The 247,353-nt window shown below is 34.0% G+C and overlaps 40 protein-coding genes and 3 long non-coding RNA genes across 91 annotated transcripts; 21 read left to right on the top strand and 22 right to left on the bottom strand.

Annotated features, from left to right (window-relative positions):
* Positions 1-252: 252 nt before the first annotated feature.
* Positions 253-3,539, top strand: LOC127260161 (J domain-containing protein spf31). The gene is made up of 9 exons (XM_051287854.1): positions 253-422; positions 1,026-1,116; positions 1,205-1,265; positions 1,838-1,915; positions 2,051-2,124; positions 2,443-2,556; positions 2,631-2,738; positions 3,043-3,081; positions 3,178-3,539. Exons 1-9 carry the CDS (start codon positions 292-294, stop codon positions 3,262-3,264), a joined length of 783 nt encoding a protein of 260 aa, XP_051143811.1. The 5' UTR covers positions 253-291; the 3' UTR covers positions 3,265-3,539.
* Positions 3,540-5,022: 1,483 nt separating this feature from the next.
* On the bottom strand, positions 5,023-14,357 carry LOC127259622 (serine/threonine-protein phosphatase BSL3). 4 transcript variants are annotated; one of them, XM_051287061.1, is made up of 23 exons: positions 14,199-14,357; positions 13,427-13,853; positions 12,749-12,809; positions 12,572-12,650; positions 12,299-12,378; positions 12,109-12,203; positions 11,934-12,033; positions 11,027-11,096; positions 10,535-10,636; positions 10,355-10,436; positions 10,032-10,211; positions 9,174-9,447; positions 8,835-9,072; positions 8,393-8,563; positions 7,901-8,139; positions 6,879-6,963; positions 6,681-6,779; positions 6,405-6,604; positions 6,242-6,317; positions 6,011-6,146; positions 5,800-5,939; positions 5,635-5,718; positions 5,023-5,526 (listed from the first exon to the last, which is right to left on the bottom strand). In XM_051287061.1, exons 1-22 carry the CDS (start codon positions 14,340-14,342, stop codon positions 5,635-5,637), a joined length of 3,162 nt encoding a protein of 1,053 aa, XP_051143018.1. In that variant the 5' UTR covers positions 14,343-14,357; the 3' UTR covers positions 5,023-5,526. The 4 variants fall into 4 exon arrangements, with proteins under 4 accessions (XP_051143018.1, XP_051143020.1, XP_051143019.1 ...); XM_051287063.1 differs by having other exon boundaries at positions 5,655-5,718; XM_051287062.1 differs by having other exon boundaries at positions 8,835-9,069.
* A 1,548-nt stretch (positions 14,358-15,905) lies between these two features.
* Positions 15,906-19,390, top strand: LOC127259605 (homeobox-DDT domain protein RLT1-like). Its single transcript, XM_051287032.1, has 7 exons — positions 15,906-16,667; positions 17,082-17,189; positions 17,277-17,849; positions 18,256-18,320; positions 18,431-18,787; positions 18,864-18,938; positions 19,017-19,390. Exons 1-7 carry the CDS (start codon positions 16,658-16,660, stop codon positions 19,119-19,121), a joined length of 1,293 nt encoding a protein of 430 aa, XP_051142989.1. The 5' UTR covers positions 15,906-16,657; the 3' UTR covers positions 19,122-19,390.
* Positions 19,391-20,411: 1,021 nt separating this feature from the next.
* On the bottom strand, positions 20,412-24,302 carry LOC127259610 (uncharacterized). Of its 3 annotated transcripts, none has more exons than XR_007840525.1 (5): positions 23,853-24,302; positions 22,258-23,120; positions 22,024-22,165; positions 21,678-21,919; positions 20,412-21,560 (listed from the first exon to the last, which is right to left on the bottom strand). It is a non-coding gene; the product is annotated as an uncharacterized LOC127259610 (long non-coding RNA). The 3 variants fall into 3 exon arrangements; XR_007840523.1 differs by having other exon boundaries at positions 22,024-22,152; XR_007840524.1 differs by having other exon boundaries at positions 22,024-22,152; positions 23,955-24,302.
* A 138-nt stretch (positions 24,303-24,440) lies between these two features.
* On the top strand, positions 24,441-26,989 carry LOC127259609 (uncharacterized). Its single transcript, XM_051287037.1, has 3 exons — positions 24,441-24,722; positions 25,549-25,761; positions 26,896-26,989. The coding sequence occupies exons 1-3, from the start codon at positions 24,705-24,707 to the stop codon at positions 26,956-26,958; spliced, it is 294 nt and encodes a 97-aa protein (XP_051142994.1). The 5' UTR covers positions 24,441-24,704; the 3' UTR covers positions 26,959-26,989.
* Positions 26,990-28,613: 1,624 nt separating this feature from the next.
* On the top strand, positions 28,614-32,796 carry LOC127259607 (GDP-mannose transporter GONST1-like). 2 transcript variants are annotated; one of them, XM_051287034.1, is made up of 11 exons: positions 28,614-28,866; positions 28,956-29,036; positions 30,317-30,357; positions 30,523-30,757; positions 30,856-30,995; positions 31,232-31,361; positions 31,775-31,873; positions 31,938-32,092; positions 32,292-32,408; positions 32,495-32,592; positions 32,681-32,796. In XM_051287034.1, exons 3-11 carry the CDS (start codon positions 30,341-30,343, stop codon positions 32,722-32,724), a joined length of 1,035 nt encoding a protein of 344 aa, XP_051142991.1. In that variant the 5' UTR covers positions 28,614-28,866; positions 28,956-29,036; positions 30,317-30,340; the 3' UTR covers positions 32,725-32,796. The 2 variants fall into 2 exon arrangements, with proteins under 2 accessions (XP_051142991.1, XP_051142990.1); XM_051287033.1 differs by having other exon boundaries at positions 30,187-30,357.
* On the bottom strand, positions 32,130-35,595 carry LOC127259608 (protein-lysine N-methyltransferase EFM3). Of its 3 annotated transcripts, XR_007840521.1 has the most exons (9): positions 35,310-35,595; positions 35,155-35,222; positions 34,764-34,872; positions 34,165-34,327; positions 34,020-34,077; positions 33,851-33,943; positions 33,393-33,504; positions 32,466-33,037; positions 32,130-32,398 (listed from the first exon to the last, which is right to left on the bottom strand). XR_007840521.1 is itself a non-coding variant. In XM_051287036.1 (8 exons), exons 1-8 carry the CDS (start codon positions 35,375-35,377, stop codon positions 32,917-32,919), a joined length of 714 nt encoding a protein of 237 aa, XP_051142993.1. In that variant the 5' UTR covers positions 35,378-35,595; the 3' UTR covers positions 32,130-32,916. The 3 variants fall into 3 exon arrangements, 2 of the variants coding, with proteins under 2 accessions (XP_051142993.1, XP_051142992.1); XM_051287036.1 differs by having other exon boundaries at positions 32,130-33,037; positions 34,165-34,238; positions 34,753-34,872; XM_051287035.1 differs by having other exon boundaries at positions 32,130-33,037.
* On the top strand, positions 35,587-38,155 carry LOC127259603 (pentatricopeptide repeat-containing protein At4g14170-like). Its single transcript, XM_051287029.1, has one exon. The coding sequence runs from the start codon at positions 35,678-35,680 to the stop codon at positions 38,075-38,077; it is 2,400 nt and encodes a 799-aa protein (XP_051142986.1). The 5' UTR covers positions 35,587-35,677; the 3' UTR covers positions 38,078-38,155.
* LOC127259604 (uncharacterized) lies at positions 37,127-42,251 on the bottom strand. Of its 4 annotated transcripts, none has more exons than XR_007840519.1 (5): positions 41,632-42,251; positions 40,420-40,520; positions 39,789-39,952; positions 38,321-39,712; positions 37,127-38,113 (listed from the first exon to the last, which is right to left on the bottom strand). XR_007840519.1 is itself a non-coding variant. In XM_051287030.1 (4 exons), the coding sequence occupies exons 1-4, from the start codon at positions 42,159-42,161 to the stop codon at positions 38,627-38,629; spliced, it is 1,881 nt and encodes a 626-aa protein (XP_051142987.1). In that variant the 5' UTR covers positions 42,162-42,251; the 3' UTR covers positions 38,183-38,626. The 4 variants fall into 4 exon arrangements, 2 of the variants coding, with proteins under 2 accessions (XP_051142987.1, XP_051142988.1); XR_007840520.1 differs by having other exon boundaries at positions 37,127-38,102; XM_051287030.1 differs by lacking the exon at positions 37,127-38,113 and having other exon boundaries at positions 38,183-39,712.
* Positions 42,252-45,782: 3,531 nt separating this feature from the next.
* LOC127259562 (probable serine/threonine-protein kinase PBL3) lies at positions 45,783-48,767 on the top strand. The gene is made up of 6 exons (XM_051286953.1): positions 45,783-45,970; positions 46,768-47,096; positions 47,179-47,314; positions 47,590-47,726; positions 48,068-48,191; positions 48,292-48,767. Exons 1-6 carry the CDS (start codon positions 45,910-45,912, stop codon positions 48,672-48,674), a joined length of 1,170 nt encoding a protein of 389 aa, XP_051142910.1. The 5' UTR covers positions 45,783-45,909; the 3' UTR covers positions 48,675-48,767.
* Positions 48,768-48,825: 58 nt separating this feature from the next.
* LOC127259561 (CBL-interacting protein kinase 32-like) lies at positions 48,826-53,044 on the bottom strand. 3 transcript variants are annotated; one of them, XM_051286949.1, is made up of 15 exons: positions 52,718-53,044; positions 51,947-52,171; positions 51,771-51,833; positions 51,570-51,641; positions 51,299-51,406; positions 51,137-51,217; positions 50,813-50,866; positions 50,617-50,742; positions 50,432-50,521; positions 50,115-50,234; positions 49,920-50,030; positions 49,598-49,711; positions 49,450-49,506; positions 49,273-49,347; positions 48,826-49,133 (listed from the first exon to the last, which is right to left on the bottom strand). In XM_051286949.1, the coding sequence occupies exons 2-15, from the start codon at positions 52,115-52,117 to the stop codon at positions 49,059-49,061; spliced, it is 1,317 nt and encodes a 438-aa protein (XP_051142906.1). In that variant the 5' UTR covers positions 52,118-52,171; positions 52,718-53,044; the 3' UTR covers positions 48,826-49,058. The 3 variants fall into 3 exon arrangements, with proteins under 3 accessions (XP_051142906.1, XP_051142907.1, XP_051142908.1); XM_051286950.1 differs by lacking the exon at positions 52,718-53,044 and adding an exon at positions 52,335-52,680; XM_051286951.1 differs by lacking the exon at positions 52,718-53,044 and adding an exon at positions 52,354-52,680.
* A 14,051-nt stretch (positions 53,045-67,095) lies between these two features.
* On the top strand, positions 67,096-71,116 carry LOC127259627 (COP9 signalosome complex subunit 2). Its single transcript, XM_051287071.1, has 11 exons — positions 67,096-67,215; positions 67,365-67,457; positions 67,851-67,929; positions 68,463-68,703; positions 68,789-68,863; positions 68,946-69,080; positions 69,188-69,375; positions 69,832-69,900; positions 69,984-70,074; positions 70,178-70,312; positions 70,678-71,116. Exons 1-11 carry the CDS (start codon positions 67,206-67,208, stop codon positions 70,879-70,881), a joined length of 1,320 nt encoding a protein of 439 aa, XP_051143028.1. The 5' UTR covers positions 67,096-67,205; the 3' UTR covers positions 70,882-71,116.
* A 2,096-nt stretch (positions 71,117-73,212) lies between these two features.
* LOC127259628 (calmodulin-7-like) lies at positions 73,213-76,019 on the bottom strand. 2 transcript variants are annotated; one of them, XM_051287073.1, is made up of 3 exons: positions 75,533-75,813; positions 74,399-74,768; positions 73,213-73,590 (listed from the first exon to the last, which is right to left on the bottom strand). In XM_051287073.1, exons 2-3 carry the CDS (start codon positions 74,740-74,742, stop codon positions 73,470-73,472), a joined length of 465 nt encoding a protein of 154 aa, XP_051143030.1. In that variant the 5' UTR covers positions 74,743-74,768; positions 75,533-75,813; the 3' UTR covers positions 73,213-73,469. The 2 variants fall into 2 exon arrangements, with proteins under 2 accessions (XP_051143030.1, XP_051143029.1); XM_051287072.1 differs by lacking the exon at positions 75,533-75,813 and adding an exon at positions 75,893-76,019 and having other exon boundaries at positions 73,313-73,590.
* A 2,218-nt stretch (positions 76,020-78,237) lies between these two features.
* Positions 78,238-84,812, top strand: LOC127260003 (la-related protein 1A-like). The gene is made up of 14 exons (XM_051287625.1): positions 78,238-78,723; positions 79,332-79,878; positions 80,068-80,248; positions 80,574-80,664; positions 80,926-80,997; positions 81,098-81,573; positions 81,802-81,871; positions 82,672-82,767; positions 82,850-83,160; positions 83,266-83,409; positions 83,585-83,648; positions 83,793-83,938; positions 84,015-84,119; positions 84,202-84,812. Exons 1-14 carry the CDS (start codon positions 78,463-78,465, stop codon positions 84,365-84,367), a joined length of 2,730 nt encoding a protein of 909 aa, XP_051143582.1. The 5' UTR covers positions 78,238-78,462; the 3' UTR covers positions 84,368-84,812.
* A 6,768-nt stretch (positions 84,813-91,580) lies between these two features.
* On the bottom strand, positions 91,581-92,899 carry LOC127259479 (zinc finger protein ZAT9-like). The gene is made up of 2 exons (XM_051286844.1): positions 91,771-92,899; positions 91,581-91,687 (listed from the first exon to the last, which is right to left on the bottom strand). The coding sequence occupies exons 1-2, from the start codon at positions 92,897-92,899 to the stop codon at positions 91,581-91,583; spliced, it is 1,236 nt and encodes a 411-aa protein (XP_051142801.1).
* A 7,444-nt stretch (positions 92,900-100,343) lies between these two features.
* On the top strand, positions 100,344-103,093 carry LOC127259664 (probable E3 ubiquitin-protein ligase RHC1A). Its single transcript, XM_051287165.1, has 2 exons — positions 100,344-100,457; positions 101,841-103,093. The coding sequence occupies exon 2, from the start codon at positions 101,907-101,909 to the stop codon at positions 102,846-102,848; it is 942 nt and encodes a 313-aa protein (XP_051143122.1). The 5' UTR covers positions 100,344-100,457; positions 101,841-101,906; the 3' UTR covers positions 102,849-103,093.
* LOC127259662 (dnaJ protein homolog ANJ1-like) lies at positions 102,923-106,638 on the bottom strand. 2 transcript variants are annotated; one of them, XM_051287163.1, is made up of 7 exons: positions 106,339-106,638; positions 105,522-105,684; positions 105,286-105,427; positions 104,746-105,022; positions 104,301-104,499; positions 103,875-104,221; positions 102,923-103,695 (listed from the first exon to the last, which is right to left on the bottom strand). In XM_051287163.1, the coding sequence occupies exons 1-6, from the start codon at positions 106,486-106,488 to the stop codon at positions 103,890-103,892; spliced, it is 1,263 nt and encodes a 420-aa protein (XP_051143120.1). In that variant the 5' UTR covers positions 106,489-106,638; the 3' UTR covers positions 102,923-103,695; positions 103,875-103,889. The 2 variants fall into 2 exon arrangements, with proteins under 2 accessions (XP_051143120.1, XP_051143119.1); XM_051287162.1 differs by lacking the exon at positions 102,923-103,695 and having other exon boundaries at positions 103,713-104,221.
* Positions 106,639-110,137: 3,499 nt separating this feature from the next.
* On the top strand, positions 110,138-111,217 carry LOC127259663 (glycosyltransferase BC10-like). Its single transcript, XM_051287164.1, has one exon. The coding sequence runs from the start codon at positions 110,138-110,140 to the stop codon at positions 111,215-111,217; it is 1,080 nt and encodes a 359-aa protein (XP_051143121.1).
* Positions 111,165-116,561, bottom strand: LOC127259660 (pentatricopeptide repeat-containing protein At5g01110). 4 transcript variants are annotated; one of them, XR_007840537.1, is made up of 2 exons: positions 113,757-116,491; positions 111,165-111,287 (listed from the first exon to the last, which is right to left on the bottom strand). XR_007840537.1 is itself a non-coding variant. In XM_051287157.1 (2 exons), the coding sequence occupies exon 2, from the start codon at positions 116,170-116,172 to the stop codon at positions 114,025-114,027; it is 2,148 nt and encodes a 715-aa protein (XP_051143114.1). In that variant the 5' UTR covers positions 116,173-116,358; positions 116,498-116,561; the 3' UTR covers positions 113,545-114,024. The 4 variants fall into 4 exon arrangements, 1 of the variants encoding a protein (XP_051143114.1); XR_007840538.1 differs by lacking the exon at positions 111,165-111,287 and adding an exon at positions 112,705-112,820; XR_007840536.1 differs by lacking the exon at positions 111,165-111,287 and having other exon boundaries at positions 113,545-113,865; positions 113,936-116,491.
* A 561-nt stretch (positions 116,562-117,122) lies between these two features.
* LOC127259661 (cytochrome P450 94A1-like) lies at positions 117,123-120,095 on the bottom strand. Of its 2 annotated transcripts, XM_051287161.1 has the most exons (3): positions 119,961-120,095; positions 118,349-119,428; positions 117,123-118,009 (listed from the first exon to the last, which is right to left on the bottom strand). In XM_051287161.1, the coding sequence occupies exons 2-3, from the start codon at positions 119,286-119,288 to the stop codon at positions 117,408-117,410; spliced, it is 1,542 nt and encodes a 513-aa protein (XP_051143118.1). In that variant the 5' UTR covers positions 119,289-119,428; positions 119,961-120,095; the 3' UTR covers positions 117,123-117,407. The 2 variants fall into 2 exon arrangements, with proteins under 2 accessions (XP_051143118.1, XP_051143117.1); XM_051287160.1 differs by having other exon boundaries at positions 118,349-120,079.
* A 281-nt stretch (positions 120,096-120,376) lies between these two features.
* LOC127260061 (phytochromobilin:ferredoxin oxidoreductase, chloroplastic) lies at positions 120,377-123,868 on the top strand. Its single transcript, XM_051287713.1, has 8 exons — positions 120,377-120,670; positions 121,086-121,205; positions 121,635-121,729; positions 122,197-122,290; positions 122,390-122,521; positions 122,703-122,807; positions 123,182-123,232; positions 123,492-123,868. Exons 1-8 carry the CDS (start codon positions 120,422-120,424, stop codon positions 123,672-123,674), a joined length of 1,029 nt encoding a protein of 342 aa, XP_051143670.1. The 5' UTR covers positions 120,377-120,421; the 3' UTR covers positions 123,675-123,868.
* Positions 123,869-124,792: 924 nt separating this feature from the next.
* Positions 124,793-129,301, top strand: LOC127259478 (scarecrow-like protein 3). Its single transcript, XM_051286843.1, has 7 exons — positions 124,793-126,214; positions 127,307-127,552; positions 127,654-127,776; positions 128,263-128,328; positions 128,448-128,516; positions 128,594-128,671; positions 128,974-129,301. Exons 1-7 carry the CDS (start codon positions 124,793-124,795, stop codon positions 129,067-129,069), a joined length of 2,100 nt encoding a protein of 699 aa, XP_051142800.1. The 3' UTR covers positions 129,070-129,301.
* A 1,241-nt stretch (positions 129,302-130,542) lies between these two features.
* LOC127260131 (uncharacterized) lies at positions 130,543-145,558 on the bottom strand. Of its 5 annotated transcripts, none has more exons than XR_007840637.1 (6): positions 145,421-145,558; positions 145,145-145,202; positions 144,410-144,599; positions 141,153-141,688; positions 130,641-131,027; positions 130,543-130,557 (listed from the first exon to the last, which is right to left on the bottom strand). It is a non-coding gene; the product is annotated as an uncharacterized LOC127260131 (long non-coding RNA). The 5 variants fall into 5 exon arrangements; XR_007840638.1 differs by lacking the exons at positions 130,543-130,557; positions 130,641-131,027 and adding an exon at positions 140,833-140,996 and having other exon boundaries at positions 141,153-141,224; positions 141,465-141,688; XR_007840635.1 differs by lacking the exons at positions 130,543-130,557; positions 130,641-131,027 and adding an exon at positions 140,833-140,996.
* LOC127260133 (uncharacterized) lies at positions 130,745-131,504 on the top strand. The gene is made up of 3 exons (XR_007840639.1): positions 130,745-130,857; positions 130,958-131,119; positions 131,221-131,504. It is a non-coding gene; the product is annotated as an uncharacterized LOC127260133 (long non-coding RNA).
* Positions 133,277-136,638, top strand: LOC127260129 (receptor-like protein EIX2). Its single transcript, XM_051287810.1, has one exon. The coding sequence runs from the start codon at positions 133,641-133,643 to the stop codon at positions 136,503-136,505; it is 2,865 nt and encodes a 954-aa protein (XP_051143767.1). The 5' UTR covers positions 133,277-133,640; the 3' UTR covers positions 136,506-136,638.
* A 1,030-nt stretch (positions 145,559-146,588) lies between the features above and the next one.
* LOC127260130 (hexokinase-3-like) lies at positions 146,589-151,595 on the bottom strand. Of its 3 annotated transcripts, XM_051287811.1 has the most exons (9): positions 150,969-151,594; positions 149,342-149,492; positions 149,075-149,254; positions 148,565-148,639; positions 148,048-148,203; positions 147,863-147,961; positions 147,637-147,764; positions 147,258-147,339; positions 146,590-147,158 (listed from the first exon to the last, which is right to left on the bottom strand). In XM_051287811.1, exons 1-9 carry the CDS (start codon positions 151,238-151,240, stop codon positions 146,772-146,774), a joined length of 1,530 nt encoding a protein of 509 aa, XP_051143768.1. In that variant the 5' UTR covers positions 151,241-151,594; the 3' UTR covers positions 146,590-146,771. The 3 variants fall into 3 exon arrangements, with proteins under 3 accessions (XP_051143769.1, XP_051143768.1, XP_051143770.1); XM_051287812.1 differs by lacking the exon at positions 148,565-148,639 and having other exon boundaries at positions 146,589-147,158; positions 150,969-151,595; XM_051287813.1 differs by lacking the exon at positions 147,258-147,339 and having other exon boundaries at positions 146,994-147,158; positions 150,969-151,595.
* Positions 151,596-155,278: 3,683 nt separating this feature from the next.
* On the bottom strand, positions 155,279-160,142 carry LOC127260059 (ubiquitin carboxyl-terminal hydrolase 24-like). Of its 2 annotated transcripts, XM_051287711.1 has the most exons (8): positions 159,988-160,142; positions 158,329-158,946; positions 158,054-158,241; positions 157,293-157,552; positions 156,843-156,988; positions 156,484-156,660; positions 155,782-155,942; positions 155,279-155,650 (listed from the first exon to the last, which is right to left on the bottom strand). In XM_051287711.1, the coding sequence occupies exons 1-8, from the start codon at positions 160,000-160,002 to the stop codon at positions 155,647-155,649; spliced, it is 1,569 nt and encodes a 522-aa protein (XP_051143668.1). In that variant the 5' UTR covers positions 160,003-160,142; the 3' UTR covers positions 155,279-155,646. The 2 variants fall into 2 exon arrangements, with proteins under 2 accessions (XP_051143668.1, XP_051143667.1); XM_051287710.1 differs by having other exon boundaries at positions 155,280-155,942.
* Positions 160,143-160,498: 356 nt separating this feature from the next.
* Positions 160,499-163,024, top strand: LOC127259240 (single-stranded DNA-binding protein, mitochondrial). Of its 4 annotated transcripts, XR_007840459.1 has the most exons (4): positions 160,499-160,621; positions 161,109-161,799; positions 162,605-162,688; positions 162,886-163,024. XR_007840459.1 is itself a non-coding variant. In XM_051286426.1 (3 exons), the coding sequence occupies exon 2, from the start codon at positions 161,142-161,144 to the stop codon at positions 161,796-161,798; it is 657 nt and encodes a 218-aa protein (XP_051142383.1). In that variant the 5' UTR covers positions 160,499-160,621; positions 161,109-161,141; the 3' UTR covers position 161,799; positions 162,886-162,983. The 4 variants fall into 4 exon arrangements, 3 of the variants coding, with proteins under 3 accessions (XP_051142383.1, XP_051142381.1, XP_051142380.1); XM_051286426.1 differs by lacking the exon at positions 162,605-162,688 and having other exon boundaries at positions 162,886-162,983; XM_051286424.1 differs by lacking the exon at positions 162,886-163,024 and having other exon boundaries at positions 162,601-162,861.
* A 140-nt stretch (positions 163,025-163,164) lies between these two features.
* LOC127259239 (double-stranded RNA-binding protein 1-like) lies at positions 163,165-165,020 on the bottom strand. The gene is made up of 5 exons (XM_051286422.1): positions 164,625-165,020; positions 164,235-164,497; positions 163,841-164,045; positions 163,643-163,774; positions 163,165-163,546 (listed from the first exon to the last, which is right to left on the bottom strand). The coding sequence occupies exons 1-5, from the start codon at positions 164,875-164,877 to the stop codon at positions 163,242-163,244; spliced, it is 1,158 nt and encodes a 385-aa protein (XP_051142379.1). The 5' UTR covers positions 164,878-165,020; the 3' UTR covers positions 163,165-163,241.
* A 1,587-nt stretch (positions 165,021-166,607) lies between these two features.
* LOC127260188 (uncharacterized) lies at positions 166,608-169,221 on the bottom strand. The gene is made up of 3 exons (XM_051287892.1): positions 168,841-169,221; positions 167,450-167,777; positions 166,608-166,906 (listed from the first exon to the last, which is right to left on the bottom strand). Exons 1-3 carry the CDS (start codon positions 168,995-168,997, stop codon positions 166,702-166,704), a joined length of 690 nt encoding a protein of 229 aa, XP_051143849.1. The 5' UTR covers positions 168,998-169,221; the 3' UTR covers positions 166,608-166,701.
* A 1,800-nt stretch (positions 169,222-171,021) lies between these two features.
* On the top strand, positions 171,022-177,928 carry LOC127259655 (serrate RNA effector molecule-like). Of its 2 annotated transcripts, none has more exons than XM_051287142.1 (12): positions 171,022-171,608; positions 172,351-172,454; positions 173,829-173,886; positions 174,385-174,459; positions 174,621-174,695; positions 174,801-174,848; positions 174,997-175,065; positions 175,148-175,945; positions 176,019-176,067; positions 176,153-176,421; positions 176,544-176,720; positions 177,147-177,928. In XM_051287142.1, the coding sequence occupies exons 1-12, from the start codon at positions 171,121-171,123 to the stop codon at positions 177,205-177,207; spliced, it is 2,271 nt and encodes a 756-aa protein (XP_051143099.1). In that variant the 5' UTR covers positions 171,022-171,120; the 3' UTR covers positions 177,208-177,928. The 2 variants fall into 2 exon arrangements, with proteins under 2 accessions (XP_051143099.1, XP_051143098.1); XM_051287141.1 differs by having other exon boundaries at positions 171,023-171,608; positions 172,351-172,466.
* A 308-nt stretch (positions 177,929-178,236) lies between these two features.
* LOC127260097 (uncharacterized) lies at positions 178,237-180,786 on the bottom strand. Its single transcript, XM_051287774.1, has 2 exons — positions 180,642-180,786; positions 178,237-180,567 (listed from the first exon to the last, which is right to left on the bottom strand). The coding sequence occupies exon 2, from the start codon at positions 180,464-180,466 to the stop codon at positions 178,538-178,540; it is 1,929 nt and encodes a 642-aa protein (XP_051143731.1). The 5' UTR covers positions 180,467-180,567; positions 180,642-180,786; the 3' UTR covers positions 178,237-178,537.
* Positions 180,787-182,298: 1,512 nt separating this feature from the next.
* On the bottom strand, positions 182,299-187,502 carry LOC127259801 (protein FAR1-RELATED SEQUENCE 3). Of its 3 annotated transcripts, none has more exons than XM_051287410.1 (6): positions 187,323-187,499; positions 184,548-186,922; positions 184,375-184,464; positions 183,913-184,062; positions 182,800-182,916; positions 182,299-182,553 (listed from the first exon to the last, which is right to left on the bottom strand). In XM_051287410.1, the coding sequence occupies exons 2-6, from the start codon at positions 186,738-186,740 to the stop codon at positions 182,509-182,511; spliced, it is 2,595 nt and encodes an 864-aa protein (XP_051143367.1). In that variant the 5' UTR covers positions 186,741-186,922; positions 187,323-187,499; the 3' UTR covers positions 182,299-182,508. The 3 variants fall into 3 exon arrangements, with proteins under 3 accessions (XP_051143367.1, XP_051143368.1, XP_051143369.1); XM_051287411.1 differs by having other exon boundaries at positions 184,548-186,751; XM_051287412.1 differs by lacking the exons at positions 182,299-182,553; positions 182,800-182,916 and having other exon boundaries at positions 183,936-184,062; positions 184,339-184,464; positions 187,323-187,502.
* Positions 187,503-189,124: 1,622 nt separating this feature from the next.
* LOC127259748 (F-box/WD-40 repeat-containing protein At5g21040) lies at positions 189,125-194,676 on the bottom strand. Of its 5 annotated transcripts, none has more exons than XR_007840564.1 (3): positions 194,483-194,676; positions 190,353-190,700; positions 189,125-189,546 (listed from the first exon to the last, which is right to left on the bottom strand). XR_007840564.1 is itself a non-coding variant. In XM_051287327.1 (2 exons), exon 2 carries the CDS (start codon positions 194,050-194,052, stop codon positions 192,412-192,414), a length of 1,641 nt encoding a protein of 546 aa, XP_051143284.1. In that variant the 5' UTR covers positions 194,053-194,113; positions 194,483-194,669; the 3' UTR covers positions 192,061-192,411. The 5 variants fall into 5 exon arrangements, 2 of the variants coding, with proteins under 2 accessions (XP_051143284.1, XP_051143285.1); XR_007840563.1 differs by having other exon boundaries at positions 189,130-189,546; positions 190,297-190,700; XR_007840562.1 differs by lacking the exon at positions 189,125-189,546 and having other exon boundaries at positions 190,553-190,683.
* LOC127259749 (non-specific lipid transfer protein GPI-anchored 12-like) lies at positions 190,305-191,897 on the top strand. The gene is made up of 3 exons (XM_051287329.1): positions 190,305-190,677; positions 191,346-191,390; positions 191,501-191,897. Exons 1-3 carry the CDS (start codon positions 190,305-190,307, stop codon positions 191,617-191,619), a joined length of 537 nt encoding a protein of 178 aa, XP_051143286.1. The 3' UTR covers positions 191,620-191,897.
* Positions 194,677-196,365: 1,689 nt separating the features above from the next.
* Positions 196,366-200,107, top strand: LOC127259477 (putative pectate lyase 17). Its single transcript, XM_051286841.1, has 3 exons — positions 196,366-196,629; positions 197,790-198,278; positions 199,889-200,107. The coding sequence occupies exons 1-3, from the start codon at positions 196,381-196,383 to the stop codon at positions 200,105-200,107; spliced, it is 957 nt and encodes a 318-aa protein (XP_051142798.1). The 5' UTR covers positions 196,366-196,380.
* Positions 200,108-206,424: 6,317 nt separating this feature from the next.
* Positions 206,425-217,900, top strand: LOC127259256 (molybdopterin biosynthesis protein CNX1). 9 transcript variants are annotated; one of them, XM_051286456.1, is made up of 17 exons: positions 206,425-206,842; positions 207,246-207,372; positions 208,006-208,136; positions 208,701-208,802; positions 208,933-209,016; positions 209,418-209,645; positions 209,785-209,975; positions 210,103-210,201; positions 210,407-210,715; positions 211,642-211,799; positions 212,129-212,235; positions 213,211-213,267; positions 213,591-214,394; positions 214,908-215,009; positions 216,199-216,655; positions 216,784-217,018; positions 217,130-217,900. In XM_051286456.1, the coding sequence occupies exons 1-13, from the start codon at positions 206,672-206,674 to the stop codon at positions 213,807-213,809; spliced, it is 1,983 nt and encodes a 660-aa protein (XP_051142413.1). In that variant the 5' UTR covers positions 206,425-206,671; the 3' UTR covers positions 213,810-214,394; positions 214,908-215,009; positions 216,199-216,655; positions 216,784-217,018; positions 217,130-217,900. The 9 variants fall into 9 exon arrangements, with proteins under 9 accessions (XP_051142413.1, XP_051142415.1, XP_051142414.1 ...); XM_051286458.1 differs by having other exon boundaries at positions 213,591-214,402; XM_051286457.1 differs by having other exon boundaries at positions 213,591-214,424.
* On the bottom strand, positions 214,896-217,648 carry LOC127259474 (serine carboxypeptidase 1-like). Its single transcript, XM_051286833.1, has 8 exons — positions 217,288-217,648; positions 217,099-217,206; positions 216,733-217,004; positions 216,388-216,639; positions 216,193-216,299; positions 215,990-216,076; positions 215,495-215,600; positions 214,896-215,044 (listed from the first exon to the last, which is right to left on the bottom strand). Exons 1-8 carry the CDS (start codon positions 217,646-217,648, stop codon positions 214,904-214,906), a joined length of 1,434 nt encoding a protein of 477 aa, XP_051142790.1. The 3' UTR covers positions 214,896-214,903.
* A 939-nt stretch (positions 217,901-218,839) lies between the features above and the next one.
* LOC127259258 (cyclin-dependent kinase C-2-like) lies at positions 218,840-222,757 on the bottom strand. 2 transcript variants are annotated; one of them, XM_051286462.1, is made up of 13 exons: positions 222,509-222,757; positions 222,280-222,409; positions 222,081-222,162; positions 221,887-221,977; positions 221,770-221,799; positions 221,515-221,624; positions 221,325-221,397; positions 221,122-221,242; positions 220,917-221,034; positions 220,511-220,650; positions 220,367-220,424; positions 219,835-219,905; positions 218,840-219,761 (listed from the first exon to the last, which is right to left on the bottom strand). In XM_051286462.1, the coding sequence occupies exons 2-13, from the start codon at positions 222,387-222,389 to the stop codon at positions 219,215-219,217; spliced, it is 1,551 nt and encodes a 516-aa protein (XP_051142419.1). In that variant the 5' UTR covers positions 222,390-222,409; positions 222,509-222,757; the 3' UTR covers positions 218,840-219,214. The 2 variants fall into 2 exon arrangements, with proteins under 2 accessions (XP_051142419.1, XP_051142420.1); XM_051286463.1 differs by having other exon boundaries at positions 222,280-222,403.
* Positions 222,758-224,074: 1,317 nt separating this feature from the next.
* On the top strand, positions 224,075-225,714 carry LOC127259415 (molybdopterin synthase catalytic subunit-like). Of its 3 annotated transcripts, none has more exons than XM_051286740.1 (2): positions 224,075-224,234; positions 224,904-225,714. In XM_051286740.1, the coding sequence occupies exon 2, from the start codon at positions 224,953-224,955 to the stop codon at positions 225,523-225,525; it is 573 nt and encodes a 190-aa protein (XP_051142697.1). In that variant the 5' UTR covers positions 224,075-224,234; positions 224,904-224,952; the 3' UTR covers positions 225,526-225,714. The 3 variants fall into 3 exon arrangements, with proteins under 3 accessions (XP_051142697.1, XP_051142699.1, XP_051142698.1); XM_051286742.1 differs by having other exon boundaries at positions 224,078-224,234; positions 224,867-225,714; XM_051286741.1 differs by having other exon boundaries at positions 224,079-224,234; positions 224,897-225,714.
* A 60-nt stretch (positions 225,715-225,774) lies between these two features.
* LOC127259413 (protein DGS1, mitochondrial) lies at positions 225,775-231,137 on the bottom strand. Of its 2 annotated transcripts, none has more exons than XM_051286736.1 (14): positions 230,728-231,137; positions 230,262-230,376; positions 229,966-230,169; positions 229,565-229,702; positions 229,215-229,373; positions 228,661-228,855; positions 228,352-228,452; positions 227,695-227,784; positions 226,821-226,893; positions 226,721-226,749; positions 226,512-226,635; positions 226,271-226,381; positions 226,077-226,177; positions 225,775-225,975 (listed from the first exon to the last, which is right to left on the bottom strand). In XM_051286736.1, exons 1-14 carry the CDS (start codon positions 230,976-230,978, stop codon positions 225,855-225,857), a joined length of 1,812 nt encoding a protein of 603 aa, XP_051142693.1. In that variant the 5' UTR covers positions 230,979-231,137; the 3' UTR covers positions 225,775-225,854. The 2 variants fall into 2 exon arrangements, with proteins under 2 accessions (XP_051142693.1, XP_051142694.1); XM_051286737.1 differs by lacking the exon at positions 230,728-231,137 and adding an exon at positions 230,544-230,645.
* A 3,008-nt stretch (positions 231,138-234,145) lies between these two features.
* On the top strand, positions 234,146-235,616 carry LOC127259414 (E3 ubiquitin-protein ligase PUB23-like). The gene has a single exon (XM_051286738.1). It carries the CDS (start codon positions 234,219-234,221, stop codon positions 235,440-235,442), a length of 1,224 nt encoding a protein of 407 aa, XP_051142695.1. The 5' UTR covers positions 234,146-234,218; the 3' UTR covers positions 235,443-235,616.
* Positions 235,617-242,430: 6,814 nt separating this feature from the next.
* LOC127259772 (E3 ubiquitin-protein ligase PUB24-like) lies at positions 242,431-243,887 on the bottom strand. Its single transcript, XM_051287357.1, has one exon. It carries the CDS (start codon positions 243,788-243,790, stop codon positions 242,582-242,584), a length of 1,209 nt encoding a protein of 402 aa, XP_051143314.1. The 5' UTR covers positions 243,791-243,887; the 3' UTR covers positions 242,431-242,581.
* Between the last annotated feature and the right edge of the window lie 3,466 nt (positions 243,888-247,353).

Genomic DNA, 247,353 nt, shown 5'->3' with positions numbered 1-247,353 from the left:
TATTTTAAATTTTTTAAACAGTTTTTGAGTATAATAAAACATAAACATTATTATAAAATATATTTTTTGTAAAATAATAAAAGGGTTTATTTGTTTAGGTGTAATATAAATTAATTAAATACTTATAATATGCAAATTCTGGGCCTGTCCCTAATTTAATTTATTTTAACTTTTAAGCCCAATATAGTATCAGTAACGGGCCCAATTTGGGCCCACAAACTCTGAGAATAATTCGTTATTCTCTCGCGATCGTATTTTCATCGTTCTCGGAAGGTGGGGAAATAATCTCCGATGGGTGAAAACAGCGGAACCACCTCCTCCGCCAAAGTGGCGCTGGCTGCTTCTACCGCCGACGAAGATCAGTTGCTGAAGCAATTTTTCTCGGAGGTTAGCGAGGTTGAGCGCGATAACGAAGTTCTCAGGTTTGTGTTGCAGTGAATATGTTCATATTCGCGGAATATTATTATAATTTTTAGGGTTTCAATGCTATCAGTTTGAAATTGCACCTTTATTTCCATTATTGGTCAATAATTTCTGATAAAGCGATGGAAAAGGGGACCTTGTAGTCTTATGATTTGTTGTTTGTATAATAGTTAATATATTTGTGTTGTGTAGCGTCGTATATGTATATTGGTATGAGTTAAATTGAAGGATGGATATGCATTGAATTATCGAAAAGAGAAGTATTGAGCTCAATTTGTCTTGAGTCTCAATTGTATACTTAGCTGCGTTGAGGAATTGGAGCTTGCTTTTCTCTTATTAGGTTATATTATTAAGAAAGAATCTTCATATGTATCATGTAAAGTCTTGTTTGAATATAATGCTGGTTAGGCTTCCCAAGCTGTGGGTGATCCTTTTTGTGTTTTGTGCTTTGGTTTTTTTTTTAATTTTTTTTTTCATGATTAGTATCAACCAACTGTACCTAAAGAAGATTCATTCTTTTCAGAAAATGAAAATATATGTTATGACCCATTAAGATTTTAGTTGATGCCTGCTGATTGTGCTCTAACTTTTTGCTGCTGCAGGATCCTTTCATGCTTCAAGTTAAACGCTTTTGAATATCTCAACCTACCATTTGATTCCTCTGTAGATGAAGTAAAAAGGCAATATCGTAAGGTAATATCTTAATCCTTCCTGTATTAATTATGTATTTTGATTAATCTAAATCAGCGAAAAGTGCTTATGGTAGTCTTGTATCTTACAGCTGTCTTTACTTGTTCACCCTGATAAATGCAAGCACCCCCAAGCTAAGGAGGCCTTTGGAGGTAATGATCCCATTTTTGGAAGGAAACATGTGATACTATTCATTGAGCTTGTAGTACTCCATGCACATGACTATCTTTCTAAAATTCCATAATTTTAGGATACTAATAAACTTGTTTTAAGATGTCTTTACTCCGCAAGGATATTGATTTCATGGAGCGTTTTCAAAAGCATTGAACTAGAGTTGAAGTTGTCAGTTTAGAAACTACATAATAACATTGATAGGATTCTGGTAACCCATCCACATAATAGAAATTTATATATTGATTTTTGAGAAGACCGGATCTGTCTATTTTAAAGCAGTTAAGAAAAATATTTTATGCGTCATCAATGGTCATGGATTGTTGTTTATGTGCTCTGTGGATTTTTATGATGAGATACACTGATAAGATATCATGGAAGTTTGCAGTATTGTTTGACCAGTTGCTCCCATTTACCCCCTTTCTTAAATTTTTACCTTCATTGGCATTTGTTACATCAGCTGAATACAAATTATTTTGTTACGCAGATAGAAATGTTTTGTTTGGGCAATGCAATTCCAATTAACTTACACACTGTTTTGTATATGAAACAGCATTGGCAAAAGCTCAACAGTTGTTACTTGATCCCCAGGAGAGAGATTATCTATTAAACCAAGTTAATGCAGCAAAAGGTTTATTTTTATTTATTATTATTTTTGTTTATAATTTTTTGTGGTTATCTGCATATTTCTCTTATATTGGGTTTTAAATGCTTTCTGCAAGTGATGAATTCTATGGAGACTCATGTTTCTGAATTAAACATGCAGAAGAACTTAAAGCAATTAGGAAGAAGCAGCTGAAAAAAGACACTGCTACTAAGTTGAAGTCTTTAGTGGATGAGGTGGATTTTTTGTTTGGTGGCACCTTATGATACCTTCTTAACCTGTTTTGCATTATCAACTACGAAAGGTTAATTGCAGTAATATGTGTGGGACTAATGCTATCCTTAGTGTACACCACCAAGTTCTTTTCATCGGTATTGCATGCAGCACTTCGTCTTTTATTCTATAGTTACGTTTTATTTGATTCAAGCGTAATTCTCTGGACATTTTATGATTATAATTTGAGCTATTTAAAAGTTAAATTGTGATGAAGACATCTTTTTTTTATTTTTTTTGATGAAGACAACTATCTTTTAATCTTATGAACTATGATGCAGGGAAAATATGAGCAGGAATATGAACGATCAGAAGAATTTCAGCAGCAGTTAAAATTGAAAGTTCGAGAACTCTTAACAGATCAGGAATGGAGGAGAAGGAAGATGCAAATGAGGGTATGCCGATAAGCACTCAATTTGTTCTAACTCTGTTTCTTACTCCAATGTTTACATGCTTCACATACCTGCAGATATCAGAGGAGGAAGGTAGATTAAAGAAAGATGAAGAAGAAACAAAAGAGATGTGGAAACGTAAACGTGAGCACGAGGAACAATGGGAAGGCACAAGAGAACAAAGGGTTAGTTCTCCTACATACATCGTCTTAAAGACTTGAAAGCTTTGTAATATCTGGTTCCCAGATGCTATATAATTTGCTAAGTTGGGTTTATTTTAAATTTTAATATCTTGTCAAAGTACTTTTCAGCACATTTCGTTTCCAAAAGTTCTTAGTGTCTTGCTAGATATATCCAACTTCACATTTGGTGGCTGGACCAGAAACATGTCTACATTTCTTTTCCCGATGTAGAATGTCTAATTCTTTTAATTGAACTAATTGAGGAACCTAAAATTCATTTGTACATATTTTCTTTCACTACATACAGGTATCGAGCTGGAGGGACTTCATGAAAGGTGGAAAGAAGGTTGGTTACATCTACATTTCATTCAGTTCTGTTTTGAAGTAATTATCATTTCTGGTAGAAATGAAGTGACATGAGATTTCGTTTGTACTTTCAAAGGTCAAGAAAGGAGAGACTCGACCTCCAAAACTCAAGACAGAGGATCCGAACAAATCCTACGTGCAAAGGCCAGTGAAACGAGGTTGACTATTAATATATTTCCCTATCCTTGTTTGAACTATCTGCCATTGCATACATTACATGATATTGCTTGATAAAAAGCCTTTTGAGGTTTGATAGTGCTATAGCTGTTGTATTAACTTGTGTTTGCTAGCCATTTTGTGCTGCTCATTGAACCCTATCCAAACCTAGGTATTCATTCGAGCATCCTAGCACCTATCCCTGTATTTACCTGAGTCGATGTACACATTCTGTAGTTTACCCTCACTGTCATTATAATTATCTACGAAAAATTCTTCAAATTATTAATCGAGGAAGGATCCTCCAGATCTAGTTCTCAGACTAATCAATTTGGACTCATATTAGGGATAGCCTTTTTTTTTTTTTTTTTTTTTACAAGCATTGATAGACACAAACTGATTCATGCTGTGTGTCATCTATTGTGTTTGCTAAAGATTGTGCTGCGTTAACCCTACAATTTGGTTCGTTGGTTTTTGATTTACTTGTGAAATAGTTCTCTATCCATTGCTGAAGATTATCCGGGACCTGTTGCTACTTGAAATTGTATGGTTTCATGTTTCACCATGCATTGCATTGCGCCTTTGAAATGATTCATGGCTTCATATTTCACTATGCATAATGATGATTTGTGGCTTCGTAGGCATATGTGTTCGGTCATCTTTGAAGTTTCATAGATGAGCCTTTTTTTTTTATTTTTTTTTATTTTTTATTTATGACATAGAAACTCACAACTGCTACTTTTCGAGTATCTTCTGGATAAATTTTTGGTTAAATTGCAAATTAGGTCCGATAAGGCAAGTTAAATGAGCCTTCTTGTTGATATATAGTAAAGTGTTTTAGACCAGTTACCGTGTCCGACTCAAGCCCCATTATCTTAATCCATTTTCCTTGAAATAACATTTTTATTATGGACTTGAGCTTGTAAACTATTCAAATTTGAATCTAATCTAGCGAATTAATTATTGTTTTGGTAAATAGGTATAAAATTAAAAAGTTGAATTGCATGAAAAAATGTGTTGGACATATATCTATTATGAACCTACAAATATATAATTACATTTAAAAATAATAGGTTGGAGTGTATTAGTATTTCTTCCAATTTTTACTATTTATTAAAAAAATATATATATCTATTTTTTTTATATTATATTAAAAATTAATTTTATATTTAGAATATTATATTAATATTTATTTATATCATATAATATACATTTTTGTGACTAAAAATTATATATTTCTTATTATATAATAAGATGAATAAATATAAATAATAAAAGATAATTAATTTCTTTTGTACTTACAAAAAAAAAAAATATATCAAAATTATTATATATACTTATACTAAATAAATTACATAAATTATCAAATTAAAACCAAACAAAACACATATTGATGATATTTAAACACGCATATATAGATGATATTTCTGTATGTAACAATGAACATCACCCTAACACATATAATGGTTGGGTCAAATCAGGAAAATGGGTCCTAACAATGAACACATTCATCTAGATGAAACTAAGCAATGTACATGCATGCATATGTGATTAACAAATGGCTTCATGTACTACAAGTCAGGTCACTTGCCACATGACCTGCCACACAAGGCGAACATAGTTCACCTAGTATGATTTGTTTGTCGGACTTAGTTTGCATGGTATTAAGTTTGACCGAAGGTTTACCCAAGTATCGGCTGCAAGTTCTTATGTCATAAATAAATAAATAAATAAATAAGAGCACCTAATAATCCAAAAAAGTTTTTTTTTTTTTTTTTTTCATCTTCATTACACAATATAGTTACACTACTACACTGGACTGTACTCTACTACATTACATAGAAAAAAAAATGAATCCACAAGAACACCACCCTCCCACTCCCCCTCTCTATTGTGCACACATGAATATATATATATATATATATATATAATCAACAGCTGAGGGGGAAGCTTAACACAGACATTATATCACCACAAGCACGCCGTTTATGCATTTAAAACACAGCAAATAAATTAAAACAAAACATAAAATTAATACACCTGCGCCAGCCAGCCGTGGCCGACCCAACCAACCCCGCGCAGGCCTCACCTTCCGGTCTTAGCCAGGTTGCCTTTTCGAACACATCACACCACAGCACTCCATGGACCTCGGCTGCCGACTTTGTTATGGAGATTTCCAAAAAGTGGCTTACAGACACACAGACTGCAGTTAGAATCCCACCAGCAAGTTCTCCAGCATTCCACAATTGTTTCTGCTATGTGCAAATCACTGGAAATTCCACAAGTTGTTTTTTAACATGAAAGAGAAGAAACAAGTTTCAGTAAAACTATCTGCTCGGAAGGAAGGAAAATCGAAATTTTGATTAATCTATAAAACCTAAATCCAAGCAACAGAACCTCGGTCATTGGCAACTTGTGGACGGCCCCGAGTTGGGGTGGGTGGTCTGTTAGCATTTAGCTCCTGACACAACCACATAGATCGTAAGATAGATCAAGATCACACTTGCAAAAAAGTTTTAAAAGTTTGGATTAACATCAGTACCTGCATCCATGTGTCTTCTATATGGCGCTCGGGAGAAGTTTCTGGAGATGAAATCGCGGGTGGCAATGGATGAATCAGTTTTGGCACAACCACCAAATCTCGACCCAGAACCAATATAGCCCCGGCATTGTTGGCAGTGCCTGCAGAAATTAAAATGATACCGGCGTTACAGCAGCAACCAATCAACGAATGTGAAATCATTTGGACTTACCACAATAGTTGGTCGCTGAGAAGAGGGTAATTAGATGTCCCTGAGCAAATCTTTCAAATCCATCCATCACGCACTCGTGTGCCCGGACAATCAATTGAAGGTCATTGTTGTTACAGAATTCCATAACACGGTCAGGCTGCAAGATAGGCGCACATAATCATGAAGCACTTCAATAATTTATAAACAATCTGTTTTTTGTCGGAAAATGTGAAGTCTGATTCAGACACTGACCCCGAAAGTTACCAATCCTGGACCTCTTGCATTCGGACGCAGTCCTTCTACACTGTCGTTTTCTGTGGGATCAGACCTGCGAAGAGGCGAACGCATCAAGAATACAGTAGTAGAAATTTGGAGGGTAGTAACAACATAAAACTAGAAGAGCGTGTGGACTCACCACAACAAATCCATAAGTACAATCGATCCTGCTTCCATAGCAATCGGGCGCTGAATGTTCTCAATCTGTTCTACATGGTTTATTGATCTCCCAATACCACCATGCATACAAATAATCTTTTTCTCGATCAGCGCAGCAAGAGGAAGCCAGTTGAACAACCTATTTATCCGATGCCAAGCCCATATCCCATCTCTCTCACCCTATTCAGGAATCGCTCAGGTTGGATGATTTATCCCAGAGAAATACAAAAATGGCGAGGGATTTTTTGTAACTTACCATACGCTCAATGCACTCGATCCGAAATCCAAAGAGAGCATTGATATCTGCAGCTTCATGATTTCCACGAATCAAATGGACTTGGTGGGGATACTCGACCTACATACCCATGCATTTGTAAGAAGCGTTTTCATCAGTTTCTCGAGGGAGAATCACAGGAGACAGTGCAGGATTTTAGTTGACAAGTGGGATGGCTACCTTCAAAGCAAGGAGAAGAGTAATTGTTTCCAAGCTGTGTTGACCACGGTCAACATAATCTCCAAGGAAGAGATAATCAATGTATCTGACAGACAAACAGACAATCAGCATGTGATGGAAACTAGGCATTGTACAAAGTAAAATGTTTGATCTAGGCCAAACATTAAAATTCTATCGGAAAAGCACCATACAGACAGAAAATAGCATATAAAATTATTATATACAGTTGAATTCTATCCATCTTCTTTTTTCCATAGTGCCCCTTTCACAGTAACATATATTGTATTATGCTGCATAACTCCTAGCAAGATAAAATGTTGCTTTAAAAAATTGTTGGTTTCTAACATAGCAAGGCAACATCCATTCTGTCTACCCAGCCCATTCATATCACTCGTGCATTGTCCAAAAAGCACATAGCGGGACTGACGTAATTCTCATTTAGTTAGTAAATTGTCCTTTATTAGATTATTGTTTTAGCATGTAGTCGAGGATAGGAATATCTGGGCAAGCAATCTAGAATTATCATTTGCAAAAAATTGCATTGTAGTAAACTTAACCCAACATGCATATGGAGCCAACATATGAAAAAAAGTAATTAGAAAAAAGTTTAAATGAAAAGATACATAATTACAGGCATACACAATATGCTAAAACGAAAATTTTCATGATAAACATCATAGCAACTACCAGCCAGCTGGGCATATTAACAAAATAGTTAATTATATTATCCTAACTAAGAATTTTTGGGTGCGTTTGTTTGGAGATTTGGATTTTGAGTTGGAATTTGAATGGTAAAATTCTTTAATTGGAATAGTTGTATGGTGTAATATAAATAGGTATTGATGTGATGTTTTGAATGTAAAATTGATTTTTAGAATAATATAGAAAATGAAAAATAAGTGTTTGATTTGATGTTTTTGGGGGAAATATTTTGGATGAATAGTGGAATTTTTGCAAAATCCCTCAAACTACACACCCTTAATGTATAAAGCAAGATCGATAAGGAGTGTCAGATTGCGTACGCTATATCCCCAGCAGTAGAAGGCGCTCCATACTCGTCAAACAGTCGCATAAGATCCCCAAACTGTCCATGTAAGTCACCGAATATCTTAATAGGAGCTTTCAACTGTAGTACGCTTGGTTCACTTGAGAATATTCTCTCAGCACTATCACAAAGATCAGCAATCTCATTGCAATCCAAGAAAAATTGCCTGCAAACTGGAGGTTTCCAACCACGAGGTTTCAAAAGATGAGCAATCACCTGTGCCAATAGCAATCATGATGTTGTTACTTAACATGATATTTTGTTGCACCAATTAATTGAAGATTTATTCAGAACTAAAAGAATATATGCTCCCAATCAACATTTGACTACTACCAATTTTGTGGAACAAGCATTCCTCATATTTCCTCAAGTGCAAAGGCACTTTATTCTATTGAAGGAACAGTCAATATAATTTCTTATCACTCTGAAATCATAGGAGAATAAAGTAATAATGTTTTGGGAAAGATACCTTCTTTGGTACACTGTTAATTGACATTTGCCTATCTAACAGTTTCCTAGCTGCAGTCGCACTTTCCGGAGTTCCATAGCTGACCCGCCTGCCTTCGTTTTCAAACTGATCAATAGAAAGCTGTCTGACCATTCCACCTAAAGCACCACTAGTCTCCGCAGCTACAACCACCTGGAAACAAATGATAGCCCTATGAATCCAACATTTATCAAAAGCAAGATCTTTTTCTTGTTGTTGAATATTCTCAAGAATCACCTTCTTGGATTCGTGAATTAAATTGTCTCAAAACTTAACATATTTCAAAATTTCTAAACTCCTCCTTTGAATAGTTCATAATTTCTTTAAACTACCCTTAACGCTGAGCCAAAATTTTGGACTTTGAGACAGTTTCAGCCTCTTCATTTAATCCAAAATTAAAATGGTTTGGTATAACAATACTCACAGCACGATGATGCAGTCTAACTCCAGTTGGGACTAAATTATTTGACACAGGAGAAACAGGCTTGATCAAAGTAGGTGTCCGTTCCCCACTAGGAGTAGCCTCTGATCCTCGATCTCTATCAGGAAGTTCGACATCTCCATTAACCTGTCTGGCTTTAGCTGCAGCCAATGCAGCACTAATAGCCTCAGCTTCTGCTGCAGAAGCTTCAACTAAGTACTCGACACCTTTGCTCAATCTTCTGTGCGGAAATACTATATATTAGACAGAACTCAAAGCAACCAACATAATTGAATTGCTAAATTGGCTATATGCAAACGATAAGGCAGGGCACTTAATTACCTGGAACCTTGGATCATGGCATTTTCTGTGCTTATATCTGTATAAATATCACCATTAACGGGGGGAGCGACAGGATTTCCAACAACTACTGCATCAGCAGCAGCAGCATCAGACACAGGGTCTCCATTCCTATCTTCACTAAATCCATAGCCACCTTGCAACCTTCCTTGTGGCAAATTGGAGGCAGCTTCTGTGGCAGCTGCATGAGAAGCTGCACTGGTGGTTTCAGTGGCAGCCAAATCTTCTGCAACAAGCAAATCATCCAGCAGCACCCCTACAGCAAACAAATTCCAACCGCTATCTAGCTTATCCGCATATCCAAATCAATATGTTGCGTGTACACACCCATAGCATGCATTAACTTCATATTTTACAAGGAATGTCCAAAATTGAAGGTACACAAAAGAAAAGCAGAAAATTAGAACAGATCAGCAAAAGTTCAGCTGCCAAGTCAGACCATGTAGTGTAGATTATCTCACATGAGATTCCAGTGTCCAAAAAGTAAGGTCAGAACTTCCCAGACCCTTCCAACCCCATGCCCTCAAAAGAATATAAACGTAATTTTACTAAGTCAGAAGCGAATCTTTATTATAATATCATGACTCAGCTGCACAACCATGAGTCCTGTAATACTTATAAGGTATAATGTTCGTATCAATTGAATTAAACTGTTAATGCATTATTTTCTATTGGCCTGTAGTACGTGTATATGTATATATTTATCATTATCAATAAATAATAATGAAATGATTAAAAACAGAAGTCCACAATTTATTCGAGGTGAATAGAACAAGGTCTTAAGTATCAGCATAGTATTCAACATATATCATCTTATTATGGGAGAGTATTATTGCTCACCTCCACGTAGACCACCATATATGAAGATCAAATCACCAACTGCAGCAGCAGCATGTCTGCAGCGCCTGGTCAGTTCAACTGCGGCATCCCCACCAGCAGCATCAGCACTGTACCTACCAGTCCTGGGACTCGTAACAACAGACTTTGTGTCACACCAGACACCAGCTGCAGTATCCAAAACTAAACAGAAAAAAAAGACATGAAACATTAATCTACAATACTAACTGTATTAACTACCAACTATTCTTTTATGGAGCATTCTCCTCTCTGGTAGATGCAAGAAAATCTAAAATCTTGGCAGAAAGCTTAAAGGACGGAATTACCAGCAACACTAGAGGAATCCTCGACCATGCGACCACCACCAAGAGCCCCTCCGGACACATGAAGACGTGCATTAACAAAAACCTAGTAAGCACAAGGAAATAAGAAGTCACTTATATGCAACTAAAATCAACATGAAAATATTAGTATCTGAGAACAGAGTTACTCAACAAAGAACTTACAGCAGCATGTTGATATCTTGCAGTCGGCGAAACACCAGGAGCTATGGCCCATTCCCATCGACCATCTCTATGCTTGGCAAGGCCAAATGCACTAGCCAAGGGCTGCATAACCAATCATCTCAATAAAAATTGAGGGGCAGCAGAAAATGCAGTAGAAATGTAAATGGATCACTAGCAAAGAAATTCTGAAACTCTCTTTGCTCTTGTATGTTCCTTGCCCCGACAAAGCATTGGGCAGGGCGGAGATTAAGAAGTCTAGTTGAAATAGAAATCAAATTGTGCTCTGCCTTGTAAAAGATAAAATAAGATAAATTCCAAATAGAGAGACACGCTAAAAGCCTTATTGATGAGTTGCCTTGAATTTCACAAACGCATACATTCAGCAGAAAAGTAAAAACTGAATCATAATATAAAATAACCTAACCATAAAATAACTGAATGTGTATAATCATAAATCTTCAACAGTGCAAAAGTATTGGAAACCACACTAACCACACTATTTGGATCCCTCCCACCACAAAGCAAAAGAAGGCCATCAGAACGTGCACTTGCAGTTGCATACCTAGGTAAGTGGAGATTCAAGAGAAAATACTGATAAGATTCAGATTATAGGAGATGAATAAATAAAACCCCCTTAAAAAGAGGACGTAAACTCCGGAGAAAGTTGGCATGTCAACCTTATAAAATATAGTAATAGATATGTTGAGATTCAAGCTCAAGAGAAAATACTGATAAGATTCAGATTATAGGAGATGAATAAATAGAACCCCACTTAGAAAGACGATGTAACCTTAGTATAAAGTTAGCATATCAACCTTATAAAATATAGTGAAGCTCAAACACTAAGGCCACAGAAGTAAAGTAAGGTGTTGAAGCTTTGCAACATACCCATTGAATTATGCGGGGCTTATCAAACCTAAAAATGAATCAGTACAGAAGATGCTATCGGAAATCTTGATAGAAAATCTTAGAAACCATTCATACAAGGACGCAAACATTTCAACTAGGATCAAGATAACTTCTCCAACTTTAAGGAGTTGAAAGAAGAACTGGTATAGAGTCTCAGCAGCAAGCTGACAGAGACTCATAGCCTCCTGTTTGCAGATTGTTAATCTTCTATTAAAAACATAAAAAGAGCTATTCATATCCAAAAGGCACCAACTAAGTGGTATTTTTTAAGTGTTCTCTAATTGAATCGAAAGACTTAATCAAGTGTTTGGTAGTATAGGCAATCAAAGACATACTATGCAAGATGTGCTAATACACAGAATGAACCATGAAAATGGAATAAAATTATGGAACAATAATATATAAGGAAAGTTTAGAACAATAATCAATGAATGGAACTTGGGAACAATATAATAAGAAGAAAAAGGTAACTTAAACGTAACAAGCTCACATGCAAGCAGGCGGGCCTTCACCCTCTGGTTCCAGTTTACGCCATTCATATGGCTTTGCAGCCGTGTCCAGAGCCCACACATCAGCCAATGGTCGTTTTCCTAACAAGAATGTACCAACTGATAAGCTATGCATAGTTGGGTTATAGTACGGAAACAAATGAAGATAACACAAACCATCATTTCCACCAATTGCCATAAGATATCGTTGCCCAACCAAAGCCATGACATGCCCATAGCGTGGGCCTGGCCCAGGACCTTGGACCACAACCCTAAGGAAATTATAATTTCAGATTGACTGGTCACCAAAATATGGCATAGTAAATGAATGTGTAAATACAAAAATATCGATTATAAAGATACCAACCTATGCCACCTAGGACGTTGTTGCGTAAGATCCAAAACATGGAGATCTTCAGCCGACAAGCCCGCTGGACCAATACCACCCTGCATCAGGAAGAATATTTATTGCGGCGTATATATACACGTGTATGATAGAAAAATAAATGCTGTAACTTAAAATTTCAATCCATGTGTCAACAATAACGACAAAAAAGATAATGGAACATATATATCAACAATCTCATACATCAGAAAAATAAATGTTGCAACTTCTATCTCTGTACACATGTCAACTGACCTGAATAACAACCATGGTTCCAACAGCAGTTGCCACATGAGCTGCCCTAGGTGTGGGTGGTTCTCCAAAAGGATTAATTCTAGAAAGATTAAAGCCAATATATCAAAGAAGCCAGCAAAACAGAACAAAAGTAACCATAATAAAAAATTTCGATCTAGTTATATTAATTAAGCTTACCGAGACCATTTATTGGTCAAAACATCATAACAGTGTACATCCGCAGTAGCCCCAGCCAACCCTGCAGAAAAATCCAGTTACTACTACTTTCCTAAAAAAAAAGTTACTTGAGAATGACTTCACAGTTCACACACATCCATAATCAACTTATAAGCATAGGAAGAAACTCTATTTTTTGTCCAAAGAAGTCTGTAAAACTTCTAACCACACTAAAAACCGGACACGTATAACTCCCTGGCAAACTCAGTAGTGCGAAAAAAGCTTCCAACTTTTTAGTTAAAAATAATTATCCAGTGCATTAAATGATATCAATCGACTCATAACCCAACTCGAGCATCTAAATAACGACATCAATGCATTACTTGCTATACACCCAAACACATAAGACTGCATCACACAACAATAATCACCCTGAATTCTGACTCAATTACATTTCCACTTTCCATTTTTAGTTCACATTAAAACAGCATGAAAAAACCAAACCAATTCTCAAGCTAACCCTTGCAGCACCATGCAGTTCTTCAATCCATGTTCATAAGAAGCAAAACCATAAGAATCCGAAAAACCTCAAACAAGCAACTCCAATGAACTCAGGCATATTTTAACGCTACAGATGGGTTTAAAAATTCATCTTACATTATACTAACACACAAATTAACAATTCAGCTAGATACATACGAATTCCCGCACTTCCAGCCGATGAAGGAGTTCCAGATGCTGCTGAATTTCCTTCCAGAGCTGTCGCCCCGCCAAAGAGAATCAATCTGGGACCAATATAGCCAGGACTCCCTTCCTCCCCCACGGCCGGCACCGCCGTGAGCGTGTGGCCACACCGCGGCCCAGGGCCATCATCCTTCTCAACTATCGCGTTCACCACACTATAAGTCGGTGCACACCGAGGCCCCGCCGCCACCGCTCCTCCGCCGCCGGGACCGCCGCTGCTGCTAACATTACTGCTATTCTCACTCTGCTGCTGCTCCGAGTCAGCCATGGATTGAGATTCGGTTTGCTCCTCCGCACCATTAGCCCCAGCCGGCTGCTCCGTCGGATCGCGATCGTGCTCCGTAGCCATACCCGAATCCATGTCCATCTCCGTAGATAAACCCTAAATTTTCAAAGCTTCAAAATAAGATCGGAGCTCGAATTCTCAACAATTCTCATCCGCAGTCGTCAATTAATCAAATCACCAAAACCAATAGCTTCCGATTCTCAAAAATTCACACAAGAATTAGTTTTTATTTCATCCAAATAATTTTATCTACATATAAAGCGGTGATAGAGAATCCAGAAGCAACCTTGCCAATCCAAAGTTTCCAACCCCTCACTCCCTCTCTCAACCCCCAACTATTTTCTCTCTCCACCAGTATACATACACACATATGTATCTATCTATCCACAATTTTCACACTGTAATAGTCAAAGGGAAAAAAGAGGGGGGAGTTTCTTTCACCATGTTCTTCGATTTAGGGCTCTTCTGATTGCGTGAGTGTCTTATACGGCTGAGAAGGCGCCACTGCGACTGTGCGACGGCGGAAGGACATCGGGTACAACTGCTGAACCACAACGTACTACACTGTGATTGTACCTTCCGCATCTCCTTGTTGTACCTTTAGTCCACTTGTGCCCGTCCACCCTAATTAGAGTATTAATCTAATCCTTTTTTAATATCGTTAAAAAGATATATGTTTTAGAATATAAAAGCCTTTTACTTTCATGACTATTTATCTTACTTAATTGTGTAGTTTTTATAATTGGATTGTGTAATGATGCGCATTGCAAGTAATTATTATTTATGGAATCAAAATTAGTATTATTTATTATGATATTGATTGACTTTTTTCTTTTTCTTTTTTTTTTTTTTTAAATATTTTGACCTATTTAAGTAATACTATGTCCATTTAAGAGTTCACTTTGAGTAAATATAATAAAACACCACATAATTGTTAGATACATTATACATTCCATATTAATCAATACAAGGTGTGGTATTTTGGCTTGGCTTCCTTCTAATACACAATTTTCCTTGTCTATAATATATAGTAACTTTTTATATTTTTTTCATAAAATATCAATATTTAATATAAAATATTATTTTTATATTTTAAATATAATTTTTTTATACATCACATAAAGAATTTTATCTCAATTAAAACATTAAACATACACACCCTTTGTATTTGAAGTGTTTGGTTTTATTTATTTTTTTGATTTTGTTTAAAAAATAATTTTTAAATATAATTTTATATTTTTTATAAAATATAGGTATAATAAAATTTTGAGAAAACTTTTTAAAGAAAAAATTAATATTACACATTAATATAATATATAGTATATATATTATCTATTGTTATTTTTTATATACTAACACAATTTAACAAATTGTTTGAAATTAATTTGAAATAAAATGATGTTTTGAATCGTTATTTAAATAGTAGTATCTTAATATAAAATTTTGTGAAAAATAATAATAGTTTTTAAAAAATTATGCATAATACTTTTGATTTAAAATGCTAGAAGAACAAATTTTTTGTTATGGTTAATTTAACTCAAAATTCAATAATATCTAATATGTTTAAACAATACAATCCGGAATATAAATAGACATCATGGTGTTCTTTATATATTATTTCTTAGCATGCAATTTTATTCTTATAATTTTAATACTCCCCGTCCCATTAAAAATATACATTACTCGATCCTACTGTAAGGGATGACCTGGTGATATTGGAGTTGGATTTGTGACCGTCAGATTATAGGTTCAAACCCCGAGGCCTCATGTAGTTAACTATAGTTATGGGACGGAAGAAATATTTTTTTTATTAAATATCTATATCATATATTATTTTAGTACTAAATTCAAACTAAATTATTTTCAAACTTATTAAAAGAAACATACACTTAAATATCAAATTTTAAATATAGTATATTTTTATATTAATCATTTATTTTTACATCATTTTTAAATGATACAAATTTAATATACTAATTATTAATATTTTATTATTATTTGATTTGATTTTGTAAATTATATTTATAAAATTTAAAATGACAATAAAATAAGAATATAAAAGACGCAAAAATAAACATATATCACGGGAATGCAGTGCAGGAGCATGCAGTTGTCGAGGCATGGCGGCCGCTTGTTTATCAGACTATCAAAAAACACTTCAAACCATCTAACCATCAGCCGCCATAGCCGCAGCTTCGACAAATAATGCTCTGTAGTATTGTATTGTGGCTTCTGGAGGTTTCAATGATAAACAAACACAAAGCTAAATATAGTCAGTGGATCAGTTGCACTTGCATCCATAATAGTCTCAATCTGGTGGAAAAGGGAACTGGAAATGGCTATCAATCAGGATTCAGGCTATGCAAATGCAATTCCCTGCCTGGCGAAGGAGAGATGCAGACTTGCAGTGGATTTTCGCATATGGACTGGACTGCGTTTATTCATTGGACTCACTGTTCTTCTCCAATACTTCGTACGGTGAGGAGGAAGATGATCGAACAACAATCAACAACGGAAGCAAGGAAGGAGTGGAGGAGTTGGAAATCTAGGCGGTCCAGAGAAAAGGAGATATGTCAATTCAATATACTAATTCTCTCTCAACTTCTTGCTATATCTAATCTAAATCTAATCTCCATGATGCAATCCCTTTCTCTTTCTCTCTCTAACTTCTATCCTTCTTTCTCTCTCCTATTTAGATAAGCATCTATCAATTTCACGTCTCCATGTAGCCAGCCAATCACAGTTCGCCTTTCCTTTTCCCTACTCTGCTTGTTTGAGATTTCTTGAATTCTCCGCCAAGCTTGTGTAGGGAATGGGATTTAAAGTCCAGAACGATTGAAGAAAGTGGAAGAAGCCCTAACCAGAAATCCGGAGAGGAGCTGACTGAATTCGGGAGAATCATGAAACAAGGTAGGGATTTCGTGGTTTTGTTTGTTAATTTGTTGCCAATAGCCAGTTTCATCGTATCTTTCTGATTGATTGGTGTCGAAAATATTTGGGGGATTTCTCAATTCTAGGGTTTGGGGTCTGGAGTTCAATTCGCACCCCTAACTTTCTAGATAATTCACCAACCCTACCCCCGCCCCGATTAGGGTTTATCCTTCTACGATTTGATTTTACGCTCAAATTCGTTCCCGAATTCCGATAAATTCATTGCCGAGGATTTCATCGGCAATATCTTCCAGACGAATCGAATTCGGGGATATCTAAAATCGCTTAAATATCGCGAAGAGGCTTGAAAACAACATTTAAAATAAGATCTGAAGTAAGAATTCATACTGTGATCTCATCGACGCCATTGATTTGTCTTCTTGATGATTCAAGATTCACCGGAGATGGATTCCAACGACGGCAGAGCCTTGCCGGAAAACAACAAGAAACGTTCAGTCAAGACACGTGCTCAGATCGACGCTCTGGAAAATTTTTACAATGGTATGCATAACTAGTCTCCGTTTTTCTAACTATATTTGGGTCTATGAAACCTTCAATACCAACACATATTGCTGAATCTTTTTTCAGAGCACAAATACCCAACTGAGGCAATGAAAGCGCAGCTTGCAGAGTCGATAGGCTTGACACAGAAGCAAGTGTCTGGGTGGTTCTGCCACAGGAGATCAAAGGACAAGTGGTCTGCTGCCCCTGGGAAGCAGCCTGGATCACAGGATATTGGAGTTGGGCATAAACAAGATTCTTGTGGCAGCACAAAGCAGGGTGGAGGTGATCCAAAAGAATTTTCTGCTACAGAGCTGACCTACGAGCAGGGGAATCGCTATCCTCAAAATGACAATTATACGACCGATCCCTCTTCTGATAGCAGTTTTTCGCTGCGAAATGTGTCAAGCCATCAAAATGGTGAGCTGTTGGATGGGGGGGTATCAAGTTACGTGGTAACAAAAAATTCGCCTGTGGGCATGAGAAGGCCGGGTCCATCAGGTTATTTAAAAGTGAAGAGTCGGGTCGAGGATCCATCCATTTCAGCAGTCAAGAGACAGCTGGGAGAGCATTATCGGAGTGATGGTCCTCAACTTGGTGTTCAATTTGACCCTCTTCCTCCAAGAGCATTTGAGACTGCAATGGATGGTGCAGTCAAAGGTAAGTTTTTGCCACTTCAATGGTCATTTGATGATTTCACCTAGAAACTAGAAAAACTTTTTCATGAATAGATTATTTGATGATTTCACCTAGCATGTGGAGAACTCTTTCAAGAATAGGCGATGGAAGAGAGTCAAGCTTAGGATCTTCCATTCTGAAACCAAATTAAAGGATTCTCTACCCTTTGTTGATTTGTTCTTTGATAACTAATGTGTTTTCTGATCGAGTTCACTATGATGGCTGTTTTCATAGATGAGGTGATACAGTGATAGCGGAGGTCCCTTTGATTCAATGTCATGTTCATTGATCACTCTGAGGAGATTTATTGTCATTCAACTTGCAACGCTATTCATTTCACCACATTGTCATCTCTGACATGAATTCTTACCAGAAACTTACTGTGCAGGAGAAGCTGTCGTGCCTACCTCGAAGGATGTTACAGATACTTTCCATAGTCCCATAATCAGCAATGTAAGCAATTCTTTCCTGTCGTTGTATTCTGTGCCCGTTCCCTTTGTCATCTTTAACTAAATTGTATGATATTGTGACCATAATTGTCCTGTTGGTTTCATTCTGTGCAGGCAAATAGGTACAATTCCAGCTCGGCTTCCTATAATTATAATACGAGGCACGGATATGATACTCATGATGGTTACGCTAACCATATGATTAGACCAAGCACTTATTTGCCCAACAATGAACTCTATAATCATCCTAGGAGAAACTCTTCAGTAGAATGGCCTGAAAATCCTGACAGAGACAAATACAAGATGAAGCCCAGGCCAGGTGTCGAAGCTGCAAGAATCAACTCATTTCCAAGCCATCCTCACCAACAACCTCACAACAAGAAGATAAAGAATGGAAATCTTAAGCCCCGCAATAAAAGAAAGGAACTTTGCAGTTCTGAGGACGGTGGACTGCCAAGGCAAACTATCAAGGTTCAACACTGCTTTCTTCCTTTTCCCTGATAAGGTGTCAATGCAGATATTCAACGTTTCGGCTATGATTATGCAGGATGCAGAAACTTACTCAGATGGGTGGATTTTGGATGAAAGCAGAGTTAAGAATCCTTTTGCCAACAATTTCTCTGTAAGTTTGAATCATGTATTGACAATAATGTACCAATTCTTGCTTAGAAGTTATCAATAATGTGTTTTGTTACTGTAGGTGGTACAGAAACCTGCATTCTTTGGGTCATTGCCGATGGCACAGATGCCATCTAGTTTCAGTGAAGATGAAGAAAGCGCGGAAACAAGTTCTTCAGTGGACTAAGAATACTGCCAGTGTCAGTTCGGAACATCCTGGTTTCTGCTTGAGATTTTCTTGAATCCAGGGAAGCAGGAAATTTGTAGGTTTCTCTCTCTCCCTCTCTCTCTCTCTCTAGCATTGTAATGTTAGGAAGGATGGTGTATAATTAGTTGTGAAGAAGCAGATGCTGGTGTGGACAATCATCAAGTTAGTTAGTTCATCCTTCTTGTACAGGATCAATCACCTTTTGACTCTTGAATTTGGAAATCAATTTTGGGTATTTGTTTCCCGGATGATGAATGTTTATTTGTGTAGGCATGGAGTGCTTAGGTGACTGTAAATGAACATGAATTTTCTTGCGGCCACTGGTGCTTTTGAGCCCTATTTTAATCCAAAACCAGGACTGTCAGAAGGCCGATCAAGTTTTTAGGAACACTGAGCTTCATTTTATTTATTTAAATCCTAGAAATGACGGCAACAAAGCGATGCTTTCACGAAAGATGATTAGGAGGGGTTGATATTGTTGATTCATTGTTATGTACTTATTAGAAATGTGTCTTGAACTCTTTACTTGTACCATTTGCTCATTAGGACTGCATGCAATCTAGGAAGTTTAGGGGAGGTTGTTGGGGTTGAGGGAAGTATTCGATGGAGCTGTTGGAACTAGAGCTAGAGCTGATTTGAATTCATACATACTTAACAGTTATGGTGAATTGTGCTGTTTAAGGATGGCAATTCTTTGATCATACTGAGATGAGGGAAGAGATGTTTACTTGGATGTAATGACATACAATACTTTGACTACGGGTACATCATGTTAATGTTAATTAGTATGTTTTGTGAGAAAAAAATATATATATTTTTTTCGATAAATTTCGAGTTTAAATAGTAATTTTTTTTTTTTTAAATATAATGAAAGACACCTATAATAAATTGACTAGCTTAGTATATTCATTTTATAATCTTAAGCATACATGATTTTGTCCTTATAATACCAATTCATCAACTTCAGAGGCAAAAATATTCTGTCATAATTATTTATGCGGTATAAATAACAAAATGGTGTTAAAAATTGCATACGCTACTAAATTCAATTCTTTATCTATGATTTCATGGAAAATGATTTCCCAATTACCTACAAATGCTAACGTCTATAATTTTGGACTTGCGCCATATTTGCATACATACATTTAAAACTTTCTAAGATTATTCATCAAATAATTATATATATTTTTAAAATAGCTAGGTTAGACAACTTTTTTTCACATAGCATGTTCTTTAAATATCCCTTATCATAACTATAGAGTTACAAATAATGAAAATATTTGGTTGATCTCTCATGAAAGGATTCAATAATATCATTATATGTTGGTTAATTTAAAACAAAATGACATTAACTAATAATAATAACTACAATAATAATAATAATATGACAATAGTAGTTTGTCTGTTGCCTAAAAATCCTCCCAACCCCTTACTCTTGGTGCAACCTGAAATTTCCCCAAATAGTCAAAAAGAGTAAATTTAGGTAAATAAATTTCCTCACATTTCTCCCTTTCTCTCCATATTTGTCTCCCAAACCACCATCCCATTTCCCCCTTCCCTTTCCCTCCCCTTCCCTTCCCTTCCCTTCTCCTTCATCATTCCCACAACTCTTCCTTCCTCCTCAGCTCCTCCCTCCTCCGGGCATCGCTGCCGCTGCCGCCGCGCCGCCACCGCCGCCTCTTCCTCCGCCAATGGGTAGCTGCTGTTCCCGGAGCGAAGACGATGCTGCCGCACAAGACCCCTCTGCCGCCCAGGCCCCCAACAGCGATGACGCATCTAAAGACTCCCCCTCCACATCCGGCCCAACCACCACGCCGCCGCCGTCCGCCACCCAATCCACCAAGCCTTCGAAGCCTCCCGGCCCCATCGGCCCCGTCCTCGGCCGCCCGATGGAGGACGTCCGAAACACGTACACGGTCGGGAAGGAGCTCGGACGGGGGCAGTTCGGCGTAACGTACCTGTGCACGCACAAACAAACCGGCGTGGAGTACGCGTGCAAGACGATTGCCAAGCGGAAACTTGCGAACAAGGAGGACGTGGAGGACGTTCGGCGCGAGGTCCAGATCATGCACCACCTGTCGGGCCAGCCAAACATTGTCGAGCTCAAGGGCGCCTACGAGGACAAGCACTCGGTCCACCTCGTCATGGAGCTTTGCGCCGGTGGTGAGCTTTTCGACCGGATCATCGCCAAGGGGCACTATACGGAGCGCGCCGCCGCATCGCTTCTCCGGACGATCGTGGAGATCGTGCACACGTGCCACTCGATGGGGGTGATACACAGGGATCTCAAACCCGAGAATTTCTTGCTCTTGAACAAGGACGAGAATGCGCCGCTTAAGGCCACAGATTTCGGGCTCTCTGTCTTCTACAAGGAAGGTCAGTACATCTTTCTCCCTAAATCATTCATTTGTAATAAACCTGAAATTTGAAAATTCGAGTTATTCGTCGTAATATCTTCGACAGGAGAAACATTCAAGGACATAGTAGGAAGTGCATATTACATAGCTCCGGAAGTATTGAAAAGAAACTATGGACCTCAAGTCGACATTTGGAGTATTGGAGTCATGTTGTACATCCTTCTTTCCGGTGTTCCTCCTTTCTGGGCAGAGTCGGAGACGGGCATCTTCAACGCCATATTAAGGGGGCATGTAGATTTCTCGTGCGATCCCTGGCCGTCGATCTCACCCCAAGCAAAGGATCTTGTGAAGAAGATGCTGAATCAGGATCCCAAGCAGAGGCTTACAGCATTTGAAGTGCTAAGTATGTAATCTTTTCTCCTGAAAAACAAAATTTGTGCGCATCCGCGCAAAATACATCATCATGGATGGTTTTGATGACATAAGAAGAATTGACGTATATATGGTTTGTCTACAATGCTTACTGCAGATCATCCATGGATCAAGGAGGACGGGGAGGCACCTGATACGCCGCTTGACAATGCTGTTCTCAACAGGCTCAAACAGTTCCGGGCAATGAATCAGTTCAAGAAAATGGCACTTCGGGTAAGTACCTATACCAGACAACTGATGAATGCTTAACATGGAGCTTTGATGAGTTTGAATGCATGATAATCACAAATGAAAATTCTAAAATATTATTACTCCATGCTACTTACCATATGGTGTCTGATTCGCGGATAACCTGAAAAAAAATGAAAATGAAGGTTATTGCGGGCTGCCTGTCGGAGGAAGAAATCATGGGTCTGAAAGAAATGTTCAAAAACATGGACGCTGACGGAAGTGGCACGATAACGCTAGAAGAGCTGAGGCAAGGATTAGCTAAACAAGGGACAAAGATATCCGAATACGAAGTCAAACAACTGATGGAAGCTGTAAGTATCCTTGAATGAAAAAAAAAAACCATTTATTGCTCTTATATATAATGCGTACCTTTCCTTACCCTGTCTGCGAATGCAAATGTAAAATCAGGCGGATGCTGACGGAAATGGTACCATAGACTACGAAGAATTCATTACAGCAACAATGCATCTCAACAGAATGGACAGAGAAGAGCATCTCTACACAGCATTCCAGTATTTTGACAAAGACAATAGCGGGTATATATATATATATATACATGGACAATGAGCATATTTTAAGGATTCGATCCCAGGTTAGCTACTTTACTGAGATAAGGCTCCTGAAAGCTTTCTTCTTTTGAAATCAGGTACATTTCGCTAGAAGAACTAGAGCAGGCTCTCAGGGAATTTGGCATGGGCGATGGGAAGGACATAAAGGAAATAATCAGTGAAGTCGACACCAATAATGTAAGCTAAATCTCAACTGCAACCTACACTTTGTCTCCTATACAATTCTTAATTCATAGCATGGCAAAATATACTGAATCTATATAAGAGAGACTGATTAAATTGTTTAAATACCTACAGGATGGACGTATCAACTACGATGAATTTGTTGCCATGATGAGGAAAGGACATCCAGACATGGTTGCAAACACCAAGAAACGAAGATCTGCCGTCTTCACATAAAAAAAAAGAAACACAAGCTTTGTTACAACATATACACATTCTGCGTCAATTTCTTCATCAAGGGAAGGACAACTAACAGCTCGGGGATCTGAGAGACACTTAACATCACAGTCTTTATGTATTGATCAATACAATAGCATTATACACGCATACATACAGACATACAAATATATAATAAATATAATACACACATAAAGATATTATGAATTATCAATGTCTTCAAGTGCTACTATAATTTAAATGAAGTAAAAAAAGCTCAAGTCTGCTTCTAGTTCTGCGTGATTTTCTAATGGTTGCTAGAATTACCGTCGGATTAGAACTCCTTTGTATGCAACGCAGTCAAAACCATTTTTTCAACTTGGAAAAGAAAATTGTAGATACAACATATACTGCTCCATTTTGCTATATTCTTTTTTATTCACCTTTTGCTTGTGGTTGGGGATGGGCTGGGCACAAGGGCATGATCTATATCAATAACTCCAAACTAATTAACAGTTTATGAAGGAAATATATGTATGCTGTTTGCTAATTTACATTACTCTTATTCTCGAAAATATGTGCAGAGTATAAGCACACATACATATAAAGAGGCCATATATGAATCTTAATTGATGTAAACTTGAACAATAAAACGCAGACTAAGCCAGCAAAAATTCACAAACAATACAAATCATATCCAAAATTATGTTGCATGCGTCAGAGAATTCAGAGCTTAGTCATACAATTAAGCTAACCAATTACAGTGTGTGCATAGACAATCGGCTCGAAGCAATCTCTACGTTCATGAAGTAGATTAACTATATGATGGCCAATCCAAGACTTACGCCTGGAGCTTCCGAATATCGCCTTGCTTCTCTTTTCCTGCTCAAATTCCTTTATCATCTTCGCCACGCTTTTCTCCAAAGCTCCACAGCAGACCGTACACATCCCATACAGCATTTATCCGGCTTCACTTCTACATTTCCCCATTGATTACATCGGAACGCCTATGATGCACTTCTAGAATCCCGTCCACCTCCGGAGGAACACGATTGTTGCGTTTCCAGAGGTTGATTGCTGCCATGGACAAAAAAATTGCCAATTTTTTTATTTTAGGGTTTTGCGACAGGCTAGGTTTTTTTTAGGGTTTAGGATTCAGAAAATTTGGGGATTTTAGTAGCACAAGCGACATAAGAAACGCGCTGAGAGTCTGTGACAACGCTTTAATGAAAAACACTATCTCAACAACGCCTTTTCCATAATAATCGATATCTAAAAACGCATTCTGTTTTTTTTTTTTTTTTTTTCCATAAACGCTTTCTTGTTTCGATTTATATTCGTTTGTTTCGGTTGAGTCGCTCTGCGAAATATGGCAAATGGCGCCATGGGCGACGCTGCAACTTCGCTCGTCCTCCCATTTCTACATAAAACTGCTCGTCTCGATTCAACTTGTTGCTTCAATTCTCATCATTGGTGGATATTGTTCTATTCCTCGTTAAGATTCTGTAAAGTCCCGTCCGGCAGTTCCAAATTTGTGCAGCGTCCCAGCAGTTTCCGCCGTACGTAATTTCTCTTCGCTAGTCTTTTCTCCTTCCATGGAAGACTTCAGGGGGGTAAGTTATGAGCCTTAATTCTACAGGTTTGGTGGCTGTACCACTTATTTCAGTTTTTAATACATTGTGTTATAATATTAACTTCAACTGCTCAAAAAATTTGATAAGAGCTTTATGTGATTAAATTCCTGTAAAGATAGGTTGAGAGTTACATATGATGGGAGCTGGCAGAATCTGGTGTAAAAGAGAAGTTGATTCTTTGTTAAGAGTTGCATTCTTTGTTGATTATTATGTGGCATCTTTTGGCCAATTCTGTGTTAGTAAATGTCTCCATGCCAAATGATCGTGCAATCTAATTTCAACCTTGAAGAGGGCCTGTTTTCAGATTCATTTAGGGTTTATAGTGTCACAAAATTGCCCATAGTGATGTGCATATCAAATTTGATGATGCACAATAATGACTTAATTACGTGCCCTGAAATACTACAAGACACAAGTCCTAACTGAAACTTTGCTTTCTTCCATGAAATTCCATCATTTTTATTTTTTTTTCAACCTATGTCAAAACAAATCTCACCATCTTGCATTTTCCATTTTGCAGAGTTATGTGATCTTGTAGTAACACAGGAAGGTTAACTGAAGCCATTGTGGTTTCTAGAGACCGGAAATCCCCATAACTCTTTTTGCTCATATAATTTGCTTCCACGAACACACATTAGTCAATGTGCTTCTCGGCCAAGGGGATGTTGACTAATGTGGATTTGTTTTCCTTAAATTTCTATGTTATCATCTGCATCACTCACTGTTGAAAATGCACTCAATATATGCACATATATATATATGTTTGTGTATATCTCTGATAGGAACATCCCTGTTGTACTTGCAGCACGAGAACTGGATATCTGTGCCTCAATTCGGAACATGGGATGGCAAGACTAGGGATCAGACCAATTACTCAATGGTGTTCTCACAAGCTCGGGCTAATCGGAAGAAATCAAAGACTGAGCTGATGGCGCACCATAGCCTTGGCAACGAAAGGGAACTCCTCGTGCACCAGAAAATCGCTCCTGAAAGCAACCCTCATGCTCATACTGGCATGGTAAGGACTCCTCCTCCCCACCCTCACCCCTGAATATTAATGTCATCATTTCTCCTGTATTTTATGCATTCATGTTTTTAAAGGGCATCGGTTATTGTTTTGATCTATATCCCCTTGGTCAAAGTTAGAGCACATAGATCAAAACATGCCAGAGCCATATTGTTGTGTAGTCAAAATATAAGACAGATTGTTAAATATAAATAATATGCATGTATATAATTCGAATAAAGATTTAAATATAAAAAGTAGAACTTTAATTAAAAGATTTTGAATTAACTGATGAATCACACCATCCCTTCTACATTTATACTTGTTAACATTTTATTCCGGGGAAAGTAAAACCTATGACCAGAGCTATCCAAATGACTATACTCTGAAGTAGTTGAACTGAAGAACAGATATATAATTCGATATTCTTAAACTAAGTGGGCCAAAATGCAAATGAAATCTCCAAGTCACGAGTTGTTCTAAGCTTGCTGATGTCCCGTTGCTTGAAATCACAAGATGAGTAATGTACTTCGTGGGATACAAAAAAAGAATCGAGTTTTATTGTTGTCTAGGTCTAACAGTTCAACCAAATGCACTGCCTTGTTGGCTTCAAGTAGAAAAAGGAAGAGGTCAACGATTTTCTATGCATTCTAATGCTCGGTGTTTGGCACACACTTGACAGAATTGTTGGTTGAGTTAGCACCTATGTAAGGTCGAGGAAGATACACACACTTAGCGAATCTTGGTCATTGAGGTGTATATCATGATTGGTTTAGGCAACATGGTTCTGAGTATAAACTCAATTTGGCAATCTACAAATAGGTGGAAATTCCATTTAGGCATATTATGGGTTTAAGAATGTGGAGAAAGTAAGAATTAGTATTTGCAAATAAGTAATATGCAGCGTACTTATGCTACATTCTTATGTTTCTTTGCATTTTTCTCGAATGTTGTTGCTCAATGGCATTCGAGTTTAATCCTCTTGCGTATGAAAGCTCTCTTATCATTGCCGTATGCGGGCCTAATGGATTTATCTCGACGAACTTATTGTTGTTGATTTTACCATAGCTTTGGATGGCTATGTATATATATATATATATATCCACATATCCCTAATAGTTAGTTGTGGTGTGTCTGGATGTGCAGCAGAGGAAGTGTGAGAAGAAGACGAAGAAAAGCATAAGTTGCTTCAGTTGTTTTTACTTTTAGTGTGCATTTAACTTTGGACATTCAACCCACACTTTTGAAAGTATTTTTTTATTGTACTTTCATATTTATTTTCATATTAGTCATATATTTTTATTCTCATTCTAAAATTATTAGATTAAATATTACTTTTCTAGTCATCTATAAATGTGCTCAAATTTTTGGGTACTCATGAGGGTATTTTTTATTACTTTTTATAGTTAAAAAATACAAAAAATATTATAATTACTAATTTTTAGGTGACAAATTAAAATAAAAAGAAAAAGAACACAAATTTAGGTAAACAAAAAAAAGTATTTTGTATTTAAAACATTAAATGAATCTCATGACTTCATAATAAAAAGCACTAAATGGTAAAATATAACCAAAGTATTATTATTATTATTATCTTTTTTTATGAAAACATGATAATTGACAGCTATTACTTTGTTTTTGGTAAATTTTCAGAAATAAGTATTTCTTCTGTTTTCTAATTTTGTATTCAAAACTTTTTGAGACGAGTTTTAATGTGGGATTTCAATTTAATTTTTTTTTATAGTAAAAAGTATAAAATTTAATATAACTCTTTACTAAAAAAAATAAAAAATAGGAATATTTTTTAAATAAAAAAAAAAAGTGAATATAATTTAGAAGGCGATGAGAGTAAGTATATATTAATTAACAATATATTTTTATTTTGATAATTATCCTTTACCAGCAACAATACATTTACTTTGATGATGCACTTAATATGGTTGTCCCACGTACCATGTTATTTTTTTAAGAAAAAAATAATTACACACTTTAATCTCATCTTAAATTTTTTAATTTTATTTTTTAAAATTTTAATTAAACTAATTAGTTATTTTAATCTTAATTTATAATTATTTATATTATAAGATAATTATTTTCATTAATATATTTTTAATTATCTATTAATTACATCCCTTTTAAAATACCGTGTTTACAATGTAGCAGATACGATATCGGATACGATATCGGGGATGGAGGGAGTATTTTATTATAACAATTACTATAAAATTACATACCCACCGCCAAAACATTTCCTTTTAGAGAAAGGAAATAACAATGAAAGTCAACTGTACTATACACTTATGCAGTATTCTTGCAATATTTTTTAGACGTGTTTGACTGGCGATTGAATTTTAAATTTATTATTTATTATTATTATTTTTTAAAATATAAAATTAAATATTTATTTTTTATATTATATTAAAAATTAATTTTATATTTAAAACATCACATTAACATTTATTTATATCACATCATATAATTATTTAAATTCAAAATTTTTACTATTCAAATATATCTCAAAATCCAAACTCTAAAACAAACACACTTGAATATAGATAAATAAATAACAATATATATAAAACATCAATATGTATAAATATTGGGCTTGTTTATTTTTCTGTATTAACTATTTATGCTATTGTATGCCAAATTATGATATATATATATAATATAAAATTAAATAAAATCAACATATATTGTTTCGATATTATATATATACTTCACAGATGTTCAATACTTCAATATAGACGGACGACGTCGTATACGAGTACTGCGAATTTGAAGGAAGTTCTACACAAGAAAAATATAATATACTAATATATATAATCTGTGTGTACGTGTCATGCGTGTGCGCATCTATAAGAAATAAAAGTAGGAATTTCCGCACGAAAAGCATTGTTGTTTGCGCCGTTTTGAATTTGATTCTCTGCGCCCTGACGTTCATCATACATAAAGTAGCTCACCTGGATTTCGTGCCAAGGATTTGATACTTTTCATCAGTCACTCGCATGAGCATTATACGCCTTCATTCGCGTTTCGGATTGCATGATAACAACGATTTGTTCGACTACTCTATTTGATTTTGTTCGCAGAATCTTTTTTGGCTGGATGACTGAGGTAAAGTAGGAAACTGTTGCCGTTTGACAATTTGATTATAGGATTTCAGCATTCCTTATATTATTTTAGATTTTTATGCTTTTTTTTAGGTTGATTGGTCTCAGGTTTTCTCGGAGAGTGCAGAGGAGTCAGGCGTTGGAATATAGAAGAATAATGGAGTTTCTGTAGAGGTGAATTGATGCTTCAACTGATTGATCTACTTCTGATTTGTTGTCTCCTGAATATAGAGAACTAGGCGCTAGTTTGTTGCTCGAGTTTTGAAGGAACTTTCAATGAGATTTCGTGTCTAGAAAAATGAGAAGTGATCATAAGAAGCAAGTTTTGGTTTTCAATATGGATATACATTTTTCATGGTTTGTGATAAAGTTATGCAGAGTATTTTGCATTTTAGGAGGAAATTGATTCCACTATTGTTTGTCTTGTCCTCTGCCTGCAGACGTTGAAATTATTAATTAATACCTTGCCAATTTCCCCTCCATAGTTCATTAGCAAACGTTGTTCCATGATTAGTCGCGAAGATTAATATAGCTTCAGATATTGATATCAATTCACCAACAAAGAGGAAGCCTAGAAGACATCAGCTCCTAGTTTAGATCAGAACTTAAATCAAGTTAGATAAATAAATAGCCAGCAGGTATGAGCTTTTTGCATGAGTTTGGCATTCTTTCACACACAATCACACAAAGGCTTATGTTATATCTATACTGTGTACCTTACCACAACAATGGAAGATTTTCGTGGTTATTATATTGCATCAGCTTTGCCTTGTTCTGTCTTCCCATAGGATAACATTCTAAACATCTCATTCTGAAGTAACATCTCCTTTGTTTTCTATTGGACAAAATATTATATCAAGTATTTGTTAAACATCTTTTAAGTCTTATAACTTGCTTCTGCTTGGTCAATCTTTTTTTCTGAGTTGAAGATGTGTGTTTGTTTGAGGGTTTGGATTTTGAGTTGGGATTTGAATAGTAAAAATTTTGAATTTGAATAGTTGTATGATGTGATATAAATAGGGTTTGATGTGATGTTTTGAATGTAAAATTGATTTTTAGTATAATATAAAAAATAAAAAATAGGTGTTTGATTTGATGTTTTTGGGGGGAAAAAATTGGATGAATAGTGGAAATCCACCAAAATCCTTCAAACAAACACACCCTAAAGTGTGCTTGAAATATTAGACTTTGGATAACACAATGTCCTGGCCTTCAATATGTCAATGAGTGGTTCAGCTTAAAACTGGATGCAATAAGAAGTTTTTATATCAAGAAGTGCTGAAATTGTCTTAATAAATCCAAATTTCTACTCACATCAACACAGGATCACCTGAGGCAAGTGATAAAGACTGCTATTATTCACAAAGGAAGCATATGCTGCTTTCACATTTCACTTATCTACTGAGTCTTTTTGATAAAGAACAATAAGGAGCCTTCTGTGTTTTAAATTTCAGAGAAAATAGTCGACAAAGCCAGCTATGCAAAAGAAAATGAGGTCAGCAGCTATTTACCCTATATTCTTGTTCTTGAAACATCTCACTTTTATTTTATCTTTTGGTTCTTTTTTGGCTATTGCTGTTATACTAATTGCTAATGCAGATTATCATTAGAACATGTTTTGGCGATTATAGGCGTTGTTTCTGATACTGTTTGTTTCCAGATCTTCTTTTTGGATGAAGGCCATAAGTAATAATGATGAGAATGATGCAGAGGGTGGGAGATTAGTTAAGGACAGAGATAAGGTGGTGCGAAGGAAAAGAATCGTAACTTTAAACAACCGGGCCTTTTTATCAGGAGCTGCCTATTGCCTTTCTTCATGTAGCATGATACTGGTTAACAAGTATGTCCTTTCCAGCTATGAATTTAATGCTGGAATATTTTTGATGCTGTACCAGGTTATTTTCCTTCTGAGATATCCTCAAGTTTATTTACTGTTGTTAATAATTGTTAATATTCTATGCTCATATTACATTATCTTAGTTCATGCTTGCAGAATTTCATATCGGTAGTTGTTGTTTCCATTCTGAGCTTTCTTGGATTAATTACAACGGAATCACTCACATGGAGATTAATCAGAGTCTGGTTGCCGGTGAACATAATATTTGTAGGGATGCTAATAACAAGCATGTTTAGGTACTGTTCTTTCTTATTTTGCTACCTCGATTATTCGTAAATTATTCACATAACAGCAATAATATTTAGTTTGATACTTGTTCTTGACAGGTGTTTCTGTATTCGATTGTTAACTTTCTCATTCGATAATTGGAAGTCTTATGTGTTCATCTTTTTTTTAAGCTCACATTCAGACTTTTTTTTAACATTTCTTGTTCAAACTCTTGCTAACACATATCCATGCTCTTGTCTTGCAGTCTAAAATACGTAAATGTTGCAATGGTGACAGTTTTGAAGAATGTAACCAATGTGATGACGGCTGTTGGTGAAATGTATCTCTTCAACAAGCATCATGATAATCGAGTTTGGGCAGCACTTTTCTTAATGGTATGTCATGTGGCATTGCTTTTTTTGTTATGTTAAATTTCTTGAGATGACCATATATATATATAGCTTTCATGTAAACCACATATTTTCCCGACTGTATTTCTATAATTGATAGTTTTACTTCTATTCTGACCAATTCGATGATCATTGTTTTTTCCTTTTTACATTTACCTATATTCTCATGACTATCTAACTGAAATGCATAGCCTTTTTGTAATCAGTTGCTAGACACGTAATGAGAATGCTATAGCTAATTTGGTTCTTGATAACTTGTTCAACCAAAGTAAAGTACATAGTTTATAGTTTCATACTTTCAATAATTACAGCAGAACAGAAACATATAACTGCTGGATATCAAGTTTGCAATGGATTGTACCAACTTTGAAGCTATTCATTCCCCTTGTGTTATGCAGATTATTTCCGCAATATCCGGAGGAGTCACAGATCTCTCATTTCATGTCATTGGATACACATGGCAGATTTTAAATTGTTTCTTGACAGCTTCATATTCTGTAAGTAAACCACAATCATATGTTGCTTACCTTTAAGAACTCTCTTTACATTGATGAATTGCAGCTGACCTTGCGGAGGGTAATGGATACTGCGAAGAAAGTAACTAAATCTGGAGATTTGAACGAGTTCTCAATGGTCTTGCTAAACAATAGCCTTTCACTGCCCCTTGGAATCTCTCTCATCATTGTGTTCAATGAAGTCAGTTATCTCTCACAAACGTAAGTAACTAAAACTAATGATGGATTCATTCTAATCAAAGTAAAGTAATCCTCTCACTGCTAGTGCTTTTGGTCTAATACCAGTAGGTTTAGTAACCATATTACACTTATTTAAGGAAAAAATTCTCACACACAGTACGCAAGCATAGCATAGACAAAGATATGGATTGATATAGTGTTGTATGTATTGTGATTTCAGACCACTGTTGAGATTGCCGACATTTTGGGTGGTTATGACAATGAGTGGGTTTTTGGGTTTAGCCATCAGCTTCACTTCCATGTGGTTTCTTCACCAGACCGGCGCCACTACATACAGGTACACTAAACTAAACAATGCTTATTGTTTGTGCATTTTGATCAATAGTAATAATACCTGATCTGGACTGTCACGGCATGGCGCAGCCTTGTAGGATCACTAACAAAGATCCCTCTTTCGATCGCTGGCATTCTCCTCTTCCAAGTCCCAACAACCATCGAAAACTCAGCCAGCATCTTCTTCGGTAGGGTTTCCATCCATCCATCCATCCATACAATAGCAAACCTGCATTCTTTCTTACTTGACTCTTTCCCTTCCTTGTTTACTTACAGGTTTGTTGGCAGGAGTGATGTTTGCCAGAGCAAAGATGCATTGAAGCAATGCCAAACAATTAATTCTTGGTAACATTGTTGTAATCAAACAATCAAAACTCACAAACTACTTACTGTACTGTGGTGTTATAATTTATAAATCACACTCGAGAGTATTTTTATATGACCATCAGTTTCAGTTCCTCATTGGTTTGTTAGGTGATTTGGAGGATCTATGCTGCTAATTTTTTTTTTTTTCACCTGGAGGTAACTTCATAAATAACTCCTCCAAGATTTTTAACCACCGTGCGAGTTCCAGCAACTTCATTTATATGCAATCCTTGTTGCGAGGCTTCACTGACCACTAGGTTATCCATTCTGCAGATAATTAGGATAAGTCACTTTTACATGGCTAAGGCTATGCCCAACACATAAAATCTTGAAAAGAAAAATACTCACTCCATCATCAAATTGTGTACCCAAATGCTTGGCACGAACTTTAATAAAAGTGAGTAATAATTGTTACTTTTTGCTATTTGTAGTAAAAAAGTACAAAAAAGTGATGTATTCTTAATTCTCGAGGGATTGCAGCACAATGTCTGCTATGGAACAATTGATTTGGAACGGACAAAAATAATAAAATAGAACAATATATATGGGACGGAAGGAGTAGTTTAAATAATGTCACCTACAAAAACATTTAAAAAATGTAGAGAAGCAAGCAAACACTTACACTTTTGCTCTGGATACATAGGCCAATATGAACTTGCAAGTTTTGCATTGACTTCTGCGAAGGAGTTTTCCCACAGTGTTGAAGAGCAGAGGAATGCTTGACTGCTGAAAGCTTGCAAGTTGTTAGGGAATCGTTTTCACTCGCTTTTCAATATTTCAAGTGCATTTACTAAAAGTGAAGACACTAAAGCCAATATATATTGCGATGATCAGAATGTAAAGAACAGGTTATTCATTTTAATCATTTCAAATAAGAAAGCGACAACATAAACTGTTCATGATATAATGCCAATAATGAAATGCAAACCTCATAAGTGTTTAGCAGAAACGAGAAAAGAAAAAATGAACCCTGATTAAAATTATTATGTACTCGGAAAATGCATTATGCTACTCACAAATGAATCAGTTTAAATGTATGGAATTCCTAAGTGATGAATGAGCAGCAACATGTAAGGATATAGATGTCGGCACCAAGAACAAGATCAAATCCTTCTGGATGCTTTTGCAGAATGTTATTCAGTTGTTCTGAATTTCCCCATTCTAGTTTCTCGGCTGCCAAAAAAAACTAGAAAAATTAGAGATATGATGTCTTCGAATGTCAGATTTGGCACTGCGATTGTTCACTTACTGGCAAGACAATGGGACTCTTGTGAAGATTGGTGAAGCTCTATATTCCTCTTTAATATCTGAATTTTCTTAAAAAAATTTCAGTTTCTGAATAAGGTCTTCGCTCTTGAGTCATATTGAAAAACACTTAAAACACATAACCTTGCCTTGAGAACCTCATCATTATGGTCTGTCAGAACTACTTTGCTGCAAAATCTGCTACAGAGGATCCCCGTAATGCCTGCATAATGATCGATCAGTTCATTTTTCTTAGAGGAAAAACAAAGAGAATCGATACAGTTCATATTTTGCAGCTCTGAGGTTTTAATCCTGAAAAAAGTATTAAAGTAAAATGTTAATTAATCAGACCTTTACTGTCAATTATCGTTGCAGATTAGTTGGCCCCCATGAACCTTTGAAAATTTCCATCTCTGTTTATAATTTATCTTTACCTTTATTTGTCACCAAGCATAAAATTAATTGATAATGTTTCTTAAATCTACAGTGATAAAAATTTTGGCTCAAATCCTAGAGATTCATCCCTGTAAGAATCGAAAAACCTTCCAAATCAAAAAATGCAGTGTCTAGTGCCTAACATCTGCAGAACATGAGATTGTTTCGGCAACAAATTACCTAATCACGTATTAAAATTCTGCCCCAACCCAATCAGCTTGAAGTATGTATTTAGATTTTAGAACAGCATCAATGGTAATATATATAAGAAACAAACAAGGGGATTGAAGGCTAATACAAACCAACACCAGACCCGAGCTCTATTACAGAACAGCCGCGGAGCATCTCATAATGTTTAGAGAGATAGTCATTCATAAGCTCTGCCCCAGGCCACACCAACTGCCCTGTCAAATCAAAATCCGCTGCCACAAATATAGTCGTAAGACTTACAAGTTGCAATAACCACTCAAGTAAAGTTCAAATCCTTCACGTCTGTTTTGCTCGAGAACAAAAATATTGTTAAGACTGAATTTCCACCAATATAAACACCTTAATAGCTATGCAATTACGAAAATACAATATCTACAATGTAACAAAATATCGAAGCCTCGAAAAATTAGGTCGAAGATAAAACAGTACACCTTAGCAACCATAACCACTACAAAGTACAAATCAATAAGAGAGAGAGAGAGAGAGGATCTCACTCGAAGCAGATTGGAGGCAGTACAGTTCCAGAACTTGCGAGCCATACGCAAACCTCGTCAATTGGTAGCTGCAAACGCAACCAACATCCAATTTACAAAAAAAAAAAAAACACAAGCAGACAATCCATAAAAGTTCCAAAGTTTAAGCATAATACTCGTCATTGACGAAGAAAGACTCGTCCAAGCAAACGATATCATCGTCGTCTTCCCCTTCTCTCACCATTCTTCAGTCACCTCCGCCGGTCTGCTCACACACTGAAACAGCATGCTTTTATAGTCAAATTTCCGTGCTTTTATATGCCCAATTATTTTGGGCCTTATCACTATATGGGCTTGGGCCCAAAACTCCACAATATATAAGCCCACTACGATTCAATAAATTACAGGCTTCGTTTAGCCCTAAGATAATTCAGCCCAACTCTTCATCTTCAACCTCCGCCTGCAATTCGCAGCAATTCCGATGCCGGAGAAGATTCCGATGATCGGAGTTTCGCCCTGAATCCACACCGAAATCGAGCATGTTATGTTCAATCATGGTCCTTTCCGCCGCGCAGCCGGAATCCGCCTCCATTCCCTCGCTTCCGTACGAGCACCTCAACCGCCGCCGGTACCAAACATTCTGCACCTATGCTCCGCCGCGCCGTCACTCTCCGCCGCCCAGAAAGCTCACGCCGTCGCCATTACGCATGGCCTCCTGCCTTCCAGCGTCTCCATCGCTGCCGCTCTGATTCTCTCCTACGCCTCGCACCATTCTTCCCTCTCAATTCTTCTATCCGTCTTCAACCAATCCGTCCGGCATAGCCGCTCGCCGTTCCTCCACAACACCTTGATACGCGCCTGCGCGCTTCTGTCGAACGATTTGGGGATTTCAGTGTACAATGATATGCTGCGGCGTATGTGCCTCCTTCCCGATGATTACACTTTCCCCTTCGTGCTCAAACTCTGCGCCGACTGTTCCTACTTTCCGAAAGGATTGGAAGTCCACGGGAGGTTAATCAAGGCAGGATTTGATGTTGATTTGTACGTAAACAATACCTTACTTCTCTTCTATGGCGACTGCGGCGACTTGGGCAGCGTCCGCAAGGTGTTCGATGAAATGCCTGAACGAGACTTGATCACGTGGAACACGTGCATTCGAGTTTTTTCAGACAATGAATGCCCCAAAGAGTCGATCACTTTGTTCAGGGATATGATCTTCTTGTCTGAATTCATGCCTAATGCTGTCACCATTGTTAGCATTTTGCCAGTTTGCGTCGCGCTCGAGGCCGGGGATTTCGTTGGTTTAATCCATTGTTACGTGTTCAAGGTTGGTTTTGACGATGAGATAAGAGTCGGGAACGCATTGATCGATGCATACGGGAAGTGCCGAAACAGAAAAGCAATGGCACAAGTGTTCGACGAAATGATCGACAAGAATGACGTTTCTTGGAATTCAATGATCGGTGCCTTATCCTGCAACGGCTTTTTCCGCGAAGCATATCGTTGCTTTACGACGATGGTGAGGGACGGGATGAAAGCGAACACGGTGACTCTAGCCACTGTGCTACCGTCTTTGTTGGATCTAAACAAAGGACGAGAACTTCACGGTTATAGTGTAAGAACGGGGTTGGATTCGGACATTTTCGTCGCAAATGCATTGGTCGATATGTACGGAAAATGGGGACGGCATGTTCAAGCGTTGAACATATTCGACGCGATGGAGACGAGGAACATTGTCTCGTGGAACACGATGATAGGCTGCTCGGCGCAAAATGGGCTCGAGTCGGTTGCCTTCCGACGCATTCGGGAGATGCAAGCTCGCGGCACGAGCCCTAATTCGGTAACAATCACGAACATTCTCCCGGCTTGCGCGAGATTGGGTTCTCTTCAACACGGAAGGGAAATACACGCCCGGTCGATGAAATTAACGTTGGCCTCGGATTTGTTCGTCTCGAATGCTTTGATCGATATGTACGCCAAATGCGGCCGGCTGGATCTGGCGCGGACAATATTCGACGGCTCGCCTAGAGACGAGGTTTCTTACAATACACTCATAATGGGCTACGCGCAGACGATCGAGTGTTTGAACTCTATTACCTTGTTTACAGAAATGGCGGCTCTCGGGTTGAATCTCGACGCTGTATCGTACATGGGAGCACTCTCGGCATGCGCTAATATAAATGCCGTCAAAGAAGGAAGGCAAATCCACGCATACGCATTAAGACGGCTGTTCCACAAGCATCTCTTCGTCGCCAACTCGCTTCTCGACTTTTATGCCAAGTGCGGACGAGTCGATGTCGCTACAAAAGTTTTCGCCCAGATCCAGAACAAGGACACGGCATCATGGAACACGATGATTTTGGGATACGGAATGCTTGGCGAGGCTAGCGCCGCAATCGAGCTTTTCGAATCCATGAAAAAGGACAGCATCGAGCCAGACTCGGTTTCTTACATAGCTGTGCTGTCTGCGTGCAGTCACGGAGGGTTAGTCGAGAAGGGAAAGACATACTTCGAAGAAATGCTGGCGAGAAGTATAGAGCCCTCGGAGATGCATTATGCCTGCGTGGTGGATCTTCTTGGCCGGTCCGGTCACCTGCAGGAAGCCGTGCTGATTATTACCAGTATCCCGGGTGAACCGGGCGCCAATGTCTGGGGGGCCTTGCTGGGGGCGAGCCAGGTCCACGGGAACATAGAGCTCGGCTGCTGGGCAGCCGAGCGCCTTCTTGAGCTGAAGCCAGGGCAGCCCGGGTATTACGTGCTGCTGTCGAATATGTATGCAGATGCCGGGAGGTGGGGTGAGGTGGATAGGGTTCGGAAGCTGATGAACCAGAGGCAGGTGAAGAAGAATCCCGGCTGCAGTTGGCTGCAGGTTAGCGATGAAGTTCATAGCTTTGTTGCTGGCGAGAGATTCGATCCGCGTCTGTGGAATGTAGGCGCCGGTTAGAAGCTATGGCTGCCTGTAATCATCTCTGTGATCAAACTAAGATTAGTAAACGACATTCATCAGCTCAACTTATCTTTTTACCATTCGTATCTTACTCGGCGAAAATGGTAGATAGCCTCAAAGCAGTATAAATTGTATATTAATTTCTGAGTTTTATACATGTTAATTAAAGAACCAAAACAACGGGTTAGAAACCACAAGAGATGTGGAGAACGATATCAAAAATTGATGGATCGACCGTACCTGGAGTAAGGAAAAGGGTTGGCTGCTCGAAACATATTCACCAGAAATGCTTTCAGGGCACATGAAAACTTAACCGAATGAACATGTTAGCATCGAACGGTATACAGTAAAATCCTCACTCACATATAGCCTCTCGGCCTGGTCTGGAATCAGCTTCTGCAACGCAAACATGTCTTGATAAAACTGCAGAAGACCATCTGGCGACCGTGTTCATAGAAACTGGATAGAAAAATCATCAGATGCGAAGATTGGATGGACAGACAGAGCCCACTGATCAACCTTTCGGATATTAAATGTTCATCAAGGCTATGACTGGTGACATATAACACCAGTACAGGATGAATCGCCATCGACAGCCCATAAATGTAAATTAGCAAGTTGCTTCGGAATTGCATCCGACTCTGTCTGGGACGGCCAAAACATGAATTTGTTCTTTGTCGGCAATGTCTGATTTCCACGAGCAATGCCAACATCCAAACCAAGCTGCATCTCATCCAGGTTGCCGAATTTGATATTTTGGTTCTCCAGCAATTTTGCAACCACGGAGAAAACAATACGGTCCTCAGGAACCGATTCTTTTCTTAATGTATCCACCAGAATAATGACGTTATAAGCAAAATCCTCCGGCAAAACTTTCAGAGTCGAGGAGGAGCTCCTGACAAAGAGAAGCCTAGAAATCTTCCCGATATAAAATTCATTCTTGTTACCAAAGGAATCCAACAGCGCGTCGGTGGCAACAGGAAGTGTGTTCCCGTCTACCAACCATATATTATAACCAAGTTCCAAACCTTTTCTAGTCGCGTATACTCCCACTAAGATCTCTTTCATCAGTTCCAAAGAAGAGTCTTGAAAATTGACTGATTTGGCAAGCTGGGCAACGTCAGAAAACTGGCTGGCATCAATTACAGGGTGCCCCCTCCGAGCAAGATCGAGAAGAAAAGAAGATGCCGGTCCCAATAAAATATAGTTGCGGATATTCAGCCTTTCGAAATGGCAGAGCATATTTCTGACAATGGACTCGGGCACTCTGTACAGACTCACTAAAACAACAGAGCTATCATTCTGTACGGATTGAAGCACAGATTCAAGGTCATTTGAACTCCGGGCAATTCTATCAGGAAATACTTCTTTAAAACAGAAGTCGTACCGCTTGAGATTTCTCAAAGGATACAGTTCCAGAAAATGGGAATCTACAGAGGTTTCGTCTAGCAAGGAAGAATCAGGACCGGCAGTTTTCCCATAGTTCACACCAGCATCTCTATGAGAGATGCTCAGGGCTGTCTCGTGAGCAAAATTGGTGTAAATATTGAAGTAGCCACGAGAGTGAATGAATTTGATAAACCATGGAGTCCAAATTTTCTCGCCCAACTTTTTGTACCATCCAGTTGTAACCTAAAAGTTGCAGGGATAATTTCAAATTAAATTATCCACCATCAGCAAATGAGGAGCAAAGCGATGAAGAAAATACCATTCCCTCGAGGGTGGGCTTTATTCCTTTAGTCTTATGTGTGTCATACCAGAGACGAAACTCTTTCCACTGTTTGGGAAACAGAAGCTGACCCCATGTGCCAACTAGTTGATATAAGAATACCCGAGGCACGTTTTCTAACAGCATTTTATTACCATGTTTACCTGATAAATCAAATGACGTTGTGTTAGAAGTGAAGAAAAATAACTGCAACACTGAGATGAGTAACTTGAAAAGTCTACAGGGGTTTCCAATGTGAAATCAGTGAAATTTTTATGAAGCAATGTGATATCTCGGACTATATATGGGATGAATGTTCATGAAGCATAGCTATAAATTCTGGAATCTCTCGTCACAAGGGAAGTTTTGGACTAATTCTATATCAACAGCTTGCCTAGATTGGTGCACTATGGTTAAAAACTAATACCAACGGTCAATCAGGTGCAACTTTTAGTACTTCCATGCCTAGCCGAAGTATGGCTGACTTAACTAGCTGAAGAATTAATTAAGGAGATAAGTACTACACAGTGGGAACCTTTAAATTGGATTATTAACTATTTACTCTGATTTGTTCGCATATATAACAACTAAAATAACTAAGCTGGATCAAGCCAGACAGCAAGAAAAGAACCTGGCACAAATCTAGGCCGTTGCAACGATGCCCCATAAACGGAAGGACTGAAATTTGATGCGTTGTAGTAATAGTTCGTGATGACAGCCTTGAGAAACCTGCTGACACAAGTTCATCTCAATTCTCAATCCCCCAAATGCAAATGTATTCACAAAAATAAGGTAATAAAACACTTAATCAGCATATATAACTTCCACAAAAACAAATTCAATAGTTCTTCTTTCCTACAATAATTGAAAATTCAACAACTCAATGCACATTACAAATACTTGTCCTCCCAAATCCATATACCGTTCACCCTCAAAAGGCTACTCATGTGACACTCCGGTATGCAAGCCACGCAAAGCCGGATATGTCGTGATTGCAGATTGGCCCACAGGTCAACACGAATCATTTCAACGTGCTTCTATTCTGGGAGACTTCCCAACTTGCTTAACTCTAGCTTTCTTCTTTCAGTAAAGCTTCCGAAAAGAAATGTGCATATTGTTGACATGAGTAGTCTATTCAATTCAATTAGCCTATATTCAACCTCGAATGGTCAGACACCGGCTCATTCACGGGAGTTGGCCTAACACTGGCCCAACTCCAGGGTATTATAACTCATTAGTCTAATTTCCAACCTCATCAAGTCCAATATATCTTTGGAATAACATTGAAAACTAATTACTATTTGAATCAACTAAAACATACATTCAAAACACTACAATTATAAATCCAAACAACATTTCTCATATTTGAATTTTTACATACAAAAACTTTCAGCAATTGCAGCATTTATTTGTAGTTTTGTTTATATATATATATATGCATCCAAACACGTTTAACTCTTATAATTCAAGAAAACACCACATCCAAAACTTATTCCTCATTCAAGAAAACTTCAGATACAATTAACCCTAGAAGACATCTAAACTCTATAACTCTCTTATCATACTCATATGTTCAAATTCAAATGAAATCCTAATTTTCAAATCATACATACCAATTACCAACACCTTAAATTAACAATAAATCTCAAATATAATCACATCATCTAACAATTCTACAGTATATATATAATATTTCCAGTTCATATCTATTCAACTTAATTGCAGAAATATGCATCATGCCAAGCGTTTAAGCACTTCAAAAACACACCCAAACGTGACAATCCAAGTTTCGATCAAAATCAACACAACAACTCAAAAGAGTTACGAAGGCAAAATGACGCACCTGTAATATAGCGGCGAAACCTCCAGATCATCCTCAACCACAAAGGCAAACTCATGATCCGATCCAGGCCACCACGCCTCAAGCCACTGCGCCTGAAGGCCAGCATTCGAAGTCCGATAATGCACCAACTTCTCCCCATACGCCCAATCGAATCCATCGACAAACTCGAGAATCTTTCTAGATAGATTCAGCTTCTTCTCCAGCTCGGCAGACGCATTCCGCGAATCTAGTACGAAATGGTCGATGAATACATGAAGATGAACTGTATCACCGACATCGTAGTGAGCTTTCGCGAGGGATTCGAGGCAGCGGGAGAGAGAGGAGAGGCGATTGAACGTGAGGACTTTGATGATGAACGTGAAGTTTTGGCCAGGATTATAATTAGGGCTGGGAATTTGTTGGAATTGCTTAAGTATTTGGGGCTTAGGGTTAGATGAAGGGAAAGTGAATAGGAATAGACAGGAAACGGAGACGAAAATGAAAACGAGTAATGGAATTATACGCTTGCGCGGTCCCGCCGCCATAGCCATCGTCACCTCCTGCTGCAACACTGTCACAGTTCCATTAGTGCGCTAGAGACAGAAGAATCGATAGATCTCCATGGGAGAGAGGAAGACGACGACTAGATTTTGGGCCTTTACAAAATTAATAATAATAAAAAATAAAAATAAAAATATTTTGGGCCTAACCCTGTTTGAACCAATCATATCTATTTATTGGCCCATAATCGGGCACGTGCGATCTTTAATAATACTAATATCTATTTATTGGGCTCATAAACCGGCACGTGCAATCTTTAATAATAGTAATAATTATAAAGCTAAATAATAAAATTTCTTTAAATTCTCTATATTTTTAAAATTGCATCAAATTTTGTCGTAGTTTTATGAACTTTTCGTTTAATCCTCTCAGTGGTTATTATTTAACGGCATTTGACCTAAATGCCTGCGAATAAATTTTAAAATATCAATTTATAAACCTTTAAAATTATAAATATATTTATTTTTCTTATATTTAGACTCAAAAATAAAAAAAAATATACTTAAAAAATAATTATTTTTCTAAAGTTTAAGAGTTTATTTTTATTTTTTTAGGTTAATATAAGAAAAATATATATATTTGTAATTTGAGGGATTTGAAAATTTAGATTTTATAATTTATTTGCAGTTTGGACACATTTAGATCAAATATAGTTAAATAAAAATCGGTGAGTGGGTTAGACGCATAGCTTATGAAACCACGAAGGAGTATGACGTAATTTTAGAAATATGAAAATTTAGCACAATTCAGTGAAAACACGTGTGAATTTGGTGTAATTTATCCTAATTATAATAATGAATCGACTTTGAATTATATAGCCGCCTTAAGCACGTTCTATAAATAATTTTAATAAAATAGAAACGGTACCGGAAATAAAAATTTACAAAAGATTAAATATTTAATATAATATTTATAATAAGAAATATTTATTTAATACAATGTCTAAACTAGGCTATTTAATATATAATCTTAGATCGATCAAATTCAATATGACGTGACGTGTTTAATAAATTGTCACATGCGCCGTTGGTGTATTACCTCATCAACACTTACATATGATTTTATTTATTTATTTCCTTAAATATTTCGCTTTTGTAAAATAAATAATGCTTTTTCTCTCTTCAAAATGTGTGTGTGATTTTTTTTATTATTAACACTAAGTGCTAAACAAAATATGAACCTATTTTATTATGGTTAATTTAATTTTTTTATCTTTATCTACTTTATCCCAATATAATACTAATATTTTTAAAATTTTACGCAAAAGAAAATAGATATATAGATATGGGACGAAAGAAGTATGTTTTTACTCATGATGCTAACATATTAAAAAATAAATAAATACTAATTTGAATGTGAATGAAAATGAAATAAAATTGTTGAAACGATGACTTGGATTTAGTTGTCTACCCGATCCAAAACTAAAGCGAAAAGGCTGTATCAATTGGCAGGGTTTCTTTTGGGGTGCTTATAAATATATAGCTATGATTCTTAGTCGGATGACACAGTTGTAAATTTCTGAATCAATATAATAAAATTTCTACAGTTCATGCCTGTTGAAGTAGATTGACACACAGTCACCCAACCACGTAAAACGTCTGTATTCTTTACTTGCTTTCTTTTTTGTTTTCTCGTAACAAAAATAAAATGACTTAACTCACGGGTCATTTCAACATAAAAAAATGCCCATATTTCCAATAATTTATACAAAAAAAATATTAACTTTAATACTCAAACTTACATATATATTACAAGCATTATTTTTACATTTAAAAAAAAAAAAAATTTTAAATACTCATTCCATGAAGCAAAATATATTTATTTTCTTTGTAATTTTTTTGTGGACAAAGTACAAAATATATCAAAATTAATAAAAATTATAAAAATTTATTATTTCATGTTGTGCATTATTAACTTATTATTATTTTATGACGCGTAACTTATGATCTTAATGTAACAAGTCCAATTTCATATCATTAAACCATCCAAGAACTCATTTTTTATATTATTTCCATAATTATTTTATTAGTTTTAACTATAATGATATTTATTATTATATTAAAAAATACAATTACCAACATTTTCCTGAAAGTAAATTACTTTCAATAAAAAATTAAAATTAAAAAAAAAAAAAAAGAAAAAGTGTTAAATTGAATGCAACAAGAACACAAATTTGACCGATATTTGAATAATTAAACTGCACCCGCATATAAAAGTTGAACTCAAGTTGAATCTCAAATCTACCCTAACTACCATTCCTAGCAATATTACAACTAATATTAAAAAATGATCATTTGAATGTTCATATAGAAGGGAAAAAAACTTATGAGGTTAAAATAATTATTACTTGCGTATCACTTTATTATAGACACAAAAATTTTAAATATATATAATTAGTAAATAATTAAAATTATATAAGTAAAAATAATTATTTTATAATAAAAATAATTATTAATTAAAATTAAAATAATTAATTAATCTACTTAAAATTTTAAAAATATATATAAATTAAAAAATTTAAAATAAGAGCTTAATTTTTTTTTAGAGAAAAAAAATAACAATATATAGCTAGTGGGGATTAGGGATGTCAATGTGGCAGATTTTGCAGACTCCGGGATCCGCCCACCTAGAAAATATTATAACCCAAGATATGCTCTGCCCCGTTTCAATCCGGCCCCAAGATATGCTCCGCCCAAGATATGCTCCGCCCCGAACTCTTCGGGTTCGGAGCCAACCCGATAAATCCGTTTTTTTAAGAAAAAAATAAAATATCAGCCGTAGTCCCAATTATAAAGAAAATTGTAAGAGAAACAAATGCGAAAATAAATTTAATTTAGAATTAAGATTTTATTTTATATTTAAATTTTTTTAAAATAAATAAATAATATAATTTATATAATATAAAATATAAATAAATTATAATAATTATTAAAATATTTGGGTTCGGATCCGAGTTCAGGGTAGAACGAATTTATAGTAAAACTCGTAACCTCCCCCAAATTCGGTCGAATCTAAAACTCAAAATTCACAATCAATCTCAAACTAAATTTTTTAGATTCGAACCCGATCCATTAAAATCGAAGCAAAGTCCGGGACTAACCCGCCCCATTTGCCATCCTGGTGGGAATCGTTATTTATATCGTAAAATATCTATGGTCAAAGCGAGTTGTTATTTTCTCCTCCTAAAAACAAATATTCACAAAATTCAAAGTGAGTGACGTCACCACGCTTACCCAAAAGATAAAATTCAAAAAAATAAAATAAAATAAAATTCAAACATGATCTGAAACGAGGGTTTGAAGTTTGAACATTGAATAGAATAGAATCGAATCCATGGCTTCTCTTTCACTCTCTATACATATCTGAATTCAATCATGTCAACGTCAACCTCTCCCTGCCAAAAACTATAATAGCTAATTATTAGATATGATGATTGATTATAGAAAAACAGTGCAACAAACAAACTCATCTCCCACGAATTTTCCTTGGAATTTTTTCGACCCCTACCTAACCCAACCTCCACACTACTCGTCTGGACTGACTGCCTCCTTTGAATCAAGGTCTGAACCACGCCTCAATTTTGTAATTTATTCAAATTCCACTTTCATCATTTCATGTTTGTTTCGATTATTCATTGACCGGAGACCGCAGCCTTCGTATTTATTATTGGCTATGGATTTGTGTAATTTCTCAATATTTTTGCTCTTCCTTTCTCGCTCATATTGTTGAGATATTATTATGGGTATTTGCTTTGGGAGCCCTGCCAGGAGTGATACTTCTTCTTCACAACTAGGTTTTGGTATGAAATACCATATTCTGCAGTGAATTAAGTCTGCTTTTATTGTGTGTGTGTGTGTGGAATTTTGGCTGTTGTTGTTAATCTCCATTGGAGCTGAATTTGGGAAATTTGATTTATTAATCAGTGGTTTTAGATGGAATCGTGTCCATTGTCCTGTGCATATATTCATGGAGATAACGTGGAATGTTTGCAATTTTTTGTTGATGATTTGATTCATGTTCATCGCACTAATGTCTAATAACAGCAATGTTGTAAGCTGATTATATGTTTTTTGGGGCATAACTCTGTCCTGAGATTATATGTTTCGATTAGCTATTGAGTATATGCAACTTTACTAGATCATTTTATTCTCTTTTCTTTTCTGGTATATTCCATAATCTTTCGAAATCGAATTTAGGAGTTATTGTGGTTCATTTGATGCTATTTTCTTGTATATCTTATCGTCCTGAAACTATGTTACTAAACTAATTGTTGGCTAGTAGCAATTTATGTATCCTATCAGTGCCTATTGTTCATGAAGCAATGTCGAATCCTCTGAATTTTCTTAGTAAATACTATACTTTTTTCAGCATTGGCCTATGCATATTGGTTGATTCCCTCGTAGTATATAAATAACTAAATAAATATGATGCGCAGTATTGAAATAATCATTTAATATGGTATTTGGCGAATATCCATGACTCCCTATTATATAAATAAATAAATAAATGATGTGTATCTCTTTAACATGGCAAATGACATTTCCGTCGTCCATTTAGTCACTTACACCATTGATCAATTTTTTTTTTTTTTTTCAGGAGCCAAAGTAGCCCCGGGAAGTAGCAAACACAGCTTGAACTCCTCAAACCAGTTGGAGGCAAATCCAACCATTTCAAGTGATGCTTTCATCGGATCGCTGAATGATCTCTACCTCTCCAGTAACCTCAAATCATTCACCTTCAACGACCTCAAGAATGCAACCAAGAATTTCTGCCCCGAGAACCTCATTGGCGAAGGAGGATTTGGTTATGTCTACAAGGGATGGATCAACGAGGCTACTCGAGCATCGAGCAAGCCAGGCACTGGGACAGTCGTGGCTGTCAAAAAACTCAAGGCACAAAGCTTTCAAGGCCACAGAGAATGGCTTGTACGTCCATCATTGTCCCAAGCAATCTTTTCTTCCCTCAGTTTTCCTATTGCCGTTAAGTTTAATTTCATGTGGTTTCCAGACAGAGGCAAAATACTTAGGGCAGCTACAGCATGAGAATTTGGTGAAGCTAATTGGATATTGCCTGGAAAGCCAAAACCGACTTCTGGTTTACGAGTTCATGCCAAAAGGAAGCTTAGAGAATCATTTGTTTAAGAGTAAGTTTTCTTTCAAGCTTTTTTAACTTCAAAATAGTAAACAAGACATAATATTTTAAATCATAGAGATAATAGTGAGGATTGTTACGGCTCCGTTTAGACCGAGACTTTTGGAATTTTGAAAATAGTAAAAAATTAGTATTTTATGTGATGATATTTTGTGAGAGAAAAACTATAATCGATGCTATGTTTTTCCAAAAGTTGAATAGTCCCAAAATTCTAAAAATGTTGTGTAAAATATGACATTATCCGTATGTCCCGTTGTGCTTTTGTAGAAGGGGTGCAGCCAATGGCGTGGACTACTCGACTCCAAATAGCAACTGATATTTCTCGAGGGCTCTCATTCTTACATAGTTTAAATGCCAATATAATCTTCCGGGACTTGAAGGCTTCCAATGTTTTAATTGATTCGGTAAGTTAAATAATTCAAGATCGAGTTTTGTTAACATTGCTCGACTTGGTTTGCATATTGATTGACAAACTAAAAACTTATGATGATAATGAATTATGTTCCTGTAATGTGTTATAGTATTTATCTTGTGACATGAGAAATATCCACTCCTATAATTAGTAGTGATCCAAGATTTTAAGTTGAAGTTGTGTTTTTTCAGTTTTAACAATATATTATGCGATGAAGCAGTGATTTTTGGTTTAAAGTTTAAGATCGTAGGAAGATGCATTATTTTTCTTTAATTCGTTTATGTTTATCTCACAATTTACTTGCTGCATTGCCTTACATATCGAACTTTTCAGAAATTTCATGCAAAACTCTCGGACTTCGGCCTTGCAAGAAATGGTCCTGTCGGCGACGGAACTCATGTTTCAACAAGAGTTGTAGGCACAATGGGATATGCAGCCCCCGAGTATGTGGCTTCAGGTAATATTCTCTAGTAACTTTCCGGAGTTTTTAAAAATAAAATTGAGAATAAAGTTGATTAAATATTTGATGCGACGTCCTGAATACAATTGAATTACAGGTCACTTAACATCAAAGAGCGACGTGTACAGCTTCGGGGTGGTTCTTCTAGAACTTCTCTCGGGGAGACGAGCAATGGGCGACGAGTCCATCGGAGGAACCGAAGGCACATTGGTCGACTGGGCGAAGCAATACTTGGGAGAGTCGCGGCAATTTTCGAGAATAATGGACACACGATTGAGAGGGGAGTATGCAAAGAAGGGGGCTCATACAGCAGCAATGTTGGCCTTAAAGTGTCTCTGCAATGACCCCAAGAACCGGCCGACGATGGTCGAGGTTCTGGCCGAGCTCGAACAGCTACAGACCCTCGAAACCTCGCCGCGCGCCAAGCTCGAGCATCGGGTCAAGACACTTAGTTCTCACAGGGCTCGGACACAATCGTAATTGGCTAAGCGAATTACATGAAAGAAAATTTTATTCATAAACACTACAGAATAATTTGGGTTTGTTTATTTTTTTTGGATTTGTCACAATGTATATATAGAGGTTTGTATTGGGAATGAACTGTTTTTAATGCTATATATTTGATCCTCAATTATGCTCAAATGTGTTTTTTGTTACTTAATAGTACAAAAATGACGTACAAAAATACACCAAAGTCTTACAAGATTAGAAGATATCCCTCGATTAGCGTCGTCGATCGTTATTCATTTTTCTCATGGGAGAGGGAATTAAAAGTACCCATTAGAGAGACACAAATGAAACCAAAGAATGAAGAAACACCAAACCTATAGACATGTCTGTCTTTTTCTTTACATTCATACACATCTATTTCGTTTCTTGCATATCCTCTTCGGTCTTCCAAACCACGTCTTGGAGACAAGTCGACAGGTTTTCATAGAACTGCACACCGACGTTGCAACAAAATCACGTGTATGCAATTAATCTGGTTAATGTTCAGTTTTCAATGTATGGGAAGTTTTTGGCATTGAAAGAAAATCGAATTTGTATAAACATCATAGTTAAATATTGTTCTGTGTACCTTGTTAAACTCCAAAGTATCGCCTTTTGCTTTCCTAACCTCTATCATGTGCAAGGACGGAGCTACTTGAAAAACCTGGATCATGCAAGTTGTAAGATAAGATTCGCGATAGCACAAGTGATAGAAATATTAAATGCTTCAATTAAGCGTGAAATGTTCGAATGTTATGTTTTATACCTCAGTGGCGACATTGAGATTGCCTTTTCTTCCTGCTTTTAAATTCTCAAGCCGCATCTGGAAAAAAGGTAGAAAAGAGATGAAAGTATTACCAAGCTGTAACATAACATATCCAGTTTAATCCTTGCACAAACAAATTCATATGTACCTTGTAATTATTCTTGTGGACGTCAAAACCAAGGGGTTTTGCAGCTTGTTCGATCTTTTTAATTATCTCATTAGCCGGGCATTTAGATGTAAATCTTGTTTCCCTCTTGTACCCCTGTCAGGAAATAGTAAATTAAATAACAACTGAAAAAATTTATGGTTATTTGGGGAATGTCATAAATCATAATAGATTTGTGTTACAAGATATTTCCAAGTGGCACTTCCCTCGAATTATGGAAACCTTTTTCTACTCCAAACAAAAAAGTGGGATTTTTTAAGAACTAATTTGGATGCTTCTTAAGAAAAGGAAAACGAGTTTGAACCTGTTCTCCATCAAACAAATTCCCGAGATTGAGCCCTCTCGACATGGAAATTAGCTCAAAGGCATTCATTGCAGCTGGCTGATGCTCTTTTTTCTCCATTACATGATATTCCTGTCAAAAAGAAAAAAAAATCTTTTTGAGCTTTTTCTGCAACTCAATTGCCAGTTAATTGGTGGGCATGATCAACAAACTAACCTCGGAATCCTTAAACACTGCATCCACATCATCCCAATTCCCTTCTTTCTCGTCAAATACAGCTGGTTTGTACCCTTTCCTAAACCACTTATCCTCTAAGATTTCCGGGAATGTTATGCGCTACAGATATAGAAATAGTTTTGACATTCTAGTTAAGTACAAAAACATATAGCAAGATGTTGGAAACATATGAGATGTAATAGAATGTGTGCAAACAGGTAGCTTTTATCCAATTTGCAACTTGTAAATAATTCAGATTCTAAAATGCACTGATGACATAACATAATCATATTTTTGCATTGGTTCCCAGTGCTTACTTTAAGAGGATTTGGATCAAGCAATCTAGTGATGAGCTTCATGGCCTCGAAAGAAAGCCAAGGAGGACAAGTGAATTCGGCAGCAGATATCTGGTGGTTTTACACAGGAAAATGGTGAAATACAAAAGATATAAAAAAAGAAAAAAAATCCAAAAAGGCATACACATAATTGTCGGGATGCTCACTTTTCTATATAGGTTCATAATATTAGTATCATCGAAAGGCAAGTAACCTGCGAGCAATACAAAAAGTATGACCCCGCATGACCATAAGTCTGCAGTTGCTCCATCGTAACCTTGATCATCAAGGACCTGTGCAGATTTTAATAAGACCATTTTATAAAGAAAGTTGTGCTTGGAGATGGAGATAATAGTTGAATACCTCAGGAGCTACATAATTTGGGGTTCCACAGGCAGTATGCAATAAACCATCCTCCTGCAAAATTAATTAAATAAAATGGTTACTTTGGTTCTAATCAGAGTAACTAATATAGAAAATGTATATATTAAATCTTAGATTAGACTGCACTATAATGAATTCACAAATCCCACAAACTGAAACAAAATATAAATGCTAGATAACAAACATATGTGTATACATAGACAAAAATGCAAAAATCTAACCCAAGAAACTTCTTGGGACATAATATATGTGAGTAACAAAACTCTAACTAATTGAGATTCGGAAATGTAAATGTATATATACCCCAACTTGTTTGGACAGAGCGCTTAACCCGAAATCGGAAACTTTGAGGTTTCCAGCAGCATCCAGTAGCAAGTTTTCCGGCTGCACCAAGGCAACCGTTAAAAAGATTCAGCCTATGAAGTTAGTATTTGTGAAATAAGTTAAAAGCCATTTGAGCTCTACCTTTAGATCTCTATGGAAGACTCCCCTGCTATGGCAATAGTCGACGGCATTAATAAGCTGCTGGAAATACTTTCTAGCTTCATCTTCTCGCATCCTTCCATGGTTCACCTTCGCAATCGCAAATTATCATTTACATAAATATAATTTACAGATCAGTTTCTACTAACATGTAAAGACACTTTTCATTAAAACTATAGGATATATTTCGCAATCACTATTTTCTTTGATAAGAAAGTCCAGCTGTCTGTGAAAGAATAAAGTTAAGTCTTACAATTTTGTCAAAGAGCTCCCCCCCGGTCACATATTCCAGAACAATAAATATTTTTGTCTTGCTCGCCATTACCTAATTGATATTTGACACCAAAATCATTAGAAGCAGAAAAGACAAACTACATTTCAATTAGCTCAAAAGACAAGTGTCCGCAAATTATCGAATCTCTGCAACAAAGAGAGTGGGAGAAAGAGACAAGACCTCATGCAATTGGATGACATTGGGATGTTTGATCAATTTCATGGTTGATATCTCCCGTCGAATCTGGTATGCAATCAAAAAAACCACCAAAAAGAAACTGTTTATTCAGCCAAGGATTATACAGATAATAAGATTATCCTTCGAAATTCAGTCAAGTAGAAGATAGAATTGTGGACCTGTTCAGCCATCTTGTGCTTCAAAACCTTCTCCTTATCAAGAATCTTGATGGCCACAGGCTGCCCAGTCTCCGAATCTCTAGCAAATCTGACCTTGGCAAATGTTCCCTCGCCAATTGTCCTCCCAACCTCATACTTACCAACTCTACGCTTAACTTGGGGTCGACTCATCCGCGATTAGTTGTTCAGTAAATGCTTGCAAATGCACTATCCAAGTCCAATTTCCTACACAAACAGTTAACACTTCATATAATGCTTAGAATTGCTTGGATACTGCCAGATACTTCAAAATCTTCCCGATTTTCACATGAAAAGATCTTCTATAATAAAGTAATCAGACACGCTATCCATAACCACGCAATTGAGATCTTCAAATTAGAAAAATTACAAAGTGCTTCGTTCATTACGATTGAAGTGGTAAAAGAATCCTGATCAGGATAAGGTTGGGGATTCCTGAGAGACGAAATTTACTCCCAAATCGAATACACGATGAGAGTATCGGCAAAAGTATTCACAGAATCTACCAATTATGGCAGCATATACGTTTCCTTGTCCTCTACTTCATAAACAGACAGCAAAACGAGCAATTAATCAAGTCACGAACTATCGATTCAATAAGCTCTTCCTGGATCGAATAGAGAAGCAAAAACAGTCCAAATTCACACTACACAATGGATACAAAATTCACGAGCAACAGTAATCCAGGAACAAAATTTCCTGAAGAACTTCCTTCCACATCCAACACCTGCAACACAGTATATATACACGCACCTATGGTCGTTCTCGTCTGCAACAGTAGTCCGAGCAACAACAATCCAAATTCCAAGCAAGTTGATTGCCAAAAGCGCAAAAGTGCTGCGAGTACTATAAATCTGTAGCCAAGTTGATGGATGTAGAATAGAATCGAGGGCAGGGCCACCGTACTCGTGCGTTGATAGCGGCTCTTGGAGTGAGAATGAGTCACGGAAAGGCTTTGCAGTGATACGGTAGTGAAGGTGAAAACCAGAGAGCGAAACAATGGCCTTTCTCACGATGCCAACTTTGCCATTTTCTGAGACCCAGCCACCGAGTGTCAGAGACTCCAATACGACCAAAATAAATTATTATCAAGATAAATCTAGAGTAAAATTAACTTATAATATACCCTATCCAATTTCTAAATTTGAATATATACATATATATATATCATGATTGTATATACTCCCTTATCAGTCCCACTATTATCTATCTTATAAATTTAAACAAAATATAAATTATAAAATTTAAAATATAATAGTTGAGTTAGATTATTTTTTAATCAATCAAAACCCTTATCCATGACCCTACTGTCGTAAATGAAAATATCATACTCGTCTCATAATTAAATATTCATTTATTTTTTATATTTGAATATAGTACAAATAAAAGTAAAAAAGATTAAAATAATTTTATTAGTACGTGTAATATAAAGGTAATAATATTTGTGTAATACTCTCACATACCGTGTCTGTTACAATGTAGACACGTAATAATTATTTTATAATATAAATAATATAAATTTAAATTAAGATAACTAATTAGTTTAATTAAAATTTAAAAAAATAAATTAAAAAGTTTAAAATGAGATTAAAATATGTAATTATTTTCCAAAAAAAAGTGATATAGAATGTGAGACGGACAAAAACGGTAATATAGACATGGTACGTGGGACGGAGAGAGTATATTGTAAATTGTAAATGTATTTGTAATGTTAGATAGATAGTAGAGTTACTAAAAAAAAATAGATATTTTATTATTGGGATAGACTAAAATGATAAAATAAATACTTTATTATAATGAATAATGAATCCGAATACACATATAATTATTTTTAAAAAAATAAAATCATATAGAATAGATCAAAATAAAAAATAAATAAATAAATAAACATGATTGAGTTTTTTTTTTCTTTTCTGAGCGTTGGTTTCCGTTTATTTATAAAAAATAATTTTAAAATATTAACTCAAATAATTATTTTTATATTATTAAATTAAAATATAATTTTATATTGAAATATTAAATTAATATTTATTTATATTTTTTTGACATTAAAAAAAAAAAATCGATTCACAATTTTAATACTAACTCAAAATTCAAACTACTAAATCAAATACACTCTAAGGTTTGTTTTTTAATTCATATTTTCTAAAAACTATATATATTATTTTATTTTATAAAATATTATATCAAAATACTAATTAAATAAAAATTCAAATCAAATATTTTATTTCAAATATATTTTGAACCGCAACCAAACAAACTGTTAATATTACTTGTTTTTGTTTGATTACAGATTTAAATACAAATCATTATTATTCATTTCGATACAATTTTTAATAAAAATATACTATTTTTTCTCACAAAATATCAATCATAATATTATTTAAACAAGAATTTAAATTATTTTCAAATTACACTCAAACAATAATAATTATAGATCGATTTCTATAAATATTTTTTTAAATGTTTGATGCTTTTTAAGTAATTTTTTCAAATATTATACTAGATATATTTTATCAATAATTACTAAAATTGTTTATTATTTTTATTTGTTTAAAAAAACTATAAAAACTCTGTATAGATGGAGCTTAAATAGTAATAAATGGATAATTATGTGTTCAATAAATTGTGTTTTAATATATTTATTATTATTTTTTTTTGTAATTCAATTTGTAACAAAGTCATAACATTTTTCATTTAATAATACCTTTAAATTCATTGGCCATATTCAACTTCATTCAATTAATAATATAGTTGGGTTTGTTAACTTTTAATTACTTTCCATTATCTATTTTAGCTTTTTTAAGAAAAAATTACTTTTTAATTATTATATTTGTTTTATTATTATTATTATTATTATTATTATTAAATCTTAAAAATAACATATATATTAATACAAAGTAAGACAATTATAAAATTGTTGAGTATGGAAAATCAATGTGTAGGATTTTCGAGAATGAATTTATAAATTAGAATAAGAATTGGTGTATAGTTTAATGGGTCTGTCAATAATATTAGGGTCTTAAATGGGCTTGGAGATAGGCCCAATAGTCAAGGCATTAGGCCATCTCCAACCCTCCACTCCATTTTTGCGGTTGCTACGGTAAATATTTGATCTACAGTAATTTTACTTCAACCATAAACTTCAATTTTTACTCTAAAAATATATTCTCTATATATTCCTTTTTTATATTATTTTATATAACTTTTCATATTTATAAATTACAACCCAACTTTAATTTATTTTTACATTAGATCTATACACATATAATTTATAAATTATTTAAAAATTACATATATAAAAATTAACATTTATAATTAATAACTATTACAAATAAAATAATTTTAAATAAATAATTAAATGCTATCTACACAAAAAAAATAAAAATTATCACTTTTCAAACAGTAAAATTATATATCAATTTGAAAAATAAAATTATATATTACTTTACAAAAACTAAATTATATCATTTTTATAAAATAAAATTATACATTATTTTTCAAAAAAAATAAAATTACATACAACTTTTTAAAATATAAAATTATATATCATCTACTAAAAAATTAAAATTACACAATACACAAAAAAATACCAAAAATATAAAAAAACACCATAAATGGAGTAACACTGTTGATTGCTGCAAAAATGGGGGGATTTGGGGGTGGGTTGGAGCCCTTCCCCCTATTTTTGGTAATGCAGTGGGTTGGATACTAACAAATAAGCTTATCAGGAGAACCTTGATTAGGTGATCAGCTAATACAGGGGTCAGACAAGGAGATGTCGGGCAAAGGAAAAGGAGACAGTAGACGTTTAGGTCGATTGGTGTGGAGGTCGGACAAAGGGAAATTGGGGGAAGAAAGATAAGACGGTCGATTTGGAAGACGGACAGAGGAAACGAAACAGTGGATGTTTAGGTCAGATGAAGCGGTTGGAAGAAGTTACAACTAGTGAGCGGATATAGAGGCACGACTTGATAATCGATATTGGGGCGGTTGACATGAGTTTTAAATAAGTCTTTTCATCACCTGAAAGAAGCATCTTCAATCGACATCAAATTTAGTGAAATTTCTTTTTAGAATCGTCCTTTTAATTTTACAATCTTTAGTATTTCTTTTTCATTTTTTATGTATTGTATTTAGGAATTTTCAATCTCATATATTTATTTAAGCAAATTCAAGAGTAATTCCCTTTTTCTTTCAAATTTTATTTTTTATTATTAAAAAAATCGCATTAACAAAAATATTTATTTATTTTACCATGTGATGCTAATTAAAAATATAAGAAGCCGTCTAGATTCTAGAATAATAAAAATAGAATTAATCATGTTAGTCAATGAGACCATAAAGTAGTGTCAAGAATATAATTATTATTATTGTAATTAAAAATAATAAAAATATCTATATATGAGTCACTGATGTATTAATTTCAATATAGACGGAAAATCAAATTCAAATCAAACTTGAGTTGCTATGATAAATAAATGGATTTGTACGGTCATATCATACGTTAAACCCATTAATATGAATAAGCGCATGTGGGCACCGCTTTTTTCTAACGAAGTAGTCCTTTCGAAGTCCGGGACCAAAGTGTCTTTTTCCATAATTAGACATGTAATAGCAGGGCCTGGACCACATGTCAGGCGTGGAACCGGACTGATTGACCGACTGACATCACATGATGTGCATGTATGCAGTACTGTACACTGTCACCACCCACCCACCCATCCACCCTAACATGCTTTTAGCGTCATCTCATCTGTACACATAAATAGCCATCCATCATCATTTTTGTGCTCCCTGTATTTCGATCCGTTCTAAATAAGTTTTTTTTTTTTTTTAAATAATTATATAGTTTAACTACAATTTAAATTTTTTAATTTTCATTAAATTATATTAAACTTAATTTATAATTATTATATTAAAATATAATACTTCGTCCATAAAATTAATATATTTGAGTCCGGCACGAAAATTTAAAAAAAAATATTTTATTGAAAAAGTGATAGATAGTTGGAAGTATTTTTGAAAATTTAATTAAAAAATAAATAAATGAAGCGATAGAATGTAATAAAGTTAGTGGTATTTGTTGTACATAAATATTAAATGAAAGATAATAATTAAATATTGATTTATTAATTTTGCCAAAATTAGTATTGGGATAAATTTAGTGGACGGACTAAAAATAAAAGTGGAAATAAATTTGGCGAACAGATGGAGTAATTATTTTTATTATTTCTTCCGTTCCTTATCATCCGCTTGTTTTTTGTACAGAGTTTTAGGAATGTTGATATTATATTGAGGTATAGTATAAATAAAGTATAAAATATAAAAACAACTTTATTAGTATTGTATGATATAAAAGTAACGACATTTATGTAATACTCCCTCCATCCACATACAAAGTATACATTTATTTTTTTGGCGATGTTTAAGAAATAATAATAGTATTTTAATTATAATAAGTAATTAAAAGTAGTGTAATGACATTTTTTCCCTTACTTTTTGGTATACAAGTAATGATGTGATGTAAAGTAAGAGTATTTGTGGGAAAAAAGTGAGGTATTTAATGAAATATTTACTTTGTAATTGGACGTCCAAAAATAAAATTATATATATTTTCTAGCTGGACGGAGAGAGTATATTGCAAGGAGTAATGATATTTTTAATGTTAGTAGAAAGTAAAATTATTAAAAAAAAATAGATACTTTGTTATGAACAGATCAAAATAAAAAATAAATAGATTATTAAGAGATTGATGAAATACATATTTATAATTTCTTACTTATTATAATAATCTTCTGACTGGAATGAAATAGAAAAATAGTACTTTTCTCCGTCTCAAATTAAATAGGTTATTTAAAGTTTTATAGTAGATTAAAAATAATATTATTTTATTAATTAATTGAAGTGTGTAAGAATTTTTGATATTTTTATTAATATATAATTATTATTTTAAAAGAAAAAAAAATACTTTAGGGTAAAAGCAAATAGAAATGATAAAAAAATAATTTGAATTAGGATCTTAACAGAACATATTTATTAAAACTGTTTTATCAGTTTTTATCTACACTAAAGAATTAATAATATGTGTGTTTTATAGAATAAATTATATACTACCTCCGTCTTACATACCGTGTTTGCTACACTGTAGAAACAGTATTTTAGGAATGGTGTAATTAGTAGATAATTAAGAATGTGTTAGTGAAAATAATTATCCAATAATATAAATAATTATAACTTAAGATTAAGATAACTAATTAGTTTAATTAAAATTTTAAAAAAATAAAATTAAAAAGTTTAAAATAAAATTAAAGTGTATAATCATTTTCCAAGAAATGAAAGTGACATGGTATGTGGGACGGATAGAAACGGCAATATGGAAATGGTACGAGGGACGAAGAGAGTAATAATCAATTCGAGTCAACTAACGAAAATGCAACACACTTGTTTCATATGTGAATTTATTTTTATAAATTGTCCTGTGCGTTTTGAAATTAGTTAATAACCTCAATTCTTCTTTTACTAAAATAATACTTTCTTCACTCTTTCAAACTCGTGAAATATTTGTCGTTTTCTTTGATGACGAGTGACGCTGGCTTTTGTAATCAGCGACGGTGGATCATGCATAAAATGACGTAAATAAAAACTTCTCGTAGTAGTCGATTTTCTATTTTGTGAAAACATATGATTGGGTACACTTACGTTGTGTTTGTTTGGGGACTGAATTTTAAATTTACTATTCATTTCATTTTTTTTCTTCAAAAATATTAAATAAAATACCTATTTTTTATTTTTTATATTATACTAAAAAATAATTTTATATTCAAAACATCACATCAACACCTATTTATATAACACCATACAACTATTTTGTTAGAAATTTTGGGAGAAAATAATGAGATTGTCTTATTGATCATCGTCAAAACAGATTCGATAGACTTAAATCTAAGTAATCTAATCTATGAAGAAGATCAAATCTATATATAAATCTAAAACTGAATATCTAAAATATCTTAGCATCCCCTTCAAACTCAAGTGGTATAACAGAAACCAACATGAGTTTGATAAAAAATTTGAATATAAACGCAAAAAAGAACACATAAATAAAAATAATAGTTCACTTTCCATTGGAACCGGAAACAAGATGATTTTTCACCCCGAAGCAAAAAAACGAAGCCGAAAACGAGATGACTCAACCGGAGCCGAAAATGAGATGACTCTTCACCGGAGTTGAAAACGAGAGGACTCATAACCGGAGCAAAAAACGAGATGACTCCACTAGAGCCGAAAACGAGATGACTCCACCAAAGCAAAAAAACGAAATGACTCAATCGGAGCCGAAAACGACATGACTCCAAAGAAGCAAAAAATGAGATGACTCCACTGGAGCCGAAAACGACATGACTCAACCAGAGCCTAAAATGACATGACTCAACCGGAGCCTAAAATGACACAACTCCACTTGAGCCGAAAACGAGATGACTCCACCGGAGTCGAAAAACAAGATGACGCTCCACCGGAGCAAAAAACAAGATGACTCAACAGGAGCCGAAAACGAGATGAATTTCCACCGGAGCCGAAAACGAGATGAATCTCCACCAGAGTCGAAAACCATATGACCACCAGAGCCGAAAACAGACAAATCACAAACATCGGACAGATCAGATCTCTCGCAGCAACAGACAAACAACGGACATATGACAAATCATTTCAGATCACTCGCAGGCAACAGACAAACAACGAAGATTTCAGATTGCACACAGGCAACAGACAAGTAGCGGACATATGACAGATCGGAGACGAGACGAGACGAGACAGATTTGCAAAAAGACAACTTGCAAAGACATTAACTCAAAATCACAAGACCTCCGGGTACAATCCAGGTTGAATGTACCAGGAGAAACACAGGTTTTTAAGCTATATCTACGGTATGAGAAAAATAGGCTCTGATACCATGTTAGAAATTTTGGGGGAAAATAATGAGATTGTCTTATTGATTATCAAAATAAGGAGCCTATATATAGACAATTCAAAACAGACTCGATAGAATCAAATCTAAGTAATCTAATTTAAGAATAAGATCAAATCTAGATATAAATCTACTAAATCTAAAACTGAATATCTAAAATATCTTAACATATTCAAATTCAAAATTTTTACTATTCAAATCTCTAACTCAAAATTCAAACCCTAAACAAACACACTATAAATTTATTGTTGATAAAATTATTATCGGATTTGGGTTTATATTTGATTCGACTTACTCGATTATGAAAATATTGGGTTTGAGGTTGTATTTGAGTCAACTGAGGGTGTGTTTGTTTGGGGATTTGAATTTTGAGTTGAGATTTGAGTAGTAAAAATTTTGAATTTGAATAATTGTATGATGTGATATAAATAGGTGTTGATGTGATGTTTTGAATGTAAAATTAATTTTTAGTATAATATAAAAAATGAAAAATAGGTGTTTGATTTGATATTTTTGGGGGAAAAAAAAATGAATAGTGGAAATCTAATCCAATCCCTAAACAAACACACCCTGATCAATTGATTGCGAAAAGCCTCGGATTTGGGTTTGTGTTTGATTAAACTTAGGCAATTGCGAAAATCAAAATATTTGATGGTCGACAACGTTATCTTTGTTTCTAATGATTCGATTCAGCATTAGCATTGTAATTCCTTGTTATGTTGATGGATTTGTGTTTGATTTTCGATTGTTAATGAGTAAAGTTTTATAAGAATATACGATTTTGTGAAATTTGCTAATAAATGAAATCAATTTATTATTTTCATATTTGAATAATTTTTTATTTGCAATTAGAGAATTATATAGACATGTTACGTAAGCCGAAGTCACAACTAAGATTCTTATTTGATAAAAATAACTATGTCTAGTAATTCATAAAAGCTCAAACATAGAAGCAACATTGAAAAGTTCGATTTGAGATGCAAGATTGATGATTTATGTGTTATAACGACATAGAACCCAAGATTTGTCCATTTTCATACCACAGACCCACAAAATCGCAACAAAAATCCAAGTATTATAGAAAATTGAACATAAAAAAAAAAAAACAGAAAAAAATTTCAAATTCGACTGAATATCATAAAAAGAAAAATAAAATTTAATAAGAAACAGTCTATTCAAAAAGAAAAAAATTACTAATTAAAATGGATATATTGAATAGCAAAATCGTCATCCTATTCTCCGGTTAAATAAGCGAAATGACAAATCGATTGGATAAAAAATGTGAACTAGACGGATGAAATCGGTTGCCAAGTCTCTCTCTAGTGGATGGAGACGGGATGGTCTAAGTTGTGAGAGATTTTTTATTTGGGGAGTTAACAAATAGTGAAAAATAAAAACACTACTTAATAGAGTTTTGAGAAATTAGAATTATAACACGATCCAAAGGAATTTTTTTAACGGTATTAAAAATAGATGTATATATTTTTTTCCAGCACAGAGCAATTTCAGTTTTGTCTGGAGGATTGGATTTAGATCCAACTATTCATCCAATTTTCCCAAAAAAAAAAACATCACATCAACACTTATTTATATTACATCGTACAACTATTTAAATTCAAAATTTTTACTATTCAAATCTCAATACAAAATTCAAACCCCAGACAAACACACCCTAAGTATAAAAAGTACTATACAATAAAAACATAGGTGTACAAATATTTTATATGTAAAACTTTGTAATTTGAGGAACGTTAGGGGTGCTTCTTTTGCCCCAAATTCTCGTACTCCCTCCTTTCACAAAAAAAGTATACAATTATTTTTGGCTTGGGTAGTTAGATGTAGTGTAACGACATTTTTGTCCTTACTTTTTGGTGTAAAAGTAATGATGTGATGTAAAGTATGAGTATTTGTGGAAAAAAATAAAGTATTTAATGAAATGTTTACTTTGTAATTGAACGTCCCAAAATAGAAACATGTATACTTTCTAACTGACGGAGGGAGTATTATATTAGTTGAATTTTATATTTTTAAAATATATATATATCTTTTTATAAAATATTTAATTATATATTATTTTACTATCAATCTCAATCAAATAAAAACAAATATATCATTTAAATTAGGGATGACAATAGGCCCGGATAGACTCGAGTCCGAATCGGACCCCATCCATTTATTTAGAATCGGGTCCAATTATACGGGCATCAGGCTGGGTCCGGGTCGGATCTCGGATCCAATGGTGGACTCTACCCGGACCCGGATCCAATGCGGACCCGATTAATATATTAATTATATATATATAAAAAATTTAATTTTTAATAATATAAATTATATTAAAATATGTTTTTAGTTTTGTTTATTTATTATTTTATTATAATATTTTTGAATATACTATATAGATTAATATATGACGGGTTCGGGTCCGAGTCCGGATTCGATTCCAATTTTAAGTTAAATTTTAAAAAAGTAAAAAAAATTCGAATCCATCGAGTCTTATCAAATATTATTCGAGTCGAGTTCGGGTATGATCGGATCCGAATATAATCGGATCCAGTTCGGATCTCGAATCCAACCATATGTACTCGGGTCGGATCTCGAGTTCGGCTGGACCCGACCCATTGTCATCCCTACTTTAAATCCATCACATAATATACGCTGTCGGGTTACTGCCGGTATAACAATATTTGACGGTTTAAAATGTATTGTAATTTAACAAGTGACTGGAATTAATTAATTAATCAATCAATCCTCTTATAATTACAAAATATAGGTATCGGTTATTTCCTCTTATATCTAGAAAAGTGTAAAGAATCTCCTGGCGATATACCCAATATTTTGTGACTGCGACGTTCACCGAACTTGTCCATAAATATAATTCATAGCTATTATTATTATTATTATTATTATTTTAAAATCGTGTCTATATATTATACTCTTATATATATATATAAAGATAAGATTAGATATCACGTGTCGCCATAAATATGACGAATGTTGCCATAGCTGGCGTTACGATACAACGGCGTCGTCTTTTCGTTTCTTTGTTGAGTTTCGAATTTGGATAATAATAATAATAATAATGGAAAAAATCATTTTTGTCTCAATATAATTAAAATTTATTAATTTTTATTTTAATATAAAAAATTTATTAATTTTGGTTTAAATATAACCAAAATTTATCATTTTTTTCCAAATATAAAATTTTTATCAATTTTAGTCTCAATATAACCAAAACTTATCTTTTTTGTCCAAATATAATCAAATCTTTTTTTTTTTTTGGCAAAATAGCATAAAATCCCCCTGTGGTTTCCCGAATTTTCTAAAAATCCCCTCTAGTTTTAAAATTTCATATTACCTACTTGTGGTTTCGAAAATATTGCAAAAAATACCATCACCGTTAATATTTAACGGCAATTGTATTGCACGCGCCATTAATGCGTGTATTCTTGAAAATTCACTTAATATAAAGAAGAAAATTACAAAATTACCCTCCATTCTCTATTTCATCTTCCCCAATCTTTCTGCCATGGTTGTTCTCTCCAGCTCTAAATTGCTTTCTTTTTCTTCGATAAAAGTTCAGTAAGAATAGGGCAGCAGAGGCGCACCTCCACAATAATGAGAGTCGACAGTTCCTAAATCTTTGCAATAAACAGTGGATTGGAGTGAGGTGAGCTCGACTAAGGAAAAATAGTAAGAGGATCAATCTAATATGTAATCCTCAAATTAAAATTTTCATTTGAGAAAGTGACGAAAGGAAAATGTCTGAAATATTAAGAAAGGTGGTGTTGGTAATGGCGGATAGCATATATGAATTTTTTTCTTTTTTTTTTTCCTTTTACAATAAATATATATATATATTTTTTATGTGTGTAAAATCACTGATTTATATATGAATCAGATATTTTTTTCAAGATTCCTCAATTAGACAATTTTATTTTATTTTTTTAATTTGGGTTAAACTTCAAAATTCTCAAATTTCAATTGGCAAGGGTTTTAATCGATTTATGAATCTAACAAACATAATAAATTACTAATTGCCTAAACTGAAATGAATCTTCACAGAAGTGGAAAAAAAATTGAGAAAAAAGAAAGAAGAAAGAAGAAGAAAAAAAGAAGAACAGTAGGCAGACAGAGAGGAAGAAGAAATAAGGAGATGGAAGAAGAATACAAATGTATGTGTGTGTATATTTATGTGTAAAAACACAGAAGAAATAGAGATAAAAAAAATAGAGAAGAAAAAAAGAAAGAATGAAGAAAGCAGGTGGAGTGGGTCTTTGTATGTCTGTCTGTATGTGTGTAATGTATGTGTGTATATACGTATGTATGTATGAGAAAAATAATGGTCAAAGATAGAATCAGTAGTCAAAAGTAATAAATATATAAGTATAACGGTTCAAAAAGTAAAAAATTAACGCCTTTAGTCCAATTTTGAAGGCAGGGGCGAGTATGCAATATTTTATAAACCACGAGTAGGTTTTATGCAATTTTAAAATCAGAGGGGGTTTTCAGCGAATTCGAAAAACCACAGGGGGATTTTTTACTATTTTGCCTTTTTTTTTTCAATATAATCAAACCTTATCTTTTTTTTGTTCCACACCGTCAACAAACTGACGAAAAATGCTGACGTCAAGAAAAATCAAACCTTATATTTATATTTGAAGAAATTGCACAATCTTGCAGCATTTTCCGTCAATTTGTTGACGGTGTGACCAAAAAAGATAATGTTTGTTTATATTGGGACAAAAAACGATGAGTTTTGGTTATATTGAGACTAAAATTAATGAATTTTGCTTATATTAAGACCCAAATTAATAAAATTTTTATATTGAGACAAAATCGATAAATTTTAGTTATATTATTAAAAAAATAATTTCTTTTCTAATAATAATAATTCATCATCAACAGTGTTATTTTTATTAGTCTGTGATACTTGCATAAAAGTCTATAAAGTTGCAATACAACACAATTAATGAATTGAACTAAAAGAAACTGCAAGTGAAATTTACATGCAGGGTGCGTTTGGCAATTAGCTGATAGCTTTCAATTGTTAGTTGATTCAAATAACTGTTAGTTGTTAGCTGATTCAATTAGCAGTTTGCATTAAAGTGTTCGATAAAACAACTGTTTGATATTAGCTGTTTATACATAAAATAACTATTAAAGAAATTGATACATTATTTTTAAAAATATTTAATTTTATTCATTTTGGGTTGAAATTTATAAGAATTTTTGTTATTAATTATTGAAAATTATAAAAATATTATAAAATATTTATTTTTATTTTTATTATTTAGATTCGAGAAAATTAACTTTACTAAAAAAATATAATATTTTTTATTGAAATTATGTAAAATATAAAATAATAAATCTTTCGTATATATATTTTTATTATGTTAATTATTATTTTGATATATATAAATAAATTAATAACCTTTTTTTTATTTGATTTAGTTTTAAATTATATATTTTACAAATAAAATAATTTATATCTAATAATTAATAATAGTAATGATTTTAAATTTACAAAATAAAAATAAAAATATAATTTAATAAATTAAATATATTTAAAATAATTAATAAATACAGTTATAAAAATATATTTATATGTAAAAAATAAATAATTAAATTTTAAGGGTAAATAAGAAATAACCAAAATTGAAATGAAAAAGCTATTTCAAAACGCTGGGTAGATGAACTTTTCAGAATTAGTTTTTTGGGTCCAAAAAGTTCTTTAAAAAAACTAAATTATCAAACACCTAAATTAGCTTTTTGACTGGTCAAACAACTAAAAATTGTTCAATAAACTAAAATATCTTCAAAACGCTATTTCCCAAACACCCCCTTAATTTTGTTTTCACGTGTTTTCAAATTTATTTATGATATTAGTATTATTTTAAAATATCACATTAGATATATATATTTTTTATTTATAATATTTTATTAAAAACTTATTGTTTTTTATATTTATAGGACAACATTACATCTAAAGTACATTTACATAACATTGGATATTATTTTTATTCAAAATTTCATTATTACCATAAATAAACACAACTTTAAATTGAAATTTTTTTCAAAGTTTACAATATTGTGTACTAATAGACTAATGTCAAAATTTTGTTCATATAAACATTTTGTGAAATAAAAATTTCATACAATATATTATCAAATACTATTTAAAACTTAAAAAATTTAAAATTTTTATCCAAACTAAATGTAAAAGTTTGATCACAAAAAAATATGCATTGCTATCAATAAAAATATATGTTTTCTTATAAAATAAATAAAAAGACAAAAATAAATATTTCAATAATAATTTATTAACAATGAAAAATTTAAAAATATTTACACACTAAAAAGCAAATATTCAATATAATCTCAATAAAAAAAATATTATTTTATAATAAAATATATGTTAATAAAAATAAATTTATTAATTATGTTTTTACATGCATCACTCCATTACTATCACTATTCACTAAATCACTGTATCATTTTATTTTTTAATTTTTTTCATTACACTGAAACATAGTAGTTAGCTGAAAGTGAACATTGAGTAAACTTTTGGTCGAACCTATATTCGTTTTTTATTTTACATTAGGTGAGTTTGGTTTCTACAAGGTGTGATTGTTTGGGGATTGGATTTTAAATCTATTATTCATCTAATTTTTTTTCTTAAAAAACATCAAGTCAAACACCTATTTTTCAATTTTTTTATATTATACTAAAAATCAGACAACTATTCAAATTCAAATTTTTTTTAACTTTTCAAATCTCAATTCAAAATCCAAACCCCAAAACAAACACGCATAAAAATCAATATTATTTTAAATCAATATTTCAATGCCAAATCAAAACCAAACAAACTCTTACTTAATAAAAAATTAAGATTTGAATTGGATTTTTTTATATTAAATATAATATTGGTAAATTAAAAACAAATCTTTGACATAATATTAATATATATAAATACAGTATAAAATTAATAATACAAGAAAAATAAATTATAGACATATATGGACGTTTGCTGGGCCGCTGGCTATCTAATCAATGTAATTACTAATTAGACAGATAATTTAATAGAAAAGCTGTCAGATAATTTGGGAAATGGGCCAAATAAAGGCCCATATAATGGCTAAAGCCCATAAGAATAAAATTTATACGAACCGTCGGTCTTACCTTTCCCCCGCAGCGACAAACATCGCTTCGTTCGTTCGTAGCTCTTCTTGCTCTCACGCGGAATCTTGAACCGAGAGGGAATTCGCTTTCGCGATGGCTTCCGGTAATGCGCTCCACTTTTCGATGGTTTTTTTCGTTTATTAGCTTTTTTGCGGTTAGATTTTCTATTGTTTTTACTTTTTTTCGATCATTTACTTGCGTTTTCCCCTAATCTGAAATGTGCGAATTACTTTACTGTAAACTGTGGTGCAGATGCTGATATGGAGGACTATGGTTTTGAGTACTCGGACGAGGAGCCGGAGGAGCAAGATGTTGATATCGAGAACCAGTATTACAATTCCAAAGGTAAGATTATTTGGGGATACTAATTTTTGATTGAACTGTTCGTTCTTTTCCTTCACCTATTAATTTATTTTGCTGCAAATTCCGTTGATTTTGAATGATAAGTTTATGTTTGAGTGCGTTTGGCGAATGGATATGTGTGTGCGTGTGTGGTAAGTCGTTCGTGTTCTGTATGATCACTCGTAGATTGGGTTGTATATGGGAATTAGGTATCTTGGACTGAACTGAAGCGATCATCTTGACAGGAAATTCAATTTGTTATAGCTCGTTGAACTGTGGATAGTGCGGATTTAGTTGCTAGGGCTAAGAAATCTTGTTGTCCTTCCCTGGATGTTTTTCTGCTCTTGGATTGCATTAAATCTCTGTCATCTCATATATGATGTGATGTTACTGTAGGCCTGGTTGAAACAGATCCTGTGGCGGCACTGGAAGGTTTCGCGGAAGTTGTTCGAATGGAGCCTGAAAAGGCTGAATGGTATGATTCTGATTGGAATCAATCAATAACTTGCCTACTTAACCTGATTTCAGATTGGTTTAGCACTAATTTAGTAAGATGTCATTTATTAGAGGTGTCGAAAACAGTACCAATTTGGTTGGACGATCAACAATGTTGCAGGAACAGTATGCATGTCTGTGATATAATAATCCAATAGGGATTAAATGATGATTCAGATAAGATCTTCCTTTTTATGCATAATCTGATCTGGTGTAGTTAGGATCATGGTTCAAAGGGTCTACTGGTGACTGTCGCCTACCGAAAAGCCATTTGATTTGATTTAATTTGTTCCTATATTGTTATTATTATTAGTCCAGCATTTTTGTTCATGTTACATCATCTATTACACTTTAGTTCCGTAGAGTTATGTGGGTTGGAGCTATGTGATATCAGATAAACATTTGGATGAGAATGCCTGCGGACACACACACACATATATATTTACTTCTGTCAAGACATCATCAATATGAATTAATTACTGTTATTGGCTGCACAATATCTATTCTCTTCAGGGGATTTAAAGCTTTAAAACAAACTGTTAAGCTTTACTATAAGCTTGGGAAGTTCAAAGAAATGATGGAGGCATACAGAGACATGTTGACTTATATTAAATCTGCAGTGACTCGCAATTATAGTGAAAAGTGCATAAATAATATAATGGATTTTATTTCTGGGTCTGCCGGTCAGAACTTTGGTCTATTACAAGAGTTTTATCAGACCACCTTGAAGGCCCTTGAAGAGGCAAAGAATGAGGTTACATAATTCAGTTCAATATAATGAATCTCTTTTTTATTTGCATAAAAGTCTTCAGAATTTCATAGTGGATTGCTTACTGCAGAGGCTATGGTTCAAGACAAATCTGAAATTATGCAAAATATGGTTTGATATTGGTGAATACGGGAGGATGAGTAAGGTGCTTTACTAAGTTTTTAGAATGTAGAGCAGTCTTTGTTGTTATCTCGTTGATGGTAATGTAATAATATGTTCTTTGCCAGATTTTGAAGGAGCTCCATAAGTCTTGCCAGAAGGAAGATGGTACCGATGATCAGAAGAAAGGCACACAATTACTTGAAGTTTATGCAATTGAGATCCAAATGTACACTGAGACTAAAAACAACAAAAAACTGAAAGTGAGTTTGAATAACATCCTAATCTATAAATTTCATTTTCTTTGATGTTATCAATCTAAGCATCTCTATGATTCATTCAAACAATTTGCGTACCATTTTTTTTGCAGGAACTATATCAGAAGGCATTATCTGTTAAATCTGCTATTCCTCATCCCAGAATAATGGGAATCATTCGTGAATGTGGTGGAAAGATGCATATGGCAGAGCGACAATGGGCAGAAGCAGCTACTGATTTTTTTGAAGCTTTCAAGAACTATGACGAAGCTGGAAATCAGAGGCGCATTCAATGCCTAAAGTATGCATTCGATCCTTATCTACTTGGCTATCATTTTAGGAATAGAGGCACGGCAGTTGGCCACGTGTTCTTCTATCTGTTTATGCATAATCTTTTATATCCAAATATGATTGGTTAATGTGTTCGATAGCATTAAATAAACACTGTTAGGAATAGAGGCATGGTAGTTGGCCACGTGTTGTTGTATTTGTTTATGCATAATCTTTTATATCCAAATATGATGGGTGAATGCATTCCTCGAAGCATTAATGTCAGTGATAACATTAAATAAACACTGTTAGCTGACTAATATAAACCCTGTAGAATTGATCGTGCTAATTTCTTTCCTTACCCTTTCTATTTCGTTGACTTAATGGGATTTAAGCCGTCTGTAATTTTGGTATTAACAAATTTATTATTATAGATATGCTCCGCTTTTGAACTCCAATGTAATTCAATTAAGTTGGCTGTGCATAGGTATTTGGTCCTGGCAAACATGCTGATGGAATCAGAGGTCAATCCATTCGATGGTCAAGAGGCAAAACCGTAAGTCTAATGAATTTGCGACACCTTGACATTGCTTTCAATTAAAAATTTCTGGTAACGGCACACATACATTTACTTTGTAGTTACAAAAATGACCCTGAGATCCTGGCGATGACTAACCTTATCGCAGCGTATCAAAGGAATGAGATTCTGGAGTTTGAAAAAATTCTGAAGGTATTTTACGCCCTTACTGTATAATATCACCATGTTTGAAGGCTTGCTTCTCCATCCATGTTATTCTTTCTTTGTTCCAACTGATTTGGTTTGAATTCTGTAGAGTAACAGAAGAACGATTATGGATGATCCGTTCATTCGAAATTACATTGAAGATCTTCTGAAGAATGTGCGGACTCAAGTCCTACTTAAGCTCATCAAGCCGTACACTAGAATTCGCATCCCCTTTATATCAAAGGTAATAAAACAACAGATACATTTATTTTTGTTTCTTTTGCCCCAAACCTCATGTTTGGACTATTTCAACTCAGCATTTTTCGACAAAAATATACTTTTTCTTCTCACAAAATATCCCATCATACATTATTCTAATATCAAATTCAAACCAAAATTTTCTCAAACCCATCAAAAGAAACACACCATAATTTGTTCGACTAATCCCTACAATTTAGTTTGATTAGATATCGACTATCAAAACTGTAGTAAAGGAAAGTTTCATTAGTTTTTTCCATGGTTTATATTTAATCATCTTTTGTTGATATTTGGATAGAGGGACGGGGCAAGTTAATTAACCTACATTCATGCCATTTGTTGGATGTGCAGGAGCTTAATGTACCAGAGAAAGATGTCGAGGAGTTATTGGTCTCTCTGATTTTGGACAATCGGATTCACGGGCACATTGATCAAGTGAATCGGCTGTTGGAGTGTGGCGACAGGTCGAAGGAAATGAAGAAATACACTGCGATAGACAAATGGAACATGCAGCTCCAGTCGCTGTATCAAACAGTGAGCAACCGTGTGTACTGACCCGACCATAAATATAAGAAGACATACATACATACAATGTATGATTCGAGTTTTGGTGTCTGGGAAATGTCATTTCATTACCTGAACATATAATGTGTATGGAGTCAGTGTGGTTGGTGCATGACAGTCAGTTTGGGCATTACTATTGCTATTGCAATTTGTGGCTTTAACGTTGCAGCACTTTGCAAAATTTGCTTGAGTAGTTTTATGGCTCTTCCCAATTCCTTTTGATTTACACTACCTTGACTTGATTTGTTTACACGAAATGGGTAGAGCTTGAGTATGATAGATATTCAAAATAAGAAATGATTAACTATATTTTGTATCGAATAATATATAATATATATATATTTATCATCATTTAATTCTTAATTTATTATATTTTGTGTGTGTTCTTATATTTTAATTTTAATCTAATAGTATTAATGTGATGCAATAGTTTTTATGTAAATAAGTGGAAGTTTAAAGATAATTGTGATTGGCAATTAGACACATTTATTTTTTTAAAAAACATATGTATATATGTTTTATTTTTTTCGGGTCCACCTGTCACACATGTGACATGTTCGTACATACTACGGGTTCCCACGTTATAGGAAAAAAAAAAAAAAAAGAATGACAACAAATATATATATTTTTTTTAGTTGAAAATATGTATAGAAAGTATTTTTGAATTTTAAGGTAGTTTGATAATACACAGAAAGTTAGAATAGAAAATAATAAATTGTAATGCTTTGAATAAAACAATGTAAGTCAGATCATTTATTTTTGGTAGGAGAGGTTCAAGGCTTAGCACAAAAATCCAGAACTCTGATTCAAAATTATTTGCCGAAAAAGTGAGCCATCGAGATACTATCATTACTGTATGGACAATTAGACATCCAACCCGTAATCGCAACGACCCAATTGGAAAGAACTCTATTCACTATCGAAAAATAAGAGAACCCACAAGCCAAGGGGATCTTGAATCCATTCTACCAGAACGGGTAGTGCGAGTACCAGTTCCTTCTACAAAGAATAATAGAAAAAAAAGATCTAGTTAGAATAGAAAATAATAAATTGTAATGCTTTGAATAAAAGGATGAATAGCATAAAAATAAAATTGAAAATATGAATAATCAGAGGCAGATTTCTCAAACAAGTGTTGTTGTTGAACAAAGGACATAAAAAAAGAACAAAAGGCAGCCAAAAATTGGTGATGACTAAACTTGACTCGTAACAAACTTTCACAAGATTCTCCACTACGTACCAAATATAGCCACTAGTGAACACTTGATCCACGATACTTACCCTACAATCCAATCCCCAAACAAACTCTTCACACTATACATACATATGAATACTAATTTCCCATCATTGAAATTATTGATTTGTTTCACTTCACTTCACTTCACTTCACTTCAGTTATGGCTTTGATCCCTTATTCCTCCTCGTCCACCCCCCCACCCCCAGCATCCTTATTGGCATTACTACTTGTACTACTCTTGGCGTCGGCTTCGAGCAGCGATGCACAGGCGACGCTGAGGCAATGCCTGATAGGATGCAGCCAGAGCATGGTGCAGTGTGGCGTCGACTGTGGGGGCAGAGATTTTGCTTCAGCATTTGCGTGCTACCGGCGCTGCTGGCTCGGTGATTTCGGATGTGCCGCTTCTTGCTTTGCAACAGCTCCGCCGGCAGTACCTTAATTAGCTTCATCCATCCATCCATCCATCGGTTCAACCATTTTATTCGATTTGTAATCTGCTCTGCTCTGCTCTGCTTTGTATTTGTGTGTTGTATGATTGTATCTTGAAAGTTTTCCTTATGAGTATGTTCCAACAATTTTATTCGACTTATGATCTGCTCTACTTTGTATTTGTGTGTTGTATCTTCAAAGCTTTCTTTATGCGCATAATTTATGAATAATGTTGGGACATTGTTGATTATCATGAAGAAAATAATAGCATGTGCAGGGCAGAAGAAGCAGAAGCAAAGAAGTCAAGAAAGTAGAAGCATTTTAATTTTATATTTCCATAATTTTTTGTAACACTAATTTTAGATGTAATAAAAGTGAAAAGTAATTTTAAACTGTAAAATTTACCTAAAATGACATGCATGCTGTGAGAGTGTGAGTATAACTGAAAAACCACAATACCACAATGCGGCGTTATAATTATAACAATAAAAATGTTAAAAGAATCTTCAAATTTAAATTGTTCTACCATATTAACTACCTAATATAATGAGCAAATTTTTTGAGTACTACATTGCAGGAAAATATGGGAATATTGTAAGATCTAGAGTTGAAGAATAAGCATGCAATGAATTCTTATTTTGAGTGCAACTCTATACTGATAAATTTGATATACACAATCCATTTATTTCAACAGCAGATATGTTACAACATGATAACAATACATTGTTATCCAACATATATATTCACGGGAGAATATATCTTCAAACGCTACTTAAGGCCGGCGACAACTAAATTCGGAGGACAGCGATAAAATATTTCAGCCATGTTTGCTATGCTCGATAAGATAAGACACGATTGATTATTTAATTGTGCAATCAATCTTATAAAATAGTACAATAAAACACACATTACCTTACAGGAATCTACAGCTGCGGAACATATCTCTTTTTCGTGATCTTGATCCATTACCCTGGCTGTAGCTGCTGCTTTGCTTCGCTTCTCTTCTTCTTTCTTCGCTCATCCTTTTCCGCCTTCTATAATTTGCACAACAAAATTGTGTGCAGAGCAAAGCCCATAATTATATAAAGCCAACAAGATATAGTCAGCGATCCTAAGGATGTGTTCTTTTAATAAAAAATACACAAACATTTTTCCAAAAATATTAATATATCACGTAAAAAAATATCCATTCAAATTATTTTACAAAACAAACACACCCTAACTTTCTGTAAGCTATAAATGTATTCGATCCATGTTCTAATTCAGAAGTTTAAAGCAGGAGAGAATCAGGTTCTTGGAACAAACATAGTGGAAGATGAATACTCAAGAGTTGGAATAGCAGAATAGGATTCTGCTACTGCTGCTGCTATTGATCACTAGACACCTTCAATGGTGGCCTAACTTAAGGGACATTGCCGACTAAATCGCCAACATCCATGAGCATTCGCTTCCCTTTAACACATGGTAGTTTTATAGATTGTGAGTACATTTGTGTTAGTCTAGTGAGAGCAAGAAGAAGGGCCACAATTAACATGGGATTGAGTAATATTTCAATAACCGGTTCTTGTCAGAAGTTATGAGATAAAAAGGATAAGAAAAGTCACCGATACCTCAATTGTTCCATAGATTTCCAATTAAAACACGAAAATACATACCAATAAGAACAGCACCAAAATAGCTAATAAGTTCAAAATGAGGTGGAAAATGGAGTTTCAAGATTGTAGTTCAGAAGGGAAACAGTAAGACAATATGAAAACAAGGGGCACAGAGCATAATTATGTACTCAAAAACTGCAAATATGAATAAGTTTTAAGTTGGGAATTTGGGAGAGTTAGAACCTACTTGTCCATCATGATCTTGACGAACTCCTCATAGTTGATCTGCTTGTCACCATCCTCATCAGCCTCACGGATCATCTCACCGACCTCCTCATCAGTTAGTTTTTCCCCAATATTAGTCATCACATGGCGAAGTTCGGATGCAGAGATAAATCCGTTCTGGTCCTTGTCAAAAACTTTGAAAGCTTCCTTGAGCTCCTCCTCTGAGTCAGTTTCCTTCATTTTACGTAACATCAGGTTGAGGAATTCAGAGAAGTCAATTGTTCCGTTGTTATCAGCATCAATTTCGTTGATCATATCCTTAAGTTCTACTTCAGTTGGATTTTGGCCCAAAGAGCGCATCACCATCCCAAGCTCCTTGGTGGTGATGTAACCTGTGGCAGATCCACAATGAGATTATAAGACATGTGAAAGTCATGCTTAACTAGGTAATAGTGATACTTGATGAGCAAGAGTGGAAAAAGGCCTTATAGAAGCTTATCATCTATTCACGGAGAAAATATGCATATAGCAAACAATAGCAACAGCTCCATAACCAGAATCTCTTGGGGTCTAAAACAACAGACGTAGGATTTCGTACACTGCATATTCAAGTAATTCATGGAATGGAGAAAAACAATTAAAGTCTAAATGAAAATTCCGCTAGATCCAAAGTGAAACACAACCTCTTTTTTTTTTTGTTGATTAACTAAAAACGTCCTCTTTTTTTTTTTGTTGATTAACTAAAAACGTCAAGTTTATGAAAGGTCTCAATTCGTATATAACTAATCAGTAATCACGCGAGCAACCAAAGACTGTTAACGAAAAAAACATTATTCACCAAGAAAGCATTCCAGAAGCATCGCCCGAGATTCCTCAATTCCGAGATGATATGCTTAACTTGTAAAAGACTAAACGAAGTTTTCAATTATAGTATGATTTCATAATAATATGAATATCGAATACAAATTATAGATCAGACATTTTTGTTACTGTACTGCAACAATACAGTGAACGTGAATAGTTGAAAATATCTATCCAAAACCTTCTTCAGTTCACTTTAACCGATAAGTTATACTTTCTTCAACCAAGGAAAACATCCAGCAACCATATTATGAAAAACACCTTACAAAAAGCGCCGGAGTAAAAGTAATCATACATTTGAACACCTAAGCCCCCAAAATCGACGAATACTGATAAGTTTCCGGCGCAACACCACATCGACAGTGAAAGACACTTCATTCACAGTCAACTAACGTCTAGATCCGTAAAAACCAAGCCGAAGACACTCAAAACAAAAACCATAACGCCGCCTACAAATCAGCATTGAGCAAGAAGAAAAATAGTAATCCTCCAATTTATACACACACCGTTTATAGTATTATAAACTACAAAAATGTTTACGTGAAATAAACGATTATGATTTCATAAGTTAAAATGATGTGTTTAGCACACTCAACTTATAAAACTACTTGAAACTTGCTAACAAGTGTACGTATAGACGTATTCGAGAACTAACCGTTGCCATCCTTGTCAAACAGAGCGAATGCTTCCTTGAACGCGGAGATCTGATCGCCCGTCAGCTGACGCGCCATTTGCTTCCGTCGCAAGCTTTTCGAAGAATCACGTTAATGGCGTGCGAGTGAGTGCGTAGACAACGAAAGCGGAGAAGGTTATATATATATACAGGTGCCGCGGTGGGTCCCATCAGAATCAGATGCTTACATTTATTTCATTTTTAATAGTATTTCTCTTTATTTAATTATGAAATATTCATAAAGTAAAATACTGCTAATAAATAAATAACCAAATTTATTTTCTTTGCTTGCGAGAATGAAAGAATATTTACTTTGCTTCGTTCTTCTTTCTTTTTCGCTGTGTTTATTTATACAGATTATTCTCCTTTACCTTTTTTGTTGGCAAATTTTATTAATTATCAATTTCATCATTTTATTTTTTTTAATTATTTTATTGTTGCGTAACCATTGAATTCAAGAGTGACGTTGAATTTCAAAATGATATAACAGGTAAAAAAGCTTAGAAAAATTGTAAGGTATAAATTGTACAACAATTGGACTGAATATCATATGTAAAATGATTTGTAGAATTTTGTTTATGTTTTTTATTTTTTATTTTATTTTTTATTTTTAAAATTTATAGTATCACAGCCACAAGTTCACTCTCGCACTACCAACCTATTTTATGATACATGTGATGTTTTATAGTAATAAGGCAAATCACCCATTTTGATGATGACGAGTCTATTCTACTTATATTTCATTTTTTTTTTAAATTTATTTTAAAATTTTTTTATAATGTAAAATTTTGCAGTCATTATTATTATTCGAATGCCTTTTAAGTAAATTTTTGACTGAATATAATACCCTACAAACTAAGTTCGAAAAAATAAGTCATACTAAGCTAAATCATGTGTGAGACCGGAGACATATTTAAATGTTTTGGAATATGTTTGTAGTTTATAAAAATTGAGATTAGATTTTGTAAAAGCAAACACAATGAATCACTATAAAAAAATCTCTATACATAACTTGTTTATAACCAAAGTCATAAAATAAAAAGACGACAGCTACTCCAGTCAATTCAATCAACGGCGGACAGCGGTGGTTGATGCCGACGATGTCCTCTCCAGCAGGGAACAGCAACAGCACCGGGGCGTTCCTCTTCTGGCAACGAAAACATCACAAATGAGCTATAACTTCAGCACTTTTCTAAAATGGTAAGATATACTACTTATGGATTGATTCATATTTGACGTTTAGAGGCTGTATTTTCTAAGCTCATCAATGGAGTTAATGCCCTCCAATCCAGCGTCCAATTCTAACATAATTTTTGGTATTTGCTGCAGTGTAGCAACGCCATAAAATGACATTGTGTGTGTATATATATATTTTTAATTTTAATTTTTTTGTATATTAATATTTTATTTTTTTTTAAAAAAATAATATTAATTGTAAATATAAAAAGTAATTTTTTAAAAAATAATATTAAATATTTAAAGAATATATATTTTTTTAAGTAAAATGACTCAAATTTAGGAGTTTTTAGTCCAACAGCCTCTAAAGCAAAAGGATTCGAGTCCTAAAAATCGAACATAACTGATCGACAATAGCAATAAATCTTCCGAACACTCATAGTTCATGAAGAAACAAAACTCATTAAATCAACAAAGAAAATTAAATACAAATGTATTTTCACTCATAGTTCATGAAGAAACAAAACTCATTAAATCAACAAAGAAAATTAAATACAAATGTATTTTCTCCGTCTAATGCAATAATTTTTTTTTCTTTATTTGAATAATGTGATAGCATAAAATATAATAGATAAATAATTCCCAACAGTGTAGCATTATTTTTTAATAAAATACATAAATTTATGAACAAATTTAATCAAATATAAATAAAATTACAATTTTACCACTAAGTAACTTTTGTTATTATTTCATTAATTAATACATATATAAATATAGATTGTCAAATATTAATTTTAATGAATCGGGTGAGCCAAACACGGTTCGGTTCATTAATATGCATGTACAACTCGATAAATTTCGAACATATTTATTTATTATTATTATTATTATTATTATTTGTAAATTTTAAATCAAATCAATATATAATTAAATTTCAGTTGAACATATTTATTTTATTATTATTATTATTTTTTTCTGTAAAATCAAGATATAATTAAATTTTTATATAGTTGGATCCAAACTTTAACCCATTGCCATCCCTATTAAGTTTTTATAGATTTAGATTTTACATAATAGCCCAAATAATAAATAAACCCATCAAAACTTTACAAACATATGAAAATGACATGTACTATTTGTAATTTAGAAAGTGAAAGGCTGCTAACCCTAGTCTCTCTTCACTCCTCTCTCTCGCACACGCACATTACTTTTTTCTCACTCCCCTTCCACCCGCCAAAACGCCACCGGTGGTGGCTGCCGTACCTGATAATTTACGCTCCCATACAATTTGGTTATCAAATTTTTATCTTTGATCGTTTCTGCTATTTTTACGCTTACTTGTGTTTGATTAAACGCATTCGACTATTTATTTGTTCATGGCTATGGAGAAGGGGGACAATGGGGATGACGGTGGTAGTGGTGGTGGTCCGGTTGATAATCAGCTGGCCATGGTAGGTGGACCTCCTAAGTCTCTGTGGAAAACGGCAACCGCTGGCCCTCTGGTTACTGATTCGGTGTCCTGGCCGGCGCTTTCCGAAACGCAGCAGTCGAAGAATCATGAGATCGTTGATTCTAAGTCGTCCAAGTCGCTTTCGGCGCCACCATTTGCATTGATGGATGGTTCTACTGCCGCTTCGGTAGGTGCAAATCCTATGTCTGTTTATTTATTATCATTATTAGGATTTCATCTAGTCGGAATCAAGAAATACCAATGCAGTAAAGGCTTGTTTTTATACAGAACAGAATGGGATACATTCCTTTAATGTGAATAGGAATAATGTTACTTTTAATATGTTGTATATGTTTACTTAAAATTTCTACACGGAAAGTTAGCGGACACGATTTGATCACGAGTATCTTCAAAGGTGAAAGGACATAAATCGTTTCAGTTTACTATTGGCATGTCGACTGGGAAATGTTGTTGTTTTTTAGAGTACAGAACAACGGGAATGAATTGCAATGTTATGCCTAGAAAAAGGTCTTTTCTTGGATTATGAACTTCGTAATAATGAATATGTGTACCAAAAAATATTTTTTCAATTGCTGCTGCATTGTTCAAGATTGAAATTATGAAACATGAAGCATCTCATACATTTCTGATAGCTGTACACTAGGATAGGTTTTGATTCAGATGCTATTTCTGCTGTTCGCTGAATGTAACATTAATTATTTCACGTGGTTGATTGATCATGTTCGATAAATGTTTATTTTGGTACCAACTTTCTAAATTTTGTCTGTATTGCAGGCTACAGTTGAGCAACAGAAGTTCCATGGACGTGGTAGAATTAGATCCCCCCGCAGACCGTACTCTGTGCATCATAACAATGCTGGCCCTAAGCATTTCCAAAATGGTTTACCTCCATTTCCCATTCGCCTACCATATCATGCTCAAAGATTTCCACCAGTTTTTCATCCTATTGGTCCTGTTCCACCCATTGCTCCCCCTCCCCCTCCCCCTCCATATGCTTATTGGTTTCCCCCAGGACCTTTCCCTAGAGTTGATACTCAAATGGTAGATTCTTGTGGTGATCCAGGACAAGCTTTTGCTAAACCAGTAAATGGGGGATCTCAGCCTGCACCCCGCCCTGCCTTGAGTTCCTATGATTCAAATTCTGTTGGAAGAAGGTCAAGTACAAATAAAAATGGTGGACAGGCAAATCCTTCTTTGAATAATCAACGGCCAGTTGGTTATAGTAACTTACATTTGCAGCAAAATATGGGGCCTAGAATTATGAATAGGCCTGGTCCTATGTTTTTCCCTGTAGGCTTTGTTGATGGGTCACACTTTCAAGGTTATTACTATATAAATATATATATATTTTTACATTGAAATAATTGTTTTTCTGTCTTAGCACTGCTTAACATATTGCCCTATCAAGTTTGTTGTCATTTTTATTTTTATTTTTTATTTTTGTTTGACTTTTCTCTTAATATATTACTTCTTTGAGGTGAGATTTCTAACAAGGACATCCCCGGTTCAGGTCCACCAGGTGTAATGTATTTCTATCCTCCTCCTCCTCCTCCCCCTCCTCCCGGCTCTATTAGAGTTCCTTGGACACCATATAATGTTCCTCCTCCTCAGAGTCCAGGAAATCCCGTGTCATCCTCACCAACTGCAGCCTTGAGGGCTAGTGTTGTAAAGCAAATTGAATATTATTTCAGGTGAGAGTTTTAAACTGATTTAGTGTCGTAAATATGATAATAAAATTTAAATCCTACTGCTATGTCTTCAGCTATTTCTTGTACACTTGATTTTAGCCTGCTATCAATAGGCAATATGACCTTCCATTGTTTACCCTATTATGTTTTGGGATCTGGTTGAGTTGTGTTTTTTAATTATCACGCAACCTTAACTTCCAGCAGTTAGATGGCAGCATGGATATGCTAATGTTTTTGTGGAATCCATATAACATATATAAAGATGCAGCTTTTTCTAACATATTAATTCAGTGATAGTGACATCAGAGGGTTGCTTCATTGTTTGCAGTGATGAGAATCTGGACAGGGATTACTACTTGATCTATCAGATGGACAATGAAGGATGGGTTCCATTATCAAAAATTGCTGGCTTCAAAAGAGTAACGTTTTAGCAAATTCTTCATATTGTAGAATGCTTTGATGATTGTCATCCTTTTTGAGATTGAGGATTCGTAGGATTTTAAAAGCACTATTAGTTTTGCTTTTTTGTTGGCAGACGGGTATTTTTGATAATAGGGCGGGCATTGCTTCAAATCCTTGTCTAAGTTCCTTGATTGACTCCCTTAACTTTTTTCTTTCGTTCTTTTTTTAATCTCTTACTATTTACCTGATATTTGCATTCTTTCATTTTAATTTTGTAGGTTGAAAAAATGAAGGTTGATATTCCATTTATTATCGACGCATTGCAGGCTTCAGAAACTCTTGAAGTGAAGGTTTGACAATATGTTCATTTTAGCTTCCCCTCCTTTCCCTCTAAAAGTTTTGTGTCTCTCTTGTTACTTACTATTGAGGTTTGGATTTCTACCTCCACAGGATGAGAAGGTTAGGAGACGCAATGAGTGGTCAAAGTGGATCTTAACTTCTCCGAGCATTGGATCTTTGTTAACAGATGCAAATCCCGTGCAGAATATTGATAACAATGAAAACCAGAGGGAGGTGTCCACAGGAACATCAGAATTTCCTCCACCAAGTGGGTGTCCTATTGTTGATGTGGGGGAAATAAAGAAACCTGTTAGCAATGATATAGAGGAAGCCAATGATGGTGCTCTTACAAACGTTGAGACACAAAAGCATCCTTCGGGAGACGATAATTCGATCAAAGACTTAGATTTTCAGCCCAACAATACTAAATTAAATTCAGTAGGCTCACAAAGAGGTGACTTAATTAAGTCGGTCAGTCCTGAGTTGGATGACTTTTCTAATGATTTTTCAAGCACATTTATGCTTGATGAAGAACTTGACCAAGAGCAGAGGTTGACTAATAATGATCACACTTCCACCATGGGAAGGTATTCGAGGCTTAATCTATCTGCAACTTTATCAGAAATAATTCAATTTTTATTTGTCTGTGCTTTTCTTTAGTGTTCAGTGAATTTAATTTTACATTTAATGACCGTGCTGTTGTTTACTGATTCTTCTGTTGCATATGTTATTCACCTTTTTCCCCGTACATGGATAAATTTGCATACTCCTGAGGCGTTTTGACTTACTTTGATTTGTTATGCCATGTCTTGCAGGGCTGATGAAGAAGATGATGAAATCACTATTAATGATCGAACTGTTGAACGGCTTGTAATTATCACTCAGGTCAGTCAGTCCGCGAAACCTGGTTGGGTTCTTTGGGAGCATTTCTTGCTTACTAATATTAGTTACTCTTTGATACTGTTTGGTGATGCTGATATATCCTCTGAACCTTCATCAGGATCACGTTCATGAGCCTCAAAAAGATTATTTTATGTCTAGTTTGAAATATACCTCGAAATTGCTGCAAGAACACTTGAGATCCATATGAAACATATACCTTCCATATGGATCAGACTCATCATCTATGGCACTGTGTAGGATAATTTTGTTGGTTTAATTATCTACTAATGATATCTTGCACCACTTGTGAATAAATTCCAGATGCTGTTATTTGATAAATAAACTAGTACTTTATGTCTATCTCTGCTGATATCCAGTTGTATTATCTCCTAAAATGAAGTTCTTTTTCAGAATACTATAGCTGGACTAAGACAAATATTTCCTTCCTCTGAGTAGTTGATTCTGTGAGGGCCTCAAACTCAATAAAATTGTACCATTCATTCTTATTTGGTTGCATTCCTTCAATTTACTGTCCTTCAATGGTGATTGTCTGGCTTTAACAGCTCTCAATTTTTGGCGCCTTACAACCTCTTTTCTGTAAGCAGGATACATATAGATATACATATAAATTCTCAATTGTTTCATCGATGCTTTATGTATAGAAATTATCTCTGCTTATTGTTTCTTACATGTCTTTCCATTGGTTGGTTGGAGTGGTCTTTGACATTGAGTTAGGCACTTTGGCTGAGAGAATTCATGAGGGGCTTTTGTAGAATTGCTGACCAAATTGCTTTACACTGCAGAATAGTGGGACAGTCGAAGGACCCTGTGAAGAATCCAAAACCATGTCTTGTGAACTTGCTTCTGCTATTAGCGACAGCCTCTACTTTTATGAGCAGGTTGCCAGATTTTTAATGAATTTCTGTGTGATCACAACCTTAAGAAACGTAAAAAGAAACGCATTATTCTTTCATTTTTCAGGAATTAAACTCAGGGCGGGGATGCAGGGATGAAAGCACCACATGCTCCATTGGCAATGCTGATGTTTCGAACTCAAAGGTGTCCACTCAGTGCGCTGGAGCAAGAGGCTGCGAAGGCCATGGAGATTCTAATTCTCGACAAAAGCAAAGTAGAGGAAACTCAAAGCATCATTCCATTCATAGGCAACGACTGTTCTATAGCAGTGTTAAAGGACAAGGAAGTGGCGAAAACTCTATTGGAATAATATCTGAAAGTCCACCTACTGATGCAATTGGTTTTTTCTTTGGTTCTACTCCTCCAGATAGTCATGGGTGAACATCTTTTCTTCTTTCCTGCTTTTCTAAATCACATCCAACATTGTTTTATTATTATTTTTTTCTTTTCTCCTTGTAAATGCACATTTGGGAAAATTGCAGGATCAGGCATTCAAAGTTGAGTGCTTCACCTCAGAGTAATCTGTCAGGAAGCAGTTCACCTGTTGGTTTAGCGTCGAAGTCATTTCCTGGATTTCAGCATCTGAGTCACAAACTTTTGGAGGAAAATGGTTTCAAGCAACAATTGTAAGGATATCTATAAATCTATCTTACATGAAGTTTAGGCTACAAATATAGATCTCGAAAGAATATTTATTTGCTGGAATATACTAATATTTGAATTCTGCTGTAGGATTAAACATTCACTATAAATATCATCTAAAACTTTGACTTTTATGATAAATAACTTTCCTTTACTCAGGTACAAGAAATACAAGAAACGGTGCCTCAGTGATCGGAAGAAATTAGGAATTGGCTGCAGTGAGGTAGGTACCTTTTGGAGTTGGTTCTTAGTTCTCATCATATAAAGAAACGATAATGAATGTGCTGTTGTTCCGAAAGTACAATTTTATAACAACGAACGAACGCATTTACTGACATCAATTTTATTGCCCTTCTCTTCATTGCAGGAGATGAACACAATATACAGGTTCTGGTGTTATTTTCTAAGGACCATGTTTGTCGACTCCATGTACAACGAATTCAAGAAATTGGCTCTTGAAGATGCCAGTGCTGGCTACAATTATGGGGTCGAGTGCCTATTCAGGTTTTACAGGCAGGTTTCTACTTTCCTCGACCGACTCTATTTCAACCATAATTGCCTCAACCTATAATTTGTTTTATTGTATCAGTTATGGGTTGGAGAAGGAGTTCAAAGACGAGCTGTACGAAGAATTTGAACAGCTTACACTTGATTTCTATAACCGAGGGAACCTCTACGGCCTGGAAAAATACTGGTAATTAAAACTGCCCTGCCCTTTGCTACTAATAATTTGGAGGAGGAGGAGGCTGTTGAACATAAAATCTCGATCTTGGCAGGGCATTTCACCACTACCGGGGGGATCAAGAAGAGAAAACTGTGAAAAAGAATCCTGAACTGGACAGACTTCTTAGAGAAGAATATCGAAGTTTGGACGACTTCAAGCGCGCCAAAGACAAGAACAATTGTAAATCCACGCAAGCAGATGCTCATGATCATCGGTGATAAGGACTGGACTTGACTCAGACTATGGTGCTTATATGGAGGGAGTTTAGGTAAAATTCTAAGAGTCGAATTCGCAGGCAGCCAGCCGACGTTAATTTGGCATCAGATTGTTTTTGGTTTTGAGGATGCATGCTGTATATAGCAGGGGGGGGGGGGGGTGGTGGTGATCCTCCCTCGGAGGTGCCAGCCGGACAACGACGATGATGATCAGCAATTTAGCTGAAACTGAGGCGTTTTCTTGCTTGCATTTTTTTCTGTATATAAAGGGGGGTCTTTTTGGTGAGTGAAAAAAATAGAATAATAATAATAATAATTATATATATATATATTTATATTAAAGACATGACGTTGGAGAGGGGAGGTAACTGTGTGACATTGAAATTAATTGCCTCTATGATTCATCACGTTTTGTCCCAAATTCAGCACGTTAATCACGTTGGCTTTTGTTGTAACAAGTAGATATATATAATATATAATTTATACAATATCATATTCAATATTATAGTACGTAATATATATTAGCACAATAAAAATGTTAATGTATTCCCTACGTCAGAAAATTGGAACATTTTTAGGTGAGAAACGTAGTATAAATTTAGGTGATAGAGGGTATTATTTATATTAATAAAATGTAATACATGATTGCACTATTAAATTCAAAATACATATTATATGCTAATACAACAAAATGCATCATATATAATTAATAATGCATGTTAATACAATAATAAGTGTTAATTTAATACTTCATTCGTATTTTTTTTTTATTATTATTATTTTTTTACATCTTATTTCAAAGTAATTTTTTTTAAAAAAAAAATTGCACTGAATACCAAAATACTCTAAAGCTGTGTTCGTTTGGCCGATTGGATATAGAAAATATCGTATAATTACTGTAGACTTTAAATTTAAAAATTCCACACCTAAAACCTATGGCCGCTGTTGATTCATAGGCTTTCTTTTTGTTAGAAATGGTCGCAGTCTCTCTTGTCCAAACTTGTTCAGTCGGTTTCGAACGGACCGTTGGACACGTCGGTTCGCCGATTTCAAACAGGCGTCATCGAACCGAAACTGGTTTTCCGGTTTCACACTGGCGGTTCCAAAACCGTCACCGAACCAAAACCGGCCTTGTCTGAACTCAAATCAGCAGTTTTCGATTCGAATCGACGATTTTTTATTTTTATTTTTTTAAAAAATATATATATTAACTGGTGGGGAATGGAGAAGGTGGCGGAGCAACAGGGACGGTGGGTAAAGACTGCTGGGTGAAAAAGACAAAAAATGAGAGAATTGAAAAGAAAGGAGAAGAAAAAGAATTTGGCGTTGCTGGTGAATTCATTGATTAGCACGTTAGGATAAATATATTTATTATTATATATTATTAATTTTTTATAAACTTAAAATAATATTATTATTAGTAAAAACTAAATACTATGTATTGATGATTTATATTTTAAATTTATAAATTTTTATTATATAATTATAGAAAATAGAAAAATATTTGATTTGCTATTTTTGTGTAAAAAAGAATTTTTATAAGTTTTTATTATCTAATTATAGAAAATAGAAAAGTATTTGATTTGCTATTTTTTGTAAAAAAGAATTGGATGAATATAAAAAATTTGATAGAATAATACAACAAAATCTGAAAATATAAAATAAACAAATATAAAATTAGTCCAACAATTCAAACGTCCAAAACAAACACAACTTAAAAATTTATACTTCAAAATCCTAAAAAATCCAAATATAAAATTCAATCCCCTAAACAAATATCAAAACCTTCAAACAAACAAACCCTTAAAATAATAATATCTCCAAATTTTTCTATAAAAAAATTATTTTTAAAATATCAATTCCAAAGTCACTTTACTTTTTAACTTTTATTTATTTTAACAATATTTAAATATTATTCGTTTCAAACTATCTCATTAATACATTACTTTTTTCAATATAATAATAATTTCTTCCAACATAATCATTACAAAATTCAAATCTTCAAACAAACACAACTTAAAAATCCATACTTACAAATCTTAAAAAATCTAAATCCAAAATCCAAATCCTCAAAGAAACACACACTAAATTTTTATTCAAATTATAAATATACCATTAGACATAAACTTATTTTTTTACATAATGTCAAAGGTAAAAAATATCAAAATCTCTTACACACTTTTACTAACTAATAAAATACTATTATTTTTTAATTTACTATAAAACTCCAAAGTGCCCATTTCAAAAGAAGACGATGGGAGTATATTTTATCAGTAATATTTTAATATTATTTTTTATAACATAAGAACTCATAATCATTATTCTTCGAATGCACTATTCTGTAAAGTTTTTGCCAAACTTAGAAGTCCTGCTTTAAAGATTTCATTTGCTTTTTGCGTGATATTTGAATATTAATTATTATATCAAAACGTAGTGCAAATTAAAAAAAAATTACAAAATTACTTTCATTAGTGTCTTATAATAATAAAAAAATATTTGTACATAAAATTTTATAAATATATGAATATTTTTAATGTTAAGTATAATGACATAAATGTAACCATTAGTATACATCAATAAATTTGAATGCACATAAATTAAATAAACATTTGCACAATAAACATTTGTGATGAATATAAATTTCGTTGGTTACGGCTAAAATTTATAATGTATACCGTATATCCGATTGTTGATATATACTGATACATCGTAAAGTTTTTAATATTAGTATTATATATATTTAGAACAAATGAAGATAAAACAACAAAAATACTTTTATTAATAATGGTAATATAAAGTTAATGATATTTATGCAATTTATTATAAATGGTAAAAATATTTTTAATATTAAATAAATAATATAATTACCTTTTAAAAAAAAATTATTTGAAACGAATCAAAATAACAAAATATATATATATATATATATATATGGCGTGAGAATCCACACCTGCTGTCCGAAAGTGTGCAGTGCGTAAACCCCTTAATCTTAAAAAAAAAATATTTTTTATTTTAGGACATATGGAGTGTGACAATTTTTGTTATTATATTGAAATTCTAAAAATACCAAAATGATTAAAACTATATATTATTATAGTATTGTTACGAAAAAACTTTGTACGGCACTATACCAAAATTTTTTGGTATTTTCATTATTTTTTCCATATGGTATAAAAGTTTCTACCATTACCATGTTACAAATTTAAATACCAAAAAAAGTATAAAAAAAAAAAAAAAAACTTTTGCAATAAATATATTCCAAAATTCAAAAATAAAATTCTTGAAAATACATTTTCAATTAAAAATGCAAATAAATATCTACAATAAACATGTTCAAATAATTAAGATTTAATTACGAGTGTGTTCATCTTATACTCATGCTTCAAAATGTTTTATTCGTGAATCTCGTTTTGGTCGAACTTACTTAATAATTATTTTGTGTTTTTTGTTTTTGTCGTAACTAGTGTGTATTGGTAGTCTGATTTGAAAGCAAACAACTAGTGTATGTATGTTGTGTCGCAAAATTTACAGTTTGATCGTAAATTTGAGTTTGTTGTTGTTGCGAGCTACCTAATCGATTTTGGGATCACCAAATATTATAAAAATACAATATATACACATCTAAACAATATAGTACATTTTATTTATTCACAAAAAATTAAATAAGCTGACACAATAATACTCCTCATATCTAACCTAACTAAAAAAAACACAACTTAAAATTTTTTATTGATGAGTTTTTTGGTATAAAAACTATATATATATATATATATATTGTTCAAGTCATATTGTTACTAACAAAATTGTAATATTTTCTATTACAAAATATTACATAAATACTTTTTAAACTAAAAATCAAATTAAAAACTCAATTCAAACCAAAACCAAACTTTTAATTATGTTTACGATTATTAATTATTACTATAAATAAAAATGGATAAACTGTTTTTTTTAGTTCCATAACTAAACCCTTTGTCATTTTAGTCTCGTAAGTGGAGCTATCGCAAACTAGTCACATAAGTGAAAAATTTTCGTTGTTTTAGTCCTCCGGCGCCGGAGACGCCCGCGTGGCTCGCCGGAATCCACGTGTCTGCCAGGTGTCCCGCCAGGTCAGCGACACCTGGCAGACATGTGGATTTTTTTTTTTTTTTTTTTTTTTTCAATTGGATCAAATAAAAAAATTAAAAAAAGCAAATAAAATTAAAAATAAATTTAAAAAAATGAAAAATAAAAAAATAAAATCCACGTGTCCGTTAGGTGTCGCTGACCCGGCGGACACGTGGCCTCCAGCGAGCCACGCGGACGTTTACGGCGCCAGAGGACTAAAACAACGAAAATTTTTCACTTTTAGGACTAGTTTGCGACAGACTCCACTTACGGAACTAAAATGATAAGCGTCTATTACGAGACTAAAAAAATATTTTACCCAATAAAAATTTGTCATTGTGGTTGTGATGGATTAAAAATAAAAATGTATCATATGTCGGTTGGATGTAGGGAGTATTAGTTAGCATTAATTTGCATATAATCTTAATTAATTCATATTAGTTTCATAACTGTTGATTTGACAAAATTAACATACTAAAAATAATATTATTGCATATATTGTACTAAATTCATAATACTTCCTCCGTCCCACAACAAAGTATTCATTTTTTCATTTTAGTCTGTCTCGTAACAAAAATATTCATTTCTTTTTTTTAGTAACTGTACTTTCTACCTAACATTACAAATACCCTTACAACTTAAAATATATTACACAAATGTCATTACTTTATATCATACGTACTAATAAAGTTATTTTAGTAATTTCTATTTTATTCCTATTATATTCCAATATAATACTAATATTTCTAAAACTACGTGCAAAAAGCAAATGAATACTTAGTTTTGGGACGGAGAAACTATATTGTGCTCCAAAATATGTATCATATATTGTATTAACATATACTGTCAAATATATATTATCTTCTTTATAAACATGTGTTGATTGACCAAAGCGAATGTATATATATATATATATATTTATATCGATTTTAAAACGTTACAAAGATATTCCAGGTACAAGCACTGCTAACTAAATTTTAATTGAAAAAACATACCCTCTTCCTCTCATTGAAAGATTACCATTTTTCATTTTCGTTCGTCCCAAAACAAAGTTATTATTTCATAATTTACTGATTGTACTACCACCTAACATAATAAATACCCTTCCAATTTACACTATATTATACAAATGTCACTACTTTTATATTACATAATACTAATAGGATATTTTTGTCTTTTTTTTATTATAACCCATTATAATACTAATATTAAAAAATCTATGTACAAAAAGTAAACGACAACCTTGCATCGGACGAAGGGAGTAAGGAATTTAGTTTAATCGGTTGTTTTTAAATAATTCAAAATTGAAAGAAAAGAACTGGAATGTTGTAAGCTCGCATGGTTGTAGCAATGAAATTAAATAAATAAATAAATTTGGCAAATATGTGTAGTTCTTGTTTTGTTTTGTTTTTGTTTTTGTTTTTTTTTTTGGTAATAGCTCAATTAATTATCACTAAAAATAAATAAAAGAAAATTAAAAAACCAATTTACATTAAATGCATTATAATACTCGGTCCCAGTTCCAAACAGTATGCAATATTTCATTTTTTGTTTGTCTCAAACCCACTGCAATATTTTCAAATTTAGAAATAATTAATAATATTTATATACATATATTAATATACACTTCACTTTATCTCATCACATCACTCAAATAAAAAATATAAATAATTATTTATCTCTCCAATCACATCACTTAATATCAAAATTATCTTAAAGTATCCTACTTAATGTTTCTCACCTAAATTTCTGTGCTAAAAACAAATGTCGGACACTGTTTGGGCTATCTAACTAATTTAGGTAATAAATTTTCAAAGCATCCCTACATTCAATTCAGTTCCTTAATCAGTTACTATATTTTGGGACAGGGTCAAAGCAATATTAGGAAAGAGATTTTGAATAAGGAAATAAAATCAATTGCAATTAAGAAATCTCTTAAATCTAATTAATAAATAGTGTGCGACTAATATTTAAAGATACAATTTTTTATTTAGTTGTATTCACTTATCATCACTTTATTACCATATACTTTGTATGGTGAAATTAATTAAAATATAAATGAACAAATCATATTTTCAAATAAATGGAGTATACTTGTATTAGTAGCTAAATAATTTTGATTTTGATTTTAGGTTAAAACCAAATAAACTTTTTAAGAGTTTGATGTGGACATTTGTCTTTGTTGTATAACAACAAGCTAATTCGATTCTAGAATAGTTTGTAAAAATTTTATAATTGTGCATATAAGTATGTTATGTGTTATAATCAATAATAGTATATGATATACGAGACTATGAGTTTGTTTAGATAGAGATTTTTTTATTTATTTTTTTTTGTCTTTGGAGGTTTTTGAAAATTTGAAAAAAGAAAGTATTTGATTTGATGTTTTGTGAGAAAAAAGTGTATTTTATATGATATTTTTTAAAAAATGAACAGTATCAAATGAGTAATACTCTAATCATTCTCTTTTTGTTAATACGAATATTTGTATTACGCTAATATAAATAATACTCCCTCTGTCCCATAACATAGTATCCATTTTTCCATTTTAGTCCGTTCCATGACAAAGTATCCATTTCTTTTTTTAGTAATTGTACTGTTTACCTAACATTACAAATACCCTTACAACTTACAATATATTACATAAATGTCATTACATTTATATCAAACATAGTAATAAGGTTATTTTAGTCATTTCTACTTAATGCATATTACAAATAATATAATACTAATATCTCTAAAACCACGTGAAAAAACAAATGAATATTTAGTTATGAGACGGATGAAGTATATTGTCTATAGTAATATTAGTTAGTGCACGAAAAATTCAACATAGTAAAAATCGCTTTGATTATAGTACTCTAATCATTCTCTTTTGTGTTGAATTAGAGCTAAATTGTATATTTGTGTAAGCAAAAACCATATCAAAATAAACATACTAATCTTGAATTTTGTATATTAACCAAATTAAACAAGAGGATTACTTTAAAGCAACAAATTTTACATAAAATGAACCATATATTAATTAATTTGTTTGTTTTGGCATATTGTTGCTAATAAGATGTAACATTAAACCAATCAATCATCCTAATTGACATCAAATTAAACCCTAATTAGATCCAAACTGTTCCAGAAATACCAATACATGATCATGATCATCATCATCCTTGGAATCAGCAAAAACAAGAACAGATTGACTCAAATCCATTAGCTTAACTAAAAGGTTTCAAAAAGGAATTAAAAAGCATTAAATCTACCTACCTTAAAATCTTGCATAATTCTTCTGCCAGTCTATGCACCCTTTGCTTTTTCTTCTTCTTCAGGAACCTCATTCAGATCAAAATTCAACACCAATTTCTGCTCCATCTCCATCGAAATCAGGTCAGAATTCTGCTGCTGCTGCTGCTGCTGCTGTTCTTTCTCAGCATCACCATGGCACTTCCTCACGTGCTTTCCCAATGCCTTCTCACTTGCATAGACTTTCCTGCAAACCTTGCAAACGTGTTCATGACTCGCCGCCGCAGATTTTCCGGCGGAGGTGGTGGCGTTGTCCTCGACGCTGATCTTGAATTTCCGGTGGCTCGACATGTGCCCTCCCAATGCCTGATGTGTTGGGAAAGATTTTTTGCATATGTCGCATGTGTGTTTCTGATTAGGGTTTGCTTCTGCCTTATCCGATTTTTTCTTGCGGATTGGTTCAGCCATGGCGGATGACTCCTTTACCCCAATTTCAATTAGGGCTTCGGTCTTCAGCGGCGATGGAGGATTTAATTTGTCTTCAGAAACCCTCAGCTTCTTATAGGTCGGTGGCACGTTGAAGTAATCAGTTTTTAGCTTTACCAAAGCTTCTGCGGCTTCCTCCAACTCCGCCGCCTTACGCGGCGGCGACGCCGCGCGGCCGCGCTTTCCGGTCTTTGACCACGTCTTGAAATTTGGATTCTGACTTGAAGTACTGCTCGACGGAGCCTCTGTATCTTCTGATGATCCTAATTCGATCTCGCCGTCGTCTCCACAATTTTTCCCCAATTTGGAGAAATTAGGGTTTGCAGAAAAACTAATCTTAACCTTGGTCTTCGACTTCAATCCTCTATCATCTCTCTTCGGATGGCTCCTCATGTGTCCGTGCAGCGACTTCAACGACGGAAAGCTCCGATCGCACTCATTGCAGACAAACTCCGTCGCCGGCGCCGTCGTTTCGGAATCTCGCCCGTTCTTCGGTTTCAGCTTCTTCCTGACGTAATTTTTGTCCGACTTTACGTGCGCGCTGCTCGTGTGACCTCCCAGAGCCTTTCCGGTGGTGAAACTCCGATCGCAGTGCGGACAGTTATGCATCTTCGGTTCTCCGGCGACCTCCGACTCCACCGCCATATTCTGCGGCAACTTCAGCTTCATCAAAATTTTCCCCTCCGATCCTGCTCCATCCTCCATGGCCACTCCTTTGCAATTAATTTTCTTCTCATCTAACTTCTCCTGGTTTTTATAAGTATCCTCCATGGATGGAGGAGAGGATAAATCAGAAAAAGGCTCAAATCAAAATCAAATCAACGAAAGAAATCAGAAAGTAAGAAGAGAACAGAGAGCGAATTTAGGAATAGAGAGAGAGAGAGAGAGTGAGAGTGAGAAGAGAGAGAGTGAGAGTGAGGAGCATAATAAGGCGCACATCTATTTTATTTTGATCCTGTATATATATCATATTTAATGAAGCAAAAACTATAACTATTTGATTTATACTCACCGTCCCAAATAATTAGTTTGAAATTGATATGGAATAGGCGCTAATTCAAGTCAATAACCTGAGGTGTCGAGGGTTTGAACCCATGATCTCATGATCACACATCAAATCCCTACGCCACCAGGCCATCCCTTACGGAACAAGAGATTATGATATTTGATTTGATATATCATCGTTGTATACTGATTTTCTAAACTTCATCCATCAAATCCAAACAAACTTCTAGAATATTGTTATTCTTATTATTATACTTGAATTTTTATTTGAATTTGAATGGTTAACAGGCTTCTGTTTTAAATCTTGATATTTAAAATTTTCAAATAAAAGATTAAGGTTTACTTCTTTTTATCAATATATAAAAATAATAATATTTTATATTAAATTATTAATTTTTATAAAAAAATATAAATATAAATATTATCTCCGTCCCATTAAAAGGTTGTCATTTTTCACTTTCGTCCGTTCCAAAACTTAGTAATTGTACTATCTACCTAATATAATAAATATGCTTCCAACTTACATTATATTACACAAATGTCATTACTTTAATATTATACAATAGTAATAAGGGTATTTTCGTCATTTTCACTACAATCCATTATAATACTAATATTTAATATCTATGTGCAAAAAATAAACGTCACCCTTGTTCCGGTACTGAGGGAGTATATTAAAAATTGTATCATGAAAAAAAAAATTTTGATTGGACGGAAAACCCTAAATATAGGACTACGCAATAAAATGTGTATATTCATGCATGCATGAGTCGTTGGGAGGGGTAGATACGCTTGACGTCCATGTAATAGCAATTAATTAATTAATTAATTAAAATATGATTAATATTCCAATATTTTATTTATTTATATATAAATTATAAATTCTTTTTACAACTATATTTCAACTCTTTACTAACAAAAATCTATTTTTTCTCCCATGGAACATGGGATTATGCACTTAATTTTCATTTAATTGATTATAATCAGGTTTGTTCATATTGTATGTTTTAGTGACATAATATTTTATAAATATTATTAAAAAATATAATATATATTATTTATTTATAAATATTCAATTTTGAATACAAAATATTAATTTTATATTACTATACTGATACAATTTTTCGAATTTTCGTATTTAATATTAAAAATAAATTTATCCAAAAATATAAAGTGAATAAATTTAAAATTATTTTTTTATATGTGCATACGTTCTATTTCTCTATTATATTTTTCAATTAAATTATTTATTTTATTAAATAAAAAAGCATATTTATTTTCTACAGATTTTTATTCTTAAATTATATTCACGACTATTATTATATTTTTTCTATTTCATCGTTCATTCATTGTACGCACAACAGCATATCTTAGGAGTCCGTTTGGATAGGATATTTGATTGACAGGTAATCACTAATGAGTTTATATATTACTCCGTATATTTCTATCTTTATCCATGCATCCATCCAAACAGACTTCCTTATAACTTTCTGTTTTTTTATTTTTTATTTTTTATTTTGTTTCTATAAAAATTATATTTAGCAAATAATCCAAAAAGCCCCCTTTTCAGCCTCGGATAAGTCCCCCTCCTTCAACTCCCTGTTTGGGTCTGCTTAAGTGACCATAGAAAGTCCTGACTGGTCGTCCGAAGAAGCCCAGGTTGTTAACTTTTAACTGATTTGATTAATCGGTATTAACTATTTGTTATAAAGTATCTGGTAAAAATTATACTCCCTTCGTCGTCGTCACTGTGGACACGGTATTTTAGGAGGGGTGTAATTAGTAGATAATTATGAATGTATTAGTGAAAATAATTATTTTATAATATAAATAATTATAAATTAAGATTAAGATAAGTAATTAGTTTAATTACAATTAAAAAAAATAAAATTAAAAAATTTAAAATGAAATTAAAGTGTGTAATCATTTTCCAAAAAAGGAAAGTGATATGGTACGTAGGACGGACAGAAACGGCTGGACATAGTATTTGAGATAAAGGGAGTATTAATTAGCTGATAATTTTAAAATATTCCATAAAATAATAATGATACTCCCATCCCATGCCATCGTCTTAATTTAAAGTATTTATTATTATTATTTTTATTTATCTCATTTAAAATATCATTTTTATATTGAAAAAAATAATTATACATTAATACTAATATATAATTTAATTTTTACTTAAATTACAAATATATCATTATTTTATACTCAAATGGCAAAAATATCAAAATCTCTTATTCTACTCACCAATAAAATATTAGTATTATTTTTTAATTTACTATTCCCTCTGTTCCAAACCAGGTGCAATATTTTCTTTTGGCACGTGTTTTTAGGTGGATAGTATTAAGTAAAATAATTTAGAAATTAGATGATATGATGATGAGAGAAATATATATTTTATTTTTGTATTTGAATGATGTGAGAGGATAAAGTGTGGGGTATAAATTAAATATAATTAATTATTTCTTATTTTGAAAATATTGCAGGGTGTTTGAGACGGGACATACCAAAAAGAAAATGTTACATGTGTTTGGGATGGATGAAGTACAAAACTACAAAAAAGCTTCTTTCAATTGGAAAGAAGAGAATATTATATTAGTTATTTATATATAAAATGATAATTAAATATATTTTATTTGGTTTTGGTTTTAAATTATATATTTAATTTAAATTTGTGTTTAAATAGTATTTTAATATTTTTTTTTGTTCTAATTCAAAATAGTTTTTTTGTTATTTTTGTCTGTTCCTCTATAAAATATTTATTTTCTATTTAGTAAATACTACAAATATTATTAATTTTTACTTAAATTACAAATATACTATTATAAATACAATTAATTTATACATAAAAATAAATGACAAAAATGTCAAAACTTCTTAGGAACTTCTATTAACCAATAAAAGATTATTATTTATTAATCTATTATAAAACCTCAAAGAGCCTCTTTAGAATGAAACATATGTATTATAATATTTTATTACAAATAATTAATTTATACAGTACTTCTATTAATCAATACTATTATTTCTTAATCTATTACAAAACTTCAAATAACCTCTTTAGAACTAGACTTATGGATTTATTACAAACAATAGTATATTTTTATTGGTAGCAGTAATATCTGTAATAATGTGTTTGAAACAAAAATGAAACATAAATTTCATTTTAGATTCTTGTTGATTTGTAGTGTAAAGGCCAAAAATATTTTTATTAGTATTATATAATATAAAAATGATAACATTTGTATAATATATTTTTTTAAATTGTAAGGTATTTATTATATTAGTTGATAGTGTAATTATCAAAGTATGAAACAGAATTAGGACTTTTTGACCTGTCAAATAATTAAAAGTTATTTAATAAGCTAACGGCTGAAAAAAAAAAAAAATTGTTCACCCAATCAAAAAATTTTCTACATGATTCTCAATATATAGACTCCCTTCGTTCCACCTACTCACCTACCGTGTCTATATTTCTATTTTTGTTCGTCTCACGTCGGATGTCACTTTTCTTTTATGAAAAATAATTCAACATTTTAATCTCATTTTAATTTTTAATTTAATTAATTAGTTATCTTAATCTTAATTTTAATTTTTAATTTAATTAATTAGTTATCTTAATCTTAATTTATAATTATTTATAGTATAAGATAATTATTTTTACAAATATATTTTTAATTATTTACTAATTATACTTATTCTAAATTCAGGTATCTTCGGTGCTAGATCAAACGGATGAAATAGTATTTATACTCATTTTCTCACAAAATTTAATAATTCAATAAAAAAAATATTTTTTCTATTACCAACAATATTCTCATATCTCACACTAAAAAAACATTTTAAATTAAAACACCAAACAAAAATAAAAATTTAATTACATTTAAAAAAATTTATTATTCTCATTTTTAAACTGATCAATTCTCAAACATACATCTATGAAAATCGATCTATCCTGATTTGAACGGATCATCATATATTATACGATTAATCAATATATATTATATATAACAGTATATTTATAATACAATATATATTATACTCTCTTATTATTTAAATCTATTTTCACTTTCCTTTTTTGGTTGTCATCCAAATTTATTTCCGTTTTTTTTAGTAAAAAAATACTATTTTTTTTTACTAAAAAAAAGTAAAAATTTCTATTTTTACATATTTTTTTAAAAATCGGTGTTCGGTCAAATAAGCACACAATTGAATGACGGAGGGAATATTAATTATAAAATAATATATGATTGAATCAGTACATTCATTTATTGTGCTTGAATTATAATTTTCTAAAAGCTATCTATATATTTGGTGTGGAATTATATTAAACAGTAATTAAAAGTCAAATAGTATCCAAAACATTTTATTCAATTAATCAAAATATCAAATAATCATAATAAGAGAGAATAATAGACCCAATTATCACAATAAAGAAACATTTAAACTTACACTCTTCTTTATGGGTTTTTAAGTTATTTTACTTTTATTATTTAGTAGTTCCTCCGTTTCAAAATTATAGTCTAGTTGTGTTTGACACGAAATATAAGGAATATTGATATTATATCAGTATAGGTAAAAAGTACGAATAAAAGACTTTTTTGCCCTTGTGAGTGTATTAGTGTAAAAAGCAGTGACAATTGTATAATAATAATGAAAAAGTAAGGGTAGTTTTATAGTGATATAGTTATTTATGAAAATGAGACTATTATTTTGGGACGGACAAAAATGGTAAACAGGACTATTGTATCGAGTAAAGGAGTATTTTTTATCAAAAAATATCAAATATCAAAAATAATTTTATTTTTATATATAATAGTATATTATATTAAAATTAAATTCACATGTAGAAGAATATCAACACTTACTTATATGCATAAATCAATTATTCTAATTTAAAATTCTTATTATTCAAAAATCAAATTCTACCTTCTAAACCCACAAACACACACTAATGTAGGTTTGGATATAAATGATTTTTTTACACCTATTGTATTAAAATGACATAGATATATAAATATATAAATATATATATATATATTTATGGGGACATATTAGTTTTTATACATCTATAAATAAATAATTATGTCACATATATATTCCTCCGTCCCACATATAATTTGTCTCTATTTTCTATTTTCATCCGTTCCACATGACTTGTCATTTCTATTTTTGGAAATATAATTATGCACTTTAATCGCATTTAAATTTTAAATTTTATAATTTTCTTAATTTTAATTAAATTATTTATTTATTTTAATCTTAATCTATAATTATTTTTAGTAATACACTTTTTAATTACTTACTAATTATATTTTACCTAAATTTTCGTATTTACAGTAATAGTCCTATATTTTCTGGGACGGAGGGAGTATTAAACATGTTTAGTAAAGTGTGTTACTTTTTATACACATGCATGTTATTTAGTAATTAGTACCATATTGTTTTGTACACATATATGTTATTTTGTAGGAATTATTTGTGTAGTGATTCATATTATTGCAAATAATTTTATTGTAAAAAATTAATTAAACTGTTGCACAAAAATATGATGGATCTTAATTATGTCAGTATGCAAATATAATTTCATATGTACTTAAATAGCGCATAATTTATATTGTGCAAATTTAATAAACTGTACTTAGAAGTAGAGCTGACAATGAGTTGATTCGTATCGGGTTGAATACTTTAAACGGGTTAAATTACTCAATCATAATCCGACCCGTTTATTATCGTGTTGGGTTCGGATTGACCCGTTTATTATCGCATCGGGTTCGTGTTGATCCGTATACATAATTAAGTCGAATTTCTTGATTCAAATTAAATAATTTTTTGTTGTGTTATCATGTTATGTTAGTTTTTATTGGTTTGAGCGTAAATTAGGTTGAATTATTTAAAATTGAACTTAGTTTATGAGAAAATTATTAAATTATGATTATTTTATATATATAATGAATATATTAATCAATATTAATATATTATGATCGGGTTGTCTTGTCGGGTTCGAGTTGAGAGCTTCAACCCTAACCCGACCCGTTTACTATCGTGTCAGGTGCGTGTCAACCCGTATACATAATTGGACTGAAATATTTAACCTAAACCCAATTATTTCGTGTCGGGTCAGTTTTTGTCAGCTCTAGTTAGTAGGGTGGTCATTATTCTTAACTTGATTTAGATGATAATTTGTGAGATTGTGAAAACTAAATTTTGTAACTCATTGCACATTTTTGTAATTTATGTCTCTGCTTTACTAATGCTATGGCTATAATATTATAGGTTTATTTATTTTGATGAATATAAACATAACAATAATATAATATACAAAATATATCCCGACAACACATAATAATATAATAGTCAGCTGAATACAATATAATACTCTTTCCATCCGCTTCTAAAAGTCACGTTTACCTTTTGCGTACTAATTAACATTCAAAATATCTTGATAATATTTGTACAAATATCTTTCTATCAGCATTAGTATTATAAGATATTAATAAAGTATTTTTGCATTTTTTTTAATTTATACTACATTTTGATATAATAATTATTATACAAATATCAACCCACAAAAAAATAAATAGAATCCTGATATAAGGACGGAGGTAGTATATAAAATGCAAAACACATAAATTCGCTTACAAAAATTTTAAAACATTATTAGCATCCTTAGTTAAATTTAAATAATTAGTAAACTCTTAAAAATATGCAAGACTGAATGAAAATAAACAAATAAAAATATATTGTTAGAATAAAATAAGCTTGTTCACTGAAATGAGTTGATTTTTTTTTTTTATGTGCTATAAAATATAATATTTGTGATTGATTTTGTTATATGTGAATGATATATATTATAATATTATATATATATGGGTTTATATATGTAGAAAAATATATATATATTTTATTGGTCAATATATTTTATTAAATATATATTCAAAATATTACATATAAAAAAATACCATAACCCTTTGAAACGCAATCAAACGCAACCTATTGAATATTTGGTAGTTGGACTTGGAATTCTGTCTGTGCCATTATACACTAAACTCGTAATAATACATTAAAATATTAAGAAAGTGAAATTCCATTTATGCCCTTATCACTTGCTGATATAAAAATGTTTTCAATTGGTCGCTGTAACTTCTAGAACCGCAGGTTCCCAATCCTCCATTATTTCCTCGCTTTCGGCGCTCTCTTCTCAGGGTTATCCGCCGCGATCTCTGCTGAATTCTGTTCAGATCGTTTCTACTCGGTAGTTTCTGTTCGATTTAATGCTGATCTTTTATTAATCTGTTGTTGCAGTCAGTAATTTTCGCTTGTAGATGAGCTGGGGTTTCTGCTTTTTTGTTTTCCCTCGAATTTCGCGACTGTGTAGGATTTGTGCGTTTTTAAGCATTTTTGCTGTTTGAAATCTGAGTAAGATATTTTCTGTTGAAAACCTTTGTTAATAAATCTGCTGCTGAGGTCAGTATTCCATCATCTGGTAAATCGTGTTGGAATCGATTATGTTCGGTGGTTTTTGTGTGAATCGGTTTTAATTATGTAGATTAATCGGTTGCTGCTATCTGTAATTTCGATCTGTATGTGTGCTGAGGGATGACTTCCTCTCGACTTGCACCGAGGATTGATGTCCTTGAATGATTATTGTGGCTCTTATTGTTAGAACTTCGAAGAAGTTAATTAGCTGTTGAAACGTCTCTCAGCTAGGTACTGTATTGGAGATTGGTTTACTTCGATTGAATGTATTGCTTGGTCAAACTAGTAAAAAAGAATGTAGTTACATGAAAATTACTGCGTCAAACATATGACAGGGGGCAAATTTCTGGTAGTCTTTGACTAACATTAGGTGTAGTGATAATTTTGATACTTTTTTGTTTGTCCTAATTTTTGTCTGGATTAACTGTTCGTAGACAGTTAGAGCTGATCAAGTTATCTAATTTAAAATTGAAGTTTATCCAGATGAATAATACTGTGGTAAATCTGTGTTAGCTTGAAATGAGATCTGGATTCAGTTTATGTACAAGTGTTGATTTTATAGGGTAAATTATACCAGGCTCTCTTGTGTTTCAGTAAAAATGCATAAAATACTTTGTGCTACATTTATTACGTGAAACCCATCGTGTTAATGTAAAGTTTGCACGAAACACCCTTTTTGTCCAAAGCCGATGTTTGGTTCTAAATCAAGATCTAAATTACGACAAAGTGTTACACAAATAAAAACTTAAAATATTTTAAATAATTTTTTTTGAACAAAATAAATAAATAAATAATTGATCAATTTTTTTATTTGTGTAAAACTTGAGTAGATCTTTGTTTAGAATAAAAAATAAAAAAAGGAAGGTACTTCGTGCAAACTTTACATCTACACAAGGAGGTTTCACGCAAGGGTGTTTTGTTTATTTTTACTAAAAGACAAAGGAGTCTTATATATAATTTACCCTTTATATTGAAAACTCTAAAAAGCTGATTACATAGAGAGACTCATTTTGTAATTTTTTGCTAAGTTGTTTTTATTTCTATACTTGTTCAATTGTCTATTTATTGAGTCAAAATTTATTCAAATGATATTGAACTCAATGACTGCCCTGTCAGTTTACTCATAGAAATGACCAACTACATGCACAATTGGGTGCAGGACTGATGCAGGTACTGAAGATACAGCTATAAATTCCCCTGTCAGATATTCATATCATAAAAAAGAATGTCGAGCAACGGAAATACACACTGGTGCTATCAATGTGGCCAACCAGTTCGACCACGAGGTCATAATATGGTTTGCCCGTACTGCGATGGAGGCTTCATACAAGAGCTCCCTGAAGTTATGGGCATTCCTTCTGGCGGCGATGCTCCGAATTTTGGATTCACGGAACGTTACCATGATCCAAGATTCGGTATAATGGATGCATTTGCTTCTGTGATGAGGCAAAGAATGATGGGAAGGGATTCCAACTTTGACGTCCGAGCACGTCCTGGCATGATCCCAGAACGAACTGTGGGAATTGGTTCCAGACCCCCCGGCCCATTTTTGATACTCCATGGTGGTCAATCTCAAGCTGGCATCCCTGACTATGATCCATTCGATATCTTCTTCAATGGAGGGTCCGGGATGAGGCATAGGCGAGGTGATTTCAGCGAGTTCTTTATGGGACATGGGCTACAAGAAATAATCGAGCAGCTAAGCATGAACGATAGGCGGGGCCCGCCTCCAGCGCCGCGTTCTGCAATTGATGCTATGCCGACAATTAAAATTACCCAGCGCCATCTCAATACAGATGCCCACTGCCCCGTGTGTCAAGAAAAGTTTGAGCTCGGCTCAAAAGCAAGACAAATGCCGTGTGATCATATTTACCATTCGGACTGCATTGTTCCTTGGCTCGTTGAGCATAACTCTTGCCCTGTTTGCCGTGTCGAGTTACCTTCCCAGGTTTCTGGAAACTCCCGGCCTGTCTGGAATCAAAGGTCTGGGAATCCAAGCAGCAGCAACAATGCGAGGAGGGAATCGAGTAATTCTCAGAACTCGAGCCGATGGAATCCGTTCTCGTTCTTCTGGTCCTCCAGTTCTTCTAATCAAAACAACCGTGGAAGCAGCTCAGCGGCCTCGAATGAGGGACACAACAGGTCGAGATGGCCGTTTGACTATTGATCGGTATTCTTCCTTAAACCCCCTCGTTATTTATACGTGTTTGTGTTTGCGCGCTTACAGTGTCGGGTTTGTGGCTTTTGATCTGAATAACTAACTTCCTCTTAACACGAGTGAAAGTTATTTGATGATCTATAGTCTTTGTTAAGTTAAAAAAAACTTACATGTGGCGATGAGAATGAGAAATATCATCATTGTCCACCTAAGTGCATTCTATCGTCTACAGTGTATATAATTATTTTGGATCACTGCTCGTTGTTATTATGGAATTTGATGCTATTTTTCATTTGGTTCTATTCTATGCATGTTGGATGTGAAACAGCTAGCTGTGAGCCTATGGGAAATATTCCCATGCAAAAACTTTGTGATAAACACTTTAAAGGGTTTTTCTAAGTTATCGTGATTACATGTTACACAACTATTCAAATTTAAAATATTATTAAAAATTTCAACCTCAAAATCCAATTATCTTTAAACAACACTAGTATTGTTTTTTTTTTTTTTTTTTTTTGATAACATAGAACCTACAACTTTAGGTGGATTCTGGATAAATTTTTGATTGAACTTAATAATCTACAAATTAAATTCGACAAGAACTTAGGTAAACTATATATAGCATTGGAATTTAATTGAAATTTAAACCCATAACTTTACGTTAACAAGTCCAAACCAAAGTCCTGTTCATCCCATTGAGGATTGCATGACATGAAATATTCCCGAGAGATGATTGGATTGTAGGCTGATGATAATGAATTGGTGACTTTGATGAGAGGATTTATTTCTGACCATCATTCATCATCAAGGGTAGATTATCTGTGTTTTCATCTTTGCCTCTACACACATTATTGATCTATTATAAACGAGGGATGAAGAAGAAGTTGAAGTTAGTGGTTGGTGCATTGAAACTCAAAATCATGTAACACATTACTATATATACATATATATTTTTGGTTGGATTGGAAAAAAAAAAAAACTATATTCTAATTATTGGAGAAAGAGTAGTGTAGTGTAGTGTATTGCAGTGTGTACCTTTACTTACTACTACTACTGTTGCGCGCACTGCACCCTTTGAGCTCCTCCTCCTCCGCCGCGCATATCTTCATCCTCGTCGTAGGCCTCCTCCTGATACTGCGACTGCTTCCTCCTCATCTCCTCCTCGATGTTCACATCGTGCAGCGTCGTCTCCTCGCATTCATCCAGCTCCATGTCCGTCAGCTGCGACTGAGGCTTTGCCGGAAGTATATTCCCCAGGGCCTCAACTTGATCCGGACTTAGGGAATCGGGGAAATCCACGTTGAAATGAATGTACAGTTTGCCCTTCATGAACGGTCTCTGGTACACCGGCATTCCTTCGTCATTGATCGCCTTGTACGAGTCTGCGCCATTGATTTATTTATTTATCTCCGAAGTAATTCCGAAACATAGCAACTGGAAGATAAAGATGGATGTACAAACCGGGCTTCACTACTTCTCCGGGCTGTGATTTGACGAGAAGCAACCTCCCGTCTAAGTGCGTGATTATAAACTGGAAGCCACACAGGGCCTCCGTGAGCGACAGCCTGTGGTTGATGAAAAGATCTTCCGCCTTCCTCTTGAATTTCGGATGCTCCTTCTGCTGAAGCACGAATACGATGTCGCCAGTCACAGTATCGGGCTGCAATAAAAACAGAATTTATTATAGCCAAATGCATCGATCATCTTATACGTATATTGATAACAAGAAGTTCGTTGTATGTAGATGGTTCTTTTCACATATTTTTTATTCACGAAACAGTTTCTACTAAATGGGTGACGATGGAGAGATAGAACCACATGAACTCCTGCTCTGGTACTAACTAATTTACTTTAAATTCAATTACCCCAGCAATGATCAATGAAAAGATGGAGTTAGAGAACATACCGCCTCGTCGGCTTCGCCAGGAAATGTAATTTTCTGCCCGTTTTGCATGCCCTTCTCGACATGGACTTCTAGCACCTTTTTCTCCTGAACAACTTTCTCACCTTTGCATTGAGGGCATCGGTCTTTATCGTTGATGGTCTCTCCAGTTCCTTTGCATTCGTTGCAGGGATGCTGCATTTGCTGAATCATACCAGGGCCAAGCTGGCGTATCGTGACTTTCATCCCACTTCCTTGGCAGCCCGAGCACTTCATTGAAGCTCCAGATTTTGATCCCTTGCTGTCATGCGAAAAGCAAACAGACCCGAATCATTTAACACAAAACAATTATATTGCACATTACCATAACTAGAAAAGATTCATAAGCACTATTTCACTTCAGTTAAATTGTATTATTGATTATCCATCTTTTAGGTCCATTTATGTCAGGCCCTTAGGCCTCAAGTAGAATCCTATTGTTCATTAAATAAACAAGTGATTAGCCTATATACTCTCTAAATCCTTATCGATCAAACTAAGTTCATCAGGAATCCAAGAACCCACCCGCTACACTTTGAGCAAATCACATTGCGTGACAGAGAGAGCTTCTTCGTGGTCCCGAGATACAAATCCTCGAGAGAGACTTTGAGTGGGTGAACATCATCCTCTCCACGCCTTTGCCTTCGTCCCCTACTACTACCCCCACCTGATGGTTATCAAAACATTTTTAAGTTAAAACCAAAGCCCAAAAATCTTCACTACCAAAAAAATTGTCAGCAGTATCTGTATATCTGACTCACCAAATGGGCTCCCACCGAAGAAAGATGAAAAGATGTCAAATGGATCATGCATACCCCCGCCACCTCCCATTCCTTCCTTGAGTGCATCCTCTCCATATTGGTCGTAGATTTCACGTTTCCCGGGATCACTCAAAACCTCATAAGCATGAGCAAGCTCCTTGAACTGCAGCAACACAATCAAATTTTAATTGATGATATTGCATGCCCCAACATTTTGTTATAATGGCTGAAGCTCTAATAGTTGTTAATTCCCTACAGTTCTGAAATCCCACTTGAATTTTCAATTTGCATTTTCTCATTTCTAATATAAATATATATAATCATCAATATTGTTTGATCACTGTCGCCTATTCAGATTTTAAATTTATAAAAATTCACTTCAACAAAATTCTGAACCAAAACCTATTCATCATTTTTATCTACAATCTTCTTACTACTATGCATCAAATTTTATTTTCTTTTCATACATAATCAGTTATCCACTTTTCCGAAAGTAAGTTGAAAATACACGTCAATTTTCATATGATATTCAAACATCGTTTTAGCTCAACTACATACTGAAGCTGTACATTCATCACGCATTTAAAAAAAAAACAAGGACGTCCAAATATTCTCATAACATACATTTGCACATGTATTGTAGGCATCCGACAAGTATAATCGAATATCATATAAAAATGCAACACGAATTCCGCAATTGATTTCAAATATTACGTCACAGCACCAACGCCAAATAATCTCCAGCGAATAAACACAAATCAAACGGAAACAAAAATGGCTAATAACTCCAGAAATAAAGTGAAGAACAATACTATACCTTCTCAGGATCACCGCCCTTGTCAGGATGATTCTTAATCGCCGCCTTCTTGTACGCCTTCTTTAGATCGTCAGGCGACGCTGTTTTGGGCACTCCAAGAATCTCATAGTACCTACTGTTGTCGCTCTTCCTCGGCGCCCTCCCAAACATCTCGAATCGAATTCGCAAATGCCTAACTCAACTCGAATGGATCGAATTATAAGAGGACGTACGATTTCTGAATCGAAGCAGCAGAGATCCTACGGGAAGGGAGAACGATTGGGAAGAAAGGCTGTAACACTAGTCAGCAAGGAAACGGCTTTTTAGGTTTGGGTAAATATAAGATTGGATTCGACGGTGGAGATCGAAATAGCTTTAGATCTTAGCCGTTGATATGGTGGCGGTGATTGTGGGGATCGTTCAAATCCGACGGTGAGAATTTGGCTCTGGAGAGTTCCAGGGAAAAGTGGAGGCTGTCTCTATGTTCTCGTCCAAGCACGCTTTCTTTGACGAGGGTCAAATAAAATTGAATATTAATTGAAAAAATATGTACATTTCTACCGAGTTTTTGTTTTTGTTTTTTTAGGTTGTGGTGAATATTAGTCCTTTTTTTTTTTTTAGGTTATGTAATAAATTAAAAAGTAATATTAGTATTTTATTGGTTATAATAATTTTTACATTTTTGTTCTTTTATTTTATATGTACAATAATTGTACGTATAATTGTATATTTATAATTTAAAAAAAAATAAAAATATTTTAGTATTAGTCTATTAAATATTACTTTTTATAAAAGATGAAATAAATACTTTGAAGCGAAACAAACAGAGATGGTAAAAATATACTTTGAATTGAGATCGATAAAATATTTTTTAAGTAATTGTGGAGGTGGATTGATAGTAAATTCTGTCTAGGTTAGGCCAGTTGCAGCCAAACTGAATTATCAATTATTTTGTATATTATATTATATTTCGTACCAATATGTATATTTATTCTTAGTTGGATCATTTAACAAACGATTATTATGTGTCGAATGAATTTGCATTTTGATCGTAGATATGAGTTTATTGTGCTGTTTGAATTAATAGATTTTTTTTTTGGCCAACAATTATTTTTATTGTTGTTTTGAAAATTAAAATAATAGACTAGTACGTGTCAAAATAATTAAATTGGTTCATTGGATCCCCATGCGTAATTTGGACTACATGTTTCGTACATTTGTACACGTGTATGTAATGTAATTATAGAATAACAATGACGATGATATCCAATTTTTATTTTTTTGGCATTTACCAGAAAAAAATTAATAAATCGTGTTTGATAATAAATATCAGTGTTGTATTAATATTCTCATTAAAATATAAAAATTATATTAATAAGTCAAACAAAAGTAGTAAAATAAAATTTTAAATTCAGACCGAGGAAATAATATATTTGTTGAGCACAAATAAACGATGGGATCTTAAAAAGAGAGTACGAAAAGTAAGGAAAAGGCTTCATCGGGAGAAAGCAGAGATCGGGTGTAATAAGGTCGGATGCAGAAATCGGACGTGATAAGGTCGGGGACAGAGATCAGACATGATAAGGTCGGACAGGATAGGGTCGGGCACGGAGATCAGACATGATAAGGTCGGGCACTGAGATCGGACGTGATAAGGTCGGGCAAAACAGAAGTATCGGCAGACGCGGAGGTCTGTTAAAACGAAGGTCGGGCAAAGAAGAAGTATCGGTAGACGCGGAGGTCGGTCAAGACAAAGGTCGAACAAAAAAGAAGTATCGGCAGACGCGGAGGTTTGTCAAGAGGATAGTCTGTTGAACCAGTTGTCCATCTAAGGAGATAAGGCAAATAGAGTCGGTCGGTTGGTTCGCTGTCGGATGGTCCGTAGTCGGTTGGCCAGCGGTCGGACCAACTGAGGTCGGACGGAGGACGGCTGATACGGGAGTCGGTTGAAAGAGGAAGTCGGGCGAAGAAGGACGGCTGTACTGAGGTCGGTCGAAAAAGGAAGTCGGGCGAAGAAGGACGGATGATACGGAGGTCGGTCGAAATAGGAAGTCGGGCAAAGAAGGACGGCTGATACGGAGGTTGGTCGAAAAAATGTCTGTTAATTGGTCGCCTACTTAAGTAAACAGTAGTTCAGTTGCTTGGTTGGGGCGACCATTGAATCGTCTGGATGATTCATTGTTCAGCCAATTGGAGAAATCAGTCGCTTGATAGGTGGCCGATGAGTCGTTTGGTTTAGCGACCAGTCTAAGAAGCCAGAAGTTATTGCTGGACCGTTGAGTAGTCGGTCGGGACCAGCCGCCCATTTAAGGCGGTGAGGTTTTCAGAAGCGGTCGGCCGAGACATTTGAGTGTTGTAACTGGCGAGAGCAGTTGGTGAGTCGGTTAACACACGTGTCAACAGAGGAAGACCTGGTGGGCGGTTGACAACGGTTGCTGTAATCGACCAGACGGAGGTTCAAACCGTTTCTTTAAGGGGTTATTTAATGATTCGGGTATGTTCTGACAAAACATCTTCAATCAACATCAAATTTAAGAGAATTGCTTTTGGGGATCACCACTTTATTTTTCCAGTCTGTAGTTTTATTTTCCTATTTTATTCATGTATCCTATAGTGTTTAGAGATTTATAATCTCGACACTAATTATATCAAATTCGAAGATAATTTCCTATTTTCGGATTTTACTTTTTATTGTTGAAAAATTGCATCAACAATATTAAAAGTTAATTTAATAATTAAAATATCAAATTAATATTTATTTATATTATACTATATAATTATTTTAATTTAATATTTTTATTATTTAAAATTCAAATCTACAAAACAAAAGGCAAGAAAACAAAATAGTGTTGTTTTGATTTGGTCTCATAAATTTTGATTTGGGTTTCATATAAAAATAATACTCTTTCCCTCCCATTAAAAGGTTACTATTTTTCATTTTCGTTTGTCCCAAAGTTACTATTTACTAATTTAATAATTGTATTACCTGCATCACATGATAAATACCCTCTTAACTTACAATATATTACACAAATACTATTACTTTTATATTACACCATGAAGTATATAATATTTTATAATAGTAAAAATTGTAAAAATCAAAAATAAAAAATTTCAAAATTCAAATAAAAAAATTTTAAAGTTTGATAGCGAAAAAACACACATTTTATATTTGAAAAAATTTCCCATCTTCTGCTCGAAGGGTCATATTTAAAAAATATTTGGATAAATATTTTTTATACAAAAATATTCAAATATCACCCAAAAAAATAAATATATCGAAGCTGGACAAAGAGAGTACTATTATAAATAAACTTTATAATATGAATAAATTATGCTTTCTAAGTACCATATAATTTGTGCACCCGTTAATCATAATTATATATTTAATTATACTTTAAAATTTAAATATTTTTATTTTTAATTAAATTATTTTAATTTTAATTAATAATAATAATTATTAAATTATAATTATTTTTATTTTTAATTAGGAGACAAAATTTGATGGGACGACGAGTATTATTTTTAATAAAATATTAATCTCAAAATAGTTTATAAAATTAAAATAAGCACTAACTCTGTACCCGGAACGATATAAATATATTATTAGCTTAAAATAAATAAAAAGTGAAAGGAAGATAACGGCGTGTTAACGTCGTTAAGATTATCGTTAGATGGCATCATTATCGGCGATCCACATCCACACTGCCTGCCTGCCTTTCTCTTCTCCAACAACATTTATCACTTTCTCCTCCACTCTTCTCCGGCGTGGCATCCTCTCAAAATCCCCAATTTCGGAACCCTAATTTCCGCCATAGCCATGACCTCCGCCGCCTTTATCACAACCGTAACCCTCCTTATCTCCTTGCCCATCCTCCTCTTCTTCCTCCTCGCCCCGCGCCTCCTCCCTCCCCGCCAAATCGCCATCTCCCTCCCCGACGAGCTCGACGACCTCTCCATCTTCCACAAGGCGATTTCCATGGACGCCGCCAATTTCTCACGCACGCGTCCCTTCCCCCGCCTCCCCGTCGCCAAGTTTCGGCTCTCTTCCGCCATCCGCCGCCCCAAAATCGCCTTCATGTTCCTCACCAACTCGCCGCTGCATTTCGCCCCCCTGTGGGAGCGTTTCTTCTCCAATGCGACGCCGAATCACTACAATGTGTATGTCCACGCCGATCCTTCCGTCAGAATCCCGCCTCTCGACGGCGTTTTCAGAGGTAAAATCATCCCCTCGAGGAGGACTCAGAGATCTTCGCCCACGCTAATCTCTGCCGCGCGCAGACTTCTCGCCACTGCGATGCTCGACGATCCGGCGAACGCTTATTTTGCCCTAATTTCGCAGCACTGCATCCCGCTCCACTCCTTTTCCTATTTCCATAATTTTTTGTTCGATCTATCCAAATTAGCCAGGGGATTAGAGTTGCCTAGCTACATCGAGATTCTCGACAGCGAGCCGACTCTACCCGATCGGTACAACGCAAGAGGGGAGAACGTTATGGTCCCCGAAGTACAGTTCAATGAATTTCGGGTAGGTTCTCAGTTTTTCGTGCTCACACGAAAACATGCTTTAATGGTGATCAAGGACAGGAAGCTATGGCGGAAATTCAAGCTGCCATGTTTAAATGTAGAGTCATGTTATCCAGAGGAGCATTATTTCCCCACATTGCTATCTATGCAAGATCCGAAGAGTTGCAGTCATTATACACTGACAAGAGTGAATTGGACGGATATGGTAGATGGGCATCCGCACACTTATCACCCTCCTGAAGTGTCCCCTGAGCTGATTTACAGGCTTAGAGAATCGAATTCGAGTTACTCATACATGTTTGCCAGGAAATTCTCGCCTGATTGCTTGAAGCCATTAATGGAGATAGCGGATTCAGTTATTTTCAAGGATTGATTTCCGCCACTGCCACGGGTAAGTAGCTCTGAAAAACTTGTTCCTTTCTTTCTGTACATCATATGATTGTCTGCATTGAATGTGAGTTATTATTGGATTAGTTAAATTTGTTTGCACTTTTGGGATTGGTGAATGATCTCATCTCAGTGGTAAAAGGTTGAATCCTCTGATTTAATGTGGTGCCTAGTTGAAAAGGAAAAAAAATTCTTTTTTGGTGGATGGAAAAAGATGATTAATTAGTCTGATCAGTGGGATTATTTTAATACAAACATTATGAATGATTGAATGGTGGTGAGGATCCTTCTGGTGTAGGGTTACATGATCATGTTGATAATCAAATCCTTTCTGTTGAAAAAAATGTCTTGGCTATCTTTGGGCCATTAATGGTGACGGGGAGCATTATTTTGTTCCCAGAATTCATAAAGTGATGTTGCATTGAATGTGAACTACTCCTGTAATTTCTTGTTAATCAGACTGAATTTCTGTTGGGAGACATGTCACTTTGGTTTGATTTCAAGAAAAGTCAATTCTGTCACCCAGATGATTCTTGATTTGACATATTTTGTCATGTTGTTGTTGTTGTTGTTACAGAAGGGTAATAAAATAGCAGAGGGGTCTGTGAAAGAAAAGGGATCCAAGAGACAAAGATGTGGGGGATTCTTATGGGCATTGAAGTGGCTGTACAAAATAAATGCACTCTGCCCCAAAGTATCCCAACAATGGAGGTAAGTAAGCTAAGCAACTTTATTGAAATATATATATTTACATTTGAGTTGAAAAGTGGCAAAAAGTTTTCATGTAGTGAGTGAGGTTTTGGTTCAATGGTCATTGGAAAGATTGGTTAGGTCCTTAGAAAATGTGTATATATACATGTATGTAGGTATGTAGGTATGTATGTGATGGGGGAGAGAGAGAGAGAGAGAGAGAGAGAGAGAGAGAGAGAGAGAGTGGATGTTCATGTGAGTTTGAACAGTTCTTGTTCCAGGTTAAAGAGAAACCTTGCCAATGTTGTTGAAATGCATATGTTTATTGCAGTACTGGCCATTTATTGAAAATTTTAACAATTTAGGCTACAGTTGGATAAAAGTTTTGGAAAATTTTGGATATGGTTAAAAGTTGTGTATAGGATGCAAATATTTGATGTGAAATATTTTTAAAAAATTAATGTCTGATGAAAAGTGTCAAAATATGTGTTGTTGTGTGTATATTTATAATGTGATATGCAATTTTAACAATAAAAACGTAGCTCTGATGTTGACATTATATCATTTTCCATCAACATAACACGTAGTATTCAATGATTAGGCTGACTGTTTCTGGTGATATAATTTTATGTTATGTGTGTATCCACATATTATATTTTATTTTATTATAATTATAAAATATCGTGACAATAACTTTATAGGGAGTATTGTTTATTATTAGCTATGGAGCAATTCATTTAGGTCCCGTCCCATAAAATAAAATCACACGAATTAGGTTATCTTTAGATGATAAGTGGAGGGCTATGATTTGTCCACGCATATACATGTCATCGATGATTGAAGGGCAGTTGGGTGTCTTCATAATCAAAACCCTCAGTGGAACATATCACTAAACAAATCTAAAATAAACAAAATCAATCAATCGGATAAATACAGTAATAAATAATGTATAGGTGTAGGTAGGTAGGAAGGACTAGGACGTCTAACATTGACCACTCTACTTGGAAAAATTGAAGGGGCACTTTAATTTATTCCTTTCTTTTCTTTATATGGGAATTTTGTAATAAATAAAAATAATAATAAAATTAAGAGTTTGATGGAGCAATATATATATATATATATATATATAAAGTAATATTTGATTGTGATCTTTTAAAGTAATAAGAGCGTCCACGTTACATAATAAAAAATCATTTTAAATATTATTCATCTACAGTTACATTTTTTTAGAAAGAATATTGAATCAAATACTATTTTATTTTATCTAATACTAGTGCGATTAGTGCGTTGTACAATGTGTAAATTTTTATAAATTAATTTAAATAATTTAGTGATGAAAAATATTCCGTAGAATGATACAAATTTTTTCGGATCAATCAATTATTAAGCAAAATTTATAATAATGATGATTTTTTAAAGTAGTACTTATTAGAAGAAACTGATAGTATAAATATATAAAAATGTTCTACAAAAGTTTGAAAGTACTAATATCTAGCAATTTTCTGTCACTAAATTTAAAATAGAAAATGATTGGGTAAACAAATAATCTCTCAAAATTTCAAAACATTAATAAATTTATACTTATGTAATTTAGTAATTTCAGTAAGCAATCCTTACACTATGTAAACCAAATGGGACAATTATATGCTCATTTTCTTTCTTAGTACAGAGTAAACCCAAATTTACCAAAAAAAAAAAAAAAAGTGAGGACATAATTGGAGGGAAGCAGTAATTGATTTTCGATTCAACCCAATAATTTTCAAAATTTTCATAACAAATTAAACACATTTTCATTATTCACATTCAAATAAATATATATACACAGAGAAGCTCACCTCTTATAGAAGCCGTCCCCGTCGAGTTCTCCCAGCCCCGGTCCGGTCCGGCTCGAAATTTCCGGACCGGCCAAGTTCCTTCCCACGGATATATGCAATTCACATGAAACTGAACAACTATTACGTTAGCCTTAAAACCCTCGAAAAAACACACGACATAAGAACAAAGCTTACGAAACCTGGTGCAATGCAGTGCAGTGCAGCCATGGCTGAAACACTTGATGAGGTCAGCATTCAATGAGACAGTTTCTTGCATCATCTTATAATCCTAAAACTTATCATCCGGCGCGAACCCCCGCCGCAGCATTTCATCATGGATCTCAAAAGCCTTCTTCATACAATCTTTCGACACGTACCCGTCGATCATCGACCTGAACGTACCTCTATCGGGCTGCACGCCGCGATCGATCATCTTCGAGTACACGCAACGAGCTTCTCGCATCCTCCCGTCCCGACAAAATCGATCCAACACAACATTGTACGTTATCACATCCGGTTCGATCCCGTCATTCTCCATCTCATCCACCAGATCAAAGAATCCTTTGTCGTCTATATTCGCGTACCCGTGAATAAGTGTGTTGTAAGTGACGCGATCCGGGGACGCGCCTCTCGATTTCATCGTCTCGAGAAACCCGCGAGCCTTCCCGGGATCGCCTCGCCTGCAGTAGCCCTTGACGAGCATGTTGCATATCGTAACGTTCGATTCGATACCTTTTCCAGCCATTTCGTTCCATAGATCAAACGCTTCAGACAAACGACCGCCGTTGCAGAATCCGTTTATCAGAGCGCCGTATGTGATGTAGTTCGGCTGTATACTTTTCGACATCATCTCAACCCTCAGCTCGAGAGCTCTTTCCATTTCACCCGCCTTGCATAACCCGTCGATTACGGCATTGTACGTTGCTATATCCGGGCTCAAATTCCTTTCGACCATCGTCTCGAACAAGTTCCACACTTTCGCCAAATTCCCGATCTTGCAATGCCCGTTGATCAGCGTCGTGTACGTGCAAAAATCGGGGAATACGCCCCTCTCCACCATCTCGTCCAAAAGCGTATCTGCCTCGCCGAGCATCTTTTCTTGACAAAAACCATTCAAAATCGCGTTATACGTCACCACATCCATTTGGCACCCGGATTCAACCATTTCGTCGCGCACCCTCAACGCATCCCGCAACGCGCCGTGCCTACAAAACCCGCCGATCAAAATAGTGTAAATAATTTTATCCGGCACCAAACCTTTCGACCGCATATCATTATAATACGACACCATCCTATCAAGATCGCCGGTTCTTGAAAAGAACCTGATAACCGAACTATAGCTAATCAAATCGAAACTAAGTCCCCGACGCGACATTTCGTTCAAAACACGCTCGACCTCCGCCACATCGCTCTTCCTACAACACTCGACTAACAAAATATTGTACGTCGACGTATTCGGCAACACCCCAACCCCGACCATATCACTCACAACCGTCTTCGCCCTCTCATACTCCCCGTTCTTACAAAAACCATTTACGATCGAATTATAAGTCAAATTACACGGCTCCAAATCCTTCCCCCGCATCACCTCCAAAACCTCGACTCCCTTCTCAACATCGCCTCCGCGGCAATAACCATTGATCAAAGTGTTGTACGTCACCACGTCGCCATAGACGCCTATCCCCTCCATCTCTGCTAAAAACGCCTTAGCCCTTTCGATATCTCCATCCTTACAGAATACATTCACCATAATGTTAAGTGTGTATGAATTCAAATCAGTTCTATCTCCCACCATTTCCTCAAACACTTCCCTCGCCAAATCGACCCATCCGATCCTACCCAGCCCTCCGAGAAGGCTATTACAAGCATTTATCGAAACAACAATGTTCCTCCATTTCAACAGCCTGAATGCCTCAACAGCCTCCCTGAACTTCCTAGCTTGAACATATGTTCTAATAAGCAATTCAAATGCATATGAATTTAATCCACATTTTGAATTAGAAGTACCTAACAATGCATCAATAATCTCAACCCTAGATGATCCGCTCCTCCTAATCATCCTCAGAATCGATGCCTGTGCATCGGAGATTCTCTTGCACCTCACCAACACATGCGCCGCGGCGCTCAATGACCACGAGGAATGCTTAAAATTAGGGCAATGTAAAGCAACTGAATCGATGAATCTCTCGGCGAGACGCAGATCATCGCGTGATTCGTAAAGAGTTTTTGCATAAATTTGTGGATTTAACTGCCTAAATAAATTAGGGTTTATTGACTGACCTCGCTTTAACGACCACAAAATCTTCTCCAGTAGAAATTGATCCGAGGAAAGTGTTGGCTCTCCGGTCGATTGATAGCCGACGACGGTTTGAGTGGAATACGTTCGAGTTCGGACGGTGAATCTATTGTAGCGAAACCATAACTTCGTTGCCGCCATTGATGAGGAAATAGGCAAACCTCACCCTGGACCAAGACCTTTATAATGACCAGTACCTCCTAATTCAAACCCAAATTTTTACCGACCCAACTATACTTGAACTCGAAACTCGTCATCCCGCTGGACACGTAGGCCGTGAGAGTTTGGGAATAAAATTCAATCAGCGTACGGTACAATACACACGGCCTGAAGAAGAAGAGAAGATATGAGATTCGCAGCAACAAAAGCGGCGGCGGCAGTGACAAAAACAGCAAGACTAGAAAAAACACAACCAAAAAAAAAGGGCGAACGGAAAGAATTTGGGAAGAAGAAGAAAGAGGAGAACCTGGTGCCACCGTCCGGGCTGCGGCGGCTGTGGTCGTGGATGTGTAAATGTATCTTTTGTCAAGGGGCAAATTGTATATTTATAATAATAATAATATTTTTATAATTAATTTTTTTTATATATTAATTATTATAAAAATAAAAAATAATATTAATAAAATAAAAATAAAAAATTATGAAAGATATAGTATTATTATTTTTTATATTTATATTTTAACTTTCATAATTTTTTATTATATAAATATTTAATTTAAATTATTTTATTATTAGTATATTAATTTATTATAATTTATTTTAATTCAGAATTTAATTTAATTACTTATTATATTTATTATTTTTGTATTATAATAATCTAATTAATTATATTTATATAATTATTTATAAAAAATAGATAATAAATATATTTAAATAAAATTTAAATGTAAAAGAAAATTATTAAAATAAATATATAAATATATATAAATTTACTGTTCAAACTGTAACTAACTATTTATTAACGGTAATCAAAATTGTTAAGAATTGTAATCCATCATTTGAACTGTATCGACAAATCTAACTGTAATATTTTAATTTTATAAATAGAATAATAAATAAAATTTAAAATATAATTAGATTAATTTGAGCTATTGAACAAACAAACTTTAGTACATGTTTGAGTTTAACCAAAAATATGTTATGGATACATCATTGATTTTGCTCATTTATAATTCAAACTAAAATAGTAGTTTAGGTTCAACTTATTGATGTTGGGGTGTCATGTTCGAATGCAAATCTAAGTCCATATATATCGTATATTTATTTTATTTATTTACAAATTAAATACTAACTTTTTTAAAACCAATACATTATAACCAAGTGCAGAAGACTCGTTCACCTTTTATTGTCGTTATAAATACCTGCTAACACTCACCTCACTTCCTCCGGCGCCGGAGCTCCACCGGCAATCCGCCTTTCATCTTGAGCTGAAGCGACAATATATACGGCGGTTCCGCCATCCTCACCGGACATCCACCGCCATCCACGGCGACAACCTCGAACTCAGACATTACTGCAGCAGCAACATACTTCATTTGTACATAAGCCATTTCCTTACCAAGGCACATCCTCGGGCCACAGTGGAACACCGGAAACTTGACATGATCGCACGGCCGGAAAACGCCATTTCCATCCAGCCATCTCTCCGGCCTAAACTCTCTACAGTCGGCACCCCACACTCGCTCCATTCTCCCCATTGCATAAGCAGAGTAATCAGCAAACCAACCTTTTCCGATGTACGTACCATCAGGTAAGGTAGTGCTGGACGCCGTTAGCCTCGAATTTATCGGCACCGGTGGGAAGAGCCGGAGAGATTCCGTCAATGCGGCGTGCAGGTAGTTCAAGTCCTTCATCTTGTCGAAGCTGAGAGTCCCGGGAGATGATGAGGATAGCTCGTTGTGGATCGCACGCTCGCAGTGAGGATGTCCCGATATTAGCCAGAAAAACCATGTGAGAGCTGTTGAAGTTGAATCTTTACCTGCAGTCGAGAGAAACAGAGTTTCGAAAGGATCGATCAAACATTGTTACAAAAATTGGAAAATCAAGAAAATGAAAAAGCGCCCCCAAATCAGATATTTTCACTAGCATTTTTCTTATGTAGTTTACTTCTAGACTTCAATTTGAACTTCACAACACAACAAATGTTCCAACTGCAACAAGTTCTTGGAGCAAGAAAAAACACTATAGGGTTTCACCATGGATCAAAATCAAACCTACAGTCATAAGTTTTTGAACATCATAGCCACACAAGAAGACAATCCGATATAAATTACCTATAGAAAACCTCATGCATATCCATTCGATTGATTCGACATACCTGCAAGAATGAAGCTGATTACTATATCTCTCAAGAATTTCCGTTGTTCATCTTCGTCGTGAAATTTAAGGGTTGACGACGAATTCATGAACCTCGACAGCAGATCCTGACTGCCCTCCTGGTTTTGCTCTTTCAACTGAATGATCCTCAAAGCATAGTCATTGATGATCTGTATAGCTTCCTTGAACTTCTTCTCACTTCCAATATTCAGTCTTCTTTTGATCCTCCACATTAACGGAAACGGATGCATTAGTCTATTCGAGCTTGTTTCCACAGCATAATCAAAAGCACGAACGAACAATGAGTTTGAGGAGGTCTTAATTTCCTCAGAATCAACAAGGCAAGCAGGGTCGACTCCAAATGCAACATTGCACATATTATCAAAGGTGAACCTCTGCAGAACATGTTGTAGATCGATCACTCGGCCACTGTCACAGATGGAAGACAAGTAAGGAATCAACCGGTTTGAGAGCTGAGACTCGACAATATCTGCGATGAAGCGTTTAAGAGACTTGGTGTTAAACTCATGGCTGGAAATCTTGCGTTGGGCCAGCCAGAGTTCACCATCCACATTGAATATACCATTTCCGAGGAGCTCATCGAGGCCAGATTTGAATCGAGTGCCTTTAATGTAGTTAGAGAAGCTGGAACAAAGGAGGTGCTCAATGTTTGCAGGGTCGGCTGTGCAAATGCCGTGAGAGAGGCCAAGGAAACCGTTAACTTGAATCGTGAGGGAGTCAGAGCTAGAAAGTAATTCACCTACCCAATCATGGAAGCGGTGGAGGTTTCTGAGGAAGCCTAGGAGGTTTCCAACTATAGGGTATGATTGTGGGCATCGATTTTGAAGGTGCCGAGTGCGAAAATAGGTTAGAACATAGAATGAGACGAAGGCTAATGCAAAAGAAATGGAGTACAAAGAAATTGGATTGATGTTCATCATTTAGCCTAATGTTTTGGTAATAGAAAGGGACACTAGACTGCTTGGAAACAAGGTTAAGAGAGGTAACAAAACAAATCAAATCTGCATCGACAAATTATTAGCCAAAAACATATAATCCTGTAAATGGTAAGAGATCAAATCTGCAGAAAAGGTAACCAACAAAGTACTTTAGAGTAAAAATGTAAGTCCTTCAAACACAACTGCTAATCTTCATGAATCCACATAGAACATCAAATTTGAAGTCCTAGCTATATCAAATTCAAGGATAGAGATATACTTTCTCAACACCAAAGGTTCCTCTCTCATGTTTAATCATTGGATAATAATTATGCACAAAAAGCACCAAAACAGATCAAACTATATAAACTTGGCAGCTACATATAACCACAGATTCAAATAAACAAACAGTTAAGCACGGAAGAATTGGTCATTGGATTAAATCTAAAGAAGACTCGAAAAACTCAATAGATTCCAGTAACAGTTCAAGCAAACAATGAGAAACTTGATTAACCTAACCAGCATTAAATCCCCAATACATATTTATCATTTCTAGAGATAAAACAATAAAAGGAAAAATACAGAAAGCCTTTATAACAATACATTTTGGTTTTGCTATTTTGTGGAATCAAAACAAAAAACTCGAAATTAGGCCTACAATCAGCAAAAAAATACCCAGCTAGTAAAGCATCGTCCTTCAAGCACTAATCTTTCTGTAGATCTCTTGATAAATTAAAGGAGTAGAGATCGGAGAGCAATGGATTCTCGAAGAATAATATATATCTCAATGCAAAACCAAAATAGCTTGAGGGTCGTTGTTAAGCGGCAGTTGTTACTGTGATTTTCCACTTTTGCCCCTCCAAAAGGTCTTATCTATCGTCTCGGAGCTGATGAAGGCTAGAAATGTAAATTCCCGCTACACTCGTCATACACATACTTGTGCCTGAAGAAGTCAACTAAAAACCGCATCAGGTCTATAATCTAAAATTTTCCGATAAAAATAATTAGTATTTATTAAAGTCGCTGTTTAATGAAATTCTCTTTTTAATAAATATTAAAAACACGCTTCTTCGTCGCCGATAAATCTCATCTTCAGTACATCGTCCGTACAAACTGCACTTTGTGCCATCTTCGGGATGGAATCCTGTCGGTACGCAGTTTCGTCAATTCGAGCTATCTCAACTTCGAAGAAGTTTCCATTACAAACCAGAACTGCAATTACTCTTAGTCTCGGTGTATTCTCAAGCACGAGGAGCTGTAGAATGAACTGTGTGATGAAGTCCGATGCTGCAGAAGCGACTTTGGGTTGTTCGTACAGAAAGTTTGTCGATTTTGCTTTGGAAGAAACTGGAAAACATGCCGAGCTAGTTCCTTCCTCGTTGCAGGTATTTCTTCGTTTTCTCGAATCAAATAGTGGGCAAACACCACTCTTATAGTTCTACTTCTATACCTGAAGCAGATTGATAGATAATAAATCTAAACAATCTGTTTGATAATTGTAAAATTCTAACAAACACCCCCCGTAGTATCAATACTGTGAAAATTTGAAAATGCTGTATTCTTTACAAGGTTTTGCTACCAGCGTATGTTCTTTTCGTGGATCAGATTTTTTTGTGAATATGTGAAGTAAGATATTGTAGATTGTAGATTCTTAGTTGTGGAATTGGAAAATTGGATTCAGCAATGGTCGACAAATCCAACATTATTTAAAGAAAAATTGAAAACGACTGGGATATGGCGATGTTCTTTTTCATCAATTTTCCCCTAATGTACTGCAGTGCAACTCTTAAACTTCTGCAGGAGAATTTCAATTGCTTGATGGCCATGGATGGGGAAACAGAGCTTCAAATGTGTTCCTCCGAATCTCCTAAGATTAGACTACTCCGGAGTTTGTACATTGAAGGAAGTGATGGAATGCAGGTTTGTTTGAATTATCTGCGACTTGCAGTAAATCTGTCCAACATGAAAGTGACACTTAAAAAGGGGGCATTTCTACAATAGCATTAAGCCTTGTTGAAGTAGAAAAGCTAGATAATTTGTTCCCTGGAGTTTAGTGTACAATTCCTGCATACTCTTGGGTTATTTTCTAGATTTTTCCCAGTTTATGATATTGTGTTTATGAATTGTATATGATTTCACCTCCACCCCAAAAAATAAAAATCAAAAATGAAAAAAAGCCGAAGATCAAAAGCAAAGATGAGATATGGTTCTGCTTGATTAGAAGCCATGAGATTGAAGATACTGGTTTTATGTATCTTGCTTGAAGTTATAAATATAGAAGTAGATTTCTTATTTTCATCTGCCTAGCTCACTTGATCATCATAATTCATGTTCACGTGTGTCATGCAGGTGTTGGATTTCGCCATCTTCCCCAGACAGGAGTTTGATCTTCCAATCTTTTGCGCCAACTTTTTCACTTCTGCAAACATGAATATAGTTGTATTGTAAGCCACCTTGCCTCATATCTATCCTATTAGGAAAAAATTGTGTCACCTTATTCATGTTCTGAAACAAAAATGTATGTATATAGTTCACACAAGATCACTATCCGCGCATTAAATTGAGCCAAAAGATATACGCTTACAAGACAATAATATCCTTGATCGCTTAATGCATTTAAGATGTCTTGTCCTCACGCTACTTTAGAGACAATATATAGAAACATCATCGATTATATTCCAGCACATAAATGAGATAGTAGACTTTTAACACTTTTCTAACTTATGCATTTACATATTGAAGAAAACTGTTCTGCTGCATAGTACAGAGCAAAACCTTGTGTAAGGAAAATAAAACTGTCACTGAGATGAAGTCAATCGTAGTGTATTATTGTTTATTAAGGTAATTGGTGGTAACTAATGAAAATACTGCTTTTATTTTGGTCTTACAAGTGAAGTTGTAATGATTGCAGGGACCTCAATCCATTGCATGATGTCATCACCCAGCACAACTACAAGGAAAAGTACTACAAACACTTATTTCAACTTGGACTTAAGTACACCGAGGTGAGTGTGGTATTGAGTGATTTTTAGGGAAGGATTATTGCTATATCGCTTGCACATAACATATCCTGGTTCGGTGATGTTAACACAGATTTCATGCAGCTTTTTCCATGGGGAGGAAAGCTTACTGCTGAATCCATGAACTTTTTTTCACCTATTGTAATTTGGACCAGATTTTCATCAAGCCAGCAGAATCACGATACATTGTATTGTGCTTTCAGGGATTATCTCAAGGTACATATAGATCATGATAGTGATTGCTTGGCGCTCTATCATGGTTGGAAAAATGCAGGAATACATTGTAGTGAAAATCACAGTTTATTGTGGTTTAAAATGATAAGAATCTCTGGATTCTTGAACAAGAATCTTGCCCCACGACGGCCATCTAATCTTTTATTATGATGCGCTTTCACAGTCATGGCTTGAGCTGATGCATCAAGCTTCGGAAGAAACCGACCTTTCCCAGATTAGTATCAATCTAGAAGCACAACATAGGTATCTTATGTGGAGAGCAGAAAAGGTTGGTTTTGCACTTAAGTAATTTCGTTACATTAATTTGGGGTTCGAATTGGGTGTATGTGTAGCTTATGGTGGGCATTTATATTTATCGTTTTGAGCCATGCTTAGAATCATGGTTGAGGTTAGAGTCAGTTACAACTATTAATTATGTTATCCTATCAATGTGATATAGTTCGTAATCCCAGTTGGAATTGTTAATGAGCTAAATTGAGTCGAGCTTTCAATGTAAGAGCTCGAATTTGTGAAGGGAGTTGAAAATGTTGTTGAGTTTTAATCAATAAACTTTAGTTAAGAATATTAGTCTAAGTGCAGTGTCTTTGGCAAACCTTGCATTATGATTTCTTGAAGTTTCTAACTAGAATACTCGAAATTCAGGATCCAGGCCGGCAACTACTGAACCGATTAGTCGGGGAGACTCTCGCGAAGGTACTAATCAATTTGTGATTAGATCAATAATTCAGCACCTGTGTTACTTCTTTGCATTTCTTTGACCACTAAATTTTCATATACATGCAATAGTCTCCTTTTAGATAGAAATTTCGTAAGTTCTTGGAGAATAGTAAAAAGTTGGTATTTGATGTAATATTATTTTGAAAATATTATTGTTGATAAATTGCTTCAAAAGTTATTAAAGTATTTTTGCAAACAGAAATGGCTGTGTTATAATTTATATTAATTCCTGCAGGATATAGTTAGGAATTTTCTCTTCAATGGAGTCGACTACCTCGGGAGCAAAGCGTTCATCGATTACTTTCCAGAGTACCGGACAGATGAAGGAACTGTAAATAGAAAGCGCAGCATGGTTGGGAAATTGTTCGAGAGCCGGCCGTGGGACGCAAGAGGTGAGTTCATTGGTGAAGATTTATGAAATAATAATGTCGATCTATTAATTGCCTTTTGGAAGTTTTTGTAGATGTAATAACATTATGTAATGTGATTGTTTGTTAGATAGAGATAATAATGACCGATAGATAGAATGGATAGTCATAGCAGCAAGTAGTTATTAGTTTTTGAGCATGCACAGCATATATGTATTGTATATGTAATGTTACTTTTATTTAACACTGTACTACTACTTTTAATATTGTCACATATCAAATAAAATCATTTTATTTTAAAATCGGCCAACATTTTTTAGGTTTTGTCTGTTTTTTTTTTTTTTTTACACCCATGCATGCACGCATTTTCAATTTAGTACGTAGTACTAATACTTTCGATTATAAATGTATATTATATTATATTATTTTATATCTCTTCAATATTAATTATGCTATATTTTGTAATATTATGATTTAGTGTAATTTTACGCTCACAAAAATGTTGTCATATATTTATTACTATTCAATTTTTGATGTGACTATGATTAACCAGTTTTTGGGGTAAATTTTTTTCTTTCAATAAATTCAGTATCAGTATCATACAACAGAAAGTGAAGGAAATACTAATTATTACACTTTGACTATCCTTTCAAATAAATTCCCCAAACCGCCAACTATAAACGAGTGAAACCTCACGCATCGGAAGTTGTATCCTCGTGCATTTCAACATGTATGTAAACCCCGCGCAGGAGTTACATTTCTGTACATTCAGTAGAAAATCTGTGTCTCTGCTCGAAGAATTTTTCCGATCGTTCTGCGCTGCGTAGTTCTCTGTTATTTACGTGCTTTGATTCTCAGTTTTTAGCTCCAGAGTTGGAAAACAGAGCGCGACGTGGAGATATCTTCGATTTTGTTCGTAATCGGAACCGGAATTTTTTCATTTTGTATTTGATTCCAGAAATTTCATCCGATTCGAATTTCGGAAGGTTCATTGGAGTTAATTCGCAGTAATTAGGTCGCGAGTGTGGCGCTTGGTTCATTAATTTGTTCTTGATCTCCACTGGTTCATAAATCAAGCGTGGATTGAGTTTGTTAACTCTACGTGCATAGATAGATACATATTCCATACACGTATATATCTGTTTTGTTTCTCATTGTGTTCGTAGATATGGCTCAGCGAGGCGACCAGTCTTCGTCATCGTCTTCCTTAAAATTGCTAGGGTTTCCTCTAATGTCGACGTCGCCTGGATCAATATTACCCTATGCAATGCTCAATGATCTAAATTCAGAAGAGAGAGGATTGTATTTGATTCATTTGGTATTCTATTGCGCGCATCACGTGGCTTCAGCAGATCTTCGTGTAGCTAACGTCGCCCTAGGTCAGATATTGCACCTAGCCTCGCCTTGTGGCGACGCCGTGCAGCGAATCACTCTGTATTATTCTCAGTCTTTAGCTGATAAAATCTTCAGAACATTGCCTTGTGCTTACAAGGTTCTGAATTCCACCAAAGCTTGCGATTTCTTCGAGGAAGCTGTTGGGAGGAAGTTGTTTTATGAGTTGCTGCCATTTATGAGGGTTGCTGCCGTGGTGAGCAACCGTACGATAGTTGAGTCGATGGTGGGTGAAAATTTGGTTCATGTGATAGACTTGAATGCAGATGATCCTCTGCAATGGTGTGGCCTTATTCGGGACTTTAGCGGCCGGCCGGGGGGCCCGCCTCATTTAAGGATAACAAGCGTTCACCGAAGCAAGGAGGCGTTGGAACACATGTCGAAGCTACTGACTCAAGAAGCCGAGAGATTGAACTTCCCGTTTCAGTTTAACCCCGTGGTTTGCGAATTGGATAATCTCGATGCCGGGAAGTTGCGCGTCAAAACAGGGGAGGCTGTTGCTATTAGTTCCTCATTGAAGTTGCATACTCTCTTGGCTCCCGACAATGGCGTTAGGACAAACTCTGGATCGACACCAATGAATGGCCCTGTGGCACGTTCTTCGCAGAGGGATGCGCAATCGAATGAGGGAGTGTTAAGGGAGTATATTGGGAGGAATCCTAATGCTGCTGGCTATTGCCCGAGTAGCGAAACGGCTGCATTATCGCCGCAGTCTGAATTCTATTCGCCAAATTTTTATCGCGTAGTGAGCAATCTGTGGTGCCTGTCTCCCAAGATCATGGTGGTGACGGAGCAGGATTCGGATCACAATAGCAAGAGCTTTATGGAGAGGTTATCGGCGTCCATCTACTTCTACGCTGCGTTGTTCGACTGTTTGCAGTTAGTTTTGCCAAGAACGTCTGGGGAGAGATTGAAGATTGAGAAAATGATGTTTGGAGAGGAGATCAAGAACATCATAGCCTGCGAGGGGTCGGAGAGGACAGAGAGGTCGGAAAGGCTCGAAAAGTGGAAAGTGAGGCTAGATATGGCTGGTTTTGAGAATGCTGCGGTGAGCGCCTACGGGTTGCTGCAGGGGAACCTGTTGCTGCAGCAGAGCGCGAACCGCGGCAGGTGCTCGATCAGAGGGGAGCGCGGCAGCGCCTTGATCTGCTGGAATGGCCGGTCAATTTTCTCGGTGTCGGCTTGGAGGATTAAGAGGTGAGTATCTTTGGCTCCATATATATATATATATGTATATACTAATGAACTTCTGTTTGTGAATAAATAAATAAATAATTAATGCATATACCTAATAAATTTAAACTTTTCGGTGAATCTGTAGTTTACATCATCTAAAACAATATGCATGTGTTTACAATCCTTAAAGATCGTAAGTAGTGTGTTTCTTCATTCCATAATATGCTTTTTATATGTCAAACTGGCAAAGCCTTTCCAGAGTTCCATAGGTGTTATACACAGAATTATTATATTTAATTAATTGTTATATGATTCGTATCTATAAATCATATATTGTTGTAATTATATCATATAAACTGTCAAACACTATATGTCAATATCGTATTGAAATTTGTAATGCATCTTAGTAACGATCAAAATTTTCCAGTTAATCAATGTCGTCCAAACAAAAATATAAAAATAAATAAATAAAGTAAATCAATTTTATCCATTTTCAAAATTTTTCTCTAAAATACTAACGAGTCCCACCAAGAGACAAAAACCAAAATAAAGGGTAAAGCTAGACCCTGGTCAGTGATCAGACATTGTAATCTTGGCCCATCCCATGTCATATCCAATTATATATACACATACACACACTACGTTACAATACACACAACACATAACATACATATCTATCTATATACAGCTATGGTAGTGGTAATGACCTATACATATAAAATAGACATACACCATATATATATATATTTTATAACGTGAAAATCTGCGCTCTGGATAAATTCTTACCGAATATAACAGCATGCAAATTAAATTCGACAAAACAAGTCATAGACAATACCTGGAGGCGTCGGGTGTCCATCCGTACACCACCGGGCCATCCGTTACAGCACATGTATTTTTATTTAATAAGTATAACATGAGAGCTGATCAATTCATATTGTTATTATATAAATATTTTATATATATATATTGATCGAGATTATATTTATCGTCAATTTTTGTATTGTAATTATATATAAATAAATCAAAATAGAGTACCTTGCGCACTATATATATATATATATGTCTATATATATCAATTACTATAAGATAAGTTGCAGGCAGGCAACCCTGACTGAAAAAGAAGCAAAAAATAAAGTCATTAGTTATGGGCGACGAGTTGTTCTTACAACAGTTGCAGCAGCAGCAGACAGCAGAAGGAAGCCTGGAAACCCTTAAGCAGCTGCAGGCTACTGATTCTGATTCGAATTCAGATTCATTATTCTCATCATCAAACCCTCCTGGATTCTTCATCGACACTCATCACAATCAGATTCTCAATCAAACAAAAAGAATACCATTGAACAACCATCACAAAAAGGTCTATTTAATTATATTCATCCTTCAATTTTTCTATCTTCTCTAATCAATTATCTGATCTGCTCTTTTCTGTCTGTCTATGGTTATTACTTATTACACCAGCGGTTAGGACCAGACACGAAAGCCAAACGCAGCAATACCGCGGCAAAGGGAGCCGGAGCCGGAGTTGTCCATGTCCGAGCCAAGAGAGGGCAAGCCACAGACAGCCATAGTCTAGCAGAGAGGGTATATAAATTAAATTCCGTATATTAATTATGTTAAGATAATATATATATTATATAAACTGACGACACACAATATGAACAAAGAGCACGATTTCTGCTTTAATGGAGTATAATTTAATACATCATATGAACCTCGATAGTGACAATAATTCACACAACACATGTAATAATTGATTTCAGCGCATATCTTATGTTAACACAACATAATATACTCCCTCCGGCTCATAGTAGATCTTTGAACATTAATTATTATATTAATACGTAGTACAAATTAAGAGAAATTGACAAAAATATCTCTAGTAGTCTCTTATAATACAAATACAATGACATTTGTAAAGTAAATTATAATTATACAAATATAAGAATATTTTTAAGACAAATGATGTTCTTTGTAGCAGAGCTATACAATGACAAAACATGCTAACAATATACACAACACATATCCACAATACGAATTCTTTGTAACAGATTTATATATTCGTATCAGGTCCGAAGAGAGAGGATCAACGAGAAGTTGAGATGCTTACAGGACATCGTCCCCGGATGCTACAAGGTATAACCTTAATCATCTGCCCTGCCCTGCCCTGCCTTCATCATTCATCCTACTTAATTCTCTTACATTGCATTCTTTTTCTTGGATTGATTTAAGTTGATGTTTGGCTTCATCGACAGACCATGGGAATGGCGGTGATGTTGGACGAGATCATCAACTATGTTCAGTCCTTACAGAATCAAGTCGAAGTCAGTTTTCTAACACCAAAATATAAATTTTGATCTTGTCCAAATTTTACATGATTTATTCATCTCTGTTTATTCAGTTTCTGTCGATGAAGCTTACTGCCGCTAGCTCTTTCTACGACTTCAACTCCGAGACCGATGCATTGGAGGCAATGCAGGTGAGTCCATTAGTTTTAGACATTTATTTTTTATCGACAAATGAGTGATTAGAATGTATAATATTGTGCTAAGATAGTAATTAATTTAGAATAGAATGATTTATAATAATAATAATAATTATTATTATTATTATTTTTGAATGTGGACAAATTGTTATTATGCTGATTTTCTGATTTTTTTTTCGAATTATTACATACAAAAAGATCAAACACATTACTTTATTATAAATATATACGCATGTGTACTGTACAAAATTATATTATGTGTTATCTGTATACTTAATGTTCAAAATGTTATGCAGAGAGAAAAAGCATTTGAACCGATCAAAGTTCAAAATGGGCTTACTTCGATGTGTCTAAATTTTGGGGTTTATCCTCAATTATCACAAGAAAGATGAAGAGGCCGGAGTTTTTTCTGTTTTTTTCTTTCTTCCCTAATTTTGTCTCGATTAAACTTGTAATGACCCAAGAAATTAAACAAGAAAGAAAGACACTTGTTCATAGTGTATCTATAGCAAAAGATGGGCATATGATGGATCGATCGAACTCTACTCTACGTCGCCTTAATTCCTTCTTCGACGACGGACAATATATGGATCAGGTGCAGATCGAGTAAACTGTTGGTAATAAGACAGAGATCTATACAGACAGCAGGCAAAGAAGTGAAGTAGTTATGTCTCAACGACATTAACATTATCATGAAATGTGAATTATAGAAAGTATTAATAATTATTATTATTATTATTATTATGTGTTTGTGTGTGTGTGATTGAAGAGTTGGCCTGGTGTCAAGTGGTGTTTTCTTTCAAAAATTTGAGGGTCGTTTTCATGAGTTGATGTCTTGTCTCTTGGTGTAATATATGTCCTGCTTTGATCACTAGACAGCTCTCTATAATAATTAATACATCTTCAGATGGGTAGGGACATCAAACAGCAACAATACAATACAACACTTGTCCAAAAAAAGGAATCTATAATCTAATCTAAAGATAGAGATAGTGTTTCAAACAATTTACTTACACATTAACTACTCGCTATAAATGTGTGGTTCGATTTATTATTTTATGGGCATGCATTAGCTTCTGCTCATTTGACCAGATCAACATAAGTTATAGAAATACATATTTCGATCATATTTATAATACAACATATATTATATTATAATTCAGCATATGCTATTTTATAACACAATATATACTGAAATATGTGCAGTGACATTACATGGGATTTGCAATAATAATATATAATACATGATACAACAACAATTAAAAAAAAATAATAATAAAATTGATAATTGTCTACACAGTATATATTAACACAACAAATCCTATAAATATAAACCGTAAGCTAACCGTGTTAGTTGAAACTATATATTGTTTGCCTATTTTTGATACGCGGACAACACAATAACCCATGGGTCGCTAGAATAACCTATGTCGATTCGTATGTTTTAGCTGTTGGTTTACTACAAATAATCTCGCGGCAATTACAAATTCTGTCGAGGATAAACTACCAACGTCTATCCTAATGTCTCCGTTCTTTCTCAATCGAGGAGAAAGAATATGAACACGTCCTTTTCAAAAAAACACAGCCGTATCCAACTCGACGCAACCAAGTGGCGCCTACAAGACAAGCCATATAGAACACACAATCTCGAAGATGTTGCCAATTGATTACATGAATGATTGAGAGAGAGAGAGAGAGAGAGAGAGATTAAAAAAAAAAAAGAAAGAAAGAAAGAAGAAGAAGAAAAAGAAATGGTTATGAGAATGAGGAAGAAGATGCATTGCATTTGGATAGATCATCATCATATATTCAATACAAAGAGAAGATTAGGGAAGAAAAAGACAGCTTGTGATGGGCCATCGCCATAGGGCTGTCCTGTCCTGAAGAGGATAAACAACAATCAACAATTAATGTGGGATCCTCCAAACTCTGTAATTAATTAATTAATTAATATCATCGCAACTTTGAGCCCACATCGATCTGTTCCTCACAATTTTCCTCTCGACTCAAATTTTCTTGGAGCTTATGAATATGGTGCATGCATGTACCAGGCAGGTCTGGTTCGATTGGGCCCCACTTTCAGAACCTGCAGAGAAACTGAGGGACAGGTGGGAATGTATGCATAGTACTGATTTGGTTTCACCTGGTAATAATGCAACAATCAGTTCAGAGTCACAGCTGTAAGAAAATTAAGAAAGATCTTGTTGAATTTATTATGTTGAAGCTCATGAACATGGCTTCTAATACATCTGATGAGTTGCAATCGTGTCTCGAAATTAGGGCACACGAATTCCATCCCATGTGAAGATGCAGGTGAATGTATGTGTGTCACACGACGTCGTAAGAACACCTGCGACAGCGACACGACATAGAGAAGGTGAATCACAGCTGGTTCGACTTGGAGGCTCTAACTGTGCAGTGACATTACCTACTTGAAGCAGAGTAATTAAAAATTCTCCATAATTTTACCGACGCACGTATTGCTTCTTCCTCTTTATTCACTTACGCTCGTGAAAATTGATTTTGTCAACGTATTATTGCAGGGGAGCAATGTAGGTAGGGATTGATGGAGAAGGAGGTAATCAGCGACGTTTACAGGTATGGCAACCGAATTTTCTTTTTCTCATATTTTGGTGTTATGCACAATTCATCATGTTTTGGATTTCTCCTTTGATTAATGATGAGGAAGCTCGGATCATGAACACTACGTGTTCGACGATTCAGAATCATAAACGTCGATAAAATGAAAGATAGAGGAAATTTTGATTATGCACACAATATGTTCGATGAAATGACCATAAGAATAAAGCTTCTCGATTAAAAATTATATATATGAAATTTTGGTTATCCTATCCACACAATGTGTTCGATGAAATGAAACTGATCAGAGTAAGTAACAGAGCTTCTAGATTCATTCATTCATGATAGTTAAAACGCCAGATATAGGAAGTTTCAATTCTGCAGACAACATGTTCGATGAAATGCCTCAGAAGCATAAAGCTCCTAAATTCGGAGAACGTTCACCAAATTTACTAGAGCTGCTCGATTTTCGGGAAAAAAAATGTCGATTGTTCAGCGCTTTCTGGTAGATGATCTTCTATGTATATTTGCTGTTAGATCTATTCAAGGTATTATTAACAAACTAATACACAGTACTGTTCTGCAATGAAATATATCATGTGTTTCGACTAGAAATATGAATGTTAAGAATATATATCATGTAAATCATTTATAAGGATCTCTTATTGTGGTAAGCTAGTCCTTGTAACTTCGGAGTGCTGCTATTTTTTCATTGAAATTTAGGTTTAGTAAACTAGAACTATCATTCGGAATAGAGGTTGTAAATTCCGGACACATATTCAAGTTGGATATAGGGAACTTGGATTGTGCCCACAAGATGATCGATGAAATGACACAGAACCATACGTCCTATGGATAATTAGGAAACTTAGGTTACACCCACAACCTGTTCAATGTAGTGACTGAGAAGAATATTGTATATATGGAACTACAAAATTTAGAAGAATAGGTCACTTGGAGAGCTCAATGGCAAGGGCTGGTGCTGGATCTTTTATTTTTATTAGTTGTCATTTATTCAAGATTCATTACAATAAAGCACTTATTTTACTTGAAAATCAACACTGTTTATTTTCATTTAGTTGTGTGAATACAGTATTGTTTTAAAAAAATAATAATAATAAACTAGCTAGATTCATGTTCATCTTTCTTGGAAGACTTTATATAATTTTTCTTCCTTTATGTACATCTTGAAAGTGCTAAAAAAAAAATTATAGATTGAATTCGCCTATAATATTTTGAGGGAAAATGCATAACTAAAGTTGATAAAGCATCTTTCTTTCTATGTTCAGATATATTATAAAATACCAACATTTAAAACTGAAAGCCACTTTATGTTCCTTTTAGACTTGGTCTCCACTTAAAAGGCAATTTTAGACTAGACATCAGCTTTTAGATTTACAAAATTAATTATTTATATCAATATGCTGAAGATTGTTGGAATTTTAGCACATTTTTTGTATAACTCAGGATGTGTTTTGTGTGTTTAAATAGAATTTATTGTGTAAATTTGTGAAATGGCAATGGGACAAGGAGAGGACGTAAGTGTCCCCAGACTTGAGTTTGAATCTTTTTTCCAATCCTAATCTTTTTTTCTGAAAGGGAGACTGATAAGAGATTATACTGATAACTCAGAATCCAGTCTGAACCAACAGAAATTTATTTTTTAATTTCACCAGACCTCCCTATTATAACTACCATATTCTTGTCTCATGTTTGTGCTCAAGAAATACCAGTGACTCTGCTGACAGAGCACATTGTGCCGTGCTAGACTGCTAATATATGTTGCTTATATATCATTAAATTGAAAATGTAACAAAATATAATCTGTACATGTACTTTTGAATTTTTCATAAGTAAATATATTTTATTAAACAGTATATGTGGAATCATCATCATCCTGATGACAAGAATCAGGAAAAAATTGCAAAAAATATCCACGTAACTTTTATTATCACTGCAAAATATATCCTACATGTTTGCAAAAGTCACTATTTCAGTTCTTTGGCCGCGCGTGATGATCACACCACGCGCGAGCACACGCAGCCAAATGATAGAAATAAAAACATATAGGATATATTTTACTAATAAGATAAATGCAGGACAAAAGTAATAATGGAGCGTGTGAAATGTTTTTTGCCATTTTCTCCAAGGATCAGTACCAGTTGATGGAAAATATTAAATTTCACAAAGACTTACAACAAATAAGTCGTTGATAGATGTTACTTTTTTCTCAACATGAAAAGTTGCTTTATCAACGACTGATTCAGAAGATCAGTCTCCATACGAGTCTTTCATCTTCCTTTCAGACTAACCAAATTTGGTGTCTGATTCAGAAGATCAATCTCTATATAAGTCCCAAAGATCCCTTCCTACAATACCAACTATGAACTTGCCCAATTCTAAAATGTTGACTGCCTTAGAGTTGCTCTCTGCCTCTTTCTTTTACTTGTTCTTTTTCTCGAAGCTAAACTATTGTTCATGTGTTGGAGATGTTATGATTGTGTGTCAAGAGATTGAAAAACAAGCCCTTTTGGATTTGAAGCAATCCCAAGAAAATCCCTCCAATCTGTTGTCGTCTTGGGCTGATGAAGTTAACTGTTGCAACTGGAAAGGCGTAGTTTGCAACAATTTCACTGGCCATGTCCTCGAACTTCATCTTCGAGGTTATAACCTAAATGCCAAGATCAATTCTTCCCTACTCAACCTTAATCATCTCAGGTTTCTTGATCTGAGTGGGAATAACCTCTCAGGGAAGTTTCCTTCCTTCATTGGACTATTCATGCACTTAAGCTACTTGAATTTATCTAATGCTGGATTTCATGGAACCATTCCTCACACAGTTGGAAATCTTTCAAATCTACACACATTAGGTTTGGAATCATCATACCTCACTGCTGACAGCCTTGATTGGCTGTTGGGACTCCACCAACTCCAGCACCTCAACATGAATGGTGTGAATCTCAGCAATGCAAGGAATTGGGCACAGGTGATCAACAGACTCCCTTCTTTGATCGAGTTACATCTGCAGTCTTGCAATCTCAACTTTTTTGCCCCTGTGGATGTTGTTAATGTTACTTCTTTAACAATTCTTGATCTCTCTAAAAATGAGTTTCACTCTGTTGTGCCCCAATGGATTTTTCAACTTAGCAATCTTATATATCTTGATCTAAGCCATAGCAACTTTGAAGGTCCGATTCCAAGTGAGAGTAACACCACCAATCTCCGACACAGTGATCTTTCTTTCAATTATTTCTATTCCACCATTCCAGATTGGCTCTACTCTTGCCAATACCTTCGTACCATCGATTTTTCTGGAAACTCATTGGACGGAACACTTTCCAATAATATTGGAAATTTAAGCACTGTCAGCACCTTAGATTTCTTTCAAAATCTGCTTTCCGGAAAAATACCAGATTCACTTGGAAATATCACAAACTTGAAACATTTAACTCTTGAGAAAAATCAACTTACTGGTGCTATTCCAACTACCCTACAAAAATTGTCATCCTTGAATTATTTTGGATTGTCAAGAAACAAGCTGGTCGGAAACATTCCTGAGTGGCTGGGGCAACTTTCAAAGTTGGATGCTATTTCCATTGAGGATAACATGTTTGTAGGGGTTGTGAATGAGAATCACCTAGGTAATCTCACAAATTTGGAAAGTTTGTTTGCCTCTAGAAACCATTTGAGTCTGAAGGTGAAACCAGATTGGGTTCCACCCTTCCAACTTTCAATTCTGGGTCTGGGATCATGGAACTTGGGTTCAGGCAGTCAGATACCGTCGTGGCTTGAAACACAAAAGAACATCCTTGTTCTTGATTTATCTGACACTGGACTCTCAGGTACAGTTCCAAATTGGATGTGGGAGATTCGCATTCTGAACCTCTCTCATAATAATTTTCATGGCCATATTCCAGATGTAAATGTTTTTGAAGATGATTATCGATATCTCTCATTGAGCTCCAATCGATTCAGTGGACCAATGCCACGTATACCGGATGCCAGCACACTAGATCTGTCCGATAACTTGTTGATGGGAGGTATAACTCGATTCTTGTGTGATCCAACAAATGCAACATACAACATCATCATGCTTTTTCTAGGTGGGAATAAGTTGAGTGGGGAATTACCAGATTGTTGGATGAAATTTCCGGAACTTCAGTTTCTGGATTTAGGTGATAACAACTTTTCCGGCAGGATTCCCAGCTCCATAGGAGGACTCAGTAGCCTGCTGTCTTTGAATTTGTATGGGAACAAATTCTCTGGCCAAATACCTGATTCTTTAATGAGCTGCACATATGTACGGAAGATTGATCTCAGTTGTAACGATCTTGATGGGAACATTCCAACATGGATGGGGACAAGTCTTCCCTATCTGAAGTTTCTTATTCTGAGTTCAAACAGGTTGAGCGGTAAGATCCCCTCGAATATATGTTACTTAAAGGGACTTCATATCTTGGATCTTTCTAACAATCAATTTTCTGGTACCATACCTCAATGTGTTGACAACTTCACTGCAATGGTGAACACAACAGTTTCAGAAAAAAAGGCTGGCGACGAAGAAGGGTTTATCAGTGCTGTGTTTTGGGTAATGATGGAGAGTGTATTCTTCACTGCCAAAGGAAGGAGAATGCAGTATGATACCATTCTTTCCATGGTCACTGGAATCGACCTTTCAAATAATAATCTGTCTGGGGAAATTCCGAATGAATTGGCAAGTCTGAAGGAATTGAGATTGCTAAATTTGTCAGGAAATCACTTGATGGGATCAATCCCAAAAAATATTGGATACATGAAGGAGTTAGAATCTCTTGATTTATCAAGAAACTCCCTTCATGGTGAAATGCCTAGTAGCTTCTCTATCATGTCTTCTTTGAGTTCTCTAAATCTTTCTTACAATAACTTGACAGGAATGATACCTGAAAGCACCCAAATCCGAGGGTTTGATCCCTCAAGCTTTGTAGGTAACAGTTTATGTGGCCCTCCACTGACCAACAATTGCAGCAGCTATGATCCAACCCAATTTTCGAAACCAAGAGACGAAGATGACCATGAAGACAATGACTCTGAGGTACTATGGCTTTATGTGTTTATTTCTTTGGGATATACTGTGGGATTATCAACTGCATGCACTGTATTGATCTTGAAGAAGCCTTGGAGAATAGTTTTCTTCAGATTAGTCGAAGATATGTGGGATGTGGTATTTGTGTACTTCTATATAAAATGGAGAAGGTTGCGAAGTTTATGAGGTTATGGAGTTTATAATAAGTGTGTTTGCTTGCTGGTTTTTGGACTTGTGTGTATGTTACTTGTTTTCTTGAAAATCTTGGGATTGTATTTGTTGAATCCTTTTCTAGTACAAAAAAGTTTCTACTAAGCCATTCATGTGCAATGTTTGTTGGGGAAATTTAAAGGGACTGAATTATCAATGTCTATATTCCGGGCCGTTTGTTTGAAAGTATATATTTACTTTTGCAGCATAATTTAAAAAATAATAGTACTATTGTAATTGCAGATAATTAAAAGTATTGTAAAGACAATTTTCGGGTGTGTTTGTTTGGAGTTTGAATTTTGAGTTGAAATTTGAATAGTAAAAGTTTTGAATTTGAATAGTTGCATGACAGATATAAATAGGTATTAATGTGATGTTTTGAATGTAAAATTGACTTTAAGTATAATATAAAAAAATAAAAAATAGGTGTTTGATTTGATATTTTTTGGGAAAAAAAATTGGATGAGTAGTATATTTTAGAGAAAATCCCCCAAACAAACACACCCTTTTATTACAAAATTAAAAGTGGTGTAAAGACAGTTTTAGTATTTTTTTGTGTAACAGTAATAGTGTGATGATAAAATAGGAATATTTATTTGAAAACTAAAAAAAAAGGAAAAAATTATAATTGATAAAAAAAAAAAAAATTATTTTATAATTAAACAATAATCCAAAATAAAGATATGTATAGTTTAATTTGACACAAGGAGTATTATGTATTAATGAATTTCTTTAGATATCCTAACTCTTATCTCATGGATGTTGAGCTTGATCATAATTAAGGTGAGTTTGGTTCCAGGTTTGATTGTTGAGTTGAAAGTTGGATTAGGAGTCATTAATTTAATATTTTATTTATGATATAATATATATGATTGAAAAAATTAAAAATATGTTTTTAATTATTTTAATAATTATATTTTAATAAAATATATAATATTATTTATAAATAAAATAAAATTTTATATAATACAAATATATAAACACTATAAATATTAATTTATAATTAATATAAATTAATTTACAAATAAATAAAGAATTTTGAATACATATAAATATATTTGTTTATAGAAAAGAGATAAAAATAAAAAATTTAAATAAATTTTTAAGTAAATCTCATATGACGTAATATAACCGGAAAGCCAACTAAACACACCTTAAATATTTTTCCAGTTCCAATTCTTTTGATGTGATTTGAGTTTATTTTAATATTAATGAAAGAAAAACTTGTAAGAAATACACAAGCTGAATTCCCTAAAAGAAAAGGGGTAGAAACAAAACATGTTTTAAATTCATAAAGAATCAAATGATGTTTCGAAAAAGTTTCAATAGTAAAAGTTTTGAATTTGAATAGTTGTATGATATAATATAAATAAATATTGATGTGATGTTTTAAATATAAAATTAATTTTTAGTATAATATAAAAAATAAAAAATAATGTATTTAAAATCTAAACTTTCAAACAAACAAACCCTTAGAGAGCATATAAAAATTTGTTAGAAACACACACGCAACATGGCGTAGAGTTAAGCTTTTTACTTGTGTTAACAGTTTAAAGCCGCTTCACACTAGTATTAAATATATAATATACTTATAATGGAACGTTCTAATCAATTTTATTTTATTTTTATTAAACTTTTTTAATTTATTTAAAAATTTTATAAAGTATATTTACAATTTTTAAATTATCTAACCTAATTAAAATATATTTATTAAGTTCTATATATAAATTACTATAATTTTAACTTTGTCTAATTAAAAACATGATTATTTTTAAATAAAACAGGTATACATTTGATTTTGAAATAAAAATAATAGATAAATATAATAGGGACTACACCTTTATAAATATTCTAACCAATCAAAAATAAAAAATTTAAATATATATATATAAAAGAATCTTTTATAATAATGTGAAGACCATTTACTTTGTTTTTATAATTTAAGAAAAAAAAACAACAACCAACACATCAAACAATAATTGTTAAGTAGATTGATTTTTTTATTTTTTTAATTTTTTTTGTAAAAGCAAAAATACAATTATAAGTAAAATAATAAATTTTACAAGAACAGTCATAATATCATAATTTTTTCAAGAAGAAAAAAAAAACTCATAATCATTTAATATAAATATTTTAAAAAGATGTAAATATGTAAAAATTAATTAACATTATAAAATTTTATCTTCATAACTAATAAAATAAATACATAAAAATCATTAAAATTTATCAACATATATAACAAAAATAAATTTCAAATAGTAGTAAAATAATTTAGACAAATACTTAACTATGCATCTTAAAAAATACATAAAAGTTTAGTGATACGTATAACATCACAATAGTGTAATATAAATAATTTTAAAAATATACTATTTTTTCACCAACTACTATATTAAACTACTATTTGAATCCAATTAAAAATCAAAACCGTACAAACCCAATAATTTTTATGAAATCATAGAATTTAAAATATACCAAATTATACCTATTACAAAAAAAATAATAATAAAAAAAATAAAAAATTAAAAGATAAAGTTCACCAAAAAGTATTTAAATTGGAATTTTTAATTAAAAACTTTAAAATATTTAATTATGAATTTAATAATAATATTTACATATTAAATGCAAATCTATATAATTATCCAACTTATAACAACTTCAATATGTAAACAGTAAATTTTAATAACAATTATCAAATTTTTATATAAAACAAACATAGCAAAATAAAATAAACACATACATTTTTAGTTAGAAAAAATAATAAAAGATAATATCAGACACATTATACCCGAGCCTAATCTCTTTATCTTTTACTCATCATTTCTTCTTCAAATATTAAAAAAAATAATAATATCATTTAACTATGGCAATTACTAAAATTAAAATAAATCAATATAAAAAATTAGTATAATAATATTGATGCCAAATAATACAGGAAAATAACACACACAAAAAAAATAAATAAATAAAAATAAATAAATAAAAAAAAAATGATAAATGTCCAAGAATACAAAAAGGAAGGATAAACATACCATGCATTAAACACACTACAGATACACAAAAAAACACAAGACAAGTACAAAAAGGAATAACCTTCCAAATATAAATACAGCCTAAGAATAAACACCGCAAGCATACCATACTATAACACAACACAAACAATACTGCAAAATAAAATTAACACAACAAAGCAACCCAAAAAAACACCTTTAGTTTAGTATGTAAACAATATAAATTAGATATTAACATACGGCCAGCGAAAACTCAAAACGAGACAAATGGATCAATACAAACAATACAACGTACAAGCACAAACAACATAGCTTAAAAACGACTTAACGAGTGCACCATACCATATATAAATATAAGCATTATAAGCACTAATAATATTATAACAAACCAAACAACACAGACACAAAAAACACCAAAAGCACACCATACTATCTATATATAAGCACAAATAATAGTACAACACACAACCACAAATAATACAACAACCTTAAGAAGCACAAAAAGAGACCACAAACACACCATACCATACATATAAATACAAACAATGTACCACAACAATACAATACAAAAAGACACCACAAGCACACCATATATATAACAAAACACACAACCACAAACAACAAAACAAAAGCAGCAAAAAAGACACCACAAACTTAGTATGTTTATGCATAGGTTAGATATAACATAACAGACAAACTCAGACCGAAACAAATGACTCAACAACACAACATTGTCACACAAACAAATTGAATCTAATATATATATATATATATAAACACAACACAACACCAACACAGATAGCAATGCAAACAATAAAATACTAAAGGACACCACAAGCACACCATATTATGTAATAAACACAACAGACAAAGAATAAAGCAAGCAAAATAATACAAACTACACAACAAAAGCAGGACAAATAAACACCACACAGGCCCAAATAATACAGAAAAACAATACAGACAACACAACAAAATCAACAAAAAAGACACCAAAAGCTTAGTATATTTAAATACAGAATAGATATAACATAACAGGCAAGAACTAGACCGAAACTAATGATCAACACAAACAACACAACATGGTCATACAAACAAATTCAGGTAAACAGCATTAATTGAATCTAATTTATGTCACATTAATTGGCCATACTATATAAGCATGACACCGAAACACAAACAAAACATCATAAGGAACACAAAAGTATACTACAAGTGGCACCATACTATACATAAACACAACATACAATAAGGACAAACAATGAAGCATAACAATACAAACAACATAGAACTAAAAAAGACATCATAAGCATACCATATCATATATAAACACAACATACAACTACAAACAATATGGAAAATAATATAAACAACAAAACAAAGGCAGTACAAAAACATACCAGCATAGTATGTTTAGCCCAACCACATCACCAACACAATTTAGCCCAACATTACACTGCCAAACAGGTAAACAACCCAATCCCTTTGTTGGCCGAACATAATATGTAAGAATTGGAATTATTATAAAAAATTAAACTAAAAATAACTCTTCACATGCCACAACCTAACAAGGAAGAACCAAACAATAAAAAGAAGCGATAAAACAACATACCAACATTTATTTGAGGCTATATCTTCGCATTGGGTAGTGTTTGGATGAAATGAGCAGCCGAAGTTTCAATCCCTGTACAAAATAGTGAGGGTCAAATGAAGCGAGGTGTAACCAGCCATATTGATTGATTTAATTATTGCTGTTACTTCCAAACCACAAAAACCACAAGATGCCCAAACCTAAACCCACATCCAATCATCGACTAAACCAAATAACATAAACAAATCCGTTAGTAGGAGAATACACTAGCAATTTTGAAAGCATAATTATCATAGAGTGCCTTGATAAAGACAGGGTGATAAAAAAACTTACCTGTTGCGTTGTGGTAGTTTTCCTTTGTGAGTCATTGTAGCCAATGAATGTGACATCATACCCATTTTATGCCAGAGTCCAGTGGCTCTAAATTTTGAGAGACATTTTCCCTTGCCAAGTCAAATAGTAAGTAATCAAGCAAATTTTGGGAGGGCTGAGGGCCAAATCTTGCAAGTCTTCTCTGAAAGTACCAGTGGAGAAAATCCTTTCCCTCAATTGCTTAGCTTTGGCGGGCAAAAGTAATTACAGGAAAGAGGTCAATACTGAATTATTTATTTATTTGAAAACACACGTTTAGGTTTAGGTTTGGTCTCATACTTCAAGAAATGGTGTTAGGAATCACCCAAATTCACCACCCTTTAGTTTCAAAGGATAACTCAAGAGTAATTGGGGGAAAGAAAACAATGATCAGTTTTACTTTTTTATTTTTTTGGAAAACATATTTAAGGTTTGGGTTTTCTATTCCACTTCAAGGAAGGGATTGTGAAATAGACCAAATTCACCATCTTGTCAGTTGAAAGAGAGATACCAAAACCTCAATTGCTTAGCTTTGGCGGGCAAGAGTAATTACAGGAAATAGGTCAATATTGAATTATTTATTTATTTGAAAACACACATTTAGGTTTAGGTTTTGCCTCATACTTCAAGAAATGGTGTTAGGAATCACCCAAATTCACCACCCCCTTTAGTTTCAAAGGATAACCAAAGAGTAATTGGGGGAAAGAAAACAATGATCAGTTTTACTTCTTTATTTTTTTGGAAAACATATTTAAAGGTTTGGGTTTTCGATTCCACTTCCAAGGAAGGGTTTGTGAAATAGACCAAATTCACCATCTCGTCAGTTGTAAGAGAGATACCAAAACCTCAATTGTTTAGCTTTGGCGGGCAAAAGTAAGTAATTACAAGAAAGAGGTCAATACTGAATTATTTTATTTATTTGAAAAACACACGTTTAGGTTTAGGTTTCGCCTCATACTTCAAGAAATGGTGTTAGGAATCACCCAAATTCACCACCCCTTTAGTTTCAAAGGATAACCCAAGAGTAATTAGGGGAAAGAAAACAATGATCAGTTTTACTTTTTTATTTTTTTGAAAAACATATTTAAGGTTTGGGTTTTTTATTCCACTTTACTTTTTTATTTTTTTGGAGAACATATATAAGGTTTGGGTTTTTTATTCCACTTCAAGGGAGGGTTTGTGGAATCACCCAACTCACCATCCCAATCCGTTAAAGAAAAATCTAAAACCTAAATAGTTCAACTATTGCATATGAGTAACTACGAAAAATAAACAATTATCAAAAGAATATTTAAAAATCACATTTAAAATTTTGGTTTTCCCACACTTTAAAGAATATTTTGTGTAAAAGCAAACACATGTAAAGTTTAGATTTTCCATTCCACTTTAAGGAATAGGGTGTGGAATCACCCAATTCACCATCCCTTTCAATTTTAAGAAAAATCTAAAACCACAATAGTTCAATTATGACATACAAGAGTAATTACCGGAGATTAAACAATTATCAAAAGAATATTTAAAAATCACATTTAGGATTTCGGTTGCTCCACACTTTAAAGAATGGTTTGTGGAGAACCAAACTTTAAAAGAAAACAATGATCAATTTTATTTATTTCTTTTTCTTTTGAAAAAACACATTTAAAATTTAGATTTTCCATTCCACTTTAAGGAATGGATTGTGGAATCACCCGATTCACATCCCTATCAGTTTTAAGGAAAAATCCAAAACCTCAATAGTTCAATTATGACAGATGAGTAATTACAGAGAATAAACAATTATCAAAAGAATATTTAAAAATCACATTTGGGATGTTAATTTTCCCACACTTTAAAGAATGGTTTGTGTAAAAGCAAAACGATGATCTGTTTTATTTTTTTGAAATAGCACATTTAAAGTTTAGATTTTTCTTTCCACTTTCAGGAATGGATTGTGGAATCACCCAATTCACCATACCTGTCAGTTTTAAAGAAAGATCCAAAATCTCAGTAGTTCAACTATGACTGACAAGAGTAATTACGAGAGATTAAAAATAATATTTAAAAATCACATTTAGGATTTTGATTTCCCCATGTTTAAAGAATGGTTTGTGGAAAAGCAGACTTTAAAAGAAAACAATGATCAATTTTATTTTTTTATTTTTTGAAAAAATACATTTAAGGTTTAGATTTTCCATTTCATTTAAAGGAATGGGTTGTAGAATCACCCACTTCACCATCCCTATCACTTTTAAAGAAAAATCCAAAACCTCAATAGTTTTAAAAATCACATTTAGGATTTTGGTTTCCCCACACTTAAGAAAAGTTTGTGAAATCACCCAACTCACCCTCCCGGTAACTCTGTAAAGGAGAACCCCAAACCTCAATTCCAAAATTGTTTTTATCAAGAGTTAACTCATTTTGACGTATTTGGAAGGAAAAAAAAACATTAACAGAATTTTGCATGAGTTCAACACTTTAAAGATAAATTTGGAAAAAAAAAAAGGAAACGACGACCCAATAACAACAATAAAAAACTACACATATGAAATGAACAAATGACAACACTTGAACTAAAGAAAAACATACCCAAAACATTCCCTCATATACTTAAACACATTATCCTTAATGTGAGTTCATAAAGAAAATACAACTGTGTAGCCTAGAATCCCTTAAAGGTTTAGATTTCACTTTTCACTTTAAAAGAATGATTTGTGAAATCACCCAATTTAGCATCTCATCAAATTTAAAAGCAAACTCATACCTGCAATTGTCTATGGAAAATAGTAACAGAATTCAAAACATATTTTAATGTGAAAAATCAATAATAAAAATTATTAATCTATATTAGGCCACTTTAATAAGTGAAAAAATGAAATTAACTAATTAAAACACTTACTAAAAATAACATTAAGTAAAATATAGTTCTAATAAAAAATAAAATCACTTACTTTTATGACAGCACTGAGATCTCTGCTGTTAAAGCCATCTCCTCCCCTTCTGCCGCCAATTCATAAAACTCTTAACTCATTCTGCACACAGTAAGGCCACATTGATTTTACATCTGATGCCACTTTCACTTCCTACCAAACTAGTTTCTTTTGTTGCACACTGCAAGAGCCATCCACTGGAAAACACGATCTGATAACAGGGCACGTTTGAGTTCATTAGCAAAATAGGGAGGAAAATGAAGAAAGCATTTCATTATAAAAATACTGCATAAAAAGGGGAAGATGAAACTTCTTGAAATTGAAATATGAAATGCAATAATTAAATCGGCTAGAATTAAATGATTCAGTAACAAATTTTAATACAACAGCAAGAGTTGTACCGTTCTTTCCTTTTTGTTTCTGAGAAAAATGAAACTGAAGAGAAGGAAAAGATTAACCGATGAAATTTAATTGTAACAATCGGATAAGGCACAAGAAAATTCCATCTCTAACTTACTATGAAATCCAGATACAAAGCGCTTTCTGAAATAGAGAAGTCTACAAAATTCATGAGCAACCCTTGACTTGAAATTCCCTAGCTTGAAATTGAAATATCCAAATCCACCTAATCCCACAAAACCTTAACCCTCCAATTACTTGAGGCTTGCTTCTTGATTGAATTGAAATAGCAAGGTGTTAAATACAAACATCCAGAAAATGCTAAAGAGATTAAAAGGGAGGGAAAGAAGAACATACAATTGGGCCGATCCTTCGGAAAACCAGAGTGATTCGAGGAAGAATATGGGAATGGGACCTAGGAATAAGACAGTTGAAATTAGGGTTTCGAGAAAGAACATGGAAAATCGGGGGCATCGGGCAATAGAAATGGCTTGGCATCGCACGCCAACCGGTTTAACAAGCCCCGCCGGAGCCGGAGATAGGAACGCCACCACCAGTGAATCCCAGAAGCTTTCTCATCGGAATCAAGCGTGCGCAGAGGAAAAAGAAAGGAAGAAAAGAAAAGAAACTCACCAATTGTTCCAGCGGGCGGCGGCGGACTTCGTCTCCAGAAAAAAGACGGCGGCGCAAAAGAAGAGAGAAGGAGGAAGGAGAAAAGAAACGAAGGAGACGAAGAATGAAAGGAAAGACGAAGAAATTAGAACCAGTAAATGGTTCAAAATCAAATTTAAAGCAATATTAAGCAATATTACCGTTAAGTTAAGAGTTGATTATTTTTAAAATTTAATGCAAAAAATTTCCGTGCTTTCCTTTTTTTTTTTCGTTCAATTTTCTTGACCGTTAACAAAAATTAAAAAATAACAAATTAAGAGTGCGTCTGGTTGTTTTTTTAAGTTGGCATTCTTAATTTTTTTTAAATATTATATTATATTAGACTTATTAATTTAATTTTTTTAATCTCTTTTTTTAATATTTAATTTATATTTAAAACAATATTTATTATAAGATTAATTTTATATTTCTTATAAAAATATTTTTTATTTATTTCTATTTTTTATAAAATAATATTTATAATATAAATTTTATTTTTATATAATAATTTTAAAATTTAAATATATATTTTATTATATCCCTGTTTGAATTTTTTATTGATTTATTTAATTTTTTATTGCCATTTTTATATGTGTAAAAAATCTGATATATATAATTGATATTAATATATTTAGTTTTTTTACCTAAAAAGGAATTTATTATAAAGTAATTTTATGTTGATTATTAAATTCAAACAAAAATTTTCAGATTAAGCACATAACTATTTGATGAGTTTTGGAAAAATAATACTCCTTTCAGTCCTAATTTTTTTTGTTTTGTTTTGTTTTTTTTTTTTTTTTTAATGTAGTTAAATGTAGCCATTGGTTTGAATAAATTGAAATGTGTGTTTTGATTTTGAAATGAAGGTTGTATTTATAATCTTCAATATGAATGATATTTAATTATTATAATATGTATTTTGGTAATAACTTGTTTATTGTATCCTTTAAAATATGGATTAATCATGGAAATATTCATTGTGAACTTAAAATTGCTTGTATATTTATTTGGTCACGTGTGTAATTTATTGCATCATTTTTATTTTTATTTCTTTAAAAAATATACTTTGTCCAAATTAACTTCTCGTCTTTATTTATTTATTATTATTATTATTATTATTATTTTGATCCAAGTTAACTAACAGGCAATATAATTACAAATGTAATTTGATTTAAGTATATGCATTACAATTATATCCAATAGAAACCACCTGCTATACAGCACAAAGAAAAACTATCACAAACATGATTCTAAAATCAATATATATGCATCTACTCATATATCTTATTCTACAAATTTACAGGTACACACACATTATATCTATGCATATTACTCAAATAATGAATGCATCAACAGAAGATGACGAAGACGATGATGAATGAGATGCAGCTAAAAGGGCAGCTCCGATACCTGATCCGTCCTCTGTTACCTTCATGACGACGCAAGCAGCAATATCCTCGCCTAATATTTGTCCCATTGCTTCATTCAGATACTCTCTGAACATCGTGTAGTTTGTATACAAACCTCCCTCGACTGCCACTACAATTCTTCTCATCTTAGCCTCGTTGCTGCCGCCGCCTCTGCTTGTACCACCACCCACAATTCCGATCTTCTTGAGAATCCCCACAATGCCGGCAGCTGCCAATCGAGCAGCTCTGTGGACCACGACATCGCATATCTTCACAATCAGCTTCCGAAGATTGAGAGATACATCAGGGATCTGAAATAAATGAAAAGTAGGAGATTGGAAAAACAGAAATGAATATGAAGAAACATAATCTTATGGATAGGAATATTTTTAACATAATAAACAGTCCACCTCCAGAGTATCTTTTAATATTTGGGAAACTTCAATCAAGTATGGGGAATCATCCTCGTGCATAATAGCCATTAGTGGTGTCCTTTACAAAGTTCAAACAACCACACCAATTAATGATCCACGCGGAAATAATGTAACAGACGTAAAATGTCAGTCGAGTATTGCATGCAATTGATTTCCACGAGAATCTAGTACACAAGTACATCCACTTTGAAATTGAGTTGAGCAAAATGTAAACATATGAAAAAAATGTAAAAGTAATGAATGATAAACATAGAGTAGAAAGGGAAATACGAGAGCTCCCAATGTTCTTGCATGATCTCAGATACGTTATTATAAGAGTAGGGCGTGAAAGGAAGACTTAAGAATTAGATCGCACCTCAAGACAGAGGGCTCGTGTAATTTGGAATATTCAAGTCCAAAAACATCAGTCTTCTGAGCTATCTGAAGAATAACCCTTCGCACAATATCTCCCAGATACATTCCCGATATCATTTTCTCAAAACACTGCAGCGTGATTATCATGAGACAGCATCCACTGCTATAGTTGGATAAATTGTTTCGGTGGTTTAATTAGGAAATCCCTTATAGAGGCGTAATCGAACCTGATCATTAGGATTGGGACTATCATCATCCAATTCCATGTCATATGATGTTCTTGGCAAATTGGATGACCAAAAATTCCCCCATTCCATGTTAACTACCTAATAACAATTATGAACTGTTATAAAATCTTAGAAATCTGCCATTTTCATGAAGAGAAATTCAATAAACAGGCCAAAATGTGTACCATGCCTCCAGAAGTTGTTGCCACCCCTTGGCACTTAATGATGGCATCTGCACGCTCCATGTAACAGGCATTTGTACCTGTACCAAATACCACTGCAGCAACTGTGTCTTCGTCGTGATAATGGCCAAGAGCTAAGGTTCCTACAGTATCATTTATCTGCATAAGAACAAGGATAAACTTTAAATAACTGCAAGTCTGAATATATTGCGACAATAAAACAAAACCACTCGTAGAAACTAATAACAGTCACACAAATCTAGCTATCAAAATAATTAGAAATGCACTTCAGATGCACATATAGCAAAGCAAGAAATTATATTATCCCAACAACTGGGATCTGGCAAGTGTGACAGCATTTCTATCCTTGAAATTGGGAAGATTGAACAGCTGAAGCTCATTCAAATCTCGTTAAAAGGTGAAAATAAAATCGAATATGGTTAGGGATATGCCCTACATGACAATGTCCACCATTACACAAACAGATAAGACTCAAAATTTACAGAAAATGAGTGCATACAAGAACCACAACTTGCATATGCAGCCCTTTTCGTGATATTGCTTGCTGTAAGGATTCAGAAACATCTTTCCCAACCTGCAAAACCAAGCAACTTACTGCATTATGGCTGCTTCTTCACTTATGATGACTATGAATCATTGAAATCAATTCTAGTTTCATAGTGAAAGTGATTTATAAAACTAACCCTTTTTTTATGATATTTAATGAAATCTGAACAAAATCATTTAAACCTACAAAAACTGGCAAAATATCAATCCACACTTTAGACATAGGTGCAGCAAAACAAGCATGCCAGAACATGTCATTCTTAACAAAGATAGGTTCTAGATATATGGGAGATAAAGATACAAAATTGATATTTTCAAAGAGCACCAAGTAGACCCATCATATTAAAACTGATATTTTCATATAATTGTTGTAGGAAAAATATGCCAAAAATATTTGCTATTCTTCCTCCCCTTTGTGAATAACAAGTGGAGGACCTGCAAGAACAAACATAATTAAGCTAACCATGTCTTCAACAGAGAATCCTTTTGTCCACTTAATTAAATATCCTGATGATGATGTAGTTTGTTTCACTGGAAATGAAAATGTGAAGCCGAGTTCTCTACTCTCCGTCAGTGAACTCATGGAAGATTCTTTGCTTTCAACAAATTCCTTCAGCGATGCTGCTATAAAATCAAAAAGCTCCTGCAATCAGATAAAAAAATAGAACACCATTAGTCTACCAGGTTGAGGTCCAAGAATTTCAAAATGCTGCAGAAAAACTTCAGCCACCTCACTTGTGCTGTTCAACAGAGTTTGTGGAATAGGCCTTTGTTCAAGATCATGTTCAATGAGACCATGCCTTTGGCCACCTAAGTGAACACGTAAGATCCGAAGATTTGTTTCTCCAATATCTAGTGCATAATAGGTTCCATTTTCATTCCTGGAAAAATAATAATAATAATAACAGAAAAAAAAAAAAAAAAAAAAACCCTAGAGATCAAATTGTAGGAAAATTTTAGCAGAAGGCAAGATCAATAGGTTCACTGAGTTTAAGACCATAGCACCCATCAGAAGCAACATGGCACAACTAAGTCACTGCAATTTTAGATGGAAAAGGATATTAGAAGGAAAATCTACAAATTTTCCTCATCAAAATTTAGAAACTATAATTTGCGTGCTACTTATAAAATAAGCATTACAAATTTCAATAAAAGGAAGAATAATTTGACTATTGTAAATCAAATTATAATAACATGTTTCTCACCATAGGAAATAAGCTTCTTAGGGGAAACGGCACATAGCACACAATGCCAGTCTAATATTTCTATGGCAACTGCAAGCCAGAAAATCACACATATAATAAAGAGCATTTATAAGGCTAAAAAATCTAAGATATATAAAAGGACAAATGAAAAATCCATCGCCAATACAGAATACTAAGAACAGTATTATATTCTTGGAAAATTTGGAGAAAAGATCACTCTGATTGCGTCCAAACTGTGCTAGTTTCTCTGCAGAAATTGCCAGAAGTCAATATTACGGCTCCAGAGGCAACAAAAAGTTTGATTCTCACATGGCTGAATGACTTCATCCTAGATTAAATTCCTAAAAATGTGGCAATTTAGCATCACAAGCATCCATTAAAGCAAGTGAAAAAAAAAAAGCAGAGAATCTCGATGTAGCTACATGATGTTCGACCAAACTTACACAAACAAAAACCTAACAAATGCAGCTGCATTTAATAGTTACCCATTGAAAGCGAATGAGTAAACACCAACAGATTTCCAGTAGTAAATGATTCCACAAATAACTCCATTGAGACACATTTCATCATCCAATCAAAACCGATTCACACTCATCCGAATTTAAGAATTGCAACTATAAAACCTTACACGTGTATTAAAATTAATTTTAGATTTATTCCAGGAAGTGGGATGTAGATGAACTAATACATATTGTTCACACGAGCACCCTCCATGATAATTTATTGCTGTGCTAAAGAATTAAAAATAAAAATGTAAATATATAGATATATAGTAAGAAGAAGAAAACGGAAGAGTAGAGAAAATCTTAGAATACAAAGCCCCGTTAAATAAACAAATAAAAAAAGACACAGAGAAACAAATCATCAATGGATACTGAGTTAAGGAGGGTACGCAATACGACAAGAACCCTAACATCTAAAAGATTGATATTCTCGATCTCCACCATTTTCAATGTAAAACTACCAATGCCTCACAAAAAGCTCACATTAAACTCATATGGTGGCGTATTTGAGTGGCAAAATGGAAATAAACAACAATATATCCACTAACAGACACATGCAACAAATGCGCATACATTAAAAGCAATAATAACAACAAAAATCAAATCTGATACACGAGCACAACGTTAATACAAAAATATCAGTGCTTACCCCGTGGGGAGGTTTTGCACGTAAGTTAGGAGCATTTTCAGCTTAGAACCGCCCTCAGACGCAAGTCCAGCATGCATCTCAACCGCCATAGCGTCCACAATCTGCCTTAGCCGCCAAACGGGGGTAGCACATCCCTCCTCTAACTCCTCTACAATCCTCGACGCCCTCGCCCACGCCCTCCTCCGCCTCACACTCCTTCCTACGACAACCGACGCCACCACGCACGCCGCTACGGCACATCCAACCGCCAACGCCGCCGCCAACTTCCCCATTTGCGATGCCTTCCACCGCCAAAACCCTATTTTCCTATTTTCTCACATTTGATAAATAATCAAAGCCACACCACCATATCAGCCACAAGAAAAAAGACGAATTCCACTCCAAACGATCCCAGACAACGATCCGATTTTCCCCGACACCTCGTCGGCGCGGGCAGCGATACAGCAAAATAAGCTTTCGCCCAACGCGACCGGTGTAGAGCACAAATCCGGCGTAGTTAGGCGGTTTCCTCTATCCTCAGTTTCTCCTCCGTTCGCCACCGTGAAGAAAAGAAAAACTTGACCGGCGGCGAAATTCTAGAGAGAGAGCGCGCGCGCAGCAGCTGCAGTGCCAAGGAAAGCGAAATGATGGATATTTATAGGGTAAGATGTTAAATGACGAGCTTACCCCTAGAGGAAAGCCCAAATTCCGGATTTGTGACCTTTTGACATTGCGAGGTCGATTCTAGTTTGACCGGTTTCACAACACATCACCACAATGAATCACTCCTTTCCTGATATGACGTATTTACCCTTGAGAGCCCTGCTTTCCGAACGACAATTATAGGGACAAAATAGAGAAATCAACCACGTCCGAAGGCAGGCACGGAACTGGAATTCAGTTAAAATAATCTGTAAAACAAATAATAATGTGAAATAATAATAAAATATAAAAATGAATAGAAGGGCGAGGACAAGAATAAAGACAGAGTGTGTGGGGTCCAGTGCAGCAGAAGAGGCAAAACGGCGACGTAATGGCTGCGTGTTCGTTCCAGTGTAGCGCATCGTACGTGGTGCCAGCTGTGATCCGCTAATTCCAGCTGTTCATGCCATCACATCTCAGCCGTACATTTTGCTCTGCTCCACGTATGTATGATGTTATCGATCACCGCTATAGTATTGCATTCCATTAATAACATTAATACTCTTTTCGTTTCATTACATTTTTTTTCTATTCGACTCATAAAAAGATCATTTTTATTTTTGAATAAATTTATTTATTTTAAATATATATAATAATTATAAATTAATTTAATAATTTTTAATATTTTATATATAAATTCGTTCAAAAAAAAATTTTTATCTCATTTTTTTATAAATAAATAATTTTATTTATATTTAAAATTTATTTTTTTATAAAATTTATTTAGAATATGATTATAAAATTAATCATATTTATTTTATTTATTTATATAAAATTTTATTATTTATAAAACTATATTTATATTAAATATATTTTATTCAAAATATTTAAAATATCAATAATACAATATATATATATAATAAAAAAATAATAATACTATAATTTATTATTAATAATTTAACAATAAAATAATGAAGCGTGCAAGGTGAGCAATGATATTTTTTTTGAATTAGTTTAAAGACGAGAGAAAGAGAGTGAGCTAAATCTCCGGTGTGATTCTCTACAGACGGCACCGATGTGGTCCATCTGGATAAGAGATAACAGCCGTTGGATGTATGAAACCCTCACCGTCCGATTTGCTCTCGCGTCTTGGCCCGTGAGGTCCCGTCTTTCACTTTCCTCAAATCACTTTAATCACGTGCAGGCACACTGAGGAACAGACAAGAGGTCCCAGGACCTGGACACCAGGTAACTAAAACCAACCATGCATGCAGCCTTCATCAATCTGGTCTACGCAGCCCATGAATGACCGGCTATTCCTACACAAGTCCTTTAATTTTGCTCTGTTTTATTTATTTATTTTACAAATTAATGCTATTACATTTAAACTATAATTCCAAATTAGGAAATTTCGTTGTAACATCCTATTAAAAAGTAAAAATAAAAAATTAATATTTAATTTGATATATTATAAAAAAAATATATATATATTTGATATAATTTATTTGAAATATAAATAATATCACATGAATAAAAATTAATAAAGTAACCAAAACCAAATTTCATGCATTATTATTATTATTATTATTATGTGTGAGAAAGTGATGGTGAAATTAGAGGACAGAGAATATGTCACGTCCCTGATCAATACAGTGGCATTTAATTGCGTACAAGACAAACTTTCGTCCGACATAATTTGTCCTTATTTTATATTTTCGTTCGTTTTACATAACTTGTTTTTTTTATTTTTTGAAATATAATTATACACTTTAATCGCATTTTAAATTTTAAATTTTATAATTTTTTTAATTTTAATTAAACTATTTATTTATCTTAATCTTAATCTATAATTATTTTTACTAATATATTTTTTAATTACTGGCTAATTATACTTTACTTAAATTTATATGTCTACAGTAATACACCCATATTAGATGGGACGGAGGGAGTATTTTATTTTATCGTTGAAAATAGAGGAAAATATAGTACTCTTTAATTAGAAGTATCTTCGTTGGAGTAGAATGTTATTATTACCAATTCATATTGAACAATGATGAGCCATAGTACAATAATAATGAATAAATAATTTAACAAAAAGATATTTGTTACATGAAGAAGTGGGAATATTGCATGGTGGTAACTGTACATTATAGTTATAAATTTATTCAAACATTGTACGGTAATAATATGTCACTGAGAGTAAATTATCCGAACATTTAAGAATGTGATTGTTTGGATTTTTATTATTTATTAATTTATTTTTTTAAAAAAATATCAAATTAAATATCTATTTTTTATTTTTTATATTTACTATTTATATTCGATTTTAAGAGTCTCATTTATTTTGTCAGGTTGATCTTTGAATATTAATTATTATATCAAAATTTTGTACAAATTTAAAAGAAAAATGACAAAAATACTTCCATTTTTTTTAATATCAATAAAATGATATTTGTATAAAAAATTATACAAATATAAAAATAATTTTAATATTAAGTACAATGATACTACTATTCTAATTCAACAATAATTTTAATAATTTTAACTCATATTTATATCATATCATACCACTGTTCTAATTCAAAATTTCTTTTCAAATTTCAACCCCCAAAAACGAACACAACCTAAATAGACGTCACGTGACAATCGCGTGGTGCCTGCCAGCTTGATAGGTTTTCGAAGGTCTCCGCAGCTTTACCTCTACCACTAGTCCACTACCGCAGTTAAGCCTTCTGTTTTGCCAAATTTGGCCCTACAATTCATTTACTCCTCACGTGATACCTCACACGCCATCTTTAGGGCTGTGCGAAAAATTCATATTGAATCGTCAGACTGCTAAATCAATTTGAATTTTTTATTAATAAAATTTCGTTTTTATATGATTAAATTTAAAATTGATTTGAAATAAAATATTTATTTATTATTTATGTAAATAAATAAATAATTTGTTGATATAAATATAAAAAATAATTGCACTATATTTTTTTTTCTAAATATATTTAATCACATCTTTTATAGACAAATTAAGGGGGTGTTTGTTTGAGGGATTTGTTTGGATTTTCACTATTCAATCCTATTTTTTTCTCTCTCAAAAACATCAAATCAAACACCTATTATTTATTTTTTATATTATACTAAAAATTAATTTTACATTCAAAACATCACATCAACACCTATTTATATCACATACTATTCAAATTCAAAATTTTTACTATCAATTTTACATTCAAAACATCGTATCAACACCTATTTATATCACATCATACAACTATTCAAATTCAAAATTTTTACTATTCAAATTCCAACTCAAAATCCAAATGATGTGATATAAATAGATATTGATGTAATATTTTGAATATAAAATTGATTTTTAGTATAATATAAAAAATAAAAATAAATATTTAATTTAATATTTTTTGAAAAAAAAAAAAACAGTGTATTTAAAATCCAATCCTCCAATCCTCAAACAACCGTAGCCCCTCCACTCCACATTTTCACATAAAATATAATTATTTTTTTTTTTCCGTCGGTCCCTTATATAATTATTATTTTTATTAATATATTTTTAAATTATTTACACATTATACATTATATGATAATACAACAAAGTGCAGGTTGCATCCAAAAATATATTGATTTCATTAACATTAAAAGAACTTTTCAATCCAATCCACTAATCTAAAAATTTATACCATCAAATAATTACCACAGCATTTTCATACTTTTCATTCAAGATTACCAAAAAATTCAAATAATATAAAATACAACTAGTTTCATAAAATCAACTATCAATATCACAAAGTGAAAAATATGTAAGATTTCTTTCCAGAATTCCAAACTACACCTATACTAAAAATAAAAATGCACATTTATCATGCATTCTATTTCCCGGAATCAAATGAAGAGATTTTGGAAGAGGAATTCTCACCTGAATTTTTGGCAGGTATATCAGTTTGTATCACCACATTCGCCATCAACACCCAACCGGTTTTCGGAGTACCAGCTTCACCGAGTTGAGTTGTCCGGGGGGGACGGACAGGGCGGAGACTGATGGCGACTAACTATTGTCATAAAATAAGCCAGGAATCTATACTCATGTGTCAAATCTCGTAACAGCGTACATGTACATGAATCGGATAAGATAATTCCGGATACACTACTTAGCTACATTTGTTTGTAAAAGAGGACGTACGCTTGATCGTGCAGCACCTCGCTCTCAGGAATGGGTGTCACAGAAGCATCATCGTAGCGCAGCCATTCGCCGCTTGGGTGGCGGGCGTCGGCTGTGTAGTGGCCCTTTGAGGGGTCCCTTCCATGATGAGTGATTGTAGCCACGAGTACGTATCTTCTACCCTGTAACAACCGGATGAATGAGAAGGCAAACTCTATAAGCAAAAAATATAAATAAGTACTTGATAATTTTAACCCTTCTAATAGTGCACTTCATTTGATATGCTTGCATAAACATATTGTCTAAACATTATTGCACAAATTATGTTTAATGATTAAGTTTACATATAATATTAAAATGAAGCTGCCTTTGTTTACATATGTTTGATCCAACTCTGTTTACTTGTGTTCTCAAATTTGTTTACTATTCATAAAAAATTCTCTTGGCAAATAGCATCACATTCCAAATCTATTTCTCATTTAAAATATTACATCAAAGATTTATTATATATTGAAAACATCACATCCAACACCTGTTAATGTCAATCAAACACCAACTTTTAAAAAACTCCCGGAAACATTTCTAGACAAACCGTAAGTTTAGTTATCACTTCTTCCAAAAGAACACATAACAAGCATTCAACTATTAGTTTTGATAGCCAAATAGAAAATATATCGATAGATGTGGTAAAAGCAAACAAAAAACAAGAGGAGCAAAGTTCACCTCAGAGGACGGAGAGGCAAGCAAATCGCGGCCAACAACAAGCTCCAGTGGAAAATGCACCGATTTATGCAATTTGGTACTTCCTCGGCTCTCATAGCTAAAACGCATCAAGTGCAAAACCAATATCTCAGAAAGCTCCAAAATCTTAATGGATTTACTCGCAGTGACCACCTCAGCCTGGGATTAATCAGAATGGTGTGCTTTTCTATTATAATATAAAGATAGCTGTTCGATTAAAATAGCAAGGAAAAAACAACGGTTTTCTGAAACAGTTTTACTATGATTAAATACTCTGAACAAATTCAGCCTTTTTGTATGCAATGCAATATTTGGATGATACAAGCTTAAATTAAATGTACCTTTCCAGCAGCTGATGTTCGGTAACCTTCAAGTGTTTCTGGTGCAGAAAACAGCCGAAGTGCATCTTCTATTGTATAAACAGGCTCAGGACATATGTTAAGATGGAGCAGGAGAAATGGCTGTATTGTAGCGGATGCCTTATTCCCTGCTTACAGATAAAGGAAGAAGTAATGGGATAGTTAAAATTTAAAAACTTTCCAGGTAGCAATGTTGCACAAATACTTCTCAGCTGATAGTATTCTACGAAGGAACGCTCATTAATCCTGTTAATTGTCCCCTAACAGAGTAATGCTATACTTCAAAAAATGCCAAGCAATTTGCCTGCAATTTCTGAATCTAATACACTTCTGCAAGTTCGAAGCAGTTGCAAATCAAGTTCAATGTAAAAGCAACTGAATGAAGAACAAGCAGATAATCACTTAAGTGAGGTACTCAAAATTCTGACCTACCTCTTGCTTTGACAACACTCCTTAATTGACCACCGAAAATGGCACTCAACATTGATGGTGTGAAACTCTGAGTTCTTGTGATGGCAGATTTGTTTTTTGGGCCAACAGTCTCCCAGTTATCATCATCACTTTCATCATCTGTTGATGAGACCAATGATGCAGTTTTACCATTTTGATTGGAAACTTTACAATCTAGTTTAAGCAATTCATCATGCATCTGATGCATCACAAAGCTTAGAAATTCCTGAGCATCTTCTTGCCTGAAAGTCAAGCAAAATCACAATAATGAAAACAAAATTGATTTAATTCAGAAGAATCAATACACATACTAAAATATAATTATTGATGCTTGAGGATATTCAACTATGTATCTAATAGTACAATGCTTTTAATGATAAAATGGAAATTTTCAAAACTTGAAACTTCCTTCAATTAGAAATGCAACTGGTAAAAATTCTAACAATTGCTCCTCCCAACATGAAATTCACACCCTGATATTATCTCTAAAATTATTCAGCTTTGAGTATTGACTTCACTATTAAGAGTAATTAGTGATCCTGCAATAAAAAAATAACAATGTCCAAATGTAATATGGCAGCACACACATTCAAGAAAATCATGAGTTGTTTCAGAAAAAAAAAAAAAAAAAAGGAAAGAAAGAAAAGAAAAAGTGCAGTTTCTTCGCAACATGAGTGATTGCAGAAAAATCAATCAACAAAGCATAAGATCAGCTAGAAACAAGTCAGTCAATAAAAGCAAACCTAGGCCTGCCAGATAAGTTGTCAGGAATATCCGGAGTGAAACTCTTCAATATGGAGTCAAACATGATTGGACGAAATGACTTTCCGGTTCCAAGAACATTCTTGCCATCCAATTTGCAAATTGAATCAGGGAGCATGTCAAAGTCGGAGATGAAATCAACAAACGCACATAGTGTTGGAAAGCCATTCTACAAGTTGGGGAAAGAGAAATGCAACCGTCACAAGTTGCCCTTAAGCCAGAAAATAATCTATAGCACAACAGTTGTAAATGCTACCTTGGGTATATCACGGTTTTTCAGCTCAAACAAGAGGTCAAAAAATGGAGAACATGATAGCAGCGCTTGAAGAGTGGCATTGAGAAAACATAGGTTCCCCATGTTAACCAACCCACAAGGCAGAAAATTCCTATGAGTAACATTTTTTGAGTTTGATTCTTTAAAGACGTGTTGGCTGGAGTCCATGATGTGGACACCATTAGAGGAATCATCCAAAACAACATCTTCTACAGAGGAAGATAATTCATGTAAACTAGGGATGCCGGGCTGCTCAAAAGTTGAGTTTTTGGATAATCCATAATCCTCAAAGAATCCAACACCATTGTTTTTAGGAAGCATATCGCTACCAATGAATCCATTTTCTTCAGATAAATTAACTCTGGAATCTGATGCCGTATCATCAACCCTCTTAAGCCTCACATGGTTCTGTGCATCAGCTGGCTCAGGGAGCTGAGATCCTTTGCAGGAACAAAGATCTGCTGCTCTAGTATGGAAAAAGCCTGCGGATCTTAAATCTTCTGAGTCAATGGAACCAAATTTGATTCCTACATCATTTTGTTGTAGTTGGCATTGCATCAATCTGATCTCATCTTCTGTAAATGATCCAAAAAGCAACACCTGAAATAGACAGAATTGCAGATTCTCACCACTCCATTAGCTTTCGTTGTATCACATCACCCCTAACTACTTGAACAAACACAACTTGGAATAAAGGCTGACTAATCCGAATTTAGTTTGGAATGCCTAAATCCTCTTACTTGGGGGTCGAAGTGCTATCTCTCATTTCTTTTAAATGTGAAAGTCGAACTCATAATGTCCTTTTCTTTTCCATCTTATCGCCAATGTCAAGCTACTAGGTTCAAATGTATTTAATATCTTACTCTTAATAGATTCTTTTCTAATCCGATCTGGTATTTAGAACTCTTACAAGGCTGCCTAATTTGCATTCACTATTTAGTTTGGAATACGTAAACCCTCTTACTTGGGGATGAAGACCTATCCCACATTTTTAACATAGTGCCCAGTGCGAATTCGAACTCACAATCTCTTTTTTCTTTCCGGATTATCAACAGTGTCAAGCTACTAGGTTCAAATGTGTTTCATTTCTTACTTTTAATAGGTTGTTGTCTAACACTAAAAACATTGAAGTGTGCCACATCTACACAGCATAGTTCTTTAAACCTGATATCTACTCACTGAAACCTAAATTATCACCTCCCAAATTACGGTCTAGGGTTTGTTATGAATTTAAGAAACTGATCAAACTTTGTATAAAGGGAAAGCTAGTGGTGTTTCCAATAAATCTTCACTTGCAATGTCGATTATTGATTGCAACAATTCTACTAACAAAAGATTTCAAACACAAAGCCCCAACGATGCATCCGATAGATGTAAACACACTTCCAAAATCTATCCCCAAAACACTTTTTCCCCCACATTTTAATTTGCTTTTCCAATTTCTTCATTTTTCTCGAGTACAGTATACATCAAAACCCTAGAGCAAAAATCGGCAGCTCATACCTTCAGGAAAATTAAAGCCCCACCCAACTATACCAACTCGAAAGCAATAACCTCCAAACAATTTCACCTCATACGAGGCACATTAGAAAAACATGAAACGAAATCGAACGCATTGAGAAAAGAAAAACCCCAGAGAACCTGGCGATCAGTCATATTGAGAAAGGGAGCATCGATGGACTCATGGAAGAAGCGCGGCCATTGAGGTCAAAACGGCGCCGTCTACTCGAAATGATGCCGGAGGACAGCGAAAGCCAAACGACAGCCCAAGACATCAATTTTATTTTATTTTTTCTTTTTTTTTTATGTAAGTAAAAAAATACACATATATACAGAGGAGAGAGAAGAAAAAAAGTGCTGCCGTGGAAAAGAACGTGCCAAGAATCCATTTTCATATAATTGTTAATTTCTTTATCAAAATATAATTATATATTTTAGTTATATTTTTAAAATTTTAATAATTTATAATTATTTTTATTAATATATTTTTTTAATTATTTATGATAAAAAAAAAAAAGCAAAATATTTTAAGTAAATTATGAAATTTAAATTAATTTTTTATTTAAATAACATTTTAATTTAATATTTTTTATAAGAAAAAATAATAATAATTCTATATTTACTTACTATTCCATAAATATAGAAGTAACGTCTGGGGTTAGGGTTTATGTCGTTAAACCCCACTTCTTCGCCTGGCTGGCTGTGAGCTCTTCCTCACTTGGTCGAGGCTGGTTTCGCCGGAGTTGGCTCTTCCGTCCTCGGAAAGCGTTTGATCGTGAGTTTCTGCTGTAATCTCTTCGTCTATTTGGTATTTTAAGCTCTATTGAGACCTCTTTTTGTTATTCGACTGAAATGATCGAATATTAGCCGGTGGATCTCGAAATGAGAAAGCGATACATGGTGATAATTCAGCGTTTGAAAGTACTTGTATAATGTAAGACTTTAGGTTCGTTGAACGCGGTATTTTCAGGAGGATTGATTTGGATGATAGTGGTCTGTTTTACAGCATATCATTATGTCCGCGTCTAAGTTTTTGAATTTTTGTTTCTATTTTAACTGCTCAATTGAATTTATTTATCTGATTGATGTTTAGAAATTATTTTAAGTTATTTGGAGTTTATTATATTTGGAACAGAGAAGCTTGAAGAATATATATATTTTTGACAGCTATATGCAGGGTGAATGAATTGAGTATTTTCTCTGTAATACGTTGAACTTATGATGTTCTTTCGTTTTATTCCTTCACTGTGTGCAACAATCAGCGAAGCAAAGCATTTCAAAGGTTCAAAGTATCAATGGCATCTTCTCTCTCGAGGAAACTGGCTGGTGTGGTGTTTTCAAGGTATAGAGGAAATTCCTTAGTGCCAAATCCGTGTTCTGTTGCTGCCTTCTGCACCAAAAGCCTGTCCTCTACTGAAACTGAGTCAGATTCTGACTCTGTGTCAGAATCACCAAATATCCCAGAAGAATCTTCTCCGTTGCTGCAGCAGCAGCCTAAGTCAGAGAGGCTCCTTGAAAATGGCTTGGACCCTGGCATTTACAAGGCAATACTGATTGGTCAGGTGGGGCAAGCTCCTATGCAGAAGAAACTGAGGAATGGAAATGTTGTAACTCTGGTTTCCCTGGGAACTGGGGGTATTCGAAACAATAGGAGGCCTTTGGATAATGAAGAGCCTAAGGACTATGCAAATCGCTGTGCAGTGCAGTGGCATAGGGTCTCAATTTATCCGGAAAAGTTGGGGGAGCTTGCAATGAAGACTCTAATACCTGGTTCTATCTTGTATGTGGAAGGAAATCTAGAGACAAAACTCTTCAATGATCCCTTAACTGGTCTTGCTCGACGGATTCGAGAGGTTACCGTGCGCCGTAATGGCAGGATTTTGTTTCTTGGAAATGGAGCTGAAACTGAGCCGCTGGCTAGAGCTGATGCCAGTCGCGTTGGCTATTACTGAGGTGATCTCTGAGCACTGTTTAGTTCTTGTAAAGTAGTTTCCATACTGCTTGCAGAGGAAAGTTGGGTAGCTGTTAAACTTCATTTTAGCTGCGAATTTGTGATTTTTATTCATTAACTGCCTGACACATCCATTTGCTTTAATGACTACATATTTGAACTGTTATTTTCAACTTCAGAAGGGTGAAATCTCATGCGAAACATGTTGAATATTTGCCTGTTATTGATTGATCTTTGTTTCTGAATGATGACTTTGTGAGTTAATCTACAGTTATCGCAAAAAAGCTTGATGTAAAATGTAAATGATTTTCTGAGTTCTGACAATGAATCTTTGGATGGAAAACCCTTTTATGCCTCACAAGCTTATGTGCTGCCAAGAGCAAGACCAGGCCCTTTATCATATTGTTATTTTGTAGGATCAAGAAGCATGTTTTCAGCTCCTCTATCCTCCATATCGCAGCTTCCTAACTAAGCTATAAATTAGTTAAGAGTGGCAGTAAAAAGTTTAAATACTTATTTGTGGGAACTTAAACGCTTGCTTCTTATGAGTGAAGATTGACCTCATGGAGGAGAATAAAGGCATAAGAAATGACTAAGTTAAAGTAACTAAGGTGGCTTAATGTAAGTTCTTAGCCAAGTTTTTCTACCAATATAGGAACCTTTCATTGAACTGTAACAATTTAACAATTGGCTTGTTCTGATAAAGCTCTATCAAGGATTTGTATAAAACAGTGTGTGCTGTACTATTAAAGATTTTTAGAAGAAAAATGTTCCTTTGTCTAAGTTTATTGCTGGAAATGAAGACAGATAATCATGTGGCTCTCAACATGCAAGGGGACTGGTCTGCTGATATAACTTATGGCCATGCAGCCATAAATGATTTAGTGCAAGGTAAGACTTGATTACAACCAATTTCCAAGAGGTGGCAATATAACTGGATCCTCGGTCTCAACGCATAAATCCCCGACTTGGGCTGAACATCAAGTTGTAACCTGTTAATTATTAGTGCCTCTCTAACTTTTGTACCCTGGTTGTGCTATGTTACTCACTTTGAGAATTATAAAACCATTGCTTGACCTGATCCACAGATTCAATTTGAAAGCGGAGAAATTTCCTCCAGATTTAACCCTGATTAACCTTTCCAACCGCAAAGAACTCAGGGGACAGAGGACTAAAAGGTTCACATGAATAACTCCTTTCCATTCTCGGATTTCTGTAGTTGGTATGATATTTTATCTTGTGTTTGTATGACAGTTAAGATGCATATATTATCTCTTTGATAATGTGTGAGAATAATAATTCCAAGCAGATGTCTCCTGCATTTTCTTAGCCTAATGATTCAAATTATGATAGTCTGTCCTTGAAATTACACCACTGCATAACATTGCAAAACTCTACCTATTTGCATGGATGAAGTTATAGAAATGTTCAAGCTCTCCTTCAATCACATCTTTTTTGCACAAGGGCATTCAAGGCTCACGATTGTCCACTTATCTTCTGTGATAGGAAGTATGACAGTTCCCTTAGGCAACAACATGCTTGGCATGCATGTGAACACCCGAACCTTGTTACATAGCAAATAGCTTTCCATTTCTGTGGCCCTTTCCATGCTAGAATCTGAACATACCCGACTCCCATCCGTTGAGTAACAGGGCGAATCTACAGAATCATTGATGCCATTGTTTTCTTTGTGCTTATTTGTGTTCGGTAAAGTAGCCTTCCCAACAGTCTTGTACATGACTGTTCTTTCTGTGTTGATGTGATAGTTAGAATCTGTTGTAAGTATAAACTGTAGCGCTCAAAGTAGTATAAAATCTTAGTGAAGTAGAGGCATGCATTTATTACCATTGTTTATTTGCTGCCGAGTCTCTTTTTCTTGATGTGAACTGATGTTTGATTGAGACTCGTTAGATTTTGAATTCTCTCTAGAACAATCACAATTTTCTATCGATCCCAACTGCAGCTGAAATAGCTTTCCTGGGAAAAGGAACTCAGCTGTTAGACGTGAAAGCTGTTGAATAAGTGATTGGGGAACTAACTTACTCTCCATAAGTACAGTGTTTGCAGCATTTGCAGCACTGGTCTTTGCTACTGCCCCTTTAAAGACCTCTCTTTCCACTTCAACAGTGGAGGTAAATGTAGGGAACTCCGACACCTGAAATTTCACTGTGGTTGTGTGCTCGGGCAAATTGAGCCCTTGGCTTTCTGTCAGCTCGTGTAGTAGAATCTTATACGAGCGTGGATCATCCTAGAAAGGTAATAAGCATTCACTTATTCTGGTTAGTAATTCAATAGTTCTTTAGCATATATTGATTCAGTTATATCGATATGGAATTCATACAGTAATACACTAACTATGGGATTCGTTTGAGTTCATACATGAACAGAACACAAGTTTCTTAGAACCAATTAGGCACATATTACTAAGATAGTTTACCTTTTGAAATGCATCTGTGGCTGATAAGGACAGTAGAGCGGCTTGTGCGGCTGCATGTTCCGATTCGTATGGTGTCTCATAGTGCCCCTTGATGTGATAACACTTGTTCCCAACGTAGACTAGAGTCATGTAGCGAAGATCCTTTGTCTTCTCAGTATGATATATTGGGGAGTCGAGGTTCTTCCCCATAGCATACATCTCGAGTTTCTTCTTGAAGTCATTTTGACTCGCGTTGTTTGGCTTTATGGTTTCATTTGAAGCCTCTGCAAGACAAACTCAAACGAGTTTCACTTAGCTCGAAAATGTTCGAGTTTGGCTTCTTTTATACATATATATATATATATCTCGATATAAACTCGAGTCGAGTTGAAGAGTAAAGATAATACATACTTGAAGTGAAATGTAGAAAGGCCATATGAGCAGCGTCATTTTGGGCCTTCCGGAGGGATGTGGTGGTGCCGGGGCTGTGGAAGGCGGCTCCGGCAACCACCACGGTGGCGGCGAACTCCGGGCAATGGTTAGGTCCTCGTTGGAGACAGCTATATTTGGGCAGCGCCCATTTCCGCTCTTGACAGAGCTCTTGCAGCTTCGACTTGTACATCACTAATGTGCTTCTTGGTGTCGTGGCTTCTTTAACATACATATATATAGATCCATATTTTGTTTATATTATGTTGTATATATATAATATATATTATAATTCAACAGAGTTCTACATTTCTTATCAGGAATGAATACCCTGATATTATATATAACTATACATATGTATATATGTATCTATGCATAAAACGGTAAAGATTAAGATATATGCTTCATGCTCATTGTGTGTTGTACGAAGATGCCTGTCCGTTAGTCATTACGCTGAAGTACGAGTACAGCCGCACAGATTCGGGTTTATGTGTTCGGGGTCTAAAAAGTACTCTCTCCGTCCATTTTCTAATCTCCTATTTGATATTTACACGTATTTTTAGGTAATTAGAGTTTTTGTTATAAAATAACAAATTTGCCTAATCTTGTGTATATAAAAGAAAAGAAGGAATAAAGTAAAGATAAAATGGTAAATTGTGTATAAAAATAGAAAGACAGTAGGACGTTTAGTTTGTGGACGAAAATTTGCCCTTAATCTTGTGTATATAAAAGAAAAGAGTGAATAAAGTAAAGATAAAAGAGTAAATTTTGTGTATAAAAATAGAAATACAACATTAGTTTGTGGACAGAGGGAGTAATATATATATATATATATATTTCCTCTCAAAAGTATTAATCAATAAGCCCATATCCCCTAGCATGCATAATTGATTACGGTAATGTTTCTCAAGGGGTTTTGCGCCGATTTTACTGCACAATAAAATGGGCGTCAAACTTTTTTTTTTTAATTTTTTTTTTTTAAAAAATAAAACAAAATTTTATGTAATATTTATTATAATTAAATGAAATATATATATAATATATATGTCATTTTGTATTTTGTATTGAATAAAATTTTTTATAATATAAATAAATAGAAAATTTAAATATATATGTTGAGTATAATATAAATTCATAATCAAATCATACAATAAATTTTATCAATTAAATTTAATATATATTTATATTATTTTATTCATTATCCATCAAATCAATACACATCAAAACTCTCCAAACCCCAACACAAAAGAAACAACAAAATCCAAACTCATCCCAAAATTCAAATAAAAATCAAACTCAAACCCAACTTTCCCCAAACTCCCCTAAAGAAACATAGTTACTTGATTTCCACTCTTGAGAAATTTCCGGGGGTTTGTTTATTTAATCAAATTTCTTTTAAATTTTACTATTTGAATTCTGCTATACAAAATCCCTTATCAAACTTTATTTTACCAAATTTTAACCAACCGAAAGAAACACTTTCCGTTCTTTTATGTTTGGTTTGAGAAGATTTGATGTAGATTTTAAATTTAAATAAAATAATAATTAAAAAAAATGTGTGTTAAAAGAAACACACAATGTAGGTCAGTATATAATAAAACTTGCAAGAGTCTAATCCAAAAATGAATCATATTTTTTCATGAGAACTGATATGCCTTATAAACAGAAATTATTCAACACAAACTATACACTACTAAAATGAAATGCATTGATTTGTTAAAGAGATTCTCACAGACTCATTGATTTAATTTACAATGGGCCGGCAAAATTCATGCCATTTATTTTCAAAACCCGGAGACAAGATTTCGATATATCATTGCAAAGGCATACAGTAGGTAACAAGGATGGCAGTTATGTTTCATTACAACCAATACACACGACGATACTTAAGGCGTGTATAAGTGTGTGCTTGGGTCCAAAATATAAAAAGAAAAAGGCTTCGGTAAAGTTATAGGCATCATCAACTAAACAAGAGGCTTTTTACTACTCTTACTATTATGAAACCATTGGAAGCAATCTCAGCATATCAAGCTTTTTAAGCACACATATTAAATAGTTATTATAAAGCAATGATTTTCCTATGTGAATGATGAAGGGATGAACTCGAGTCCCCATCATGATCATGAAATAAAAGGGTCAGAATTCCGACTAAACACAGAACTGAACCTACTAGAAGCTTGTCATAACGTTCCACCCAGTGGAACTTGAGCTGACTTGCACCATAGAATGAAAGAGCCACCAGTGATGTCATTACTGTGATTGTGCTGCAATAGAAAATCAAAATATGTTTAACGGAGGGTTTAAGACGAGCTGTTATTTAAATAGGAGTGATCGGAGATTTAATACATGCAGGCAGATAAATTTTGGGACCATCGACAGTAATCCCAAAAATCATTGTAATTTATCACACTTGGTCTGGAAAAAACATCAGGAAGATTTTCCTTGTTTTGTTACATTATCTCGATAGTAAGAGTTTCATGTACAAATTGGCTGAAGTTAATAGCAAAGGAATTGAATTTGGTCTTGTGTTCATTTTGCTTGTATCAATCTATTTTGATAATATATATATATATATTTATATTTAGGCGAATGTATAAATCTACACACATACCATAAAAAATACACGTGATGGTTCCAAATTCGAATAGGGAGAATGACTAGATCCTGAATTTCAAAGATAGATGTATGTGGACAAATACATGATTGAATAAAATGCCTTTAGGTTATACTTGCCACTATATAAATCATGCAATGAGTCCAATTGAAAGTGTTCATTAATGAAGAGAAGTGCAAAAGATAGTCGATACCTGAATAGCAGAACTATGATTGCCAGCACCATCATGGAGGATGAGTTTCCAACAGCAAGAAAAACGGGAAGGGTTGTCGCACAAGGGGACAATGCAGGGACGAGAACAAGACCAGCAACAGCCATTTTTTCCATAGGTTGGTTGTGGGTGTGGCTGTGACCGCCTTTTCCAGTAAGAAACAATATGACGTAACTGCCACCAAGAACTATGAGCAACAGTGATGCAAGTTTATGCACAGTTTCCTCTCCTGCTATAGTATTAGTTATGGTGATCGCTGTTATGCCAAGCAGTGAAGTCGACAAGACATGCAATACCCCTCCAAATGCAGCTGCACACAAATACTCAATTGGAATTTCAATGCTTTAAAGAGTATTTTTGTCTACTTAGAGATCGCATTTCCGAAAGAATGTTGAGAAATAATGGGACCAGTCGAGACATCAAATGTCAGAAACAGTACCAATGAAATTCCAAGTAGAAAATATATTAATAACTTATAGACTAACAACTAAAGGTATTGATTGGCCCGTTTTTCTAATGTTACAGCATTCAGACATTCATTTCTTCATAAGTGCTATCTCGATAAATCCGATGTTCAATCACACTTGCAATTCTATTGATGTTGAAAACTGTTACTGAAATGGCATGTTGCAGAAGGATCATAAAATTGAGACTATTTGTTCAAAATTTTCTCAAGTTAGTTAAATATTGTTTGGCCACACTAATTCCAACCAACTGCTCAACTGAAATCAAGAAGTGCTATAACAAGCTAACAATAATGATTAATGAGTTATTGGTGAACATTTCAACTTTCTGCAAACTTTCAAACTGTCGTATAACAAGCAAAACAGAGTTATAAGATTTCGAATTATTGATTATCCTATTTTCGGAGATAGGACACCAGATCAAGATTGCATAGCATCTAATTGCTCTCTTTGCCAGGCCAGAAGATTGATTTTTCTTTACAAATCCTAGCTTATTCTTATGCTACTCCTTTGAAAAAATCAATAACTATCCAAACACTTCCCATCTCCTTTGAAATTCCAAACTAAAATTTATCATTCTAATATTTGGATAACCACATCTCTTCCTATGGAAATCTTCCCAATAATGCATAACACAATATGTAATCTACCTCCATTGCACACACACAAAACAAACAGTCCAACAATCAGTCGAGAAACAGACTGATCTCACTTCCAGTTTCAATTTCCTTCCCAAATCCAAAACATTGCAGTCACGGATCTCAAATAACAATCAAATCCAGGAAAGTTTTACTTCTCCCCTCACACTAGAAAGATAAATTAAATGTTCTATAGAACAACTCAGAATCACGTTAACAAAACAAAAGATTAAATAACATTGCACGACCAAAAAACACCACCATCACTTACTAACGAGAAGAGTACGAGAGAGCGTCCATTTCTGAGCTCGGCCTACAATGGAAAACGGAAGCCAATGCGTCGGAATGAAGGAGTGAAGCAGCGACACTGTCGCGATGCCTCCTATCGTCGATAGATCCTCCGCAGTAATGCTACCCTCCACCACCATTTCCGTCCCTTGCTTGATTTTCAGCCGATTCTTTCCTCTTTGGTTGTTTCTTCAGCAGATCAGAAAAATTCAGCCAAATTTCTGCCAAATTTTCACATAAAAAACGCAGATGCTACCTCAGGTTGATGAAACTCTCAAGCAGAGAATTTGGAAATCCCCAATTTCTGATTGAATTCGTAAATTGCGAGTGAACGGAAGAAGATGGGGAGGTGAAATGGGTCAGTTAGAAAGACATTATTATCCTTGGCTACATTTAATTGTAGAAATCACTTGGGTGTGTTTGTTTGTACGTTTTACTTTTTGGGACTAATTTTTTATTGGTAAACAATTGAATTTAAATTGTTATTTGATGTGATATTTTAAATGTAAAATAAATTTATAATATAATTTTTAAAAAATAATAATGATATGATTTAATGTTTTTTGAGAAAAAAATAATTTAAATAGTAAAAATCTTAAAATTTACAAAAGAATACAACTGAAAGGTTCTTACAAATATATTTTTAAGTTTTGTTCTTTATTGAAATTTTTTTTTTAAAATATCAAATTAAACAATTATTTTCTTTTATACTATTATATTATAAATTTATTTTACATTCAAACAAACAACTATTCAATTTAACTTTTTACTATTAAAAATTCAAACCTAAAAATTAAAACCCACGTAAAATACAGCTGATACATTTTAAAATTTATACTATCTTTTTTTTTTTATTATTGTAATGAAACATATTTTAATGTGTTGGAAATTTTGAAATTTTTACTTGATTGATTTATGTATAAAATGATTATATATATAATTGAATGTTTGTAATTTAGATAAAAGTTAAAACTATTTTAGTATTTGTAGATTACTTTTACTAAAAATAAAAAATTATTTTCGAATTACACGAACAAAAATAACAATTATTATACTTTTATATTTTTTTACTGTAAAAAAAAATAACAATTAGTTATATATGATCAAATGAGCAGCATCAGGGAGGGAATTAAATATAATATTTTTTAAAAATTAAATAATACTATTATTTTTTTTTTTTTAAAAAAGTTTGTAAAAATTGTATTTATTTTTACAAAGTTACACATGGTATGTTCTTGAATATTCCAGAGATTTCGGAATATTCCGGAAGGTTTTGGAACGCCTGGAAGAATCTCCGCTAGCCTCCATGCCTCTGCACACAGCAGGTCCCTTCTCGGCGACCTTTTGCATTTTCCTCGGTATTGTTCGGCCACTGGTTCGGTCTAGGTCTGGGACATCCTCCTCCACTTGAATCACCTCAGACAAATTCCTCGAACTGCCATAAGTCTTTAGCTAGCTTCCAATTCATCTCGGACTCGGGTAGTCCAGGCTATTTGACCAGATACTTTGTTGATGGTGATTTATTCTTATGTCGAACCATCCTATATGCACTAATCTCTTCAGCCACTTTATCATATGCAGTCCGCACTTTTGAAAGTGCCTTTGCCAACTAACTCATTGCAGCTCGCGATATGATTTTAATAGACTGACGTAAAACACAGGATGGAGCCTAGTTTGCAAGTAGTAGTTCGGTAGTCCGGGTTTAGCCTGTGTGCGATTTCGAATTGAGACAACATATTTCTTTCTCATAAAAAATAATACTCCCTCCGTCCCAGATACCTTGTCTGGTAGTACACCGTAGACATGGTATTTTAGTAGGGATGTAATTAGTAGATAATTAAAAAATTATTAGTGAAAATAATTATTTTATAATATAAATAATTATAAATTAAGATTAAGATAACTTTAATTAAAATTAAAAAAATAAAATTAAAAAATTTTTAAATGAGATTAAAGTATATAATCATTTGGTTGGAAGATGACATAGTATGTAAAAGGAAACGTGGACATAATATGTGGGAGGGAGGAAGTAAATAAATAAATTTAACGCCAAAATTAAACAGATGACTGGGAGAAAAGCGGAAAGTTAACGGAACAGTGGGTGAGGACAATAATGTCATTTCACGGTGTTTCTGAGCTTTCCATTTGTCGTCATGTCCTCACAAAACAAAAACCTCCTCCGCAGCATCTCAAAATCAGTTTTCATTCATCCCGTCAGTTTGGCGGATTAGGGTTTCGCCGCAAATCTGACGGACGGTTGCCAATGGCCGAGGTTTTAAACGCCGCCGACGAAACTGCCGACCCTCAACCCAACACCGACGAACCTACCAACGACGAGAAGCCATCCGATGCCGCTCCCTCTGAGGCCGCTGTACCCGACGCCGCCGCTACATCGCCACCGGCGCCGCCGCCTCCGCCTCAGCCGACGCGCCGAGGCATTCGAGAACGAGAACGGGACCCCCGAGAGCGGCGTGATGACCGTGACCTCGACCGGCCTCCGCGTCGCGAGTACTACGATCGCAATAGATCACCACCTCCGCCGCCGCCGCCACGCGACAGGGATTATCATAAGCGAGGAAGGATGAGTCCAAGTCCTCCTCCACCGCCCTATCGAGACCGACGTGGCGGAGGTCCGCATTCTCCGCCTCCGAGGAGATCGCCGCCGTTTCCTCCGTATAAGCGAAGGAGGGACGATGTTCATGATGGAAGGAGGGGGAGTCCGAGAGGAGGATATGGTCCAGGAGACCGAAGGTGAGGTTTGCCTTGGTTCATTTCCTGTAAATGTTCAATTATTCATGCTCGTAGTAGCTTGTTTCAGTCAATTACTTGATCAATCAGTCGCTAGGATAGAACAGGATACATATAGAGTTACTCAATTATCAGGCTTATACACTTGGTGGTGAAGCTTCCTATTTAGCTTTCTATTTACTGCATGATTATTGTGTGTGTGGTTGGCTGTGTCTGGTGGTATACTTGCATTTTCTGTTTGTGGTATGGTTTTGTCACAAGCGCCTAGGATTGGAGGAGCTGGGACTGATAAGTGAACTTAATGAATGAATAGATCATTCTCATGTATGCAACATATTGGAATTTCCACTCATAGTTATTCATTGTGGAACTGACATTCAAAGGGTGCATGTATTCTTCCCTATTTTCTTTGTATACATGTAATGCTAGTACCATTGGGCGGTGATACCAGTATTAAATGTTGGTTTCAACATTCTGAGCTCAATTTTGATTTGGAGCCATCTTTGTGGTTGGAAACTTACATTTCAAACTGCCTAACCATATACAGATACTAATCCTATATATATACACATTTTGATCTCTCCTGTTACTTTTCTGCTCACCAAGTCAGGTTACTATGCTATATTTGGTGAGAAAAAACTGTCTTGTGCCTTTTCTCTTGTCTGGTAGTATATCCCTGGGTTACAATTCAGAGCACACCTATCAATGTACAAATAGATGGTAATAACATTTGGTTTCTATTCAGGTTTGGTTATGATTTTCCTGGAGGATATGAGCGTGAGATGGGGGGCAGACTTGGTTATCCTGATGAAAAGTCTCATGGACGATTTATGGGCCGCGGCTATCAAGGTGGTCCATCTGGTATTCCTGCAAACCTTTGATGTTTGCTTGTGCATGTTTTTCTTTTCTAATGTGTATTTCATTATATGCTTATTAGTCATCTCATGCTGATGTTGGTACTTTAGTTAGGCTCAACTTCTCAATCTATCTTATGTAGGGGTGTGCAAAATTAGTGATTTCCGATTTACCAATCGATTTTAACTTTATATCAAAAAATTGAATCGGGAGTTTCATAACTTAGTTGGTATTCGAATATGCTGAATTCATCATTTTGAAATTAATTCATTTTTTTTTTTTTTTGAATTTGAAATTAATTACTGATTACAAATTCAGTTAATTAATTGATTATTGTTTCTAATATTATATATACTTATATTTGAATTATATAGTGTTTGTTCTATGAAAATATAATATTTTATCTAGATATACTACTATATATTTACCTATAATAATTGGTTTCATTTGATTTAATTATATTAATATGATATTTCAAATAAATTAACTAAATTTGGTAAAAAAAAAACACGAAGTTCACTGAATTCAAATTTATTGTGTACAACTTGAATTCGATCAATTTGATAAATACCAAATTCAAATTACTTTCCAACTGGGAAATATGAATTTGAAATTGAATTTGGTTGGAATTTTAAAAAAAATAATCCAAAAACCGAATTCAAATATTTGAATTATGAGTTTCATTTTTCGATGCACACCCCTAGTCTTATGTGATGTTGGCATGCTATTTAAGTGCATGAATGCATGCATTATATTGTAAGCAGTCTACTGCACTTTCAAAACATCTTTCTCACAGACAGATTCATGATTGCTAAGCTACAATGAGTTATCTGTATAATTCGTATGATGCTTCAGAAGTTGCATAGTAACTGGTTAAGTTAAGATCACTTCTCTAGATCCTCTTTTAAACCTTGTAATGCAAATCTAAACATCACAGTCAAATTACATTCTCAATGGTGATTGTTGTAACCTTTTGTTTTATGTGGTTCAATTTCTGTATATTTAGAACATAAACCATTGGACAGAAAAAAAGAAAAAAAAGAAAAAAAAGAAAACAAGACTATGAATCATATATTATTGAGATTTGAGAAAGAGTAGAATTTTGTCTTAGGGTGCCCATACATCAATGAGCTGTGAAGTGTAGAGGTACTGAATTTTTCAAAAAGTACAAGTGATAGGGTCATAGTGCGTTGTGATACTCTCACACAAGTTGTATATTTCTTAAAAATAATTTTTTGTTCTCTGCAATCAAACATTCCATCTGGTTTATTTGGTACTTTCTGAAAAGAGGGATGGGATACTTCTAAAAATGAATTTGTGCGGCACTTCCTTGTCCTTGTCATTTGCATATGATATTCCACTTTGCAGATTGGGAGTCTGGCCGTGGTGGTTTTCCTGATGCTTTTAATATGGGAGGATCCCAAAGGTATGCATCATTCAATGTGTGAATTTCTTTCAAAGTACAGAAATGGATTCACTTTTCTGAATGGGCGGTTTGTTCATGCTAGCACTGTTACTTCTTAATGGGTTACAGTTGTCTTTTTTTGGTTTCTCACCATGATGTTTAGACCAAAATGTTTTTGAAGGTTGGGGACATTTGAGTTACACTGCACTTGAGACTGTTATCTGCTTATCATGTCCAGCCTTTTAAGTGCTGCTCTAAACATATTGAAAAATTTGAACTTATTTTTTATTAGGAAAGTTGTGCGTGGTAAGGATATTTAACTGAATTTCATGCTTTTTATACCAAAAAGATTAGTTCTGTTCATTGGGTGGATAGTATCTTTTTATGACTCGCAACACATTCTGCTTGCATTTGCATGTGACTGATAGTTTGCTGTTAACTTCCACAGTATGCCTTGCTGACATTTCTGCAATATTAGATCTTAAGTCTGTTTTACTGATAGCTGTCTATTCATTTTAGGGAGGGAATGATGTCTTATAAGCAGTTTATTCAAGAGCTTGAAGATGATATCCTACCAGCTGAAGCTGAGCGGAGGTTAGATGGGCGATTTTTCACTTCATTGATTTAGCTCTTCTTGTTTCTCTCTCACTCTCTCTCTTGTTAATAATTGTAGTTTGTATGTTTCTTTTGTTAGCTTCCTTGTTTCTGCTTCAATACTAACTTTATTAATTGGTTGAGCACAATTGCATGGTCAGGTATCAGGAGTACAGGACAGAATATATAACAACTCAGAAAAAAACTTATTTTAATGCACATAAGGACGAAGAATGGTAACTATGTTGTTTTGATTGATTATGTTTTGTTTTGAGGTACACTTCACAACTACATTTGTTGCTTTACACAAGTGTCTTTTTTTTGGGTTAATCTCTGTTCAGGTTGAAGAACAAGTATCATCCTACAAACTTGGTTGGCGTCATAGACCGGTAAGCACATGAATTTTACTGCATGGATGTTTGTTTGGGTTAATTTGTACTTGAACAATCTGTGTGAAATGATTTTTAAATGCCCCTCTGTATATGCCTGCTACCTCAATGGAATTTAGTTGAAAATTTCCGTCACTTGAATTTGTAGGCGGAATGAACTTGCAAAGAAGTTGGCCAAGGATTTTCAGCTTGATTTGCAGAATGGGACTTTGGATTTGTAAGGCCTGCTTCACCAATATGGGGTTTGATGTAACTATTTTTGTGTTATGTTAATCTTACCAAGTTTCATATGTTAACAGAGGTCCAGGTTTTACCCCCTCATCAAACAGAACAGAACAGTCCAGTGAGCCTAACTCTGATGATGATACAGATGCAAGCGGCAAAAGAAAGCGGCCTGGTCGTGGCAGTGCTAAAGATTCTGACCTTTCATCTGCTTCAAAGGCTCATCCAGTGTTTTCTGAGTCGAGACGAATTCATATTGACATTGAACAAGCGCAGGCTCTCGTACGAAAGCTTGATGCAGAAAAAGGAATTGAAGACAATGTGTTATGTCGTGCTGATAATGATAGAACAAGCAGAGATAAGTCGCATGGAAGCTCAAGTGGTCCAGTCATTATCATACGGGGCTTAAATGCAATAAAAGGTCTCGAGGGCATTGAGCTTCTGGACACTCTTCTTACTTATCTTTGGCGTATTCATGGAGTTGATTATTATGGCTTGTCTGAGTCAAATGAGGCCAAAGGTTTGAGACATGTTAGAACAGATGTCAAGAATTTGGATGCAGTTGATAATGGTGTTGAATTGGAGAAGAAACTGGATTCTTATTGGCAAGGGAGGCTTAAAGGTTCGGATCCAGTTGAAGTAATGTCTGGAAAGGAAAAAATAGATGCAGCTGCAGCTGAAGCATTAGATCCATATGTTCGGAAAATTAGGGATGAAAAATATGGATGGAAATATGGATGTGGAGCAAAAGGCTGTACAAAGCTCTTTCATGCGGCAGAGTTTGTTCACAAACATTTAAAGTTGAAACACCCAGAACTTGTGATAGAACTCACATCGAAAGTGCGTGAAGAGTTGTATTTCCAGAACTACATGAAGTATGCACTATTCAGCCATTGCTATGTATATCACAATTCTTTAGTTGCATGTACTAACAACTTTCAATCGCAGCGATGAAAATGCTCCCGGAGGGACACCTGTTATGCAACCATCATTTCCGGTAGGACTCAGTTAATGAATGATTGTCCAAAATTATAATTCTGGAAATACCAAAATTGTGTGATGTGCCTGGGTTCCATTTTCAGAAGGACAAGCTACAAAGACATAGGCCTGGCCCTGATAATAGAATGAGAGATGAAAGAGGCATTCGCCGGGAACGTGATAACCGGACTAATGGCAATGAGCGGTTCGGTAGGCCTGAGGATCCCCAGCCTGGGGACTTTGGCAATGATGAAGGCGCTACTGGCAACAATCCTGATGAACCAATGTTTGATTCCTTTGGTCAAGGCATTCCTGTTGCAGCTTTTGCTTCAGATATGCCCCCTCCTGTGCTGATGCCTGTTCCTGGTGCCGGGTTAGTTTGTATTACTTAACCCTCTTGCTCTATCATCCTCTAAATAATTGCTATATTATATTTTTGTGCCCGCATGCATATTTTACAACGTAATGCCTGATTGAAGACAATTATTTATGCAGACCGCTTGGCCCTTTTGTTCCTGCACCCCCTGAAGTAGCTATGCGAATGTTCCGAGAACAAGGAGGTCCTGCCCCATTTGAAGGAGGCCGAAATGGTAGATCAGGCCCCCAGTTAGGTGGTCCTTCCCCGATTATCTTACCCCCAAATATGCGGCAGGATCCTCGGCGCTTGCGAAGGTTAGTTGGTACATTCTTAACAAAGCTTAAACTTGTGCTAGAAAAATTAGTGATTGGTAGAACTTGCAACTATTGGTACCTGGGAGATATGAGGCATGTGAAGCTTTACTCGGCCATTATTTCCTTCTTGGCTATGTTGAAGAATGACGTTATAAGTAAGCAAATTTTTTGGCTAGAAACTTGCACAATAAATTGACATAGCTTTAAAATATAAAACTATGGGGGACTTGGAGGCCACATAAATTTAAAAAACCTGCTAAGAATTGCATTCATCATGCAGTTTATGGAGTGATAAATTCAATTATGTCTTATACATTTACATTTCCACAGACATTGACACTTTATGTCAACCTGGATGGTCATTATAACATTACTGCTATATTGTTTAACTAACAAGGTTCTTGCTCGGATTTAACAATTTTGCAGCTACAACGACTTGGATGCACCAGATGATGAAGTGACCGTCATAGATTACCGGAGTTTGTAAGGCTCAATGAGGGGCAAGCCATATGCTTGGGTTTGGGTTTTTTCCATTAAAAAAAGCAGCAGCTACAGATTACTGCAGGTATTGGCTGTCTCAAATAACCAAACTTCCTCCCCTGTCTCAATCTCAATCTGAATCTGCATTCCTTAATTTATCGAAAAAATAATGTGGAACATGTATGTGTGTGTTGAGAACTTGGAAAGATTTTTTCTGGGTAATTCTTGGCTCTCCCCTCATACTCAGCTATGATATACGATCATCACCAAATGCTCTCACTCTAGTCTAGAGGTTGAGATGGGGAGGATTAGTCCTTCACTACGTTGAGTTGTTGGGTGTAATGAGATTTTTCGACTCAATTTTTTTTTTTCCTTTTTAATGTTGTAAGTTGTTATTACCTTTTTTCTTAGTGAAAAATGTGATGTTTAATTTGACTTTCCAAAGACTAATGGTAAAATTTAATATTTCGTGTCACGTATTTGTGTATGATGTGGTATAATTATTGAAATAAAATTTATGTAAAAGAAATGCAGGTTATGTAAGGTGATTATTTTCGAAGTCTACTCGTTTGTGTAAGTGAATGTTAATGTTGAAAAATGATCCATTTGATGCATGTTAGTGTTGAGGCTGCTATAAATGTGCAGATTGGCAGTAATTAGCACACAATAATAGCATAGACAACACGTGTTATATTTATTTGATTTCAATATAAGATTATATATGTTAATACTGATGTCACGGAACACATGTTATATTTGGGTTTATATAAAATTAAATGTTTATGATTGGGCCCCAATGCCTTTGTTTCGCGGCTAATTCACATTGAGTCCAAATTGACAGACCGACCAAAGCCTGTACAATCTGGGCCAGAAAATCGAAGAAATACTATACTTTCAAATTTATATTTAGTTATTTTGATATACAAAATATATATGTATATGTATATTTTCTGTTATCCTACTTACTAGAACACTAGTATTAATATAACAACATCCAACTAGCAAATATGACACCCCATAATCACAAGCTGCTTCAATTACGTGCTACATGAATAGCCTAATGTGGCATATTTTGACGGACCTAATAAACTTTTCGTCTACCAAATTATTATAATAAAATTAGAAAAAAAAGGAAAAGACATTCATTCTGATACAAAACTCAGGAATAAGAAATAATAAGAGGCAGAGGGGTGGCTGTCATCCATCAAATACAAAAATCACTTCCAAAATTCTATTTACAACTAACTAACCAACCAACCAACCCCCATTCCCCATTCTCAGTAGTAATAATACTATTATCATTCTCCTTATTATTACCATCATCATTATTATCATTATCAACTTCTTGATTGAACTGAACTGGACTTACCCAACATCGACTCGATCGACTTCTGTATCCGTGAACTCTCAGCTTCCCTCACCACCGCTGCCGTTTCATGCAACCTCTTGATCCCCCTCCCCAAACTCGCGATCGAATGCGCCACCGGAAACGACTCCGCCGCACACTCGATCCCGTCCCCATACGCCAGCAACCCCCCACACGTCGCCACGCTGCACCCAAACGTCGCCCACGGCAGAGCCCCAATCGGCCTCACTCTTCTATTCCTCATTATTTCATAAAATGCCGTCCTCATTGCAGACAAGCTCGTCTTCTCCGCAGAGGCTATAACCCCGTGGGCAACTGCTCGGATTTTCTCAGCAGACGCAGCAGCCTTTAAGGCAGACGACCCCTTCATCAAACTGGGGGCTGCAACTTTCGTCGTCTTCCCCATGGCAAACAGAATAGCTTTCTGCGTCTGCGTTAATGCAAGTTTTAGAGAAGCCGGGACATTAAAGGTTGCAATTTTTATGAAAGTCGATGCAGGGACAACTTTTGAAAGGGATGAGATTCCGAAAATGGCAGTGGCGCCTGCTCCAACCGCCACCATAGGCTTATCCGATAAAAATCGCTTTTTATGACCCTGGACCCCATCATCTTCTTCATCATCATCGTCCCCATAGTTCATGACATGGTGTTCCACCATGTCTTTAACCTCGGATGGAACGATGGTGTTCCAGTGTTTCCTAAGCCCAGATAATCCACTAGCATCGACAACCGCAACTATTGACTTATACTTACTGGTCTGGCTTCGAAGAGTTTGCGCAAGAATTGCGTGAGACTTTTCCTCCTCAGGGAGATCAGAGAATCTGTAGTTGATCGAAAGGGGCTTCTTTATTAACCGGCCAGCGTTATTCAACGCGATTCTAAGCCCCTCAACAGCAATCTGAAATGCATAAACTTCAGAAAGAAGGCGGGTGTCAATGGCTTCTCCTTTATTGACATCAGAAAGCATCTTCTGTGCACAAGCCAATGCAGTTCCCATAGAAGGTATATCTTCAAATATGTCGTGAAGATCGACAAGCAAAGGGTAGACACATTTTGCAAACTGTGGAGCCTCGTAATCAAGTAGGGGTCGAGCATCTTGAAATGAAGACTTTGGATTGGGATTGGGATTCGGATTGGGATTCGGATGAACCAAATTTGAGGACAATAATCTCAAATTTTGTAACTGGACATCATCCATTATATGGAAAGCCCTCGAGTTTACAATGTTTGAAGTGCCAATCTTTCCGGGAACCAAACTTGTTGGCTGCAAACCAAATGCAGTTCGAAAACCGTTGCCCAATTCGACAGCCTCTCCATCTTCAGCTGTGCTGCATTTCACAAAAGGGGATTCGATCATCAAGAACGAAGAACCAACTTCCTCGGCAGCCTTCTTGGCTGCAACAAAATGGCCATTGAAGCTCACCCCGAAAATCTCCTTCAAAACCAAACTTCCTGCAGCATTCTCATACCTCTCTCGACTAATTTTGTGCACGAAACACCTCTTCAAAACCTCGAACACAGAGGTCGGAACAGCCGTGACAGCATCCATGGATCCACCATTCTCTACAGTTTTATTCACGCCATCATCGATCAATCTAATTCCACCTTCCACCAAATCGCTAATCTCTGAATTCCCCAATTGCCCTAATTGCACAACAACTGCGTCAGGCTTAATCGCCCTAATCAAACACTCCGCATCTACAGCTGACCTCTCGGATAAATTCTGAACCGACAATACATAGATCACGGCCTGCGATTCGCGGTCGCGAATGGCGTACACGAAGTGCTTCGTGCTGTCGGGTATCGGCAACTTCCTAACAATCCTATCCGACGCCCTCAGATCATCTTTGAGCATGAGAAAAGGCCATGCTCTTTGCACATACTCCACCACACTCCACATATTGAACAACTCCAATCATCAAATCCAATTCCCAAATACGAAAACCTAATTATTCAATCGATTGTTCGATACTGATCCTCGATAAAAATCCACGCGATTCACTGACAACAACAAATTCCCACACTTTGTACGCCGAAATTGAACAATCACTTTCAAAAGAAAATCCGTGGAATACCTGATTGCGATGACGAAGATTGAACCGAAATCGGGACTGTTCGTGATGGTCCGGTCACTCTGGAGAATCGCAGAAAAATCTCGGAACGAACATAAGGAAATTTCAGGAAGGTCTTCTGCTCTTATATTTGTAATTATTTTATTCATAGTCCAAAATAATTTTACAAATTATTTAACAAGTAAAAAAATCGAAATTTACAAATGGTATAAATTTATGTCAAATATTATTTAATATACAGATAAATTGTATTTTATTTTATTTTATATTTCCTCCCCACGTTGGATATATAATTAGTAAATAATTAAAAATATATTAATAAAAATAATTAGTAGATAATATAAATTATTAATTTAATTATAATTAAAAAAAATTAAATAAAAATTTTTAAATAAAATTAAAAAGTATAATTATTTTTAAATGATATAAATAGGTTAGATGGAGGGAGCAATATTATTAGGAAGTATATATAATAAAATTTATATACAAAATATATTAATTAAAATTTTAAAAATGAATAAACAAACCTTAAAAAAACATCTTCGCCGCCACCCCATCCCTTTCACGCCCCATCCCCACACTTTTTTCATTTTTTTCCTTGAAATTTCTTCTTACTCTTCAATATATATATTTACTTTTTTCTCTTTTATTTTTTTTACTTCAATTTATTCCTGCATACAAAAAAAATAAATATAATTAATAAATTTAAAAAAATTATAATATAAACTAAAAATTAAATTAATTTTAAAAACACACATAAAAGATACATATAGATTGTAGTATTCTTTGTTCCTTTTTTTTTTCATCTAAAAATAAATAAATCGATTAGTAAAAATAAAAATATATAACAGTAAGAATAATAAAATCAAATTTTAAAATTACTATAGACAATAATCAAATTTAAAATTTTAAAATTAAAAAAAATATATATTATTATAAAAATTTCACTCCATATAAAGTTGAAACCTAAATAATGAATAGAAATATTAAATATATTTATGAGGTATTTATTTGAAGCTATTTATATAGGGGAATTGGTATGGATGCATAAAAAGTTTGTTGAGATTTTATGTGATCTCGAAGAATTGTTGATTTAATTGGTTCCAAATAGTCTTACATATAACAAAAATAAAAATATAAAGTTTACTTTAGTTTATATATATATATATATATACAATCTTATGATTTTATATCTATATATACTTGCATATAAAACATTATATTAAATAACTTTTCTATTGAAAAAATCGAAATATAAATACAAAAATAGATATTAAAAGAACAAAATCCAAATAATTATAATAATAATTAGTTTTTACAATAGCAATCAAATTATTTTGTTCAATGCTATATACTTCTTTGCAATAAAGTAGTAGAGTATAAAATAAAGAATAAAATCGTGCATATCGCATGAGTATAACACTAATATATTAATATATATATATATATATAAACTGCCATTAAATACATAATAGGCTGAACAGCATTATTCAGCACAATAAAATAAAATAAAATAAAATAACACATACAATAAATCTAGAGGGAAAAAATTAAAAAAATTTAAAAAAAATCCTACTGAATTCTGATTGCACGCGTTTGTTTGGCACTATATGTGTATTTATAGCAGCACGCTCTAACGCTAGTTCTTGCAGAACTTAACTAAGGGCGAACACACATATATACATAATACATACACACATATATACATAATTCAAACAACATTCTCATCTTCTAACATTTGAGGGCGATCAATCAGCTCATCTATGGACAAAGATTCAAGAAAAGCCACATCTACAAACATGAATTACATACACAGGACAGGAAGGCACCTGAGATAATGAGGAATCCACGTGACTGAAGGAACCATTGTCTACTTCCGCGCCTTTTTGGCTGGATTGTCTTGTTTCGGGTCAACCTGTCAGGATTACATACACAATCAGACTGTTGTACGTCTGCATCAAGAATTAGAATCTCTAGTTTTTTACTCATACATAGCTACTGCTTCCTAATGATAAAAAAGCAAATTACAGATGGATATTGCCAATAGACCGAGCCCTTGTGTAGAAGATCGAATGTAGAACTAATTTTACTCGAAGCTTAGTAAGTGTGAGTTTCAATGAGCAAGTAAATGCATCGTTAACAAGGAATGAATGAATCTTACCACAACTGAAAGCTGCTCACGGATGTATGCCATTGATCTCAACATGGCCCCCAAAGTATCCCTCGACACCTGGAATTTTACCTCTGATTCCCCTGATGTTGTTTCGGCATCTTGAAGCTAAACAAACAAGTCAAGTGTATTAATAGAGTGGCTATTGCACAAAAATGGATGATGTTAGTTTTCTACATGATAGTGAATTTGCAGGAGCTGAAGCACGTCGGTATACATTTATTATTGATACAACTATGCATTTAGTTTGCTACCCGATCACAGATGATTATTATTTTTTTTCCTTAAGAAATTGTAGTACACAACATCAGCATATGAGGGGATGCTTGCCATCAAAGCAAAATGAAACTTACTAAAAAAAAGAGTGGAATCCCATGAACACTAGAGAAGTAAAAATACAAAGTTTGTGCCATAAAGTGCAGAAGATTATAATGCTTTATTTAGACTGCCAGAAAAAGTCCTTTTAATCATGAAAATAAAGCTTACTTTTGGGGAGGGTGAGTCAAGGGAAAATATGTGCACAAAAGATAAGATTATTTACCCCAAACAGGTAGTTAGTCAAACTTGTAAGTGTGTTTGTTTGTGGGTATGGGTTTTTGGGTTTGGATTTTTCAATAGTAAAAAGTTGAATTTGAATAATTGTTTGATGCAATATAAATAGATGTTAGATGCGATTTTTGAATTTAAAATAAATTTTTAGTATAATATAAAAAAAGAAAAATAATTATTTGATTTGATATTTTTGGAGAGACAATAAAAATCAGAATAGTAAAAATCAGTCGTAAAAGTACCACAAAAGAACACAACTGTAGGCTTCTGGGTTGGGGTTCTCCTGAACCCATCTCAGACCCAACTATGTCCTATAGCTTATCTAGACGGATACTCCCGGTTCCTTTTTAATTATTTTAGCGAACTTATAATCTAGAAGTTCATGAAAATTTCAACATCATGGCTATTGCAGATCCCACAAGCAAATCCTTTGCTTGCATACAGTTCCATGATTACAAGGAAAAATTGACACATTGTACATAGCTGTGTAAAAGTGGCACAAAACGAAAATTATCGATTAAATTAAATTGAGAATTAAGTTTGTAGATAACTAACCTTTAAATTGATGACGGCAACCTTATTGGCAGGGGTAGAGAGCTGATCACTGATGTAGGCCATGGACTTCAACATGGGCTCCAGTGTGACCCTCGACAGCGTGAACTTCACCTCAGATTCTACTGCAGGCATCCTACTATAATCTTGTAACTGGAAGAGGAATAAAGAGGTAAATTTTTTGAGAAAAAAATCACGGCAGTGTCTTCATTTGATTCTGACAGCAGCACTATATGCCAAAAGTTGACTCAAAATCATGAAGTAAAATCTAACAACGGCACAGTAGATAGTAACATAATTGAGATAAATGTTTGTAGTCTTATTTAACCCAATAAGATTCAAATTTACGAAAAATTTAAGTTGACGTAAAACACATAAAGAACAGCAGAATTTGTTCCAACAACCAAATGGTCAATCTAGTAACTTTACCTAGTCCGAACAAGAGATCAGAAAGCAAAAACGTACTTTAAGGTTTATTACTGCTACCCTATCAGCTGGAGTCAAGTTCTTGTTCTCCATTACCCAAGTCATTGACTTAAGACAAGGAAGAGCAACCTGCAGACAAATAAAATCAAATGAGAACTAAACCAAATTGTTCACAGAAAAATCAGTTTGACAAACATATGTTTTTTGCATACCGTATTATCACTGAGATGACTGCTGCGGTTAAGCAAAACAGGCGATACTCGCTGGACATTCGAACTGGACATGAGTTGACTAGGAACACCAGCATCATTAAGATTAAATTGTCTTCCTACATCATCTTGTTGTGGCCACAGTAAAGGGGCCAGCTCCAAATTCTCCACAAATGATCTTCGGTCATCGTAACCAAGACCAAATACCTGAGAGCTCGACGGTATAGATTTTGCTATGCTTGATTTAACATTTGAAACCTTCATGCCACCTTCTCTAAGACTAAGGAGTGCTGAACTGCAAGTTTCTGTTGTTGTAGCCCCCTCCTCGGCAAATCTAATTGCTTCCTTGCATAGATAGTTGTATCTTGTTGTAAGAGATTCATGGCCCCGCAGCTCATTGCAATCATCACCTAAAACTGTGGTTTTAGCATTTCTTGTCCACCGATTCAAGATGTAATGAGATGGCAAGGTGAGTACATTAGTTACAGTAAAAACTGTCAGAATGTGTCTACAGAGGATGCCAGAATACTCAAACATCTTACAGCTACAATTCGCTTTCATTTCTGGTATATTCAATGATACAAAATATGCTTTGTTGTCATCCTCAAATTTCGCAACTCTGTATGTACTGTTAAGCTCGTCTCCATCAATCCTATTTGCTGTATATACAAATGTCTCGACTAGCTCCTCTTGAAATTTTGAAAATATTCTCTTCGTATATAAATTAGCAGCCTGTTTTTCCATAGGCGAAGGTGTCCTTAACACCGGGGTTGTGTGCATAGTATCAAAATCAGCTTCCACTTCTCTTTGAAATGAATTCTCCAAAGCTCTTTCATACTGCCTGAAGAACATTGGCAAAGTAGTCTGCTGATTCACATAGCCATCAAAAAATGAATTCTCGTATCCTAAACTTGGGAAAGCAGTGGCAAAGATAGTGTCTCGGAAATAAACGGGCGCCCATTGCCTTCGGGCATCATACATAGATTGAAGCCAAACATTCTTCTTCAGGTCATACTTGTCAAGTATAGACAACCAGTATGATTCAAATTCCTCAATTGTCTCGGTCATGTTGATGCAGTTGTACAGATCCACCTGAAAAGTAGGATGCATACGGCATACATGGGCCATTTTTTCTTGACCTTCTCTCAACATATGCCACTGGCTTGCACGATGGCAAGCATCCGGAAACACCTGGGCAACTGCAACCTGTATGGCTCGGTCTTTATCTGTGATTAGTGAGAGGGGAGCACGATCATTCATGGCAGCCAAAAATGTCTTAAATAGCCATATATATGTAGCTTCAGATTCATCCAGAAGCAGTGCACAACCAAATAATATAATCTGACCATGATGGTTCACCCCTGTAAACGGAGCAAGCGGAACATTGTATTGATTTTTAATGTACTTTGCCTCTAGAACAACAGAATCCCCAAAATGACTATAAGCCGTTCTTGACCTAGAATCAACCCAGAATGCATTAGCCATGCGATTCTCTTCATCAAGCTGTATGGCATAATAGAATCCTGGGTTCTCAGCCTGCATCTTCTTAAAATAGTCGAGGAGATTCTGAGCATCTCTACCTAGTGTTCTTCTTCGAATGGAACACATTGGTGAATAGCATGATGAGTTAAAGTGCTTCACAGTAGGCGTTAATCCTGAACCGGATATATGTTTCCCTACATTGTTCACCTCCGGAGAAACAGTATTCCCATCCATGGACACATACATCATGCCACTTGGAAGTCCATCCATGTCATTGAAACTTTCTGCAAAGTGCTTCTTCGGCTTGAGGTGATGCACCTTATTATGACTCACACCAGCATGGACATGCTCCTTTACAAATTTTGTTACAATCCACTTGTTATTGCCTCTCAACTCAATTCTAAGTAAAGCTTTACAGTTCTCAGAAGCTCTTTTATTCAAACTGTTGCTGGAACAAAAAAAATCTCGAGATGCAACCGTGCTGCCACCATTTGACTGATTATAGCTCGCTCGTGTATTGAATCCCACATGACTTGCGTAATCTTCATAAAACAACTTGGCTGCATGTTCGGAATCAAACTCCATTCCAACATGTGGCTCTGGGAAATTCCCGAGCTCATCCTGAACTAGAGAGCGTTGAAAAGCATCCACTTCTCCACCATCGTTGGAATCATCGTCACCATCATCGGTGACCCCCCCATGTTGTTGAGCCATTTTCCCGTTTTCTACACCAATCAATTTATGGCAACAATTACCAACATCTCTTCTATAGCATCACATCCTCCAAATCTATAAAGCTTTAGGTGAGAGCTAGCATCAAAACGTAAGGTCTATGTTCCCACAGTCAACCATACATCGAAAACTGCTTAAAATCGAAGGCATCATGAAAGAGAACTCTGCATGTACATGAAGAAGGTGACAAGGAAATTAAATACAAATAAATATAAAATCACATAGCTTCCCTGTCATCTTTAATGGTCATTTCATTAGGTTTAATCATTGATACACAAAAATCATACTAACCCTACTTCAGAATTCCAACAACATACACATATTTCCCAATTCCATAAACCCTACTTCAAAATCAGAAAATTAAGCCAACGATCCAACTCCAGTAGAATAAGAAGATGTCATAACGAATAAATTCACTCTATCCTACTTAAAGTTCCAATCAATTCTACCATGTCCATACTTCTGTAAAAAAAATAAAATTCAAATTAGCATGTCAAGTTAACTCGTGGCCTCTAACTTGCAAATCCCAAAGTATAATACTCCATTGTATTGATAAAGATGTACCTGTCGTCCAAGCTATAAATGACCAAAGCAAGTTAACCCCCTACTTCGATGCTTAAATTAAAAAAACCGAGCTTCACCCCTAGGGTTTATGCTACGACGGCGTTTCGATGGCCAACGGCGACATTGCAGAGAGAGAAAGAGTCGGAGCGAGAGGGACCGGGTGTATACTGAAACATCTCCAGCGGAGTAGGGCTTCCTCTACCCTACGCGCGGTGCACATGCTCCGGCAGTTCAGATTGTGACACGTGTCGCAATCCAAATAAAGCAGAGGAAAGATACTCCATTTCTTTTCATTAGCAATTATATAAAAAAACACTGCTGTGTTTATTTTGTGTTTTCATTTAAAAATACATATTATTTTACTATATATAATATTAAAATAATAAATATATTTAATATATTACTTTCTCCGTTCCACATAATTTGTTCTTATTTTTTATTTTCGTCCGTCCCACATAACTTGTCCTTTTTATTTTTGGGCACTTTAAGCATTTTAAATTTTAAATTTTATAATTTTAATTAAACTATTTACTTATTTTAATCTTAATCTATAATTATTTTTATTAATACATTTCTTAATTACTTACTAATTATACTTTACTTAAATTTTCGTATCTACAATAATACATTCATTTTACATAGGACGGAGGGAGTAATCTTTTTAAAAGGCATCAACACTAGTCTAGACCGTTCATGGTAGCTTTTAGGATCGATTTCAAATACACAATCTCATTCATTACTAAACATATAATTTTTACATATATATATATAATATTAATTTCTATAATAATTTATAGTATTTTCTTACCAAAAATATTACATCAATATTTCAATTTAAACATACACGAATAATATCTTAAAATATACTCCCTTCGTCCAACTTATTTTTGTCACATTTTAATATTATTTTAAATTTAATTTATAATTTTTTAAAATTTAATTATACTAATTAGTTATCTATAATTATTTTTATTATATTTAATTTATAATTATTTTTACTAATATATTTTTAATTATTTACTAATTATACATATCTCGTATTTACAGTAAAACGAATAAAATATTCGAGACGGAGAGAATAATTTTAAAATATCACATGAAATTTTCAATTCATTTTTTTTTAAAAAAAATTAAATAAATTCAAAACCCAAACAAATACAATGTAAAACCTTTTTTTTCATTTTTTATGATTTAAATGTAAATATATTTTTTTTATTACTCTCTCCATAGTTAAAAAACATTTGTTCATATATCTTTTACACGAGTTTAAGTGATAGCATATTCTTTCATTTTTTATAATAAAAACTAATAAAAGAATAGATTTATGTTTTTATTATTATTATTTTTATGCTGATCTAAAGTCTATATTTAAAAAGTACCTATAAAACTCGGTGTTTAAAAATAATTTTTTTAGAAATTTTTTTTATTTTTTTTTAATTTTTAATTTTTTATATTAGGATAAATTAAATTTTCATTTAAAATACTGCCTCAACAATCACTTAATTTTTGTGACATCAAATAATCATTTAAATTCAAATTTACTAACATAAATCGAAAATTTAAACCCCAAATTGTAACTTTGCATATTCAATAATTTTTTTCAAAAACATTACATTTATTATATTTTCTCTCACCAAAATCAGATCAAAAACAATTTTTTTTTTTTTTTTCAGTTTTTTTTTTTTTTTTTTAATTTTTATTCTACAAATCTCTATCTGAAAAATATAAAGGAACAATTTTGTATGATTCTGATTTGAAATTAAAATAGTATTTTGAGTTTTAATTTAAAAAGTATTTTTTATTAATATTTTACGAAAAATAATATATTTTTATTAAAACTAATAAATAGTAAAAATAAAATATTTTTTAAAAAAATAAAAATAAACACACTGCTTCCTTGAATAATTTAATAGCAATACCTCTGAGGGTGTGTTTAGTTGTTCACTCATTAATTTTCTACTATTTAATTTTTTAATCTCTCTCAGAAATATTAATCTATATACAAGTATTTCTCACTTAAGTAAATAAAAACTCCTTACATTGATATTCATGAGTGAGATGTACACAAAAATCACTCTATATTGAAATCCAATAATTCATACCTTTTTTCAGTTTTTCTCATCTAAAATTTCCAGCTAATTGCAAACCCTAGCATTAGCCATAACTCTGTTCAAACGTGTGGGCAACCATTCAATGGGTCCACATCACATGCAGGCCAAGATTTCTGCAAAGAATGATATTACATATCCAAAACAATCAAATTCTATATTCACATACCTCAAGCTAATGCAACCAACATTATTCATGTAAATATACTATTTTCGGTCACAAAATATCATATTCAATCATATTTAGATTAGAATACACACATATCCAAAACAAAGAAACTCTAAAAAGTTCACCGACCTCTAGCTAATGCAACCAACTACGATCAAACAAACAAGAAAATAAGCCCCGATGACAAGAAGTGATAAGATACCCGACTAATTCACCTTTTTCAAAAAAACAAGAATATTAAGAACTATTCCTTGCAACCATTCACAAAATAAATTCATTATGTATTCACAATTCTATAACAATATCAGCAACCCCCAAAAGTGAATCAAAAAGTAGGGTGATTAAGATGATCCAACCACCGGATATTTAATTTAAGTCCAATTCCTGTCTACAAATTGACATTATTTTATGGCACCATAGCTTCTACAAGAGCCCTCCATGTCTACTACACTAACCTAATAACTTAACCATAGTTTGGTACAATAGGCTGCCCTATGAATTAATCATCCAATTTCCCCCTTAGCATTAACATAGCCACAACTTTTTCCTAATTGCCAGCTGTTAAAATTAACTTAAACACACAAGAATTTTCCATAACTTCTTTAATAACACCACCAGCATTGCCATCTTAATCAAGATCAGAAAACAAAAAAACAACATAATATTATATCATTAATAGCAAAGAAAAGATCTGTACCAGTAGCCATGATCAAGCCCAGAACCACCATCACCACCACAATCACCATAGCTTACCTATTGATCACAGTGATGGCAGCATCGCCACCGGCTGGAGAACCATCGCCTTCCTCAGCCCCGGCGCCTTCCCCAGAGACGGATTGCATGTCAGTACTTATCAACATGGCTGACTGTCTAAGCTATGTAGAGGCTGACAGTAACTTGACAAAGCCTGATCCACTATGTTGCCATGAAGTATCAGATTTGATCAGCACACAGCCGGTTTGCCTGTGCAAATTCTTGGCTAATTCAAGCCAGTTTGGTTTGTCTGATATTGATACAAATAAAGCACTCAAACTATCCACTCTCTGCAATATATCCGCCTCTGCTCAGCTGTGTTCAGGTACACCTAAGGTTTTGATTTTCCTGTTAATAATATGTTTTGTTGTTATGAATTTGGACATTAGTGGTGAGAGTTAAGATTAGTGACCATTCAATTCTAACTTGAGAGTAAGTTAAGCCACTCAATTAAAGAAAAGGAATTTTGAACATGAAATAGGAGACTCACAAATCCTAACACTGCATAAAAGTATAACTTTTTGTGTCTAGTTAAAAGAATCATTAGTAATAATGATGTTTATATATGAATTCATACTCAGAGAAAGTTAACTGTGAGAGTGTTCGGAAATTTTATTTCATCAATTTTAATTAGGGGAAAAGATCACAAGCTTAATTATTAAAAATACTTTCTTGAATCTTGATACTGTTCATGAAACTGTAGGAAGCACTGCTTTTAACTGAAAACTGTTCTCTAGTTTTTGTAAAATAATTAGAATCCAGAAGCATAGGCAAAAATTTTAAAAGACCCTCCAACAGCTTCAATATTAGCAGAAGCAGAAGAGTGTTTGTTTTTAACCTCGGCAACACGTGTCTTGCTTTAATAGGTGAAATCTGATAAATATTTACAGATGTTAAAGGAACTGACTCTGAATAAAGTGTATCAGAGTTCATATTGATCAATAAAAGTTTCCTACTTGGTAATTAACTATTTTGTTTGTTTGCACCATGTAGTTATTGGTGTTCCAGTACCAGGCCTAGCACCAAGCCCTTCACCAGGTAAACTTATATACTTTCTTCTCTTTAAAATCAAAATAATTGAAGTAGGCTGTAGGCTGTAGGTTATTCATTTTTGCACATTAACTTCACAAGGCTTTTTACCTGTGTAGCTATATCGCCAAGTTCATCTACCGGAAATGAGACCAATGGAAGCCCTACAAGCAATCTGCCATCGTCATCTAAGCTTATTGGATTATCAATTGTTATGTTCACATCTTTGTTGTGTTAACTATACGATGTATTCATTTCTTTCAATTTTCATTTAAGTGAGGTGTGTATCTTCTTGCATCTCCTACACTTTGACAATAATAACAGTCTGATGTATGGATTCCATTAAAGATCTTTAGAAATTCATTTGTTTGTGAAATTGGGGTCTTAAATTGTGTTAAGAGATTGAAGCCACTATTTCCAAAAGAATAGGACTAACCCATAGAGACCCTAAACTACAACACTTTGCATGCCTTGTGCAGGCATGTGATTTCTGTGGGACAGTCTATACACATATATTCTAACTATCCTTCCTATTTTTAAAAAGTTGCTCATATTCAGATCTATCCTCCCAAATAAATCTATAACATTCATACAATGCTACTTCAAATGTTAAACTACAGAACATCTTCCTCACTCATATAGGTAGCTTCAAATATACATATTCAACTCGACTGTAGATATTATCATTTATTTTTAACCAAGGGATGTTCAGAATCAAAACTGCATTCAAATGGTTAATGCAATTCAGACGATCGTCAACCAACAGATACTGTCAACAATGAAAGCAGTGATGTAGTTGAGAGAGTTATGCAACATAACAAAAGATGTCAAAAGTTTCTCCTTTTTTTCCTTTTTATTTTTTTTGAAAAAATAGAAAAAAGACATTAAACCATCAGAAAACTATCTAAATAATAATCTAAAACAGATAAAGTTCCAAAGCAAGGCAGGTAATGGCCACAACAATCCTAAGACTAAACAATTAAAAATGTATAAGTATGAAAACAATCAGGAAGCTATAATCCATCCATGTCTATGCTTTTAGCTTCCCACTTACTCTACGCCTGCCGTGCCAACCACTCTTATCAGTGTTCATCTGATTCTTCTTGGCTGCAACTGAACATTGCTCATCTTGACCACCTTTAGTACTCATTTCTAGCTGGAGCCTCCGTCGTCTCATCCGTTTCTCAAGCTTCATACCTCTCAAAGCTCTATCACGTTGCTCAATCTCCAATGCTCGTGAGAAGTTCCAGATCCTAACAACCCCTTCTTCACCTCCACAAACAATTCGGTCAGAACCAATCCCAACTGAGAACAAATTGCTTCCAAACCCATGCAGCATTCTCTGTGGAGGTTCTACATTCTTCTGGTCAAAAGTGTAAGCCTTAGAAGTAATGTCAGTAGTACGTTTTCTCTTCAGCAGCTCTCTAACATCAATAAGTGAAATCTTCCCATCACTGGAGGCTGAAACCAGCCAAGGGAACTCAAATGCAAGAGAATATACAGGTCCACTGTGAGGAATCCAAGTAGCAATCTTCCTGATATTGCACTTGGAATTTCTTAACATCTCAAACATGTGTATAGAACCATCTTCTCCTCCTGTAAACAAAAGCTTTCCTGTGTGACTTCGTGCCAAAGCATAGGCATTACCAACATGGGGGCCATTAATGATTCCTAGACGACTACCACTATTAGTATCCCAAATGTAGACACCGGAACCTGCAGTGCTACCAATTGTAGTGTCATGAGGAACAAGGCTCCAAACCCAGTCATTGTGCACCAAGACATTCAAACATTTCAAAGAAGATCGATCCCAAACACGTATCGTCATGTCCCAAGAACCACTGTACATCTTACTAAAATCCAGTGCAAGACAAGTTATTGGACCATTGTGCTCCCAAACTCGGAATTCCATGTTGTTAACATTATGCTGTGCTCTGAGGTCGAACAAGTGAGGGTTTCCATCCTCAACTTTCCAACCATGTATGAATCCATCCGTACCACCAGCAACTAAATGCCTTGAATCAGCTGCGATTGCACGAATAGTACAGCCCAGAGGTCGTGATGATGCTATTGACATGCCTTCCTCCATGTCCCACATCTTCACTACCTGATCATACCCTGATGTGAACACGAGCTTCTTGGAATCCAACACAAAAACTGTCCTAACAGCTTCAGTATGGCCATGTAGTGTGTCGATGCTGTAATGCCCCTTAAAACTCTTGCTCCGGGACTCTCTCTCCACAAAAAGTTCCTTCCATGACTTCTCATTTGAACACCCAGGTCCTAAATTGATTGAAGCTACTGGATGACCCCACCTTTCATGGTAAAACTCCTTCCACACCTGATGTTCAGTGGCAAGACTATACAAAGACTTATTCACACAAGATACGGTCCCAAGTTCTCTAGGGTCAAGGAAATTAAGGATTTCCGATATCAATGCAGGAGGAAGGTCAAGAAATGAACGGCTGTCCTCCTGTTGCTCAAACGAACACATCCCATGTTTAGCATTAAATACAAACACGCCTTCTGGAATTTCAGCCTCTCTTGATTCAACCTGTTTCTTGTTAGACAGAATGCGCTTTTCGAGTTTCTTCGATTGAAGATTACCCAAATGATTTCTTGAAATGTCTTTTGATTCTATTTCTGTATTTCCTTGGCATTCAAATGCCATAAAATGAATTTTCCTGAATCCAATAACAAATCCACCGCCTAGGAAAACTCCAGGGATCAACCTTTTTACACAGAAATTTCACCCAATCGGCCAAATGAACAAACTCAAAAGCCGTAAAACAGAAAAATAAAAAAATATTCAATAAAAATCTAACAAATACCCAACTCAATCACACCCTGGACAACAAGAAAGTCAGCCTATTGCACAAACCCTAGACCGATCGGATGGTACGCCAATGAAATCAAACAAGATACGACAAAAAAAATGGGACAAACAAAAAGCCAAGACTTGGTGGGATCTCTAACGGAAATTGGGTGAAATGACTGCTGAATTCCCGAAACGGCAAAATGTTAAAAATGGATGAAGAACGTAAATTAATGGATGGAATTTGCAAAATATAGGGTGTGATCGAGATTGAGTCGAGATATACCTCAAAAAATGGAACTACAAGATTTCTCTGCAGAGAAAAATGAACTCACGATGATGACTCTGCTCCGAATTACTGCCAATTTCTTCCTTTATCTTCCTTTGGGAGAATTCAAAGGCGAAAATTAGGGATACGGGAGACGATTCTTGGTCATTGCAATAAACTCCAATTTTATTTTGTTTCTTCCACATTGCACCTCTGAGTTTGCATAATTTGTCCTTTAAAATCGCATTATTGTTTTTATGCGTAGCATATTTATTAATTATATTTAATTTGTTAATTAGAAATTATTAATTAGCAGAGTGCCTTAAAAATTCTGAAATAGTACTATATTTTAAGTTTTAATAATTTTTCTTAAAATTTTGAGTTCCACTTTTTAACTTATTTGTTTTCTCTTATGGAATGCAAATTTAAGTTTGCTATTTGACACTTAGCGTTGATTTAAATTTTATTTAAATAGCATTTTAATTTATTATTTTATATAAGAAAAAAACAATATATTTTAATTAAAAAATATATATAATATTAATTTTGATTTAAAATTGTATATTAAATTTCAAATCAAACAGGCAATTTTTTTTATTATTATTTTAATACACACTTTAAAAAGTAAAAATAAAAATAAAGACCACGTCTACAATGTTAGAATTGACATTCAGCATTACCACTGTGCTGAGCATCACATGGTGTGCTGATAAAACATAGTAATTATAGAAAATACATTGTATATGTTAATATAATACATGTGAACTAATAACACATATTATAGTCTCATATAAAATACAAGTTGATTTTAACACATAATATACTCTTTAAAAAAAAAACAGCACATTTTTATACATTTATGATACACAACATGTGTTATATAATAATATGTACTCCCTCCGACCTACATAATTTGTCCCTATTTTCTATTTTTCTCCGTCCCAGTCCTTTCTATTTTTGGAAATATAATTATGCACTTTAATCGCATTTTAAATTTTAAATTTTATAATTTTTTTATTTTAATTAAATTATTTATTTATCTTAATCTTAATTTATAATTATTTTTACTAATACATTTTTTTAATTACTTACTAATTATACTTTACCTAAATTTTCATGTCTACGGTAATACACCCATACATATTATATGGGATAGAGGGAGTATTATTTATACATATAACATATAACTGTGTGTAGAGTTGAAATTTTTTTTCAATTCTACCATCCTAACCAATCCCAAAAATAAAATACCAATAAAAGCTTTTTTTTTTTTTTGGGGGGGGCAAACTTTAAAACTTTATTATTTAGACTTATATACTTTTAAATATATATATATATATACAAAACTATTTTATTCAATATTATTTTAATATTAAATTTTTAAATTAAAAATTTTCAAACTAAAAAAATAAAATAACACACTCCCAAGTTCTTTCAGCCACAAACAGATAACTATAATACCTATATATAATTTTTTTTAAAAGGGGTTAATATACATAGTCCACTCATTTCAACCTCAAACCCTAACCTCAAGAAAATATAGAAAGCTCATTTTAGGATCTATAAAAGCCTCATTCATCCCATGCCATTGTTCTTGAGGGAATCCCTTTTTATCTATAAGCATGCATATATACATATATTATATGTATATATCTATAGATAAACATATTTCCCCTCGCATCGACACCTTGTCGGTACATCCAAGAATGCACAAGTCTTCAAGGGGCACACATTATGGCACAAAATGGCACATTCTATGTGCCATTTCAATGGCCATTTTGATGAGCCCGGGCCCGGTGCAGGCCCGACAATCCATCGAAGACATGAACGTTATCGACAAGTGTTGGCGGGCAAACCCTAATTGGCGATCGTGTCGACAAGAATTGGCGACGTGCTCCGTTGGGTTCGCCGGGAAGATGACAAACAACACGGGACCGGACGTGACAATGTACACGGTCACGGACCCGAGCGATGATGCGTTGAACCCGAAGCCCGGAACGCTTAGATTCGCGATGACCCGTTTGAAAGGCAAAGTTTGGATCGATTTTGAAAGGGATATGGAGATCATGCTTGTGAGACCTCTTCTTGTTAAGAGCCACACCACCATTGATGGTAGAGGGGCCGAGGTTCACATTGCCAAGGGCGCCTGCCTTTTACTTCGAAGGGTACGTGTCGCAATTTGCAAATATATATATATATATATATATATATGGGATGAGATTCCCGGCCCTCTATATCGTACGCAATTTTTACACGCTAACAAAAAATGATATATATATATATATATACATGGACGAAATTATGTGGGGCTTGGGTGTCACCAACCTAGTCCAAAAAATACCAAAAATATGATTTTATTTTTTTTAAAGTTTAAAAACTAATAAAATTATATATTTTTAATAATTTGCCACTTCAATTTCTTAGTTTTTATTTTTGTGTGTGTGAAAAATAATAAATTTTATACTTCTTCTGTGCGCTTCTAAAGTTATATATACATTTTGCGTCATTGTATTTAATATTAAAAATATCTATATATTTGCATATTTTTTTTTTTACAAACGTCCATCTATTAGTATTATAAGACATTTAATGAAAATATTTTTGCAATTTTTTTTTTAATTTTAACTATATTTTGATATAATAATTAATATTAAAAAATCAAGACACAAAAAAAATAAATGAGACATTGGAGCCATACGGAGGTAGTATAATTTTATTAATTCTTCTTTAATATTTAATATTTTTTTAGTAAAAAATAATAAAATTTATATAGTTATAATAAAAATTGCAATTCCTAATACATTAGTGTGTTTACATGTGAAGTTTTGGTTTTGAATTTTGATTTTGAATAATAAAATTTTGAATTGAAATAGTAGTTGTTTGATGTGATATAAATATGTGTTGATGTGATGCTTTGAATGTAAAATTTTAGTGTAATAAGATAAATAAAAAATGAGTGTTTGATTTAATACTTTTGGAAAAAAAAAAGTTAAAAATAGTAAAATCGGAAACCAATCACAAGTAATACTTTTGTCCTTTTTTTTTTTTCTTTACCCCGGTGTACCAAAGAGAAAAAAAAAAATCGAATTGATAAAAATGAATCAATATTTTTTGCCTCAAAACTCAAAGGCTAATTCCGTCACTGTATATATACTGTATGTATATACACACAGTTGTATTAGAGGAGACGTAAGAGACTGAGAAGCAAGGGGGCCGACGATCCCCTCCCGTATATACTACACGGCATGCATGCGATCATTGTACATGTAATAATTAACGTAACAATTTGTATGCAAGACCTAACTAATTCGATCGAATCGATCAGGTGAGCGATGTGATAATCCACGGGCTAAAGATCCACGATTGCAAGGCCCAGCCGGCGGGCGAGGCGATGGGCCCGGACGGCCAGATCGTGCGGCTAGGCCCAGTCGACGGGGACGCCATCCGAATGGTGACATCCTCAAGAATTTGGATCGATCACAACACATTGTACGATTGCGAGGACGGGTTGATTGACGTCACGAGAGGCTCCACGGACATCACCATTTCTAACAACTGGTTCAGGTTCCAAAACAAGGTTATGCTGTTAGGACACAACGACGGGTTCCGGAGGGACACGGGGATGAAGGTCACCGTAGTCTTCAACCACTTCGGCCCTCAATGCCGGCAGCGAATGCCGAGGATTCGATTCGGATACGCACATGTTGTCAACAATTTGTACCTCGGATGGGGCTTATACGCCATGGGAGGGAGCATGGACCCGAGCATAAAGAGCGAGGCTAACTTGTTTATTGCGCGCGGAGAAAGAAAAGAGGTACGTCGCAACTATATTATTTCTGTTTATCTCGTTACTAATTTTGACAAAGTTAATAAATTAGTACTCCCTTTCGTTCAATAGAGTTGTCTTGTTTTTTCATTTTTGTCTGTTCCAAAATAATTGTGTTATTTCTTTATTTAGTATTGGTGGTCCACATTTTATAATCAAATTATTTTTACTTTTCCAAATTACCCTTAATTATTACTCTAACCTCTACTTTTTAAAATCATTCAAAAAGTAAAGGTAGCCTTTTACTTTCTACTTTATATCCACTTTCAATTAAATACTGTTATTTCTTAATTCTCGTACTCACTCCCACTAAGACATCTTTTCTGAAAAGGATGAAGTATTTAATTATTATCATTCGTTCAAAGCTTGTTTACAACCAATGTCACTGGCTATCACATTCCCTTTTCTCTTTTTTTTTTTCATTTACTTTAATTTCTAATTAATTTTTCAAAAATACCTTCAACTACTACCTATCATTTTTTCAATAATTTTTTTTTTAAAAAAAAAATTTGTATTAGACTCAAATATACTAATTTTAATGGACGGAAAGAGTATTACAGACTAATTATAGTGTTGAATGGACAAATCAACACAATTCTGATTTTCCCATTTAGTATACGTAAAATATAGAAATAACTCAATTTTTTGTTTAACACAACACATACTCACTTAACAATCTATCCATTTTTTTTTATTTTGGTATGTCTCATAACAAAGTATCAATTTCATTTTTTTATTAATTGTACTATCTACCTAACATTACAAATACCCTTCTAATTTACGATATATTACACAAATGTCATTACTTTTATATCATACAATACTAATAGGGTTAATTTAGTATTTTTACCTTTATTTCTACTTTATCCCAATATAATACTAATATTTCTAAAATTCCGTGCAAAAAACAAATAGATATATAGATATGAGACGGAGGGAGTATTATATTAAATAAAAGTATGTAATAGTGCAGTATGAATATATCTTATGTGTTGCAACCAATTATAGATTGTGTTGTATTTGATTATGACATTTGTTATGCGTTGCATTTATATTATGTTAATATAGAACGAGCAATACATGTCATAAACAAAGACAATATATAGCATAATATATTGTTGGTTTTAGCACACGAATTTCATTCATACAGTACAATTACATATTTTTATTTAACGCTCTTTGTGTCATTTGTATTTATATCGATTGTGTGCCGTCTGTTCCTTAACTATGTATTGTTCATCTCTATAGCATGTGTTATTTGTTCATGTAATTATTTGTATTATATTAATATAAAACATAGAATATGTTATAGTAATAAACAACACAATTCATGCAATACAATTATCCATATTTTTATTGAATACTGAGATTTGAATAGTAAAAATTTTGAATTTGAATAGTTGTATGATGTGATATAAATAGGTGTTGACGTGATGTTTTGAATGTAAAATTGATTTTTAGTATAATATAAAAAATAAAAAATATGTGTTTGATTTAATATTTTTGGAAAGAAATAATGTGATGAATAGTGGATTTAAAATTCAATCCTCCAAACAAACAAGATTAAATTTTTCTTTTTTTTTCGAACATTGTTGCAGATCATGTGGAACATGTGCTTGACGTGCAATTTCCGATCGGTAAACGATGTGTTTGAAAACGGGGCATTGTTTACAGATTCGTCAGATGTGGATACCGGAATGAAGCCCGAGTACGGACCTCACCAGGTATTTGAAGTCGCCGACGGGAAGACCGTTAGGGCGCTCACCAAGTCTTCCGGCGCGTTGAAATGTCCTAAAACATCGCCATCCCTGTGCTGAATTGACTATCAATTAGCTTATGACAAATCGAACTGTGATGTCTTGTCATTTTGTCAATTATTGGACTTGAAATTTGAATCGAAATGCATGAAAATGTATGGATACTTTTCTTTTTGTCTAAATATGTCAATTATTTTTGCCTAAATATGTCAATTTTATATACTGACGTAAGATGAGACGATCATTTAAATCATCTAAGATATTACTCCTCCGTCCCAGATACTATGTCTACGTTGCCGTTTCTGTCCGTCCCACATACCATGTCATTTTCCTTTTTTGGAAAATGATTACTATAACTTTAATCTCATTTTAAATTTTAATTTTTTTTTTCAATTTTAATTAAACTTATTAGTTATTTTAATCTTAATTTATAATTATTTATATTGTAGAATAATTATTTTTACTAATATATTCTTAATTATCTACTAATTACACCCCTCCTAAAATACGGTGTCTACGGTGTAGCAGACACGGGATCCGGAAGTGAGGGAGTATCATTTTAACATGTTGTAACAATATAACTCCATCTCATGATGTCATTCATTGTAATTGAAATATATACAAATGGATATTTTAGCAATTTTACTATAACTCTCCGCCGCTATTTCATTTAAAAAAATAAAACTATAAATTTATGAAGAGTGCGTGTGTTCTTTTATAATTATTTAATTTATATTAAAAGATTTGCTGTTGTATTTATTCAATATATATATTTAAAATATTACTTTTTATCATAAAATATAACATTAAAATATATATTTAAACAAAAATTTAAATAAAAAATTATTTCAAATCAACTTTAAATAACAATCGAATAAATTCAAATATCTTACTCCATCTGTCTCACATACCATGTCCACGTTGCCGTTTCTACCCGTCTTATATACCATGTCACTTTCTTTTTTTTTTTAAATAATTACACACTTTAATCTCATTTTAAACTTTTTAATTTTTTTTTAAAAATTTTAATTAAACTATCTTAATCTTAATTTATAATTATTTATATTATATGATAATTATTTTCACTAATACATTCTTAATTATCTACTAATTACACTCCTCCTAAAATACCGTCTACAGTGTAGCAAACACAGTATGTGGTATGGGACGAAGTTAGTATTAAACACCACTCAATGCATGCATATTTTTTTTTTCAATTTAAAGCGATGTATCTAAAATTAATATTTTAATTATTTTTAAAACAATCTTACTTTTTATTAGTATTATTTTTTAAATTATATATTAAATATGTATTTTATTTTATTTTATTTTATTTGTGTTTTGGTGTTTTGTGGATAAAAAATGAAATACATTATCATATGGAGTAAATTTTAAATTATCTCTTTAATTTGCTAATTTTAATTAAAAAATTGATGTAATATATTTTAAATAAAACATAGATCTTAACTTTAATATTTAAAATAATTATACTATTATATATAAAATCAAATAAGTACATTCAAATTTTAAAATTTCCTTAAAATTCTCAACAACATTAGAATTACATTAAGGATAAATGTGGTCCACACATTCTTAAATATTATGAGATGAGATATAAACACATAGATCAGATAAGTAATTTATCGATATTAATATCAGTTTATTTATTTATTTTTTATTATTATTAAAAAGACCAAATAACCTAGATACACACTTCCTCGTACAATTCTTTTTATAACGTGAACTCGACAAAATCAGACTGTCGTATTGTCTATTTATACCTATGCACCGTTGTTTGTTTCTTTTATTATCGAAATTTTAAATTTTTACTATTTTTTATCTTCTAAAGAAAATACATCATGTTTAATTAAATTCAAACCAAAATTTTCCAAACCAAATCAAAAGTCAAATATTTCTCAAATCAAAAGAAGACAAATACTTCTCTTTCTGTGGTTGACTTCAGGTATCGTACATATGTATATTCATCGCATTTATTTCTTTTGGTGCAATATTTCGATGACATCATCATCTACACATAGGGTGTGTCTGTTTGGGGTTTGAATTTTGAGTTGGGATTTGAATAGTAAAAATTTTAAATTTGAATAGTTGTATGATATGATATAAATAGGTATTGATGTGATCTTTTGAATGTAAAATTGATTTTTAGTATAATATAAAAAATAAAAAATAGGTGTTTGATTTGATGTTTTTGAGGGGAAAATTTTGGATGAATAATAAGATTTTAACAAACAATTGAATTATTGGAGTATTGTTGTATACAATTTTATTATGTGGTTTTTAAACCCTAGGGTGTGTTCGGTGTGAATTTTGCTTTTGGGATTTGAACAATAAAAATTTTGAATTAGAAATAGCTATAGAATAGGATATTAATAGGTGTTTATGTAAAAATAAAAATTAGATGTTTGATTTGATTATTTAATGTACTCTCGAATCAAGGTTAAAAATCTCACACAAGAACACGTGTTTTTATTTGTTTGTTATTATTATTTTGACCCTTGTGTTTATTATTTGTTAGGTGATCTCATGGCAAGCGAAGGCGAAAACATGAAAAACCGGGTTAGTAAAAAAATTTTAGATTCAATTTTATCAATCGTTTTTAAATTTTTGTTTGGAGGTTTAGATTTTGAATTGAGATTTGAATAGTAAATATTTTGAAGGTGAATAGTTGTACGACGTGATATAAATAGAAGTTTTAAAAAAAATTAGATTCAATTTTATCAATTGTTTTTAAATTCATTGTCTGTTTGTTTTGGGGTTTGGATTTTGAATTGAGATTTGATCAATAAATATTTCGAATGTGAATAGTTGTATGATGTGATATAATACTGTAAAATTGATTTTTCCCTTGTTTTAGAAGTAGATTTGCTCATTCGATTCCAATAAGTTGCTAGTTTTCAAATCGGCAAAATCTGAATAGAACTTTTAACAATTTGATTTATGTTTCAATTTCTTGCAAATTTTTTTTTTTTTAAAAAAAACATAAAATTATCAAACCTGCGTCTAGTGATGGCAGCCGGTGGTTGGATAAGGGTGTGCTTTAAATTGAGATTTATTTCCTACGATTTGATGAAATCATTTTTTTTCATAAATTATTTTTAATTAAAAATATTGCATAATTAATTTTATTTATCTATATCTCACTAATTTTATTTTATTTTATTTTTTTTAAAAAAATCAAAATACTAATTATAAATCAATTTATTTTTGTCAAAATTCTTAATAAGAAGCTTTTATAGTGATGAAGAATCAGCTGTTATATATATATATATATATATATATATATACACATAGAGCTAATGATTTGGAGGATCGAAAAAACAAAATCTTCTGTTTCTTGGAAGTTCTTTTGGAAGATCCATCATCCTGCAGAACATTACCTCCAATTACCATTTCACATAAAATAACAAAACCTGAAATCTACAGGAGACAAACCAAGAACACTCTTAGATTCAATTTTATTTGGTAGTTTATAAATCATTTTCTGTCTACTAATTGATTGTCTCTTTGATTTGTTAGATGATCACCACAGCAAGCAAAAACGAAAATTTAGATTAAACTTTATTTGATGGTATCAACACTTGATCGTGTTCATGATTATATGTAGGAGATGAGCATGGCAATCAATCGAATCGAAAATGAAGAGCGTAACGGTAACAATGGAGGAGACACCGCTAGCACGACGCGGGTGGAATTAAAGGCAGGTCAATGGAGTTCCGAAGAAGACGAGGTCTTAAAAAGGTACGTCGAACAATATGGTGAAAGAAACTGGAAAGACGTTCATGAAAAAATGGGACTTGCCCGATGTGGAAAGAGTTGTCGTCTAAGGTGGATAAATCATCTGAAACCCGGCCTCAAGAAAACTCCCTTCACCAAAGATGAAGAGGAGTTTATAATTCAATTCCACGCCATGTACGGAAATAGTTGGGCTCAAATGGCTAGCCATGTAAGTAATTTTCACCTTCTTGTTATTTTTTGAATTTGTTTTATTCAACTGATATATTATTACTCAAATCTATGTTCACTTTAATCGAAGGAAAAGTAACTATTATTATTTATTTTTATTAAATTTCGTGTCGCACGACTTAAAGAGAATTACCTTTTTTTTTTTTGTGCAGCTGAAAGGGCGAACAGATAACGAGATCAAGAATTTCTGGAACACAAGGGCTAAAAAGTTACTAAAACAAGGAAAACCAACTTACCCACCCGAGATGAAAATAAATTGGGGTAACGGTAAAAAAAACGACGGTGCCAGCACGAGCACAAACACCGCTGGTGCCTATAGAAAATCAGGGACGTGGAATAATTGGGAATTGGAAATTCCCGAATTTAAGTGTTATGAATACAACACGAAGCCGTCAATCTTCCCTCTCGTCAACTCGGGTGTCAATGGCAATGCTAATGCTAATGTCGATTTCAATCCATATCCGAACTTGATCGAATTTCAACCACCGCCCATGGCTTCGTTGTCGGGTTCGGATTATTCGTCGGGTAAATGTTCTACTTCTACTTGTCACCCCCGAAACGATCCTAGGGAGATGGATTGGTGTTCGGATCAAGCTCAAAATCTAATGAAATTCGATCCAAATTGGAATGGAAATGGGAATTATATAGATGATGGTGAAGACTACGTATTGGGAACTACTTTGACTGATGAAGATGTAGCTGAATGGAATATTTTATTCAACAAATATGATCAAGAAGATAGAGTTGCTGAGAATGCAGTAACTACAATGGACGACAATGACGATGTTCTACTACCACGCTTTCCTCGAGAAGCATCTCCATCTCTGCAGCTGCCGCCGTCACCAGTGCCGCCGCAATCGTCATCGGACCTCCTACAGCTGCTGCCGCTGCCGCAATCGTCATCTTTCTTGCTATCGTCATTGCTGTCGGCAGCTTCTCCATCTCTGCAGCCGCCGCAGTCATTGGTGCCACTGCGATCGTCGTCGAACCTCCTACAGCCGCCGCCGCAATCGTCGTCTTTCTTGCCATCGTCGTTGCTGTCAGCGGATTCTCCATCTCTGCAGCCGCCGCAGTCATTGGTGCCACTGCGATCGTCGTCGAACCTCCTACAGCCGCCGCCGCAATCGTCGTCTTTCTTGCCATCGTCGTTGCTGTCAGCGGATTCTCCATCTCTGCAGCCGCCGCAGTCATTGGTGCCGCTGCGATCGTCGTCAAACCTCCTACAGCCGCCGCTGCAATCGTCGTCTTTCTTGCCATCGTCGTTGCTGTCCGCGGCTTCTCCATCTCTGCAGCCGCCGCAGTCATTGGTGCCGCAGCGATCGTCGTCGAACCTCCTACAGCCGCCGCCGCAATCGTCGTCTTTCTTGCCATCGTCGTTGTTGTCGGCGGCTTCTCCATCTCTGCAGCCGCCGCAGTCATTGGTGCCGCAGCGATCGTCGTCGAACCTCCTACAGCAGCCGCCGCAATCGTCATCTTTCTTGCCATCGTCGTCGCTGCCGCCGCCGCCGCCGCAAACGCCATTCTTTGTGGAAGAAGCATTGCCATCATTGTCTCTTCTGCATCATCGATCATCTTCAATGGTCTTCAATCCCAATTCAGGTACCTCGTTTGATTTGAGTTATGATTTTTAATGTTTTGTGTTTTTTTTGGTTTTTTTGGTTTTTTTTTAACATTTTTTTATTTTTATTTGAAGGATGTAATGTGATGAACAATCCATTAATGTCCAACAATGGCGCTCCCTTCTCTCGGCCAAATGAGATGTACCCGACGATGATGGCGGCGACAGATCCAAATGCCAACCCTTATATGTCATCGTGGGGGAAAAAATTGTAGAGTGTGTTCTTGCGAGGATTTGGATTTTGTGTTTAAAATTAAAAAGTAGTTGTTATAAAAAAAGAAAAAAGAATTTTTTATTTTTTATTTTTTACTTTTTTATGCACTATTGCAAATTCTGACTTTTTTGTTTGTTGTTAGAGAATTATATAATTTTTTTTTGTTTACAATAATATGCATATGTTTGATGATTTTGATTTGTAGTTAAATATTGATTAGATGAAATTTACTTAATTATATATATTTATGATAATATATATTTAATACGGATATATATTGTATGATACTCAGTAACTATATTAATTAAAAATATATATCGTATAAAAAGAACATATTCTTTCTTTTTTTTTTTTTTTTTCTTTCCGTAATTCTTTTTATTTATCAAAATATGAATAAAAAAATGAATTAAAAAAAATTAAGAAAAAAAAAATATATATATATATATATATATAAAAATACAATAATGTTTAACATGAGAAATCAATTCTTTAAACCAACATGGTTATGGTGAGCGTTTTGATTATCTTGCACTTGAATATGGGGATGTTATCATTACGGCCCGTGTTCATGCTCAACCAGCCATGTTTTTTCGATACCAAAATTATAATTATGATATTGAATTTGACAAAAATGATTTTTGATTAATACTCTTGCAGGACAGACAGAACAATCAGAATCTACAGCTCAGTTGAGATTCTCGGACTATATATATATCCCCTAGTCGAAAGAATCCACCCAAGTCAAGATAAAACCCCACCACACAGTATAAATCAATCTCTTTCTCTAATTCCCGGTTGATTTTCCGAAATGGCTGATTCTAATAAGATGGTGTCCGTGGAGGAGGCCCTGGAGATAATACTTAGGGTTGCGCAAAGGCTGCCGCCGGTGACTGTGCCGCTGCACCAGGCGTTGGGCAAAGTCTTAGCACAAGACGTGGTTGCTCCCGATCCTCTTCCGCCGTATCCTGCGTCTATTAAGGTCACAGTTCAGTTTTTAATTTTGGAATTTCAACGCTCTCTGTGCATTTGATTGAGCTAATAGTGGAGTTTCTTTGAAAAAGAGTTTTTGTTGTGTTTTTTTTTTTGTTCTGGCGGAGTTGGTGTTCGAGTGTTTGTTTTTATTGGAGAAGTGAAAGATGAGTTTATGTTGGGCGATAGATTTGGGGTTTAGGTTTTAGCTGGCATTACATTATTGAAAAGTATACTGTTGCATTGATTTTTTGGTTTATGGGTTTACGAAGGGTTTCAGGATTCATTTCGTTTTGCTGGGATTTTTAATTCAATGAATAAATGCCATTTCCCTGATAATATGATTTAGAGTTTCCGCGTGTTATGGTCAGATGGTTTCATTGGTGTCATTATTGTATTCTTATGTTGTCTAGGATGGTTATGCTGTGGTTGCTTCAGATGGTCCTGGTGAGTATCCTGTTGTTACCGAGGCACGAGCAGGGGATGATGCTATCGACATCATGTTGACCCCTGGAACAGTTGCGTATGTCACAACAGGAGGTGAGTGCTCCGGTGCTTAAGAATCTTTGTTTTGTGTTTAGCATTTTCGTGTCTGATATCGCTGGACAATGGGCTCTTCCTGAGTTTTGGAAGTTCAGAATTTAGTCTGTCAAATCTTGCCTAGGAATTTTCTTTCATTTCATTAGAGTTAGGAAACAATAGACCTGCTAAGTGCTAAGTTCGAAAGGGACTAAAATGTGTGCCAAAATGGCCAATGCCAAGCAAGATTGTGAAGTTGCAATTGATGTATTTCCTCACCAGCATAAAAAGTTCTCCCGGAGAGCTGACCATTGTATATCTCATTTAGCATGTCTTTTATTAGCGAAACAATGTCTCATGTTATAGTAATGACCTTAGTAGTATCGCCATCAAAATTAAATGTGAATCTTCAACCAGAATGATGTTGAATATTTGCTAATTTAGCTCCAAGCATCGTTGCTTTTTCACAACGTTCAGTAGGTGCACAGCAGAAAGTGTATTCTCTCTTAAGTTTGTAATGACCAATCAAAGGCATAATATACCCAAACACAATGTGGCTTCACAGATTCGTTCATTGTAGGTTATTTTTAAAAGCTGTGAACATTCTTTGGACTATTAAACTAACTTGACATGTCCAATTCACACAATTCTCAGGACCAATACCTGATGGAGCGGATGCTGTTGTGCAAGTAGAAGATACAGCGATAGTAGAGAGTGAATCTTCTGATCAGAAGCGAGTGCGGATATTGAAACAGGTCTCAAAGGGACTTGATATTAGACCAGTGGTATGAGAATTTTCATTTTACTACAGAATTCAATTAGTTAAACTTCTACTATGACTGCCCCCAACTTGATAATCATGGTTGTCTGATTGATGCATTATAATGTTTCTGTTGGAAGTGCCTGGCATTGGAAATATATTGCTGGCATCTTTTCTCTTGAATATAATTGATTGCATGAAGAATTTCCATGTTGCTAGTTTAGAGTAAATCTTCCTGAGGAAATTCTGTTTCTTCTGTTAGAATTCTTCAGTGATACTTTCTGCTAAAACTCTCAAGTAGTTTCTTCCCCATTTTAAGCTCTAATTGCATATATATGCAACACACAGATTTTTTATGAATTCATTTGGTTCTGTTGAATCTTGCTGTCTGATATTTTAAGTTTTTTTTTTTAATTTTGGATGTAACATTCGTACTAGGAAAACCCATAAAACATGTGTTGAATACCAATGAATACATTATTATGATTGATCTTTGTAATTTTGTTTCATATATTGTTGCTGCTATAGTGCCATCCCTGTCTTCTATATTTGTTATTACACGTTGGAATTCCATGGGCATGTGTTCCAGGGGTATGATATTGCCAAAGGTGATGTAGTTTTGTACTCTGGAGAGCGTATAGGCCCTGCAGAAATTGGTCTACTTGCTACAGCGGGTGTATTTTCTGTGAAGGTATTCCTGTTTGAGATCTGATCACGTCTGTTTCTCTTCCTATTTTCCTTTTATATCAGTCAATCGTCAGATTTTGTGTTGCAGAGTGGAAGGAGCTTCTTAAATACTTATTGACAATACTGAATTACAGGTGCATCCCACCCCGAAAATTGCAGTACTTTCCACTGGTGATGAACTAGTTGAGCCAACCACTAAGTCTTTGAATCGTGGTCAGGTAGTGGAGATATATCAATGACGTCCATCATTCATAGCTCATTACTAGGTTACATGTTTGCAGATAGTGGAAGATGGACATAATAATGTGCAAATTCACCAATCTTAATTGAATAATTCAACTGTATATATAGTTTACACTGAATAATATCATTCATAACGATAAAATTATGTATTGGGATGGGGAACATGGAGATCTTGGGATAGACCTGAGCAATTGACCCTAGCATATTTTCCTTAGATTCATCTTTTTGTATTTTACTTCTTTTCCCTTGCTAGTGGCTGTTCCGCTAATTCGTCAGATTATCTCTAAGCTTGAGCTTATGTTTGTATTCAAAATAGCGATTTATACGAATTACGTAAACTGCAGCCTTCCTATTAAGGTGTGTTTTTTTTCTGCAGATTAGGGACTCCAACCGCTCCATGATCCTCGCAGCAGCAGTTCAATACCATTGTGAAGTTCTTGACCTTGGTATAGCTCATGATGATGAAAAAGAAATTGAGGATGTTTTGGATAAGGCATTTTCAAGTGGCATAGACATCCTGTTAACTTCTGGAGGAGTTTCAATGGGAGACAGGGATTTTGTTAAGCCTTTGCTTGGAAAGAAAGGAAGATTATATTTTCACAAGGTATCGTCAGCAACGATTTTCTTACTAGTTCTGCCTCTAATGTGAATTATTGTAGGTGTGAGGTCCTGGAGGTGACTTGTCTTTCTTCATAGCCTTTTACTGAAAATATTTTTTCCTTTTTTCATGATTTTCCATTCAGGTTTGGATGAAACCTGGAAAACCTCTTACATTTGCTGAGGTTCCATCGGGATCAACTGGGGCAAGGGCAGATAAGAAGGTTCTTGCATTTGGTTTGCCAGGAAACCCAGTTAGCTGCCTAGTTTGTTTCAACCTCTTTCTGGTTCCTACAATTCGACATCTCTCTGGATGGAAACAACCTCACCTTCCAAGGTTTCTGGGAGTTGTATATCTTTCTTTTTTTGGTTTTAATATTGTTAAATTTTCCTCAGTTTTCTATGTTCTTACTGTTATATGTCAGCTTATTATTCTCTCTTACTATACATATCTATGTTGGTAGAGTGCATGCTCGGCTTAAGCAATCAATTAAGGCAGATCCCATCCGTCCAGAGTTTCATCGTTCTGCTCTCAAGTGGGAAGCCAGTGCGGATAATTCAGGGTGAGGATCTTCTCATGCTTCATCATTTTTGTTTTCCTGCTTATCTAATCTCTCTCTCAACTCAAATGTTCTGTTATATTCAAGGAAATGTGATCTTTTTAAGTGCCATGAGTTAAACCTTTGCATTAATAGGTTCCTAGTTACCCCTAGTCTAATTTTGTTGAAAGGCATGGTGTAGTTATATTTGCCCCTCAATGAGTGTCAGATTTGTTGCTGAGAGCACTGGCAACCAAATTAGCAGTCGACTATTGAGTATGAAGTCAGCAAATGCGTTGTTGGAACTGCCTCCTACAGGCAGCTTGATTCCTGCTGGAACTACTGTGGTGGCAATTGTCATTTCTGATATAATTGGTTTTGATGGAAGTGGCAACTTGTCATCATTGAGAGCAATCAGTAAGACACAAAGAAGCTACAGTGGAAACACCGATGCAGACATTCATAACAATCCAGAGTATAGAGTGGCTATTCTTACAGTGAGCGATACAGTTTCATCAGGAGGTGGACCTGATCGAAGGTACTTCTCATCCTATAATCTATGTCTTTTGAGAAGTATGATGTTATGATCCTTTATCGTATTTTGTCACAATATGATTATGTGCTACTGTAAGTTGGATTTACTCTTTGCATCTGTACTAACCCACTCTTATCTCCTGTCTAAATTACCCCATTTCAGATTATGTCTCATTCCCCTCGTCTTTCTCCTATTTTAGTTATACATGGGCATTTCCCTTTGTCATTTCCTTGTTTTGGCTGAAGAAAGATGTTTTAGTTAGAACTTCATAATGAAGCTTGGAAAATCTTGATTTGCATCCTGACTTAATTGACTCTGGCTCAATTTTCTGGAATAAGAGTGTGGAGGTCATAGTTTGAGAACAATTTGATCAACAATATATTGGAACTATCTGTGGAGACTTAGATTCTACTATTGAAATAATCCATCTGCAACCTGTAGGCCAAGTATTATTTTTATGAAAAGGCAATAAATTGCACTGGATTAGAAATGGTTGCATCATGATACATCTTTCTGGATCATCATTCCTGAAAGGTCACTTTATTGATGCTAGAAAAAGTGCATAGTTGATATAACTCCATGTGAAAGAGCAACATGGATTCACTGAAAACTTTGCAACAAATCTAGTATATTGAATGACATTGTGGCTGTGTTTAACCTGATTTCTCTGAGATTCAGTTATTTAACCTTAAGTTGGAAAATGTTCATGGGAACCATTTTATATTGTATGTTAAGCTGGGAAGTTGTCTTTGAATTTTTTGTTGCATTTTAAGAAGTGATGTAACTGTCACCAACATCTTAAACTTCTACCCTACGGTTCTTTGCCTTTGTTTGGCTTCCAGTATTCTTGTAGTTTTTCAGTAGTAATGAACTGCTGTTCTCCCCCAAAACCATTTGTATATCTAGTAATGAGTTGCATAATTTTGCAGTGGCCCACGGGCCGTATCTGTTGTGAATTCATCATCAGAAAAACTAGGTGGGGCAAAAGTTGTTGCAACAGAAGTTGTTCCAGACGATATTCCAAAAATTAAGGAAGTGCTGGAGAGATGGAGCGATGTTGATAAAATAGATCTTATTCTTACTCTTGGTGAGTTATTTTTTAAAACACCTAATGTCTTTACTCTATGCATTGTCTAAAGTTAAACATAGCCCCAAACTTTTGATTTATGAATGTAAAGGGTTTTTGAGGCAAGCCATTAAAGAGTTTATTAGCTCATTGAATATATTTTGAGAAAAGAATAGTTAAAGGGGCTTATAACATGATAAAAGATGTGCTTTTTGGAGCTTATAATAAGATATTGTTATAGTATATACTATTGCGTACACATATGTATACAAACATTGTGTTCAAATATAATTAACAAGCATCAGAGAACAATATGCTGTTGTTTTTCTGAACTAGTGGAAATGAAACAGGTGGCACCGGATTTACCCCTAGAGATGTCACTCCTGAAGCAACAAAACAAGTGATACACAAGGAGACACCTGGTCTACTTTATGTTATGATGCAAGAGAGTTTGAAGGTATTTTTAAAAGTTTTCTTTTGTGGCCACTTATTTATCCTTGTGCTTATGTTGTTTTATGTTATTTGGTGTACATACAAAAGACAGAATTCAAAACATGTCTTCTGGATACTTAACCTGAATTAGTTATGATCATGTTAGCCTAGCAAGGAGTTTATAGTTTTTGTTTATGAGCCACTTTGTTTTTCTTGTAAAGACTTACACCTAGTTTTAACATGTAAATATGCTATTATCATATGGATAAACAAACAACACAATAACACTTTCACTCATTTGTGAGTTTTACACATCTCTCAAATTTAAGAGGGGAATGCTTTTTTCACCTGCAAGTACAGCCAAATTCCGTCCATAAATTTGACGATCGATGCTATATGAATGTGGCTGTAATGTTTTCACTTTTCTCTCTCTGAGAGAAATCTCTAATGGCCAATTAAACTGGCAAAGGTATCTTGGCCATGCTTTTAAGAGGCTCAAGATTATAGGAGTAGTTGTATTAAAGCTCAGTGAGACTGAAATTTGATATTAACTTTCATCATTCCTGTAAGTCTAGTTACCTAAAACAAAGTCTAGTTACCTGCTTAATCCTTGAGATTCAGAACTTTATTTGCCTCAATTTGAGGTGGAATCAACTGACATATCTTGATCGTTCAGGAAGACCATGTTCATTTCTGATTTTTCTTGAGAAAATTGATTTTTCTGCTGAGTAATCATATACATACATAATTATTTTATTTAAATTTATGAAAAGTTTGAATGAAAAAAAATGTTCATTCAGTCCTTTAAGCCTTATAAATGTATTCATAGTTAGTTTCTCTTTCTTCCTTTTTATTACATATATAGTTTATAAATAATGCAATCAAGGGTTCATATGTGAAGTAAATAAACTCAATGTGGACATGTTCCTTTGCATCACCAAGCTATGGCATATCAAATATTTCTTGTTTTTTTGGTAATTATTGAGGACCATGTAAACAGGTGACACCATTTGCAATGCTATCACGATCTGCTGCTGGAATACGAGGGTCAACCTTGGTAAGCCAATAGTGTCTGATAGTAATTTTTTGTTGCATATTTAAGTAATTCCTTATGAATGTTATTTGTTTGTTACCATGCAAAAGTGATAAAATAAAAAACACAGGCTCATCTTCTTATTCTTCCAATATATCATCTAATTATTATAATAGCTGATGAAGAATGCCAGAAAGTGGAAATATGCCTCTTTCATTTCGCTTAGTGTTGTGCAACCCAATTGCACAAACTCATCTCTCTCAAAATGATCTAACGTAAACAATATGATTTTTGTTGTCTATTGTAGGAGTATAATTGCTTTGTCACTAATTTTTCTTTGTGATCAGATCATTAACATGCCTGGAAACCCTAATGCTACTGCTGAATGTATGGAGGCTTTACTGCCTGCACTGAAGCATGCACTGAAACAAGTAAAAGGAGATAAGAGAGAGAAGCATCCTCGGCATGTCCCACATGCACAAGCAGGCCGTACAGACACCTGGGAACATAGCTATAAGTTGGCTGGCGGGGGTGCTGAGGAACCTGGTTGTTCTTGTTCCCATTAGTTGCTCCTTAGTAGAAAAGGTCCATAATTTACCCTACAAACGTCACTCAGAATGAAAGCTTTACTGCCTTTTAAAGGATTAAATAACATGTAGAAAGGCTTAAAATAAACCACAGTGCTACAAGATTTGTATAATGGATGTCTTTTCTGGAAAACGTATCAATTTTCCGTAAGGTAGAAGTAGATTCAATTTGTTTAGCTGAGTTTGTGTGTTTATTTCCGTCCTAGCAAAGTTACTTGTTACTTTTCTTTCTATGTGTATGTGCTTGCAGTATTTGTTTGAGCTTTGCTGCGCTGACCAACTGTTTCAGCAGAAGACAAGCAGAGAGGATCATTATGCATTGCCTAGCTCATTTTTCCCAGTTTGACATATAGTTGTAAAAATTTGTGCTTATGAGATCAGGGCAGATAAATAGTCTTATCTGCATGGTAGATTAGCAAGATATCATATCCATTGTTTATAAGTGTTAATTGTGGGATGTGACGCACCATTTGGATGAATTGTTGATGCCATGCACCACCTGTATCTGCACTCCCCAAGATTCCCAGACTCTTCTAAAGGCAAATGGACGGCAGCAACATTCAAGTATTTACGTACTTTTATTTCTCCTTTTTGGTCTGTCCAAGTTCACAGACTTTTTCTTTAAGTGATATTTGTAGTCTGTGATTATATTCTATGTGATGCTTCCATTCCATATCTGCAAGAGAAATGATGTTGCAACATTTTCTATTGATTGCAACAGTTCATAGCGTTCGTAGGGTTTTTCTTTTAATACGTACCAATTGATGTGGGCCATCTTTGTCTTTAGTTTTTCGTATAATTGCTTTTATGAAGATAAGATCAAGCTTGATATGTTCAAAATTATTTGGATCTGCATTTCACTTTCTATTACTTCACTCAATTTCATTGAACGAAATACATCAAGTAGACAGGTTTCTTGCAACTTACAAGTCCTTAATTCTATACTTTGTATTCAAGTACTTACCATATAGAAACATTAACTGAATGATTTTTTCTGCTGTGTTAAGGAATAGGCGACATGAATACTTGCTGCTTTATTTGATGTTTGACTGAAGATAGATATTCTTTGATGGCTAGGAAGCTGGAGAAACCCCTTTAAGGAAAGATGAAAGCATGAAAAGTGCCCTCTCAGGTTGGTAGCTTGGCACAAGATGTCCTGCACCTCTCACTGTCACGAAGGTCAGTCCTTTGTATACCACGACATAGCCTCCTACCTGTCGTTGTCCAAACTTAGGCATGTTATTTATATGGTCGTACTAGAGCTCGATTGATATAATTGATTTTGCTTTCTTCTATAGGAAATATTCAAGCGCATATAAGTGTGTTATGACATTTAACTGAAAAAAAAAAAAAAAAAAACCGAAAAAATGTAACTTCCTGTTTGAATACCTTTTGTTTCACAGCGAAATGTTAAACTATATTAGTTTGATTTGATGCCCAAAAACCCAAAAAAAGGAAAGTCAGGTTGAAAACTTTTTGAGTTTTTCGACACAAATTTAACTAGGGATTAGCATTCAAAGGATTTACCAGCATATGAACATGAAATCTACGAATTGATGATTATTGAGTTGCTCTAGCTTGTTCAATGTTGAACTAGGAAGAAAATTAAGCAACTTGTGTGTTTTGAGTCTAGGAGATTGATTCTGTGACTACCCTAAACTCACCTCATTATCATGGTACCATGCGTCCCAGGCAGCCTCGACTGGAAGCTTGAGGCTGTTGATTGCATACCTTGTGGATGTAACCGGAACATTTGCATCTATGTCACCACTGTAGGACCAAAACATAGTAAAACTAAGTGAATAATTTAAAAGTGACTGAGGGAAAATATATTATAAGTAAGAGATTGAATCATATTAGTCTTAGAGAAATAGAACACATGACAACAAGACATTAAGGTGTGTTTGTTTGGGGGTTTGGATTTTGAGTTGGGATTTGAATAGTAAAAATTTTGAATTTGAATAGAGTATGATGTGATATAAATAGGTGTTGATGTGATGTTTTGAATGTAAAATTGATTTTTAGTATAATATAAAAAATAAAAAATAGGTGTTTGATTTGATGTTTTTGGGGGGAAAAAAATAGGATGAATAGTAGAAATCTAATCCAATCCCCCAAACAAACACATCTTTAAGAGTACTTGAAAATACTTTACTTGCCTGTATAGCCACACTCGTGTGCCACTAGCCATGATATTCTTTATTGTGGGCAAAACATCACTTTGCCAATCTTTCCAGTAGAACCCTCTGCAGAAATCAAACACATTATATATTTGTCACAGCATGATTTTAGTCAAGATTTACACAACTCATTTTCTATTCAGAATTAAACTGTAGAAATAGTTTAGTTGATGTTCACTTGCCTGCAGTGACTCCAAGTTGTGGGCATCACATGTAAAGCCTTTTGTACTTCTGCGGTGTTCAAGTAGGAAGTGACGTATGCATCTGAGCAGGGATCGAAGAAAGTAACCTGCAAAAATGATTAGGGATCCATAAGGCTGCAATAATACAATAGTATCTGATTTAAGGTTGTTAGAGCTATTGTTTCAGGAACTTACTGAACCAGTGGAGCCATTCTTGAGCGCTGAATTCAGACAGATTGGTGCGTACATGTTATTTATATCAATATCACCCAGCTCTTTGGCAGAGGTCATTGCTGCACTGTAACATTGATCGGATGCAGTGTTGTTTTCAAAATTGCAGTACTTGAAGATGGCTGCATGCGTCTCATCAGAGTTCAATGCGTGTGACCATACATGGTCATAGTACCCAGTCCCCATTGATGTGTCGTCTACCAGCGCATTCCCTATCTAAAGATTTCGAAAGGTAAATTTGTTATACAAGCCTCACATACATCGCTCTGTTGGGGCTTAAAACTTAGCATCTTATTTCAACATACATACCGCAATGCCCTTTAGATTGATCACTGTTTGGCTAATCTTGTTTCTGAGCAGGATAGTGTTTGCCAACTGAGGCACATAGTGGCCGGCGTAGCTCTCCCCTGTGATGTAAAAATCCCGGGTTTTGTACTGTGGGAACCTCTCAAGCCAGTTGACCAGAAAAGTGTAGGCATCGTTGGCAGTACTTGTGTCGCCAGTGTTGTTGTAATCACTGGTTCTGTTTGAATATGAGAAGCCTACCCCAGCAGGCGACTCAAGGAAGATCACATTCGCCACTGCCCAATTCCAGGTATCAGTAACTTCCTATTACCAGTCCATAAGTTAATTTTTGTACTATCTATGTTTTTTACATTTTTCGAATGAACTCACCATTGTTCCACGCGTATGGATTCCGATACAGAGTTTTGCCATCGCTGTTGACTCTGAAAGGGCCCAACTCCTCCATGGCTCCATATCCAAATGATGAGCATCCTGGCCCTGCAAATCAGCCGTTTTATAGGTATCATAATGCCCACTAAGCTTAGTGATATCGAATACGTGAAAAGATTGAATCTTTACCTCCATTAAGCCACAGAAGCAGAGGATTGGTGGAAGAATTAACTGGAGACTCGACAAAGTAATAGAAGAGAGCCTTCCCAGCCTGTGGATCGACTGTAACATACCCTGCATACTGATCGAAATCCACATTGTCTGGGGCCCCTGGCAATGTGTCAATCTTGTCAGCAGCCATCAGTCCAGATTGGTCTGAAAGAAATTCATCAAACTCTTCCTTTTCTGCAGGTAATTCAGTATTGGTGGAATGAGTTGATCTCCTTGTCTTGAGATAGCGATGCAGGTAAGTCGCCTGGTCTGCACTGCAGAGGATCAAAAGACCGAAGGAAAGGGTTGTTACCAGAAACAAAGATGCAAGATTGTTCATCTTGTTATTCCTGCTGCTTGGACTGGTTTAGCTTACAATGGCTAGCCGATATACTGTATGTATATGTGTGTATATATATATATATATAGAGAGAGAGAGAGAGGAACATAGCCAACGGAACCGAAGGGGGACGGCAAAATGGATGGACATAGGTTGTCCTGTTGGGAGGGGGAACTTTGGGGATGTAAACTAACTAACATACTAACAGATGAAATGTGTGTGTGTAATAAATAGCTGTTGGTCTTGGTCTTAGACATGGAAAACTCAGTCGTGTCTTTCTTTCTTTGTGTTGGCTTTCTTGTCTTGGATCATTCTTTCTTCTCTTATACTTACGGTGTGTTTGTTTGGGGGATTTTGTGGGATTTCTACTATTCCCACAAAATTTTCCCTCCAAAAATATCAAATCAAACATTTATTTTTCATTTTTTATATTATACTAAAAATCAATTTTACATTCAAAACATCACATCAATTCTTATTTATATCACATCATACAACTATTCAAATTCAAAATTTTTACTATTCAAATCTCAACCCAAAATCCAAATTCTCAAACAAACACACCCTTAGTTTTTTGTTCATTTCAAGTTTGAATGGATTGTCTCGTCTTGTCTTGTCTGTACTTGCATTGCGTTCGAATATAATATTATTATGGTGCGGAGGAGGTATATATTAATGTTTCGGATCGAATCTGTATTGTATATCTTGGACATATGGATGAAGTTAAATGTATGGAATTGGATAAATATGCATACAACAAACAAATGTGGCAGTGGAAGGCATATCTCTATATATATGACAAACCAAACAACAATTTCAACTAAATTTGCTTATTTAATTTAAACGAAATTATTATGTTGTTAAATCAGTACAAAAAGGCCTACCTGTTGGGATCCCACAAGGAATATGATTTATTTTCGATAACTTAAGAACCCGGGCCATTACTCTTCAACTAGGTCCGACAAGTTTGAGATTCGGAGGCGGAAGTTTGAACTCATAATCTCACAGTCACGAGTCTACGGTCAAACCTAATTGTCTGCAAATTAGATCCGACAAAACAAGTCACCCTATATTAACCATGGAAACCCACAGCCGTTATTATTCGGGTGTTCGATTGTGCTCTAGGTAAACTCCCGAACAATCCTAATAGCCTCCAAACTAGACCCAAAAAAAGTCACACAACAAATCATGTGTTGCAAGTGAACCTGAAAACATTCGAGTTTAAAGTCATAATCTCAAGATCACGAGTCCATTTCTACACCACAGGGCCGTTCTTTACGGGACTATAATTAATTTTTTAAAGCGACATACGGTTGAGAGAGAGAGAGAGAGTCATGGATTTTGACACTATATACCAAACCATAGGATAGCATGGTCCATACCAACAACCAAGTATCATCGTGGCGTATCATATGTTTTGTCTGCCTCCCTTACAATCCCAATCTCAATTCGTAATGCATCAAACCACTTCTCTTCCCTCTCTCTCTCTCTCTTCGCCAAGAACCACAACAGCTTTGTCATCTCAAGAAAAGAGCCAAAAGTACAGACAACAATAATAATACCATGTCATTGCTGCCAATTGTACTGCTGATTGCGGTTGCCGCCGCCGCCGGGAATAATGCTGGACCCGCGTCCTCCTCCGGACCCAGAAGCTCCGTACGGAGCACCACCACCACCATGGGGGTAGTTAGGGCCACCTCCTCCTCCTCCTCGACCTACCCCTGTACCTGCACCACCTGGCATACCGCTAGAACCATAAGGGGGCGGTGCTCGCCCCTGAGGTGGGTATGGACCTTGGCCTCGACTTGGGTGGTTGTAGCCCCCGGAGGGATGCCCTCCCGGAGGATATCTCCCAGGCCCTGCTGAAGGTCCGCGGGGCTTACCGTAATGGTGACCGCCCCCGCCCGGTGCTCCAGCAACCTGGGGTTGGGAAACATGCATCTGCGGGTTCGGACCTGGGCGTATTTGGGTGTGAGTGTGACCCTGCTGAAATGGCGGCGGACGGGAATGCTGTTGCTGTAGCTTTAGGCGTTTTGCGTTCTCTTCTTGCTGGCGTTGCTGCTGCCGCTTTTTCTTTGTCTGGAACTCGTGGGAAGATTCGTATTTTGGCAAACTGACGGAAACAGGTTTAGTTTAGAATTAAGTAATTTATGTAGGTAGCATACGGAGAAGTTTAAGGGACGAACCTCTTGGGATCACAAGGCAATGGATCTGTCCAGAAATACTCAGCATCAAGAGCATCCTTGGCTGATATTCTCTATATAAATAAAGAGGGGGCAAATCACAAATGGTTTTAGGTAACTCAGCTGCACGCAGCAATGTTCTATGGTGATAATAATTAAACATAATGCTGCCAGATAATTGGGTTCTTGGCTAGAAGACACATGTACAATTAAGCAAAATCATGTTATAAATGAGATCATTATCCCATCGAATTAATTGAAACATGCCCTTAAACTGTTTTAAGGGAGGGATTAATAATCCATAAATTCAATCATTGATAAACCTGATCAGATTGAGTTAAGGGCTTATAACAATGTAGAAATAAGTTACTAGGGTGGATGAAGTAATTTATTCACCCTAATATTTCTTAGAATATGACTTATATTACCCTTGGATATGCATGCATATGTTGGGTGACACTAATATGAGAAACCTCAAAGGCAAGAGCAATTGGCCAGAAAATATTCGGTAGAGGTATATAGAAGAAGAGCATACCTGAGATGGGTCAAGAGTCAGCATCCGATCCAGTAAATCCAATGCATGACGATCAAAGCTAGAAAAAGGAAATTAAGAATGCATTCAGGCTCATCAACATAGGCAGATGTTGAAAAACCAAATCACCAATCTTTTATCACTTACTGCCTGAAATGTTCTCTGAGACGCCTCTTTGAAGCCCTTCCATGCTTGAAGTTGTTATACCAAGGGATTTTCGAGACCCCGGGCCAAATATCTTCGCTAGGCGCTCCACAAATATCAAAGATTTTATTTATTTGTTCCGGCTACAAAACAAAACCACAAAATCACAATACAACCTTAGATATGCAGAGAACATATCAGACAATCCATATAAACTGAACTGATGACTATGAAATCACCCTGTCAGAGGTTTTAACTTTATGGATAGAGATATGCATAAATCTGGATGAGTATGCAGGAAATTGAAAAACAATTAGCATTTTTTTGATAAATAAGTTCAAATTATTATAGGAATCCTCTGCAATTATTGCAGTATACAACTAATTCAAAAAATAATAAAAATGGACACCTCATCTTTCCCAGGAAAGATTGGTTTCCCATTGAGAAGCTCGGCAAAGATGCAACCAACAGACCACATATCAACTGCAGGGCCATACTTTGTGGCTCCGAGCAGCAACTCTGGTGGCCTACATGATTAAAACCAGATCGTTTAATGAATAAATTCAAGTTTTGCGCATTTGAAACTCAGGCACAATTGGTATTTGGCAGTTTACCTGTACCACAAGGTAATCACTCGATTTGTGAGATTAGCATTGTGTTCGTTTGAAAATGATCGAGCAAGACCAAAATCTGCAAGCTTTAGATTTCCTTCATTGTCAATCAGAAGATTTGAGCCTGCAATCCAAAGGGAAAGAGCTTCAAATTACTATAAAAAATGGAAAATGACTCAAGCTAAATAATTCTTTTCAGTTTTAACCTTTAATATCACGGTGAAGAACTTGATTTACATGACAGTAGTGAAGCCCGGTCAAAAGCTGCCTCATATAGCACTGAAAGAAGATAAAATATAGTGAAAACCCATTCATCGGCATGTTGCTCCTCTTCCCATCTGATATACCAATAAATCAATGTTCTTTTCAGGTTTATATACAAGTTTCGGACAATACCTTAATCTGTGCCACTGAAAATCTCATCCCAGGACGATCAGCAAGACCAGTCAAATCATGGTCCATATACTCAAAAACCATGTAAATTCCACCTTTGTACTTGTTGCCATCTGGAAGACCACAAAAGGTATATGAATGTGAAAACCATCAACATTAGCTTTCTGCCAACAGATAAGCTCTCGGACGGCTACACTCAGCTAAGACCAACAATTAAAAATTATCGTTTAACTACAATTCTAGAAAGAGTCTATTAACCTGGTGCCCCTTGTTCATCCTTCTCAGGACCTGGATGAAAATTACAAACTTCAGTTGCAGTGGAAAAACACAAGAGAATACAGTTTATAGCATATACAATAGCAAAATTAACATTACCAGTAGAGGTCACAATCTCTTTCAACTTGATAACATTCTCATGGTGAAGCTTCTTCAATATTTTAATTTCACGGATGGCTGTTATGGGAAACTGCAAGCACACAAGGATTTAAACGACATCCTATATTGGATTCTGTAAGTCGATTATAAATCAACAGGGATCTTCCACATCATTAACAGATGTAAGTCCGTACCCCCTCTCTTTCGTTGTCCATCCTGATTTTCTTTAAGGCAACAATTTCCCCTGTTTTGATTTCTTTAGCCATGTAAACTTGTCTGCACTTGCCAGATTTCCCACATTAGATTAGAGAAATCAAGCTTGAAAGTGAAACTTGAAGTTGTAACTATCACGTAGAGCTCACAATTCTACAGACTGGATAAAGAAATAATTACCCATAGGTTCCTTCACCAATCTGCTCCAATTTTTCGAAGCAATCGACGCTTCGAGAGCCCCAAGCCGGCACTTCGGTTACGTTCAGCTGCTCCGGCGCTGCTATCGCCATTCTCCTTCTCTCGCCTGCGTCTTGCAAACAAATCGCCGGATTGGCAAATGATTTAGAGCCAAAAGAATTTACCAAAACCCTAATTGAATAAAATAATAATCGCGAGAGGAAGAACCTACAAAAATTTGAAATTAGGGTTTAACAGTGCGTGGCGATTACAAAATTCAAACAAGCGAAGTCTGAATCCAATTGCGGTGAGCAATCTTCCGTCCGGCGCGGAGATCAAGAAAAACAATGCGGCGAAACTAACAAGACAGCGATCAGCTGTAGCACAACTGCACACGTCGGTTACAGGCGACGAAACACAACCTTACGCCAGCGGAAACATTATTGAAAATCCTAATGAAGATCTCCATTGTCAATAAGAACAAATATATATATACGTCAATCAAGAAAATATATATATATATTGCTTTACCCTAAAAAAGAGTATGATATACAGTTATTATTTACTTCCAGTTTTTATTTTTGTCCATAGCATTTTATGGCATTTTGTTTACAGAAATTGTACATTTAATCATATTTTAGTTTTTTTATTTCAAGTATATTCATTATTTATTTAAATTTTAAATCTTTGATTATTTCTATATTAAAATAATTGTTTTTATTAATATATTTTTAATTTTTTATTAATGAAATATTTCCTAAATTCTAATGTTTACAGTAATTATAATATTCTCTCCGTCCCAGATACTATATCCACCTTTGTCGTTTCTCTCCATTCCAAGTATATGTCACTTTATTATTATTTTTAAATGATTACACACTTTAATCTCATTTTAAATTTTTTAATTTTTTTTAAATTTTAATTAAACTAATTAGTTATCTTAATCTTAATTTATAATTATTTATATTATAAAATAATTATTTTTACTGATATATTCTTAATTATCTATTAATTACATCCCTCTTAAAATATTTTGGACTAGAGAAACATATAGTTAAAGAAGCGTATATTTGTTAATTTTCTTTATTTCTTTTTTATGAAGTGTGCAGCCGCTACCCTATACATAAACTCCTGTGAAATCTACTAGGCTCGACAAGTCAAGTTCTACTAGACTAATAATGTATGATATATAAATTTAAAGATGTCGTAGTTTGAATTTTTTGGCATTATAGACATCTTATAATATAAAAGTGAATTATTCCAACAAGTCCACTTATAACGAAAAAAATTTGATATGTAGTCATGATATTTATGTATATACGAACTTACTTATGTAAATTTTATATAAATAAAAAAAGTAAATGAATTGTTATCTATTTTTTTGTAAAATTTATAAAAATAAAAGTTGATAAATTATTTATTCATTTACATATTTATTTATTTTATAATAAATTTGTATAATTTAAATTTGTATTTACAAGTAAATATCAATTATGACGAAAAAGATATATCATATATATTTTAATTTAACATCACCTAATAAATAAAACTTGAAGTACGTCTTTTTGCATTTTTACTATATACAATAGATTTTGAGCAAGTTTGCTTAACTTGCAATATTAAGACTGAATTGTATGGCATGATTGAGGAATTGAAAATTCTCTATATAAAATAAATAAATAAATAAATGTATAAGGATGGGCCAAAGGCCCAATATTGAAAGCTACACGGGCCTGATTATTTTAATTGGGAATCGTATTCAGAAAAAGACCCGATTATTTTTATTAAACATAATAAAGGCTACAGAGAATCAGCCGCCAAATAATAATCTCTGAGAGCAAGCGACAAGCGACGAGACGAGACGAGACGAGAATCGGAGCGGATAATATCACTTAGCTAGCTGTAGGCCTTACGCGGACCGAGATCTCATACTGCTACTCTCGCCATGGCTGCTTAAGGTCAATGTTGTGTGGATCGGTTTTCCTGTTTATTTTCTATTGATTTCTGACCGTGGATGCAGATTCTGGCTTGCTTTGTCTCTGGTTCTTAATTGATTGATTTACAGTGGATGATTTTGTGAGGATTTCTGCTGTTTAATTGCGTCAGAGGAATAACCGGACTTAGCTGGTGTTGTAGTAAACGAATTGAATCATTTCCGCCCCCTATTTTGTGAAGTTTACGCCATTTGAATTAATGTGTTGAAACTTGAAAGGATTTTGGTTTTTTGTTCGAGTAGGAGGAATGATTGGAAATCTTCGCCATGCTTTAGTAAAAGAAAAATTGAATGTTTTGTTTTGGCTGTGTTGGTTCCTCCCTATTTAATTGGCGGTGAAAATTGAGATTGCATTATTTTTTCTACATACGGATAGTGCAACAGTAGAAGAAGAGAAAAACAATGAAACCAAATCACAATAATATGTATTTTTTAGATATTTTAGATACTTGGATTATAGCATTTTTGTGTAAATTATCGAACTTTCTAGTAAATTCAAGTTGGTTTCTATTCGAGGGATGTTAGATATTTAGCTTATTGTTTAGATTATGATTTGATTGTATTCATCAGATTCCATTGTTTTAATTCAAAATTTAGGCGTTGGATCTCTTTAGAATCTTGTTTTAGCTTCTAGGCATTCTTGCTGGAGATCAATCAGGAGGAGGAGGATTCCATTGAGAGTGATGGCGGAAGAAGAGAAGGATAAGAATGTAGTCGAGATATTAGAGGACAACATCCCCATCGATATCAACGTAGTCGAGATATTAGAGGACAACATCCCCATCGATATCAACAAATACATAAACTTGGTCCAGTCGCCGCACTGTGGCGCCATTGCGACATTTGCTGGGACTACGCGGGACACCTTTGAGGGGAAGTCCGTGGTGGAGCTACGATATGAGGCATACGTTCCCATGGCAATTCGGTGCATAAAATCAATCTGTTCGTCCGTGAGATCATTGTGGAAGGTGAACGCAATTGCAGTGGCACACCGCGTAGGGCGAGTCCCAGTGGGTGAAACGAGCGTATTCATCGCAGTGTCGTCGGTGCACCGGAGCGATGCATTGGATGGGTGCAAGTATATAATCGATGAGGTGAAGGGGACAGTGCCGATATGGAAGAAAGAAGTGTATAGCAATGGGGAGGTGTGGAAAGAGAATTCCGAGTATTTGGAGAGGCGCGACCAACTCGGTGAGAAGAAAAAGGGATGTTGTGCGGGAAAGGTTAAGGTAAATCCCGATGCAGACCATGTGTGATAACACATAATACAACAGTTGATTTTAGCACATAATAATGATAATAGCACATTTTTATCGTACATGTATTGTGTAAAATAAAAATATGCTATTGGTATATTTCGTTCGTGCTGATTTGACACCATTATATTCAAATCAGCACGGTATTAATTCTCCGCATTCACTAATATTAATAGTTCCTAAACCCGAGTTCAAAGTGTTTTATTATATTATAACCTACTTTTAGTACTTACTAGCAGTATCCACCAAGATCAAAATCACAAGCTTTAATTGAAACAAAATCCAAACCAACAATTGTTAAGAGATAGATGATCATACTCGAGAATTAACTAACTGCGCCTTGACGACGGGGACAAGCAGTCGTATGCTCTCTCCATGCGCGACGTAATGAGCAGCTTATGGTCAGGTTTCAGCCCCGGCTTTGCCAGATCCATCATGTCCTGTCTCAAACTGTATGCAAAATGATTAGTCAGAAAAATCATAAATACGATGCTTACCTATTCCCAAGCCTATAACAAACACCCGAGGTGTGAGGAAAAGAACACACTAACCTTATCCATTCACCTGTTGCCTTTGCATGCCCCTCTACCGTGCAGTGTAATGAATCCAGAAAACACAGCACCAGCCCGTACATGCATTGGGCATCGTTTTCCTGCCGAATTATAGATATATATCAGTTAGATAATGCTTTTCCGAAAATGTTGTTGGAAGTATGCATTACAGTTAGTGTTGCAGGTACACATACCAGGCCTTGATTATTGAAATTTTGCATCTGCATTATAGCTCTCTCAATCTCCACTAGCAGAAGCCTTCTTTGGATACGAGCAACTCGTCCTCTACCTTCAGCACGGGTATCCTAATTTCAAGATTTAGTAACAATCTTACAATCCCATATCAATTGTGGCTCCTACATATTCTCAAAACGTGTATTTGAATCTCTATCAAACTGTTGATCTAATATTGGAGGCACGCTCAAACTGTTTTACCTGTTTCAACCATGCTCGTACCAACATGGCTAGAGCAAGAGAGATGAAGAACGCTGGCAAAGCAGCTAAGATAGCAAAGTTAATTTCGTTGGCCCTCAGGATCTGATCCAGCTCAAGCATTGCCCTGCTTAGAAAAAACAGGCAATAAGGGATGATCTCCCAAAAGTACTACATAATTAAGATTCCAAAGCACCAAAGAATTAACTCACTCTTCAATATCTAATTTTAACTTCTGAACCTGTATTAGAGAAGGTGCGTCAGATGACGAAGAACATAAATTATTGAATGTTGCAGAGTCAGGTATGTTACCTGAATTAGAAGAGCACGGACGAGTTCTCCGCCCACAAGACCCTGGATTGGATGCATGAGTTCTTTTTCATATCTGAAAATTAATCTCTTAGTACTTCATCTACCAATAGGTTGTCAAGCATAGATGCATCCCATATGCTTATCAAGAAAGTCAAAAGGCTTAAATTTTACCTATCACATCAATGTCATTATGGCACCCAAACATGATAGCAACAATTTTGATTTTATAATTCCTGGGGAGGCTAATTTTTAAAAGTTCTAAGTTCATCAAGTGAATATCATCTGCTAATTCCCATGCCAACTTGAAAAGAGTGAAAAAAAAATGTTGATGTGAAAGCAGATGAAACTTCTTAAATAACTTATATTGATATATCTCTGTGTGTATGAAGAAACCACAAGCAACCCAGGCTCAGTTCTTTTAGCAACTCTTTAAAGTTTCAATACTATGCAATCCCACGCTCTTTGAGAAAACTACATGATTCTCTCTCACAAAAACATAACATCAAATCACTATGAAAACACAAAACACAAACCAAACACACCCCTAGCGTTCAAGAATTGAAGGTTATGAAATCAATAGGGACTTGAATAAGAAAAACATTTGATTCATATGGTTAGCACCAGAATACTTGCTTGCATAGCTGGATATGCAACAATATATGATCTGGTTTGCCTTGATAGAAGAATCAACTATATCAAAATTAAGATATTTGGTCAATCTTAATCTACAAGATTTCTGATACATGTCAATATATTAAAGAAACATGAATTATCCTAAAGAGCGAAATCCAGAAGAACCCAAATACAGTAATGCTAGTAAAAATAGAGGGCCTTGCTAGAAAAGGTTTTCTAAAGACTGCAAAAAATAGTTTACCTGGTCATTACAATCTCAAGCATTTCCTGGTCAGAAGTATTCTCTGGAAATCTTTTACCTGTTGTTTGCTCGCTAAAAGCTAGGAGTGTTCTGCCAAAAGAAAATGAACTTGGTTTTAATAAGCAAAGTTTTCCAAACAGATTGAAATGAAGAAAATAAGTTCAGCTAAATTCCTTTGGATTAAGGAAAAAACAAAACACATCACCCTTTCCTAAAAAAAATATAAATAAAAACTAATGCCCATAACGAAATGTTTTAGAATGCATGTACATTTATTCATCCAACATGCACTCTCATGTGCAAGCAGTTTTTTTTGCATAAAACCTTTAGCATGGAACTATCAGAAAAGTTGGTAAGGGACATAAGTTAATTATTTATTTAGTAAATATGTGATGTAAGGAAAATATTTATTTGTCATAGTTTACAAGGTTGGAACTAGTGCAGTCAATCAAAGCAAGATAATACTTGCCAAATTATAACAAAGGGGCGTGAATTACATAGAATATTCAAATTTATTTGTAGGTTGCTAAAGATGTAGTATTAATCCATGGTTACAACAATTAAACATGCAGAACAAATGCTGATCAGTGAACTCTATAAAAGTGCAATAGACAAGAACAAATGGATGGAGCTTTCTTCTCTTCGGCTATTGCATACCTATGTAGAGAGTCAGCTGTCAACTGCACCTCTTCCCGTTCCATTGCACCTTTTTGTCTTTTTCTGAAGGTTTCAAAAAGCTCATCCCTTATGGAAAGAACCTAATTTTAAAATAATAATAGCAACAGGAAGAGAGAGAGAGAGAGAGAGTTTAAAACCATCAGCAGAAGAGAATAGTCCGATGCATTATATCATCACACCAAAATATAATAAAGTAAATTCGGAAAATATGATAGGTAAGTGCCAACATAAGCACCCTAACTGACATGAATCAATTGCAACACAATAATCAAGGATTCAAAAACATACCGGCTGCTCTACGTGATCATTCCAAAAGCTTTTAGCTGAGTCCTTCGCTTCACGAATCCAATTGTCAATGTCGGAGCTTCCCATCAATTTGCTATGACGAAGTAGCCACAATGAACAAACAGAAACACCCAAAATTCCACAGCTGTAACGTATCCAGTACAAAGTTACTTTCCTTGGCTTGCGATGTTTGGAAACCTGAACAAGATCACATATTTTAGGAATTTAGCCTATAGTAAGACCCAGATAAGATTTCTTGCAACAACGACACTACCTTGCAGAGAATTAGTTGAACTAGAATCCTATCTTAGCATAGCCAATATTCACAGGCATAGGCATTGCTGGAAGAGATATTTTCCTAAAAGACAATAGGTAAAAAAAGTTGAAAGAAGCAATTAATTTCAGATTATCATTATGCTCTTTGTCCTATTATAATTCTGAGTTGAACTTATCTAATGGTCCAGTGAGATGGCAGTTTCATAATAAAGGAACCATTAAAACAAAACAAGCATGAGAAAAGCAAAAAACCAAAGAGATCATTCTAGGGAAACTCTTACAAGAACAGACAAGTAAGAGTCCAATCTGCGTAGATTTTCATAAACCAAGTTGATGGAATCTCGAATATCGTGATCAGTCCATTGAGAAATATTCTTTACTTCAGAAAGTTTTTCAAACATCAGAGGCTCCAAGTAACTTTCTTGCTCTGATGAGCCAATCTGCACACTCATCAGAATATAAAATAAATAACAATAATAAGTGGGGTAAGCAGTAAATGGAAAGTTCAAGCAATAGAATTGACCAAGGCTGTCTATGACATACGGTACACATGCAACAAATGTAAGGCAGTATTCGACTAGTCCAAGGAAATAAAAATAGTAGTTACATAAGCTATAACAGGACACCACACCTGGCTATTTGACTGAAAATAAGCAATTGAAGCTTCCAATTTCATAAATGATTCATTGATGGCAAGCAATAGTGCAGGCAGTGAATTCTCTGGATCCTTGACCAGATCCTCACCAATCTTATCAACATCCATATAAACCTGTGTACATCACCAATCAAAGGACAAATTAACTTACACACATTATCCAACAAATAATAAATTTTACCCAATATTTGAATCTATAGTCAATTTAGAATTATATCCTAGAACATGAAGCTCTAAAATACTTCTGACCAAAAATGATAGAGATGCTATCATTTGTCCTGGTCTCATACCACAAGATTGTCCAATGTCAACAAAATAACATGCTGGTTTAATGGTTCAGAATGCTCAAAATTAAATAAGGAATAATAATGCCTAACCTTGGCCAAAAATGTAGCTAAAAAGTATCTTAAGCTAGTCAATACACTAATCCTCTCAGATATATGAGATGATGCAGAAGAATAAAGCTTCTGCATCCCAGAAACATCAGCTAGACAATCACGTAGCAGTTGAGCACTACCATTAGCAAAAGCATACGGTCCCCGTTCACATAACATGAAGTATGCTTTCCGAGCATTTGAACCCTGAAACATGAAGATGCATTTCACATCATTGAGAAATTGTTACAAAATAACTGCTACTTGCCAGTACAAAATAAATAGAGCTCCATACTAACCTCAGCTCTGAATTGCCAAAAATCTAAATGCTTCTGGATTCTGTGCAGATTTTGAATTGTGCTCCCGATAATATCTTCCATAACATCAAAAATTCTACACGCCTCTGGTGTAAACCTACATGTAGAGCATGATACATTATTTTCTAACTAAATAAACGTTGAACAGAATCATTCCGATTATATTCTTTCACTCTCACTGACAAATATAAAACGACGATGAAATTTACTATTACAAAAATAGCAAGGTATTCCAGCCACAACTTTTAACCAAAATATATTTACATAAGACGGATCTTAGAACCAGCTACTCAAACTATCCCTCCTTTCATCCCTTCCCATCCAAAATGCATTCCAAAGCCATTTCACCTCAGAGGAAAAAAAAAAAAAAAAGGCTAACCAAGTATCACTAACTTCAAATAAGAATGACGAGCAAACAGCAAACAATTAGCCAATATTGAATCCATACGCAGATGATCGGTCGAGAGAAGCGGCAGCCGCAGCAGACGGCAACGGTAGGGGTAAGCAAGTTTTCCTGCGTCTCCGCCTCGACGAACCATAGAAGTTCGCGATCCTCGACAGAACACCGTCGGTCGGTAACAACGAAGCAGGTAAGAAGCTTCGGAGCCGATTGTAAAGATAGTTGGAGTAGATTGAGACAAGACTTCCTTCCCCCTCGTTTGACGGCAACGGAAAATCGCTATCCGGCGAAACCTCCATGACTGCACGGAACAACAGCTCAACGGACAACTGCGCGTCGTTTGCGCGCCTCTGAAATGGAAAGTCAGCTCGGAAATGGGGTTTGGAAAGAAGCCGGCGACAGGAAGCCGACTGCACTTTGGGCCCTGAATGGGCTTTTAAATACTGGGCCACATCAAACACAGCACTATTTATTTGGGCTTTCTATACTGGGCTTTTGAAGTTACAAAGATTTATAAGTAACTTTACAATATAAGAGCCCAATCAAAGGATTTATTTTTAACTATATTTAAATTTTAAAATATTTTAAAATTTTTACAAAAATATAAAAACAAAAATTTACATGAATTAGGATGAAGGAAATATAAAAACATTTTACAATATCTTCATGTATTATTATAGCTCTGTTTACACAACACTGCTCATTTGACACTTTTATTTTCTTAAAAAAAAATCATATAAAAAATAAAAATAAAAAGGGAAGACCTAACAAGAAAGGTAAAAGGAGAAGGAAGATTAGAAGCAGTGCTTTAATAATGGGTGAAATTTAGTACTCCCTCGGTCCCAAAAAATCTGCAACATTTTCCTTTTGGTATGTTTCAAATATTATGCAATATTTCCAAAATAGAAAATAATTAATTATACTTAATCTTCATCCCACGCTTTCTTCTCTCACATCATCCAAATAAAAAAATAAAATATATATTTTTCTCTCCATCACATCACCTAATTTCTAAATTATCCTACTTTATACTACCTACTTAAAAATTTGTGTCAAAAGCAAATGTTGCACCTTGTTTGGGACGGAGGGAGTAATAAATTACTGCTATATGCATATAGTAATATTTTAAAATTTTAAATGATAAAAATGTGTAATTCGCCTTTAAAAAGAGTTGTGACATTTGACTTTCAACCAGTATTGTAAATGGGATGGTAATTTTAATGAAAGTTTCTAAAACTACTTTTAATAGATATATATATATATGTAAAAAGTCAAAAAAGAAAATTCGAAAGGAAGAAAGATGGCATTGCAAAGACACGTATGGACGGATAAAAACCTACCATACATCAAATAAAGGCGCAATGAATTGGATCTGACCGAGTACAGTTCAACATGGTTATTTCTTCTTTTTTTTTTTTTTTGTATTAAATTTTAAATTAAGTAATATAAAAAAAATATTTTTAAATTTATAATTCATAAAAATATAACTATATTTATGTCATGGTGTAATTACAGTATAAAAACATATAACATATTATATTCATCAGCTAAAACTATATTGATTTGGTTAAATATAGAAACCAAAAAATAATAGTATTTTAATTTTAATATTAAAATAGGATAAAAATTAAAATAAAAGTATTAGAAAAATTATTAGATGAGTTATAAAAAAAATAGTAAGCGAGAATAGAATTTGTAAGTGACAAAATTATTGGAGGAACACACTTACTCAGGACTTAACATTCTCGGGCTAAGCATCTTATATCACTTGATCTACAAAAATTTGATATTTTTTTTTTCTCGATCTTCTTTTTCTATTTTGGTTTCCGGCTGTAAATTCATATATATATATATATATATATATAGGGAACTAATAGTGGATAATTTTTTTTTCTTTTTTTTTTAAATCGTCATCTGATAGTCTGAAAACTAGGTCCGACAAAGCAAATCACACTAGGCAAACTATGTTTGATAAATAAGACCTAAAGTGTCCGAATTTAAACTCATGATCTCGCGGTCAGAGTCCATCCTCACAACACTAGATCATCCCAAAACTTTCCCCTGTCAAGTAGATAATTGGCTTGATTTTGTATCCACCTCAATTGAAATGATAATTTCATAGATATAGATAGATATATATATATATATTCCGCAGTCGCTTCTCGAAAGTGCGCATTAGATAAATCTCTGACCGAACTTATTATCCTGCAAACTAGGTCTCACAAGACAAGTCACACTAAACAAACTATGTGTAACAAATGACTTGCATGCGTTGGGGGTTTGAACCAATTGCCTCACAAATAGTAAAAATTATAGTATTTCAATAAATATATAATATAAATATCATCTTATAATAAATAAATTATTTTATATAATACAAATAACTAAATATATATCTATTTATTTATAATTAACATAAATTAATTTTATAAAAAAAAAAATTAGATGTAGATAAAATATTTATTTATTAAAGGTAAATAAAAATAGAAAATTTTGAGTAAGTATGATATTATAGGTTATAAAATTAATTAAATTAACTAATTTTGTTAAATATATTTTGAATTAGTAATTTCATCGAATATAGAAATATGTCAAATATAATGTTAAGAAAAAAACTGTATATCACATTTTTGAATGAAAGAAATACGTATTTTTTCAATATTATAATATTTATTATGTAATAATATTATTTCAAATCATTATTTACATAAAATTTGTTATAATAAGAAAATTATGAGAACGTTATTCAGGAATAGGTAAATTAAAAATTGCGTGATTAAACCGAAGCCCATTTCTCGAAGCGTCCGGAATACTCGGCGGCGACAGCGGTGTCGCCGCCAGCCGGGGTTCCGTCACGTGCCGGTATCTCCGGTCACTGTGAAGCCCGAAAAGCGAGATCTCAAATGCACGCAACAGTCAAACAATAAAATTATATTTAAATCCATTACTGCTCATCCCAACCGAAATTTAAAAAAAAAATAATATTAATAATAATTTACGCATACTTTAGGAAAGTCAAAGGTACCTGTCAGATTGAGAAAGCTCATAAATTCAAAATCCAACGCCGACGTGGTTGGATGGTCTCCCCATACATTTGTGATTTGTCCCATATGCAATTAATTGAATTTGTATAAATTGGAAACTTTGCTTCAAAAAGAAGAAGAAGAAGAAGAAGAAGAATAATAATAATAATAATAATAATCAATAAATAAATAAGGAAAAAGTCTACCTTATCGACTCACCTGTGTCCTTGCAATACCCGTGTCTGTCTGACTTGCCCCAGTTGAAGTAAATTACTGTATACTACATATAATTTAATTTACACTCCAGTGGCGATGAATCTGGACCGTTGATCTCGAAACGCAACGGTTAAGATCATTGTCGCCTACCCTTCACCCAACTTGCTTCTGCATTGATACATGCACACAAGGTTAACTATATATATATATATATATATTTGCAGACACCTTACTACAGATTTCATCTCATCTGTGCTATCTTCTCAAATCTTCTGATTTCTTGAAATTGGATTGTTTTTCATGGAAGAAGAAAATGGCAATGGAGGAGTTGAAATACCTTGTTATTTTCTGTGTCCAATTTCGATGCAATTGATGGAGGATCCGGTCACCGTCGCCACCGGGATAACATACGATCGCCGGAACATAGAGAAATGGTTGTTCTCCGGCAAGCTAGCTACGTGTCCGGTCACGAAGCTACCACTCGTCTCCACAGATGATCTCACACCTAACCACAATCTCCGGCGACTCATTCAGTCATGGTGCACTGTGAACTCCTACGAAAGGATTTCCACGCCGAAACCGGCGGTGGACAGATCTCGGATCGTTGATCTCCTCAACGAAGCGAGGGATTCGTCCAACTCGGAGATGATCAGTTGCCTTCACCGAATCCGATCCATCGCTTGCCGGAATGAGAGCGGCCGACATCAACTTCAGGCCGCCGGCGCCGTGGAGTTCCTCCTGTCCGTCGTGAGGAGAAACGATGACGCCGTTTCCAGAGACGAAGCGCTGAATATTCTGGAGGAATTCGAGATTTCCGATTCCGATTTGAAGGCTGTTTTCGCAGAGAGCGATTCGATTTTGGATTCGTTGATCGAAATTCTGCAAAGTGAAAATCCCCAAAATCGTGCCCTAACGATGAAGCTATTGAAATCCATATACGACGTCGCCGACCCGACCCATTTAATCGGATCCAAACCCGAAATATTCACCCAAACCGTACAGATCATCTTCGACAAAATATCCCCAACCGCCACAAAATCCGCACTGAAGCTCCTGACCGAGCTCTGCCCATGGGGGCGAAATCGGATTAAGGCAGTCGAATCCAACGCCGTTTCCGCGCTAATCGAGCTTCTTCTCGAAAGCTCCGATCGCCGCGCCTCCGAACTCGCCCTGACAGTGCTGGACCAGCTCTGCGGCTGCGCCGAAGGCCGGGCGGAGCTACTCCGGCACGGGGCGGGGCTCGCCATCGTCTCGAAGAAGATCCTCAGGATTTCGCACGCGGCGAGCGATCGGGCGGTGAGAATTCTGGCGTCGATTGCCAAGTACTCGGCGAACGGTAGGGTTATGACGGAAATGGGGGAGGTTGGGGTGGTGGCGAAGCTGTGCCTGGTGGTACAAATTGAGGGCGGCGGGAAGAGAAAGGAGAGGGCGAAGGAGATATTGCGGTTGCATTCTAGGTTTTGGAAAGGGGCGGCGCCGCCGTGCGTGCCGCCGCATTTGGTCTCTGCGTATCCGTCCAGTTAAGCTTTTTGTTGTGTTAATTAGGGCTTTCTGATTTGGGGAATTTTTGTTCATCCCATTTTTAGAAATATTTTATTGTGTATGTGTTGTGGAAATGTTCTGCCATAGTGCCATTATTTTGAAAGGCCACTGTACTTATACGATATCATTTCATAAAAATTCTTATATCTAACTTTTACACAATTTAATTCAATTTTTCCTTCGATTATTTTATATGTTTTCTAAAATTGATATATACTTGATATTGTTGAATATTGTCCCACAATTGAAATTGACATTGGGATTCCCAGTCATCAATTAATTAGACTGAAAACTATACCTTTTAAAAAAAAAAAAAAAAAAAGTTACTATTTTATATAATGTAATATGCTTTAAAATATATATACACAAAAATAAATTTTATATATAAAAAAGAACAATTCATTCATGTTTTGTATTTTCCGGTTAAATATTACTTGAATGAAAATTTCATATTAAATAAATTAAAAAAATATACTCCGTTCATTCCGTTTTAAGGGTGATTTTTGCTTTTTATACGTAGATTTTTTAATATGAGTATTATATTGGATTGTAGTAAAAAAGACAAAAATATTCCTATTAGTATAATGTAATATAAAAGTAATAATATTTGTGTAATATATTGTAAGTTGAAAGAGTATTTATTATGTTAAGTAGGTAGTACAATTACTAAATTAGTAAATAGTAATCTTGTTTTGGGACGAACGAAAATGAAAAATAATAACCTTTCAATGGGACGGAGGGAGTAAATAAAAATCATATTTATATTTTCAATCTATATAATTAGAAAAAAAATATATAAAAAAACACTAAAATAAAATTCTATGCATTATATTGCAATGCATAGAATTTTATGTAAAATAGTAAAGTCATCACATCATTGTATGTAAGTAGCACCCCCTCAAATAAAATTATATCATTTTTAGGATTTCTAATCAATATTTAACTGTTATTTTTCATTTAATATTTATTTAGTGTCATTTATTTATTACATTAATTTTTCTTATTTTTAAAATTCTAATTAAATTTTTAAAATACTCCAAACTATTATTTTTTCACTTTTGATCACATTTTTAATAAAATATTCATTTTCTCTTAATTTCTTTATCGGATACAAAAGCTCTAATTTACGGGAAGGAGAGAGTATTATTAAATTAAGTAGTCTTAACCCTTATACAGTAAGGGAAAGTTTCACATATTTCCAATATGGGAAAATTTTGTAACATATTATTAATTGTTGACCAAATATTACAATACAAATAAATCATATTTATAGTATTTATTATATCTTATTGAATGAAATTTACATATTGTTGACAATAGATATAATAATAATAATAATATTAATTAAATTAAAGGCATAATATTTCTTTAAGCATTTAATATTTTTCTTGACATTATCAGACAAATTTGAAGATAAATCAATATAGTTGACTTTTACAATTATTCTTGGATATAAATTAGTAAGTTTGTCCGGCTTAATGAAAATGAAATAATTATTAATATAAGATATTTGATTGATTCAATTCACGCCTTCATATGTTAATTACAATCACAGGTACATCAATTCATTTACAACACAAAAGTCTAACAAGTAAATTTAAATAATAATAATTACCTATGAAATTTACAGAAGTAAAAAAAATTTAAATAAGTTGTCTCGACACAAAAGAATACAACTCTTATATTTATATATAAGTAACTTATATATATATATATATGTATGTATAATCATGCTTAGATAATTAAATTATACTTCCTCCGTCCCACCGGAATTGAACTCTTTGATTAGGGACAAGGTATTTAAGGTAATAATATTTAATTAGTTAATAATAATTAGTTACGTTATTATTATATTATTTTTTTATAATTAATAATATTTATATTTTTAAAGTAAGATTAATATATATGATTAAAATAATTAAAATATATGTTTAAATATTTAAAAATTATATATCAATTTTTAAAAATATATGCAATATGGATATCATTTTGTAGATAATAAAATTTTCTATAATTCAAGTAAATAAAAAAAATATTTTTGTTTATTTATAATTAATATAAATCAATTTTATAAAAGATGCATAGGTTTAAATATAGATAAAAATATTTATTTTTTGGAGGAGAGAGGGGTAGAAATAAAGGGGTTTTGAGTGAGTCCTACCTCATTTATGATATTGTATGATATTTAGTTAATTAAGTTGATGTATATTTGTTAAATATGTTTTGATTTAATAATTTTTACTAAAAATAGAAATATATCAACTGTTACGGGACAGATAAAAATGAAAATGATGTCAATTGTGGTGGAACGAAAGGAGTATGTCGTGGGAGTAATTTTATCAAATTTGAAAGTCCTTAAAATGAGAATATTTAAAATTTAAGTCTTTACTTATTAAGAGTTTAGGTTCACTTTATGTTCTATGTTATAATACTTTTATAATAAAAATACACAAAATTTTAAATTAAACATCGACAACAAATTACTATTCAACTCAAAATTTAAAATCAATTTAAAATACAAAATAAATTCTTAAGTAATATATGGATAATATTTTAAGATGTTTTTGGCTTGGGATGTTGCATTATTTTTTTTTTTCTCAATAAAATCAATTATATCAATTCAAATTATTTCTCATAAAAAAAAAATTACATAATATAAAATATCTATTTTGCCAATCAAATTTTTGATAGTTTCATACCCAATGAAACATCAAGCAAACAAAACCCTAATTAGAGCTTTTATTTTATCATATTTTTTCTATTATATAATTGATGTTTTAAAGTCAAGATGTTACTTGTTTAGTTTAAAATATAATAAATTAAATAGTAACAAAATAGGATTGAGCCGAACAACTAGCTAGAAAATAAATAGGGTTATAAATTTTGTTTCCACAATCATTTTCATTATTTATTACACGGTACTTAAAATAATACTCCTTCCGTCTCATAACTAGATATTCAGTTTCTTTTTGCACGTAATTTTAGAAATATTAGTATTATATTATAATGTAGTATGAATAAAGTAGAAATGAATAAAATATCCTTATTAGTATGTGTGATACAAAGGTAATGACATTTGTGTAATAAATTGTAAGTTGTAAGAGTATTTGTAATGTTAGGTAGATAATACAGTTATTGAAAAAGGAAATGGATACTTTGTTGTGAGACGGACTAAAATGGAAAAATAAATACTCTGTTATGAGACGGAGGAAGTAGTAATTTTCTCTAAAAAAATTATTAAATAAATCAACAAGTATATTTATGTTTTATCTAAAAAAAAAAAAAACCTCTAAATAAAAGATAGTATTAAAAAACACATGCGTCAAATTATTTATGGAAAAATATGCTAGGCTAGTGGTATCATAAATGAATGACCGGGTAGTGTCATAATTTAATTTTCATGTGTCCCACATACATATATATATATATTTAATTTTAAAAATTATAAGTAAAAATAGATATTAATATGATATTTTGTTCGAAGATTTAATGTTTTTTATATAAAAGAAATAAAAAATACATATATTTAGAAGGGGATAAGTTAGGATGCTAATTTTTTTTTATATTCGGCACTATATTTATGCCTTAAAAATAAATTCCATATAATTACATTAATTATACTTCCTCCGTCCCAAATAATTAGACACGATATTTTAGGAGGGGTGTAATTAGTAGATAATTAAGAATGTATTAGTGAAAATAATTATTTTATAATATAAATAATTATAAATTAATATTAAAATAACTAATTAATTTAATTAAAATTAAAAAAATATTAAAAAATTTAAAATGAGATTAAAATGTGTAATCATTTTCTAAAAAAAGAAAGTGATATGGTATGTGGAACGGACAGAAACGGCAACGTGGACATGGTATTTGAGACGGAGGGAGTATTATTTAATTAATTACATATATTAAAACTATTAAGTTTTACAGCATAAGTATGGTGCTAAATTAAAAAAGCTCAGCACCCTAACTTCACTCATATAAAAGATAGAAAAATGAAGATTTAAAAAAAAAAAAAAATAGAAAATGAAGTTCCGTAACGGATGGTGTGGTGGAGTGGGGTGTTGTGGTGTGACCGTGAAATCATAGGTTCAAACCTCCTGAAAAGTGACATGGTATGTAGGATGGAGGGAGTAATATTTAAAATATAGGCATGCATGAGTCGAGTGATTAATTTATTTAAAAAAATGTTAACAAAAATCGGTTAATCAACGTACGTGAACGTTGGTGTCACCAAATATATTTATTTAGTCAAATGTCATAATCAAACTATTACATTTACGAAAAGCCAAAATAAGGTTAGTTGACAATCTTATCCCTGGTAGTCATTTTAATTTTCAACATGTACCTTCAGTATGTGTGGAAGTGTATGAATATATATATATATATATATATGGTTGGCTTATTCTTTAAATTAAAATCATTACTATTTCAATAAAAATATATATTCAATCATTCCCAAAATAATAAGAATATCTGGAATTAACACAAGAATTAAGAAATAATAGTACTACTTCCGTCCGGCTTTAAGGGTCTCATTTACTTTTTTGCGTGTTGATTTTTTAATACTAATTATTATATCAAAACATAGTACAATTTTTTTTAAAAAAAAATTGTAAAAATATTTCCATTAGTGTCTTATAATACTAATAAAATGACATTTATATAAAAAATTATACAAATATAAAGATATTTTTAATGTTACGTACAATGACGCAAAAAGTAAATGTGACCCGGACATAGGGAGTATTATATTGATAGTGGGTGTAAAAGTATTTTTAAAAGACCAAAATACTCTTATTTCATGTAATTATTGTGAAAAAATTGGGATAGTTCTGTAAAATAGTGGAGAACTAGTTAAAAAAAATAGAAATGAAACTATTGTTTTGGAACGAAAAATATATATATATATATTTCATCAAATTATTAAAATAAAATATTACTGTATTTAAACAAAAATCTAAATACAAAACTCCTTCCCAAATCACAACTATGAAATAAATAAATAAATCTCTAGACTTATGTTTTATGGCAAGTAGCCTAAATAGAAAATGAGAACGTTCTTTAAAGACCAGGAATAGTCCAAAAAAAATAAAAAAGAAAAAAGACATGCAAGACATATATACTATTAATTGGCAGCCATCTCAGATGTTTGACTATCGGCTGATTTATTTTGACTTAGCTTTTCTCCAATTGGCTCTGGTCCACTGCGACCCAAATTATCGTTGCCGCGTCAGCCCTAACATTTATAACTAAATAGAGAATTATTCGAAATATATTTATAAAGCATACAAATAAATTTATGTATTATTGACTAAAATAAAATAATATTAAACACGTACGAATTAGAACTTGAATATTATTGTAATGAATACATAATTAAATTTTAGGGTGAAAGTATCATAGAACATTGCAAAATTAATTGTTGGAAATAATGAAATCTATTGTAAGTAGAATTCTTGGGCTATCATAATATTGAATTGACAATCAAAGATCAATAATTGATGAAGTAAGGTCAAAATTATAACACATTGCTTTGAAGACAGAAAGTAAGCTTATATTTACTAAATGTATATCATAAATATGAGTTATACTATATTAATTTATTACTCTCTCCCTCCGTCGTTCAAATCTATGTTCACTTTCTTTTTTCGATTGTCATCGAAAAATATTCTCATTTTCTTTTTAAGTAAAAAATCATTCCACTTCTGTACTATTTTTTACTATAAAAGAAAAAATTAACAATTATTACTCACTTTTATTAAAAGTCGTGTCCGATCAAATGAGCACACATTTGCACGAAGGAGAAAATATGTTTTTCCTAATGTTGAATAAGTTTCTTATGGACAAGTCTAGGTGGTTGGGGATTTTAACCCCCAAATGACCCGGGTGGGACTCCTGGGCTCCGCCTGCAGCACAGTGAGGTTATTGGTTCAAATTCTGACGTTTCCAGTCTTGTCTGTAATATGTTTTATCAGGTCTAATTTGCAGATTATTATGTTCGATCAAGAGTTTACCTAGAGCGCATCCAAAGTATATCGACTGCAGATTTTTACGTTATTAAAAAAAATAATAATAAATAAATAATATAGAAGTACATATAATATATACATTAATATATCCATTATTTTATTACTGCGGCTCTTAGTAAACTTCTCGATCATAAGTTTACTTCTACACTATCGGATCTTCCTTTACGAACCAATGATAGCGTTCTTTGTATTATTATTATGTACTCTCAATTAATATATAATATATGTATATTATGTTAATACAAATCATGTATTGTTGCTTAAATTTAAGGCGACGATAACATATTGAATAATTTTGTTTAGCACACAAACAATATTTATATATATATGCATGTATATGTGTATCTATATAGATAAAGATTTACATTTTATGTATGGGCGCCGATTAGTGCTTGTAGTTTAACCAAGTCAACACACTAATTTCAAATAATCAACATTTTAACCGTAAATAGATAACGCATTGCTGTGTTATATAGAAGTTTGTATCGTAACGTTTATATATAATGTCCTTTAATTTATGCATATGCTTATTTTATGAAAATCAATAGTATATTGTATTGTATGTTGTATGATGTGTTGTCCGAATATGTATGATATTATATTATCGTGTACCGTTATTTTTATGATGTTTGCTTTGTATGTTTGTATTGATTGGATCAATGAATTTATGTATGTATATACATTGTGTATCTTGGGGATGTAGGATCCACTCATTTTTGGTGAATGTAAATTTATCTTATTAGGAGTTTAAATTAAAATTTTAACTCATTTTAGGTATAACTATTCATGTTTCCTCAAAATGATTAATTAAATTTTAAAAATGGAGATGATAATAGTCATCAATTCAAGTATATTCAACTAAATATTACTGCAAATGCAGTGTAAATAAAAACGTAATTGGATGTAAATTCTATGCAAATTAATACGTACACTTCATTTTTTCTTAAAAAAAAAAAAAAATTATATAATTATATACCCCTATCTAATAAGAGTGTAAATTTACGTTTTTTAATATATTTTTATATCAGTTTTACAAAAAATAAAAATAAAAATTGGCAGGAAAATCATACGTGACTATACACGTCATCTAGGGTTTCTGGTTAGAAGATAAACTTGTATGCACGGCGAGTTACTCCACTCGCCGGAATGCAGCCGGAGCACCTCCCTCGCCTTCTTCTTCAACGGCGGCGCACAGTCGGCCTGCAACACCATACACAGCTTCGACACCGCCCCCACGCGCAGCATCTCCATCACCACCTCGCGCGTCGCCGAGAATCGCGCAATCGATTCCATAACGGACAGCGCGCAATCGTCGGTCGCCGGCGACACTCGCAACAGACGCTTCGCTACGACGGCGATTCCGCCGGCGTGCTTCAGCAGTTGCTGCCGGCCGTCGGCTAAGGAGCAGAGTTGCGCCAATAGACCGAAAATCAGCTCACTCGTCCTCTTCTCCGGACTGCCTAATTCCATCTCGATTAATTCGAATACCAAGCCGGATTCCACGATCCTCGCACGGTTTCTTCCGCCGGAAGATGCCTCGATCAGGACATTCAGAACGGTCTTCCTCGCCGCCGGCGAGAGGCTCCTGTCGCGCAGAAGGTCCGCCAAAAGAAAGAACAAGTCGTCGTCTAATTTATCCTTCAAACCTAAAGTCGCGTTTTCAAAAACCGCCTTCAAAGCCAAAAGCGCGTTAGTCCTCACCGTATTAATCCCGACCGCACTTTTCAGAACCCACTGAACGGTCCGGATTAATTCCAGGCTGTTCTCATCGCCACGCAAATCCGACGTGGCGGTCCACGTCAGATGCAGAACCCTCAGCGCTTCTTCCAACCCCAAAAACTCCCGGCGATTAACGGCTCTTTTTACATACAAAGCCATTGCTTCTCCGGCGCCGGCCTCCGCCATGACCCGGCGGTTCCAGTCGCCTTCTCCGGCGAGCTCCGCCAATTTCATCAGCGCCGCCGATCGAATCGAGTCTTTTCCGGTGGAATTATTATTGACGTCGCGGATTAATTTTCGAACTAGGGATTTGTGGAGGGGAGATTTGGGGGTGGGGATTCGTTCGACGGCGTTGGCAGTGCACCAAGCCTGGATCAGACGGCGGAGCATGTGGTTCGGAGTTAGGTCCGGAGTGAGCGGCAGTTTGGTGACGGGGCAGATTCCGGCGGTGCTCAGCCACTCCTGGATGCTCTCGCGGTCGTAGGTGATTCCGGTGACGGCGGTGACGGGATCCTTCATGATCTGAAGGGAGATCGGGCAGATAAAGTAGTGAGGAACGTCGATTTCCGCCATGGCCGGAAAAATAATCCCGGTGAAGCTACGCCGATCGTTGTTTTCTGTTACTGGGAAAAATATGTATGATTTTTATATATATTTGGATTGATAAATGATGACGTGTTAAATTTGAAATTTTGGTAAGAGAAAGCGGCTGATTTAAGAATGAGTTTGAATGGGAAAAGGTATAGAAGGAAAAATTAGGGAAGGAATAAAAAAAAGCGAAATTGACCAAGAATTTTATGTCACAATTAATAAATGGAAATTTTATTTATTTATTTCCCTAACAATTTGTTCAACAAAAAATTTCTTTAAAAAATAAAAATAAATTTGATGTAATATTTCTTAAAAAAAATTAAATAATGTCAAAATTGTAAAATGTTGTATAAACAAAAATTAAAGCTATATAATATTTACTTGGAGTGCTATCAATCCTTTTAAATGAAATTCTCTCTCTTTCTCTTTTCTTTCTTTCTTTTTATTTTTTTTTAATATTTAATGCACGTTTCTTTTTTTTTTTTTTCATGAAGTATAAGAATTAAATAAATGTTCCAACAAAAAAAAATCAAATCTCAAGTCAATTAACCAAAAGTGATTCGTTACTTCTGCAGTCATAATGTAAACTTTTAGAACTATCAGCAAATTAACATTTTTGTTCTTTTTAACATTTTAAATTCAGATCAATAGTATTATTTATTTAGCATAGTTTCAATAATAAAAAAAATAATATCAAATTAAATATTATTTAAACAAAAAATTTAAATCAATATACTATATCAATTTAATTTCAAATCACAATCAAACAAATTCAAAACATTCGTCTAATCAAGAAAATAATAAATACTACCTCCATCTGACTCTAAGGATCTTATTTATTTTTCGTGTGTTGATATTTAAATATTAATTATTATATCAAAATATAGTACAAATTAAGAAAAAAATTGCAAAAATACTTCAATTAGTGTCTTGTAATACTAATAGAATGACATTTGTACAAAGAATTATACAAATATAAAAATATTTTTAATATTTAGTAAAATGACGCAAAATGTAAATGTGATTCTTGTAGAAGGACGGACGGAGTAATTAGAAAGGTAGATGGATTAATTTGGGTAAATAATTGCACATGAAAAAAGATTAGTTAATTGTGCGTTTGTATATAAGACGAAAACTAGTCTCGTAAGTGAAAAAAAAAAAAAAAAAATTGCAATTTTAGTCCTCCAGTAGCGTCGAAGATGCCTACATTGCACCTGCATGGCTCTCCGGAGGATACGTATTCGCCAAATCAGCGTCACCGGCGGACACATCATTTTTTTAAAAAAATAATCAAAATTTGTTTATTTGTTTATTTTATATTTCTTTGCAAAAATTAAAAAATTTCAAACAAAAAATGAAAATTAAAATTTTTTAAAATAAAAATTCTGTTGCTGACATGGTGGACACATGTCCTTTGGCGAGTCAAACCGGTGCCACGTATGTATCTTCGGCGCCGTAGAACTAAAATTGCGAAATATTTTCACTTACGAAACTAGTTTGCGGCATTCTAGAATTACGAGACTAAAATGATAAATAGATCCGATTACGGGACTAGCTGTGTCATAAGTTAAATTAAGTAATGTACTAATTTACAAATATTATGATAATAGTAACAAATAAAAAAAAAAAAAAAAAGGCAATAATAATACGATACATTTCAAAACGTTCACTTTCCTGAAATATTCAAGGTTTTTAACGGTGGATTAGTTAAGTTAATAATATTTAAAATGTTAGAAAATTATAAATTTGAAATTATTTTTTATTTTAGAAAACTAATAGATATGAATATTAGAATAAGTCTTACATTTATGTTAAAAATTACATGTTCAAATGTTTGTGTTTCGTTCGCAACATGACATATTTGATCAATTTATTCTTATTAATTTAATTATATTTGGGGTGTGTTTGTTTGGGGGATTGGATTTTAACTCCACTATTCATCATTTTTTTTTTCCCCAAAAAAACATCAAATCAAACACCTATTTTTCATTTTTTATATTATATTAAAAATTAATTTTACATTCAAAACATCAAATCAACACCTATTTATATCACATCATACAACTATTAAAATTCAAAATTTTTACTATTTAAATCTCAACTCAAAATCCAGACTCCCAAACAAACACATCTTGATGTCTTTTTTCTTAAAAAAAATAAAATAAAATAAAATAAAATAGATTGATTATAAAGGCTTTGTTTAGATCGAGATTTTTAGAGTTTTTGGAAGTTTCGAAAGAGTAAAAATTTACTATTTGATTTGATTTGATTTTTTGTGAGATAAAAAATATATTTGATGTAATATTTTTTTAGAAATAAATAGTCTCAAATGAATAAAAGTTAAGTAAAGTAAACAAGTCTTTGTTTGAGGCTTGAATTTTGAATTGAAAAGAATGAAAATATTTTTATATATATTTAATTTAATATATATTTTTTTATATTTGCAAACAATAAAAATGTTAAAAATATTTTACATATTTATACTGATTAATAAAATATTATTATTTTTAAATCTCTTAAAATAAATATAAATAACTGATTCGAAACAGAAAAAATATTTTATTTTGATTTAATTTTTTTTTACTATTTTCCACCTCTAAACTCCAAAAAAAATTCAAACTTTAAAGTAATACACATTTGTTCTTTGTGTCAATGTTTACTTTGGTTTTCTCTTTGTGTCAAACGTGTGGCTCTCTTTATATCCAGACTTTATAATACTATATTCGTTATAATTCAAAGTATTATTTTTATCAGTTTCGTTCGTCTCACTTCAAAATATTTATTTTTTATTTTAGTAAAAGTAATTATACACCAATACCAAAATACGACGTAACTTTTACCTAAATTACAAATATACTATTACAAGTACAATTGCTTTTTACATAAAGTGAAAGAACAAAAATGTCAAAATCTCTTACACATTTTCACTGACTAATAAAATAGTACTATTTTTTAGTTTAATACAAAACCCCAAATGACTAAAAGAGTATTTTATTTTAAAAAATTGTGCTTACTTTATTCAAATTGTGATTTGAGTAAAATTTATACTACATAAATTTTTATTTTTTTTTCTTAAATTGAGGCTCTGTTTAGATGAACAGTTTTGGAATTTTTGTATTGTTCATAAAATATTAGTACTCCCTCTATACCATTGAAATGTTATCATTTTTTATTTTTATCTAATCCTAATTTAATAATTGTACTATATACATAACTTAATAAATATTCTTTCAACTTACACTATATTACACAAATGTCATTACTTTTATATTACACAAGACGAATATGGCCATTTTCGTCGTTTTCACTGCAATACCAAAACAATTGTCATATTTTTTTATTTAGTAACCGTGGTTGTCACTTTATAATAAAATTATTTCTATTTTTGCAAATTACTCATAATTATTATTCTAATCTACTTTTTAAGATCTTAAAAAAAGTGAAGACATTTTAATCTTTTATATTCTATTTTGTACTATCTCCCAATTCAATACTACTATTATTCTTTAATTTTCGATTCAACCCAGAACAAGACTCGTCTTCTC

The sequence above is a fragment of the Andrographis paniculata genome, unplaced genomic scaffold (genome assembly GCF_009805555.1).
Source record: "Andrographis paniculata isolate CXL003 unplaced genomic scaffold, ASM980555v1 Contig60END, whole genome shotgun sequence".
Lineage (NCBI taxonomy): Eukaryota > Viridiplantae > Streptophyta > Magnoliopsida > Lamiales > Acanthaceae > Andrographis > Andrographis paniculata.
This window is presented reverse-complemented; position numbering and strand designations above follow the sequence as displayed.

Excerpts from the sequence above, each read along its gene's own strand:
- LOC127259604 (XM_051287030.1), bottom strand. The coding sequence starts at position 42,161 with ATGGCTATGGCGGCGGGACCGCGCAAGCGTATAATTCCATTACTCGTT. Across the intron at positions 40,521-41,631 it reads GTTTCGCCGCTATATTACAG|CAGGTTTCTCAAGGCTGTCA; the intron begins GTGCGTCATTTT and ends AACTTGTGTCAG. Across the intron at positions 39,713-39,788 it reads AGCCCACCCTCGAGGGAATG|GTTACAACTGGATGGTACAA; the intron begins GTATTTTCTTCA and ends TGCAACTTTTAG.
- LOC127260061 (XM_051287713.1), top strand. The coding sequence starts at position 120,422 with ATGGAATCCTGTCGGTACGCAGTTTCGTCAATTCGAGCTATCTCAACT. Across the intron at positions 121,206-121,634 it reads AAGGAAGTGATGGAATGCAG|GTGTTGGATTTCGCCATCTT; the intron begins GTTTGTTTGAAT and ends TGTGTCATGCAG. Across the intron at positions 122,291-122,389 it reads TTGGACTTAAGTACACCGAG|CTTTTTCCATGGGGAGGAAA; the intron begins GTGAGTGTGGTA and ends GATTTCATGCAG.
- LOC127259662 (XM_051287163.1), bottom strand. The coding sequence starts at position 106,488 with ATGTTTGGGAGGGCGCCGAGGAAGAGCGACAACAGTAGGTACTATGAG. Across the intron at positions 105,685-106,338 it reads AGGGCGGTGATCCTGAGAAG|TTCAAGGAGCTTGCTCATGC; the intron begins GTATAGTATTGT and ends GTGTTGCTGCAG. Across the intron at positions 105,023-105,285 it reads ATTTGCTCAAAGTGTAGCGG|CAAGGGATCAAAATCTGGAG; the intron begins GTGGGTTCTTGG and ends TTCGCATGACAG.
- LOC127260188 (XM_051287892.1), bottom strand. The coding sequence starts at position 168,997 with ATGGTGGTGGAGGGTAGCATTACTGCGGAGGATCTATCGACGATAGGA. Across the intron at positions 167,778-168,840 it reads CTCTCGTACTCTTCTCGTTA|CTGCATTTGGAGGGGTATTG; the intron begins GTAAGTGATGGT and ends ATTTGTGTGCAG. Across the intron at positions 166,907-167,449 it reads ATCATAGTTCTGCTATTCAG|CACAATCACAGTAATGACAT; the intron begins GTATCGACTATC and ends TTTCTATTGCAG.
- LOC127259258 (XM_051286462.1), bottom strand. The coding sequence starts at position 222,389 with ATGGCGATAGCAGCGCCGGAGCAGCTGAACGTAACCGAAGTGCCGGCT. Across the intron at positions 221,978-222,080 it reads TGGACAACGAAAGAGAGGGG|TTTCCCATAACAGCCATCCG; the intron begins GTACGGACTTAC and ends GTGTGCTTGCAG. Across the intron at positions 221,625-221,769 it reads GGATGAACAAGGGGCACCAG|ATGGCAACAAGTACAAAGGT; the intron begins GTTAATAGACTC and ends GTGGTCTTCCAG.
- LOC127259628 (XM_051287072.1), bottom strand. The coding sequence starts at position 75,968 with ATGGCGCGTCAGCTGACGGGCGATCAGATCTCCGCGTTCAAGGAAGCA. Across the intron at positions 74,769-75,892 it reads GTTTGACAAGGATGGCAACG|GTTACATCACCACCAAGGAG; the intron begins GTTAGTTCTCGA and ends GATCTGCCACAG. Across the intron at positions 73,591-74,398 it reads GTCAAGATCATGATGGACAA|AAGGCGGAAAAGGATGAGCG; the intron begins GTAGGTTCTAAC and ends TGCAAATTATAG.
- LOC127259608 (XM_051287035.1), bottom strand. The coding sequence starts at position 35,377 with ATGGTGAGAGAAGGGGAAGACGACGATGATATCGTTTGCTTGGACGAG. Across the intron at positions 34,873-35,154 it reads CTGCCTCCAATCTGCTTCGA|CGGATTTTGATTTGACAGGG; the intron begins GTGAGATCCTCT and ends TATTTGTGGCAG. Across the intron at positions 33,944-34,019 it reads AGAGTCCCATTGTCTTGCCA|CCGAGAAACTAGAATGGGGA; the intron begins GTAAGTGAACAA and ends TTTTTTTGGCAG.
- LOC127259661 (XM_051287161.1), bottom strand. The coding sequence starts at position 119,288 with ATGATGAACATCAATCCAATTTCTTTGTACTCCATTTCTTTTGCATTA. Across the intron at positions 118,010-118,348 it reads AATCAGCTTCATTCTTGCAG|GTAAAGATTCAACTTCAACA; the intron begins GTATGTCGAATC and ends TCTCGACTGCAG.
- LOC127260003 (XM_051287625.1), top strand. The coding sequence starts at position 78,463 with ATGGCTATGGAGAAGGGGGACAATGGGGATGACGGTGGTAGTGGTGGT. Across the intron at positions 79,879-80,067 it reads TGATGGGTCACACTTTCAAG|GTCCACCAGGTGTAATGTAT; the intron begins GTTATTACTATA and ends TCCCCGGTTCAG. Across the intron at positions 80,249-80,573 it reads CAAATTGAATATTATTTCAG|TGATGAGAATCTGGACAGGG; the intron begins GTGAGAGTTTTA and ends CATTGTTTGCAG.
- LOC127259413 (XM_051286736.1), bottom strand. The coding sequence starts at position 230,978 with ATGGAGGTTTCGCCGGATAGCGATTTTCCGTTGCCGTCAAACGAGGGG. Across the intron at positions 226,750-226,820 it reads TCCGTGCTCTTCTAATTCAG|GTTCAGAAGTTAAAATTAGA; the intron begins GTAACATACCTG and ends TCTCTAATACAG. Across the intron at positions 226,636-226,720 it reads TTAAAATTAGATATTGAAGA|GGCAATGCTTGAGCTGGATC; the intron begins GTGAGTTAATTC and ends TTTTCTAAGCAG.
- LOC127259772 (XM_051287357.1), bottom strand. The coding sequence starts at position 243,790 with ATGGCGGAAATCGACGTTCCTCACTACTTTATCTGCCCGATCTCCCTT.
- LOC127259239 (XM_051286422.1), bottom strand. The coding sequence starts at position 164,877 with ATGTATGTTAAAGAAGCCACGACACCAAGAAGCACATTAGTGATGTAC. Across the intron at positions 164,046-164,234 it reads CCACAGATGCATTTCAAAAG|GATGATCCACGCTCGTATAA; the intron begins GTAAACTATCTT and ends TTACCTTTCTAG. Across the intron at positions 163,775-163,840 it reads AAACACTGTACTTATGGAGA|GAAAGCTATTTCAGCTGCAG; the intron begins GTAAGTTAGTTC and ends TCCTTTTCCCAG.
- LOC127259664 (XM_051287165.1), top strand. The coding sequence starts at position 101,907 with ATGTCGAGCAACGGAAATACACACTGGTGCTATCAATGTGGCCAACCA.
- LOC127259256 (XM_051286456.1), top strand. The coding sequence starts at position 206,672 with ATGGCTGATTCTAATAAGATGGTGTCCGTGGAGGAGGCCCTGGAGATA. Across the intron at positions 207,373-208,005 it reads TGCGTATGTCACAACAGGAG|GACCAATACCTGATGGAGCG; the intron begins GTGAGTGCTCCG and ends CACAATTCTCAG. Across the intron at positions 208,137-208,700 it reads GACTTGATATTAGACCAGTG|GGGTATGATATTGCCAAAGG; the intron begins GTATGAGAATTT and ends CATGTGTTCCAG.
- LOC127259603 (XM_051287029.1), top strand. The coding sequence starts at position 35,678 with ATGTTCAATCATGGTCCTTTCCGCCGCGCAGCCGGAATCCGCCTCCAT.
- LOC127259748 (XM_051287327.1), bottom strand. The coding sequence starts at position 194,052 with ATGGCATTTGAATGCCAAGGAAATACAGAAATAGAATCAAAAGACATT.
- LOC127259655 (XM_051287141.1), top strand. The coding sequence starts at position 171,121 with ATGGCCGAGGTTTTAAACGCCGCCGACGAAACTGCCGACCCTCAACCC. Across the intron at positions 174,849-174,996 it reads TTGGTTGGCGTCATAGACCG|GCGGAATGAACTTGCAAAGA; the intron begins GTAAGCACATGA and ends TTGAATTTGTAG. Across the intron at positions 175,946-176,018 it reads TATTTCCAGAACTACATGAA|CGATGAAAATGCTCCCGGAG; the intron begins GTATGCACTATT and ends TTTCAATCGCAG.
- LOC127259660 (XM_051287157.1), bottom strand. The coding sequence starts at position 116,172 with ATGGCGGCAACGAAGTTATGGTTTCGCTACAATAGATTCACCGTCCGA.
- LOC127260130 (XM_051287811.1), bottom strand. The coding sequence starts at position 151,240 with ATGGGGAAGTTGGCGGCGGCGTTGGCGGTTGGATGTGCCGTAGCGGCG. Across the intron at positions 147,962-148,047 it reads CAACAACTTCTGGAGGCATG|GTAGTTAACATGGAATGGGG; the intron begins GTACACATTTTG and ends AATTGTTATTAG. Across the intron at positions 147,765-147,862 it reads GTCCCAATCCTAATGATCAG|TGTTTTGAGAAAATGATATC; the intron begins GTTCGATTACGC and ends ATCACGCTGCAG.
- LOC127259414 (XM_051286738.1), top strand. The coding sequence starts at position 234,219 with ATGGAAGAAGAAAATGGCAATGGAGGAGTTGAAATACCTTGTTATTTT.
- LOC127259749 (XM_051287329.1), top strand. The coding sequence starts at position 190,305 with ATGATCAAGCCCAGAACCACCATCACCACCACAATCACCATAGCTTAC. Across the intron at positions 190,678-191,345 it reads CTCTGCTCAGCTGTGTTCAG|TTATTGGTGTTCCAGTACCA; the intron begins GTACACCTAAGG and ends TGCACCATGTAG. Across the intron at positions 191,391-191,500 it reads AGCACCAAGCCCTTCACCAG|CTATATCGCCAAGTTCATCT; the intron begins GTAAACTTATAT and ends TTACCTGTGTAG.
- LOC127259663 (XM_051287164.1), top strand. The coding sequence starts at position 110,138 with ATGACCTCCGCCGCCTTTATCACAACCGTAACCCTCCTTATCTCCTTG.
- LOC127259562 (XM_051286953.1), top strand. The coding sequence starts at position 45,910 with ATGGGTATTTGCTTTGGGAGCCCTGCCAGGAGTGATACTTCTTCTTCA. Across the intron at positions 47,097-47,178 it reads AAGGCCACAGAGAATGGCTT|ACAGAGGCAAAATACTTAGG; the intron begins GTACGTCCATCA and ends TGTGGTTTCCAG. Across the intron at positions 48,192-48,291 it reads CCCCGAGTATGTGGCTTCAG|GTCACTTAACATCAAAGAGC; the intron begins GTAATATTCTCT and ends ATTGAATTACAG.
- LOC127259801 (XM_051287410.1), bottom strand. The coding sequence starts at position 186,740 with ATGGCTCAACAACATGGGGGGGTCACCGATGATGGTGACGATGATTCC. Across the intron at positions 184,465-184,547 it reads GTCATCTCAGTGATAATACG|GTTGCTCTTCCTTGTCTTAA; the intron begins GTATGCAAAAAA and ends ATTTGTCTGCAG. Across the intron at positions 184,063-184,374 it reads TAGCAGTAATAAACCTTAAA|TTACAAGATTATAGTAGGAT; the intron begins GTACGTTTTTGC and ends TTCCTCTTCCAG.
- LOC127259477 (XM_051286841.1), top strand. The coding sequence starts at position 196,381 with ATGACAAACAACACGGGACCGGACGTGACAATGTACACGGTCACGGAC. Across the intron at positions 196,630-197,789 it reads CCTGCCTTTTACTTCGAAGG|GTGAGCGATGTGATAATCCA; the intron begins GTACGTGTCGCA and ends CGAATCGATCAG. Across the intron at positions 198,279-199,888 it reads CGCGCGGAGAAAGAAAAGAG|ATCATGTGGAACATGTGCTT; the intron begins GTACGTCGCAAC and ends ACATTGTTGCAG.
- LOC127259415 (XM_051286740.1), top strand. The coding sequence starts at position 224,953 with ATGGCGGAAGAAGAGAAGGATAAGAATGTAGTCGAGATATTAGAGGAC.
- LOC127260161 (XM_051287854.1), top strand. The coding sequence starts at position 292 with ATGGGTGAAAACAGCGGAACCACCTCCTCCGCCAAAGTGGCGCTGGCT. Across the intron at positions 1,916-2,050 it reads CCAAGTTAATGCAGCAAAAG|AAGAACTTAAAGCAATTAGG; the intron begins GTTTATTTTTAT and ends TTAAACATGCAG. Across the intron at positions 2,739-3,042 it reads AAGGCACAAGAGAACAAAGG|GTATCGAGCTGGAGGGACTT; the intron begins GTTAGTTCTCCT and ends CACTACATACAG.
- LOC127259479 (XM_051286844.1), bottom strand. The coding sequence starts at position 92,899 with ATGGAGGATGGAGCAGGATCGGAGGGGAAAATTTTGATGAAGCTGAAG. Across the intron at positions 91,688-91,770 it reads AGAAGAAGAAAAAGCAAAGG|TTAAGCTAATGGATTTGAGT; the intron begins GTGCATAGACTG and ends GAAACCTTTTAG.
- LOC127259607 (XM_051287034.1), top strand. Across the intron at positions 31,874-31,937 it reads TCTTGACAGCTTCATATTCT|CTGACCTTGCGGAGGGTAAT; the intron begins GTAAGTAAACCA and ends GATGAATTGCAG. Across the intron at positions 32,093-32,291 it reads GTCAGTTATCTCTCACAAAC|ACCACTGTTGAGATTGCCGA; the intron begins GTAAGTAACTAA and ends TTGTGATTTCAG.
- LOC127260097 (XM_051287774.1), bottom strand. The coding sequence starts at position 180,466 with ATGTGGAGTGTGGTGGAGTATGTGCAAAGAGCATGGCCTTTTCTCATG.
- LOC127260059 (XM_051287710.1), bottom strand. Across the intron at positions 156,989-157,292 it reads GAGTGTTGTCAAAGCAAGAG|GGAATAAGGCATCCGCTACA; the intron begins GTAGGTCAGAAT and ends ATCTGTAAGCAG. Across the intron at positions 155,943-156,483 it reads TTGCCTCTCCGTCCTCTGAG|GGTAGAAGATACGTACTCGT; the intron begins GTGAACTTTGCT and ends CGGTTGTTACAG.
- LOC127259474 (XM_051286833.1), bottom strand. The coding sequence starts at position 217,648 with ATGAACAATCTTGCATCTTTGTTTCTGGTAACAACCCTTTCCTTCGGT. Across the intron at positions 216,300-216,387 it reads AGAATGGCTCCACTGGTTCA|GTTACTTTCTTCGATCCCTG; the intron begins GTAAGTTCCTGA and ends TCATTTTTGCAG. Across the intron at positions 216,077-216,192 it reads ACAACTTGGAGTCACTGCAG|AGGGTTCTACTGGAAAGATT; the intron begins GCAAGTGAACAT and ends TGATTTCTGCAG.
- LOC127259561 (XM_051286949.1), bottom strand. The coding sequence starts at position 52,117 with ATGAGTCGACCCCAAGTTAAGCGTAGAGTTGGTAAGTATGAGGTTGGG. Across the intron at positions 50,522-50,616 it reads TTATGAACCTATATAGAAAA|ATATCTGCTGCCGAATTCAC; the intron begins GTGAGCATCCCG and ends TAAAACCACCAG. Across the intron at positions 49,507-49,597 it reads TCCACAAGAATAATTACAAG|ATGCGGCTTGAGAATTTAAA; the intron begins GTACATATGAAT and ends CCTTTTTTCCAG.
- LOC127259622 (XM_051287061.1), bottom strand. The coding sequence starts at position 14,342 with ATGCGGAAGGTACAATCACAGTGTAGTACGTTGTGGTTCAGCAGTTGT. Across the intron at positions 13,854-14,198 it reads GCCCTAAATCGAAGAACATG|GGTTTATCTACGGAGATGGA; the intron begins GTGAAAGAAACT and ends TTGAAAATTTAG. Across the intron at positions 6,147-6,241 it reads CAGGATTGGTAACTTTCGGG|CCTGACCGTGTTATGGAATT; the intron begins GTCAGTGTCTGA and ends CCTATCTTGCAG.
- LOC127260129 (XM_051287810.1), top strand. The coding sequence starts at position 133,641 with ATGAACTTGCCCAATTCTAAAATGTTGACTGCCTTAGAGTTGCTCTCT.
- LOC127259627 (XM_051287071.1), top strand. Across the intron at positions 68,704-68,788 it reads TTGAAGAGGCAAAGAATGAG|AGGCTATGGTTCAAGACAAA; the intron begins GTTACATAATTC and ends TGCTTACTGCAG. Across the intron at positions 70,075-70,177 it reads AGTTTGAAAAAATTCTGAAG|AGTAACAGAAGAACGATTAT; the intron begins GTATTTTACGCC and ends TGAATTCTGTAG.
- LOC127259240 (XM_051286426.1), top strand. The coding sequence starts at position 161,142 with ATGGCATCTTCTCTCTCGAGGAAACTGGCTGGTGTGGTGTTTTCAAGG.
- LOC127259605 (XM_051287032.1), top strand. Across the intron at positions 17,850-18,255 it reads AATGGATGGTGCAGTCAAAG|GAGAAGCTGTCGTGCCTACC; the intron begins GTAAGTTTTTGC and ends CTTACTGTGCAG. Across the intron at positions 18,939-19,016 it reads CTTTTGCCAACAATTTCTCT|GTGGTACAGAAACCTGCATT; the intron begins GTAAGTTTGAAT and ends TTGTTACTGTAG.
- LOC127259609 (XM_051287037.1), top strand. Across the intron at positions 25,762-26,895 it reads CTCATGCTCATACTGGCATG|CAGAGGAAGTGTGAGAAGAA; the intron begins GTAAGGACTCCT and ends CTGGATGTGCAG.
- LOC127259478 (XM_051286843.1), top strand. The coding sequence starts at position 124,793 with ATGGCTCAGCGAGGCGACCAGTCTTCGTCATCGTCTTCCTTAAAATTG. Across the intron at positions 127,553-127,653 it reads TGAACAACCATCACAAAAAG|CGGTTAGGACCAGACACGAA; the intron begins GTCTATTTAATT and ends TTATTACACCAG. Across the intron at positions 128,329-128,447 it reads TCGTCCCCGGATGCTACAAG|ACCATGGGAATGGCGGTGAT; the intron begins GTATAACCTTAA and ends CTTCATCGACAG.